We start from the raw sequence: 225,995 nt of genomic DNA, 5'->3' as shown, positions 1-225,995 counted from the left end.
TGGTCCTGGAGGATTCATGTGTATGTAGGTTTTCCAAGTCCCCTTAAATCAGTGGTTCTCTATCCTGGTCCTGAGGAGCCACATACCTGCCTGTTTTTGTTCCACTTAAGCATTTAATATTTAAGCACTTAATAATTCATATGAACTCTTGAATTGATTGTTTCCAGTTTGTAAAGATGTAGGAGGTTGCCTTTAAACTATTGAATGTAACTTTAGATCTCCAACCACTGTGTAGAAACAAAACTTGCAAACTTGCAACTTACTGCAAAGCAACTTGTTGGTTCAATGAAGAATTAATTTAATTAAGGAGCTTGGAGAAGTTATTTGGCCCAATTAAGTCAATATTGAGCTAATAAACTGTAGGTCTTTAAGAACTGAGCTAGATTGAAGGTCTGATGACACTGTTCCTCCTGGAACAGGTTCAGACACTATTGTTCTAAAGATCAGTGCAGTACTGAATGTACTTACAGACATGCGTATTCAGACCTTGAGACAAGGAGCCGACAGATGATTAAATTTCATGGTTTTCCAGTCTTGAGAAGCAATAATGTTTTCTTTCAAGAAAGGCACTGATCATATTGCACTGATTTAAAATGATCAAACAGGACATCCAGAAACATTAGTTAGAAATACATGACTCATGAAATGAATTAGACAAGCAATGAAAGAAGTGGTCTATCAGTCCGGTATTTTGCTACAAATTGACATTCAAGGGAAGTAAATGCTCATCATGATAGAGCCAATACAGCACAAGAACACTTCAGACACAAACAACAACTGGTAATTACCATACGTATAATTTAAGCTATGTTACTTTTTATGTTAATGTGTATTTCAGATGAGGACTGAATATGTATCAGGATATATTGTGTCCAGTCCTGGAGGTCCTGATGGGCCAGTAGGGTTCTTTGTCTTCCTTTCACCTCAACACTTAATTGCTGAATTAAACCTATATACTTACAAATTGAAGTCTTTTCTTGTTCTTAAAAAGCTGAAGGCCTCTAAAACCTACTTGGCAGTGGCTCTTAAGTATTAATGTGGGACTTCCCTGCTTTACAGTTTTTTTCCATCAGCCAAGGAGCAAAGTATTTGTTATTGACGCAATCTCTATCACACAACTTACCCATGGTTTGAATTTGAAAACATTTTTAAGGACTTCATCTCACTGAAGTTTTGCTTTTGTGACTCCTTTAACATTAACATGTAGAGTGTTTATACAAGAAGAAAGACAATGTACCCTGCTGTCTGCATGTGTGAATATACAGAGTTTAGAGTTGGATTTGCAATTGAAATAGTTCCAGGCTCAATATCACCACTACCAGAATAAATACTGATGTAGTAGAGCTCACATGTCTTACTGATGTTCAAAAATGAAAATGTTGTGAAAAAAACATTTCTACAGGGACTCAGTAAATTTAACATTTTAATGCTACATTAGGTAAGAAAGTGTATTATAAATATATAAAATGGAAAGAAGGCGTTTCTTCTTTGCAAAAAGAGTTCTCTGAGTCTGTAACACGCTACCTAGCCATGTTGCAAAAGCAGTTCTATTGAAACACAAACAAGTTAGATGGGCTGTATGACTTTCACTTGTTTTCAAACTCTCTTGTGTTTGCCAATGGAGTACATGGGAGGACAGGTCTTACTGGTGTTAACTGGCTAGGCAGTCTCTTTTTAGGAATACTCCATCAAAAATTATTCTAATTTATAAATGGGTTACGTATGAGTTGTAAATAATTCCATTAATTTAAAAAAATATTCAGATCAAACCTACACACTACTGGATTGAGACCCATGGTGCTAGAGTATATTGTTGCTTGTGTGAGAGACAGTCTCATACCAGCCTAAACCCGATCAGAATCTAGATCAAGAGACTTTCACCCCGGTCCCGGTTAGCACCAGTCGACTGGACATTACAGGCAGCCACTAATTCAGGAATTGTTAAATACAGTACCTGTACAAATGTATCTGTGATTAAGTGAAGGGCAGAAATTTTTAATTGAGTAATATAGTGATCATTTGGTACACAAATCAGAGTATTCATCAGACTTCAGGGAGTTTTCTTCACTTAGAAAATTACTTGTTTAATTAACCAATAACTTCCAAGTGTTCATAATTTTGAAAGACTTTAGTTTAAACACCAATTAGATGGGGGTCCTCAGGGACTAGATTTGTGGACTTCTTACTTTGATCATGCTGCCAGTAGGAGTTATATTTTATGCCTTATGCCTTAGTTTTATGAAGTTCAGGCTCCACCTTGTGGCAGAATTCATATCACTTTCAAAGCTTTCATGGCTTGTCCAGCTCAGGGTCAATTTCAGGAAACATTGGGCGAAAGGCAGGATACACCCTGGACAGGATGCCAGTTCATTGTAGGGCACATACAGACACAAACATGCAAACATTTACCAAGGCCAATTTGTACAGAAGCCAAATAACCTACCAGCATGTGTTTGGACTGCTGTTAAACATAATATAATGCACATATATAATTACATCATGGTGCAAGACCCTAGCAATTCACAATTTGTTTGAAATTTGAGAAAAGAGTCAGTCTTAAAAGTAAATAATCAATTTAAATATGTTCAAATAGATGTGCTGTCTCTCTCAAGATGATTGTTGACAGTTCCACCTCTCATCAAGATCATGCTCCTGACCTGTCTTAAGCCTGGAAAAGTTTTGTTTTTCCTCTTTTCTTTTTAATCTTGTATAACATCTGTTATAGAAAGTTACTCACTATGACACTACATCTATGCCATTCTTCATATTACATCTTTCAGTGTTTTTATAGTAGGTCCACAACACACAGCATATGTTGCATAATCAACATCGTTGTTATATTTTGCGAGGTGATTGCAAGAGCTAAAAAGATTTACATGTCTGTTTTATGGATGTTATCTCAAAATGTGGAGGAACAGAAAGCCTCTCCCTAATTTCCCTAATTTCAAAGATAATAGAGACAATCTTGTTACTAGGGGGCTAAAACAAATATTGCAGACAGACAACTCAGCTGAGTATGGCTTTTGGTAAAGATGGTGTAAAATATTTATTTTTTTAAATAAAGCATCAATGCAGACTACAGTATTTCTTTGACAATAATGCAGTACTTTTCATTTTTACTGTTGTCTTCCAACAAGTAATTAAGAGCAGTTAATTATTGGTCTACAGTTCTGTAAAAGAATTCATCCAAGTTAAAAGCAGTGTGTATCTCCTGATCCACACAATCAAAATGGTAATCCATAAGATTTGGGAAAAAAACAAAAATTGCTCACAGGACTCCCTTTGACTTCATCTGTCTCTGTGTTAGAGGAAGGTGTCTGCAGATTCATTACTTATTATTATTAATATTATTATAGAATATGGCTTGGTTACCTCTTTCTTTTATTACAGCTGATCTGCAGGTTTTGTGTTGCTTTCGCAGATAGTGTCACCTTTGTCTTCTAGCTAAAATGTCAGAATCGATGCGGTTTTGTCATATCATGCATCATCCTCTTGATCACAGGCCTTGGAGATGCAGCCAGATCAAACCCACAATAAAGGTCTAATGGGACAAAAGCTGTCACGAATCAATGGCAAAGCTACAAGAAAACTAAAGATATGATTGATATGATTTAGTAATGAAATAAGAGCAAGCGAACAGTAACAATGAGAGGAGGGTATTTGATCCATTGATCATGAATCTGTCCAAGAACCTCATTCAGTACAGTAGTTTCTTGCTTGGGTAATTTGTTCCATACTACCAAAACCCTTTAATCTAACCCTTTGGGAAAAGAAATGCCCCCTTTTCTTGGTTCTAAATACACTTCCACATAGTTTCCAATTAGTTGGTTCATATTTCATTTGTTTAAAGAAGTCTGCTAAGTTGACTTTGTTAATCTTTTGAGAATTTTGAATACTTTTATTAGGTCTTTCCGTAGTCTTTTTTTTTTTCAAAACTTAAAAGTTTGTTTCTTTCAGTCTGGTTTGTTTCTTTCATACATCTGGTGCCTACTTTTTGGATTGATTCCAGAGTAGCAATATCAATTTGAAACATGCTGACCACAATATTCTAAATGAGGGCTTAATAGTACATTATGCAATTTTACCATAATATCATTTAATTCTGTACAGTCCATTATAACATTTTGTTTTCCTTTTATATAACTTAAGCAGTTTTGTTTGAAAAATCTTAATCTTAAAAAGGATGAAGCTGTTTATTCAGTGTAGGCTTGTCAAAATTACTGCCTGAAGAAGACATAATATCAGCTGTGGTAATATTCATGTCCATTAGGTGGAACTCTTAGCATTTCAAAAAGCTAAGTACTGAGTTTAAGCATCTTTGCGTTGAAAATACTGTACATGTGTTTGGTTATCTCAGCAATAGTGAGACGAGGTCCTTTACTGCTGCATGAAGCATGACATAAAGCAGTAAATGTGCCAAAGACAGAATTCTCATTCACTTAATATCTAAAGGCAGCTGAAATGAATCGTGATGGTTTAGGTCCTGTGGAGGCAGTAGGAACTTGGTGGATATTTTCAGTCTGCATCACTTCCATTTAGTACAAGTGGCTTGAGCATTATTCACACAGTATTTATTATTTGATATTTTGAAATGAAGACAGTGTAATTCAAACATAGTAGGTGTACTTGTGTGAAGGTGAAAACACATAACCACATAAAAACAGTTCTACACTTAACAATTGCCCTGGTGTGCTAGTTACTATAACTATTTGTAAAAAACTATTTGTAACCTGTCGGCATGAACAGCAGGGTGCAGTCTCAGAGGGAGTCAGCTTGAAAAAAAAAAGCCTTTCTAATAAGAAAAAAAAATCCAAAACACAAAAGCCAAACGTCTGTCTTCTAAAAGAAAAGTGCTTATCCAAAAATATCCTTCTCAAATCAAAAGAGTCCAGTCTCTGGAGCACAAATCACTCACTCTTAGTTTTATCAACCATGACAAAACTAAAACAACTTTTAGTATAACCCTTTCTGTGTTATTCCCTTGTTCAACCTTTTCCCCCAGGCCAATCAATGACATTATCACTAATTTTTCTAGGAAATGTAGTGTTCTGAGCTTAACCTACTCCTTCAAGTGTTTTGATAATTTAGGGTACCATCCGTCAATGACCTTGCCTCTTATGGAGCCACACAGGATACTCAACAAATTCTTTCTTTTCTCATTATGTGTTGTGAATGGATACAAATATTAAGTGTAAGAAGCAAAGTGGTTTCTGAGCTGGCCAGCCAAGTATACAGTAGGTGTGTATTTAGGGTGCATGTGGAGCCAACTAGGAATGTCTGTGCATTTCTTCCATTGTCCAGGACTCCCAGGGGGCAAAGTCAGCCAGAGTGGCATCAGCCCTGCCAGCTAAGGCCCCCCTGTGGCTTCTAGGGAGAGTCAGGCAGAGCTGCATCAGTTTGTGGTCGGACCCAGAGTGTAGAGAAGAAGTAGATAAGGACAGCTACAGAAATTCCCAAAATGGGTTACAAACAATGTACATAGAAAATAACACTATGTAATTGCCATTTACTTTCCTTTTGAGATTTGATTACCTGTTATGAACATGTATGTAAATGCAAATTGCTAAAATGTGGTGGGACCTCCATTTATTCTTTGAGAGAAAAAAGAAACGGATGTGATGTGAATAAGACAGAATGTTCTGTGCTCTTGTGTTTACTGAGGGCATCAATGGGGTTAATTGACTGCATTTCATACTGGTACAGACTGTGACCAATCTAGTTCACTTTCATACACAGATAGCCTTTTCCTGAGAGGAGGTGGGCAAAACAATTGCACTACTGCCCGTATTTTATTGCGAATGACATAATTGTTGAATTCAGATGCCAAGGCTGTCTTTGCACTGAGTAGCCACCTCCCAGTTCTGTGATACTAAGGGAACACTTGCAAAATAATTTACTCTCACCTAACCATCGCAGTAAATGATGATTTTCTGTAATATTCTGCTGTAGGATGTTTGAAAGGACCTGCCAGAATGTTTTCAAAATTGTTTGTAATGTTTTGAGAACTGTGAATGTTGATCTGTGAAGATGAGCATTATATTCATAATGTAACAAAAATAGCAGCACTTTTGCATGGGTGATTTTATTATTTTATTCATGTGTTCTCATTTTGGTTTTCCCATCTATCACAGACAGGAGCAAAGCCTAAATTTATCAGCCAAGATAAATGAGCTGAGGGCTCCAGTTTAGAGGCAAACTGAATCACAGGGTAAAGACTCTGTAGTAGTGGGGAGGGGTAACTCATTGATTCATCTACACCATGGACTGCAGCATAAGCCTGATTTTATCATGGAGTCACAAGCTTAAGAAACCTATTTAAAGGCATGCTCTATTTTCTCACTTCTTGTCACTAGATGTATTACTTGTTTCATATGCAAATTCTTCCCAGTCTTGAGGATCCTCTGCAGTTTCAACTTTAAGTGATGTATCAGAACAGTCACTCTTTTTAATGCAAGTCTAGACATGATTTGGAGATGTTATCTAGTGCTGTCCAGGCTTCACTGCACATTGCACTCCAGGGCAGTATGTAATACTACTTTTTGTTTCCTCCTACTATATCTTCTCTAAATGCATTTCAAGACCAGTAGTAGTATAGCTGTCTCTGTGCATTGTTTAAGACCATCCTCCCAGCCTGCTGGCTGCTTTATAGTGCTGACATATCCACAACAGTCCTGCAGATCTTGGTGCTGGAGCTGTGTCCTGCTGTGACACTGGGGCTTGAAGTGATCTGGCCCCAGGCTGAAGACACCATCTCCAAACCACCAGAGCGTTATAACAGTAGAAAAGGGGTGAAGGAATCAGCCTATTTTTTTGCAGTTGTTTTTTTAATCTGAATAAATGAATTTAATATATGTTTATTAGATAGCAAATAGCTGTATTGTTTCTTCTCTCACCATTGATTTCCCTACCTGGTTAAGGCTGTCAAAGAACATTGTCCATATGCAGCTACAAATCTGTAACCTTAATTAAATTCTATTTTTTTACAAAGGTTCAGAAAAGATTTTGCTTCATGCTCTTGCACAATCTGCACACAGTAAAAGTTCTAAATATTTTGCATTTCTGTGTATTCTGAAGGGTCTCACATATACAGCAGTTTATTGCTCTTTTCTCAATTTGTTCTCCACCAAAATGAATGTTTAGCTCCCACAAGCTGTTTCCATTTTCTAAAGAACCCTTTAATAGAGCTATTCCACTGGGGCCGGCAAGAAGCACAATTAGTTTTTAATTGTCTGGCGGAACACAGCTGTTACGATGACAATCTCACATCTAACTATATACTGATGGATAAATATATTGGCAGTGACTCTAAAAGACAGAGAGAATGTACACAGATAAACTAGTCAGAGAGGTACCAAAATGGAAAGCAAGTTATAAAAGTGGTTTGGACATGAAAATTTGTGATTTTTATTATTTTATAATTTTCAATGTATGGAGTGTATGAGACATCTGCTGAAATAACCTTATGAACTGCAGTTTTGCATTAGACTTAAGGTGCTGTATAGGAAATATTTCATCATTTGTGCCCTGAGCACTACTGTATGCTGCTTGATAAACTCTTTACTGGCTCTAGGCAGGGCAATATCTTACCCGGAGAAAGGTGACCATATTGGGAATCTGTCTCTGACACCAACACCTGCAGTTCAGTCAATAAATGAGGACATCACAGCCACTCTTAAGTATTACCTGCTTGCCTGCTCATCACTGCTGATCCATACAAAATGGCTTTTACAAAATATTAGTGTGGCTATTTATATTTTTTCAAGAAGAATCCTAACTGGGCAGGAAGGGAACAAATTGTGTGACACTGAATAAACAGGCTGGAGATTTCTATTTCTCTCCTGGCTGTCTGCAGCCCAGAAAGTAAAATAGTGGAATCAGGAAGAGACGGAGAGCCCTTAACTGTGGCTCATTTAATTACAATCCTTTTTTCTCCTCATGAAAAGGAATTTATTAAAACAACAGAGAGCCACAAACACACAATGCTTGTTGGATTTGCCCCTTGAACAGCAGGTAAGAGAGAATGAGTGGCTGTAGCACGTTTCTGTTTTCAGGATGTGTATCTGGGATGTCACAGGTACCAGGTAACTAGTGCTTGCTGTATACCTGCATGCCAGGAATATTAGGAACAAAATAAAAATAAGCTGCTGCATTAGCGTGAAATTTCAAAGTAACTGGAATCACAGAAATGTGGCTAGGAGGATTGAGGTGATAAAAACAGCATTTGTGGGTACACAGCTCTCTGGAGAGACAGGAAAGAAAGAAAAGTTTAAGATGTAGCACTTTGTATTAGAATAGCTTTCGGTCACAGGAATTAAATCTGTCAATCAAGGGTCGCGGAATCTACTCCCACTACCACTGAGTGAGCCCTTTTTATATTCTAAACCTCCTCTAATTAAAATCCATGTTAGAGCACGAACACTAACCCTTCACCAATTATCTAATAATGAACCTAAGTGCCACCTAGGGAGTCTATTTGCAGTTTGTCTTAGCGGCAAATCAGCTGCAGAGCTTCAAAGGCTGTCCCGTCACAGCAGTCTTACACAATGCAAATGGGCATGTGTGCAGAGGAAGAAGTTATTTTTATAGGAGATAAATGTAAATTACCTCAGGTATATTGGGAGAAACCATCAGAGCAGCTCAAACAGTACTATTACTACTCACTATTAGCAACAATACATTTCGATATCAGTGAGACTGACAAAAAATCAACAGACATGCAATATAAACTGTAGACAATAGCATACATAAAGCACAAACTTGCAGTAATTAACTGAAATCCAGAAAATCAAGACTAGAACAAACAGCTCAAATATGAAGTAAAAACTGACTTACACTACACAAAGAGCACTTTACAGAGTGGATAGCAGTAATGAAATAATCTTTAACATTAACACGGGCTTACAATAAACCTAAACCAGTCCACTTAGATCCCAGTGCGGCTCAGCTGAAATCTGAGAGAAAAGAAAAAGCAAGAATGTTCTCATTTTCAGATCTACATTAATCTGTATTAATGTAGGCAGTGCCTTGCAAAAGTATTCAAACTCTGGAAGGATTCCATTTTCTTGCTGTCTGAGTCTGTAAAAACTGTTCACAATCAATTCCAAACTGATAAAGTAAAAAAAAACTTAGTAATTGCTTTCAAAAAAGGCAAAGAAGGTTGGTTACTTTATATCTTTAAATACTTTGAAGTTTTACCAACATTTATGCCATACTGTAGCTACTATACTATACTAGTGAAGCTTGCAGAATATAAAGAAATAAGAGGATTACCAAACAATGTAGAAGCTGCAGAAGAAATTTAAAAAATAAGACAAAATTCATGGTTGGGAAAACACCTAAAAGATTACTTTTAAAACTGACATGTGCAGAGGCAGCAGAAACATAAACTATAAGGAAGCACTGAGCTTGACAAAGAAGAAGAGCTTTTACCTTTTCCAGGTTTGATCACTGTAGTGCTTGCTTGTATAACAAAAGATAAGCTTCTTGTTTTAGCTTCCTTATACTGAATCCCTGTGGATTTTACAACATAACTCAATATTCATCTATGCACCTGGGCTTGATTAGGCTCACGACACCTTTATGAACTCCTATACACCTTTAAACTCCTTATATCACTTGTTTTTCTTGCACTCTTTCCTAGGAGCCAAAGCTCTGATATAATCTCCCAGCCTGTATTAGATCTTGCAAGTCGGTAAGCACTTTAACTTTTAGACACGATCTAAGGTGGCTAAGGAAGGACCTTATTCAAATATTCAAAATCCTCAAAAGCATTGACCAAGTCAACCTAGTGAATGTCTTGAGGGGAAACAGTGAGACACGAACACAAACCAGCAGACACATGTGAAAACTATGAGGATACACTTGTAAAAGTGTACAGCACTTGACAGCAAGAGGCACTTCTTTACACAAAGGGTACAAACCAGCTTGTCACAGTGTTGAAGTCAATAGCCTAGTGCCATTCAAGAAATGGCTGGATGAGATTTTCAAATTAATTAGCTACTTAAACCCTGAGTTGACAGGCTGAATGACCTCCTGTCTTTTGTAAATTTTCCTATTTTCTTTTCTGACAGCATATCAAAAAGCTGTCCCCCTCGGGAGGGGGATCAGAATACCTCCTGGGTATCCCTGCCTGTCGTAAGAGGCGACTAAAAGGGTTGTGTCAGGAAGGGCATCCGACGTAAAACCATCTTACCAAAACCATGGTTGCAAAGAACACAAAGCACATATCGGATCGGCCGGGGCCTGGGTTAACAACGTCCGCCATTAGTGCTGTGTCCCAACAGGGTGTTGGAAAGAGGGAAGAGAACTTGATGAGAAGAACTGAAATGAGGATGTCGAGATGGATTCTGCAGATTTCAATGAAGGATAAGATCAGAAATGAAGAAATCCGTAGACGATGTAGGGTGGTGGATGTGGTTGAGAAGATGCGAGAGGCGAGGTTACGGTGGTATGGACATATCATGAGGAGGGACGTTGAGGAAGTAACAAAGAGGGTAATGGAATTTGAGGTGGAAGGTAACAGAGGAAGAGGCAGGCCTAGAAAGAGATGGATAGATTGTGTGAGAAAAGATATGGAGGTATGTGAAGTGAGTGAGGAAGATGTGCTCGACAGAGACAAATGGAGAAGAGCAACCAAAGCAGCTGACCCCAGGACAGTCTGGGACTAAGGCTGTGAAAAAGAAGAAGAAGAAGAAGATATCAAAAAGCATGTCAGCCACTGCATCCTTTAACCCTGCTTTCCTAATCCTGGGCTGTTTATAGCTGCCAGCCAGTTGCATGACGGGGAAGCTGTTTACAGTCTCCTTGGAAAATCTTGAGTAAGTGGAAGAATATGAAATTTTACTGTATATATTTGAATAGTTTCACCTATTGTGGTGAAAAATAAAAAGAGTACCAGATTAGGCTGCTCCAGTTTAAGAGGTTGATTTTGGTTGGAATGTCTTCCCCAGCAAAATGGTTCACTTTCTTTAAAGTAGTGTTGCGTTAGTTTTGGAACAAACTGTTTATCAACAGGCCATGATGCACATCATGATGCAGGGAAAGCCTTTTAAATCTTGACTGAGACAGGCTCTGAAGCTGTAATAAGAGATGCTCTGGCTAAATGTCTTTTCTTAAAATGTTTTTCTTTAAAAAATGCTTTACAGTTTTCTTTCAAGTACAGTATATGCAGAACATCCACAGACTCATCTTACTCATCTTAGCTCCGTTTAAAGAAGATAATTGGATAGTTAACACTGCTGTTCCGCTCTCTTTCTAAAGTTAATTGGATGTCTAGCTATGCTGACCAAGCTCTCCTGTATCACTGTGTGCTGAAAGATTATACCGTGCATAGTCCTGTCCCCTAAATTTAATTTTAAATTTAAATTTAAGATTTCAAAGTCCAGTTTTAAGGTTGTAAAATTGACCTTGGGCCTCTGTTTTGTGTTACAGCTATTTCTTCCATCTTAAATTACATTCTTGATCAGCCCCATTTAAGCAATGAAATATTTGACTAAGTAATTAAGTTATTAGGAGGACTGGTGTCCAGTAATTGGCTTGACTTGAAGACTCAAGGTTCCCTCCTGTTGTTCCATACTATTTAAATGCATGATTGGTATATTGGTGTATATTAAATCCCATAAGTAAAAAGAAGTGTGCTTTTATTAATTTACTTGGTAAAATTGTTTTCAAAGCAACTTACATTTATACCCATTTGCACAACTTAGTATTTAATTTATTAACCTGTGTAAAATACTTTGCTTTATGGTATAATAGCAACCTTCCAGGGTTTGAACAATATTCTCATCACTACATACAGTAGTACAGTATGTACAGATCTCTAACACTAACAGAATATCTGCCATTTTCTAATCTTCAGATGCACGAAAGTTAATGGAGGTTTTGTCTGTAAACACACAAAACCCATTTTCTTTAGGATGTTGAGTCATATCTTCTTACATTCAAACTGCTCTGGAAGGTTATCGTTAGAATGACACTGTGAGGATATTATAATTGCTTTTATGAGTAATATTTTCTTCTCAGTTAATGCGTGAGTGATTTAATGACTGCTCGTGACAATTCACTGCATTTCTTTACCAAGATGTTAGAAACTGAGAATAAATGGGAGTGTGAAAACAAAATAGATGATGTTCTTGTAAGAATGAAATACAGAGAAGGAAGAATGAGAAGGAAACAGACAGCTGACAGATTAACATTAGGTTGCAATAAAATAGAAACTATTGAAAGCTTAAGTGTTAACTGACAGCACCCTCAGAAGTGGAGAAAGACAAGTTTAAAATGTAAAAAAACATGTTGAACTCTCACCAGTGTGTACGTATGTACTACTATTAGTGTTAGGACGCAATTTGAGAAAATGACAGACTTCTGACAAACATACATTGTGGGGATGACCTCCAAAGAACAATCTTTATGTAAACTAAATGGCATTTTCTTGTTTAGAACATTTGTTCTTGGTCTTTTCTCACCCCATCAGAGTTCAATTCGAAAGGAGGTTTGAATAGTAAATCAAAATAGAATAAGGGTTGATGTAAAGTCCCTACAAGAACAGGAATACAGTACAAGTAGGAAAATGGGAGCACCTCATAAAGATAAACCCAGTGTTTTAAGGAATCTGCTTTAAACAAGGGCTTGATGGTTTTGTGTAAAGAAAAGTTGTCTTCTGTGTTTAGTCCCAAATCCACATTTCCCTTTGTGTTCTCTGATTCATGTTTCACTGTTTGTCCTGAAATAGATGTTGACATTGACATTCACTATATTTCAAGATATTCCTTTAGGGCCAGGAAATAACTTTGACACTCTCCTTTGAATTGATTTCAGAATTACAATGTCTTTTTATCACTAACAAAGCTGCACATCAAACTGTACAAAACTGCCAATCATTTCATGGAAAGAGTAAACTTCCATGTCAATGGTTCTTTTGGATAAAAATATGATTTGAATTTACTACATGAGATTTCCCTGAGAGATGTAACCTGTTCTCCCACCTCCAGGCAGAAGGTTAATGTTGAATCTGATATATTTTTTGTTCAAATACCCAACTCATTCCATATCTCCACAACACAACATTTCACAATCAGACTTTTTTAACTCAATAAACTCATAAGTTATGTAAAAATCTCATTTTGAAGTAGAAAACGAAAAGGTCAAGCTAGTCAGGTCATGAGATCCCTCACATGTCCAGCTGGTCTGAAGGGCAATGGGCAATGAGCTCACTGGGATCAGGATTGGGAAGCCCTAGAATAGACTTTCTCAGTGACAGACAAGGTGTGATGTGTTTAAGGAGCTTGAAATAAACTACCCTTTTCTTCCCTGGCTGGCACAATGGTCAGATTTCAAATCTTCCTGTGAACACATGAAATATGGAGTCTAATCTCCCACATCATTACCCTTCTCCCAACATGAATGGAGGGTGATTCTGCTACAAGAAGGGCACACACACACCATGTCCAGTTCAAGCTGTTCTTGCTGCTGAAATAAAATGAAGGAAAAATGTATGAAAAACTAAAGATGTCTTCCAATGTTGGGGTGGTGGTAGAGGGGGTAAAAAGCTGTTTTTGCTGCGCAGAAGGGCAACACATTATTCTCCGGCACCAATATTTTGGCTGTCTTAGTTTGATTTGTGGATGCAGTGGTTGACATTAGGGCTTTCACAGATTGCTTGCTCCCACAGGAAATGGAATAGTTTGTTTTCTGTTGGACTGACCTGCTTTTCTGTGCAAGTGTAAGTTTGTCTTAGAAGGGCTGTGAGCTGTGACTGTGTCTGATATGCGCTCAAGCCCTGCATTGCAGCACCCAGGCACTGACTGAGAAACTGCATAATTAATAATGGCCTAATTTAACTTGGGGAAGTTTAAAAAGTCCCTGTTGTGTGTTTGAAGCTAATTAATAAGGGCTACATTGGAGTATTAAAATATTCCACTCTTTAGCAAAGTACCCTGGTCTATGGTGAACAGTTTTCATTCCAGACGTTAATTATATTCATAACCTCAATTATGCCAGTTGCTGCACTGCACTTAGGTAGAGAAGTAGGAGGTGTAAAATACATGAATTGCCCTCATCAGAAGTTCTGCTCTAATTATAAATATACAGAAGATGCAATTTTAATGCATTGTATCTTGATTTGTTATTTTTAACTGGAATATAATTATTTCTGCTGGTAGGATACACCCACCACAGCCGCCTGTCTACATGCATTAAAAATTTCACACAACTCACACAACTATTTAATATATATCTTTCATTCTAAGCAAAGAAATAATTGATTGCTTATGCATCAGTCATATAAAAAGTCAGATGCCTGTTCACACTAATTCATGGTGAATTTCCATTGGGATAATATATGTTATCAAACCCCTGAGTTAAGTGTTTTTTACATTCTAGGTAGGGCAGTGGCAGGGACAGTATTTCTTTGTGGAAGTTATTAACTGAAGTTTGGGGGAGATAACAATAACGAGTCACACAGCTGCACCTAATCTAAACTCAAACACCTCCCTTCGCATTTGTCACTCCTCCACCCCACCTGTGCCTTGGAGCTGCTCCTTGATTTACTCCGTCTGAATGAGCCTTCTCATCCTATTTCCAGGAGGCTGCCCATTAACCAAGCGGGTTAAGCCACACTTTTCTCACCACGTTTTCCGAGCATTCACAAACATTCAGTTCTTGAACGTTCTGGTCGCTTGTGAATTCTTAGTAAGATGTGTCAGAGTTGCTGGTTTATCATCCAGGTGGATGCTGCACATTAGTGGTGGTGGAGGGGAGTCCCCATTACCTGTAAAGCACTTTGAGTGGAGTGTCCAGAAAAGTGCTATATAAGTGTAAGCAATTATTATTATTATTATTATTATTATTATTATTATTATTATTATTATGGTAGGTGTGACAGCTGTGTGTTGTCTTCATTGGCCAGGCATTCCCTGTGCCAGCAGTGCCCACTACCTTTGGTCCTCAATTGCTGCTGGTCCTGGCCTGGACATACCCCCAATACCTCAAGGGAAGGAGGGCAGCGCAGCACAGTCAGGAACTGGTTCATCGCCAGACTTGAACCCCATTGGAAGGGTGGGGCACATTCACACTGCTTGGGTTAAAACTAATTCAGTGTAAGTGGCTCGATGTATCCTATCAGCATAGAAATATCCGTCTACATTTGAGATTGTGCTCTTCTGCTCATTTACTCAGTGTCTGCAAACTTCCTTAAAATGTGCTGCCATACAGAATGAATCGACATCAAGTTTTGTCCATTCACCCATCCATCAAATTATTTTCTAATGGCTTTATCCAACACAGGGTCACAGGGGAGCCAGAGCCTTTCCATGCATGAAGTACATTTATTTAAAATGTAGGGAAACAGATCTTCAGTATGAATGGTCTCTTTATAGTATCAATTCATATGATATTTCCATTCATCCATTTCAGTGAATATCCATGACATGCTGTTAATAAAAGAAAAACATGCAGTGAACCAAAGCTTAAAAGCTTGTTGCCATCAAGTGAGAGCAGTAATAATACTGCATTGCCACAAAATCCACCACGGAATGAATGTCCTTCATTTGATTTGCTGTATGTTGTACATCTATAATACAGCTACTTAGAAATCAATTAAATAAGCTCATTCTACTAAGGTCTGGCACTCTTTTATTGTGCTTTGCACTATGCAGATAAATAGCTGTGCTACTGGTTTTTCATCTTGGCTTCTGGAGAGATGTGTGGCAGAGAAAGAGAAACATCATGGGGCATCACATAGAATCTTCAGGAACCAGAAGACTCCACAGTAAATTACTACACAGTCTTTTACATAAAGTACTCTGGGATCTGTCTGTCGAGTGCAGTGTTTCTACTTACATCCAGTTTTCTCATTGTCTTGTTATCTTGTAAGGAACAGAAATTTCTCAGAAAAGCCCGACAAAGTAAAGACATTGTACTGATACTGTATCATTCTGCTCAGTGTTTAGGAAATCTAAACTAAAATTTCCTTAAATGCATATATAAAAATAAAAAAATACAGATATAATGTATTATATATTATACAATTATTTTTTTATTTCTGTTCATTGCTTTGTCACAATTGATTTCATGAAATGAGCTTTGGAAGAATAAAGATCCATTCATTTTGGAAGCAGTTGTTTTCATTCTCTTTGTGTAGATGTGTTATTTCTGCTGTAGTTACAGAGATTTTGTAGTTTGTATATAAAACACTAGTATATTGATTTGTACACACCCTGGTTTAAAAATATTTGATAGGAGAATGAGATTTTGAAAAAAAAAGCTGTAAATATATTAGTATAAGCACGAATGAAATATGTTGTCATTAACATACTGTATGACGAGAGAACTTTGCAAGGCTAAAGTAGAACCAACTTACATTCTTCCAAGGCAGCCCAGTGCTTCCCCAGAATGGACAAGCACAAACATCATGCCCAGACAATGAAAAGCAAATCAACACTCTCAACAAGACATTCATAGTGTTGTTTGACGGGTGCTGTGTGATTTCTCTATGAAGCTGAATGTCTTTTAAAGATGAAATCTCTGGATATTGATGTCTGTTTCCTATTGTGCCATATCCAGGAAAGAACTGGTTTACATGTAAGTATGCAAGTCTTCAACTTATCTGTCATTACTGCTGCACTTCTATGACAGCATAAGAAAAATACTATAGTGGCCATGACCCAGGTTAAGACCTCAGGACACTGACATGTTTGGTCTGGGGGACCTGTGTGGTTGTGATCTGTACAGGCTGGTGTGAGACTGAATGTCTTAACATCTGCCTCTGACCAGAAGCCACCCCTTATACCTTTTTTTCTACTACCCCCAGGAGGTCTATAAATAGCTAGCATCCCTGTGTAGGACTTAGTCAGATCATTCAGGTTGAAAAATGGTTAGTCACATTTTTATTAATATGGAGATTTTGTAGCAGTTTGCGCTGGTAGTAGTTTCAGTGCTACCTGAAATGAACTATCCAGCTATGTTGTTGAAGATTGTTTTAATATGTGGCTCGATGAGATCTTCAGATCAATTAGCTACCAGAAGCAAATGAACCTGAATGGCCTCCTCTAATTTGAAACCTTTATTATGGACTTATATAGTAATCCTTGAATTAAATCAAACAATCTAAATCTGCACAGGAATTCTGAAACTCTTGCTTCTTTTCCACATGGCTGTGATTTTTTCTGAATTGCTTGAATTTAAGCAACCTGCATTTCCTATTTCATGAACATGAGAAACTTTCTGTTTTTTTTGTGTCATTTAACTATTAAACAAAAGTTAGAGCGAAGGATTTCTTTTACTTTTAATTGGTACCGCCTTTCTTATTTTTCTATCCTTCCTAAAATTCATAGAGGTCCTCTATCATGTCTCTGTGATGAAAGATTTCATGCAATATTCATAAGAGCTCTGTAAGACAGGATGCTTGGTTCTACACCCTGCTGACTACCCAGTCTTAAACCTGGAAACACAATGTCACTGTTGTACCTGTTTGTACTCTGTGGTCCATTGGATTTAATAGGAGGGGCGTTTGCCAAATGGATTTCAATCTAATTTCAAAGTGAGGCCCGTGAAGATGATCGCTGCAGGAAATAATCTGTGGCCATTTTTAATCTGTTTTTTCAACGAATCAATAGTCAAAAGACACTAGTCTTGTGATTTGTAACATAGTGACACAAGCCTTCGGTCTCTCTCATGGACAATTACTAAATAAAATGAATATATCACCTAAACAGAGGAGTAAGAGAAATGAATTTGATTCTCATCCAATTTTCTGATGCAATGGGTCTGAGAGCTAGGGAGTCTTCTTCCAAGGCAGTCCAGTGCTACCCCAGAATGGACAAGCACAAACATCATGCCCAGACAATGAAAAGCAAATCAATACTCACTCAATAAAATAAAAAAAAATTGCCCTGATAAACAGAAAAGGCTTTCTTGGGCTTATTGAAGAGCTGCTACCTTGCTTTCTTGTTTTTAAAAAAGAGTCTTCAGTCTTAGTGTCATTACATGATGGTGTCCGGATGCCAGCTGAGGCAGTGGGGAATTGTCCCTGCTGAATCGATGATTTGAAAAGACGGAGGGGGTCTGGAAGCTCCTGTTCCACAGTGAAAACTGCTGGAGGGAAATCTTGTTACACTACAGGACTATGATGCAAAGCTCTCTTCACCAATATACACTTTTAAAGCTTACTTCTCTGTTGCCATTGTTTTTGTCAAAAATGAATTTAAACAAATGCATCCACAGTCATACTTGTTGAGTTACTATTCATCTGTTTGTATTTAAGGCAGGGTTCTATACCACCCTCTATTGAGTACACCTGCTTGAGGCAGAAATGCGCAGTTTATTTATGGGGATAAAGTAAATTTTGCAGCTGTTTAAATTTTTCAGAATCATTTCAGAATCATTTAACACAGCATTAGCATTCAGGGCCCCCTGCCAACACCTACATACCAACAGCCTTGAGACAGTAAATCTGGAGATCACATGCTTTTACTACAGTACAGTATGTCTATTACAGCATTTCAGTATAGCTAACAATGTTCTGAACATAGTTGACATTATGATGCAATATTAGAAACTGTACATCTTTTTTCTACACTGAAAATAACTTCTGACAAATTAATAAAAGTACATTCTGAAAGTTCAGATAACTTATACAAAGCATTCACTATGTGCTGAAAAATTATTTAGCAAAAAACTCAACAGGAAATTCACAGATACCATAGATTCCAAGAAAAAATGCAGAACAATTCCAATGCAAGGCAAAGGACGTCATTCAATTGTCAGCATAATGGGGACACAATAGCCTAGCTGAAGGATGATTTGGAAAGATTAGCTCATTGAAAGCAAACAAATTGTTAAAATGATTCAACAGGTGTCCCAGAATATCTATTATGTCCTGTTGTCAAAATGATGCATTGGATGAATGCAGTATTCTCTTCCATCTTTTGAACATTATTCTTTCAAACAAATTTAATATGAATCTAAGCTACCTAAACCATATAGTAACACAAAACAATTTGTCAGCTTGGCATCATTAGTAGACTTTGAATGTATTAATTCACTTTATGCATGGGTGAAATATCCTCCAACCCTTTAATATGAAAGCTGTCAATAAAAACATCTTTAAACAATGATAGTGCATAACCCAGATCCTGTGTTTGTATAGACTTGCAATTCAATCCAAACGCGGAAGCTAAAAGTCCGCTTAAAATACAATAAATGAAACTAATCATTTAACAGACTTTATTCAGCAGCACTTACATGTCATCTAAAAAGCTTTGGAACATTACTATTATTATTAAGTTATTTGTCATTAAGTGGACAATTAAAGACCGTTCTTCTATTGGAGACAATTCCTTCTATTGGAGACTTCCTCCATTTTCATTCACTGAATTTGTAAAACCCCAAACCTCACTGAAACACATATAAAATCACCTTTTTTCCAGAAAGAATTAGAGTATATATTTTTATAACTCAACCATAAGATATATCTAATTAAATGTATGCCTGCCTGTGTGTGAACACTATTAGCATTGCTGTTTTCAAATTAATAATAAAACCACATCGCTTTGACTTTCAAGTTGTCTGGGATGCTGTCACACATATATTAAATGATGTTTTTAATAGCCTTGAAGAAAGCATTGCAGGCTTGAATTTCTTTTTTCTTCCCCGGATCTGTGTGGGTGTAGTGATGGTTCCTGATGCTGTCAGTTGTTATTCATAATCCACCAGGATGCTGGAAAAAAAACAACAAGACTTTATTAAAAATTAGGCAGTTCACTCCTTTCTTCACAATTTTGTGTGATGAACAAGGTGGGCTTATTATTCAAAATACAGGATGTTGTTTTTTTAGTTTTGTTTCAATAGTAAATATTACTCATGTTATTTTTCAAGGGCTAAACACCAGCCGTAAAACAGTGTTATCATCTCAACAGACATTTTTCAGACCATGGATGCGAGACGATAAATAAATATCAAGGAAAAAACACAGAAAAATTGTGCGTATGGATTCCATCCATTTTCTAAAAGCTTTATCCAATACATCATCGCAGGAGAGTCGGAACTTACTGTATCCTGGCAAGTAAAAGACACAAGGCTGGATACCCCCTGGAAGGGACACCAGTACATTGCAAGACACATACAGAGACAAACTCATACAAAAATGTACACACTCACACCAGAGAACAATTAACGTCTTTGGGAGATAAAAGGAGCACCCAGAGTAAATCCATGCAAACAGAGGGAAAACTACTACTACTAATAATAATTATCAACCTGCCTTGCGCTTGTTGCTTGCCTGGATAGGCCCCGGCTCCCCCACGACCCAATATTGGATAAAGCAGTTAGAAACTGGATGCAGGGATAATAATAATAGTTGAATCTTGCCGGAGATATATAATTTTAAAAGCTATTTCTTTTGATCTCCTGTGCAGAGCATATCAAGTTGTGTGCGCAATGGTGATTTCAGATAGTAGTAGTTTTTTTTCATTACTCCTCATTGCATTCATTACACCTGAAGAAGGCTCAACAGCCTAAATATTGTTTCTTTTTTCTACTTGTCAGTGTGATAATAACCTTTACTTGTTATTGTAGTATTGCTGTTTGACAAAACCATAAATTTACAGTATTTTAGATTCCAACATTTCTGATTTGTGGTTAAAGAAATGTGCTACACTTACAGGCTAAAAGAATAAGACCAGAGAAGAATCAGTCCTGATTCAAGCAGTTAAAATCCTCTGAGACCTGTCGCTTTTTCAGAATCAACAAAGAAACATGAACCAGAGAAAACTACATGGTGGTGCATTAAGACTGAGCACTTGAGGCACTACAAAAAGAGTGAAAGAGTAGCGAGGGTCTTGTATTGTGCTACATAGCCACATTGTTGAAGTCTATACCCTGATTTCTTCCAAAAAATGACTGGATGAGATCCTCACACCATTTAGCTACTAGTATCCAAACTGAAGTTTTGGGCCAAACGTCCACCATAACTGTTCTTATGTTCATATATTCTTATTTGAAACTAGGAAACAAGGACAACAGTAGAAAATAAAATGGATGCGCAGTTAGATCTGAATTCAGTAAGCATTTCTCGTGGAAGTTTGGAACAAACTGCCCAGGTGTGCTGTTGAAGGATCCTTCTTGAACCACTGGAGTGTGTTGAAAGAGAACAAAGCTTACCACAGGAAATGTCCATGGTTTTTTAACAATTTTACTATGCTCAAATATATACTTTGTCATTATATACTACAGTTACCTTTGCTAAAAGAGTTGGTTTCATCTGCATTTTTCACCTTCCATAAATGAATGAACTATGACAAATCAATCAAGCAAACTGTGTTGAATGGCCTCATGTCACCTGCAACCTTTCAGTTACAACAGCACCTGTTGTGAGTGGTGACAGGCCCTGTTGTTTCCCAGAATCTCAGACCTACGAGTCACACTGGTCACGCACCTGGGAGCAGCATCGTGGTGACCATTTCTGGACTCTCAAGCACGTCAATGACACAGCGCTGGAATGTCTTACTCGCGTTGGACTGCAAGTAACTGGTAAGGAGAAAGGAGATAACTCATGCCTGTTAATGTCTCTGCAGCCCTTTTGCAGCCACATTACTGTAACATCCCACAGCTGATAGGTTCCACAGCAGACCAATGCCTGCATTATAATAGCTGGATGTAACTTAATGCACTTTTGTGTAAATATCATCGGTACATTGATTATACACGCAGTATTACAGAATGTAAGAGTTGCACAGAAGCTTTATCCAAAGTGTATTGAACATAGTGGCAATCTAACAAGCTTTCTTTCAAGCTATAGCAATTACTGAAACTGTATGACAAAATATGTTTCTAAGAGAATGATTCCCCAAAGTATATTATGCAACAGTTTTTTCTCATGAAAACAATTTATATGACAAGTCTCATTTCATTTGCTGGGAGTCAAGAGGAAGGTTAAATAAGCATGTTTAAGTCTACTGATTTTGATTTATTGGAAATGAAGAGGTGGATGAGTGATTTTAATGGGGATGAGGGCCATCTGTTCTGCAAGAAAGCTCCCCTGTTCCATTTTTCAGTAATCTGCAGCACAGAAGCTGTGCATATCAATTGCACAACCCTACCTGGTCCAGGCAATTCTGTCTTCCCAGAATTCATACATTACAAAACACGGCTTTTCCTGTAGCTTCTGGACTGAGATGCTGCAGGAGAACAGAGACCTATAGTTAAGGAGCTTGGCAAGAAAAATAATCAAGAGTCAGAAAGGGGCAGGCAGATTCCAGGGAGATTGTTACACAATCAGACCTTAGAGCAAGTACTTGAAAACGAAATATAGGCAGTTCTAAAATGAATCTCCTTTTCTTTCTGAAATGTTGCTCCTTCTACCTTTCCATTACACTATCAAAAGATCTCCTTCCCTGTACTGAAACCCCACATTGGTTTGAATTCTGTAATCTTCAACATTTCCTCCACTTTTACTTACATCAAACTAACTTTTAAATATATACAGCACATTATCAAGCAAATAAAATGTTCCATTTCAGTTTTCCATGCATTCTTTTCCAGCTGGTGGATTTGATTTGAAATTGAAAAGGAGAACTAGCATCAGATGTTTTGCCCTGGAGCAATAGGGATCTCCACCAGTCACTATATGTGGACAAAGTACCCCTTTGATGCCAGATTGCTCAGTTACTACTGCTGCAATCCAGTGTGAATTGAAATAGGACAGGCAGGCTTTTCTACTGTGCTAGCATGTGGGGACTTAATGTGCCATTTAATTTAATTTCAAATTCAAAGTTAATTTAATTTAATGTGCTGTTTCACATGCAAGCAATTTTCTTCATGCATCACATTCTGTACCTTTGTCAGTTTTAGTATTCTTGCAAAAATAATGATTAAACAGAAATGACATAATTGATTCTGTGTCATGTGATTTCAACGGGCAGCAGCAGACTGACTATAGGTTGTGATTTTTCTGTGTTGTGGTGCTTCTGTGATTCGGTCACTAGCTACTGTAGTTCTGTGCTGGATGCTGTTGAAGAGGGAGGTGACCTACTGCAGGTTGGCACTCTGGCTGGCTGTGGCCTCGGTGTACCGGGTCAGTGACTGGCGGAATTCTTCAACGTCCTTCTCCATCACTGACATCTGCCTCTGCACTAATAGGATACTCTGGAAAGGCGCAGAAAACAAGGTACTTGATTAATTTAACAATTTTAACCACCACACCAATCACAAATAACTGAATTAAAAATAATTCAGCTATCATTTATTATCATATTATCATTTATCTGAAGGGTTGCTGCTTCTGCCCAATGGAAACCCTAGCAGCGTATAGAGATAGAGGTGTTATAGGGATGTAATTCGTATTTCAGGTCCCACACTGTACTTAGATGAGCTTCTTTTAAAGATAAAGACATTTTTAAGGCTGATCTGTTGTCTTGTGGAAATCTATTGAAGCTTTAACAGGATTATCCTTGTTGTGCAGTTTTGCTTCTCATTTCAGTGCTCAATTAAATCTTTTTAACAGCTTAGGAAAGCCTTCATTGCAAACAATGTTTATCTCTTGTTCTCTTTCATCTATCCTCTGTGATTTCGATCTGCACTGATATTAGATATCTGCAGTAGAGAAATTATTTGGGCATTTCTGGTATTTCAGGATTCAAATAAGGGATGGAGTCAGATAGCATTAATGGTTCTTGAGTTCCCACTTAGACTTCATAGTAGAAGGTTACATCCATGTTTTAACTGGGTTTATTGTCATACTTTGAGTGGAATGTTGCATCCAGATTCATCTCCTGTAATTCATCAAATCCACACTCACTGCATGCATGTAATAGTGTGTCGCCTAGAAGCTAGTAAAAAGAGACACTTGTTCATATAGTCTTATGTATGTACTGTATGTAAGAAAAAGAAAAGGAAGGGTGAGCAAAACTCATAGAAGGGAGAGACCTTCAGTACTTTGATTAAATCATGTTAAGAAAGCACATCTTTAAAAGAATAAAACAGTAATTTTTTATCTAAAACTAATAAAAGGTCATAAACACTACACAATAAGAACAACAACATGCATAATTCTTTACAACCATTTATGCACATAACATTACTGACATGTACTTATTGATGACCATTCATAATAATACATAGTTTCAAGTAAAAACTAAGAGGAGAGCTCAAGGTAGAGAAAGGTCATGTGAAAAACGCAGGAAGACACCTTTAAGGATTTGAGAGCTGACAAGGACTTTTTGCAGATCAGCTCCGTACCAGTAATCCCAGTATGTTTATCTTTTATTTTTCTATATAGGTGTTTTACACATGCTGTTTTAGGATGTTGTGTAGTGTTTATGAAAGTGGTATGATGGTGTTCTTAGCTTCATTCAAGTAAACTATTTTGTAATGTGAGGAAATCCCTGGATTTAATTTCTATGAGGAAATAATTATTTCTTAGAGAAAAAAACATTAACAGTACTTGGTTACACATCTAACTGATAGACAATGACAGCAGGATTTCGTTCTCATCCAGATTTCAGATGAAAGTAAACACACACTGTAAGGAGACCTGACAGGAATTCATTGCAGATAGAGATTATCTAATTGTGCAGACTCACAGATTTATAAGGGCTGGAAAATGTATCTTCTTTGACAGGCTCGAGCTTTGGACTCTGGAAGAAAAGAGAAATGCAGTTTTACCCACAAAGCAGAAAATGGAGTTTAAATGCATGAGACTTGTCTGGAGTGATAATTACAACCCTGAAGTCAAAATGTTTGAGTCAAACACGGAGGGTTAATTAAAACCTGTTAAAAAATCTAAAAGCCTCTGTGGTGCTGCTCTGTGATAATGCCATGAATCAGCAACACTACCCAGTGACGCCTTGCCTCTCCTGTGATAAACTGAACGCAGAAAGATTAGTGAATTTATGTACCTGTTCAGTTTTGCAAAGTGGTGTTTTTTTCTGACAGGGAGAGCAGTGTAAAGCGCTGGTGTCTGTGTATCTGTGTGGGAGCCTGTCATGTGCCAGAAACATGCCTATGGGGGTACTTGTTGATCCTAATTGTTGATCTTATTTGCGAGATGTGGCAAAATTAAAATTTAGGGATCCCTTTGATGCAACCTAGAGTACTAAATTTACCCTCTTGAAAAATAAGAATACTAATACTACTAATATTGTGATCAGTTCAATATTCAATATTGTGATCAGGGGTGCAAGTTGCATAGCACAGAACCTCTATATTGTCTTTTGACTTTTGACAATGTCACAGTGACTCCATAAGTGAGCATACACTGCCACTCAGTCCTCACACATTTGTGATCTGAGGTGTGCTGTAACAGGGATGTCCAGTATATCGTGGAGTAATTGTGCTCCCTGTAAATAAAATGTTTCGACCCTATAGCACAATCTGGGGGTCAAACTCATCTTTTGACCTTCCCCCAGATGTAAGGGTCATGCAATATTTGGTCACACTGGCTCATGAGGGGCTGGATGCATAAAGGGACAGACAAATAAACTCTCTTTACATTAGGTAAAGTCAAGGAAATTGTTGGAACACAGTTGGCCGAAACTAAGATACAAACTGAGTTCGCTAGTAAAGTTGGGAAGTGCTTAAGAGAAAGGGAAGCAGTGTTAGGGAACACATTGAAAACTTTAGAGAATAACCCAGTTGACTGGGCAGAAAGCAGGCATGAGGTAGGACTTAAATCATGAAGAGAATAAGAGAGATAATGAGGTACCTAATTAATTGGAAGAAAGTGGCACTGATAATTGTGTAGAGACAGATCTGGTTCAGTAGCAGTTTCAGCCCATGTACAGACGTGGATAGATGCAGTAGTGCCGTGAGGGTGTGAGGTGAAATCTGCACAGGTATTACAGTTTCTAAATCAATTAAATCATTTACTTGACTTTTAAGCAGCATTTCAACTATACGCAAGTTAGACCTGCTGCTTTTCTGTGTGGATGTTCTCCCTATGTTTCCATGAGTGGAAAACACTCATAATTATATATTATAATTATAACATTCTGGTTTTACTACCACAAATGAAACATGCTGGTAGGTTGATTAGCTATACTAAACTGATGCATTCCATGAGAAATGGGTATTCATCCCATTAATCTGTCCTATCAGGTCTGGGATAAGATTCAGCTAAGGACCTGTGACTCTTAAGAATCAGGAAAGAAGGAAAGAAAGGCAGAATGGAATCTGTTTTGAGCTTGAAGGAAGAATTACTTTTTCTAGCTAATAACTCCTGTAATGAGCAATATTAAAAAAGGCTCATTTAATCTGTGACTAATAAAGGAGTCCCACCCTGTTGGGTGGACACAGAAAATACAAAGTACAAGAGCTGAAAATTCCCATAATTTAAAAAAATTAAGCTGTCACACACACACACAATTTAAAGATTCAGTAGAAAATTGAACATGTGATCCTGTTAACTTTGTGAAGGGCTCCAGCAAGACAGTGTGACTCATGGTGGTATCAGATATCTAGCACTTCTCTCTCGCGCTGCACTCCAGTCAGATGGTTTGTCCTCCCACCTTACACTCCAACTTGTCGATGAGCTGTTGGAGCCTGTTTATCTGTGAGGTCCAGTGGCTGTCTGGCTCCACACTTATTCCTGATAGAGGAAGAATGAGTGAGAAACCATCAGCAACAGTGGCCCATTTTTTTTTCCAAAGAAAAACATGGAATTTTATATTTCCCATTATTGAACATGCTTAACTCAGTAGAATTTCAATGCAATAATACTTGTGTTGACAGCAGGTATGATTTCCATATTAGACATATAAAGACAAGAATTTACGAGTACAAATTACAAATTGAAATGCAGCCAATACTGAATTAAGTACAATGAATATTTAATAACTTCACAGTTGCATGTCTGTGATTTTTAGTGGGAAAATGAGAAAACAGCTGAGAGGAATCAGCAGTGTTTACTGGTTGAAAAAACTGTACACATATTTAATGATACAATTAAAATATTATTTGAGCATACATCTTTATATATCACTTATGAGGAAAAAGTTTTCTCAGTTTTGGAAGTCTCCAAAGGCCACAAAAGTCTCTTGGGTTCCCCAGGCTGCCTTAAGCACAGCTTCTGCCTGTGTCTGTAACTAAGAGATGATGCACTATGGGACAGATCATTTGGGAATACTGTTCCCGTTCAGCACACCAAGCTGTCATCCTTCCATCTGGATCTCCAAAAGCAAGATGGCTCAGACCTGACCTGAATCTTTTAATCCCTTGGTAGGAATCCAGCCAAACTTCAAAAATGTTTTCTAGTGCTTGGGAAGAGCAGTTAAAGAGACTATAACTTGTTTCTGATTTTCTTAAATGTGCAATTGTGCAAAGTCAACAAGGAGCATTTGGAAGCTTAAAATCCTTAAAACTGAAAAAAGGCTGATTTAGGTGCAAATTATATCAAAACTGACCCATCCACCAACTCTGAGATCCAAACCACTACCTGGTGTGACACTTCATGTGTGCAGAAGCAATCAAGTGCTAAGCTTTGAATTTGTAATCGGATGGTGAGCTGAAGTTTGATTTAATCTTGACCTTGGTGTGTCATGCTGGTATTTAAACCAAAAAAAGAGGGAATGTGAATATTAATATTGATTAATAACCTACTTGAACTTCTTTAAATAAAATCTAGTGATCTCCTAAAAATATTGCAGTAATATTATTTCTTAAGCCATTTGCAACAAAAGATAAAGACATTATTTCACTTTACATTGTGTTTAAACATGCTTTATTTTCCCAATAGTAACAGACAGAGACAATCACTTCTCAGTTAAACATTCACATCCAGTAGTTTATTACCAGCAATAGCTGGCAACCTTTCTGTGCAGTACTCTGCCCTGGAATTATCTCTCTATCTAAAGAACATAGCACAAAGAAAAGTCCTAGTGCTGGAGGGTCATTCTACAGGTTTTCAGTCCAGCTGTGCCCTTAATAACATGAATCATCTTATTTCTGGCTTAATTAGACCAGTTTAATAACCTCTTCCAGCTCTGCAGGTACTATGCTTTAAAGAGACCTACAGTACAAAACCTACATACACAGGGGACCTTCAACTTTTTTTGCTATCTTAAAGAAAGCTCTCAAAATGATTGCCTATGTTATATATGGTCAAAGCAAGAGACTACTTTAAGCTAAAAAATGAGAAGAGGTTCCAGGGCAAAAGTAGAAAATAGGAAAAGGTCCAGAAACAGGACATAGTTTTGGTTCCCTAGAGGAGACTTCTCACTCATGAAGAAGAGGCTGGATGAATTTCAGGATTTATTATTTATCAGCAAACTGTGATCAGACGAACACCGAATTTGTATCCTTTAGTATGTTCTGATGTTGTATTAATGTAGGCAATGGCAGAAATGGCCTTAATAAGGAATATTTCAGAGCAATTTTGGCTGGTAGGCATAGATTATTGCTTACTATGTTACCTGAGGTGAGCATGCCTGAGTAAGGGTCTGTAGGAGACAAGCATAGGTTCTTCAGTGACCGCCGTCCACATCTCCTGCTTGTCCTCTGGACTGAAAAGTCCTTCAGCTTTTTCACATTCTTCCTGACAGGAGACATGGAATCACTTGGTTATTTTAAGTCTTTCATTAAAATATTCAGCATTATATCATGTAACTGAAAACATACACAATGGCTTAACCAAGAAAGGTGTTCTTATGACCATGTTGTGGGCTGTTGCAGAGAATTTCCAAGCAGTGGCCAAGCTTGACCAGACACTGCACAGGAAGGGTGGATTAAGGTAGACTGTGGCATGCATTAGAGTGCCATCAGTCAGAACTGAGCCTGTGATTCTGTGGGTATTGTGGGGCTGGCAGTGCGAAAAAGGACAGCTAACTGGACGGAGCATTCTTCAGAATAATGTGTGCAATATATCTTCTTCTGTGAGGACAGAAGAGTCATAGCAATGAATTGCAGTGATGGTCAGTAAGTGATTCCCAGTTTGGTGAGGTGATAAAAGAAACAGAGATGATTTAAACAACCAAAGATCACACGAGTAGCCCCATGAGCGAGAGATAGATTGAGAAATGTGTTATCCTTGTTTGGCACAGCTCCTAGTTTGAATTGCATGCCTTGTTGAGGTCAGGGCGCCTTGTAGAGCTGGGAGAGGTGGTTCTCAGTGTGCCTGCTGGCAGAGTTTGACTGTTCGCCCCTCAGACTCTTATTCTTTGTCCTCCTACGTAAAAGCACCACTTCATCAACATCATAACAAATCTCAGGTTACCTTTAAATTAATTTGTGAGCTAAATAAGATCCTATTATTTGGGAAAAACATACTAGGAATATAAGAAAGCCATTCAACCCAGAGAGGCTCAACCCTTGCTAGCAATCAGTCCTTTATGCAGTGCTGCCAATAAATGGTTTTCTCTCATTCTCTGGCTGCAGTTGTACTGTACAGCTTGCAAGTGGCACTCAAATCCACATTCTTACCTATATCTTATCTGTATTGTTTACCTGTTTAATGAAGATAAATAAGTATAATAATTTTATTATTTGCAGATGGCATGTGTCATTTTATTAATACACTGTGCAATAAAATAATTAGAAAATCTCCCAAATGGTAGGTTAGTCCACCTCCAATGTTGATTACATCTGCAACTGATCACTGTTGCACTGCAAGTTCCACTGCGAGGTCACAGATGTGAGGGTTTGGTAGTCTCTTTGAGTTGCTCTTTGTTATGTTGTCATTATTTGTTGCCACCTTGTCAAACCTTGAAGCTCTTACAATTGACAACAGTCAGGTGTTCTGTTACTCTTACCTTCCTTGGCAGCTCTGTTCCTCCACTGCCTCTATAGCACACTCTAGTGAGACTTGCAAGGAATGCAGCTGGCTGGACATCTCACGCAGCAGAAACCGAGTAACAAACTGCCCCAGTTCAGAGGAGCTCTGGTACTCCTGAAAGAGAGTGGTATTTGCACAAAGAAGCTTTAGTGAACAGCCATGGTATGAACACCAGCAATTAGACCTTCAGTGGTTAGAGTTGGTTTTCTCTTGTAGAATTCTGCTTTTTTGTGTAATTCCTATGCAAATCTGCAGGGTGATATGGCAGCCAGCAGCCATATCACCCTGCAACTCACAACTGGCAACCCACTGAAGCTAAGCAGGTGTGAGCCTGGTCAGTACAAGGTTGCTGCTGGAAGAGGTGTTAGTGGGGCCAGCAGGGGGCGCTCACCCTGCGGTCCATGTGGGTCCTAAAGCCCCAGTATAGTGACAGGGACACTATACTGTAAACAGGCGCTGTCCTTCAGATGAAACATAAAACCAAGGTCCTGACTCTCTGTGGTCATTAAAAATCCCAGGGTGTTTCTCGAAAAGAGTACGGCTATAACCCTGGTGTCCTGGCCAAATTTCCCATTGGCCCTTACCAATTATGGCCTCCTAATAATCCCCCTGTATGAATTGGCTTCATTACTCTGCTCTCCTCCCCACTGATAACTGATGTGTGGTGAGTGTTTTGGCGCACTATGGCTGCCGTCGCATCATCCAGGTGGGGCTGCACGTTGGTGGTGGTGGAGGGGAGTCCCCATTACCTGTAAAGCGCTTTAAGTGCAGTGTCCAGAAAAGCGCCATATAAATGTAAGCAATTCATTAATTAAATCTTTGTGTTTGTGCCAGAAATTATATATTTATATATTTAATTATATATTTATATATACTTATGGAAAAAGAATGCTATAGTTATAGCCTATGTACTTTCACAAAAAGTTGTCAATTTGTTTTAAGCCCTCTGACCAGCAATACAGCTTGTTCAGTGAAGCATTGCAACTTGCTAATCACACAAAAGCTTGTTAGGTGCCCTTTTACCTAACGAGGTCCAGGTGGAACAAAGCCTGATCAGGTCACCTTTAAAAAGGCCTTAATTCAAAGCTAAGGTCACTGCAAGAAAAAGGCCACACTTAATCAGTTTTCTGTGCATTCCATAATGCCTCCAATGTCACCAGAAGCAAGGGAGAGGGCCATTGGCTTGCTGCAGGCAGGCATGTCATGTGCCAGCGCTGCCAGACACTATGGAGTAAGCCGCTCCACTACTTAACTACCTACTTAACTAGCTATCTGTAGTGGCTTTTTCTTAAGTGACTTAACTAGCCTTTTCTGTCTTCTTTAGGGCTAACATAATAATATATCTATAAAATAAGTATTTGTGGCATTCAATTTTGCAGAAATGTCTAAAATTATTCAAAGACTCTCTTGACTGGTTTGTGTAGTCAGGGCGCGTTGCTATGGTTGTGGAGGGCTCCAGAGATGGCAGTCTAACTTTTCTGGGAGAATTCTTAGTTCATTGTGTTAAACAGCTTCTGTTTTGTGTTGTTTGTTACCTGACTCATCTCTTAATTCATTACAGATAGAAATGCAAGCCAAACAGTGTCTCTTTGCTTTCTTGAGACCATTTTAAGATTGTTGGCTCAGGTCAAGAGTGGCAGGGTGTTGAATTAAACTACATTCATTTTTCAAAATTCTGTAATAAAACCACACAGTATTTCACTTTTTAACAGAACACAGGGGGAGCTATCTGTGTGCATTCTTTGATGTTCTGAAGGCTTGGGAGCACCATGGAGTCTCTAGTGCTGTTTGCCAATAGATTCAAGAGCTCTAAAACCCAGGTCTTGATGTTATCTTGTCCAATTAGCTTCATATGTCACAGCCTATGTCACACTAAATGTACTGAGCAAGTTACTTCCTTAAATTTAAGGATTTTTGATGGCTGAGGGTTGTTCAGATTTTTGTTCAAAATGTTCTCTAAATCAACTGTTTAACTGATCACAGTTAAATCATTCAATGCCTTTAGGAAGTTGTGATTTAATGGTGACCATAAACACCCATGGAGCTCGGCCCCTCGTGTCTTTCTGTCTGGCGAAACCCTGCATTGACATGCGGTGTGAACAGGAATACATCTCCTCACAGGTATGCCACACAGACCTCAAACTGAGATTGGGTTTTTCCTTTACTAATTTGCGCACAATTTCTGTGCAAAGAATTTTCCCCAAAGAATGGTCTCCTGTACCTCTCCATGGGAGCTCCACGGGAGCACAGTAAATGTAGAAGCAAGAAAAAGCAGAGGGATATGGTAAAGCACAATATAAATACTTGGAAAGCACTGAAAAAAACAACAAGTTAATGGCCAAAATTGCAGGTAAAGCTGCTAGAGTACCCCACATATTTTAAGTGACCAGGTTCAATAAAAGAACATTTATTTTCCCCACTCTTTCTCCTCAGAGCTTCGTCCATGCTAATTTGTAGCTTGAGATACTGCTGACTCTGGGCCTTAGCCTTCCAACTTGTTCTGTTAACACAACTGATTTGGAAATATGGACCCCATAACACTAAGTTTGGGTATCCAGGGATTTCCCAGCTTTGTATCAACATACAAAATGTAGCTCAGTACAGTCAAGGCTTTCTCTGTTTTCACATACTGTAGGGTGCAAATTACTTGTAATTCCCCTTACAAAAACCTCTCAAAAAAGCCTCTTTCTACAGTATATGCACACTCATTTTACTATGCATGTCACTTAATTATTTAGATGGACATGTATTCCATTTCAGACCAACATTTTTCACTTTGTATTAGGTTTCAGTGTTTCTTTTATTCCCAAACCTCTTGGCTAAAAATCACTCCAGTCTGATTAATCAGACCACTATAGTCTTCCCTGTCATTTTCACTCACATTAGGGGTGGTACTGCATTCTTATTTGGAATAGGGCTGTGAAAGAGTACATTTAGAAAGAACTTAGAAATATCTGAATTCTGTCACGATTATAGTCCCTCCCTGTGGATTTTTTACCCCCATTTCCGATAGGGAGTAAAAAAAAAAACGCGCTATGTGTAGTGGAGCTAGTTCGGATATGGTGACATCAGCGCCCTCACTGCGCGTAGCAGGGACCTCAGCTGTCTGGGCTGAGGGAGGTCTCCTTTAGCTCATGCGGTTGGTTCCCTGTTGCGTTACGCCAGAGACCCGGGATTGCTTCGCGCCCCAGGTGTTGCAGGACGAAACGGGGTGGCGGAGGGCACTGCGACGGTCACATACTGTATGGAGTATCTCAGAATTCCAAGTTAGTATCTCAGAATTGTGACTTTATATCTCAGAATTGCGTCTTGAAAACTCAGAATTACAACTTAAAACCTTAGAATTGTGACCACATTTCATTGTCTGTCCATTTGTTATTGTAACGGATTCGGGTTCTAGGGCTTGTGTCCTCGCCGCTCCCACCTTAGTTCGTGCCTCACTGCATTGGCTCAAACCCAGGTCTTGCCAGCTGAGCTAAAGAAGACCTTTTTTAAGTAAAAAAGGACATAAAATGGAAATATGTAAAAAGTATAATTTTCAGCTTTTATAACATTGAATTTCTCTGCATGTGAAGTGTCTATTTCTGTATCTTTTTTCATATTCTGTCTCTGGTTTTGTATTTCTGGTTTTTAAATAAAAACTTGTGAGATAAAATGTCTCAATTGCGAGATATATAAAATATAAAGTCAGAATTTGGAGTTTTTAAGTCAGAATTTGGAGTTTTTAAGTCGCAATTCTGAGATATAAAGTCGGAATTCTGAGATACTAAGTCGCAATTGCGAGATACCATAGCGTGTTTTTTTAACTCCCTGGCGGAAACGGTATGGCTTCCATACCTCCCTCTTAAGGGCTCTCTGGCTAATTCACTTCCGTGTTGATTTTGTGCACCTGCCCCCTGTTCCTGCCTCCCTACTTAAGCCAGACACTCACTCTGCTCCGGGCTCTGCATTGGTTCCTGTACCAAGCAAGTCCGGAATCTGGAGCATCTGGCCCCCCCCTTTTCCCTCCAACCCTCCGACCCTCCACCAGATCCCACTCCGGTTTTTAATCCCGTTTGTCTTCGTCTCGGATGGACCGCCCGGACCTGTCTGAACTTTTATCGCCCTACTCCCCACCTCGCAACCTCCGCTCTTCAAATTCTGCCCTCCTTACTGTCCCCCTGTAACGAACAGTTCTTTCCGGACCCTATGCGGACGACACAGTCCGACGGAGTCGTGGAAACACTAGGGAAACGTCATGCAGAAAAACGGGGCTGAAGACAGGGGGGCGTGTCCAAGGTGCGCTGGTGCACGGGGGAGGTGTGGCCGAGGCGAACAATCCGAGAGAGAAGTCCTTAGGGGATATCCAAAACACAAGGGTAAGTCCAAAACCAGAAGATCCATCAGAACAAAGAATTAAAAACCATGAATGCCGGGTCGGAACCGGCAGACGGGGAACAGGAACGGGAACAGAGGTTAAAACCTTAACGGGACCAGGCATTTCCAGGTCCCGGACTCACACGATATGGAAATCAGATGCAGAGCCCGGATGAGCGTCAGCACCTGGCTTTTAAGGTGGGCTGGGAATAGGGAGCAGGTGCATAGAATAAAGTCTCACGTGAACGGGCTGGAGCACCCTTAAGGAGGGGGAACTATAATCGTGACACCCCCAAGCCCGTCCACATTGTATGGGCGACAGGGCCTTCTCCTGCTATGCCCCCAAGCTCTGGAACTCTTTGCCCAAGGATATTAGAGAGTCACCTTCTCTAAACTCCTTCAAATCTAGACTCAAAACCTTCTTCTTCAGAAAAGCCTTTACTTAACTGGTTCCATTCTTCACCCTTCTGCTCTTCTTAATTCCACCTTCCACGGCCTCCTCTATTGTTATTGTTGTATTGTTGTAATTATAATTGTGTCCTATCTTGTGAAATCTTCTTAATTATTGTTGTAGTCTTCTTATTTATTGTTATTGTCATCCTGTAAAGCGCTTTGAGAAGCCACCTTTAAAGGCAATATATAAAATAAAGTTTATTATTATTATTATTATTATTATTTGGACTTTTGCCTTATCTTGGATTTCCCATTGGACTCTGTTTGGATTGTTTGCCCCGGACTCACCCCCCAGAACACCTGCGCACCATGGACACGCCCCCCGTTTTCATTCCCGACTCCTGCATGCCTTTTTCCCCGTGTTTTCCTCACTCATCTTTTGTGTCGTCTGCATAGGGTCCAGAAAGAACGTTTTTGTTACAGAATTCTTCATTTTATATTTCCCTTCATGTTAAGTCCCATTAGTTCCCTTTCCCATTGAAAACTGAAGACCGTGTTAAACCTGGCACACTGTAAATACTTCAAATTCCTTATTTCATATCCAGCTGCATTTCAGAGGATGTTCAGAGTACTCTGTCTGAATCACCTCACAGAGCTATGCGTGGAGCTTCAGCAACTCTTCCATTCAGACAGAACCATATGGTGCACACAGCAATACTTGAAAACAAATTAGTATTTTTATAGTGGACCATGCTGTAATAAAATTCCTTTACAATGCTAAAAGCTTACAGAGCAAAACGAGAACAAAAACAACGCCCTAGTTTCTGCCCTTTTCTTCCCTCAGGACTTCAGCAAGGTTACAGCAGCTCCAGGTGATGTCAGTCCCAGTTTGTCATGCTGCCTACACAGACTGCACAGCCAGCAGCATTAGCTACTTAGATAGAGCTCAACAGTGTCACACCAAGAGTATTTTGTTACGATTGCTTCTCATGCAACTTTTGTATAATCCTCAACTTGGTGTATAAACAGCATTGGCTCTGAGAATGCTTTCTCATTAACACTGTTAACCAGGCCATACAATAGTGTGCTCCTCTGTTGACTTTGAAGTATTGTAAAGTCTGAGATCAAGAACCATTTTCAAAGATCCATAAATTTGGATTCTCTTTGCATTTTTAAATAGACTGGCAAACTAAGGAAAAAAGCTCATTACATTCAGGTGTGGGGTTGCAACATGTGTAGACAAACAAAAAAATAAGTGAACTCATGGAAACGCGGGGGCACAAGAATCATACAGTATGTGCAAAAATATCTTGCTTTCGTTCATCTCCAGTGTGTCATCAGTGAAAAGCAGATAAGGATCTTCTGTGTCTCAAAAACTAAGGCCATCTGGGGTGGGCACTCATTGTACTTGTAAATGTTTTGAAAGGAAACCTTTTCTTCAGTGACAGACAGGCCAGGGCAGTTTAAGGGAACTTAAATTTGGATATTTTTTCTCAGAGAAGACAAAGTGAGTGACTTAAAAAGCAATTTCACAACAAAGAAAAAGCCAGTTTGGAAATTAGGATTTATCCCAAGTTTATTCATTGCAGTTTTTGTTGTTTTGACTTCCCTGTTGCTCAATTTCAATTTCTGCATAAAGTGCAATCTGTGATTTCGCTCACTCTCACTATTTTTTTCAAATAGGGCAATTTTTACTGATGTGGTCTTGCTGAAGGCCATCACACTAAAGGCAATGTGAAGACTATTACATTATCTTCAATATGCAAACAGTCCTGTCCAATGTCTGCGTGGAGACATTAGCTTTCAGCAGGTTCTCCTTTATCGTGGTATTTATTTGTGAGCTGTGAGTCCATTCAGAAATTGGAACATACATTAAGATAAGGTAAGATAAGATCACTTTATTAGCCATATACAATTTCTTGCATTAGGAATTAATCTTTTCGCATACCCCAGCTTGCTTTCCATGAGACACAGACACACAGACAGGGAGAGAAGCTTGGGGTTAGAGCACAGGGTCAGCCATTGTACAGCGCCCCTGGAGCAGTTGGGGTTAAAGGCCTTGCTCAGGTGCCCAAGGGAGTAGGATTCCTCTGCCAGCCAAGGGATTTGAGCCGGCAACCTTCCAGCCTCAGGTGCAGATCCTTAGCCACAGTGCCACCACTTCGCCCACAAAAAGAGAGCAACTCCCCGACAGAGAATCCAACCCTGGTCTCCCACATGACAAGTGGGGATACTCAGCACTATACTAACAAGGAAGACAGAGTCTACCAGGAGTCGGGTTTGAACCCACGTGGACATTTGTCTATTGGATCTTAAGTCCATTATAATAGAGGTCCCTCTGAGGGACCTTTCAAGTTCAAAGCCAATTTCCTAGGATGACATGAGGATGAAGCAAGAAGCCCAGTGCTGCCAGTTCTGGAAAGAGAAGATGAAATGCTTTTGTATTCCACAGAGTTGTGTCAGCGAGTGGGTGATAAATGAGGACAATGCTGCAGTGCATCAGGAGAGGATTTATGACTGGAACTTTTTTTCTGAGGACTTTCTGCATCAAAGCTTTAATCGCACCATTTTTAATCTTTTTTGGGGGATGTTTTTAAATTATTTTTCTGTGTCTGAAATGACATTTAATTGGATATATGAAAAGACAGACTAGTGTCCTGTGAAGAGTTTAGTCTCTTCACAGCTCTCTGAGAATAAAGCAGTTACTCAAAACAGATGAATGTATTATTTTATTAGTGTGCAGCATTAGTATCCCAACTTCCTGGCCAAAGGTGAGTTTTATTGTTGTTGAGTTCATGCTGTTAGTGGACCAGTAGGTGTCGTGCTTCCTTTGTGTCAGTATGCCCAGTAAGTTTCACAGTAGGATATACTGTCCTTCAGTTGAGAAACATGTTCCTGATCACTTGGTCATTAAAAATCCCATGGCACTATTTATAAGATCAGCGGTGTTAATCTCGGTGTCCTGATTAAATTCCACTCCAGACTTGGACAGGGTGGCTTCCCTTACATTCCCCCTTGATTCACTTGCTGAAGCAATTTTTCACTCACTGTTGTGTAGTGAGGCTGCTGGTACAGAATGGCGGCCTTGAGTAATGGATAAAGCAGGCCTATATATATAATGCTCTGGGATGCTATATAAATGCAATTATCTTTATTGACATTGTTCCACTTACTTAAGACAGCAACAAATCATATTCTCAATAAATATATTATTTGAAGCAGGAGATGAAACACTGCCTGGAGCTCATTATCAGGAAAAAAACACAATTCCTGAAATTCAGAGGTGATAATTAAGAGCCAGAAATGTTGGGAGGATTCAGAATGGACTTGCTTTTTTGTGACGCTGAACATTGTGCCAAGAATACAGCTGGTAACTAGCAATGTTAGAGTCTCGGAGGATTTCAGATCTGGCTGCATTGACTTTGAAAGTGATAGAATAGGTTTCTAATTAAGGCTTTGTGCATAATTATACAGCACTGAAGCAGCTTGTGAGTATGGATCACTGGCTTCCAAACTCTCCAAACCAGCCTCGCCTGATTGCACGCGCTTGGTGATGTATCAGAGAGAAATTCAGACGCCACATGCCAGCAAAGTGTACAGAAGATGCCATTTTCCCCTTTGTGAAAATTAACCAAAATGTTCGTATAGAATAATATAACACTTTTCCATTGCACTTAGCATGTCTTTGTTTTGTCATATATAACTGTAAAAAAAGAAAAGTTGCTTCATCCAATTCAAGGTCGTGGGGGAGCCGGAACCTACAGTATCCCAGCAGGCAACGGGCACAAGGCAGGATCCACCCTAGACTGGACCCCAGTCCACTGCCGAACAGTCAGATACACACACTCAAAACAGGGCCAATTTTCCCGGAAATCAATTATGTATTATGTAATCAAACCAGTATATCTTTGTACTGTGGGAGAAAATCAGAAAATCCAGAGGAAACTCATGTGAACACAGGGAGAACATACAGAGATAATATCCAGGGTCCAGAATTGAGCTGTGAGGCAGCAATGCTAACAACTGCACCACTGTGCCACCCAACACTGTTTTATTTTTTTCATTTTGTTAAATTCAGCAAATAGTAATTGTGCATTAAAGTGTGCAGAAATATGTCATGGTTAGTTTTGTAACCTGCAGAGGTTATGTTCACTTATTTTCACCTAGAGATTCAGTGAAACATGCAATTTGACCAGGGTTGCTAAAAACCTTTGTATACAAAAGTATATGTATATTATAATCTATCATGCTTTACCATGCTTTACCATGCTTTTACCATGATTGCATTGTGCTTTAATATTTCACTCTGCATTTGCAGTTTCAAAACTACAGTAAAACTTCAGAAGGATCTATACAGTACTCTCACTGCACTTCTCAACACATTCTTGAGCTTGTATTAAAGTTCACTCTCCCTCAGATTAAGTGGTGATAAAATATTCATATAAGAACATTTCTGTTGGCCCTAACATCTTAAAAACAACCAGAAGTTATTGTAATAAAGTGATGGAGGGTTATATAGAGCTTGCTTACAGCTCAAAAAAGTAAGAGTCTTTTTGAAGAGCCACAGGTGCAATAGGAGATGAGAGATAAGTCAATAAAACCTGGTATTTGAGAAGGATGGAGGGAGGCTTGAGGGAAGCTTAACAGAAACCCTTCATAACCCCTCTGCCAAACAGGAAGGGAGATGGACAGCCTGCTAAGGCAAAGATCAAATTATAGATAGGTCCTCTCCAACATCCAGCATCCTGGATACCCCTCTGCATCCTGTACTTTTTAATAAGACTTTAGACCAATGTTGTTTGAAACACAGAATGTTTCTAGTTAATAACAGTCTTCTATTAGTTATTTTAGGCTTGTGTTTTAATGTTCAGACAGATTTCCTGTGTGTGTAAGCACACCTTGCAACACTGTTGTCTTACATTCACAAACAACAAAGACCATGATGTGATTGACTGGGTTGAAACATAGCGAGGGCAGATCTGAATCTGCAACAAACAGCACATGTTTAAATAACAAACGTGTCTGGTTTACATAGAGCTCTCCCACACTCCAGAGCTAGAGAACCTCCTATAGCAGATTAGACAGAAGGATACTGAAAAGCAAACCTTTTCTGCAAGGCAGGACGGAGAGCACATCGGACTCCATCAGTTACTTCTCTTCTCACACCTCCCAGGGCCAGCTCTATACCTGCTGTGTGCCAGACTAAGGACACCCTGCCCAAATGTAAGATCACCCAGTCCTTGTTGTACTTAGCCTATTATAAACCACCACCTGTGCTTTCCCTGTTATTGTAGGCTGGCGACATTTTTTTTACTGCATGGCCCAGATAGCTTTTTTACTTGTTCAACCAGATATATTACATTATGTATTGGTTCTGCATACATCAGCATTTTCAGTACTCTCTCTTGTATAAACTTTCGTGCACCTTGCTTCTGACAGATTTTGTTGACCTCATGATTCCTTCTCCTAATCTGTGAAAACAAATCTGTGCCACTGTCTCAGCTGGGAATCATTAAAATTTGACTTTCATCCTTGGACTAATTAAATACGAAATGAACCCTTCCATTTCTTTCAATGGATGTAAACACAGACACAGTATATTTAGTGATAAGACTAAACACCCTTTGCCAAACAGACCATATCAGAAATGTATTCTGTAAAGTTACAGTTGTAGGAATCATAGCGTTTCCTGTGGGTTATAACAGCACTGTTAACTGATTGTGATTCACCTTTCTAATGTTCATTTACAAATAGTATCTTAGGCACAAATAAGGAAATCAGATATCTTTACAGAAGATCACAATTTAAAGAAATGCTTCTCAAACAATGATAGAATAACTATTATACTGACTGATGTTCAAGATGTTCACACGCTGGTGTTTGCCATGACTCTGAAGAGCTTGCGTTTTCAAGCCAATGCAATCACACACCAAATGTTCAGTGAAGCACAGATATGTGGTATTTGGTATGGCAGGATAAAATCATATTTTGCTCAGAACTGCTTAATTACTAGTCAGAAATGTAAACCCAGCCTCCCAAGTGGCTCAACCTGTACAGGTGCTTGCCCAAGTGCAGGATGAGATCTGAGATCAATCATCCAGGCATTGGTCTGAGCCTGGCTTATGTCACTAGCCGTCTGTGACCAGGATTCCCCACAGTGGGGTGCACAGCTGGCTGAGCACTGCTGAGGGAAGGAGGGGAACAGTTGGCCCAGGCAATGACCCCTGTGGCTTCCTGGATGCTTGCAGCACTGCTGATGAGGGACGTGCCTCTCCTCCACTCAGCACCGAGCCTCTGGGTCAGGCCTGCGGTGCCTGTGATGTGGCTGACAGGTGGCTGGGTGGGTCAGAGAAGAAGGCCCATGCTTTCTCTTTTTCCCTTGTGCGGTCAAGAGAACTATGGTTTTGAGAAGAGACGTAAAAACACACAACTGTCTATTTCACATCCAATGGGTGAAACAAGAATAACTGGCAACTCCAAATTTATGGAAAAAAGATATGTGAATGTATTGTCAATGTAAAATAATAATTTTTAAAGCACATACTGTATAAAGACTTTTTTGGGAATATCATTATGTCATGAAGCTATCATGAAGAAAAATCATATGTAATGTAGTGCAGTGTAATGCTGTAAATGCTGTAAAGTAAACTTTGTTACTGACTTTCTAAAGCTCATGTTCAAAATAAACGAGGCAGTGACATACAATGTTTTTCTTTTTCACTATAATCAGTGTTTTGTCCAGGACTTTTTGTAGAGATGAAAAGGTGGAGCAAGCTTTGTATTTAATCTAAAATAACAGAGTTTTTCTTTCTGAGTCATTATTCCAACTTACCTCTTTGGTTTTGTCCATAGCCTTCAGAATTGCAATATTCAGCTTCTCCAGGGCAGAAAGCACATTTACATACTCCCCAAGGTGCTGAGAGAAGTAGTCTGGGAAGCAAGAGAAAAAACATCACTGTTTTCTTTGCAAAATCGTGTCTTATGAGAAAGAAGGACATCTGTTCAAGATCATCAGCCAGTCTGGAAAGACAGTGGATCTTCCATAAATGTTACATTAATTTAAGAAACTTTTATTGCAGCTATTGCTAGTTTTTATAATATCCATAAGAAGAGTAGGAGTATTATTCTGATTATGTTAGTTGACACAACTACCAATGAGGTTTTGAGCCACACTGTATTATATATGCCCGTGTCTAAAACGGAATCAATTTTTCTCATCTTATACTGTATTTGATGCATTTTGTCTGACTGTGACTAACTAGAAAACAGCAGAGTCAGCTCAAGCCAACAACAGATACAGTCCTGCAGGATTCAAACTCTTCTCTCTTGGATAATCTGCCTGCCAAGGCACAAGTGCTGTGGGGCTCACAGACAAGGCCACTATGTAAAGAACTAGTGGGAAATCATGTTTCTGCTGGTTTGTTTTGCCTTTCAAACAAGAGAAACTGCAACATCTCCTGACATCAGCCATGACTCTTGATGGCCTCAGATGTCTGAATTTATTCACATATTTCCTGATAAGCAGAGTGAATAAAACTGTACAGTATATTTGTCTTATTTGGTTCAGCTTTTATACAAGTTTAAAGTAGTTTGCCATGGTTAAGGTAGAGAAAAGCATGATAAAGAACAGTGAAATAATGGTAAAAGCATGGTAAATACATCAATTGTAATGAACTGTGAAAATACTATGCCCATCTGTCATTGTTACCTTGTGTGTCATGAAAAATTTACAAAGATACACTTTTAGCAGGCAGTCTGAAACCTGATTTAATTGATTTAAGAGTTACATGTCAGTCATTCAGTTTGTTAATTTAATCCACAAAGCTTTATTTACATTTTAAACAAGCTTTGTAAATGTTAGTTTAGTGTTTTTAGAAATTAGAACAAAATGATTTCAGGTCCAAATTCAACATTTGTTCTGTGGACGATTCAGGTGTAGTGGAATGTACAGTAGAGATCGATTATGTCTCAGTATGTTGTTGTTCCAGATACACAATTGTTCATTAAATTATATTAACATATATTTTATATGTAAACTTATAGGATTATATTTTCATACTTCCAACTACCAATTATGTTTTTGGCACTGAGGTAGTACAACAGCAAATCATTACTAAATACTCTAGGGGTTAATTCACAGAGGGATTTTCAAAGTTTTCTGGCCCTGAAGCTGAATTTGCTTTAAAGAAAGTTATTATATAAATATGATTATCCTAATCAAACGGGAAACAAAACAGGTGTGAAAAACAGCATAATTAAAACATTGTTTCACATTGTTTGGGGATTTTAAATGAAATTTGAAAGTCAATGTGTATTGTTTAAAAGAAAGTACAAATGAAAGTATAGTAGATGTAGGATCAAAATCTTTTTTTATTATTGTGGTTGCAAGAATAATTCGCTGAGAGAAATCAATAGAACTGGCAAATCTTGATAAGTGCTGACAATTGAATGTCATTATAGATCATAGGCTTTAGTATTGTATATGTTTTTGAATACAGTACATAAAAGTATTCATGTCAGTTGACACGATATGATTTGATACAAATTTTATACGAATAGTTACATGCTCCCAGCATAGTAAGTTTACAAGTGCCAGTGCATCTTCCTGTGTTCAGTCATCTACTTAACACAGCATATCATAAATTCCTAAATGTAGCTCCATCACTCAGTATCTTTCCTGAGAAATATCTTGGAGTGCAGCATTAATAAAAAAAAGAGAATTTAATTACCAAGCAAGCATTATTGTAAAAGCACTAGAACTGTGATGGATTTCAAAAACAGGAACAATACACAGTAATGCATGTTCTCTCATTTCAGAACCTCAATTGTCTCATTCTAATACCAATTTTGCTTTAAAGCACATATTCACACATTTCTTCATTTACAAAAGAAGACAAGCTGGTTTATGTTTTCAAATTTCTATGTTTTTTCTCCGAATTAAACATTTAATTATTTACGCACATGATCCGTTTCCTGCATTCTTTTCATTGTGATCTCATGCTTGAAGAATATTTTTTTAAATGTTGATTTTTTGTTTGTTTTTAATAGGAATCTGTCACATATCTGGTTTTCATTCCACCAGAGCTTCTAATTAGTGTTGAACTAATCACTTTATTAAGTGAACTGGGCTCCCAAAATCTGTGGCTCTTCCAGATTTTGCTCCAGACTCTATGAAACTTAATTGAACAATTTTCTTAAGCTAATCAGTAATTTTACTTTTAAATTTAAATATCAGAATATTTCTAATTAACTAAAAAATCTGCAACTCTTTAGGCCCCTAAATTAAAGAAAAGTACTAATTAAACCAATTATTGCTTCAAGTCCTTCAACTAAGAAGCTGAGGGTTCAACTCAGACACCTAAATCCTGCAGGCAGGTGTTGCCAGCACCTGCATAAAGGTGCTGGTGATTTAAACTTGCTGAATTGTGGTCCTTCAGGACTTTTGTTCCAAAGTAATTGACCGCTAGAAATCCTCAGACTGATGGAAACTAGTTAACTCCTCATGTCTGGTGCCATAATGGGCCCAGACACAGCTGATGTGTTGGTGGAACGGGAACAAGATTAAATTAAAAGAGGTCTATAGCCTGCATGCCTGGGTGACAGGGTGCACTTCAAATTTTAAATTTTGTTTACTTCTTTCCTGAATCAAAAGGCTTATTTTCACAGCCGAACAAGCTGCCGGGACCCAGATAAGCAAACAGCTTTCTTCTGTGCTCGTGCTGGAATGTTTCTAATTGCAAGTGTATAGTGGTATACAGTGTATAAATTAACTTCTATATTTGACTGTGATGTGCAGACCTGGAGTTCAGATTTATCTCTGCTTTTACCTATCTTGGTTTTCACAGTTCAGGAGTTATTTCCTTTGCTGTTCTCCATCATTTTGATGGAACACAGCCACTGCAAGTCTGACTGTTTTCAGTCCCACTCGGGAGTCTCTGTACCTCACTTGGCTCTAAGAGGCAGCATTCAGAAATGGCTACTGATTCTCTAGAATTTTTGTACTAGAGAGCATAGGGTGAAAAGTAATATTCCTAACAGAAAAACATAACTTATAAATGACTTAAAGTCTTAAGGGGCAAAATGAGACTGAAGTACTTTGCAGATGGAGAAAGGTCAGCTATAAACCCACTGTGAAACGTGTGAGCTACATTTGTAACTGGGCTCATGCACTTCAGGGCTCTGCCATGGCAGAGGAACAGTCTTTGGCATACTGCAATTGCCCACTCTCTAGGGTGTGGTGCTGTGGGTGATACGATCCCATGAGCGACTGGGATCAAATCCTGGCAGGGGCAGCAAGAGCTGTGCTTGTCAGACATTATTATACTACTGGAAAAGAGGTACACACAAATAGGAATATATTAGTTTTTAATCTCATTGAGCTAGCGAGATCATAATTTATTTTATGATTTTGTATATGAACTCCCAATGTTGTGTTCTTAATTCATTTTATTCAATATGTCAATGGGTTTACCACCCATTACTGAACAGGTATTAGAACTGTCTGTAAGAAGGCAGCAGATGGAGGGAATAAAACGGTATCATTTTCAGAGTTCATTCTGTTAGGATGTATTCTTTAACATCATTACACTACAGTTCAGAATCTGAACAAAAAACTCAATTTCTGTCACTACATAAAAGTCATCTCTAGCTTTTAATGGGCACTTGTGAGTGTACATAAATGTATATACAGTATCTTTCAATCTAAGTATGTGATAGTTTGGTACTATGTATTTATGTGTAAATATGTAGTGGAATCACACATCTAAAGCAGCAAAGAACTAGAAAAGTACTTAAAATTGATACAGACTTACCACACAGCTTCTCTGTGTCTAGGTTGCTGAAATGCAATGAGAAAGGGAGAAGAGAAAAAAAAGGTTAATTTAATCCGAAGTGCTTCAGAGGTCGGGCATCTGTTCATCAAAGCACTGTGAAGGCTTTTTCTGCCTGAGATGAGGCCAGACTGTAATGTTTTAAAACTGTGGCACTGTAACTAGGCTTTGGTATGAGGGAATCCAGGTGCAATACTGCTCTGCTTAGCTACCTCTGATTACTGCCCTAGCTTTTTGTCTGAGAAAAAGAAAACTAAAAAGACTCAGGAGTCAAACAGAAAACTCTGGGGGATTGTTTTGTGCACTCTGATAACATTCAAATCTAGTTTCCCACACACATGTTGAGTACATGGTCCAGTAAATCATAGAAATTCAAAGATTTAATTTCTTAGTGGTTCACTGTCTTTATGCTACTCTGTTGATTTGTCTGCTTTGATAATGATTCCTTGAGGCCGTTAACTTCAACAGTGCGCAAATGAATTTTTCTGCCCAAGCTGCGTTGCTATGGTGAGGAAGGTATTGCAAAATTTTCCCCTTGAAATGGTGTCAATTTTTTATTGCTAGGGCAACGTTCCAAAGCCAGTTTCAGTGGAAGATATATTGCAATAGTATAAAAAATAAACAGTCTGAGGAAATTTGGTATCATTGAATATTTCTTCTGACATACTTTCTTGGTTTTAGATTTGGTGATTCTGCAGAACAAAAAGTGTTGCTTTACAATAAGAAGAAATGAAATCCAGTGCTGCACGTCTGACCGCAACACTGTGGAATATTACAATAATGGGCACTAAAACAACGAATACAGTCCAGTAGATCAAAAATATTTAATTAGCAAATTATACTGACAGGAGGTGAGTAGGTGACAGGAGATTGTTCATGTGATGAAATGATGAAATCCAGCTAAGTATTTTTAAACAATATATTACGTCCGTATAATAAGTAGTCACTCTATAGATTAAGAGTTATTCTTTCAAAAACATGATTTTTTTAGACTCAAAATACTTCAGATCTCAGTTTTGAAGGATTCATCTACTGCTGTAAGAATTGGTACTTTTTGTTGACTCTGAAGCATGATGAGATGCTTTTATTATACAGCACCTCATAGATCCTGTTCCTCCTGAATTCCATTGGACTGACTGTTGTGTCTTAATGTAGTAATTCAAACAGAGTAACAGTTTGGAACAGACTGCTTTTGTCACTCACTGAGCTGAATCTTTAGACATTATCATGCAAAAGGACTGTCAATCACTGTTACAGAAAAAGCACAACATCTGCAGTGCAGATCAGCTCAGTTCCTTCCTCCTTTTCTTTTTCCAAGTGAGATTTTTGACAAAATCCTATACCAGATTAGACATTTGAGCAGAAAACCGTGCTGCCTACTTAGGGAACCATGATACGGTTTAATTGGATCGGGACACAATACCCTGTGGAGGGAGTGACAGCTGATTTAGAAATCTATCCAGTGAAACACCCAGGCACACTGGTCTGTTGGTTGTCAAAGATGTCCTGTGAAAGACATATCAGCTCGGCTCAGTCTGACAGCTCCCTTCCCTAAATAAACTCCCAGTTCTCTGATGGCAGCTCCTTTCTGTCACTGTGAGCATGTAGGGAGGCTCTTCTCCTCTCGGCTTTCTTCGTTTTCAAACTCCTGATTCCAACTTACATCTGGAGTCTTGCAAAGTCTTTCTAGCCCAATGGGGAATGAGTCTCATTGGACTGTTTCTCAGTTTTGTTCACGCAGGCATGAACATTATCTTGCATTACAAAAGCTGTCAGTTTTTAGCAAGTTTTGCTTTTTTTTTCCAAGCCAGGAACAATTTTCACATTGTTTTAATTGGTCACATAATTGATTCACATTTTAATTTCTCATTGTTTAGCACAAAGTTCTTCTTTAAAGAGACTGCTCTCACCTTTCAAGCAGCTATGAATGTACATAGCTAAGAGACACATCGACTCACTTCACTACTTAATGACCAAGATGGCTTGTTAAAAACTAGATCAGATTTAGAGTGCTGATCGCAGATAACGATGAAATTAATACTCATCTTTAATAAACCAATAGGTGTAGCAAACAAAGCCTTAGATTTTTTAAAAAAGACTTAGATTTTGTTCTTCTATTTATTCAGATTTTTGCTTCCATGAAACTCAAGTCAACTGCATCCAATAAACATTTTCATTTTTGATTATGAACAAAGGACTGGATTCTGGAAGTAATTACATTTTTGACAGAAAAGTGAGCAAAAGATATTTCATACAGATTTCTTCCTATAAAATAAATCTCCCTTTACTACAAAACATTGAAATGTATATAAACATATAATAGTCTGTTTCAAAACTCCTGTATGAAGTCTCAGTGTCAAAGCACCAAGTACGCAACAATGTATTTTGGAGCACCTGAAATCGATCTGACATGGTCTGAGTCTTGCCCAGGCAACCATCAGATGTGCTTATGACAAATTGTACTTCACTGTCTCAATACTTATGCAGTGAAATGCATTTCTGTTTTTAATTCTGATGAGAGGGTTTGCATCTTGCAATATAGCCCTAGTGGATGGATGTTATGCATTCCAGCTTGTAGGGGCAGCAACATCCTATTGCTGTTTCTGTAACATTTAGTTTTTTATGGGACAGGGTTGTTAGCCTTGTGCCCTACCTCCAGCATGGAGGACCTGGTGCCCGACATGGGACACAAGCCTACAACCCTGAGATTATGAGTCTCATGCTCTACCAACAAAGGTAGGTGGGGCCTCTATAGCCCTTGTAACTACCCTGAAGGTCTAGTCTTCCATGTTCAGTGAATTTAGATACTTTCACCGCTACATTCAGGAAATTGCCTGCAAACAGTTTGGCTCTTATTTTGAGGCTTATAATCACAGCTATATTGTGTTTTCTGTCATCAGATGTGGTTGTCGTCCTTGGATAATCTGGTCTTTGCTGATTGCTTATTCCTCAAGAAGTGTCTTTCATTTTCAAGACATTCTATATTGTTGATTTTGAAATACTCATCTCAAAAAAGTAAAACTCCAAAGGCTGGAGCCAAGGCTATGTATTCAAAATTAATATGACATGGAACAACTGAGAAATTAGAAACAACGGCTAGGCATTTGTCCCACAAAACACAAATTTGATATTGTCCTAATATGGTTAGTCATATAAGGAAAATAATACCCAGAAGCAAGAAACAATAGATGAAATCCTATACTTTTTGCCTCATACTGGTCTTTAGATCTGAAATATGGATTTAATAATTACACAGAAAAAAATATTTCACTATCCTTCCTATACTCACGCTTTAAACTGTACATCTTATGGCCAGTATACAGTAATTTCAAATCCCTATGGAAACATTGATTAGTCTTGTGACATCGTCTTCCAAAGCTGTGTGAGAGGTGGCAGGAAGATAAAGTCAAAGTAAAAGTGTTCTCATTTGTATAATTGTTTTTCAAAATGTCAAAGGGAAAACTTTGTGTGAGTTCAGAACTTCACACAAAATAAAAATGTAAGCATGATTAGCAATGAAATAGTCACCTAGAAAGATCTTCATGGAAGGTATGATTATGTACACATACATACTGTTGCAAAGGGAGGGTTACGAAAATAGTGAATAGCAGAAATTGTCAAGTGGTTTAGTCAACAACTAAAATAATCATAACCCCTAACATGTAAGGATTTCTCCAAGAATATACCCGACTGGTTGGTATAATTGAGACACGTGAATTCTTTATTCACTGGCACAGCTTTGGTGAAAAGAGAAATACTCTAATTCAGACACACTTGGTTAAACAAATATTTATCGACAATTACAATACAAACGTTTCCCTGTGTACATTACAAGTTTACGCACAAGGTGTTTCAGAGACCAATGTCTAGACCACCAGGGAAAGACTTTAGACTTCTACCAAGTATATGAGTCTTAAATAATGCCTGCAAGAGGCCAAAAGAAGAGATAAGATGCCTTCTAAACTAATTAAATTTCTCTAACCCAGATGCCACAAATAAATGGCACCCTATCTCCTTATTCTAAAATGTACCCACTAAGCAGGAGAGGCAGTTTTAATTTTTCACTCAGAAAAAAAGTCCAAGTTCCCAAAAAGCTACAGAATAGTAAGCTCTCTTAGTAAGGATCAAATGCTTAGCTTCAATCAGATGGTCTCGAACAAGGACCTCTTGCCGGGCACACATTTCAAGTTCCTGTCTCCTCAATCTCTCATTATCTGTTTTTCCCTCCTTCCTAATTTTCTTTATATTGATCTGACTTTATATGGTGTCTTTATGGATTGTTGATTGACACTTAATAATTTACTCAGAACTTAATTAACTAAGGTAAACCTTATGATTGCTTTGATCACTGAATCTAGACCCCCATGTCATCTCAGCAAATATCCCCTCTACTTTGAAGCTGGAAATGTTTATACCGCCAGGTGTTACACATTTTATCTAGACTCTTAGAGGCACTTCTTAGTCATCTATACTTATAACAAGGCACATACTTAAACACATGTACGTGAAATGCATTGCTGATGTAATGATTAATTAAATGAATACTCTTTAAATCTATGCAGGATACAGACTATAATCCCTGCACTGTAGCTGTTGGTATCCATATCCCCCAGCAATGTACTATACACAAAGGGTTATGGGTGTATGGAACAAGCTGTCTTTCAAGAACAATCTTTCAAGACACAGCTGGATGAGATCCTGGGATCAATTTTCTACTATCTACCAAATGGGCTAGATGGGGCAAATGGTGTTTCTCAATTGTAACATTTCTTATGTTCTTAAGAAAAGTATTACCCAACATGTCATCGGTTCCCTTTGTACTACAGCAGCTTGCATACAGTGAATTAAGAATTTACCTTTGCATTATGAGGAAATGCTTGATGTTTATTTCATTTGGTTAACTCCAGAATACAGATTTGCAATCAAAGAACTGTAATTGTGACAGGGGCAACTAAATGGCAAAACACGCAACCAGATTACAACAGCATACAATACTGTACAAGCTGAAATAAAAAATACTATACCATAATCTGTTATGGTTTGAAGGAGGGACAATGAACAAGATATTATAGAACCCTGTAGTACAGTTTAATAAGATTCATTTACATTTTGAATATACGTGACCCAATGTATTTCAGGAATTTCACAAAAACTGACTCTGATAATTCAGAAAAAAATTATCTAAAATTTGTGTCTAAATTCAATACTCACTCACTCATACTGTAAGTTGGTTTATAATATATGATTGAGAATTAGCAAGACAGGATGGGAAAAAAACTTGGGACATACCAACCTTCAATCTTTTTTTTTGAAAATCAGATTTGCATTTGGATGAAATGACATTACAGCTTCACATTTAAATGACTTCTGTATTCATTTCTTCTTTCTCAAGCAACAAGGGACTACATCCATCTACTCATTTTCATTAGACCCACATTATCTAGTACAGCATTCGCAGGTGAGCCAGAGCCTATCCAGGCAGCAACGAGCACAAGGCAGGATACAAAATGGATGGAATGCAAGTCCATCACAGGACACACACAGACACAGAAATGCACACGCTCACACCAGGGCCAGTCTTCCTAGAAACCAACTATCCTACCAGTACTTAGGACTGTGGAGGAAACTGGAGCATCAGGGAGAATCCCATATAAGCACAGGAAGAATATACTGTACAAACTCAACACATACAGTATAGCAACACTGGAATTGAACCCAGGGCCCCAGCCCTGCAAAGCAGCAATGCAAGCTCCTGCAACCACTGTGCCACCTAAGATGACATCATAGCATTGCAAATCTGCAGACCACCAAAACATTGAAGTATTACAGCCCTCAAAAATAAAGAAGTCTAGTCAGTACTAGGATCCACATAATGGAGTTTGTGGACCAGTACAGTATGTGGGCACTTCTCTCTATATCAGAGTTTCTTTACCAGAATAGTTGCAGTTTGTTGGCTTGAAGACATCATCCTAGACATGCAGTGTCCAGGTTAAACTCTGGGCTTAAAAAAAATCCCTCCTTAAATTAACTGCAGAAGCAGTTTGTTACTTCTCCACTTCATCTGCTTTGTTACACTGTGATCTGTTGCTCAACAATGCCTGCCATGCATGTCCCAGGTACAGCAGATGCTGCACTTCAGGTGCTGATGAAGTGTGTCTCTTCCCATGTATATAAAATGCTTTGGGATGAAAAGCAGTAATTATTTTTTTTCTTTTTATACCCTTCCAGTTCAGAACTGGCAATTGTTAATCAGCTCGTCGCACTGATGCTTCTCTCATGATTCTGGTTTATGAAATCTTAATTGTAATGCAGAAGGCAGTCTGTGTCACACACTACTGCTGATTGCTAAAAGGGCAGTGTGACCCAGGCCAAGGAAGCACTGGAGCTGTGCTGGTTTGTAACAGAAACTGAATTATTAAACCTTGAATTATAAAATTCTTTAAATAATTAAAGACAGAAGGGGCAAATGTTTTACCCACAACGTTATTAAAAATGTGGGGAGGAGGGGGTGCCAATTGAATGGTTTGCCTAGGGCTGCAGTAGCTGGCAGCCAGCCACCCCTGAAGCTAGTATGTCTATAAACAGACATAACATTGGAATATTTCAACTCAGTGTTATTGACAGTTTTCAAATGACAGGCGCACATACTTATGTCTACAACTTGTGATGCCGTGGCAGTACGGCGACTGGAGCACTCGGCAATCACTGGAGCAGGGATCAGCCGTGTGCCTTGCTCCAGCCTTGCTCTCATTCCGGATTGGAATTTCAAGATCACTGCACAAGCCATGCTACTGCAGTGTAAGTCCACAGGCTATAATACAAGCCCTTGAGCTGAAGACAAGCTGTTGTACCACCTCACTTGCTGCTGTACTGCAGCTCCAGTTGCTGACCTGCAGTCAGGCCACAGGGCTGAAGATAGAAGCCCTAGTTTTAAGGCACAGGTCACTAAAATAATGCCACAGACCACCATGCTACTGTATTAGGTGCCTGTGCCAGAATACTCAGTTTTGAGTATTAGTATTTAGTATTAGTATTTATTCAACTAGTTTTAGTTACATTAGTTTATGAAACTAGCACTGTACATAGTTTACTATAAATAATATATAATAAAGGTTCAATTTGACTTCAAACTTGTGCTGGGATGCATCTTTGGTCAGGGACCCGCCAAGAACCTGTGCAACTGCTGTGAGCTGCCCCATGTGGCATCACAAACTATATACACAGATGTTCAGAGAGTGAAATACTTTCATGATCAAAGCTGCCAGTTTAGACAATCTTTTTTCATTCAAAATGAAACATTCAGAATTCACATATATTGTCTGAAGAAAGGAAATGAGCTTATAGTATTCCTCTGCATTTACAGAAGAGAAGCTGATGACACATTACTGGAGAAAAACAGAGGTGCTTCATCATTCAGAGGGAAAAATTAGAATGGTAACCTGAAGGTGCTGGAGTTCTGACTGTGCAGAGAATCTTTTTAAAGTAATAATGCTTCCTGTCTGCAGTGCTTTCCTTCCACTGGTCCTTCATGATTTCTTTTTTGATAAAAGGACGTCAGCAGGCAGTGTGAGGTGTAGACCATATATTTTATTAATTTCACCTTTTCAGGACATATTATACTGTATAAGCACGCATTGGTAGTTTATCATTCATAAATCAGGAAAGATACAGTATGGCAATAATTTCTGCTTTTGATCTCTGACAAACTACTGCTACTGCTCAATTGGAAAATGTGTTCAGTCCTAAGAGACTCCAAGAGGATATTCATCTGATATTACTTCTTTTCATTATAAACATGCAAAATGGTCCATTTGTGCTGTTCATTTACTTAAAACAGAAGAAATATAAATCTTTGGTTGGCTGAGTTAGTCGGTAAAGCAAATGACTGACAACCTACCTTTAGTCTTTTCAAAAAATCATTATTTTGCTTGAAAACAGTTTGTGAAATTGATGAAAAAAGTGTTGAACAGAGCCTGATATATGGGATGCCCATGCACTTTCTAGAGGTTGCTGGTGTGACAAATTCCTGCCCCATTCTACACAGGAGACAAGTGTTTCATGGCATTTCATTAGGAAGTGAGGAGCCACAATTAACACCATTTATATTATATTAAATTATTAGTGCAATAGTTACCTAATATACATTTTATTCAAGAGGTCATTTCTATGTGGATAATAAAGTTGTCAATAACAAGTCTAAAGTGATTTAAAAGATGAAAGTGTCCAGTTCCCACATCTCCACAAGTTTTATGGCTTTATTTACTGTACTGTATATTATCCTTATTACTATGCACTGTATCTGTATCTATTTTACCAATACAATTTAGAATTGAAAAATTAGCAAGCTGGTGATGTTTTTTAATCAAATCAAGATGTCAGTGAAGTTTTGTATTTAGGCTTGTTCATATAAGGCAGAATTACATAACAGTTCAGGTGGGGTACGTAATTACATACTGTAACGTTTCATAAGGTCATTGAATCTGATGTTTTGTTTGTAACATCTTACACATTGAGATACGTAATGTCTACTAATGGGGTTTTAATTATTTGTGGAACATAAAATGTATTTTAAATTTGACATCTTACAATTTTAAGATAGTAATGAGATAATATTGTTTTAATAACATTTTCTCATCAGCGTTTGTATCCGACACGGTGAAAGTTAAATACTGATATGCAAACTGTATGACATGTAAACTATATTTAAATGTTGCTTTGTTAAATTTGCTGGGAACTGATAGAAGGGCTCCAGTGCTGTAATATCTCCAGTGCATATCTAACCACTGCTCCACCATGCCATCCAATATGCACTCATATTTTGTCCAATAAAATTATTCATGTTTGATAAACTGCTTGACTTATGATAGTGGCTATCTGCTGCTGGATTTTGAAAACAAGAGCATCAGAATGCAAAAACAATATCAGTCAGCCTCTCGTTCTGAAACTGTTTTCAGTCAGACCCAAAGACCTCTATAGGAAGAGGCATCCCAGGAGGAACCTACAGCAGTCAGCTCCTGGACACAGCAGGACTGCCAACACCTGTTATAAAGAGGTGACCAGGAGCTGCACGGACATGAAATGTGAGAATCCAGCAGACAAATGGAAAATGCCTCATTAGCAAAATAAACCTACAAGGGACTAAGGATGTTAATTCAGAAAACACTCCTAGCTGATTCTGACTCTTATGAGTATCGTTCACTAAAAGGTGCTGAATTTCATTCACAGTGGGAATGAGATCAACCTCCTTTTCCTGCACAAGGAGTAATTAACGCTTGTGAGAAAGCTCTCAGGGCCTCTTGTCTGGACAAAGCACCATTAGAAATCTTGTCTGTCAGGCCTTGCCTCTGTCTCAGTGCTGTTTTAATTAGTGCAACAGCAAGAACAGTGTTTTCAGCAGCATTCTCTGCCTTGCCACTGACTAATTGGATCTGACAGCACAGATACAATGGTGATTTTTGGGAGCAGAGTTGCAGCTTTACTAAAGGGAACAAACTTGTGTCAAATTAAATAAACTGATTTTCTGTACCTAGGTAGAATCCTTTACGTCACAGATAATTATATTAGGTTTATATTTATTCTCTTTATTTTACAAAATCTCTACCTTTTCTTCACTTATCTATATATTAATGACATAGTCCTATACCAATTGAAAGCATAAGGTTCATGAAACCATTTCAGTGTTATGCTATGATAGTGACATTGCTCGAAACAATGCCATTTCAGTTACATATTCTGAACAGTTTATTAAGGAGTGGAATGATGGTACATCATGAGCAAAACTTACTTGGTGTGGTGTCTGTCTATTGAGTAGAAAAGTTCCTGCAGCTCTTCGGTACTGAGAATACCGTCGGCAAAATAGGCCTTAAACTCCTCAAAAGACAGCTTCCCATCATCTGGAAAGAGAGAAAAAGAATGTGAGGCTGGCTTTATAGTTTAAGGACTATCTCTTCCGTGGTTCTGGGCTGAGCCCTCAGGCAATGTAGTAATTTCTCTCAGTCATTTTCTTGAAGACAACTCTCTGAGCCTTTCGCAAACATTTGGACTGTTTTTCTACTTTCTAGTTTTACTGTTATTCAAACTGTATTAAATCTGGGCCTTGTTAAGAACTGCAAACGTTTAAAAAAGGAGAAGTCTGCACCATTCAGAATTAGATCCCCTTTTTTTAGTCTTTATAAAATGACTTGATTTTTTTAGGCTGCTACCAACTAGACCAAGAAGATGGGCTCCCTGACCTCTTTGAATTAGTTATTTTGATCAGCTGGTACTTCGTCTCTTAATCTGAAATGCAAACTTGAAAAGATGTTGGCTCTGGTTATCCTGACTGGTGCACAATGCCAGGAGTGGTGCTGTGTGAGTTGGCAGGGGGTAGTGGTGCACTCTAGGAGCAGAATACAGCCCTGCCAGGCTGTGGGGATCTGTAACACCCTGTATGCCAGTCTCTGGTATTGAGAAACTCAGTAAAGAATAGAATCATTTAAAGCTGAATTGACAGGCAGGTCTGTAAACAAAGACTCAGGGGTATCCAGGACTGCCACAATATAGATGCTGAAAATGTTGAACTCCTCCAGGAAATGTCTCTAAATTTATTTTTAGCAGGTGAACAAGTAAAATGGATTTAATGGCCTCATTTCCATTAAGTATGCTTTTTTTGTCCCTACAACCTCCTTTATATTGCTTTCTTTAAGGTGAAATATGGTATTTTAAAACAAAAGTGCACTACATACTATTTCTTACACTAGAGTAGACATAATATCTCCCAGGATAAATGAGGAGGGAGTATTTGAATATAAGAAGGATAATAAATGAGAGACTAATTTTCTCATTTTCTAGTTTGGTAGATGAATTAATCTAAAATGTCATCTAGTCATTTACTGAAGAAGCCTAGAGCCTGGGCCTCAATCACCCGGCTAGGAAGCCTGTACTTGATACCCAGCACTCTTTAAGTAAATAAGTTTTTCCTATTCACTATCCTAAATTATTTCTCCTTACATTCCCAAGTATAACCATGTGTCCTTGTTTCACTACTGAGTGAATTCTTCTAATTTAGCTTTTACTGTCATTTACATTTACACCATAAGTATGACTGGGATAATACAGGTGAGTTATTTAGTTTTTAAGTCCCCTAGCCTCTCTAGTACTTCAGGATCACTGCTGCTTGATTGCTAATATGGGGCATGTTATCGATGTCTATTCACCTGTGCAAAATATTCATTTAGTATGTTAACAATATCTGTATCCCAGGGTGGTGAGGTGGCTCTGAGGGTAAGGAGCTGTGCTTGCATCTGGAAGGTTGCTGGTTCGTATCCTGTGGCTGGCAGAGGAATCCTACTGCACTGGGTCCCTGAGCAAGGCCCTTAACCCTAACTGCCCTGGGAGTGCTGTATAAATGACTGACCCTGTGCTCTGACTCTAAACTTCTCTCCCTGTTTGTGTGTCTCATGGAGAGCAAGTTGGGGTATGTGAAAAGATAAATTCCTTATTCAAGAAATTGTACTGTATATAGTATGGCCAATAAAGTGATCCTATTTTATTATCAGCCCCCTATTGTCTCTCTAATCTTTCACTCCCACTTTTACTGTTGTTTTACTGATGTAGCACTGGAGAAGGTTCTTTATATTACTTTTTATCTGTATTGCAATATTCTTGTCTCTCTAACTCATAGCAATTCTAATATATTTTTCAGCTGTGCCTACAGCTCCACTCTTTTTCTGTCTCTGTATTATGTACCCTTTTACATAGTCTGTGGAGAGCTCTCTTCTGATTTTTATCTTAATATCTCTATTTAACAATTTAGGCCATATTTTTCTGGACTTCTTAACCATCCGTCTTCTATTGACTCTGTGTCCATCTGTTCCCCATTCACTGCTTGTAGGCTCTGTCTCATTCCTTAATAATCTGTTTTTCTACAACTATAACCCCAATTTTAGACTCATATTTTTTAAACATAGTAAACATCAATAGATACCATATTACAGTTACTATTGCACAGTTGTTTAATTGATCCATTGCCTTAATTATATCCTGGTTTGAAAAGATAAAGCTAATAAGAACATTGTACTTTTTCAAAGTGTTAAGAAACAATCATTAACCAATTCAATCATCTCAGTCTCAGGTATTGAATATCTCATCAAATACCCAAACTTATGTGTGAGAAGTTAGAATTTCCTACCAATATAATGTCGCCGCTGTTACATACCATCCTGATCTTATCATGTAGTGAGCTACTGGAGCCCATATCTGTGTTTGGTAGTCTATAGTCCTTTGAAGTTTAATTCATATAGATTCTAAGATGCCCATAATCTTTTATTTCGGTTTTCTAGTTTGCAGGATAATTTTATATACAGCCTCACACCACCACCTATTCTGTCATGTCTGTCTTTCCAAACAAGTGTGTACACATTAATTTTATATCCATCCCCATCATCCTCACCTAACCATGTTTCAATTAATCCTATGATGTCACAGTTCACAGCTAGTTCAGAAGCCTGATATTCCTTCATTTAATTCCTTGCGCTTTTCTTTATTTCTTATGCTGTGTGCTGTGGTAGCAGCCATAAACCCCTGCAGCTCACAAGTGACTCACTGAAGCTCAGCAGTGTGAGCCTGGTCAGTACTTGGATGGGTGACCTGTTTAAAATTAAGGTTGGTGCTGAAACAGTTAGTGAGACCAGTGATGGGGACATTATACTGTAAAAAGGTGCTGTACTTTAGATGAGATGTAAAACTGAGGTCCTTACTCTCTGTGGTCATTAAAAATTCCAGGGTGTTTATTAAAAAGAGTAGGGCTGTTACCCCAATGTCCTGGCCAAATTTTCCATTGGCCTTTACCAGTCATGGCCTCCTAATAATCCCCATCTTTGAACTGGCTTCATCAATCTTTTCTCCTCCCCACTGAGAGGTGGTGTGCGGTGAGCGCATTGGTGCACTATGGCTGCCATCCCATCATCCAGGTGGGGCTACAACCTACTGGTGGTGGAGGGGAGTCCCCATTACCTGTAAAGCACTTTGAGTGGAGTGTCCAGAAAGGTGTTATATAAATGTAAGGATTGATTATTATTATACTTATTATTGAGACAGGGCTGGGTTTGTATTTTGTGGTTTCAAAGAAATTTGTGGGCCCCTAAAAACAAAGCACATAGCAGTTAGTGGTTAGCACATAGCATGTTTTTTTACTGTACATCTTTAATATTCTATGATACCAATGAAAGGCAAGATACATAAAAATAAATTAAATTAAGTGACACATGCACACAAAATCAATGTGTAAGTGCTAATATTTTGCAACTTCATACTGCAATACATACAGTACAGTACCAAAACTAACGTATTTGAATACATGAGAGTTACTGCATGGTGGCACAGAGCTTAGCTGCAGCACCAGGGCCCTGGGTTCAATTCCTTGAGTATTATCAGTGTGTAGTTTGTATGTTTGTGTGGGATTCCTCCAGCTGCCCTGGTTTCCTCTCACAGTCCAAAGACGTAATGTACTGGGAGGTTAATTGGTTTTGATTTTAATTGGTATGAGTGTGCTTATGTCTGTGCATGTCCTGCAATGGACTGCAGTCCTGTCCAGGGTGTATTCCTGTGACCCTGAATTGAAAGAAGCTTTTAGAAAATGAATGGAATTTCAAAGCCCCAACAAAGTCCCGTACACTACATATGACCTTTTGAAAAAATAAATAAAACTAAGCCAAATCATGTTTTGTTTTGTCATTTAGTGAATAAACACACTCAAGTAGCTTCCTTCTTCCCCCTTCTTCCTTCAAGCCTTTGCTGCAGCAATTGATTCAATTAAACTGGAGAAGTTTGGCATGTCTGATTCATGCACAGTGGAGTGAAACTGATAACTCTTTCCTGACCACTGTAGTAATTAAAGCATTTTTTTCACAATTCTTTTTAAAAGAGAAAAAGTATTTTCACCACTGCAGTTTGAAACTGGGAGGGTCAGGCATTTAATGTGATGAAGACATTTGGAAACCTGGTGTGAATGTTGTGTTTGTTTATGAACCTCAGCATTTGTAGTGGGGTTGCTCTTCAAAAATGTCTTGATTGAAGTAATTGGAGTAAAACTCTAATGTGTGAGAGACATATCACCATCATTACTAAGTGCCTCAACCACGGAGGACCTCCAGTACTACCAGAAACGCTTCTATTAAAACAGCTGCTTATGACAGGCAGTTTAGTGTCATCATCCTTGCGTTGGTCATTTTCACTTTCAAGCATTGCTTAAATATTTTTTCATCATACATTCCATACCCACAAACCTCTCAAAAACAGAACAAGGAATCTGTGGCAGTTTTAACAGCAACAGCTGATTTACTTCTACCTGGACTTGAAAAAAAATACTAAGCTGTAATTTGTTATGGATGTTATAATGGTTATAAAACTCAACATTATAAAACTCCACACCTGAAGAAACTCAACGTTATAAAACTCCACACCTGAAGAAGGCTCCACGGCCGAAACATTGTGTTCTCTTTCTTCTTTTTTTCAGCATGGAATAAACCTATTACTTGTTCCTTTGCAGCCTACGCATGCTGACACAGCTACCCACCTAAACTCAACATTTGCACTTCTCAGGCTTCTGAGAGACAAAGATCAAAGGGGACCTTCTGAGGAATTACTTTTGTAAATCATTAGGAGTCTTCATCAGTTAGAAACCCAGGATAAAAGACAGGTAGGCAAAAGCAGGAAAAACAGCCCAAAAAGGGAAAAAAGAAGATGAAAGAAGAGAAGAGGGAGAAGAAAAGTTCAGACAAGAAGACCTTATTCAAATCCAGTTTTTAGCTAAGTATTTGAACTTTGTTCAACAGATCTTCCCTTTCCGTTATTTTAGGAAACTCTGATTTCCTTTATAAGGAATTCCCAGACTAAAAATGTTCTCTAAGGGTTAGCAGATGCATTTTTAAGAATAGGAAAATAGGGTCCTATTCATTTTGTAGTATCCAAATGTATAGGAAGAGATTTAGCTCTCGGTTGTATTCTGCTTTATTTAGGATGCAAGTCTAATTTTCTTGTGGGCCTATTTAGGCATTGTTATGCCACAGTCACCTGCAGTGCACTGCGGCAGAAGGTGTGGCAGGCTGAAATCCAAGCGTAGGGCTTCTGCCTTCTCTGCAGAATACCAAAGAGAGTTGAGAGTCTATGTAGGTGAACAGGCTAGTTGATGCAGGGCTGCCTGGGATTCAGATAGATGGAGTGACAGGAAGAGGACTTGCCCGGAACCAGGAAGACAGGTTGAGGAATGGGGCTGTCAGGGAAACAGTGAAACAGGCTGACAGAAACGGAGCTGGGGGGAGCACTTCACTGCTGGATTCACTGTTGAGCACAGAGCTGAACGAGAAACTAAGTGTCAAAGAACTGGTCTAGCTGTGAATCAAGCCTTAAATGTGGTGATCAATAGGAGGAATGATTGAAGGATTGGCTGCCTGATTGAAAGGCAGATGGTCGGACAGACAAGCGGCCTAATCTCGTTCTCACAGGATCGGCTGGAAAGCTTGTGAGAATGCTGTGGTTACCCGTGGCAACCACTGGTAGTGAGCCGCTCCCAGCCTGGGTGTGACAGACATTATATACTTTAGGTGGACTGGGTTAACAGTCAATCTTTTTCTAGTTGGTAAGGGTGTAAACTTGTGATAGGTTGTGTTGTGTGTTGTTTAGTTTATGTTATTGTTAATAAAAGTTGGTTTACCCTAGCTTGCTTCTCATTTATTACTTCTTCCACCAGTGCTGTGCCAGAGTACAAAGAACACCGGGGCCTCTAACTAAACCAGCTGCTCAGGTATATCCTTGGTATAATAACTGATTATCTCATCTGATATTATAATTTTCTTAACTCTTGTATTTGTAACAACATGTACAACAGTAACTGTACAGTTATATATACTTTATAGACATTATCTGTTAAGATAATGGAAGCTTTGCCTGCTGGACTGTACATTTGTGGTTTGTTATAAAAAGCAAACTGTTGTCATGGGTAACCAGTCTTGCAGGAGATGCACTTCAGAAATAAATTGAAAACTGAATGGAAAACTCTGAGTTAAGACAGTCTGTATGTGTTTAATGCAACTAAATGGACATTGATGTTTATTATTCGTAATTGGTACATTGAAATTGCCTTACTGGATATTTTGATATATCAAGGATATTGGTATTAGCAAAGCATATTAAAACAGTAACAAACAAGAGGAGCCCATTCAGCCCATCTAGCACATTTGACAGTAGCTAACTGGGGTTTGGATCTCATGAAAGTCAGGGAATCATCTTCAGCAATGTGGCCTTGTAACTTGTTCCATAATCCCACATTTCTTTGGGTAAAGAAGCACTTCCTGATCTCAGCTTTGAATACACTTTCATGTAGTATGTACTTGTGTCCTCTGGTTCATGCTTCACTGCTGATTCTGAAGAAGCCCATTAGGTTGTCTTTGCCAATGCCTTTGAGGATTTTAAATGCTTTGATCAGGAACACTTGTAGTTTTACCTGTTTGAGGGTAAAAAGGTTCAGTTCTTTCATTCTGTCAGTGTAGGACATTACCTTGTATCCACTTGCCCTTCTCTGGACTGATTCCAGAGCAGCGATATCTATTTTATAATGTGTAATCAAAATTGCATATAATATTCTGAATGATCTAGTTTCACAGTTTTCTAGATGCACAGTTTAACATGACAATTCTATGCTTTTAACAATATATATTAACAATTATACTAAAACATATCTCACAAGAATGGGAAGAACTGCACTTTTGAAATTCCTGGCTTCTGGTTATGTTTCTCTCTTACATATTTTTACAGTTTTAAGACCTACTATGAAAGTGCAATATTGTACTTTTACTATGCACTGACTCTGCTTTGTCTTGTTTTTGGTTATTCTTGTTTATTAATTACTATACTTGTCCACACTTCACCATGGCCTCAGTGAGCTTTATTAGACTTTACTGTTGAAGTATAGTTAGGGTTTCTGAGGGTCTCTTTTGAACATACAGCTTCAAAGCAAATGTTCAATGTTGTCATTAGTGCAGCATTTGTAACCTAGCCCTATCCAGCCATGTGCGGTAATACTACAGAGTTGATTACCACCAAAATCATTAATCAAGGCTTCCCATTGGATTATCCAGACTGAGAAGCCAACCGTGTACCAGCTGTAAATCCAAGCAAGCTTAAACCAGGTAACTGTATAGCAGCAAGGGTTTGGATTTGAGATTAATTGGTTTCCAGTGGTTTTAGTCATCAAAATACCTGTGTAAATTAAAAGGATACATGGTGAGTTACCTGATGCTGTCAACTTCTTTCAGGCTTGTGGGAATAATTGCAAACATTCATGTATTGCTGACAGCTGACATACCAGTTCAATAAATTCAGAAGTATTTTAATTAAACTTGTTTCAAAATAGAAATGTGATGCTGTAAACGCTTTCAGTGATACTGAGTGTTACATTATGAGGGTAAATAATAGCTAGAATTATGGGAGTGGATACATCACCTGCCCTAGGTTTAACAGAAACTGATATTTTAAAGGGAGGCAATATTAGGCAAGCAGGAAGGCTAAGTGTTTTTAAACAGGCTGCCACAAATAGGGCTTTCAAAACATTGATGCCTCTAAAAAGGGGTCTATATTCAGGTACATCCTCTGCAGTTTGATGCACTAAATATCAAAATGTCAGTGTCTTGCAGTGGAATGGACTTGCAGGGCCCGTTCCTATCAGCAGAGTGGGAGGGCAGTCCTTTAGGGCGATTGAAGAAGGTTGAAGTGCTCGAGGTTCTTCGGCAAACCCACCTCTCAATAGCCCTTCTCCTTTTAGAAAACACTGATTAAAAGAGAGAGTGCAGTGGGGCTTTGTCACCAACTTCCATCCATTATACGGGTAGGCCTGGAAGAGTCAGAAATGGCTACCATGATCAAATTAAAACACTAACTCCTAGTTGTAAAGATGCCCTTACAGATATATAAATGAAGGCGCTGATACAGAGGCTAAATATTAGAATGCAAAGGAACAAGTAAAGGTTTATTCCATGCTGAAAGGAGAAGAAAAGAAACACAATGTTTCGGCTGTGAAGCTTTCCTTATTTGAAGAAAGAGAGGGAAGTCGGCAGCTGCTATAGCATAGGAAAACAAAAGCCAGGAGCAGGGGGGAGGCAGACTGGGCACTCAGGTGGTGCAAAGTTGAGAGAGGTGAAGAGAGGTGTGAAGTCAAAACCTGCATTAGGGTTTCAATTTGAAGATTTTCAGGGACACTCCTGCCTTTCATTTCACTGGACTCTTACAGTTTTGCTCCTTTTGGTTCATTACACAATTCTGTACTTATTCAGTTAATAATTTAAAGATGCAATGCATGGTCTAGCTTGTTTTATTGGAACTGCACTTAGAACATCTAAGAGCAGTTATAATGAAACAAGCTAGACCTTAACACCAGTTGCCTTGTGTAAATAAAAACAGTTTAGATCTCAGACACAAGGGAAATCTAAAGACACCTCAGGCCCCTGTTGACCATAGTATGTCTGTACCATAGTATATTATAATAGTATTTATTATTTTTACTATTTTAGTTTACATTTCCTAAGGTTGCAAACTTTAATATATGGTACTTTTCCTGTAATACTGTAGGTAATTGTTTATGATTGACTTCAAGTTTTAATCAAAACCTGCCAACAAAGATCTGCTATATATTCCACTCTGGCATTGATGTATTATCATTTATAGGTACCTATTATTTTCTGATCTTTTAGAACAAGAATCAGAAACAAATCTGAATGTAATCATACACCTGAAGAAGCCTTAAAAGCAGAAACCTTTCATTTTCAGCATGGAATTAAATTATACTAGTTTCTTTGCAGCCCCTCACTCGAATATCTTGAATACAACCATAGCCTTAATAAAGCACATCTGTGAGTATGTCTTACTGGATTTATGTTTTGTACCTCTCTATAGGCACATCAATAGTCCAGTGTAGTAAGGCACAGTAAAAACAAATGAAAACAATTGAAGGAAATCACAAGCAGAGCATGATCAATTTACCATGGCAAACATTCAATGTTGAGTGGACCCATGAGATTCTATAAGGGTCTGAGTGACCCTTACAGAACCTGGGATGAATGGTTAACTTGCATCACCTTGCAGCTGAATGTCCAATCCTGCCTGCAAGAGAAATTACCCTCCATTATTCCGCCCAGTCCGTGTGTGGCTTTATTGCCATCTATTCGGCTGTGTTCCCATTTCACACCTCATGAGTGGTCTGAATTCTTAATTACCTCTACTAATTGAGAATACATCAGGCTATTCCTGTTTCCTGTGCAGCACTGGCAATATAATTAAAATACTGCTAATTTACTGTTACCAGATCAATTAATAAAAACAATAATCTACTAATTGATGTGTTAATTTTACTCAACACAAACAAAGAGATGGGGGATTTGAATCAGGTAAATGGCTAGAAAAGGCAATTTAGCACACTATTCATAACTGGTTGAAATGTTTTATTATCAGGAGTGTGTTGTTATTCTGTTCCCAGGCTCGTAGACATCCTGCTGGTATATGCTTAGAGCTTAAATGACCTGTAATGTCAGTGCTGTGTAAAATTGATGTTTTCTGCTGAATTATAACCACAGTAATATTCCTCTCACCATCCCAAGCCACTGTTTAAAATATGGCAGCACTTTATACTTTGGTGCAAACTGACAGATGTCTTTAGAATGCCTTGATACTACTGCCAGAGAAAATTGGCCTTGCTCCCAGAGCCGTAAAGTGCACTTAACCGTGGCTTAAAAATGTATTCATATACATGTAAGCTCAGAGCAAATGGACATTTAGAAATATCTTTGAGCAATAAGAGCAAATTCCATGTACAAAAAAAACACAACAAACTCCACTAAAATTGTGTCATTGAGCTCAGGACAAAAATTAGGTTCTCGGATATTTGATTATGAATTTATAGTCAGTTTTATTGTTTCAGTTTGATGTTTTGTAGTTCATATGCCTCAACTAAAGGACTGACCTATTTTTCAATCTACCCATTATCTACAGTTGCTTCATCCTGAGAAGGTTCATTGGAAACCAGACATTTACCTGCAAAACACAGCATTACACATTAGATGGGATTCCAGTCCACCAAAAGGGATACACCTAGAATTATATCACATGAGCACAATGATTATGACTTGGAAGGTGTGTGCACCTAAAGAAATCCCATTTGGACAAAGATACGACATGCAAACCCCACACAGAATGTTCCACATGTCAGAATTGAACCCCGGACCCAAACAGCACTTACTGCCAAACCTCTGTGATCTTGCTTTTCCAGACTTTGTTAAATATTTTTATAAATTAATAATTCCACCCTGGAATATTTTTACACATTTTACAATCTTCTCAAACACAGATGATTTATGTTATATAGGCTTTCATGTATTTTTTATGAAATAGTATCTATTTGCATTTCTGAGTACTGTCCATGTCTCTCACTAATCATTTTCAATAGTTTTGACTCAAGTACAATCTTACATGTATACATATACTGTATATATTCATACTGAGTAATGAAAAATGAACACGGCAAAGGTGACAGACTAAAATAACTGTACAAAATTCAAAAAGTGGGTCTCATCATAATCTATATTCAGCTTGCAAAAGCACCAGTTCACAGCAAAATTCCTGAACCCTAGTCCAGATGTGGCTGGTTCACAATTCTGTTGAAAGTGGTCTGTCAGGTGTTTGCAGACTTTAGCCAGCATGTCAAGGATACCCTGGCTGAATACACACCCACCAAGCACTAACTATCGCCAATCCATTTGTGCACTGACACAGGAAATCAAGCTGTCACATGGCTCAGATTCAGAAGTGTGTGGGCTGGGACATGGGACAGCCTACAAGGGGCTTCTGGCGACTTTCTTTTGCTTTTGAAATAGTTTTGGCTACCGTATTGGTCAGCGAATCTATCCTGGGCTTACCAAAGAGCAATAACCCCTATAATCTACAGTTCCTGACCTAGATAGACACCATGATTCTGCATTTGAGAAGGCTGCATCTGTCCTTACTCTGATGCCTTAGTTTTGCCATTGATGCTGTAGGCAATGTGAAAAAGCAGCACAGAGAAGATCTATGGTGTCCTTTTCTGAGGATAAGTGTCGCTTTTTTCATCACTCCCATGCACTACTGTATGGAAGCTGCAGTGGAGAGCCAAACAGGTTCAGAATTTTCATTCTGAAGGAAACACTTCCATGAGTTTGATTAATGAACCTGGAGAGAGCAGCACTGTCCCACAGCAGAAGACCCCATCCTTTGGTGTAGCGGAGTTCACTGTTGTTTAGGAAGTAGTGCTGCATGGGCTCAGAGCTGCAGCTATTACAACAAGCGAATCATAACAAGTTAGATTATTTTTAGTAAACTGCAAATACCAGGAAAAATGACAGCTGACACTTTGGTCAACCAGAGGTCACTAAGCCATATGCATAGGAGAAATTATAGCCTTCATAATTGGAAAAGAAGTGAAGAATTGCCCCTTGTATAAATAAAGCAGTTGCATTGAGAATGCCTTGATAATGTGGAGTATGACAAGGCTGGAGGCACTTATGTCACAGACAGAGGGGTCAGAAACTTGATATTACCATCACATGACTTGCAAGTGTGTCACCCTCATGGCCAGAAGGGGTCAAATCTCCTAGACATGAATCTAAGAGACAGTCTGCTCAGCAATTAACCTGAACTGAGCACTCCAATCAGTTCTGGTTGCCAAAGGTAAGAAGCAAAAGTGAAGAACGAGCGTTTTATGTCACATTTCTGCAAAAGTTAAAATAAATTCAGGGTGCTGTATTAAAATGGATTCAGTGTGATGATGGGCTACTTGTCCTCAAAGTTTATTTTGAAATACATTAAAAGGAATGGCCAGTTTAGCTGATGGGAACGATTAAGCTAAAATCTGCTATAGAAACACTAGGGTTTCTAAAATATCATTTAACACAAAAAAATCAATTTTACTAAATGGATTAAATAGTTTTAACAATTATTTGATTGATTAAGCACTTTATACTCAGTCCTTTAATTTCTGGATAGTATCACAAGTGCACTATGAGTATGGAGGACCCAAGCCCACAGCTTAACTACCCCTTACCCCACAGAACAGTTAAAAGCCGAGCACTGGCTGACACAAAATAATCACAGCAGACTTGAGCTTTGCTTGATGCCTTCATCATTTTAACCTCACCCAGCATGTAATGCCCCATCCTGTTTTTTAATGGTTTTAGCAATTAAACAACTGTTTCCCAAAATAAGCATCATAAGCTGACTTAATGGGAAGCATACACTAAAAGAAGAAAATATTGGAGTACCTTTGTCCCTGTTTTGCTTAATGTAGAGTAGTGGTCAGGGCTCTGGACTAGTGAGTCCAGAGAGTTATGAGTTATGTGTCCAGGTGAGAGCAATGCTGCTGTATTCTTGAGTAAGGTACTTCACCTGTTACTCCAGCACATCTATCTGTATAAATAAGCACCAGAGTTTGTACATATAAAATAGCTAAATATGATTTGTGTAAGGTATTTTGGATAAAAATGTCAGCCCCCCAAAATAAATACATTAGATGAATTGATCTTTTCATTTATTGTATGATAAATTGGAATGTAAATGAAATAAATCTATAATTGTCCCGAATCACCCACTGTGCATACGGAAGGATTGACCCTGTGTGGTACCTTAGGTGGTCAAGAGGCAAGAAGGTAGCTTCCAAAGTAAACGAGGGCTAGACGAGAGACTTGCTCAAAGGATAGTTCCGTGGTTCGTATCGTGAAGAGTAACGAGCAGGCTTCCAATCCAGGAGAGGGCTAGGCGAGAGACGTGGTCAAAGGCAAGTTTCGTAGTTCGTATCGAGAAAAGTTAAGAGAAGGTTCAGAAAACAAAGGTGAGCTAGGAGCTCCGAAGAACGACCAATACCGGGTGAAGAGCAGAGGGTTCTGGAGGGTTTAAGTATTGCACGAGGAAGAACGTGCGCTGATTGATGAAGTGTCGTGGTTGGTTGATTGGCAGGAGCAGTGAAGTTTGGCAGAAGTGCTCGGGGATGGAGTGTAATTAGCACAAGTGCGCTTCCGTGTGAGAATTTGGTGGAATGAGGGCGTGACAGTACCCCCCCTTCATGGACGGCACCGGATGCCCTAGTAGATCTATCCACGGTGGTACGATGGAAATCGAGGATAAGTGTCCGATCCAGAATGTCCTTCTCGTATTGCCGTGAACCCGTGTGACGTAGGGAGGTCTTTTGGAGAGACGCCTTGGCAGATTTCTAAATGCGCCGTAGCTTTAAAAAGTAGTGGCAGACGGAAGGAATGTCCATGGCCAGAGTGGTTTCAGGGATGAGGGAGGCTTGGTATCCCAAGCAGAAAAATCCCAGGGAGCAGAAAAAAGGAGACAATCTGGTGGTTGAAGTGAGCAGTGAGTTGTGGGCATATTCCATCCAGGGGAGCAGTGCCAACTAGTCATCCTGAGCAGATGAGGTGTAGGACCTTAAGTAGGTGAGGAGGCTTTGGTTAGTCCTTTCAGCTTGACTGTTGGCCTCCGGGTGGTAGCCAGAAGTAAGAGAAACAAAGGTGCCTAAAGCCTTGCAAAAGGTCTTCCAGAATCTGGAAACAAATTGCAGACCCCTGTCAGAAACAATGTCACTAAGTATAACATGGAGGCAGAAGATGTGCTGGACAAAGAGGTCCACCATTACATTGGCCGAGGGTAAAGCAGGTAAGGAGATGAAATGTGATGCCTTAGAGAACCAATCTGTCACGACCATGATGGTGGTGTTACCACGAGTCTTGGGAAGGTCAGTAATGAAATCCACCAACAAATGGGACCACGGGCATCTGGAATGGGGAGAGGGTGGAGGAGGCCGGTCCTCTTACATAGTGGGGTCTTGGACCTCATGCACACAGGGCATGCCCGGACATAATCAGGGATGTCCTTCTTCATAGAGGGCCACCAGAACTCTCGGCTGATAAGGTCTAGGGTTCATTTGGTACCAGGGTGGCCTGCTGAGTGGGAATCGTGCCCTTATTGAAGGATTGAGGAACACAATGAACTGGGGACAAAGAGCCTATCCGATGGACATTGTGGGGGAACGGTTGTGTTGGCGAGGGCACGTCTGACCTGGTGATCGATTGAGCTCTGGGCAACAGCGAGGATCTTGCTGGGAGGGAGGATGGGTTCGGGAATCTTTACAAGGTCTGGAGGGTCGTGCAGGCAGGAGAGGGCGTTTGCCTTCAGGTTCTTCGAGCCAGGTGTGTATGTGATGACTAAATGGAATTTCGAAAAGAACAGGGACCACCTTGCCTGTCTAGGATTGAGGCGTTCAGCAGACTGGATATAGGCTAGATTCTTATGGTCGGTAATAATCACAAAGGGGTGTTGAGCTCCCTCAAGCCAGTGTCTCCACTCCTCTAGGGCCAATTTAATGGCTAGGAGCTTTCGATTACCCACATCGTAGTTGACCTCGGCAGGGGATAGTTTCCTGGAAAAGAAAGCACAGGGACGAGCAAAATTATTTTCACCATGGCGTTGAGAGAGAACGGCTCCTACTCCGTATGCAGATGCGTAAACTTCTACTATAAACGGGAAAGAGGGATCCGGGTGATGCAACAAGGGGCCTCTGGTAAAGAGGTGTTTGAGTCTAAGAAAAGCCTGGTTGGCCTCTGGGGTCCATCTGCCAATGTTGGAACCCTTGCTAGTAAGGGCAGTAATGGGGGCTGATAAAGTTCCTGATAAAACTCCTGTAGAAATTGGCAAAGTCGAGAAAGAGTTTAATCTGCTTTAGATTGCAAAGAGTGGGCCAGTCCTAAATAACAGAGACCTTAGATGGATGTATCTCCACTACCCCGGAAGAGATGATGTAGCCGAGGAAATGGATCTTGGACACATGAAAGGAGCATTTTTCCATCTTAGCATAAAGATTATTTTCAATGAGACGAGAGAGAACCTCGCGGACATGTGCTATATGATCCTTAATATTAGAGGAAAAAATTAGGATGTCATCCAAGTAGACCAAAACAAATTTGTGGATGAGATCCCTGAAGATGTCATTCATAAATGCCTGGAAGACAGATGGGGCATTGACGAGCCCAAAGGGCATCACAAGGTACTCGTAGTGCCCGTCTGTGGTCATAAAAGCAGTCTTCCATTCACCCCCCTTTTTAATCCGAATCAGATTGTAGGCCCACCTGAGATCCAATTTGGTAAAGATGGAGGCTCCACGTAGAGATTCTAAGGCTGCTGGTATAAGGGTCAGGGGGTAATAAAATAGTGATTTTATTAAGGTCTCTGTAGTCAATACAGGGGCGTAAGGAGCTGTCCTTCTTCTTAACAAAAAAAACAAAAACCAGCGTACGCAGGTGACGTGGAGAGACGAATAAAACCAGACTGAAGGGATTCCCGGATGTATTCCTCCAAGGCTCCAGACTCCACCCACAAAAGAGGATAGATACGCCCTCTGAGAGGTAGGGTTCCTGGAAGAAGATCAATCGTGCATTCGTAGTGGCAGTGCAGTGGGAGTGACAGAGTCTTTTGTTTACCGAAGGCTGAATGCAGATCAGCGTATTGAGACGGAATGAGAGACGAGTTGTCCTGTGGAGGTTGGGCTGAAGAAATCCTGACAGCAGCATGACGTCAGACAGCGGGGACTCCAGGCAAGGATCTCATTTCGTGACCAAGAAAAGTTGAGGGAATGTTTAACAAGCCAGGGGTAGCCTAGGAGGAGCGGGTATGATGGAGAATCAAGGATGGGGAATTAGATTTGTTCCACATGGGTGGCGCCGATGGTGAAGGTAAGTCGAACTGTTTGCCGTTCAATCAATCCAGGTGACAGGGGGGAACCATTCAGGGAGTGCACAGAGACAGAAGGAGAGAGGGGCACTGTGGGGATTTTCCATTTCCTGGCAAAAGAGGCGTCTAGGAGGTTTTCAGCAGCATCTGAATCAATAAAAGCTGAAAGGGAGATCTTAAAAGTATTCCAGGACAGAAATACAGAGAGCAAAGGAGCCAAATGAACAGGAAAATAAGAGATATTGCTGACAGTGGTAGAGATTGAGCGCACCAGTCGGGTACTGGGAGGCTTAGTGGGACAGGTGGAAAGAGGATGACCTGGAGAACCGCAGTAGAGGCACAGTCCTTCCAGATGGCATCTGTCTTTTACCTCCGCGGTAAGTCGGGTATATGACATTGCAGGTTGCTGTGGTGTCAGGGGAGGGGAGCCTGCATCCTCCTGAAGTCGTTCCGTCTTCCTAGCCGAAAGACGAGCGTCAAATTCTACCACCTGGAAGATAGCAAGATCCAGAGAGTGGGGGCTAAGGGAAATAAGGACTAAGTGGTCCTTCAGTTCTTTGGAGACCCTTACGAAACCATATAAGGCATATAAGTGCCTCGTAGTTCCAGGCAGAGGCTGTGGCCAGAGCTTGAAATTCAATAACATAGTCTTGAAGGGGTCACAGCCTCTGTTGGAGTGAGGACAGGCAGAGATTAGACAGGTCCGAGTTAGAAAGGTCAAAAGTCGTCTGGAGTTTCACGATAAAAAGGTAAAAATCCCAAAGTTCAGGGGCTCCTCTAGAAAATAAAGCCATGACCCAATCCAGAGCCCTGGCCGTGAGGAGCAAAATAACAAAGCCAATAGCTTCACGATATGAAAGAAAGCGTTCCGGGTGCATCTGGATGCATAAACGGCAATGAGCGATGAAACTCCGGCATTTACCAGGATTACCATCAAACTTGTCTGGAGAGATCAGTGGCAGGGCTGCAGCAAGTGGTGAGGTGGCTGCTGCTGCGGGGATGGGGAGCAGGGCAGGTGCTGGGACGGGCGAAGATGCCGGGGTGGGAACCGAGAGCCGAGAGACCTGATCTGTGAGGAGCTAGAGGGAGTGATGGAACTGGGACAATGTTTGAGAGTGCTGGTTAAGTAGGGAGGATATAGGGTGTAGGTCCACGGGGTCCATGATCTGCGCCCGGTATTCTGTCACGAACACCCCGCTGTGCAAACGGAAGTATGGACCCTCTGCGGTACCTTAGGTGGTCAAGAGGCAAGAAGGTAGCTTCCAAAGTAAACAAGGGCTAGATGAGAGACATGGTCAAAGGTCAAAGGCAAGTTTCATGGTTCGTATCAAGAAAAGTCAGGAGAAGGTTCAGAAAACAAAGGCGAAGTAGGAGCTCCAAAGAACAACCAATACCAGGCGAAGAGCAGAGTGTTCTGGAGTATTGTGCGAGGAAGAAGGTGCGCTGATTGATGAAGTGTTGCAGTTGGCTGATTGGGAGGAGCGTTGTCGTTTAGCAGAAGTGCTCGTGGCTGGAGTGTTATTAGCGCAATTGCGATTCCCTGTGAGAATGTGGTGGGATGAGGGCGTGACAATAATAAAAAAAATGTATTGAGATTAATCTACTGTATCTGTCTAAACACAGATCCCTATCCTGATGCTGTGGTTATTATAATATTGGTAAATCAATATCCATAGGACAGATACTTTTTTAAATCTTTACCATCAGAAAGAATTGATCTTTCTATTACCATCTAAATAGGAATGAATCATTGCAGCTCGTTGCTTCAGCAGCTAAGTCAATGCTTAAAAAAGAGGACAGATAAAGTGCTGATCAATAACACTGCAAGCTCACAGGTGCCTGCTAAACCATTGAGAGTCACTGCTGGGCAGCAGCCTGAGAGCCCTCCTAGCCCTTGGGGGTTCTTGGCTGTCTGTGTACTTCTCCCTTGGGAACCCTAGTCTCAAATAGATTTAGAGCAGTAATTTCTGGGAGGTATTGGTATTATATAGGTTTTGGTCTACCAGCAAGACTTCTCTTCTGCACATGTATAAGGCACAGAATAATCCAGATCTGGGTCATCTTAAGGACTTATTTATTGTAATTGTATGAGTACAGCCAGTTCTTTATTATGAGATCCGCTGACTCACACCTTCTTACTCTACGAAAGACCATTTTCTATACAGTAAGCGACACAGCCTTTTAGTGTGCAGCACCATGTCTGTGAAACTCACTGTCCAAATCCATTACAGGTTGTGTAACTGCTGACATTTTCAAAACTATATAAAAACCTGTCTTTTCACAAAGGTTTTTAACATATCAAAATCCAATTTGATGGGTTTATTTCTCTAATTTATTTTTGCTTCTGTTGTTTATTTTACACGCACTATCATACAGCTTTTTTACAACGTGATCATACATAGAATCCAATTATTATTATTTATATGAAAGAGTTAGACTTTTGAAAACATATATAAAACATACTCGGGGTTAGTAATTCAGGGAAAAATGCAAAGCTGTGTTATAACTACTAATAATAACTTACACTTATATAATGCTTTTCTGGACACTCCACTCAAAGTTCTTTACAGGTAATGGGGATCCCCTTTACCACCACCAATGTGCAGCCCCACCTGGATGATGCGATGGCAGCCATAGTGCACCAGTACGCTCTCCACACACCAGCTGTCAGTACAGAGGAGACCAGAATGATGAAGCCACTTCATAGATGGGGATTATTAAGAGGCCATGATTGATAAAGGCCAATGGGAAATATGAACAGGACACCAGAAAGTCAGGACCTCAGTTCAGTTCATCCAAAGGACAGTGCCTTTTTACAGTACAGTATCCCTGTCACTATACTGGGGCATTGGGACCCACACAGGCTCCAGGGCGAGCGCCACCCACTGTCCCCACTAACTCCTCTTCCAGCAGCAACATTAGCTTTCCCAGGAGGTACTGACCAGGCTCACACTGCTGAGGTACTCCCATCCAGGTACTGACCAGGCTCACACTGCTGAGCTTCAGTGGGCTGCCAGTTGTGAGTTACAGAGTGATTATGGCTGCTGCCAAACACTTTATGTTCAGCTTCTGAGGAGCTCTGCTCCAAATAAAAATAATCACGATTCACATCTTAGCCAGAAGCCTAGTTTGGATATTACTTTCTCTGTTGTGTGCCAAATTCAATAATGGCCAGGTCTGATCTTACATGGCCACTCTAGGGAAGAGAAATCCAAACACAGACCAGGACAGGCTGAGAAATTGGTTTGACATCCCTGTGGTGTTAATATCCAAGGATTCAAGTATTTCCATTTTTGGGTGGATATTATTTATTATTTTTCCTTATCTTAAGCTAGCTTGCTGTAAGCATCTGAACAAATGCAAGGACCCAGGGTGAAAATAGGCAGAAGCGCATCTACTCAACCATGAAAAATATGAAACATTAAGACAGGCACAGATCAAACATGCTTCAGCTGTAATACACAGAAAATTATTGTTTGACTCACACTTTTGGAGGGTTGTTTGTGCCACAAGAATGAGATGTGATAAAAAATGTCTTGCACATAAACAGGATCACTCTCAAAGCATGCTGGGCTCATGCAAGTTTTGGTCTAATTTTCCCTGTCTGAAAATGAAGCTCATTTGAGTCCAAGATTTATGGTTAATTAATTTTAAATTATTTTTACATTTGTTTTTCCTATCAGTTTTGTCTCCAGCTTAATTGCCCTCATCATAAGTTTTATCATTGCAAATTTTGGAGGAAGGGTACACCTGTAAAAATCATAACATTAAATAAACACCTTCTTTTCAAAATAATAGGAACCCTTCATTAAATGGAGTCTTTCAGCAACAGTTAGTGTATTTTTTTGTGTGAGGGACAGAAGATATACTGGCCATCTGGCCATCTCACTGCCCCAAACTCAATTCAGTTGAAAACTGGTGGAATCTGCACTTATATCCAACACACTATAACCCTCATTGCAACTTCCACTAAGGGAGATCCTGCTGGAAAAATTGAATGAGATGGGACTGGACCAAACATATTAAAAGACCTAGCAGAACAGTAGCCACATGCTGTGTAAGATGTTTTTTTTTTGCTGAACACAGTAGCTCAGATCTTTGGTCAGTGGGAATTCCTAATATTGTGAATATACTGTATATACTGTGTAATAAGCAACTGCAAGTTAACATAGCATGTTATGATGGGTAAAAAACACAAATGAACTGTAATATGCACAGCTGTACGTAAGAAGTGACATTTATCTCCTGTGCTATTGTTCTTCACGGATGACAAACTGGAAGGCAAAAGCAGTTCATCTATTGATCTCCACAAATGACTGATACGATATAATTAACTGTTTGTATTCTGTTGGGTTGGTATATTTTCATCACACCCTTAAAATCTCATAAAAGACGGTTACTCTATCTTTGGGGAGATGGTTTGTGGTCCATTCATATCATCATTCCCAACAAATGTAGGATCACATACAGTATACTGTATACCCTATAGTTTTACATTTTTATTTATCACCCAATAGGAGTCACCAACTGCTTCTTTTACGTCTCAGCTCACAGCAACAACCCCTGCGCCACAGAGAGAAAATGACTCTTACTGTTCACCAGTTCAGTTCACACAGTGCATGACAGTGATGAGACTCCAATCCTCGTGGGGATTTTCTGAGACAAGACCAGCCCACTAGGAGAATCCTAGTCACAGTCAGCTAGCAACGTGACCCCAGCTCGAGCCCGCGACATCAGGATCAACCTGCAACTGGAGCAGGAGCCTTCTCTTGTTCAGCTGCTCAGGAGCTCAACTACCCAAATACCGATTGATCTTCTAATGAGTAAAGCTCATAAACAAATTGGATAACAAAAGTTCCTTTACGAGCGCAGGGATTGCTCGAATCCATCTCAAAACAAGGTGATGGTATTTTTCTGTTGTGCTTTTACAGTTGTAGAAATGCGGGTGAGGAGGCACAACACATTGATTGAGACAGGCCTATTAGTAGCAGAAAAAATAAACTATCGAGCAGTTGAATAAAGTTATAAAAGATACTAAGCTATGGTACTTGAACCTCCCGTATGTTGCTTGAGGGGTTTGTTAAGTGTCAAATGAAACAGCTCGATGGGCAGGCATATCAGAGGAGCGCTTCCACATTCTCCCCCTGTGGTTCAGGGCTCAGGGTGTGAGCCAGGATGCAAAACACAATCACCCAATCCAAATTCTCAAATGAAAAAAATGTTACCATTAATTGTCAGTCATGAAATTGACTTTCCTTTCAATTGCACACTGTGACCATTTGATCTTGTTTTACTTTTATAATATTTGCAAACTTTTAAAACATTTGCTATTCATAGAAAATCGTTGACATGGGCTGGTTAAAACATTCTCTTAGCCTAATTGTTTTTCCCTAGACTGTTGGAGACAGTTTGTATGAAGGCTCTGAGTTAATTCAATAAAAAGATCAAATAAAAGATCTGATCCTGGTCCTGTCTTGTTGTGTTTAAGATTCAAGAGATTCAATGTGGCTATTGGGTCACGTGTTTTTCTCTCCAGGTCTCTGTCAGCCTTCAATCAGAGACAGGCTGTACTGATGGTCTGGCCAAGGACAGTCTAACAGAAGAGTGCCTCTGCCATTAGACCTGTCGGATTGGATCAGCAGGACCCATGAGTGAGCGCAGTCTCTGAACTGCCTTAATCAAGGCCTGTCAACAGGGAATAAAGCACATTGTATATATATTCAATGATTTATGCAGTTATCCACTTTCTTGCTCTTGTATTTATCTTTAATTGAATCAACTTTTGTGATCCTTGCCAGTCTTGCCAGTGCCACCAGGCACCGGCAAATGCATAACAGCATTAAGTTTTAAACAGACTTCCAGCAGAACACAGAGGCCAGAACCTGTATGTCTGCTTCATACAAGGTTAACAAATAACAAGATCAGTTATTGAGTTTTATTCTTAATGCCCCGTGTAAGAAATGGTCCATTTTTTAATGTAATTCTCTATTAGACAGAATATTTCTAAGATTTATTTTATTCCACATCTTGTATTTCCAATGCGATAAAATTAAAACAAAGCTGACTATAAGCATGATGGAGTGAATAAATAATAAAACAATATACTCGGGAAATCCAGAAAGATAAAAATTGCAGGAAATGGTGGTGTCTTTTATTTATGTAAATAATTATACTCTGATAAAATAACAATATCTAATATTTAGTAATTTACAAATTATAGGTATAGTACCAGTCTTAGTACACAACTCTGTTTTAGTGTATGTTCTTTTTAAACAAGACTGAATCATTTTTACTCTATGATCTGTAAAGCCATACTTTCACTTCAAATTCTAGAATAATTTCTATGAATCAATCAATATTTCCAAAATAAGTCTCACGATTATTGGCTAATTAATGTCAATTGAGAAAAAAATATTATCTTCATTGATGACATGGAGACCAAAGAACAACACCTGGTAGTCTAGAGCCTTGTATCTGCAGAACATACAACATAAGGAGTTTTCTCTTTCATTATGATGAATTTCACATTTTATGCCCTGGACATTTTATGTCAATCTGTACTTCTGTAATAACTTTAATTACTCATAGACCTACTTTTAATGAGTGTAATTGGATTAGTTTTATTTTCAACAGTGGTATACTGATATGCTGTACCAATTACTAAGCTTTTACTGCAGAGCAAAGCTTTCAAATAATTTTTGGGAGGAGCTGAAAGTGGTTTGCAGGACCAGAATCTGTTCATGTTATCTAAACAAGAATTCAGTGGAGGGGCAGCTCAGTTTGTATGATAAGGGCTCAGGAAGATGTGCATGTAAGGCAGAGAAGCACCTCAGAATTATTCTACAGACATTTGCTAAGCATTTTTACGGACAAACACACTCCAAAGCTCTCCTGACCTTTCTGCTGTGCAAGAAAAAGCCTCCCAGAAAGAAATCTGCTCAGCTCAAATAAACACTGCGAAAAAAAGTAGGCCAGAATTTTTATTTTATTTAGTGGCTCAAATGATTCTGATTTTGCTCTCTACACTTAAGACCGGCATACTGCTGGTATCCATAGAACAAACTCACCACTCAGAGAGGAATTGAATCAAACATCAGGATCTCAAATTGGAGATCTTTAATAATCTTTAATAAGTGATGTGTCTGAAACGTAATTAGTGGCATCCTGTTCTTACATAGCTCTCTCCCCTCCAAAACAGAAATATTGAAGCAGTTGGGAATTCAACAGCTTTTCTAACAATACTGGCCAATAAAAGTCGCACCAAAGAAAATCAATTTATTTGCACCTGTCTACTCATGACGACACATTAAATGGAGTTTAACAACAACAGTTCAGGAGGAATGCCGGCAATTCAATTTGCCTTAGCTGTCCTTAATCATAATTGTTCCTGGCATCATTTCCTAAAAAATTGTTATAAAACAACGACTGGGTCACTCCTCTCCCTCCCCAGCCAAGCTGGTTAAGCCAAATTTACTATGACTAAACACTCAATAAACATGTATTCAATACATTTAATTCTGGATGAATCCTCATGAACTCAAGAATGGGGTGTAAGTACAATCTGCATTCTGACCATCTGTGTGTTATGTTCACATATTACACTTTCCGTTTTCATTCTTAAGCATCTCTTTATGCCAAACAGGAACAAACTGTCCAGTTCTAGTAATGAAACCAACAGGTTAGGATTCTTCATTAAATGGTTGGATGAGAGTCTGGGAGAAATAACAGTCAATCAAACAAGCAAGAAGCACTTGCTCTTGTGATTTCACAGAAGATGTCTTACATGTGCGTTTCTCTTTGGAGTGTTTGAGCTTCCACTTTTTTGGTAAACCAAGGCAATTACAAACCCAGTAAGAAGCCCTTTAATTGGTGCTACTCATTTCCTCTGCCTAGTCTAAATAGTGAGCTTCTTTCGTCTCTTGACATTAGGCCTTTACCATCGCCTGCAAAGGCAATTATCCAAACACAAGGTCAGACACATCAGGGTTCCTGGTAAAAAGCAAGGCTCTAAACCATGTGATCTTGAAGATGTCTTTTTCTTTACTCAAACATTATCTTCCTAGGAAGACTGCATGAAACTAAACCAATTAATTTGTAAAAAAAAAGGACATGCATTTTCTTCTGAAATGACTTATTCTACATGCATAAAATGCATAGCCTTTCTTTCTCTCACCTTTTTAAGCACGCCAAGTGTATCATATAGGAAACAATTTTTCATTTTAATCTTTTAATATTTTCCCCCTCCTTATTCAGTTGGGAATGGTTTGGGAAAGATGTGATTTGTCCTCCTGTCTCACTGCTGTGCTCACAAAATGGCTGTAAACGATTGAACAGCACACAAGAGCAAAATGTTCCGATTAACTTAACTGCTTTCTTATACTGTAGTCTCCAAACCACAGGGCACCAGTATTTTTCAGGGGACTGACAAAGAACCAGCAGCTTTTGTGCGTATAAAATAAAAACAAGATCCAGGCTAGTCCCCTTCTGCACCAGAGTGGCTGTACCCATGATGCAACAAAACTGAAAAGTTTGATTTGTTTGGTTATTTATTTTTGCATTTCCTAATAATGGGTTTTGGCATCACAAGTCTGGCATCACAATCATGTATAAATTAAACTCTCTTCCTTTTCACTCAGTCAGCTCCACCTCACCCAGCCCATTATTTGCAATTCCTATGACAGTCTCACAGTCAGATTTTAGAGGTGAAAAAACATCCTGTGACCTCCAAGTCATAGGGCTCAAAATACAAAGTAGGAGTGCTGTTATTCGCTTAATTAAATTCAGATATAAGATGTAGTTACACATCTTAAAAATGTGCCTTTTCTGAAAATTAAGTTTTCTGAAGAAATACAAACCTATTTCTCATTGTCCATTCAGACTGGTCTTACTTTATTTACCTTCTTTGAAAAACAATTAGAGACTCTAAAACCCTTTAAAATCCAATTATCTTAATTCCAAGCATCTTCCCTTTCAGTTCCCAGAAATAGTCTTTCTGTTAATGACACTCATGAATACAGTAAGTTTTAATTTAAACTTGAAAGGAAAAGCAAAGAGCACAGATCTAAAATATGAACAGTAATAAAATTAGAAACAAATGTGAATGGTTTTTGTATACAGACTGAATCCTTTTATTGTAGCTCAAGACAGATCGGTACAGTAACACTTATCCACCACATACAGAAGTCACGTTTGTACTCATGGACACAGTATCATCAGTGCATTTTTCAGGTTTTCTGCCTTAAATAAATTCTATGAAATTCTATGAAATACATCTCCAGTACAATAGCAAAAAGCTGCAGAAATAGAAATTGTACTTTTAAAAAAAGCTCTGTCGATCTGTCACTCTGAATGTCTGCACTTGTCATGTATAATGCCATCAATCTTGTTTGGCATTTGAGTGGTGTGAATGGGCTTTATACCTATTCCATCATCATCATCATACTTCATTAGGTCCATTTCTTGTCCTCTCTTTGGAGGCATCTATTGCTCCTGTAATTCTTTTCCTAGACCTGTCACATGAGTACACCTGGATGGCTCCAGGCTAGATTGAAGCATTCTCTAAAGAGAAAAATGAGCACACACGGGACTTTGAAAAGGACCTGCATTTGGAGTATCACTGGAAATCTTCAACACTCTCTTCCTTGGAAGCAAATTGGCATGATATGTGTTGATCTAATCAAAATAGTCATTTCAAGCCATGGATATTACAGATTTTACCCAATTCTTTTATTTCTATTACAATGTATGTATTGTAGTGAGCAGTGCATTGCATTGACTCTGTCCTGAACCACTAAAAACCTCTAAAGAAATAACCTTCTACAACACATCAGAAATGGAAACGGACCTTAATTGTGCATTTAATATCAGTTAGCTTATTATCTTTGGAAATAACATTTTGGCATTCCCTTAAATATTATATTGTAGGTCAAAAGACCTATACAAAGAGTCTTTGTGAGATGTGGCTTAGAAATGTGTGTTTTAAACCTGTCAAGCACAAGCTTCAGACTAGTTTCAGGGCAATCGGCATTCATATAGCAGCTACAATGAGTGATTTTATTACTTCTCAAATGGATGTGTGGATGGACTGGTAGCATGTTCTCATTAATCATCACAAAGTACTCAGCAAAATACCACTAACAGTATTTTATGTAGTCCTACAATGCAGATTGTTACTTTAAATGTTCACCAGAGTCTATGTGTAACCTGGCTAAAATTTCAGTACAATTGTTAGTGATTCTTATCACAATAAAAGGGACTTACTGATACACTTCCAAGAAACTTAAAATTAGTTGCTAAAAAATAGGAGCTATCTCAGTAGATCAGACATTCTTGTTAGTTTTCATATGGTAATCTGAATGGCAATTTCAGGTTATCTGAACATCAGTTAACAGATTAAAAGATCACTCAAAGTCCATTTTTGATTACATTGCTTTTAAACACCAACAGTTTGTATTTCCGAAAGGTAGGTATATAACATGAACTCACCATTCTTGTCTGCCCTTCGAAACATCTGAAAGAAAAAGAAGAAAATGTTAATATCTGTTAAAGAACAGGTAGATCTTCATTCCATGATGAAAGGTAAAAAAAGAAACACAAAATTTCAGCTGAGGAGGCTTCACTTAAAATAGCTGCCACTTAGCTATTTTCAGTCTGCACATGGATGCTGAAGACAGTTAACAGTGAAATAATGTCTAATCTAGGTTTTATAATGGGTCTGCACATTTCAGTAATGGTAGCTGCTTGCCTTGCTGTAGGTGATTCACCAGAAACCTGTCCTCTCGTTTACAGCCTGTTGAGTGACAAGCACTCAGACTGCATGCTCTATACCACATGTAAGGACTCTGTCATTAACATTCACAGTCTTTGCATGAGTCTGAACGGGCTATGACATCCATTATGGCAGTAGTGTGGAGGAGTGATTAGGGCTGTGGGTTCAAATCCCAGGTGGGGACACAACACACTTGAGCAAGATACTTCACTTTGATTGTTCCAATTAAATTCCCAGTTGAATAAATGAGCACAAATGTAAGTGAGTGTCACCCGTTTGAATGACTCTCTTCTAATGAGTTTGTAGCCCCGTTGCTGCCATCTGCCCAATTATGAAAAAATGATCAGGGGAAAGGTTACAGATGAGAGAAAGCCATCATGTTCATTTGAGTAATCCACAGATATTATCCAGAGGATCCCAGGGAATTGGCTTCAACAAAATGGTTTGGCTCGTCCCAGACACCAACTACACTTAGTGTAAAAAATGTGCTTCATCTTGTAAGTCCTAAATATATGTCCACTTCATTTCCAGTTATGCACTTTTGCACTTGTTACACAGCTGAACTTGAAGCAATTTGGATTCCCTGAGCTGAAGATTGTAGAGATTACGTTTTTTTAACCTACCGAGCATAACATTTAATTTAGAGCAGAATTATTTTAGCTGCTCTTATAGGAACTAATGCCAGGCCAACTAATGTTCTCCAGGTTTTATAGGTGTCTTTCAGTTAACCACTCCTGGTTAATTGTTTAAAAAACAGCAAAGATGGATAAAGGTAAAAAAATGGCAATCTTGCTTGTATTCAAGTGACAAAATCAAGTGAATATAAGTAGTGTAAAAATCCTAAACCCACTGGGGTCTGCTGGTGTCCGTGTGTACCTTGCTAATTGCACAGATGGGACAGCGGGTGATGGAGCTGGCCTGCTGAGAACTGTGGCACCCAGACTTGAGCCAAGAAAGTGTTCCCTCACCCTCCTTTCTCTCTTCACTTCAAAGACCCTTCAGAAAGCGCTACTTTAATCTAAATTTGTATTTCATTCCGGCGTGCATCTCCAGGCCGGTGGCTGTAAAAATTTCACATTATTAGAGAGCTCATTTTCCAGTGAGACTAGGCAGGGGGAAGGCATGAAGGTTGTTAAGGGAAAGTCTGATTCGCTCTTCTAATCATCAGTTTCCCTGTTCACAGAAGTGAGCGCTCTTGAGACGTAAAGGCACAATGCACATCAATCATTGCTGAGCAGGGGGCAGCTTTACTGCTTGTTCTTTTATCAGGCCCTATTTGCTGAAATTAATGAACCTGCTTGAGCTCAGTCACCACCTGTATCAGTTCTTACTCAATAGTTGCATAACACATGATGACCTCAATAGAATTGCATACTAATCAGCAGGTAGCACTTATGTGTCACCTGTGTTTCAGAGTTGGTTGTTTTCTTTTCTTGAGGAGATTCCAGACACACTTTATAAACTAGCTGTCTTTTGTTTCACTTTTGCAATTGTATTTGGATCCAGTTTAGAGGAAAATTGGCAGTGTAGCTTGCTAAAAGTTAAACCTGGATTTTTTCATTTTCCCATATTTTTGGTAGAACTAAGCCAGACTTCTGCTTTTCTGAAAAATTGTATCCCCCAGTCTGTCTTGATTTACTGTATTCCTGCAAGCAATTTCACAATGTTTTATTACACTTTACCACACTATATTGTTACAAATATTGGGATACAAAACTAGGGAAATATCAGGAATAACTGAGTGTGCATAGTATCTAAATTAAATAATCATGAACCCAAATTGATAGATGGTTTTGCCACACAACATAAATATACAACATCCATGTAATGCTATTTACAAATTTATACACTAGGCATCCCAGAAACCTTGTTTTCTAACCACCTAGAAAAACCACAGACTGCTACGGAGTATTCAAACTCTTATATAACACCTACAAAGGCCAAATGAAGAGAAGAATACAACCTACGATTTAATCTCTCTCTGCAAACCTGGATGCTGCAAAGTATCCAATAACCAGAAGAGCCTATTTTTAACCCATGGGATCTTAACACCAGAAATCAAAGTTCACATCAACAACAACAACACAATAGCAAAGTCTCTTAACAAGGTTCAAATACATAACCTCAATCTTGTCTTCCTGGATAATCAGGACAAGGGGCTCTCTCCTTCTGTCTTCCTCTCCTGTGTCACCCTGTCTCTTTTAATCTGTCTGTACCTGCTTGTTTTTATGCTTTTATGTTCTTAGACTCTTGGTTGACACTTATTAATTTACCCAGAACTTAATTTAACTAAAGTAAACGAGGTGAACCTTACCATTGCTTAGATCACTGAATCTGAGATCCCTGCATCTCAACAAATATCCTCCTTGCTTTGAAACTTGAAATGTTGTCAATAGCCTGGTGTTACCCATTGCATTTAGATTCTCGAAAAGGCACTATATAACATTATCTCTGTAACCCTTTATATGAACATATACAGTATTTTCATTCAGACCATGTTAAACTGAAGTAGAAACAAAACTAGACGGTGGTATTCTGAGGAATTTGTGATTATTTCTGTCTATGTTTTGTTATTGTGTAATCCACATTTAAGGCTATCGACTACTTTCTTCTCCTGATGTTAAATGGCATTCTGAAAGTAAATAGATACATTTAACTTGCTAAATGTTTCAAGGAAAAACAGCCTTTGTATGGTCTTCAGGAAGCAGACTGTGAGGCTGGGTACATTAGAAAATAGGAAACATTAGTTCCAATTTCTGTCTCACAATGGAGTAGGACTCTCGGCTGACACTTTTCACACAGAAAACTGAGCATCACATTATATTAATGAAAAGCTCATTAAAGCAAGGTTAATCTATTATGAAAGTGGGGGGGGGGACATGGCTGTGTGTCTGAAGTGATTTGTTCATTTAATTTAAGATAACTAGCAAATTAATTTTTCTATTACAAAAAAAAAACTGCCGAGCTCCAGCTTTTTAACTTCAGTGCCTCATAATGAGTGTTGATGAAAATTGTTCACACAAGGGAGCATTAAGGAAAGAAAATGAAAAAGTGGAAGTTACGTGATTGGAATTCCTTATATACTGCAAGAAATAATCACATAATGAAATCAAACTGTGGTAGAAAAGCCTCAGCAATTAATACTTTTTATGTAATTATTACCTTATTGTCATAAGATAATATGCTTTTAAACAGGAAAAAGACATAGCAAAATATGAGTGTACAATTACAATCTCAAAAATACTGCACTTAATTTAATTTTTAATTTACAAAATATTCAAAACCACACTATCCATGAATAAACTACATTATTGTAGGGAAACCGTGGTAACTTGGCAGAAATACAGAGCTGTAGAATTTTATAAGGGCTATAGTAATGGAAAATTGATTCTTTAGTACTTTACTCTTTCAGTTAGAAAAGCACAATTTCCTGAATGTCCCTCTGCCTCCTTGCAATGCAGAATGGTGAACCTCTCAAGTCAAGATCAAAAGATTTATAGATTTAGAATCTGAGACACCACTTCGAGTGACACAACACGCATTTCAAATAGTACAACAATCTTGTTTTTGTTTTCTGCAAAAATATGGTCAGTCCCAGAGGCTAGAATTATGTATAAAAGGCAATAAATCACACAGTGATATTAATACATTTAAAAGGACAATGTTTTAAACTGAACTAAGAACTGATATATCTGGTATCTACAATGAGATACTATACTGTTTGACCAAACAGTATTTGACCAAATTGTTCCATTTTCATGCAAAGAACTATAATACATCAAGACTTGTATACAAAAATAAGCTGATCCTCATGTTTTGTGCTTGATAAAGTACTTTATTTGCAACACACATAATAACACCAGGGAGAATTCCTTTCAAGGGCAATTAGAAAAACAAAACAGAAATAAAAGTAACAGTACACCAGCATGCTTGTACATTTGCATACCTCAAGGTGCATCTTCAAAATGCTAATGAGTCCATCAAGAAAACAATTACACCTATGAACCTTGTTTCCTCATCAGCACTTAAAAATAAAATATGAGAATGCAATAACGTTTTCTTTGCAAAAGCTGAACATGTTAATCAGATAAAACAAAAGCCAGAGTAACAGAGTCAAGTCTGACAGTATAACTAATGGGTGAGGAGGGGGGGGGGATTTTATTATTTGATGTTTATGGTGAGAAGAGAATTCACATCAAATTACCAGGGATAATGGCTTGACAACAACATTCCAATGTAAATTTGAAAGGGATTTAGTTGTTTTAAAATTTAAATTTAATCTGAGCAAACATGTTTAGGTTCGCCATGTATTTGCAACATTAGCAACACTTTCTAAAGCATTTTACTTATGAAAGGCCTGGACATATAACACTATGTTATATAACACTGCATGTGCTAAGAGAAACCCATTTACACATGTCCCTGAAAGCAGTGATGCCTGTCTTGAGATTAGAAACTCTTTAATAACTCATTAGTCTGTTTTCACACAGTGATTAACATGCTGGAAATGATTGCATATATACACACACCTGTTTTTTTTTTCTTTTGTTGAAATGAAGAAGACCAATCACAGCAAACTGGAGCAAAATGGTTGCACAAAACAGAGTCCAGGTGCAGCTTTTACTGAGGACTGGACACAAGCGCACTTCATTCAAGTGAAGGCAATAGAGAGTATGATTATCAGCACCTGCGTGGAAGTCCTGCAGTGCTCATGTTTCTCAGAAGGGCTGAGAAGGGCTGCTGTCACGCAGGCTATCTGCCAAACTTTCTCCCAGCCGCCCACTCACACTTACCTGCTGAGAGTCTCAGGGCTCTGTTAATGATGGCAGCAAGTCCAAGAGTTGTACTGCTGAGCTAGACAGTGGCACCAGGCCATCACAGTGTCCCTGAAACAAGTCTGCGTCAGTGTCAAGTGAAGACTGCAGATTCTTGACACAAGAACAAGGTGGCTTTTCCTGCTTAATTTAGGACAGTTCATTCTGACAGCTTGATTATCCTGCTGGTAATCTGTGAAGCAAGGCTCAAATTCCAGTCTCAGACTTCACTACTCACTAGAATCAGTGTCATAGCAGAGTCCTGCTCCAACACAGTTCATATACTAATCATCTACCAATTTACAAGGTATAACGACTTCCAAGAATCAGATGCTTTATGAATGAATACTGACAGTTTTAAAAGAAGGATAGCATCAGAGGTAAAAATCATCACGTTATCAATTGAATACATTGCTTCTTCAAAATCAGTGAGTAGAAAACAATTCAGTCCCATAAGTTATCAGTTTCCAGATCTACAGTAACATCACTTGATTCAGTGGTTTTCAACATTATTACCCCTGTTTCTCTGTTTTTTCATCATCACTTAATCACAGGTGCTAATTGATGCCTTTAATCAATCTTGCCATTACTTGTTTTTCTGTTGGTTGTCCTTGGTCCCAGAAATATCCTACTTCAAGTATACTGTTGCATGTACAAAACCCTCCCCAACTTGTTTATTAAGAGTTTGGTACTATTCCATGTTTCTGTTTATTTTGGGATTTTGCGTCTCCCTGTTGTGGACATCATCAGAGAAGAAGATAGCAGACTTGCTAAACAGTCAGTAACACATCAATCAGCTGTCAAAGAGCTGACTGGCTGGAGCAGAAGTATCTCAAACTAGGGTTCGCAGTTTCTTCAACTGTTTCAGAGGAGCTGTTGTCTCCAGTATTGATATGTTTACAAATAAAACACAAATGTCATTAATAGTATGGGGGCTTAATGAGGTTCTTAGTTTAGTTGAAGATTAGAATGTTAAGGGAAAAAGAAGGTATAAGTCCAGATTGTTAAAAATTTAATTCACACTTCAACATCCCTGCAGGCAGACATGCTTATTTAGAGCCAACTCAATCATTTTCTAATTCAGCATATCTGCCCACTGGGACAAAAAAAAGGCACTTAACTGTGAATTTAATTTTAAACAAATTCTCGAATATCCAGGCCTTTTTTCCTTATCATTCAGCAAATTGAGCAACTTAAATTCTTTTGAAGAGCAATGACTGTTCAACTCACTTTCAGATGACGTGCAAAAGTTGTTCATGACTTGAATGAGCGAGCCTGCAAAGGGTGGTATGGCCTGTGGAAAGTGTGAAGATTATCTCGCAGATGTTATGCCAAAAGTGTTCTACCGAATCAACCAGCACCAGTCTTGGTTTTTCACCAGCTGTCACACACAGAATTCCAGCTGCTCTCACAGCGCCAACATTGGCACAGTACCTTGGAAGTGGTCACAGGCTGCTAGGATAGCTTCATAATTCTCCACCTCCTCACACGACAGGTCCAGTTACACTCCCTGGTCCTCCTTGTCTACACTCACCACCAGCTGTATGGCCTTCTCCACTGACCTGCCATTTAGGTGAGCAACAAGCTCAGATTTTTTCTTGAACACCCCCCACAGACCTTACCCAGTAAGGTGCCCAGCTCTGAGCACTGCCATTTGGCTTCTTGTCTGGTAAATCCTGAAACATCTGCTCTCCCGAACTCCTGAACCTCCTTTTCTCCATCTTTCTTGCTAAAGCTTGCCTCCCATTGAAACCTTTCGACCAGCTCCACAATGGAAGTCTGAATCAGTCAAAACAGGTTTCATCTGCCATTTTTCCATCTTTCATACTCACTTAGGGTTGAGAAGAGAAAGAAAGGGAATACATTTCTCCTTAAATAGGGTGGAGAAGATGGAGGAGTAAGATGAGAGGTTAAAGGTCAAGAGTTAGTGTAACATTGGTAGTAATAAACACTACATTATTAATCACTTTTTGATGAAAGCTTTCATTCAAAAAGACTAACATTCATACATTTTATTGGAGTTAAGTTCATGAAAAATCTTACTGAAGTTTATAGAAGCAAATTTCATACAGGAGGTAAGCCCTCAATCTCCAGTTGCTAGTGCAGAATCCTAATTACTGTGCAACAATGCTGGCTGCCCCGAAAGTACAGTGGGTGTATGATTATTTTTTTTTAACAAATCAATCGTTTTCTGATCACAATAGAGTCCTCCGAATAAAGGTTCTAGTATGCAAGTAATAATTATAATTATAATTGCTTACACTTATGTAGCGATTTTCTGGACAGTCCACTCAAAGCACTTTGCTGGTAAAGGGTACTCCCCTCCACCACCACCAATGTGCAGCACCACCTGGATGATGCAACGGTAGCCATAGTGCGCAAGAACGCTCACCGCACATCAGCTCAGTGGGGAGGAGAGCAGAGCAATGAAGCCAATTCATAGATAGGGATTAATAGGAGGCCACGATTGGTAAGGGCCAATGGGAAATTTGGCCAGGCCAGTATTGTTAATGACTACAGAGAGTCAGGACCTCGGTTTTACGTCTCATCTGAAGGACGGCGCCTGGGGCATTAGGCCCACATGGACCGCAGGGTGAGTGCCCCCTACTGGCCCCACTAACACCTCTTCCAGCAGCAACCTTAGTTCTCTTATCCAGGTACTGACCAGGCTCACACCTGCGTAGCTTCAGTGGGCTGCCAGCTGGGAATTGCAGAGTGATATGGCTGCTAAAAAGTGAAGAATCTAGAATAAATGCTTTTAACAATTTATCTCCTAGCAACTGCTGTCCATTCGAGATTTCACATAATGTCTATGCGGAACTTATAAGATCCTATTTTGTGAATGCTGAGTTCCAGTGCCATACTGTATAAGGAGGTCTTTTCTGTTAGACCAGCATAAGAATGGAAAGGACGGAGTCAACAGTTGTTATAAGTTATAAGTTCCACATAGACGTTATGTGAAATCTCGAATGGACAGCAGTTGCTAAGAGATAAATTTTCATATGATGTATGTGCTAGTACTTTGTTACACTGTATAAAAAGACTACCTTTATAACCATTTGGGGAGACTGGTTTTGGTAAGCTACTCTCCCACTTGCAAGCGTAATAAACAGCTCTTCTTTCACCAACATCAGGACTCCTACAAAACTACGAAACTAAACTACAAAAGCAACGTTGGGGATCGGGAAGGGGGCACCCAGATTTGGACCAGGGACCACGAGATCTACAGTCAAATGCTCTACCACTGAGCTATACCCCACACTACAGTTCTTACTACTGGAGTTCAGCATCCAGAACCCAAGGCACATTTCTTTTAAAATACTGTCAATAGAAAGCTAAAGACAAGACAGACATGCTGACACAGTGCTCATTAATAAATGCATTGTGGTAAACGACCAAACACAGCTAATGATTAAAGGCTTGTGACAGCTATTTTAATATTTCTTTGTTTGCTCATTTTATTTTTTAAGATCCACACTGTAAAAAAGAAATACAGAAAAAACGACTTTGAGAAACCATCTTAAGGAACAGGCCTTCCTACTTTATTTATTTGAAGGCAGCAGGGCCTTAGAGATTATCCCATCACTTTAAGTGTAACTGAGAAGCTAATAAGCTGTTGGAGTCAGGAACTAGTGGAAAAATGAAAAATGCAATAAGTAGAGCTTTATCTCTGCAAAAAACACAGTGATTTTTATAACATCATATCATTCCTCATCTTCCTATTGCTCACTGCATCAAGTCTTAATATTCTTGCAAACAAATCAGAAAGTCTTTTGAGTGATGGAGTTACAGTATAGTTAATTGGACTATTGATCTTTAAATAGCTGTGGTAACACTGCCCTTCCTAAGCAGTACAGCCAAACTGTAACTATCTAATTTTGAAAGGCTGAACTAAATAAGACTTTCCAGTCTATACAGAGATGTTGTATACAAGACTATGCATTATCCAGAAGCTAGATGCTTTTTAATGCAATTGTATATAACTAATGAGCCTTATTTTTTCAAAATGCTAGTGGAATACACAAACACACTAGAGACCATGTCTGCAGAGTCTGACCCCTCTAAGCCTCTAATTACTTAATGATCAAACTGGACACGCTATGATTTTGCATTTGTATTTACATTTAAATAGACATGTTAAATTTTAAGACACAATTAATTGTGCTGTACCTTGGTATGGTAAATTAATTGTAGTGCCACAGGAAAAATAAATACAAATTGGATAGTATTCCATGAAACTTCTAAAGCAAACATGCATAAACCCTTTCATTTTATTTAATTTTTTAAACTTTTTTAATTTTATGTTCAAATGAGGTTTTAGTCTTGTTTATATAAAGTGGAAAAGGCTGCTTCAGTACCTAATGTGTCCTGCATTTTTTGTAATAGTTTAAGCTGTGAAATGTAATTTACATATCTTAAACTGAGGTTCTTGGCAGTCCAAAAATGTTTTTATTCAAAAAGACTTGCATTCATGCATAAGAGGATACAGGAAATAATAATAATAATAATAATAATAATAATAATAATAATAATAATAATAATAATAATTTCTTACACTTATATAGCGCTTTTCTGGACACTCCACTCAAAGCGCTTTTACAGGTAATGGGGACTCCCCTCCACCACCACCAATGTGCAGCATCCACCTGGATGATGCGACAGCAGCCATAGTGCGCCAGAACGCTCCCCACACACCAGCTCTCAGTGGGGAGGAGAGCAGAGTAATGAAGCCAATTCATAGATGAATAGAAATATAGCAACAGCTATAACCACTTAACTAAGTATGTATTCCATACCTACAATATGTCAGGTTTACTGGACATTTTAGATATTCCAAAAGAAAATAAGTCAACCATGCACTCAGAAATGCTTTCTTCAAGTCATTATGTAATTATTGTCAAAAGAAAATGAAACCATTTAACGTAAGTGTCTTTATCACAACCAACACAGACAACCCAATGTTGTATCTTTTCATTTTAGAAAAGTTCACCATTGCAGATTTCTATTGTGGTTTCTGATATGGTTTACCACTATTGTCACGATCGCCAACCCCCCCTCTTAAGGGAGCTCCAGCCCTTCCTCGTTCCCTCCCATTGTTTGCACCTGATCCCTATTTCCGTTCCCCCTTAACAGCCAGACGCGGACCTCACTCCTGGTTCCTCATTGATTTCCACATCATGAGAGCTCGGGGTCTTGCTGCGTCTGGCTCCGTTATGCTTTTAACTTTCTGTTCCTAGTTCCTGGTTCCCCTTGCCGGTTCCGACCCGGTTCGTGTTTTAACTCCCTGGATGGATCCCCTGGCCTTGGACTCTACCCTTTGTCTCGGATTACTCTTTTGGATTTCCTACATGGATTGTTCGCCTGGACTCGCTACCCCTGGACACCTGCACTGTATGGACATGCCCCCCGTCTCCCGACCCCTTTCCTGCATGACTATTTTTCCCCTTGTGTCTTCACTATTTTGGATCGTGTCGTCCGCATAGGGCCCGGAAAGAACTGTTCGTTACAACTATTTTGCACATTTTACTTTGTTTTGTCATGGTCTTCCATGCTTTTCATCATTCTCTTTTACGCACCATGCTTTACCATGATTTCTCTTTGCTTTGCTGCACTTTCTGGTAGTGTCACTATGGTAAGTCCTTGCTTATTTTTAGAATGATCATCTTCTATAAATGTGTATCAATATTTAGTCACCTTTTCAATTTAAGAATAGTTGAAACTAAAAAAATATTTAATTTAAACACTTACTCTTCATTTCCTATTTGCTATGTACAGTCAATATTTTAAACAAACACTTCCCTTGTATATTCATATCCACTCTCTATGCATAATGCATTGTTCTGAATCAAATCCTACAGAACACCATAAATAAGTGAATGAGTCAAGAGCATCTGTACCTCTTACCAACAGATTTGAGCAATTCGCTCACTGAAACTGCTACTGCTACATCGTAGACCTCCTGCCAGATGTTAATGGACACTGAAGACGGAAATTAATGTGCACGAATCCAACTGAAACTGTTAAAATATTCAGAAACCAGTGTGAACAAAGAGCAGTGAGAAGACAAAAAGAGGAAAGTAATAATTGTGTATCGTGAAAAACAAACACATGGATCCCATAAGAGCATTTCTCTCAGGCACCTTTGATAACACCACCATCTGTGCACATATGAAGTGCAAGTAAAACAGGATATTATTAGATATTATACGTAACTGGGAGGAACAGAAATACAGTTTTTAGCATTGTTGTTCTGCCGTACTGAGACTCTGCGTTCTGGACCTAGTGTCAGGGTCGTCTTCCCTCCTCTAGGGCTCCTACCTTTTTTGTTGTGTTTCCAGTTTTATTTCTCCCAGCTGTGCCTTATTCCCTTTTCCCCATTCAAGCCCGGCGTCTCCATAGTTCTGGGCTCAGCTTTGGAAGATGGACGTCTGAAGGCCCGCCTATCCACTGGGCTCAGGAGCAGTCCGAGGGCAAGGCTTTATCCCCAGATGTCCTGATCTACTGAGTCTGGGGCTCGGAATGTCCCGTCAAGGTTTTAACTATCCATATTTCTGTGTTCATCTCGGATGGATCTTCTGGCACCTAGACTGTGTCCTGATTTCCCCCTTTGGACTTCCTTTTGGACTCGTTTGCCTGCGCTCCCTCGCTGCACCAGATCATCGACATCATCACCCCCCAGTGTTTCTACCTGCCCTGATCCTGCTGTGTCTTCCCTGATGTCCTACTCCAGTCACTTTTGGATTATACCATCATAGGGTCTTTAACTACGCATTTCATGGGAGCCTATTCTGACACCTACTGCAGGTGCAAACTGCATGAAGCTTGTATGTTTTCTCTGTGTTTAGGCAGGTTTCCCGTGGTGCACTGGTGTCCTTGCACAATAGGTTAATTGGTTTTGGGGAGAACCAGCCCTGGTGCGAGTATGTATGTGTGAGTATTTGTGTCTGTGTGTGCCCTGCAATGGACTGGCCTCCTGTTCAAGGTGTATCCTACCTTGCACCAATTGCTTGCCAGGACAGGCTCTGGCTCTCCTGCAATCCTGAACTGGATAAAGCAGTTAGAAATGGAAGGATGTATGATATGCAACTTGCACATTTTCTTGTACAATTGTAGAGCAGTTACAATCCAGTTACAATAAGTTTATTTGGTAAAGCTGTTTAGTTCAGTTTCCACTAAACAAATATGGAATTGGACAATCGGGCATTGTGTATATAATTTGTTCTTTTCATTGATGATTTTAAATCCTATTGTTTCTTATTAATCCTTGCAAAAAATATAGTAATGATGGAATGTTGAAGGACAACTTCAGCTGTACTATTACTATCATCTGTATTGTTGTTTTACAATTTACATTTGAAAGCATCCATGTCAACACTAACATAACAACTCTTTCCATACTGTGAAAACAAACTCAAAGCCATTGGAAACAATTGGAATTGGAAGACTAAATTCTTGATTTCGAATGAAATCCTGTCTGCACTATGTACACATAGGAAATAAGCAGACGGACATAAGAGAAGAAGAAATTAGGCATGAGCGGATGCCATTCAGCCCATTCTGCTCATTTGGAAGCTCATAGCTACAGTAAGTGATTGGAGGATCATCCAGAGGCTTCCTGAAAGACACCAGGCTCCCAGCTTTAGTGGATATCTTATTCCAGACTCCCACATTCTTTTGTGTTAAAAAGGTACCTACTGTACTGATCTTAGTTGTATATACTTCCTGATAGTTTCTACAATATATGTGTCCTCACAGTCTCCTCTGTGAATCTGCAGATTCAGTCGGTGCAGAACATTCCTTTGAGCTGAGGAATGTGTCGGGTTTGAGGAAAATGCAAATAATATGTCAAAATGAATCCTAAGTCATTTTCAGAGGCAGCCTCTTCAGGCTTGGTGCTTTCTATCTCATGTTTACAGTCTGTTTTTGCTGCCTACACGCAAAACTTTTCAGATTCAGCTTTCTCAATCTTGAAAAAACATTTTTGTGTTTCGGTGTAGACCGCATAATTCAAAACCAGTCATGTTCTGGCCTGAACCTGAATCTACAGAAAATTATAAAAAGCATTTAAGCAATAATGGAAGTGGATTTCACAGGGGTGAAATTACACTGGAATTAGAGTCAAAGAGAGGACTGAGGGGAAAAAAAACAAAACAGCACAAGACCAGGTATTTAAATGCTTATATCTACTGTAAATGCCAGGAGCATTAGGAACAAAATACAAAAAGAGAAGCTATTGTACTACCTTATCAGGTGGAAACTATGTAATTGGAATCATTGAAACATGCCTAAGAAAGAGTGCGAGGTGATGAATACAACATCAGCAGCATCATTACTACATTCTAGCCTGATCTCAATAGCTATGAGCAGCTATGTAAGGCTGGGGCTGGCCAAGGCTGGAATGAAAGACATCAGGGAATACCAGGTTGCTGCTGTAGATGGTGTTGGAGGACGGTAGGTGACACTCTTCCCTCCACAGCACAATTTTTAAAACTAATACTCCAGTATGGTGACAAGTGACACTGTGATGTAGGATGTGCCATAGTTTTGATGAGATGTTATACCAAGGTCCTGAGTGCTTGGTCATTACAGAATTTAAATGTCTATAAGAATAGGTACATTAGACCCTAGTGTCCTGGTCCTAGAATTGCACAATTTGGTCTCCCTATATCACCCCTTAATTCAACTTGAAGTGAAGTGAAGCAGTTTTTCAATTCCATAACAGATCAGCTACTGGTACATAATGGCTGCTTGGTGTCCCCCTTCTGGGTACTGAACTTCATAGTGGATGAAATGGGTCCCTCCTACAATCACAATACTGAAGAAAAGTTAGAATCTGAAAACAGAACTCAGCCGAAACAGGAAAGATGGACGAGGTGGAGGTGTAGCAATACATAACAAAAAGAGCAGTCAGGCTTTGGAGCCTAACCTAGGAATCAAGGGTGTCAGAATCTATATATGAGTCAGACATAATAAAACAGCAATCAAAAGGCATGAAGTTAAGAGAATGTTAAAACCAAACTTAAAATATCAGTCATTATATTAATAACAGTAACAAAAGTTATCACATGAAGGGAGATGTGTTCATTTAAATAAAAAAAAACTTTAGGGATATCAGCAGCTGAACCTGCAATATTAGACACGACTAACTATTGCTTCTTTAGGCAGTTTTCAGAAAGCCTATAAGAGAGTATGTCTGTATTGATCGGGTCTTTTAACCTAAAGTTAGAAGACGGTTTAACTACAATCTTAGGAAAACAGAGGTGAAAGAATCATTTGGGAACTGTGATGAAAATACAATATGCTTTGAAGTATACTTTGAAACTGTATAGGAGGAGTCCAAGACAAAGTTTACTTCTTCAAGGAAAGCAGTAGAATGGGGTGAATGTACTGTAGAATGGTGGGGTGAATATGGGATCAGCAGAGTAAGCATGGCAACAGTTTAAACAGATTGTGCTCGAAGCAAGGATGGATTCACCCCCCAGTTAAGTAAAACAAAGGCTAGGAAGCAATGTCCCAAATGGTCTAACAGAAAAACTAAATTAAAAAAAGAAAACAGCCTTTTAAAGGAAATTCTTATAATGAACTAAATGGCAAGGTACAAAATGATATTAGAAAGGCAGAGAAAAATAGAAAAGAATATTGAAATAGAAACTAAAATTAATAATTAAAAGGTTTTTTTGGTATTACAAAAGTAAAACAACAACAAAGCAGTCTTTCAGATAAAAACAAGAAACTTTCAGATGACATGACATGGCTGATGTATTAAATGAATATTACACTCAAGTGTTTACTAATTAAAAAATGATAACAGATAAGGAAAGACAGAGTTCTGTACTGAATAGTATTGTCATGGAAGAAGCATTTTTTCCAGGAGCCATTAACCAAAAAGCATGCATTGGTCCGTAGGACGAAAACAGAGCATGCAGAGGAAACCCACCCAAACACAGGGAGAGCATATAAACTCCACACAGATACTGTAGCTCCCCAGCTCCACAATTGAACTCAGGTCACAGTCCCGCAAGGTAGCAATGCTAACCACTGCGCCACCATGCTGCCCAACGCTGGTCACATTATTACAAAAATAATTGTATTGTTGTATTCTATCAGTTCTATCAAGAGCACCCAGTTGCATATTCAGTCTTAAAGGCGTATCCTGCACTGAAAGGCTAAAAGAACTGAACCTTTTTAGCCTTGGACAGAGGAGGCGTTGACAAAGTCAAAATAGTGGACTTTTTTACAACACAAATCAGAGGACAAGTGTAAACTACAAGGAAGTGAATTTAAAACAAAGACTGGGAGGTGCAAGAGTGGTTGATGTCTAGAACAAGCAACCAAGTGAGGTGGGCTTGTTTCTGTCTACAAATTGTTGCTATTTCTCTTTTTACAATATATCACATTCTGGAAGGTCACACAGAGTAACTGTCTTCTAATAGAAAGTGATAAAAACTCCTAAGCACAGGGTTAAAAGACTATACTGGAAGTGCCCAGACAAATAAGAGCGGACGGTTTAATTACATAGGTTTGGGTCTGCATTTCTAATAGATTAAAGGCAAGTAAAAGCATTTTTTCTTTAGGGGAAAACCAGTTGTGCCAATCTTGGAATTAGTGCTCGCTTCCGATAAAGGGAAAGAAACAACTTTATTTAGTTGCTCTTAAAAGTAGGATGCCCCAGTTCAGACTAATAGCGGGAGAAAGGCCAATGCTCACCCCAGGTTTCTCGTTCTCTGCTCAGCCCTTCATCAGAATGCAGGAAAGCCAGCCACCTGGGGAGTATATGCGGTTTATGCAGCTCCTGCTTATCAGTTTTACATACATCTCAGCTATATATGTTTTTTTTTCATGCATCATAATTTGCATCCAAAGGAACTTAGGGCAAACATTTTCATGAAGCAGAAAAACTCTAAAACATGAACTTTAGATCTCTTAGGAGATGTCTGAGGTAGCACTATAGGAGGATTTTGTCTAGCAGACATCCATTAAATCTAAAGCCCAGGCAATTTAATGAGTCTTGTCTGCCGGCTACAGGGCAGAAACATGCAGTGCTTGATGATGATGGAAGTCAATGATCATTTTAATGTTTATCACATACTTTTTTAATACAGAAAATAAAACATCAGGTTATGAATGAGAACAGGCCAGTAAAATTAAAGCAACCTGAGGACTATAACAAATGTGGGCTAGTTTATAGAACCCTTATTTTTGCATTTATTTTGTTGTGCTGTTGCATGTGTTGTATTTCTTGCTGGATTTTTGGATTTTCTGTCCACTTTGTCATTTTCTTAGGAGCACTATGCTAGATCAAATTCCTTCCCTAATACATTCCCATCAAATCAGGTACATAAATTCTCAGACTTCTATTGTGCTGGTAGCTAAACTAAGTAGAACTAAAAGAGAATCAGACACTGATAAGGTGAAATGTATCACTTTCCTTCCTGTGTATGGTGTTTCTAAAGATTCAAGACCTGCCTTTTCCCAGGGTGCAATGGAAAACTGTAAGCAACAGTGTGTGATATAGATACCACGCCAAGCAACCCCCCCACCCTCCCTCACCATATAGCTGAGTCCTTACCTCTATCAGCACTTAAAACTTAACATTTAACATATGCCATACTGTATGATATATAAGTTGACCCTCATGTAAAATGATCTTGTATTCCTAATGGAAAAAGCCTAGGTTTTGTTTAAATTCAGTTTAAATTCAGCCTCAGTTTATGTTTAAAATAATATCATAAAACTCTTTATTATCTTGCACATTTGCTCTTAAAGTATATTGTAATCCTTTAAATTGTAGCAATTTCTGTATTCTATTCTGTTTTGAAAAGATTTTCTGCCTTATTAAGAATTAATTTTGTTACATTCTTTTTAAGCTTTGCCACACTGCTTTACGTTTTTAGAAATTTTAGAATTTCGTTTAGAAATTGTCATAAACAGCTGAATCTTGTCTTAGTAAAGACATCAGGTAAACAGACCTATGGAATTGTAAGGTGTGGTATCGTTTTTAAAATGTCAGGAAAAAGTAGATACAGTATTTGCTACAGTAAGTGGCTCCTCAGTGTGTGCAGAATTCAATTTCAGAAAACTTTACCTGACAGTGACAAATTGCCAGGGCAAAAACGCTTTAAAGGACTGTCAGATTCACAATGAGAAACTTCACATCCTGTTGAAAAAATAACTTTACGTTGTATATTATAGGCCCTGCGGACTGGACTCCGCTCGAGGTATATTAAAACAACAATGCATTACATTTGGGGCAGAGACCATGTTCGTTCTGGCCAGATACAGTATAACAGTGTAGCAGCTCTGCAGTGCATTTAACAATGGAATTATGGTCAGCATTATAAACCTTTTCTATAAACTGCACCCATCATTCACAGTGACCTCAGGGAAGAGCTCTGCAAATTCACAAGGCTTTGTTTCTAAAACTACAGCTCAACAGTGTTGCTCAGCTGAAACAGAATAGGGTGACAAGCACTCCCCTGTAGGCTGTAGTTACAAAGCTTTACTTTGAAGTTCGAAAGCAAGCCTGAGGAGCCGTACAAACACTGAAGCAAGTCATTATTCATTGTAAGCAGCATGCAATCAATCCTACTTTGCTGGCTTAATAGTGTACGACAGCAATAAGATCAGTTTTATTGTATTATTTTTTTTAATACGAAAATCTTTCTTAACAAAAAGATCATGGAAGTGGAGAGATGTGCAATGGTGTCCTTTTTGGACAGTTGTCTGCCACAGGGTTACCCCCAGCTGTACTTCTATATGTTTACACAGCTGGACTGGAGAACTCAAACTGAAGTACTTGGCTCAAGAATACAATGTCATGTCAACAAATGATTTACAGTTTTTCTCAATTGCTTAAATACAGTTCCTGAAAAGTTACTGACAATGCCAAAACAGTGAACATATATCCCCAAACTCTATTTCAATTTGCACAATAACACATTGTCAGTGCAAAATGCCCTAAGGCACTCAAAATACAGTATTTACCACAAGACTTAAAAACAAGTCCACCAAACAATAAAGTGTTGGCAAATAGGAAGCTCTCGTTCTCAGTGTTTAAACAATGCCGTACAAAATACTAAGTATCCACATCAATATGATGCAAAGAGCATGTTCCCCTACCTTACAGTTACTGAAAGTGTAATTACTGAATCAGGAGTAAGGTTGTACATACTGTAAGGATGTTCCCACACACAATACAATTGATCAAATAAACACCATATTCTGGAACAGGGCCCCAGCAGTATTCATTCCACAAAACAAATAAAAAAATATTGTAAACAGTGTTACACGTGTAACAGTAAATAAATCCAGTAAATCAACAAAGATGAAAGGTCTTTGGCCAGGCCAATTCCACAGGCAAGATGGGCAGCAAGCTATTTCTTGAATGAAGCAGAGAGGTGAAAGCTGACATTGTCCAACACCACTTCATACAGTAATTTTGGCAATTCTTCACCAGCTGTGTCTTATCAACAGGCACGAGACTGGCATACAGTGCATCCAAGAAAACTAACTGATGACCTTTGTTAAATGGCCAGTGGTGGGGATATGATATCTGATATGGCAGCAAACATCGTTATATTATCCCCACACTATCCTGGCACATTCAGTGTGGCTCTGTGTCTACTAAGGTTCTTGCCACGTCACCATTGTCAAGCCATGATTTATGGGATATTTCATATGTCTTTGTCTTCGCCTTTGCTTTCCTCGTTCTCTTTCTCATCCTCATTCCCATCACTCTCCCTATCCATAGCACTACCACTGTGCATTTAGATCCGTGTCTTCTTTCCTCTACTTGTTCCTGCTCAATCTTTCAGCAATGCTAGCTCACTAGTAACCTAATAATGTTTGGCAGTTAGGATTTGTACCTGTGAGGTAAGTTTGAACACACTGGCTGCTTTCAGCTGTGAACTAATTAATTCATCTTGTTTCACACGTTTTATTGGTTTGTGTGTCAATTGTACAGATTTTTATTCACTGATTTGTGTAAATATGCTTGACATTTGCATTTTTTGTGAACACAATCATAAATTATGTTGTGTTTCGTGGACAACCCTACTGTTATGGGGTTGGCATCCAATGTTTTGAAAATGTAACATTTCAAGAATTGCATTTAAGCAACTGAAAGAAAACCGTAATAAGCACTGCAGTGAGACATTAGTGTCATGTTGCATTTAAGTGTACTCACGACTTACTTTTTATTTGCTACATGTTTGCTGAATTTTAAAAATCCTATACTCAAATGTTCTGCTAAACACTTTAATTTTTGTTGTGAAGCAGGAGACTGGAAAACATTTTAAGGAAATACCACCTACTTATATATTTTTAAGTGTAAGCCACTTGTTAGTGACAAACACATGAGACACATCTGGTCTAACTGGTTAATTGGCATCCAGAGGGAGTGTGTGGAAAAGAGCAAATAGGACAGGAATTGATGTGGAATTGGCCACTCCCCTGGATTCATGAGAAGGTATATAAGAGGAGCCAAAAGAAAAGTCTTTTTCATTTGTATCTAGGCTTTGGCACGAGATGGCAAATTAAAGCACTAGAGGAATTTGTAGTGGAAGCAGGCTGACCTGGCTTACAGGCCTGTGGGACTCAATGAGAGGAGATGAGAAAATCTAGACTCTATTGAGGGGTACTACAGGTGCTGGGCAGGCAAGCTGCATGGTAATCTGTTTGCCTTGCTCAATGGTGTTGAAGAGCACTGCTGAAGAACAGGACAGGCCATCTGAACTAGGGCTGATGATGTCACGACGGTCCTTTCCGGGCCCTATGCAGATGACACAATCCGGAATTGTGAGGAAACACTGGGGAAAAAGTCATGCAGGAGAGGGTATGGAGACTGGGGGCGTGTCCAAGGGGTGCAGGTGTCCAGGGGGAGTGAGTCCGGGGTGAACAATCCATGTAAAAGTCCAAACGGGTATCCAAAACAGAAGCAAGAGTCCATAGCCAGGCGATCCATCTGGGGGTTAAAACACGGGAACCGGGTCGGAACTGGCGGGGGGGATCAGGAGCAGAAGGTTAAAATCATAACGGAGCCAGAAGCAGCAGGACCCAGCCTCTCACGAAACGGGATTCAATGAAGAGCCTTGAGTGACGTCTGCGTCTGGCTTTTAAGGAGGTACTGAAACAAGGAACAGGTGTGGATAATGGGAGAGAACGAGGAAGGGCTGGAGCGCCCTTAAGAGGAGGAATAGCGATCGTGACATATGGGGGCTGTTATGACAGAAGCATCTCACAGATAAAAGTGAGAAGACCAGTAGACAGGAGTGCACCCTATGAAAGGGAAGAGAAAACAAACCAGCTGCTGCTGTCAGAAACACAGCGAAGATGGAGAGCTCTGTTCCTGGCCAAACAGAATCAGCTGGTATAGCTCGTGCTGAAGTGAGTGAGTGAATGGTTATTGGTAAAGTCCATGGATGAGGGGCAGGGGAAGACAGTGAGTGAACAGTGGAAAGAACACAATACAGGAATAAGTGACTTTGAGTAACATGAGTAAATCTGGCTATCTACTCCGGGGCCTGATTTGATTAGTGAACAGTGACTAATGAGAACTACAAGAGTGAATGAAACTTAAAAGGAAAGATCATGCAGACTTTACTCAGATAAGAAAACCGTAAGATCTAGGTGCCTTGAGGTCTGTTTGACATACTACTAAAAACATGGGAAAATTAAGGTGATGTGTCATCTGGGCTGCAGATTCTGGGGTTGGTGCTGATGTTCCCACTTATATTGATTCTAGTAAGCTTTGGATGAGGTGTGACACTTGTCAACTTCATACTAACTTTTTATTAGTATAATGAACATGTCCTTTGCATCAGGCATTGTACCTGACCAATTTAAGGTAGTGGTTGTCAGACCACTCCTTAAGAAGTAAAATTTGGATCCACAGGTTCTTAACAACTACAGGCCTGTTTCAAACCTCCCATTTCTATCTAAACTTCTTGAGAGAATAGTTGTGTCCTGGCTGCAATCGCATCTGGATTCCAATAATATACTTGAGAAATTTCAGTCTGGTTTCCATCCTGGCCACAGCACTGAAACTGCATTAACAAGAGTCGTAAATGATATTCTGTTAGCTACTTGTCACGGACGTCCAAAGGGACAAGCCGTGGGGAGCAGGAGAGCGGAAAAAGACCCATATGCGTAGCTGCGAGACGGGAAAAAGGCCCGGGCTCATAGTGCAAAGAGTTCAGGAATGCCGTATAGAAACCTATGCCCTCAGGGAGTGGACGTGGGGCGCCCTGGTGCTAGGCGGGTCTCAGGACATCCAAACATCAATGCTGAGCGAGGACAGAGTGCAAGACCCGGAAATATATAGCCCAAGGGAAAGAGAGGGACAGGAAGGACAGCAGACTGGAAACTAGGGACAGGACAGAGAAGGAGCGCCCTATGGCTGCAGAGGGCGTGACAGTACCCCCCCCTTCATGGGCGGCTCCCGACGCCCAAACAAATAAATAAGCTGCACAGCACTGGGGGGAGGAAAAACCTCATTTAACTGAAAGGAAACCTCTGGGAATCCACGGCTGAGAGCTACCCCTTCCTCTGGGGTAAAAACCTTTATTGGGTGGAGGAAGGGGGGGTAGAGAAGAGCTCTGGAGACTAAAACAAAAAAGTACACAAGCACAAACACAACAGACAAAAACCTGGGAAAGACCAGGGAGACAAACCACACAAAACAGATAGGAACCAAAGTTCCGAAACACAGAGAGCAGGGGGGACCAAAAAGGAGGGGAAACCAGGAAGAAAAAAAATCAAAACAAAAGGCAAAAAACAAGAAAAAAAACACAAAAACCCCGGGGAAAAATACCACAGACTGGGCAAATGGCACGTTCACATTCTAACGCTGATATCGGAGTGGACAACCTGAGGAAAGCCAGACCGAAGTCCGCTCACAGACACAGATGCCCGGAGTGATATCCAGCGAAAAGAATGGAGGAACGGCAGAAAGCTTACCATTCTATCACTGATATCGGAGTGAGCAAGACCAGGAAGAGCCAGGCACGAGAACCCGCTCCAGACACAGAAGCTCGGAGTGATATCCAGTAATAAGAATAGGCAAGCCAGCTCAACATTCAATCACTGATATCGGAGTGATCTACCCGAGGAAAGCCAGGTACAGGACCCGCTCACAGGCACGGAAGATCAGAGTGATATCCAGTGATTAGAATAGAGGAACTGAAAAAAAAAACAGCCCAGAGAACAAGAAAAAACAAACTGTGGCAAGACAAAAAAAACGCTGCTCGCGGGGTCAGTAGGTGGCTCAGCATTCTGTCACGGACGTCCAAAGGGACAAACCGTGGGGAGCAGGAGAGCGGAGAAAGACCCATATGCGTAGCGGCGAGACAGGAAAAAGGCCCGGGCTCATAGTGCAAAGAGTTCAGGAATGCCGTATAGAAACCTATGCCCTCAGGGAGCGGACGTGGGGCGCCCTGGTGCTAGGCGGGTCTCAGGACATCCAAACATCAATGCTGAGCGAGGACAGAGTGCAAGACCCAGAAATATATAGCCGAAGGGCAAGAGAGGGACAGGAAGGACAGCAGACCGGAAACTAGGGACAGGACAGAGAAGGAGCGCCCTCTGGCTGCAGAGGGCGTGACACTACTGATGTGGGAAATGCAACAGTGCTTATACTTCTAGATCTTAGTGCTGTCTTTGACATGGTTGACCACTCTGTTTTCTTACGCAGGCTTGAGTTTGAGGTTGGCTTATCAGGAACCGTCCTTAAGTGGTTTACTTCATATTTAACTAATTGTTTTCATTATGTTCAAATATTTAATAATTGTACCGCTTCAGCAATGTCACCAGTTCAATTTGGGGTACCACAGGGATCAGTGCTGGGACCAATACTGTTCTCTGTCTACATGCTGCCGCTAGGTAGGATAATATGAAAACATAATATTAACTTCCATTCATTTGCTGATGACATGCAAATATACATTTCGTTTACACCAAACGACAACTCTTCTATTATCACTTTAGTTAATTGCATTAATGAAGTAAAGACTTGGATGTGTGAAAACTTTTTGTTACTCACCTCTGATAAAACTGAGGTTCTGTTTTTTGGAGGAAAAAATACTGATAGGACTACTATAACTTCAGCACTTAACTCAAGAGGATTTTAAAAATTTGCCTCAGAGACTTAGCACATAGCCTTGACGTCATATTAGACACAAGGCTCTCATTTAACTCTGATGTTAAAGTAGAAGTAAGTAGAAGGAAATTCTTCTACTTACTGTACAAGACTCTCAGAAGTCAGGCACCTATCTATCTAATGGAACTTATTAATGTATACCATCCAAATCACCTGCTTAGATCACAGAATGCAGGTCTTCTTCATATTCCACACATTAATAAAAAAACAGTTGGTGGTGAAGTCTTTAGTTACAGGGCCCCTAGCTTATGGAACAGTCTCCCACCCCATATTTGGAATGCCGAGTCAATCTCAGTACACAAATCCAGACTGAAGACCTATTACTTCAGCCTAGCCTGCTCACACCTTACATTATAGCCTGCTGCAACCTGGCTGCTGGTGCTGCTGTACATGTCATTATGTGTCTCTATGTTGGCCCACCAGGTAGATACATCTGATCTGACCAAACTATCCTATTCTCCTCCCCACATGTCCGGATGGTGCCCGGGTTGGGTACAATCTGAGTTGGATCCTGCATCACTGCCATGGATCCAAGAGGGACATCATGGATATAGCTATCGTTTAGGAGGAATTTACTGGTCTTCAGAGATTTGTATGGAGTACTAACACACAGAAGACATGATGGATGGATGGATTAATACCCTCATCTATTCCTTTTTTAAATTATATAATGCTAGTGTGCCCAAAGGGGTTGAGCAACCAGTTTACCTTGGACCCCTAGAGGTTTTTTTCCTTCTTACTAAGACGGTTTTGGTTCCTCTCCTCCATTGTCTTCTGGTCTTCTGTTCTGTATTGACAAAATTTATCGTCAATTGCACTATTAAGCACCTTGGGGCAACCGTGTTGTGGAAGGTGCTATATAAAAATAAATTGAATTTAACTTTAAGTTTTGATTCCAGTCTTTACTAAGGAACAGTATTAGTGATTAAATGCAGGTGATTAAAATTCCAACCTACTGTTAATATGTAGGAGGATCATTGATTTTTTTGCTACTTTATTGAGGTGGTTCCTGTCAACTTACTAGGCACTACACATGAAGCAACATTTTGAAAAGGTTGCTCAAACAGAATTAAGGCATTAAGCATGGAATGTAATGGTTTCTGGTAAGGAAACGCTGTCACTGCACAGTCCCACTCCCACTGACCTCTCTCCTCACCAGTCCCACCTGGAAGCCATCTTCACAACAGGGGTTTGCTTTAGCATGCAGCGTAGGCAGCTGTAACCCTCTCTGCCTCCCCTGTGCTCCAGGAAGTACAGTATATGGCAGCGAGGAAGAGCTCATGGGTAATGCACTGAGATTCTACAGCTGTGCAGTCAAAACAGTTTGAAATTGATAAATGTATTAGAGATCATGTAAAACAATACTCTGAAATATTCCTTGTGTTTAAGCTTTTGTCCAGAAGTGCTAGGTGGTGTATTCTGGCATAGTGTTGATTGATACCAATCTGAAATCAGACACAATGTAAGGAGTTTAAAAATGAGTGTATTAGCCCCACAAGTGACATCAGTAAAAAATATTCACTGCATTTGACTTTCTGACAGGAATACCTATTGAACTGAGGTAGTCCAGTGGTGCCTTTCTTAGCACCTGTGTAATTATGATTTGTTTTTAGTTTTATTTAGGTTAAAAAATAAGGTATTCTAGAAATTCACTGTATTATCCAAATTTGGGTAAAGTTAGTTAAAAAATACCTTATATTTAAAAGTTACTAAGGGGTTGTAAGGGGATTTTAATAAAGCAAATAAACTTGTAGGAAACACAGGCTACATACAGTAGATCTCTGTAAGTCAGTACTCAAAATCCCCTCCCACTTCTGTGAACTTGCTATTTGTCAACTAATCCTGGGGAGTTGTAATGCATTACTTTGAAAGCTTCCCCCATCACTGAGTTCTCATTTCAAAGTGAGCCTGTGCAGTACCTGTGAGTGAGTGGGATACCTGTGCATGTCACTTCTTTTGCTCACAGGAAAAAAACATCCTCAAAAAAACATCTACTAACAAGCAGAGAATATGCTTTCTAATCTGTCAAGATTCCAGTGTTACCTGTTCCATTACTAACTGTCCTCCTAACACTGACACATTCTCCAGTTATTGCTATGGAATTATTTTTCACTTTATAACAAAGTATAGAACCTTAGAAAAGCAGTGCATGCAACTACAAATAAAACAAAGGCAAATACAAATGTATTACCTCAATTATGAAAAAGTAAAACTAAAGCTATCTGTTATTTCTAATTTAGATTAGGGGAGAATTAGACAAATGAGAATTAAAGCAGCCAAAAAGTCCAGCAGCTGAGTGCCTGAAACCATTAAATTCATGTTCTAATATTTCAGCAAAAGGTTTAGCACATATGGAATAAGCTCCTAAAGCGAGAAAGGCACTGATCCATGAATCCATGATTCTGTGTCATTGTTGTTATCTTAAAAATCAATTTAAAAACCCACTGGTAGCCAGTGCTGTGATCTAGGCACTGGAGTGATGTTACCAGGGCGGCGTGTGAGTCAATACCATGAAAACGGTCCGTCTCTGAACAGCTATTTAGTTTCATTTTTTATACTTCAGGAAGAAAAGTACACCCAAACAAAAATGCTGAGCTAAAATCTACATGTGTGTTTAGCCATTTCAGGAACACAGAGAAAAACAAACCCTTAGAGAGGCATCGTGCACAACATACATTATACATTATATACATTACACAACCTCTACATCAGTCCTAGAGGTCTCAATCGTCTTCAGATAAAAATAAAACTTCTCAATCAGCGCATTCTAGCTAGATCTAGAGCTAGAGTTTTTTGTTTTAACATTCAGGCTTCCCTGTAAATACTGTATCTAGCCCCTTCCTTAATTACACCCACACAGGTGTCTAATAGCAAATAATGACCAACAATAAAAGTGTGAATAAATATAGATTACACATTTAATTGACAATCATCACTTTAATAAAATAAGTGATATAAGTGAAATGGTATTTTACCATCATTCCTGGCAGCAGCATTCAGAGAGAGTTGTGGCCTATTGAGGTAATAAGACACACTAGCAAATAAGGAAATATAGCAGTCAAGACCTTATAAAAGATTAAACATCCTTCTCTTATTTTAGAGTGAGTTCCACTTGTGTAGGAATGTTCAATACCATGTGTAGAAAATGTGACAAGCTGGGCTGTTTCATATTTGCTGGTGTATGTGATAATACTATACTAAAGGACCACATACAGCGGCATGATGTTCCATGAAAACTCATAATTAGTGACTTCTTTCAAAAACAATTAAGAAGAATTGCTTTTACACAGCAGAAAGATACCTGATTGAGTGTTTTGTGTATTCCGATGTGGTCCGTTACCCTGAATATCTGTGAAGATGAAACTGTGGTGTTTCCCTGTGAAGATGATATGAAACATTAATAAGGTATTAGCCACACAGCTGTAGAGCACTCCTGAGAATTCTGGCCAAAGCAGCTTGGTTCCGCTACTCGGTGCATTGAAGCTTAGCAAATCAGGTCACTGTGAAACATCCTGAGCATTCATATATTGTTAGACAGTAAGTATTGAAAGTGACAGAGAAGTGTAGTTTCATACATAAATAAAAAGCAATGTGGTGTATGGCTGTAGACAGGTGTCTCTGTCTATCTTGGAATGCAACATGCCTTTATTTGTGTTAGTCTGTATGCAATGATGAATTGCAGATACATACAGTATGTACATACACATTGTGTACAAACATTCTTAAGGTTGGGTCCAGTCAGCACTGCAATTGATGCTCTGAACACGGGCAATGCTGAGAAGACCCCAAGTGTGCAGGGCAAGTTTGTTCTGAAACTCTCAGAGCAGGACGTGCAGAAGACTCTGAGCAGGGTGAAAATCCGTAAGGCTGCAGGGCCTGATGGGATACCACCTCGCGTCCTGAGGACATGTGCAGCCCAGCTGACTACAGTGTTTACGGACATCTTTAACTCCTCCCTGTCACAGTCCATGGTCCCCACCTGCTTTAAAAAAACCACTATTGTTCCAACCCCCAAAAAGACAAAAGTGACATGCCTGAATGATTCCGCCCAGTAGCATTAACATCTGTGGTGATGAAATGGCTGGAGAAGCTGGTGTTGTCACACATCAACTCCTCCATCACAGAGTCCCTGGACCCCTTGCAGTTCGCCTACCAGAACAACAGATCAGTGGATGATGCTGTCTCACTGGCTCAGCATACACCCTTGGAACACCTGGACACTAAGAACTCGTATGTGAGAATGCTGTTTGTGGACTACAGTTCAGCATTCAATTCCATCATACCCAGTCAACTGGTGACAAAGCTCAGGGGATTAGGTCTGTGCCACTCTGTCTGCAACTGGCTGCTGGACTTTCTTATCGAGAGACCACAGGTGGTGCGGATAGGCAATAAAACATCAACACCACTCACCCTGAGCACTGGAACCCCACAAGGCTGCTGTCTGAGTCCAAGGTTGTACTCCCTATTTACTCACGACTGCACAGCAAGACACAGCAACAACCGCATCATTAAGTTTGCAGATGACACCACAATAATAGGACTGATCAGTGATGATGACGAGTCCACTTACAGGGATGAAGTTGTACAGCTGCTTAGGTGGTGTCATAGCAATAACCTGCTCTTGAACATAAAGAAAACGAAAGAGCTAATAGTGGACTTTCGGAGACACAGGCCATACACTCACAGCCCACTCAGTATTGATGGAATGGAAGTGGAAACAGTCACCAGCTTTAGGTTTTTGGGAATTCACATCTCTAAAGATCTAACCTGGACTGTGAACACTGACTCTATCATGAAGAAGGCTCAGCAGCGCCTTTATTTCTTGAGGTGCCTCAAGCAATGGGGGATGCCAATACATGTGTTGGTGAACTTCTACCACTGCACCATCGAGAGCCGTGTGGTATGGCAACACCTCTTCGCGAGAAAGAAAGGCACTGCAGAGAATGGTCAATATGGCCCAGAAGATCATCGACTGTGGTCTCACCGAGATTAAACAGCTCTATGAGGACCGCTGCCATGGTAGAATTCTGGCCATCACAGAGGACAGTCACCACCCCGGGCATGAGCTCTTCACCCCACTGCCCTCAGGCAAGAGATACAGTATAAGAGCATACGGACACTTACCACTAGATTCTTCAATAGCTTCTATCCACAAGCAGTGAGACTGGCGAACACATTTAGCCATCCCCCTTGGACCACACCTACACCATCACCATCTACCTCTATATGATTTCTTATCTATTGCACATCTCCAGTCATTGTTTACGCGTCTGTATTGTTTACATTCAAACTGTCTACATGTTTACTTGTACACTGTCTATTGTTTGTTTGTACATTGTCTTGATGCACTGGTTGCACTTTGTTTTGTTTTTTACACTTGTTTTACAATCGAGAGACTTTCTGTAAGTAAGAATTCCATTGTACCAGTACCGGTTACATATGGCAATAAAGTTCAAGTTCAAGTTCAAATTCAAGTTCAATGGGAGACTCTAAAGAAACCAGATGCTGTACATAGTGTTAGTGGATGACTTTCCAAAGCAAGGACCCAGTACAGTGAGCTGGGCTGTAAATAACTAGTGTCCTAGCTAAATTCTAATCTGGATTTGCAAAATGTGGCCTCCCTAAATTTCCCTCTTGATTCAGTTGGTAAATTTATTTTAGTCTGATTAAAATTAAATGCATATGTATATGAATTACAAAACAGAATCATTGTCTGTAGCTAGTTACCTCACCCCATTTATTCTAAAGGCATTTTTGTTTTAAAAAACAGGGAATTAAGTGGGTGATAAATACAAATATTTTTTTTTCATTTGTACATGTGACCTATTGATTATTTTATGCAATACAGTGCCTTAATTTGAATAAAACTCTAGAGGTGTGAAAAAGCATTTGGAATTCACAAGACGGAACGACTAATTCTGTCTTCAAGACTGAAACTGGTATAAAAACACTACCATTGTATTTTAAATCATGACATGGGCCCCGCCGCTTCTAAGAGTTAAAAAATTACTATTCTTTGTCCGTTTCCACTGTTTCAGACTCCTATAGATTTTCATGATTTAATCCCAAATCGTCAGTGTGCGATCGAGGCTATGAAACAATTAGAACTGCTTCAGTTCGTAAATGACAACATGTATCCAATAGATAATATCAGAAAAGAATGTTAATTTGCACAATTATTCGTGATACCTAACTCATCTGTTAAGCATATATACTGTACATTTGTTATATGCTGGTGGTTACTCATAAAACGCGTTCATGTCGATGCAATAGAAACAATGCGACTTTATTATGTCAGTAATAAAATTATTATAAGCAAAATTACCGGTTTCATTCCGACTCCGCGATGTCAACATATTGAGATGTGATTGTTATGCTACTGATCTATTCGACTCAATGCACGTAATACGGAGAAAAGGAATTTGTCTAGAACACAGTCCTGAACGAACGTGCACCAAGAAACCTAATAAAGAACATTTCGCTTCATCTCAACATTTTACGTCTTGTGTTTTAAATGAAAGTCCGATGCTACGATTAAGTGCGCTAAGGTCTAGGCCCTTGGGATTCAAATTAACATGACAGGAAGGCTCAGAACCGAACGTCTTCATTCACTCAGTAACTACAGTATTGAAAGACTTGTGGGAAAGACAGAACAAGGCGTCTGTAACTAATTGAAAACTGGTATTAATATTAAGAGTCGATAATCATCCTTGAAATTGTGAAATAAATTTAGAAAATCAAAGCTATCTTCACATTTTATTTGTACACAAGTTACAAAAGTACGTGAAAACAGTCGTCCTAAGCGCCCTATTACAGTAACACAGCGATCCACGCCGACCGTCACCAGCATCAGCACAACACACAGAAGCAGATGTGCTTCTCACTCCTCCTGATGTGTTGTTGCGCCGATAAAATGGTACTGGTGCAGTTTTTAACCCACTTTACAATATTTTGGTCTATTTGAATACAATATTTTAACTAGATCAGGAGTAAGATTACGAACGAGGAAAGGCCAGTCGGATCATGAACAGTAGCTCGTTTACTTTTTAAGCAGCTAATTGATCCAATAGTCTCTTTTCACGAAAGAAGGCTGGGTATCGGCTTCCACATCATATCAGGATACCATGTTCCGCACTCCCATAACATTTAATGCAAATAAGTTAATCATCGAAATCGAATGGAATACTAAAAATTAAACACCATAGTTTTTCAAAGCCATGAAAAATAAAAATCAACTGATAAGCGACACACACTGTGATTGGTAAATAAAAGCGTTCTCGAGCTAATACAGGCAATATTGGACAAGGGCAAATCTTCAAATGCATGAACTCCAGAGACAGACGCTATCGCGCATAGCAATTGAAACGTCATATCTCTCATTAACATTGCTAAAAAGATTATTCAAAAATATAGCCTCATACACCCCCGAAGTGAACCACATCAAGGAAGTGCAGGGCACTCTTGCAAGCACAGAAGCTGCATAATTCCACAAGACTTGGCACTGTACTACAGGAACTTCCCCATCCTGCTGCTGATGGAGATACTGCAAAAAGTTGTTCTGTTCAATTGAAGCCCTGGTGCCTTTGTCTTGTGTCAGGAAAGAGCGAAACCTGTTTAAAGGAACTGGCGTGTAGTTCGAGGTATAGAACAACAGAATCGATCTGACAGCTTTGATAAACCCCCTTCTAACAAACACCTCGATCTGAGACAAGTTGATTCGCTTCCACGTTGCTACCATCAGAACTGAAGATTGTCCCGAACTTACACTACTGTACATAGCGAACACAACGAAACCTAGAGAACATACAAATTAGGACTGATGAAGAAAATTATCAACTCAGTCCCCGACACATTAATCAAAAATAACTTTTCCAGTCATCAGCAGGCCTAACGAGTTACCGCCAACAGCTGAGTAATGCGTGAAGTATACACGTCGGTAAAAAAAAAAAAACCTTTAACCTACAGTGATTTTTTATGAAGCTGTTTAGTGGAAATGGACATTTTGACGATTTCAGACAATTTATTTTGCTTATGAAGCAGTAAAAAGACACAACGAGACAGAAACACCGAGTCTTGGTGGTGGGGTTCATACATTAACGCCCATACCTGATACGGGGTGTCACAGGGCGCAGTTTGAGGGTGAAGCAGCGCATACGGTAGGACACGGCTGTTTTACGATTAAAAGTGACGTGCTCTATACAATTCTCAAGAGGAAATATGCTTTTTAGCTTATTTCTTGGTTGATACAACAGAAAACCTTTTTGATAGTTTACAGTTCAGAAATAAATTTCGTGGCTTTTTATTAGTAATCTTCACAGCGACTGTAGCTATTTTACTTTTGTGCGGTAATTTAATATTCCTTTTTTAATCTGTAATGTAAATTAAACCCATATAAATCTCACCTAACGTTGTAGCTTACTGAAGATGCTGCGCTTTATATGCGATTTTCAAGTCTAAATCACCACTTATGATGTTTCCAGCGAACAACACCGAAAAATGTGCTCGGTGTTCCTTTAATAAATGAAGACGATATATTACTAAATAAAATTATAATATACTGTATTTTACTTACATCTTGGAAAATAGAAAGTCCTTGGACGGGATTCTTCTGCAGTAGCTGCTGCTGGTGTTTGGAGTACAAGTGTTGTTGCTTTGCAGACTGGAGGCACATCGTGATTATCTCTGTGCATGCCATCATTTTTAAACCCTTGCAAGAAAGATGTGTGTACAGTATCTAGAAATCGTTTTTAAACCCTGTTCGCAAATAGGTCCGAGGACACAGGCGATTAATTTCTAATTTGTGCGGTTTGGTTTCGCTATTCAGTGCTCGAAGGGATCTCCTCCTGTCATCTGGGAAGAATCTTGCCTAAGGAAAGGAATACTGAGATGCCGAGTTTGTGCTTTAAGATGCTGCTCCGCATCCAAGCAACTTTCCTTCGTTACAAAAAGTAACCCCGCCCTCCACTGACGTGATTGGCTGGCTCCTTCCAGGGGCTTCTTTAAAGCAAGCGATGCACAGAAGGCTTCTCTTTCATTGCGCATTTAGGATGGCTACAGCCTCTGGCATTTTTGAAAGGCACAATCGGATTACTGTTTCGGGTTATTATTAACTTGTTCTTCCACTTCAAATTCCTATGACGCAGCCTGTGTCAAAGGAATTTAATTCTGAGTCGTTTTAAAGACATACCAAGAAGTGACTAATAAATAAAACTATTCGAAATGCTATGCTTAAATGATTGATGGAAAGCATTGTTTTTAGGGGTTGCATTAAGTATAGTATTGGGAAGCGCTTTGTTTTTTATTATACGAGCTTTTTCCAGACCGACAGCTCCACCTACTGGTAACTACGCGATTTTAAACCGTTGCCTTTTGCGAAACCATTATCCTGATTTTAAAGTGCCCTTCCTGTCGGATCCTTGATTGTTGCGTTGAAAACATCAGGCGAAAACAATGAAGCAGTTGGTTTCTCTTCAACTAGACGTGGAAGGGAAAGTCTGTGTCCTGAGCATGAGTGTGCCAAAAGGCACAGACACGACAAACTAAGTGAGCTTCAGCATCAATGTAAAGCACAAAGAGTGCAGTTGGAGCTCCAGCACCTGAATAAATTCAATTCTATAATCAGATCACTAGAGTCCTCACGATGAATGAGCCAGGAACTCAGCAAGACCAGGGAAGCAGTGTTAGCCGTACTGACAAGGAGGAGTCTTGCCTTCCAGCTAGTTTTCCTTAGTTTAGCTGATCATTTTGCTCTCACTGGCTCGAACAATAGGAACTGCCCTTGCATGCTGTGTTGTGCCTCTAGGAACAGAAAAAACAGGTGGAGCAAGACCTGGTAGGCATTCCACAGACACTGTCCTCGCAGCTCAGCTCCATCACGTATAGCAGCTTTGGTGGAGATGGTTTTGGGGCAGCTGTTGTGTGGGACTGAAGTTGTGATGAGCGACTGAAATCTGGGATTGAAATCTGGGGATTTGTTCTGGCCAAGGAAGACGATGCAGGCCTTCTCCACACTTTTCAAGCTCAATTTGCATGCTGCCTGTAATTGCTAACAGTAACTGATGGTACTAACTCAGAGTGCTCTCTCAGATCTGCCTTTTGAATTTTCAGTGGTAATGAAAGGTTTAAGGATAAAGGTGGTTGAAAGCAGGATGACAGCCAGCTGGCTTCTTCAGTTCACTTGTCCACAACAAGTGGTCCTCGATTGGAACCTGTATTTCATTATCCTTGACTTGTGGGTTCCTCTGTCTGTAGTGGAGTCTTGGTTTTCACAGGTCTCCTCTGAGATTCAGACCACTCACAGGCTTCAAATTCTTCTCTCCAAGGGGCACAGAACCAGAGGACTGCTGGTCTCAGACACCTTTTTTCTTCTTAAACTTAATGTACAGTTTAGAAAATGAAAGCTTATGTGGACTTGGAAGAAGACCCCCCCACTAGTCTCATGCACTAGAGTATGAGATGGAGAAAGAAACTGACTAAAAATTTATTTCTAATATAATCATGCAGTTAGGGGAAAAATATAAGGAGGTTGTTTCCTCTCTAGATATTGTAAACCTAGAAGATTTTTGTGAGCAGCAGGTTGACCAGAATAGCTTCCTCTTTTTTTGTAGCTCTTCTTACGCTCTTGTCCAATCTGTTGTCCAATCTGTTATCTAATCTAGCCAGCAGCCATATCACCCTGCAACTCACAACTGGCAACCCACTGAAGCTAAGCAGGTGTAAGCCTGGTCAGTACCTGGATAGGAGACCTCCTGGGAAAAACTAAGGTTGCTGCTGGAAGAGGTGTTAGTGGGGCCAGCAGGGGGCGCTCACCCTGTGGTCCATGTGGGTCCTAATGCCCCAGTATAGTGATGGGGACACTATACTGTAAATAGGCACCGTCCTTCAGATGAGATGTAAAACTGAGGTCCTGACTCTCTGTGGTCATTAAAAACCCCAGTGTGTTTCTCGAAAAGAGTAGGGGTATAGCCCTGGCGTCCTGGCCAAATTTCCCATTGGCCCTTACCAATCATGGCCTCCTAATAATCCCCATCTACTTCATTACTCTGCTCTCCAATCCCACTGATAGCTGATGTGTGGTGAGCATTCTGGCACACTATGGCTGCCGTCACATGCTGCACGTTGGTGGTGGTGGAGGGGTGGAGTGGGTGGTGGTGGAGTCCCCATTACCTGTAAAGTGCTTTGAGTGGAGTGTCCAGAAAAGTGCTATATACGTGTAAGCTATTATTATTATTATTAATCAGTGCACTGTTTCATGTTAGGCAGGCAGTTAGCTTCATGTGTGATGTTCTGCCAACATTTTTGAGGACCACTTTCCTCTGCTACCACCCTAACAAGTAGCTAAATATTATGAACATAGTCAATCAGTTTGATAAGTTCAGTTTATTTTATTTATCTGATATGTAAATAATAATGTCTAGCTTTGAAGATATGGATATGGCGTAAGACCGAAGAGGAATTTGGACTTGCTTAATATGTACTGTACTTACACTAAAAATGTGCTGGTACAGGAAGCGACCTGAACGCAATCTTTTTCCGAGCCGCCGTGACGACCAACAGATGGACCAATCAGAGGTCCGGGGTCTGTTTACATTATCCAATCGAAGACCGAAGGAGCAATCGTTAGGTGGGGTTCCGGTATGCGTCACGTAAACGTGCGCGTCATCGTCGTGCGTCATGGGCGGCCCACCTTCGTTTGTCACGTGAGAAGGTTACGAAGATGGTGGAAGTTTCTTCCTTTGAGTGAAACTGGAGTGGATCCCAAAATAAAGAGGAATACAGCTCTTCAGGGATACACAGAGATATAGTACAGCAACGCTAGTTTCCCCCTAGATACGGGTAAGATTTAAATTTGTATAAAATGCCTTAGTAGTCCATCTAAAGCGCTACTGTTTAAAATATAGTGTATGTCTGCTCAGTCGCTGTCGATGCGTTTTGGCTACTTCGTAACTCCCAGGTGCCGAACTGGGTCTGAGACTCGGCTTAAACCGATCGTTCGAATATGTTTGTATAATACGTATGGTTTAATTCAATAAAAAGATCACAAATTCATTGCCAGTTGAATAAGTGATACTCACCAGGTAGTTGTCACTCTTCCCGACCTAACTTTTGACGTTAGACTGTTATCCCAAGCAGGTAAACACCCGACCGTCGAGTTTCTGCTGTGTTCAGTGGGGTTGTTTACAGCGTCAAGAGAGGCACTGTTGTCCGACAAGAAATGACAGTTCTTGCGAAGGTCAGGCCTTGATGTGTAAAAAGGGGATTCTTAAATTATTAAAGAAACCGTGAAGGTGATTTATTTGCATAAATAAGACCGCTCCGCTGAACCAAGTACGAAGTCCTTCTGGTTGAACGGGCAGGGTGTTTCACATTAACTATTGTATATGGGTGAGATCTTATTTTAGTAAGAGTTACTGGTCTGTAAGTCTGTCTCTTACATCTTTTGATGTGTTTTTATACAGTATTCTTCGAATTGTCGACATTGCTGAGTTATTTCTCAACAAAATGACCATTATATTCGGTACCAATGTACAGCTCAACACGATAAGAAGTGTTATCATATCTATGAATGAGGTTTCGGTTCAGTGCATTGATATGTAAGGAAATGGAGTGCACGACACATATCAATGCATACTAATAAGGTTCTCTTACACCCTTATGGTTATATATATATAATATGTTGATATTTTAGATATAATTTTTACGCAGACTGTACTTTAAAGATGATTTGTAAACGTACACGATTTTTGAATAAAATGAAACGCGATGGTTAGAAGTTGCAGTTCTCCCCAGACAGGTCAAGCCCTCGTTTGCATAATGCCATGAGTTCATGGTCGTGTACTTTTTAGGGTTGTTTGTGTTGTCAGTGCTCTGATCAGGAAGCGCAGAGTGAGTCAGACCAGTAAAGGAAATACTGTTTGAAGTTAGTTTGCAAACACAATTGCGTTTTGTGAATTTCTGAAGGGTGCCGAGAACATGCAGTTCTATGCTTCGTGTACCCGATGGGTTCATAAAGACCTTTGTAAGTATTTGGATGTGTATTTGTATGATTGGCATACTGTACAGATGTACAGGTAGATCTTTTTTGCTCTGTAATTGTCAGAATTTTGTTTTTATTTTCTTTTTGCCCTGTGTCCCGTTGCCTTCGATCTGTGTGGTTCTCTTGCTGGATGAGCTGCGTGCTAGTCTTGAAACGCGTCAAGACCTACTGCAGGGAAGAATGCAGTACACACACACACCAGCCATACAGAATGCATCAAGGGGCTTCTGCAAAGCACAGTCTCTGAAACCCATGTTCACACATAATGTCTTCTAAAGCAGCTAAATGGAGTCGTCTTCAGAAACGTTTTTTTTTTCCGCTGGAGTATTGTATCAAATGAGAAACAGTGGAAAGCTTGTGGATGACAGGCTACTGCAATAGACAATGGAGCACGCGAGAGGGGAAAAGTAAAGTGACTACCCACTAGCTGGAAGTTCAGTCAGTGAGGAAGGTTGTGGACACTTTATAGTATTTGTAACATATAATGTTATTTATTTAGAAACGTGTTTGCCTCACTGAATGTGACCTAAGGGCCACAAACCATGATTAAGTTCTTTTTCCAAGACCAACCTTATTTAAAAGTCATCTGAAACAAGCTTTACAATGTGAACATCAGAATTGACTCTAAAAAGATAGATGCTATGATCAATGATTCTGGAAAACGTTAAGGAACAGTTCTTTTTTATGTTCTGTTACTTTTTTAGTGTTTTTTTTTGTAAAAACTGTTAACGCAGATTCTGTATAGAAAGGAGGGCGGGCAGAGTACATGCAGTTTACCTTTTGGGCAAAAAGACAAAATGTCTGTCACAATCACAGACCTTCCACATAATTTCTTTAAAAATAATCCCTTTCTTGCACACACACCAAAATAAAATATTCCCGTGGTTCCTATTGCCCAGCTTTGTCAAGTAGTTTTATATTGAAGATGCTCAAGTTAGGAGCTGTCAGTTTGCGAGCTGCAAAGGAGCAGGTAAAGGCTCATTCCAGCTGAAATGTAGAAAAGAACAAATGTTGATTTTCTTTTTACTTTGCTGTTTTGCACTGAAATAATGTGTGTGTGTGTGTGTACAGAACAGGCTTATTTGTCCAACTTGATGTGTGCCTTGTATAGAAGTAGTTTCAAGTATACTGTATTTTTGGGATGTTAGAAACTTTCAGCACAGTACAGCACAAATCTCTGGACAGGAGCAGTTCAGCTTTCTCTTCATCTTTCTACAGTAGAAACATTTATCTATGAAAACAATATTGTTTCTTATTTTCTGGTCCTGAGCAAAATACATCATTCCTGCTTTTCCCTGGTATTTGGGCCCTCCTCACCTGTGATAAAAAGATACGCAAATCCCTTCTAGCAGAACAAAAACCAGTAGAGTCACTCGTGAGGAGCTGCATGTGATTCCATCTCCTCTGTGGAAAGATAGGACTGCACCTTTGTCCCTGTGAAGAAATGATCTCAATCTCTGAGCTTTTCTTTTTATCATTGCACCATAAATACAGTACAGTAAACAAAAGTGTTCTCTTTATTATTATTATTTTTTTTTTTGCTGTGGGTCAGTGATAAGCACAGTGGCCACATAGTTTTATATTGTGATATAAGATGTCAATCTATATTTTAATTTGGGTTGTCACTGAGTTCTCTTATGTACCTTCCACTAAGTTATTTTATATACTTCCCAAAGATATTTTAACCCCACTTCATCGGCTATAAGGGGTGACACATGGGGGGTGACCACTGTTGCATCATAGCACTAGAGAGCTGGATTTAATACCAGACCTGGGGTGCTACCTGCCAGAAATCTGTATGTTCTCTCTGTGTTTGTATGGGATTTCACTGGGTGCTCTGGTTTCCCCAGTGAAATCCAATTAATGGTAAATTAATTGGTTTCTAGGAAAATTGACACTAGTGTAAGTGTGTGTCTGTGTCTGCCCTGTGATGGACTGATGTTCTTTCAGGGGGTATCCTGTCTTGTGTCTGTTGCTTACTGGAATAAGCTCTAGCTCCCCCATGACCCTGAATTAGATAAATGGTTGGAAGTTGGATAGGCTTTTTTATTCACTTTGGCCCTGTGATGGACTGATGTCCCAACCAGGGAATGAGCAGTTGTATTACAACCAAAAGTCTCTATAATATTGTTACTGTATAAGTATAGGTACTTGGTATGGACTTATATACATTTACATCTAGTTGACTTTTTATTCCATTTTATAATCTATACATTATGTAAAAGAGGACATTGACAAATCCGCATAATCGCATAGTTTTAGTAAAGGAATTGAAGTAGTTATTCAGAATTTAGTGACATGTCTCAGTGTCTCCCATAGTGTTTTGTGTTAAGTTTGTACAATTTGAGTCAGCCACATTGGGAACTGTTAGACTCTTGCATTTTTTAACAATTGCTGCATCTTTTAAAAATTGAGATGTTGGAAAACAAACAGGTCAATATCATCTTCCATTCATTGGCAGAGGGAATAAGCAAGGTTAAGACGACTTGGAGTCCACTGCTTCTTGCTGATGTGGGATCACGATCCTAAATATAAAAATATTCTGTATTCTTGACAGAGCCACTGAATAGATGTCTGTTGTTTTGGAGGCTGTCTTTGACAGTGAAATTGCAGCCTCCACTCAATGAGGATAGCAAGCTTGCCCGTTGCTGTGTAATTAAGAAAGATGCACGACCAAAGTAGATAAACAGAATCTGTTCTGAAGCCTGCTGATCTTTTTCTTCATCTAATAATGTCTCATTTTTGGGGGGAGCAAAGTGTAAGGGGGTTTTTGTTTCTAGATATTGAGAAATGGTGAAAAAAACTTGTTGACATGAATGGTACCCTCTTGTTTTCTGTAGTCCTTTTTGTGCTCTTGTCAGATGTGATATCTACTCAGTGCACTGTCTCATGTTAGGCTATCAGTGATGTGTGTGACGTTCTGCAAATTGTTTTGCGTTTAAAAGAACAAGAGAAAATTATTTTCTTGTTTATTAATAAAGCATTATCAAATAATACTTCTGTAAAGTGCTCTGTTGTTTTGTTGGTAGAAGAGGAAATACATTTTTCTTAACTTGTAAAATACAAAAATGTGCAACTTATACTATGGACATTCCTAATTTGTTTGCCTTTAATGCTTCATAGTGTGAAAACCTATTGGAAGCTGATGCGTCATTGTCTGTTTTTTATTAAAAATGTCCTTGTTAAAGGCCAACATTTATTGAGCTAATTTAAATTACTTTGTCTCTGAACATGCATTGCTGAATGGCCACATGGTTAGACAATTATAAATTAAAGCTTTTATAAAATTAGCTATTTAAAAAGATTTGTTTTAATACCAAAATCGTTGTGTTATGTACATTGGAAAATGTGACTATAAGAGGCACAGATATAATACCCATTCACCCTAATGTAAATGTCAAGACCATACTTTCACTATCCACTTGTGATGTGATTTCTTGATACTGCAAAATATCACTGTTATGGGTATTTTTAAAATATTTGATATTTATTGATAACGATAGACTTGCAATCTAGTTAAAAATTTCTGAAGGAGAACTGGTGCTTTTCTCCCCAAATAAGAGGGTGAAGTCATCATTGTGACACTACATAAAGACATAGAGATGTCATAGATAATGGATGTGTGGTTTACAGAATATATAGAATACATGTCAGAAACACCTTCAAATATGATGTTGCATTTGTATTTTAACCACCCAGTGGAAATCAGAAATGGTGAAGATTATCAGGCTCTGGCAATCAAGAAGCAAGCTAGCTTTAATAACTTATAAATATAAATCTATACATTTCTTTTATACAGTAGGTACTATAATGTCATAACGTCATTTAGGTTCTTAAATCCATTCTTCTCCACTATCAGTTAAAATTAATATACATGCCAAAAGTCACAGACCTGCACACAATGGTATGGAAACTGAAGTCTGCCCATCTTATATTTGAATATGACAGACCTCTATAAAAACAAACCTACTTTCTTTAAGAGCCTTTGGTGTCGGGAGCAAATGGACATCTTCTGTATGATACATGGAGTGAAAAAGCTCATGTAACTCAAATTTGGTACCAGTCACTTTAATTTTTGTTTTACATTTAAAACTTTAAAATATGCTGTAGTACTGTGTTAATTGGTACTACTTGGAAGAGATACCTCTATTAGAACTGGGAAAATTTCCTGCTCTCATCCATATGGTCGACTAGTTCCACTGTCCTTTTACTTCCAAAGGAGTATGGCTCAGCAAGTAACCCAGCATGTGGTCTATGAGTACTAATGGAATGAATATACCTCACAATGTTTTAAAAAAACTGTATTTAATAAGAGTGAGCCCTCTTTTTACAATGGCTGCCTGGATTATACCCATTTAAAACAAAACAGAGGCATTTTCAGATTATGATCTGAAGTCTAGAGACCTAACTTCTCTGTGCCCTGCCGTCTTCAATTGGTTCTGAAAGTCAGTTTGTACTGTATGTCAACAAAGACTCTCCTTTAGTTCTTGAAACTTTATATTGGAGCTGTCCTTGTTGTCTAATAGCAGCTGTCCATTGTTTCTTTGACTGCCGCAGTACCACAGTGCTATGTTCAAGGTATGACGCAGGAAACCCACAGAGGTGTCATTAATTTCTTTCATGGCCCTTTAGTTGGAAAATGGGGATTCAGCTCTGTGAATTTGAATGTAAACAAATACCTTTTATTCTTCATAGTGTCGATTATGAACTGTAACTGAAATGCTGGTTCGTTCTCTATTCTGTGACTCTTTACATCTCCAAGAGGCCTTGTTTCTTTAAAAAGGAAAGAGAGCTTGCAGCCTGTTGTTCTGTTTGCACACTGACCGGTGGGACCAATTAAATTCAGTTCAATTCAGTTCAATTCAGTTTTATTTGTACCGGTGGAGCAAAACTGTTTTAGGAGTCAGTTTAAAAGCTGAGGTCAATGAAAGTTGAAAATTGACCATTTTTGCAGAGCAATGAAAATAATTCTGAAATATCAGAATAAAATGTAAAACAAGGAGCTGTAGGGATCTGAAATGGACTGAGGCTTGTCTCAGTAAAGCTGTTAACCCCATATTTGAATCCTGAGATTTAAATGCTGGGTATTCAGGCGTTGGCAAGCTATCACTGTACTACTGCACTAAGCTCTTCTGCTCATAGTTATTAAAGTCTTACACTTGATCAGAAATTGTCTGTGATAGTAACATATAAAAAGGTACTGACCATTTTACATTTTATATTGCATGGACATCTGAAAGCACGCTTGGTGATAGGAGAATATGAAATGCATTCTCTGTACAAAAGTGTTAAAATGCCATTTTTCATGTAACTAGAATGAGTGTGCTGTTCATTTCTTCGTCTTTAAACCAACACTATTGGAAATAGGCAGGTTTATTAGTTTCACATTTAGGCTCATGTTAGTACTTTATTACTTAAAAGAACTTAATTATGGAAGTCTGTTACAAATACTAAGTGTATGTGATAGAAGCGATACAAGTCATCTAGTATCTTAGGTATTTGTCTGCCACAATTACTAACAATTCCATTATAATTGTTGTCTGTGATGTAGTATGTATAGGAACATGGCTAATAAGCACAAAAGGTACTGCCCATGATTAAGACAGGCATTTAAAACATTTTTGTGTCTACTTGTGCAGTAATTCAAATATTGTTCCTTAGTCCCAGTGAGATTTTATATACAAGTAGAAGATATACCATGGCATCAAAAGAAGGCGACTAGTCACTTATCAGTTATCAGCCCAATTCATTTTGGTTTAAAATCTTTTTTTTTCTGAAGAAGAATGTTTTTTCTCTGCCTGCAATCTATTATCCTTGGTTTCAGTGTGAAGTAGTTCTGCTCTCTGCTGATAAGCTGTACTCTAAGGAGTCATTTACCATGCTGTTTGTTTCCAACCAGCAGTATCTAGGAAGCCTCATGGCAGGTAAAGACAAGCTATAAATTATTAACTGTGGAGATAATCTAAGTGAAAGTTTATACAGCAGTCACATTTTGTGCAGGAAGGGAAATAATAAATTATGTATAGCTGCTTAAAGCAAACATTGCGTTACTAAACATTAAAATTAGAGAAAGAAATTTAACTTCTAATGGAAAAACCTCTCACAGTGTGAAACCTTATGACAGTGACAAACCTACTTCAGGATAAAATAAACATATTTGTTTTGTTTTTTTACAGAAAGTGATATTTGTAAACGAATATTGGAGTGCTCATTTATGGTAGGGTGGCTTGAATAATAATGTGCCACTGTAGGAGAGATTTGGAATGGCTGTGGAATGGAATGTGCTTTGGATTTCACCCTGCTCCAACCTTGTCAGGCTTAATGAGACTCGCAGAGAGATTGCTGTTCTGCTCTGTAGGGAAGCCTGTCTTTTGAAAACCTGTTGATGGGCTCCAAGCATCCTCATAAGGGATCTCAACTACTTATGTAATAATTCCCTTAGTTCAGTTTTGTATTATTAATCATACATTGTTGTGTAAGTTGTAAATATCTTCAGTATAATCAGAATTTACAATAAATGTTAAGACTATTCAACAGTTTAAGCAAAACAAAAATAAACCTGCAATTAATACAGCTTAGTTTGGTTTAGAAGAAACCATCTTTTCATTCAGCGATCTACAATTTAAAAGAAAGATCAATGCTTGATTCACAATAGGTTGAGATAAACTGTATTTGCGCAGCTAATATGAAATATTCTGGTAGCTAATCAGTCATCAAATCTAATTGATTGTCAGGTGTTCCTCTGTACACATTCATAAAGCTAATTGGCTACTTTTTATCCTACAAAATACAGATGTCAGGGTTAGCTGTTATCTCAAAATGACTACAAATTCAGTAAATTATCTACATAGAATTGTTTCTGCATAAAAATAGAGAAACATGGAACCAAATGTCAGTGACTTTGCACAGCAGAATCTTTTTCAGTAGTCTTGAGTCGACAGTGTTCCTGGAAGGACTTCAAGAAGTCTAGAAGCATCAGTGTCAGTTTGTTTTAATGAAAACAATGGATTTAGAAGTCCATACCAAAGAACCTTAATGTGTAGTCCATTGCTAAAGAAGATGCTTGGTTATAATGCTGTCTGGATAAAATGTTACAACCCTGCAGTTCTCTAATATGCATAAAAATCTTGGAATTCCTAAAAGATCTCAGCTGTACAAAATCAAAAGGTCTTGGCATTCTGTCCCAATTCAGTAGGAAGTGTTAAATGGTTTTACAAGCTAATGCCTAAAAAGTTCAGGTTAGGAAAATAGTACTGTGGTTTTAAAATGTGTTGCTTCCTAGCTAATTGCATTATATTGGGTTTAATGAGCTGGTCGCTTGAGGTCGACTGTGATGGCATATCCAACATCCAAAAGCAGGGCAGTTTTGTTTCAGCCTGCAGTTTCATAGCAACAAATTTGTTGCTGACCTGATTTTCCAGGAAAACGTTTTGCATTATAGCAGTTTCAGGTCGATGGAGCTATAACAGACAGTATGCAGAATTCTGTTTGCCTCGAGTATTACAGAGAGTTTTCAGGAGTCAGTGGTGTTGTATCTCTCATATGCCACAGAAAGCATATGCCCCTTTTCTGTGATTTTTGTATAACCTTAACCCCATTTCTGTATGTTGAAGTTGATTTACAGTACTAGGTTCTTGTTTCTTTCCACAAGTGCCACTTGCATACGAACAACCTTATGTGCTGTCCTTGCACTTTTGGGAGAGTAACATAAATGATCTGTAGTGAAGAGAAGCATGATATCTCATACTTTCACTTCCTCCATTTTCATGAAATATTCTGGTGAAGACGCTTGTGTCTTGCAGCATGCCAGTGTCTTTTTGAGTTCAAGTCATATATATGTGAGGCAGTAGGTAGTCTGACAATGCTTAAAGCCTGGGGCCAAGCCACATTTTAATCCAGTTACCTCACTCTGCATGTCTTAAATGGAAACCTGTCAGAGCAGTATTCTGGTAAGCCTTGCTCACAGAAACCTCCCCAAAACTGAAACTTGTTTGCAAAGAGGGTGTACATTTACAGTGCCTTGCGAAAGTATTCGGCCCCCTTGAACTTTTCAACCTTTTGCCACATTTCAGGCTTCAAACATAAAGATATAAATTTTAAAGCCGGATTTGGATACAAAAAGATTTCCCAAGCTTCAAACATCCCAAGGAGCACTGTGCAAGCAATCATCTTGAAATGGAAGGAGTATCAGACCACTGCAAATCTACCAAGACCTGGCCGTCCCTCTAAACTTTCAGCTCAGACAAGGAGAAGACTGATCAGAGATGCAGCCAAGAGGCCCATGATCACTCTGGATGAACTGCAGAGAACTACAGCTGAGGTGGGAGAGTCTGTCCATAGGACAACAATCAGTCTTACACTGCACAAATCTGGCCTTTATGGAAGAGTGGCAAGAAGAAAGCCATTTCTCAAAGATATCCATAAAAAGTCTCGTCTAAAGTTTGCCACAAGCCACCTGGGAGACACCCCAAACATGTGGAAGAAGGTGCTCTGGTCAGATGAAACCAAAATCGAACTTTTTGGCCACAATGCAAAACGATATGTTTGGCGTAAAAGCAACACAGCTCATCACCCTCAACACACCATCCCCACTGTCAAACATGGTGGTGGCAGCATCATGGTTTGGGCCTGCTTTTCTTCAGCAGGGACAGGGAAGATGGTTAAAATTGAGGGGAAGATGGATGCAGCCAAATACAGGACCATTCTGGATGAAAACCTGTTGGAGTCTGCAAAAGACCTGAAACTGGGACGGAGATTTATCTTCCAAAAAGACAATGATCCCAAACATACAGCAAAATCTACAAAGGAATGGTTCACAAATAAACGTATCCAGGTGTTTGAATGGCCAAGTCAAAGTCCAGACCTGAATCCAATCGAGAATCTGTGGAAAGAGCTGAAAACTGCTGTTCACAAACGCTCTCCATCCAACCTCACTGAGCTCGAGCTGTTTTGCAAGGAAGAATGGGCAAGAATTTCAGTCTCTCGATGTGCAAAACTGATAGAGACATACCCCAAGCGACTTGCAGCTGTAATCGCAGCAAAAGGTGGCTCTACAAAGTATTAACGCAAGGGGGCCGAATAATTTTGCATGCCCCACTTTTCATTTTTTTATTAGTTAAAAAAGTTTCAAAAATCCAATAGATTTCGTTCCACTTCACAATTGTGTCCCACTTGATGGTGATTCTTCACATAAAATAAAAAATGTATATCTTTATGTTTGAAGCCTGAAATGTGGCAAAAGGTTGAAAAGTTCAAGGGGGCCGAATACTTTCGCAAGGCACTGTATCTCATCTGCCAGTAGTTTTTGGCAAGTGCTATGAAAATGCTTCAGGTTTTGATGGCTGGGAACATTACATATACTGTAGAAGCTCTTGATGCCCCCCCCAGGCTTCTGAATATAAGCCTCTGAACCCTTCTGCTACATTCAGTAGTGTTTTGTAAGTTTTCAAGTAAGAGTTTTGCTGAAACACAAGCCCTGTGCAAAAACACTCTGTCTCTCATCCTGCTGTAAAGTGTGATTGTATTTCCAATTTTCAGCCTCTTAATAAGCAGACAATGCAACAGGCATTCTGCATTTCTCTTTAAGAAAATCTTGTTGCAGTAGAATTAAGAAATGCCATTCATTTTAACAAGTGGGAGTGTTGTTGTGGTTGAAAATATGTAGTCAAAATGCACTGATTGAGCCCTGTCTGTTTAAATCAAGTGAATTCCAGCCACTCAGGGTGAGAAGTGTGAGAGGCATGTCATTATGGACAGAAGAAAAGGAGCTTTTGTAAATACTGGGAGCTTCTTTGAACCTCCCGACCATCAAAGGATACTCAAAGGTTTTCTCTTGCTGAAGCCACAATTGGTATGAGGCAGTTCAACCCAGCTTGTTACAGCAGTTAAGTGAGTCTCAAATTTTGTCCAGCCACCTTGTTCCCCCTGTGCAGTGTGTTCCAGATAGCTTGGTGCACGTCTTAGTGTAAAAAAAGTGTCTTATTTGCTGTCGCATATTATTCCTTTTTGGTATACTATTGTGATGCCACGTCTTTGACCACAAATTGTGAAATAGTCCTGGTGATCTGAAGCATAACCTGTTCTGCAGCCTTTTGCACAATAACACAAGGTCCTCAACTTCTTCAACACTTCTTTATTTGTTGTTAAACACTATAGCAGAAATACCAAGAAAACTGTATAACCAAACAACGTATTCAATAACTATGCAACAGGCGAAATCTCTTAATAAATGTAATTATATATTTTTTTTTTCACGTAGTTTGGAAACTACAATGCTCACACTGGGCACTGATATCTGGTGAAATTGCATTCCAAGCCTTATCATTTATGTGATGTCATTGTATGAAGGACTTCTGAGGTCATAGTGCTCTATCTACCAATCCTTTGAACTTAATACACTTCAATAAATCCCATGTTGTCCAGCTTTGAAATGATTTTTGAACTTGTTTTGACTAAAATCAAACAGGATCTGCCATTTCATACTTGGCTCATGACCTCATCAACTGCTCATCCACTTTACCCACAGGGTTTTTCAATGACAGTTTGGGGAAACACATGGCATTTGAGCTCATCAGCACACCTGCAAGGATCCTCTCATTTATTTGGGGTACTGGACTATAGGAACAATATTTTGGAATGAAAAAAATATATAGTGCACTATAGGGCTAATTTGTGTTTTTATGCTTTAAAATACAACATTTCGGCTGTGGAGCCGCTTTCGGGTGTGTGACATCTGAAGAGGGCTCCACAGCCAAAATGTTATGTTTCTTTTCTTCTCTTTTCACCATGGAATAAACCTTTCCTGGTTCCCTTATATGTGCAGGTATTCTGTTTGGATTATTGCATTGTCTTGATAAGGACATAGAAGATTGTGCATAACCATCTAAATCTTATTTATGTTTATCTTTCTGCAGGCTGAATCACCCATACAAACGTGTATTGTATGTGTTCCTACTACCTGTGCAAATCACTTTGGATTCATTAATGTTAAATTTTGTTTGCCAAATGTGTGCAATCTCCATTACTTTTTTTAGCTAAATTTGCTAGTTTGCTAACTATAACAAAATCTAAATTGTTGATTTAGGTCAGGAAGAGGGCTGAGCCTTGGTCCAGTTTCATACACCACTACTAAGTCTACCCAGTCAGGGGTTATGCACCTTAAGATATGTTGTTTGGTGTTTGTTAGCCAGTTTTTGATTCATTTACAAACATTTCCTTAGATTACTTTGGCTTTTAATTTGACAGTCTACTTTTTCTGAAGGACCTTATCAATAGCTTTCTGGAAATGTAAATATATTGTATTTTTTGTGTTATCTGCTGTCTTTGTTCACTGTTATATAATTGTATGTATAAATTTATGTATAAGTATGTGACTTTTCCTTTCTGTGTTAGCTCTTTTAAAATGTGATTGTTTTTTTTAGCTCCATCATTTTCATAGCTTTACCAGTAAAGGAAATAAGGCTAATAGGTCTGTAGTTCAGTTTTGCCTCACTTTTTATTATTGACATTTGTAATTTTACATTCGCAGTTCTCCAATATGTGAATACAGGTCCTTAGTGAGTTTAAATATTGTTCCTATAGGTCTGTGAATAACATCCTCCAATCCCTATAGTACAGCTGAGAAAATACCATTAGGCTTTGGTGTTTTTATTAATTTAAAGCAGTCTTAACCTATGTAGAACCTCAGTCTCTGTTACAGTAAGATTACCCTTATTGAGTAAGATAACCCATTCTATACTCTTATTTTAGAATGTTGTTTTTTTTCCTCTAATGTCTAGAAGGGATTACACCCGAAGAAGGCTCCACAGCCAAAATGTAGTGTTTTCTTTCTTCTCTTGTAAAATATGTCAACATTGTGCTTTCTGCAGTAATTATATGTGAGCATTCAAATTCTGTTCCAGTCCTTGAATTTTAAGTAAACATCCTTCGTGCAGCAAATAGATTTCATTGTGGGTCCTGGATTAAAAATAGCTTTCAGATTCATTTTCCTGTGTTTTATCAATGGCACTGATCCATCCAGCTCTAGGATTTAGTCCTGGTGTTCTGCTGCCTTTGCAGACAAGAACAAACCTCCAACGTCTTACAGTTCTTCTGTGTAGTGGGCTTTGTTTTATATTGTGTATTTATTCTAAAGAATAATAATACCATCATTTTGCAGCAGTTACTGTAGTTACAGGCAATAAAATGGTGTCTGTGTTTTTAGTGAACAACACTAATGCTGTCTGCTGATATCTCATTAGATAAGAGAAGACCAGTAGTTGCTGACGTGTTGTAGATACTGATCTACCTACAAACTAGAATTCATTTGGAGAAATCAAATAGATCTCATACTGGAGAAAGATGATGCTTTGTTTTTGGAAAATGTCACTTCAAAGCTTGTGTAAAGACTTCATTTTTGCTGTTTGACCTTTAAAAGTAGTAATGACTGTTTCTGACCCCCTACCCTTTGGGGATAAATGAACAGTTGCACATTTTGTGTTTAAAAATGGGTTTCTACTAAAGTTATTTTTGGCAATGCAAAACATTTTTTCTCTGATTGATTATGAAGCAAGCTTCTCAAGCTTTCTCAAGTAAGGCTGAGAAACTGGCAACAAGTGTCTGTGCAGAACATAGGTCATTGCTACCATAAAAAACATTCTACAGTGTGGCCTGCTGTTTTAAGAAGAATGATGGTATTCTCAGCAATCAAGCTTACGTTTGCCAGGATTGCATCTGTACACGATCTGTACAAAAGACCTTTCTATATCTAAAACTTAATGTCTACCTATGTTCTAAGGGTATTGTAAGAAGAAGTGTATTTCTGAAACATGAAAAGTCTTCCGTGAACATGTGAAATTTCTCACTGTGATAAAATGAACTTAAATATGTATTTAATTACAGAACCGAAAGTAGAGCCATGTGCTGACATAATTACACATTCTGAAACAAAGAAGAGGACATATCCTGGTATTCTTATTGTCGTATACGCACTGCTGACTGCAGTCTGGCATGCATCCTCTTATTCTCTGAAAAGATGAGAATGAATACAGGCAGATTATTAGCTACTGTAAAGGCAGAAAAAAGTGAAGAAAATTCCCAGAGGGCCTTACAGTGTGCACACTAACAAGCAATGTGACATTGCTGTTCTCTGATATTAAGAGTGAAATTTATTCTTGCACTTGAAGTCAAGGAGGGGAGTACAAATAAGAAATCAGTTTCAACTTTGTCATAGCATAGTGGTAAATTAAATTTAGCTTTTATTTTTTATAGCAGCTTTCTTTGTTGTTAAGCCAATTTGTGGTGATGGTGATGCTTATTAAACCGATAATGCTGTCGTGCACCACAGCGGCTGCACATCTTTGTGCTCAGGTTCTTCTCCCAGTGGATATGCCACTGCCCATAAATGCACCTTTCAGTTACTGCACATACCAGATTTGTACTGTCAAGGTTTTGAAATACAGATGTAAATGTCTTCTCTCTCTGTGCTGCAGGTGGATCTCCCAGCCCTATGCCATGGCCTGCAGCACTGCCCGACCAAGCTCTGTTAATGGCCTCACCATGAAAGCACAGCTTCAGATTACAGGTGAGTTTTACAGACCAGCTGATCTTTAATACATCAGTTCCCTTCACTTCTGCAGTATGAAAATGTCATGTTTGATAATGCTACAAGTGGTGTTGATGGACCAGCAGGTGGCTCTGGACCAGAACTTCTAATCCAATGCCCCATTATGGTGACCAAAGACAGTATATTGTTTATGGTGCTGCCTTCACGTTTTCTGTAAAACCAAGAATCCTGACTATTTGATTATTAAATATTTCATAGTTCATAAGAGTAGGAATGTTAACCAGGTGTTCTAACTTAATTTAACTCTGGGCGTATATAATCGGGCGCTGTCATAAAGGTCCCCCTTAATTTTATTTGAAGTAAAGCAGTTTCTCAGCAGTTTCTGATCTGCTATGCAGTGAGGCTGCTGTCACAGAATAGCTGCAGTGTGTCACCCAGGTGTGGTAACATTTCAGTGGTGAATGAAGTGGGTTCTCTCCTGCAAATAATGTTTTGGAATCTTTGCAATGAAAAATACTATAAAAATGCAAGGAATTATTTTATCATGATCATCATCAAAATTACTTATTCAAATTGTAATCCTTTCATATATACAAAGTAAGGAAGATCAGATTGCTCTGTAATTCTTCCTGCAGAGCGTGTTCCATTGCATTCTGTTTCTCGTGATAGTGCTCTCTTCAGTGTACATCTAAGACTTTCCCAAAGTATATTTGATTCCACTAGTGTGAAATTACATTTATGCTCAGAAAGATATGGCCTGGATTGTAAGCACTTTACCTACAATAAAAGAATCTTGGCCACATTCTCTTAGAAGATTCTCCTGATGTGCTGCTGGACATTGATGTTCATTAGTTTGAATTTCATCTTCTGTGAATTAAACAAGATTTTTTTAGCTTGATTGGAGTCTTGGTTAATCCTAGATCATTTTTAAAGTTTAAAATATTTGTGCCTTGAGCTTTGAGTCTTCACACTGCTGGATTGATGACACTGACTTTTTGAAGTATTGCATGTGATCAGTAGAACCAGGTTTAGATCTGACATATAAATACATTCTGTGAATATTTAGAATATAGTTTTTTTTAAGATGGTGTATAACATCAAGGGATTAGTACTTAATTTTGAAATATGACTCCTAGAATTTTTCTTTTCCTTCCAGTGCTATCAGCCAAGTTGAAAGAAAACAAAAAAAACTGGTTTGGGCCCAGTCCTTATGTGGAAGTTGCAGTGGACGGACAGTCCAAAAAAACGGAAAAATGCAACAATACTCACAGCCCCAAGTGGAATCAGCCTCTCACGGTGTAAGTGCAGTGTGTCCTTGTGCGAGAGAACCCTGACTACAGGCTCTTGCCTGCTGATGTTACATTCTATCCTTTACTTACATACTGTAAAGCTCCCATCTTGCAGCACCATCTTTATTTAGACCCTTGTCTAACAGGGTTTCAGTTCCAAATGTCAGCACCACCACATCTTTCCTACAGTTCAGCAAAAAGCACTGTGGCAGTATCTGATTTTCAAAACACACAAACCATACTTACTAAACATAAGTGCTATTAAATATATTCCTTCCAGTTTTTATACCATGGAAGGCATACAGAAAAATCCCATGAGTTCCACAGCAGTCAAATAAATAAAACTCATGTATGCACAAAACAGCACAGTATATAGAGTTGCAAACCCTAGAACATAAGAGATAAGATAAGATCACTTAATTAGCCATATACAGTTTCATGCGTTAGAAATTCGTCTTTTGGCATACTCCAGCTTGCTCTCCATGAGACACACAGACAGGGAGAGAAGCTTGGGGTCAGAGCGAAGGGTCAGCCATTGTACAGCGCCCATGGAGCAGCTGGGGTTAAGGGTCTTACTCAGGAGCCCAATGGAGTAGGATTCCTCTGTCGGCTGCGGGATTTGAACTGGCAACCTTCCAGCCACAGGCACAGATCCTTAGTCACAGAGCCCCTGCTTCGCCCCAATTTCTCATATTTAGTAGACATATGAGAAATGTAATTTGAGAAATTACCTTGATTGTTTTCAAATGCGATCTTGCCAAATGAGCTTTAGAAACGTTTTCTTTCCATATTATATTTTTTCAGTTTTTATGATCTGATCTTTTTCCTACCAGCTATACTTGAGTTAAAAATCTCTTCTTCATATACATCCGTATATGAAGAAATCCGTATTTGTCTGATTTGAATTGATTTTTTCCCTCCCATAGGATTGTTACCCCTTTCAGTAAGTTAATTTTCCGGGTTTGGAGTCATCAAACCTTAAAGGCAGATGTTATGTTAGGAATAGCCACACTGGATGTCACTGAAACTCTGAAGTCCAATAATATGAAAAGTAAGTACACTATATAAATCTTCACAGGCAAAATTAGTTTTGTGCAAAGCTTCTTTGGTTAAGTGAGCTGTAGAAGTTAAATACTGTACAACTGTTATGTGTTGTATTGCCTTACCTTTACATCCATAGGCATAAAATTAGAACATGAAAATAAATGCATTAGATTTTTATATTCTGTTTAGTAAAGAGTGAATTTCTAAACTGTAGTATTGTTTTATTTTTTAAAGGCTATTAGTGCTTGTTTCATATTTCTAGATAATACTTCCTGCTTTCTGAAATTCCTTTCTTGTGGTGCCGTTGAGTCATCAGTAACATGCTAACCAACATTGTTGTATTATGATTTTACATTTTTCAAATGTAGTTTGATTGGAAATTGTTTCTTTACTGTGCAAGAAGTGGATGCACTTATAAGGGTGTATGATTAAGAGTGCGCCACATTATTCACTCATAAAAGGGTCAATCATGATAAAATATTATGATTGGTTTCTTGAAACATTTGTTTTTGCAGGCCTCCAATTTTATTTTAGTTTGGCAAGTGTTAAATGCTCCAGTTCCTTAATTAACTTTAAAGCTGTGAAAAGTTGTACAGAGCTCTGATTTGCAGGCCTTTCACTTTCGTTTCAGTTTCAGAGGTTGTGCAGACATTGCACCTCTCCAGTGACAGGGAGCAGACAGATGTGGTGGGAGACCTGTCAGTGTGTCTGGATGGAATGCAGGTTGATCCAGAAACGTTTGCATCTGTAGACACGAACAGCCTGAGTGAGTCAACCTAAGTCTCTTGTGCTTTTATGGCTGAATCTGTGTTTCAACTGGCATAAAAATTAATGAATACATTTTAATTTAGGAACTCAGGTGTAAACAGTCTAGGCTCTACCTTTAAACTGGAAAATCCAATGTGTAGAAAACATAACTGCAGTTTATTTTAATTCTAGAAAAATAACTTTTTTTGCATTAGAACATGTTTTCTTATTATACCAATAAATAAGTTATTTTTAACTCTTCTAGATTTTAATTTTAAGACGCTATTCTAGTGCAATAGGAGAGTAAAAAGGCTTTGTTGTGGTTTATAAAGTGTCCTGTAATTTGGGAATCTGTATTTTTCCATCACAAAGACACCAACAGCTTGCTTTTTTCCTCTAAATTACTGTTATGACATTACCAATATGAAATTCATTCAGTAAAGGCCTTAGCCTTTATTATTCTATGGTTATAGTAAGAGAATCAGTACAGGAAATTTAAGTGTTATTGATCAGCCTCAGTGTGTCGTAAACATGGTTTATTGAGTTTTTTTAGTGCAGCTTTGATGTTGGTCTGCTAGGGTGAGGTAAAGTGTCAGTAAGTCTGTGTTAACTGTGATGCATAATGCATTTCTGTTGTGAACCCACTACAAAATTGATGTCACTCCATGCCGTTTATCAAGCTTTTAAAATACAACTTATTTTTCTTCAGAAATGTGCTGCCATCTGTAGGCATCAACTTTAATTAACATTCTGGATCAGAATTTATTGGGCTTTAATCTGTCAACACATAAACGATTTCATCGTGGAATGTAATCTCACCAGTTTCTGACCACGGTGCCTTCACATCTAATTTTGCACATGAAAGAAACTGGGTATAATTTAGATTAAGATGTCTTTGCCACTACAGTGCACTGTTCTTTCACAATACATGTTGTTTATCTGCCATCACTTGCTGGACTGCAGTTACTGTGGTTCTGTCTATTGCTGGTTGAGAAAATGAAGAATAGTTTGCTGCCAAAATCAAATCATAACCATTTTAGCTAGTGAATGTCACAGGCCTGATGTAGTGCTTTAGATGGTGTTTTGTGCAGAAATGTGGCCCTGAAGCAACTTTCCCTTTGACTTTTAATCTTTACACATTTACAGCATCACTTAAAATCTGTTTCACACTTCACAGGCATGGTGCCCAATGGAGATTCACGACAGAACAGTGACTACATTGGAGGGTAGGAATATGTTTTCTTACTTAAAGGTGAAGGTATTACAGAAATGAAAATTGCTAAAATAGTTATCCTTTTTGCAACAGTGATGCAGTCAGTTTATTGTTTAAATACCATCAGAAATTGCTAAAGTACATTGTGTCAAGTTTGGTTATTCATTCTGTAGCAGTGCTCATACTGATGCAGCCCCATGGAATGTTTTTTTTCAGTGTTTTGCAACTAAACCCATATGTTTTATATCAGTTATGATGTGGATGTTCTTTATAAATCAGGCTCATAGTGGCTATTAAAATGAATCTCTAAATGTACTTTAGAGTATATTGGGCCAGGTTGCCATATGATTTTAATTAGGTAGCAGTTTGTCTTCCATTGAAGCATTTGGAACCTGCCATGTGCTTAGTAACTCTTATTGAAGAACATGTAGAATTGGGCTATTCAGAAGCCGGATACCAGAGGTTAATTAAATCACATTTATTTTGATTTTGTGATTTTTTTGTGACTTTGTGATTGACATCTTTTAAATGCCTTCAGACCCTTGACTTGTCATTAAGTCTGGCTCATGTTTGTGAACATGTTTAGAGCCAAAAGTGAAGCAAAGTTGGCGCTATCCTGATTGACCAGCAATCATATCCGCTCAGGGAGTTTCCTGCCAGGATTCAGCAGGTATAATACCCTGCACACCAGGGTACTAGGACAGATTGGACGTGAGCAGATGTAGAAAATTAATTTCTTGATGTCACATTTAAATTTTCAGCCCCATGTGCAGTGGCCTATTAATGCATGCTTCTGTCTGGTTGTATTTTAGATTAATTAGATGTGCAAATGATTGTGTTGTAGGATAAACAGGGAAGCATCTCCCTCGGGAAGTATTGAGGACATGGCAGCTCCAAACGGCATGGCGGTGAATGGCAGAGGCTCTCCATGTCTCTCTGCAGGCGGTTCTAAGCCATTCCGGCCCCCGAGACCCTCCCGACCTCCGCCCCCCACCCCCCGTAGACCTACTGCGTCACCAGGTACAATCTCGTCCACTTCTCTGCCTGCTGTGCTCTGCTTTGTCTTTCACCTGCTTGTTTTCCTACTGTAGTGGTGTTTACAGGATGAATGGCACCTTTGCTGTGCCTGGCACTGTGTGGTTACTTTTGTTCTCCATTTTGGGAGTAAGAACGAACATGGTTTGTAAGTCTTGCTATTGGGGAACATGTTTCACAGCCAGTGAATAAAAATGTCCATAAGCATAAAGCAAACTGTTAAGTTTAATGACTATGCTTAGGAGATGGTCTGTTTTAGCTTTGCCAAGATTCAAATGTTTATCACATTCAGATAAGTTTTGTAAAATGTTGCATTAAGTGTGAGATTTAAAACCTCACACAACATATTAGTGCAGATAGTTTTCTTTGTTACAAACGCATACTAAATATTTTCTAAAAGGCAGCTTCTTAAGAGCTAGTCTACACCTCACCATAGCTTGACCTGCAACATCACTGAGCTGTTGCATAGGTGTTAAGCAGTCATACACAAAACTTCTGTTAGACAAAGGTTTTTAGTTACCTTAATCATGCATATTTTTACTGGTAGTAAATTTTTGCTGTTTCATGTCACCTTTGTAGAGAACCTTATGACCTAGAATTTAGATGAATGATAAAGGCTTCAGTCGTTTAAAGCATCTGACCCATTTTTGTTCCTCTTGTGCTTGCAGTATCTACCAATGGGTCTGTGTCCAGTGAAGGCAGTGCCTTTTCTAATTCAGAAGCCTCAGTAAGGGCACCTGCATCAGCTGAGTCTGAGTTAAACACACCCAATTCTATATCCCAGGAGTATGGGTCAGCTGGCATGAGACAGAGTGTGGGTGTGAACCCACCTGCCCCCAGAATCAACCCGGTCAGCACGGGTCCCCTGCCTCCTGGGTGAGTGCCTCCCATTTTTAGACAAACCTCAACCACAACCTAGTTTTCAGCATATCAGCTGAACTAGAACTTCTGCAGTATCGCTTTTAAAAGCACTTTACTACCTTAAAAAATTTGCTTCATGCAGCTCATTTTCTAAATCTATTTGGGGAAAAATCCTTAGTAAACATTTTAGATCAATTACTTACTAGCAAACTAGTAAGATGGATGAATGACCTCCTTTTTCTGCTTCCTTACCTATTTTGTCATGTTTGGTCATTTAAGCTTTTTGCTTTTACACACAGAACATACACACAGAACTAGTGTAGTTTTCATGAAATAAGAACAGCTTCCCAAAATCACACTCCACAAACTGAAATAATAACTTGTACAAAATAGATTATGCAGACTGAATGTTCTGCAAATGACTCTAGCAAGCCTTTTGAAAACTGCTCACTTAAACAATCCTGTTTACAAGGGCTTTTTTTCTTTTGCTTTCAATATGTCATCCGTGAAAATGGCTACGAATCTACAATGTAATCACAGAAACAGTATCTCTGCTTATGTATTTTACTGATAAAATAATTTTGTTAAAAAGAACACATTTTTTCACAACAACACATTTTGTGCCTAAAGATATCATAGCATATTACAAGGGTTATCAATTACAGAATTTTGACTTCTTTTTTTAAACCTCTCAAGAGTTCTTGCCTCTCTTTCATTTCATGTCAACTGAGCACACCTCCACCTGTAGTGTGTTGCTGTTATCATTATGGCACATTGGCAATTTCTTAGAAGCACATGTGCACACAGTAATGACACAACCTGGAATGCTAGATTACTGTTATGTCTTGGCTCTAAAATAAACTGTGTTGTTCCAATGATGGGCACTTCTCCTTCACAGCAGCCTTACAACTTCTGTCAGGAAGGCCAGTGTAGTTCTCTGGGGTTTTGAAATATTAGAATGTAGGGAGGTGTGGTTATGGGGTTAGCAAAGATACATACATTTCATTCATTGAAGAAACTACAAAGTTTGTAAAGTTGACTGTTAATCAAATAAAAAATATTGATTGAATTGATCATTTGGTTGATTGTTGATTCTTTTTTTAATGCACATGTGAAGGTGGGAGCAGAGAATAGACCAGAATGGGCGTGTGTACTTCGTAGATCACATTGAGAAGAGGACAACCTGGGAGAGACCAGAGCCCCTTCCCCCTGGGTAACACAAGAGCGTGGCTCTGGGAGTCTGAGCAGCAGACCCTTACTAGAGTCTATCTAGAACATTACCCTTTAATTTTTGCCATATACTGTCCTCCATCCTGAACCTAGGCAGTGCAGTGCAGTGCAGTGCAGTGCAGTGCAGTCTGTCTGTAGGTGTGGATTTACTTAAGGATGATGGATTTACTAGCTGACTATTTTCATATGTTTTAGCTGCTCTTATGGATATTAAGGTTATTGTTACAATAAGGAAAATAGGCAGCATACATTAAACTGTTCTTTCGATATGTTTAATGCAGTGGATTTAAAGAGCCAATTTAAATTTGTGACTGTTTTGCTCTTCAAATATAATTTTGCTCTGTTTTCCTGGTTATTGCTTGAATATCCCTTGCAGCTGTTGGAGTTCTTTTTGCTATACAGTTGAATCTTATGTAGAGTCAAAAATTCCTAATTTAGCGCAACTTCCAAATATAACTAAGCACGATCAAACCATGTTGATTTGTTCTGATAAAAGAAAGATTTTTCTCATCTCTTTACTTAAAGCTTATCTGAGTTTTTGAAAAGTCAGAAGTGTAATCGTACACCCTATTGGGTGGGAGCAGTATGTACTGCTTTTTATATTTTGTAAACTCCTAGGTGTTGTTTTGTGACACTGTTTGTCTGACAGACACTGAGGTGCTGTATATTCAATACCAAGACTCTAGGGATGCATAGTGATCTGTTCTTAATGGCCAGTACAGTTCAGGGTTCAGCTTAGTTAAGACTGTCCTTCTCCTCTGCCCGCAGATGGGAGCGACGCCTTGACCCAATGGGCCGTATGTACTATGTTGATCACATCACTAGGACAACTACTTGGCAGCGCCCCACTGTTGAGTCTGTGCGGAACTACGAGCAGTGGCAGCTGCAGCGAAACCAGCTGCAGGGTGCCATGCAGCAGTTTAACCAGAGGTTTATATATGGGGTAAGTGACACCCGTTCCATTGTCCAGTAATTGATGTCATATTCTTTCCAACCCCTTTTCTCCAAAACACCATTGCTGCTGTAATATTAAAGACTGAATAAATAACTTTTATTTTTAATTTCCAATACAGAAATTAGTAAACTGTGCTAATAAAAGCTGTGATGTTAAATAAGCTGACAAAAAAAGGTAGAAGGTAGAATTCATTCTTTGTAGAATTTACCTGTTTTAACCCCAGATATCTCCACTGTTTTGATGTTTTATTAGTAGGGCTTTTAAGTGTTTTATTCTTCTGGCAACATTACAGAGACATGCATGCTAAGGGCAGGAGGATTCTGCCAGTCAATGTGGAAACTAGTCAAGACTGAGTTTGAATTGGCCACATAATGGCATAATTTACGGTCATAATGCTCAAATTCCCAAAATGGTTTTATTCTGCTTGTCCACTTTTCAAAAAGTGCAGGTTTATTTCTGACTTTTCATTGTTGACATACTTTTCTTACGTTGACTTTTATTAACCATTCCAGCTCCAAGATCAAATTCCAGTGACACAGAATAAAGAATTCGATCCACTTGGACCTCTACCGCATGGATGGGGTAATACATTATATGATTGCATGATATATTAATAGAGATAAGAATATCAATCAGGGTCTAATGAATAAAACTGCTTTTTTTAACTCACCTGGGAGCAGCTCTTTGGCTGCCATTTATCTTTGAATATTAGAAGTAATCACTCAGGTCTCTAGGAATGCATGCTCTAGTGTTAAATGTTTCAGGTTTTATTTTTCATTGGAAAAATATTGATAAGCTATTGTGGTGGATGCAATTAAATAAATCAGGCAAACATACTGAGGAATGACAGCAGCAGCCTGAGTGCTGAATGGAATGTGTTCAGCTGAACTCCTGTCACAAGGCAAAGTGAAAACTTCCAAGAAAATGGTTTTAGGATCTCTTGGGCCTTCCTCCTTGTTTCAAAAATTTTAGATGGGTAAAGGTCAGTTTTGATGAGTGTCTCTCTCCTCTGAGCAGCACTCCAGGTCAGATGCAGTGTCATTTGCTTGTCTAGATCAGCCCACACAACAGCTTTGAAAAGGTCAGAATTCCTTCTAGATGGGAAGCATAAGATAATTTGTTTACTGGGGATGTTGAAATGGTATAATAGTGGAAATAGGAGAAATATTTATTGGCACCATTGACTTCTTAATTGAAGTTATAGACGTTATTGCCAATAAAAAGCAAAACACCTAATAATTCCATCTGCAATAACAATACAAGTTGGCTTGTTAGTGTAATTGTCAGAATGACATCATTTAAAATACATTTTATCTAGTTACTTGATTATTTGAGTATAAAATTCTGGATTATAATTATTTTATTGAATTGTATATAGACAAATGAGATATACTTCATGTTAATTATTCCTCCTGTCTGAGGGCATCATCCAGCATGCAGTGCGATCAGAGAAGGAAAAGGCAACTTCTTTAATGCTCTAAAGGTTGAATTTGAATTTAAGCAATATTAAGTATAATTTAAGGCAGACCTTACTTTGTATGCTTTATATTGCAGAGAAAAGAACAGACACCAATGGGAGAGTCTACTTTGTACACCACCCAACACGCTCGACTCAGTGGGAAGACCCACGAACCCAGGGGTAAGCACTTGGCTTCATTGCCTTTTTATTCTTCCACTTTATGGAATAAGTCATAGGATGCAGAAACAGATATGATGCATGAAATATAAAAAGCATGTGGTTTATTCTGAAATAATTTATGTTATGGTATGTTATTTGTTTACCTGACACTGTTATAAATAGCTCAGCCTTTTTGCTGAATAATATGCTGCTTTTAATGGTAATCACAATTCTTTCTGTATGATTAAGACTCCTGAATGAGAAACCACTGCCTGAGGGCTGGGAGATGAGATTTACAGTGGATGGTATTCCATATTTTGTGGATCACAATAAAAAGACAACAACCTACATTGACCCCCGGACTGGAAAATCATCCTTGTAAGTGCTGCAGCTCTCTTGTTTTTTCATAGCCAGATGCACCTGACAAAATTTTCATCTAAAGTTACGGTATATCTGTGGCACCTCACATCTGCTAATGCACCTTTAGTCAATCATGATTCTTTCATGCCCTTATGTTCAAAGTAAGAAAGAAAAATGCCATATTCATATCTTTACAGTTACCAACAGCTTTTTTTATCTATTTTAAAGTCATTAAAGAAATTTAATGCTTCTGCTCCTGATTGGTAATGTTATACAAATGAAATGCACTATATTTGAGTATATCATGTCATTAGTTAATAACCTGCCTTATATTTGAGGACAAACCTGGAAAGTTTTTGTATGTTAATGTTACAGTGCATTGCCCCAGTTTTTACCAGCCAGGTTGATTTGTGGTTGGGACACAGTTTACTGACTGCAGCCTTTTTCTCCAAATGCCACCTGTATATCTCAAGTCCTCCTTAGCTAAATGGCATTGTTTTGTCTAGCTCACAGAGGTGCAGAACTCCGGGCCTCACGGGCAGAATGCAGCAGCTTTTCATAGTCCATTTAAGTCGTCAGCAGCTTTGCGAAATCTTATGTTGGTCTGGTTAAGGTGATGATTAGCTCAAGTGCGTCATTAAGAGCAGAGGTGGAATGAATCCTGCAAACACAGCAGCTGCAGGGCTGGAGTTGCAAATATCTCTACTAATTTAAGTTCTTCAGAATGAAAAAATATTGAACTGCACAATACTGTTTTTCTAAAAACAAATGCTTCCTGGTATTTTGTGGCACAGTCTATTTTGAAACTTCTTTGATGATCTAAGAATCTTAGTGAAGAAAAACAGATATACTCTTGTACAAAACCTTGCATCATAACTATGGTTTGTGGTTTGTATGTTTCTTATAGTTGTCTTCTCTTGAGTTATTCTGTAAAGGGGAATTTCCCAGGCTGTGTAACTAATTTGCTGGTAAAATGACTTGTATTTTCACTAGTTGGTTAATAACTGACAGGCTGTTTAACAAAACACCACTTTCTTCAGTTTCCCTTTGTCACCTGAGGGAGAATGCTGCAGAGTCTGCCCAGGCTGTGTGGTTTTGGTGGCACAAACAAGCTGCTGAAAATTTTTTTTGGTACAAAATCAATCAGATTTTCTTTTCCTCTCCTTCAGAGAAAATGGGCCCCAGATCACCTATGTACGAGACTTTAAAGCCAAAGTACAATACTTCAGATTCTGGTGTCAGGTAAATTTCCAGTTATTTATTTAAACATTGAAAGTATTCCAGTTTACTGAATATAATTCTGTCATCTGTTGTATTACAAAATAAAATTGATATTTTACACATAAGTAATGTTTTTTATTATCTTTGTTAAATCTTAATTTTGTTTTTCAGCAATTGTCAATGCCTCAGCACATAAAGATCACTGTATCCAGGAAAACATTATTTGAAGATTCATTTCAGCAAGTGAGTAAATAATTCCTACTGGCAGTGGGTTAAAGAAAAAGCCTGGCTGTAAATTGTACTTAGCTTGGTCAGTCCTCCTTATGTGTACTGATGAATTTCTTCATTGCCATTCTGCTGGACTTGTTGCTGTCTCAATGGTTTTATGAGGTTGATTTGCTCTCAAATGTTTTGAGTGAACTACATCAAGAGGACAACCATATCCTTCCATTTACTGGTCCAGAGCCTACTCCTCATCACGCTTTAGTATGATGAATGAGGTTAAATCTTGCTTGCACCTGTCAAGTTTCTTGTAGTCTTAATAATGAAGATGGAATTTAATTTTTCAGGAAGAAATAAGCCAAATTATACACATGTGAAATAAAATAAGATTATCTACTCTTGTTCTGTAATGGGTGGTCTTTCACAGGAGAGCCTGCTAATTACTGTTTTGTTAAATTAATCTTTTCAGATAATGAGCTTCAATGCTCAAGATCTGAGACGCCGATTATGGATCATTTTTCCCGAGGAAGAAGGTCTGGACTATGGAGGTGTCGCAAGGCAAGTTTCCTGCTTCACTTTGGAACATGTTCAGTTTTTCTGCTGCTTATACATGATTTCCACAAGATCTCTATATAAATATCTGCTTGAATCATAATACCTAATACCATATAATTTAATTCTCTTAGTTTATACTCTTAAAAAAAGGAACAGTCAGAGAGAAGGATTTGATATTTTTTTTCATATGTCATCTTAGATGGTATTTTCAGAGCTCCACAATAGATATTTGTTAAAGTGTTAGTGTGGACTTCAATAAGTAAAGTGGGGGGAAAAAGAAGTCCGGAAGTTTACAAAGTCAAGCTGTGGTCTGCAAAACATCTGTATTTAATGTGTATTTTAACCACACTCGCCAATTAAAATGGTTGTTGCCTGTGGTGTTTAAAAGCCCCAAGTGTGTCAGCCAGTAAAGGTGCTCTCTCAAGATTGAGTGCTGTGATCCAGGGTGGGAAGTGGGTCTGGGCACTTTCAGCTCTCTTGAGTCAGCGTTCTTGCTGTCTTGCAGATTTGCAGCCTTGCGGTACTATCAGTGATGGCTCATGTATTTAACATGTGACTGTGTCTTAAGAGAAATATCTTATCTCAGCTCATTGTAGGAGTCTGCCTACACTTCCTCGTGCTCACCCTTTATGTGGTAGTGGGGTTCGTAGCTGCAAGCTGAGATTGGGTGGGCACAACACAAAATAACAGATAATTTTAATTTGAAAAATAAAAACGTTTTTAGCAATAGATAGCTGTTGCTGTATATGAAGGTGTCTGTTTGTAGTGACTATAAAGTGCCTGTCTACCCAGGGAATGGTTTTTCCTGCTGTCCCATGAGGTGCTGAACCCCATGTACTGCCTGTTTGAATATGCTGGCAAAGACAATTACTGCCTTCAAATCAACCCAGCCTCCTACATCAACCCCGATCATCTCAAATACTTCAAGTTCATCGGCAGGTTCATAGCCATGGTGAGAGATTGTTGCTTTATTTTTTATTAATATACAGGTTTATCATCTAATGGTGCTGCTGAGTCTATGTATGCTCAGTGATTGCACCACTTGTTCAGTTAGTAATCATTTTCATTGACAACTGATTTTTTCAGAAAATTAAACCATTCTAACATACTTTTTTAGTCAAATGAGCCATGATTTTCTTTCTCAGTCTAATACAAAATGTGCTACAGTATGTTTAGAAGTTAATTATATAAAATGCACGAAATATAGCTGCATATTTGTGAAGAATGTGGCAAGTTTTGTCCTGTAGAAAACGGTAAATGCAGGATTTCATTGCTGCGGCTAAATGTTTGGGTTTTATTTCTTACTTGACTCCATTGATAGGACAGTGAATTAATATTTTACATTGATCTCAATAATCTCAACTCAATAAATGAGTTGGAATCACATAATCACATGCTCTGTACAGAATGTGCAGTTGAACTTTTGAACATTGTTTCCTTGATTGTTTCAGGCCCTATTCCATGGGAAATTCATTGATACTGGATTTTCTCTGCCTTTCTACAAACGCATTCTGAACAAGCCTTTGGCTCTGAAGGATCTAGAATCCATTGATCCTGAATTCTACAATTCCCTCATCTGGATAAAGTAAGTTGTCTCCAAAAACTTTCAGCACTTTTCTTTAAAAAGTTATTTTAACAATATTCACAGGCACATTAAATAAAACGGGGTTTGTTTTGTTTTTGGAATAATGTTTATAATTTTTTATAAATGTGGTGGTATGGATGTAATGGTGGTAAGGATGTAATGAAAGGTGTGTATTGAGAAATGAAGCATTAACAATTGATATTTTAGTACATAAATATCAGGTGTTTAGACGCCACAAACTAGGAGCCAGTACGAAGAATATTTTAGGCTTTTTTGGTTTACAGGTGACAGGAAAATTAATCAATCTTAGCACCTTTAAGTCCTTTTTAATAAACTGACAAAAATGTTTATTTGGTTATATTTAAAAAAACATTACTTAATATCCTTTATATAATTAATGTTAGAATGTATTTACAAGTTCTGTCATTACAATAACTTCAAACCAATTCAAATCAATTTTCAAATAATTAAATGGAGTAATATAGGAAGAATTGGTATTATTTATTTAAAAATCCAAATTTTTCTTTTTTGGTAATTTATACTACTATAGCCTCCTGTTTTACCAGTGATAAGTTTAATTCCTGTACATTTCAAGGATGATAGTCAGGAGAACTGATAAACATATCCTGTCCATAAACAAATTAACAACAGTGTATTGCCAAAGAGTAATGAAAGACCCTTTCCTGTTAAAGGTTGTACAAAATCTGTTTCTTTCAAAGTGTTGTGTTGGACAAAGTCTTGACATGCACAGCTTTTTTTCTCTGACTGTTATCACCACAAGCTAGATTTTAGTGTGAGAGTGTCCATAACTCTGTATCACTGATAGAGGTATTTCTAATTATTATAATGGTTCACTGTTTAAATATAATGTTCTTAACTTAATGATCTAAAATATAATTGGGTAATTTGTTAACTCTTTACTAGTTGATTTTAAATTAGTAATGGGTGCTTAAGAAATCATAACAGTGTGGGAGTGGGCAGAGCCACGGTGAGCACCGATTAAAAAGTCAGCACCCCTAACTGAGGGACAGAAGCACCTGTGTGAGGTTAGCAGGAACCAAAAATAACACAAAAAAGGGTGGAAAAAACTAAACAAAAAGAAATGTGCCGCTGTGCATCGCGACATCCAGGCTGGGCTTACCCTATTTTACGGGGTCCAGCCTTGGGAAAAGAACTGCTTAGCACAGCGATGACCAGACTGGGACTTACCCCATTTAGCGGGGTCCAGTCTGGAAGAGCAGGAAGCATAAGGCCAACACAAAATAAATACTTAATTTGTAGAAAAGGTCACCCTGCCCTGGTACAGATACATGATGGGACAGGCAAATAGAGAATTAAAAAGAAGAAAAATTACAGCCTTAAGTGGGTACGATTCCCTCCAGAACTGCCGGTGAAAATTCCTCCTCTTCCAGGGGGTTTCTCTGCTCGTCCCTTCCGTGCTTTTATAGAGCCCACACAGCTGTGGCTCGTCCTCAGGCAGCCAGAACAGTAGTGACTACTAAGGCAACGCGTTGCCCTTCATCCAGGGCTCTGCCTCCACACTGAACATGCCCCCACGTAATGCCACAGAATGCTTAGATCTTTAAAATTGTGCCTTGTTCTGGTTTTCTGCAAAATATCGTCTATTGTTGAAGCATGTTCACAATTAATATTGTGAACAATATGTTCCAGTCGCTGGTTTTAATTAATAAAAATGTTAAGTTCATTTTGAGTGCATACAGTTCTTTGAGTGCACACTATTCTGTTAATTATATGTTGTGCAGACCAAAAGGACTTTTTTTATCTTGTAAGTTTGATTTTAGCAGTATAAATCTTAAATATATCTAAATTTAAAATCTTAGCTGAGGTTATTGATTTTTGAATGTTCATACTTTCCCTAACTAAACTGCCCTCAGTCTTGTACTTTGGAAGTTGGATTTAAGGATTTTGTGTTTGCTGTTCTGTTTAATACATAGGAAGTAACTTTGCTCCTGGGATTGTCTTTTCTAGGGAGAACAACATTGAGGAGTGTGGTCTGGAAATGTATTTCTCGGTGGATAAGGAAATCCTGGGTGAAGTCACAACTCATGAACTGAAACCAGATGGAAGCAATGTTTTAGTTACAGAAGAAAATAAGGAGGAGTATATCAAGTATGTCCACTTCAGACGTCTAAGAGTTTGTTGTTTTCAAGTGCTTTTATCAGTACTTTAGGTATTTGTCAGAATGAAGAATTATAAGCAGGTTAGAACTTTAAACAGTGAAGAACATCACAGTTTCCTCAATGCACGTCAGCCTATATGAACATGCTGTAAAGAAATAAATGATGAGCCTTTCAACTCTTGTTTCTGTAGGCTTGTGGCAGAATGGAGACTGTCCAGGGGCGTGGAGGAGCAGACTCAGGCTTTCTTCGAGGGTTTCAATGAAGTTCTTCCACAGCAATACCTGCAATATTTCGATGCAAAAGAATTGGAGGTTAGGAGCTTGCTAAACTTAAACCATCCCTTGTTTTGTAGGCTTTACCACGCTGAAGTACATCAACTGAAATTTGACTACTGCTGTCACTCATCCTCCCCACATCACTCCTTAAAATTTAGAAAAGGTTTTCAGTATTTTCTGACTGCTCCATGAAAAATTATTTTTTAGTTCACAATAATTTAGGTGTGAGGACATTTTGAAATTGATACAGAGCTGCAAAGATTACTTGAGAAAGCAAACATTAAATGAAAATCTCAGTTTTTACAATTTAGGAGGAATGGTGTTCAACACTGGCTCCCTTATTAGTTTATGGTATGTTCGCACAGTGTTTCTATGGTTTTCTCTTGTAGTTACTACTAGTAGACCTTTTCTGTTCTTCTTTACAAAATTTATATCATCACATTTCTCTGTGGTTTAGTGTGCTTCTTCCTCAGTTTCACTGTGCTTTAATTCTGTTTTACTCTGCTTTTACTGTACTATACCGTGATATGCATGCATAAGGACTCTTTCTATCTCTTAAGATAAAAGGTCCCAGTTTTGGACCTTGTTTTCCAGTCTTGACAGTGGAGGCTAATGCAATGAGTTACTCCCACAGGTGATGCTCTGCGGGATGCAGGAGATTGACCTGGCAGACTGGCAAAGGAACACCATCTACCGCCACTATGCACGCAGCAGCAAGCAGATTGTATGGTTCTGGCAGGTCAGTACAGGGCCACCAAAACACAGCCATCTGTCTTGTTTTTGACTATGGAAAATATTCTACTCTACCCTGTCTGCAGTCTGTTCCTCTCAGTCGGGTTGTTAAGTACCATTGAAGTAATCAAGTGGAGCTGTTTCTTTGTTTGCAGACGGTTTTTGTTAAATAGCATTTTTATACCACAAATAGGACGTATCCCAAACTGGTGTGCACTCTTCTGGAGTCACAGAATGTTATAGATCAGCTTTGGGGTGTTGATGATTTTAAGAGTATTTTCCTGTGTTGTTAGCACTTCATCTTTGCATTTGTGTTGTTTTAACTTTCAAGTCCATTTACCTGAATCCTAGAAGTGAAGGTGGGTATTAGTTTTACAGATAGCACCTCTTTTATGTAATAAAAGCACAAGATAAAAATGGCAAAAATGTAAAACAGTTTTCCCAGACCACATGCTAGGAAATATTTCAAATATGTAATAAGTCTTTCAAATGTTATACTCCTTCTGCCCCTGCAGTTAATCAAGGAAATGGACAATGAAAAGCGTATGCGCCTGCTACAGTTCGTCACTGGGACCTGCCGTCTGCCTGTGGGAGGATTCGCTGACCTCATGGGTGAGTGGTTTTAGAAAGTGACCCTGGAAGCTGAACTGTACAAGAGGCAATGGCTTGATTTGGAACACAACTTCGGTCACACTGGCCCCGTAGGTTTCCCCACTTCCTTTCTGCAACCGGTCATCCCAACAGAATGCAGAATTTTCTTTTTTGCTGGAGTGCTATGAAATACTTCCATACAAATATGTTTTTCTGTACTTTCAGGGAGCAATGGCCCACAGAAATTTTGCATCGAGAAAGTAGGGAAAGAAAACTGGTTGCCTAGAAGTCACACCTGGTGAGTTCAATATATTGTTTCCTGTGATGCTGTGCTTAATTTAGCCCATCCTAATGTGACACCACAGCCATCATGTAGTAGCAGAACCACAATTTATGTTGATTACTGGAAAGTTATGCATTTTGTGATGGTCAGACTCAGATTTGTAATCTTAAAGATGTTGCCTTGTGGTTGCAGGTTTGAAATTGAATTGTGAACTAGATTTGTTTTTGCTTGCCTGTTCAATTTTGGTATTGGATTCCATTTATACCAGTAGTGCCAAAGTGTTAAACCTTGCTCTTTTCAATATTATGCTTTTAAAGGTGCTGCAGAAGGGTTTCATTTCTTTGGTATACGGCTTGATCATCTTTTCATAATTTGCTCTCTCCCATTCAAAGAATTTAAACATCAGCTCACTTTGTCAGCTTATAAACTAACTGTGGGGACTGGATCAGTGCTGTCCTGCTGTTTATTCACATCAAGTAGACGGAATGTTTTCATCTGATTTAGACATAGGTGCTGTCTTAACGTGTGGTAATTGTACCTGTGCTTTCATATTAATCCAATTTAGATTGTTTATTTTAAAAACAGACATACTCTGCACTTATGCTAGTTTAGGTTCCTGGCACCTAGCATTAAATTTAGGGTTTTTTGGTTCATGTATATATTAGAGTGGCTGATAACATATATACCTATATAAGCACACGGCATACTTAAATACTGTATTTTCAAACATTAAAGAGCTTTACAGTACAGTTGCCTTTTGACTTAACTTTTTTTCCTGTTTTGCAATTCAAGCTTTAATCGTTTGGATCTGCCTCCCTACAAGAGCTATGAGCAGCTGAAAGAGAAGCTGCTGTTTGCAATTGAAGAAACTGAAGGGTTTGGACAAGAGTGACCACTGTGGGTACCTGAGGCGCCTGCACCATGCAACTTTGTTTTTTTTCATTCAGCAGAGCTTTCGGGGTTGACCCTTCTGTTTCATTCTTGTGCTGGCTACGCTCAGCAGGCTTGTCGATGGCTGGCTCTCGTTTAAAAGATACTCTCGCTCGATCTCGCAAAAAAAGACTATGTAGAAACAGGTGAGCCTGGAGAGTTGGAAGGGGCTAAACTGTACAGCATCCTTTGTGTTCTTCTCCACTGTTTTGAGTTCTTCTCCACTTAAAAAAAAAATGTTTTTTTTTGTATGCATATTTAATTCAGAAGTGCACACTGTCACAAATCACATTTTGAATGAGTAATCTAAAGATTGTTTTCATGTAGGTAAGGACTGAATGTGGAAGCCTGAAAAATGTGCACTATAATGTATTTTGTCATGTCTTTTTGCAATTAAGAATTATTGATTTGACTCTTGAAGCAAAAGAAAATGTAAATGACTTAATGAAACAAACTGATCAGGAAATTAAGGAATAGCTGTGATGCTCTGTTCCTTTGGTATGCTGAGATGGTGCCTAAAACCTTTCATTTCAGATTTCATTTTTCGTGCGGCACTTTAAATACAAATTATTTTGGAAAATATTAGGTTTTTACATTGGAATGCTTAAAAATACCTCGGTGAGGACATAATCTAAATCTAGCCACAATTTGGGTTTTTTTTTTGCCTGTTATGCATAAGGTGCAGACTTGACATGCCAGTCTTCTGCTTCTTTCCTAGTTGTGACGGCTGTCCCTAGTATTGCTTGACATCTGCCTTGTGTGGTGAATTTGTGCAATTTTGTCTGAAAAGCTTTTTTTCAAGGTTTTTGCAGTTCATCAAAACCATATTGGGAAAACAAAGGAATTTTTGAGAGAAAAATGGTTTGGTTTCATCACTGACAGGCTGTGAATTTGTAAAGAATTCTGCACTCTTTAAATGTTTTTTGTGTTCTAGTGCCCTGTACTCACAGGTTTTGCTTTGAAAGGTAACTGCAGAAACATGAGAAATCATGTTTGACTCTTAATGAAGCAAGCATGTAATTTATACCAATGTGTGCTGCAAGGCAGAAACTTTTCATTGTTACTATTCTGTAATTGTGTATTCCTAACCAACAGAGCTAATAATAGTTTTGAACACTGTCTTCAGTTGAACCTATAGTTTTGAAGCCATACCTTCATTACACATGAAGTCCAGGACAAATGTGTGCTTTTTAATGCTCTTTACTCATCTCTCACTAGTAAATCTATTGAAAATGTAAAATAAAGTGAGAAAGGCATACTGCCCTATATTTTTAAATATGATAAATTATAATAAACAGATAAAGCAGCTGCAGCCCTAGTTTTATAGGGTTTTGCTGTTTATAGTTTATTTTTATTGGTGTTGATTTCCTGTAAAAGCAATGATTGTACATATAAAAATTAACCATAATAAACCTATTACTTGTTCCTAAAAATTAACCATAACATAATTACGTCATTAGCACCCTTCCCAGGTGATATCAGCTGATGTCAAAATGCAAAATGTAGAGGCTGTGTTAGATTTACATCTTGCTCTGTGGCTTGCCAGGCTCTGCAATGCCCTCTACTAGCAATAAAAAGGTGATTCTGAGAAGTTAGCGGCATCGGGCATTTAACCTTTTAAAATGAAATGGTATGATTCATTTTTTCCCCTAGGGTTACTTACTTTGACAGATGTGGAAAACATTTAAAAAACAGTACCCTTTGTGACTGCAGCATACCGTTATAAATCTTAAAAGTCAAAATTAATTTGCCTGTTTGTCTTCCCTAAAAAATGATTTCATTGTGAAAACTTAAATATGTAATTTTTACAATAACATATGATGCCAATATTTGTTCTTTTTCAACTTTTTCCAGTTACCTTTACTTGTTATATTATTGCTACAGACTTTCTAGGTCCTGGTATTTGGCTTGTATGTCAAAACTTATAGAACTAGATGGAGGTGTGTGCACTTTTTGTACTGTTTCTGTTTCCGTTATCCACTCAGGTAGACATCGAAGGAGTCATTCAGCAATGTTTCAGACTGAAAGGATAACAAAATAGAGGCTTTAGATGTCAAGCCTTTCCTACATCTGTGACCTGATTTTATGTGCAACACTTAAAGTTACTGTCGCACAGCTCTGTTGAAGGTCAGAAACGGAACCATTAGTACGCCTGGCTGTCCTGAGCACTGCAGCAGCCAGCACCTAATTGGTGTTTTAGGTTAGCAGATTTTCTCAATGGAGAGAAAAGCAAAGAAGGAAATGCAGAATTATTTACCATTTTCCTTCTAGATTTCCTTCCTTTTTCTGCCAGCGAAGCTTTTACCAGTTTCTTCCTCTTCTTGCATGTTCTGGTGTTTCAGACATACAATGACTCCCTTTTGTCTTTTAATTCCTGTTTTTTCTGTTATAATGTGGAACTTAGGAGAGCAGCTTCTGTTTTTCCTTTTCAACAAATGTCACTTTTAGTTTTTTTTCTGTAGCAACCTTAATAGCAGTTGTTTAATTCAATTTATCTGTGTATCAAAATGCACCTTTCTCATATTTGTTATTCAGTAGCTTCCATTATCTATAACTCCTGAATGTGGAGTAGTAGTGAAATCCTTTACAACAGATAAAATGTTTTGCTTGAAAGCAAATTAGCCATTTTACAGAATTCATTCTTTAACATTTGTAGATGGTAGAGCTAATGACTGTATATGCTCAAGTCTTTAATGCCTAAAACTGTGGTTTTCCAAATTATATTTAACATTTCAGTTTATCGGTTGTCACTGCAGAAGGCTGTCTTGAATTGAACATCTGTAACCAGAATATGAGCGTTATTATGCTTCTGCTGTTGTGGTTTTTTCTCTCAAAGCTGACTTTGAAATCATGGGTTTCTTGCACCCACAGATTCACTACTTCTCAAAAACTTCCAGCAAATCTAAACAGGTACCCTTGAGTTCTATAGTGTTCATGTTCAAGTATGTAGATTGTCGCACAACATTTGATCAATTATTGCAAAACTGAGACTGCATTACCTCAGAGTCTTGATTCTTTTAAAAGGACTGTAACATCTTTCCACCACATAATAAAGTTTAGGTAAACTGGCTTCAGTATTTAACTGTAGAGATGCAGTTGCACCACTCTTGATTGTTTGGATGGTGGAATATTTAATACCCCAGGGAAGAAATTGTAGATAAGTTTATATTGTACTGCAAATACATTGTGATCTTTTTTTTTTATTTATCTGTGCCCGATACTTTGTTTTTCATTTGAGATCCCAATAATACATGCTTAACTATTCTAATCTACTCTGTGTACATTAAATGAAGGCTGTAAATCATGTTAATAATGAATTCAGTTATCTTTTTGGTTTTTGTAAATTCTAATCTTTTAGTAACTGGGGTTAATGGTTTCGATGCTATTTAAGGATTCTTCACATTTTTTTCTGTTTTATCTGTACAGTAAGAACATTGGTGTAAAAATGTTTAAATCTGTTTAGAAATTTAAGAAATAAAACTATAAGGGTAGTTTGGAGTGTTTCAGTGTCTTAATTTTCTTTTGATGGTGGTTTGTCCTAGTTCCAATGTAAAATGTCCAAATATGTGCCTTCACTTTATACAACTTTCTCCTAGAAGTCTAACTTCAGCCTGGAATAGACATAATTTGTGGTCCCCTCTATAACAAGACTAACTTAATACTATACGATACTTTTTTGTTCTTCACTTTACAGTTGGAGATGAGCACCAAATGCAACCTTCTGTTGCAAACATACACCATGTAATCATTCATGGATGGATGGACTGAGTCAATTCATGTGGACTTGACAGCAGTGAAGTCAGGTCTTCTTAACTGTGTAATGTTCCTGAAAGTCCTGAGACTTCATTGCTCTTCCTGCAGGCTGATCTTGAAGACATTTCACCAGTGTCCTCACATGGCTCATGTAACAATGGCTTTCTTGCGAGATGAGAATGTGACAAGTACACTGTTAGATGCCTGAGCCTCTTCAGGATGGCAGCTGCAATCTGCTGCAAAGCAAATGGCAAATGTGTAACCTCTGTTGATTTCAATGGCAGCCTCATTCACTACTAACCTGTGACTTTTACAGCAAATCTGCTGTTGGCCTCAACAGTTTTTGTGATTTTCCTGATGCCTGAAATGTTTCTGCAGGTATGGAATTCATTTTTTGAGGCTCAGTATATGTTTCTTTCCATTTTATTTAAATGTTGCAAAAAGAGAATGACCTTTAGGATGTTTCAGGTTGTGACCCCAACCCTCCATCAGCAGGGCGACTTTCTTAATTTTGTAAAAGTACCCTGTAGGTTTTATGGTGATAATTCCGGTTAGAATGCACTAAGACCTTCTGAGGTGTAATTTGAAAGAAACCCTCACAGTCTAAGAAGCCCATCTCTATATATCTGTCAGAGAATAAGAGGGACTGAAACATGACTTGAGCAAGTTAGTTTTCCATATGTAATTGGCAACAGGTTATGGTTTTCTGTAAGGCAGGATTTTATGTGTGGGAGGTATTTTAGATGAGGAGCTTAAATCGTTGGCTGAGTGTTATACCGACATTCAGTCAGGTTTTTATTTTCTTTACTCCAGCTGGAGAAGACATCTATGCATTGATTGTTTCCACATTTTGTTGAGGATTTCATGCAATCTTATCTCTAATTTCAGATAAAGAAAGGAGGAAGGATTCTGCAGTGAACTTGTTTCCTCAGTTTTTCAGAGCAGGGGTTTTGCTGATGTTCTGATTTTGATGCACTCGGCTGTCTGTCTCTGTCTGCCATGGCAGCTTGTGGGGGCGTCTGTACCAGGCAGTTCATCACAGCTCTTTGTGCGGAGTTTCTGGCTGTGTTCTTGTTCATGGTTGTTGGTTTGGGTTCCACTTTAGTAGTATCTTCTAAAGTTGAGACAGAGCCCTTCACACACATTGCTTTGTGTTTTGGGTTCACCATCACCATCCTTGTCCACTCCTTCGGACACATCTGTGAGGCTTACCTCAACCCGGCTGTGACTCTGGCCATGGCGCTGACCCGAAAGATCACTATTGCCAAAGGCTTCCTCTACAGGGTGGTCCAATGCTTGGCTGCCTTCACTGGAACAGCAGCTCTGCTACTCTTTAGACCCAAGAACGTTTTTGGAGTAACCCAGGTCAGAACAAACCATTTATGAAATTCCATGCTTTAGTTTCCTGCATTTAAATCCTGTTCTTTTGCCAGATTTTGAGACTTCCACACCCTGTGTCCCTGTCCACAATTTTCTCTTTTTAACTTCTCTCTGTTTCTTCTTTTTGAATCTATATAATTATCTTTTGTTTGCTTAACAGCTAAAACATTGGCTATATCTCGAAACATTGTTTTTTCTTTTTACTTTTCAGTGTTCAATTACTCTTAATTTGTTCACTTGCAGATTGGCTTTGCTCTTGAGGTGCTTAACTTAAAGAAAGCATCTGGAAGGCACGATTTCAGGATGGTATTATTGCATTATTCCTCAGACAATGTTACAAGTTGAAAAATGGAGTGGATTGATGCGAGTTATTCAGCTGATTTTCAGAGAAACATGTTTGTGTTCACTGTATTCACTGCAGGTAAGCACACTGCAGGCTCTCTTTATCGAAGCCATCATTTCCTTCCAGGTGGTCCTCAGGGCTCCACCTTCTCTGATCATCGGGCTATCGGTCACCACTGGACACCTCTTTGCTGTGAGAATATAGATATAGATATAAATATAGATATAAATGTATTGCACAGGTCCCTGGCATATATTGCACAAAAAACGGTTGTAAACGGGAAAAGAAAAAGAAAGAGAACAGATGTAGCAGTAGATGTTGTAGATGCGTTCAGTCAAGAAACAGGTCACTGTCAATGTTGCCTCTGCCCAGACGCAAGGTGGATGCGTTGTACAGTCTTATGGCAGAAGGCAAGAATGACCTCTTGCAGCGCTCCCTGTCGCACCGTGGATGAATCAGTCTATTGCTGAACGTGCTCTTCATTTCTGCAAGCCTGTCATAGAGGGGATGGGAGATGTTGTCCATGATGGCCTCTAGTTTGGACACCATTCTCCTCTCAGCCACTACCTCCAAGGGGTCCAGGTCAGACCCAATGACAGAGCTTGTTCTCCTGATGAGCTTGTTCAACCTTTTAGAATCCACTGCTCTAATCCCAGGGCCCCAGCATACCACTGCGTAGAAAATGGCGCTCGCTACCACCGACTGATAGAACATATGAAGTATCTTACTACATACATTGAAGGACCTGAGCCTCCTCAAGAAGTAAAGTCGGCTCTGTCCCTTCTTATAGATGGCGTCGATGTTCTTCGACCATTCCAGTCTATCGTCGATGTGCACTCCCAGGTACTTGTACGAGTCCACCATCTCCACGCCACTCCCATGGATGTAGACAGGAGTAGGTTTGACCCTAACCCTAACCCTAACCCTCCTGAAATCTACCACCAGTTCAACTTTTGCAGGTGGCATGACTTTGAGTTGTACTTAAAGTCCGAAGTATAGAGGGTGAAGAGGAATGGAGAAAGAACTGTCCCTTGAGGTGCCCCTGTGTTACTCACTACCTGTTCAGACACACAGTTCTGAAGTCTCACAGACTGTGGTCTGCCTGTCAGGTAGTCAGTGATCCACGAGGTCATGGAGGCATCGACTTGCATCTCCTCTAGCGTCCTCCTTAGAAGTAAGGGCTGGATGGTATTGAAGGCACTGGAGAAGTTGAAAAACATGATCCTTACAGTGTTGCCAGCCCTGTCCAGGTGTGAGTAGGCCCTTTGCAGCATGTAGATGATCGCATCCTCCACACCAACACTGGGCTCTGTCGTTGAGGACAGAGGGGCGCCCTTTCTTCGGTACCGGGACCAGGCATGATGTCTTCCAGAGCACTGGGACTCTCTCCAAGCGCAGGCTCAGGTTGAACAGTTGCTGGAGCACTCCGCTCAGCTGATCAGCACAGGCCCTCAGAACTCTGGGACAGATGTCATCTGGTCCTGTGGCCTTACCCTGGTGCAGTCTCTTCAGCTCCTTCTTCACCTGGTCAGCCGTGATGGTCAGCCTGGCCTGGAGGATGGTGCTCATAGTGCTTTCAGTGCTGCAGGTGTTAATGGCGGAGGTGTTGGAGAGTGGCAGCTGTGGGGGATGGGGGGGTGAGTAGCTGTCGGGGGTTGTAGCTGTGGGCGGCCATGATTGTGGGGGATGGAGGAGGTGTTGGGCAGTCGCAGCTGTGAAGGGTTAGGGAGCGTGTGGCTGTGGGGGGATGGGTGCTGAGCCACAGAGGACCCAGAATCAAACCTGTTAAAGAACTGGTTCAACTCGTTGGCCATCTCCAGGTTCCCCTCTGTTGCACCCCCAGCCTGTTTGAAGCCAGAGATCTCTCTCATGTAGCTCCATACATCCCTCACCCTATTCCTTTGCAGCTTGTCCTCTACCTTCCTCCTGTAGGTGTCCTTGCTCTCTCTTAACTTCTGCTTTAGCTCCCTCTGTACACACTTGACCTCTTCCTTATCTCCCCTCCTAAAGGCTCTCTTCTTGTCATTCAGAAGAGCCTTCAGGTCGCTGGTGATCCAGGGTTTGTTATTGGAAAAGCAGTGTACGTCTTTGGTGGGGATGGTGTTGTCTACGCAGAAGTTAATGTAGTCAGTGACATAGTGCTGTCTATGTCGTCCCCATGTGGTTCGCACAGCACATCCCAGTCGGTGGCCTCCATAGTACCACGTAGATCCTCCATAGCCTCCTGAGACCATCTCCTCACAGTCCTCATGGTCACAGGTTGGCGCTGGACAATCGGCTTGTATAGTGGTGTAAGCAAGACAAGGTTGTGATCTGATCTGCTAAGGGGGGGAAGGGCTGTGAAACTATATGCATCCTTAGCATTGGCATATAATAAATCCAGTGTTTTGTTTTCTCTGGTCGGGCACTTAACAAACTGGTGGAAAGTAGGCAGAGTGGTGGAAATAGATACGTGGTTAAAGTCCCCTGAAATAGCTATAAAAGCGCTAGGGTGCTTTGTTTGTAGCCTGGCTGTGACTGTGTTTATGACATCACACGCTACCTCTGCATTTGCCGTAGGTGGAATGTAAACAAAAAAAAAGGTGGAATGTAAACAACAACAAAGATGGCGCATGTAAACTCCGCGGCAGATAGTATGGACGCAGTCCTATGGCTACCAGTTCGATGTCCGGGTTACAGACGCGCTCCTTAACATGAGTATGTCCAGGATTACACCATCTGTTGTTGACAAGCACCGCGAGCCCTCCTCCTTTCCTCTTACCGCTCTCGGTGTTTCTGTCCGCCCGCACCGTCTGAAAGGCGCCGATGGTAACGTTTGAGTCCGGAATAAGTTCCTGCAGCCACGTCTCAGTTCGTCCATCTTGTTCGCTAAGGACCTCACATTTCCCATGATGATCGAAGGAAGGTAGGGTTTAAATCTCCTTCTCTTCGCCTTTGGCGTCGCACCAGCCCTACAGCCTCGGCTTCTCCTCCTCAGCTCCTCTGGCACTGATGGCTTCTCTCCAGTGAGTAGAGTCGGACGCGCTAGCGTGATCAGCTGGTCCCGCGTGTAGACAATGCCTCTGTGGCTATCGGCATTGCAACCCAATAGAAACAGAGGTCCGAGTATCAGAAAAAACAAGAAAAAGTTTCTCAGCTTCCTAGTATCCATCATGTTGTGATCGCAAATCTAGTTGCCGGCAAAGGTATGAAGAAAAAACCTTAGATAGGGCCTGTCTTGCTTAGATTTTAGGAGCTCTTTGGCAGAACCTAGCCATTTCCTTAAGCATTTCAATGAGTTATCTTTAATAACAAGGCTGGGTAGTATTTTTCAGTATTTTTGTAAATAATTTATTTCCATGTTGAATCTTTCATGCATTGCTTCAAAATTTTCAGTTCATTTCAGTTAATCATTTTCTTGTTGTTGAATGTGAAGCTGTAGTTTGTGTTAATATAAGAAGTACTTTAAAACTGAAATGGAAATCTAATAAGTAAAATTGATTCTTAAAATGTAGAGAGCTTTGCAAAAAATATATTGGTGCTTTTAGAAAATATATTTCAAGGATGTAACTGCTGTGCTACGGCCAGATTTTTAGAAAACAGTGTGTCAACAAAGTACGTACTGTTTAGGTTACTTTAGAAGACAGTGTACCAAAACAATATATGCTGTCTGGGTCATTAGATTAGCCTAAGACTGATAAGCTTTGAAAAAAAAAATCTAGGGGTGCTTCTTCTTTCATTTTTATGATGTAATCTGTTTTGTCTTGGGGAAAGGGGAAGTGTTAGAAGGGACAAAGTGCTGAGGTTTCTCTTACAGTGCAACATCTTATAAAAACCCTGTACTGCTTGTTACAAATTGAGTCTCTGGTTGCACTTTGCAAAGTGGCAGCAGGGCTCCCAATATTGCAATATTGAAATAAAAACCTTACTCAGGTGAGAACTCTCTTGTGGCTTCCTTGATAGGTACATTTCCACGACAAGATTGGCACCCCAGATGGGACACTAACCTGAGCGCGGACGGCTGCTGAAACTCCATCCGGGCCCGGACAATTTTAGCAAATTGGATGAACCTCGGAGGATAAACTGTCCTTCCAGAGACGCGTCTGGAGAATTCACAGCTGTCTGACGTCAGTAAGTGATCCTCTTAACAAACTTTTTGTTTTACGATTAAGAAATCTTGCTCTAAGCCTTGCTCAAGTAAAAAGACAATTTAGAATATTTTCTGTGGTTTTATTGCAGAGAAAGAGGAAGCCGGTGAAGGTGTTCTCACGCGGGTTTGATTAGTCCAGGACTCATATAAAGAACTTATCTTAACACAGACATGTGGTTTTTGCTCTGCGGAGTAGTTAATGTGATAAGGTTCTAAAATAAGGCACTGATCAATAAAAATGGGAAACGAAAATTTAAAGACGAAAACAGGACCGAGCGGTCCAGTGAAGTACATGTACAAAGAATTTGGAGAAAGGGGAATAAAGTGTCTTCCATCGTGGAGTAAGTTAGGTTTTCCAGGAAGTGGGAGTTTTAGTACCAGGCAGATACAACAACTTGAAGAACAGTTAAAAGAAAAAGAGAAAAAGGGAAATAAGAAAGTCGACTGGAAGTGTTTTGAGTTGTGGAAAATTGAGGCGCAAGTTAGAGAAAGACAAAGTAAGTTACGCAATACTGGGAAGAAAACTGAAACACCCGTGAATATAGTGGGAAGAGAATATGGGTTAAAATACTGTCAACCTTTTACTGATAATATGTCAGGATGGACAAATGAGAGATGGCCCCGTGCAGGTAGTTTTCAGCCATGGGCCATACGATTATTACACAAAATGACAGATTCACTTAACCCAGAGGGAGATCCCGGGTGGGATTTTGAGTATATGTGCAGATGTGTAAGTGTGTGGGAGGAATGTGCTAAGAGGCATGAATCAGGATGGGGTAAGAAACCTGAACAGATGATGTTGAGCACTACTAAAGTGTATCCCGAATTGGATTGTCTTGCAGTAGCTATTGCTCCTGTGACTACCCTTCCGTCACCTCCACCATATGGGGAGGGCCGACCGGCTTCACCGTATAATAGGCGACGGGATGAAAGAAAGGGTGACACGGAGGGGATGCTCTCACCTTCCCGCACAAGGAGAGGAGTGCGGTATGGTGGGGGTCGCTCCGCCGATCCTTCCGCCATTCCGTGTTCCCAGTCCATGGAGGAGGGAGAGGGGGTGCTCCACATGCCAATGATTGAATGTCCTAATCCCCGCACCGGTGATGATGAGGAACCTACTGTCCTCGTTTATCGCCCATGGAAATTAACTGAGTTTGAGGCAGTTATTGGGGAGCTTTCAAACCCCAAAACCAATGGCCGTAAGTACACGACAGCCCTGAGACGGCTGGTAGCACAAAGCAGACCCATGAGTGGAGAGCTAGAGACTATTTTTATAAAGACTTTGAAGCTTGATTATGGCGATAAAAGGGGAGATGGTCAAAATGAGCCCTGACCACCCATACAGCAGCGATGCTGGCAGTGACTATCAGACCCAGCTTAATGCCATATGTCGCAGAATAGAGGCTAAATACTCGGGGAAAGTGGATTGGGTAGTGCTGAGGCGAAGTAACCAGAAACCCGAGGAAACCTGTAATGACTTTTTGGAGAGACTGACTCCTTTCTTCAGTAATCTTAGTGGCCTGCCTGAACCCCCAGCAGGAGGGGCAGGGTTGGTTTATGAAACCCAACTTTTTGTAGAGGGACTGCTTCCAGAAATAGGTGGCATAGTAAAAGCTACGTGTATCGGCTGAGACACTGCCCGATTAGCAGAAGTATGTTGCCGTGTTTATCATGCTGAAAGACAGCTCACAGACAAGAGTGAGCAAAAAGCCCGAAAGGATAATCATCAGCTTCACCAGCTACAAATGGCTCAGTTACAGTTTTACCAGGGTGACCAGAACAGAGGGAGAGAACAGCGTGCCCGACGAGGCCGAAGAGGAAGAACCAGAAGTCCGAGAGGGGACTCCCAGACTTGCTTCAGGTGTGGACAGACGGGACACTGGGCTCATGACTGCCCAGAACATAACACAGCAAAACGAAGAAGCGACGGCAACAACTGGGATCTACCACCACAACCACCTATTGAGGTTACTGTGAGATCACCCTGGCAGAAGAAAAAAAGGGACTGACGTTCATCGCAAGCTGAGGTTGGGCCTGAGGGCACCGAGACTTTTATCTTACCTGCCCTCTCTCCCCCGTCTCAGCTACCCAAGGTCACTTTATACATAAATGGAGACCCTTATGAATTTTTAGTGGATACCGGAGCCACACACTCCTTACTCAGGGACAATATCTATAGGTTCAACCCCTCCTCAAAATCCATTTTAACAATTGGAGTAACGGGTAATCCCACAAAGTCTTATTTTACTGCACCCCTGACAGTGGAATGCCAGCAGCATGGGTTTGGGCCTGGTAACCACTCCTTCCTCCTTTCTAAAGAGTGCCCTGTTAATTTGTGTGGCAGAGATTTACTCTGCAAAATGGGCCTCACCATCGTCTGTTCAGAACAAGGGCTTGAGCTAACACTCAATGAAGACTGCTTGCCACGCACCATGTTAATACAACACTCACCCACAGTCCCTGACTACTACTACAGCTGGGACTTAGTGCAGGATGAGGAACAAACGCCACAACTTCTTTTACAAGAAATAAAAAGACTTTAGTCAGGCCAGGGTGATTTTCAGGACGTGAGCAATTTACATTGTACAGCAGAGGTTAGTTTTGGAGGTCCAGCTGAGGAATTTGAGATGGTGTGGTTCGGTGACGGGCTGTGTAGTGATAAGATAAAAAGCAATGGGTATTTAATTTCGGCAGACTTTGCAGCATTAGCTATTACCTTAACAGAAGAGCAGAAGACACTGTGTCGAGCGGGAACGCACCCTCATGTTTCCCTTGCTAAAGCATCAGGTTTTCGCTGGCAGGACGTGGGCAGTTTTGTCCAACGGTGTGTTGAAAGCTGCTCGTGGTCAGCTCCAGACTCAAGGGGAGTTAAATATAATGCCACCCTCCAGGCCAGTTGGTGCCCATACTCAGTGATCCTTCAAATCTGGAGGACAGTGCATCTCACAGCTCCAGATGATCAGATGGGTGCGTTATTTGTTTCTACCCCTGTTGACACTTCCCATCCCGCACTAGAGGGGGTGCCTAGCTCCCTCTGGGCGGCTCACAAATATGATGTGGGATTAATAGAGAGGGCTTCCCCGCTCGAAGTAAAACCCAAGTCCACCTATAGGCCGAGTAAGTCCCAGTATCCGCTCAGGCCAGACGCTGAAGTTGGGCTCAAACCTGTGATTGAACAGCTGGTCGCCACAGGAATTTTGATTCCCTGCCCAACATCTCCCTGTAACACTCCACTGTTCCCCGTAAAAAAAGGCTGATGGGGAATCATGGTGCCCAGTACAAGATTTAAGAGCAGTAAATGTAGCCATATATGCTCGAGCTCCTGTAGTTCCAAATCCAACCACTATTTTGTCATCTATCCCCGGGGACTCTAAAGTTTTTTCTGTAATAGATTTGGCAAATGCATTTTTAGTATCCCAGTACACTCTGAGTCCCAGTTCTGGTTTGCTTTCACGTTTCAAGGAAAAAAGTATACTTGGACTCATATGCTTCAGGGGTATGCCGAGGCTCCTACTGAATTTTCCTCTGCATTGCAGGACTGTCTCTCAGGGTTTGGTTTTAAAAACGGTAGTACACTAGTGCAGTATGTTGACGATTTGTTGATTTGCTCTCCAAGTGAAAGCGAAAACTAGCAAGACTAGCACAGCCATTGTCTGACATGGCACACACCTCAGGCCTGAATATGAATGACAGACTCAAGACTGAATGAACTCAAGACTGCACTGATGTCTCCCCCTCAATTGGGCATTCCTGAAATGACTAAGGGGTTCATTTTATGTGTTGATGAGAAGTCTGGTTTCTACAGTGCTGTCCTTTTACAAGAACACGGAGACCGTCTTAAACCAGTTGCTTATTATTCTCAGCAACTTACCTCTGTAACCAGAGACCTCCCAGCTTGCCTACGTGCTGTAGCGGCGGCAGCTGCAGCTGTCATGGCTTCTGCCTCTTTGGTTTATCATCCGCTGAAGCTTTTGGTTCCACATGCTGTGGCTTCTATCCTTCTTCAGAGTAAAACTTCACATTTCTCTTCTGCGTCTACTCTTCACTACCATCATGTCTTTTTATCTCTGCCACATGTTACTATCAAGCGATGCACAGTGTTAAACCCTGCAACCTTGTTGCCCACTCAGGACGAGGGGGAGCCCCCTTCCTAACTCTGAGTTGCTCTTCTATGTTGATGGGTCAGCTCGTAAGGACCCAACCACCGGATTGAGTCATGTGGGGCATGCAGTGGTCTCTGACCACTCCACTGTCGAGGCCGCTCGCCTCCCTTCGCATTTATCTGCCCAGGCAGCCGAACTTTTGGCTTTAACAAGGGCTTGTGTCCTGGCAACCGGAAAGTCAGTTACTATTTACACTTCAGGTGGGTAGCTGCGTCAGCATGCGTAGGCTGCAAAGGAACAAGTAATAGGTTTATTCCATGCTGAAAAAAAGAAGAAAGAGAACACAACGTTTCGGCCGTGGAGCCTTCTTCATGTGTGAGGTGTGCTCACACCTGAAGAAGGCTCCACGGCCGAAACGTTGTGTTCTCTTTCTTCTTTTTTTCAGCATGGAATAAACCTATTACTTGTTCTTCTTTTTTTCAGCATGGAATAAACCTATTACTATTTACACTGATAGTAGATACGCTTTTGGGGTTGTGCATGACTTTGGTACTCTCTGGAAGAATAGGGGGTTTCTCACATCACAAGGCATGCCGATCCAACACTCCCTCCTGGTAAGCAATTTGCCCGAGGCTATTTTGTTGCCCAGCTCTATTGCTGTGTGCAAGTGTGTAGCATTGAGTTAAAACAGCATTGTTTGTACCACCCTCAAAGTAGTGGAGCGGTGGAACGTGTAAATGGGACCATAAAAAATAAACTAACAAAAATGATGGCTGAAACAGGAATGAATTGGTTGACGTGCCTCCCATTGGTCTTGATGTATTTAAGGTCCAGGCCACATGAGGTTCTTACTGGGCGCCACATGAGAATAGGGCTTCCAGAAGTACCACAGACCTCACCCACTTACAGTGCCTTGCGAAAGTATTCGGCCCCCTTGAACTTTTCAACCTTTTGCCACATTTCAGGCTTCAAACATAAAGATATAAAGTTTTTATTTTATGTGAAGAATCACCAACAAGTGGGACACAATTGTGAAGTGGAACGAAATCTATTGGATTTTTGAAACTTTTTTAACTAATAAAAAAATGAAAAGTGGGGCGTGCAAAATTATTTGGCCCCTTTACTTTCAGTGCAGCAAACTCAGGATCTTTGAATGATCCAATGTTGTCCTAAATGACTGATGGTGATAAATAGAATCCACCTGTGTGTAATCAAGTCTCTGTATAAATGCACCTGCTCTGTGATAGTCTCAAGGTTCTGTTGAAAGCGCAGAGAGCATCATGAAGACCAAGGAACACACCAGGCAGGGCCGTAATACTGTTGTGGAGAAGTTTAAAGCCGGATTTGGATACAAAAAGATTTCCCAAGCTTCAAACATCCCAAGGAGCACTGTGCAAGCGATCATCTTGAAATGGAAGGAGTATCAGACCACTGCAAATCTACCAAGACCTGGCCGTCCCTCTAAACTTTCAGCTCAGACAAGGAGAAGACTGATCAGAGATGCAGCCAAGAGGCCCATGATCACTCTGGATGAACTGCAGAGAACTACAGCTGAGGTGGGAGAGTCTGTCCATAGGACAACAATCAGTCTTACACTGCACAAATCTGGCCTTTATGGAAGAGTGGCAAGAAGAAAGCCATTTCTCAAAGATATCCATAAAAAGTCTCGTCTAAAGTTTGCCACAAGCCACCTGGGAGACACCCCAAGCATGTGGAAGAAGGTGCTCTGGCCAGATGAAACCAAAATCGAACTTTTTGGCCACAATGCAAAACGATATGTTTGGCGTAAAAGCAATACAGCTCATCACCCTCAACACACCATCCCCACTGTCAAACATGGTGGTGGCAGCATCATGGTTTGGGCCTGCTTTTCTTCAGCAGGGACAGGGAAGATGGTTAAAATTGAGGGGAAGATGGATGCAGCCAAATACAGGACCATTCTGGATGAAAACCTGTTGGAGTCTGCAATAGACCTGAAACTGGGACGGAGATTTATCTTCCAACAAGACAATGATCCCAAACATACAGCAAAATCTACAAAGGAATGGTTCACAAATAAACGTATCCAGGTGTTTGAATGGCCAAGTCAAAGTCCAGACCTGAATCCAATCGAGAATCTGTGGAAAGAGCTGAAAACTGCTGTTCACAAATGCTCTCCATCCAACCTCACTGAGCTCGAGCTGTTTTGCAAGGAAGAATGGGCAAGAATTTCAGTCTCTCGATGTGCAAAACTGATAGAGACATACCCCAAGCGACTTGCAGCTGTAATCGCAGCAAAAGGTGGCTCTACAAAGTATTAACGCAAGGGGGCCGAATAATTTTGCACGCCCCACTTTTCATTTTTTTATTAGTTAAAAAAGTTTCAAAAATCCAATAGATTTCGTTCCACTTCACAATTGTGTCCCACTTGTTGGTGATTCTTCACATAAAATAAAAAATGTATATCTTTATGTTTGAAGCCTGAAATGTGGCAAAAGGTTGAAAAGTTCAAGGGGGCCGAATACTTTCGCAAGGCACTGTAGATGAGTGTTTGGTAGCATATTGCCGGAAAATGTCTAAAGTTGTTAGTGATATTCATAAACAGGTTAAAGCTGCACTGCCTGCACCAGACCAGGACCTCTGCCATACACTCCAGCCAGGAGACTGGATTCTGGTGAAAGACTTCAGGAGAAAGGAGTGGTTTTCACCCAAGTGGAGGGGGCCGTACCAGGTGCTGCTGACCACTGCCACTGCTGTGAAAGTCGCGGAAAGGGTGCCCTGGATTCACGCTTCCCACTGTAAAAAGGTCACAAACGAACTGAGCAAAGTGCAGGAGTGATGTCTCCACAAGGACAATTGGGGATCACCTGCTCGGGACTGATGTGCACAGCCTTTTTCCTTTTTATGTGGAAGCCAGTCACCACCCAGAAAGAGGAGGAATCTAAACGCTAAGCCTCTTTGTATACAAACTGGCTGAATGAAACTAATAATGAGGGGGATATGAGTAATTTGTGGTACAAATTTATAAATCATACTGTAAAGTTAAAGAAATTTAATGCATCTTGTTATGTATGTGTTTTAATGCCTCATTCTACAGCCTCACCCATGCAACTTTTTCCCCGACCAGTTGGTAGTCACATTTCTGAATCTATAAGTCTAGTGGCAGGATTTCCAAAGCCAGACCGTAGATCTTTTACATATATTCCAGCAAATGACGATGATTACGGAAATCTTACGCTCGCTATTCGGCATTTGAAAGAACTAAAAGACATGGTGAACAAAGAAAGAGGCATTAAAGATACACTGGCTTTTCTCTCCTGGTTAGAATCACTGTTTGGGCAAGGGGTAATGTTTTTCTTTAAGTTGCTTAAAAACGCAACCCAGCTGTATCGCACAACAGTCTGCCTCTCTTCCTGATGAGCTAAATTCATTCTATGCTCGGTTTGAGGTCAGCAACGCAGATCCAGTCAGGAAGATTCCAGAAATTCAAGACAGAAACCCACTGATCATATTCAGAGCGGATGTGTGTAAAGTTCTTAAAAAGACCAATCCACGCAAGGCTCTTGGCCCTGATGCCATCCCTGGCCGCGTTCTGAAGGCATGTGCAGACCAGCTGTCAGATGTCTTCTCGGACATATTCAATCACTCCCTAGCTCAGTCTATAGTTCCTTCCTGCTTTAAGAAAACCACCATTGTCCCTGTTCCTAAAAAATCCAGAGTCAGCTGCCTAAATGACTAAAGTGCCCTGTTGCACTCACATCAGTTATCATGAAGTGCTTCGAGCAGTTGGTCAAAGCATACATCACCTCCTCACTGCCTGACACCCCAGACCCACTGCAATTTGCATACCGCCAGAACAGGTCAACAGAAGATGCTATTGCCACTGCCCTCCATACTGCCCTCTCACACCTGGATAAGAAAGGAACATTGTTAAAAATGCTGTTTGTTGATTACAGCTCAGCATTCAATACCATAGTCATCAAGCTCCAGGACCTGGGACTGAACACCTCCCTCTGTAATTGGATCCTGGACTTCTTGACGGAACATCCACAGGTGGTGAAGGTGGGCACCAACATATCCTCTACCCTGACTCTAAACACTGGAGCCCCCCAAGGCTGCGTGCTTAGTCCTGTCCTCTACTCCTTATTTACCCATGACTGTGTCACCAGGCATAACTCAAACTCCATCATCAAGTTTGCGGACGATACAACAGTCATTGGCCTGATCACAGGTGGTGAGGAGTCTGCGTACAGGGTGGAGGTTGAAACCCTGGCAGTATGGTGCCAGGAGAACAACCTCTCTCTGGACATCAGTAAGACTAAGGAGATGATTGTCGACTATAGGAAACATAAGGATGGAGACCACACACCTATTCACAATAATGGGACTGCAGTGGAGAGGGTCAGCAGCTTTAAGTTCCTGGGAGTTAACATCTCAGAGGATTTAACCTGGACCCACCACACCAACACTGTGGTCAAGACAGCACGGCAGCGCCTGTTCTTTCTCCGCAGGCTAAAGAAGTTCGGCATCCCATCACATAGCCAGGCCAACTTCTACAGGTGCAGTATTGAGAGCATCCTGACTGGTTGCATCACTGCCTGGTATGGGAGCTGCTCCGCACGGGATCGCAAAGTATTGCAGAGGGTGGTGAAGTCAGTGCAGCTCATCACCAGCTGTGAGGTACCAAGCATCCAGGAGATCTACTCAGGTAGATGTCTGAAGAAGGCCAGGTCCATTCTCAAGGACCCCAGTCATCCCAGTCACAAACTGTTTTCCCTCCTACCGTCTGGTAAACGGTACCAAAGCATTCGGTCCAAGTCCAACAGACTACGGAACAGCTTCTACCTCCAGGCAATAAGACTGCTAAATAGCCAACCTGTAGCTCCTTAGCAAATCACCTGTAATGGCTACATGGACACACAATTCTCACTATATTTAGCATAACTGCACTACATGTATACAGTATATTGCATACACAACCTCAATTTTGTGATTTTTGTGTTTTTGTGATTCTTGTAATTTTTGTGAGCTTGCAGAAAAAGACATTTCATTGCCAGCAACTACAATCTATGAATTGGCTTTATTACTCTGCTCTCCTCCCCCCTGATCCTGATGTGTGGTGAACGTTCTGGTGCACTATGGCTGCCGTCGCATCATCCAGGTGGGGCTGCACATTGGTGGTGGTGGAGGGGAGTCCCCATTACCTGTAAAGCGCTTTGAGTGGAGTGTCCAGAAAAGCGCTATATAAGTGTAAGCAATTATTATTATTATAATTATTACTGCTGCACACCGTATTGTTGTGCATTTGATAAATAAACTTTGATTTGATTTGAAGTTACTAACACCGATTATAGGGGCTGTGATACTTGTCTTCCTGTTTTTATGTTGCTGTATGACATGTATTATTCCAATGCTTCGAAATATGGTAATGAATATGTTTACGCGTCAGTATATTCTGATAAGAACGCAAGAATCCGAAGTATGGGAGCCTCCTGGGAATCCATATAAAGAATCTAACTTTTAACCATTTTCAAGAATAAAAAGGAGGGAATTGAAATGGAAATCTAATAATTAAATTGATTCTTAAAATGTAGATAGCTTTGGAAAAAATAAATTGGTGCTTTTAGAAAATACATTTCAAGGATGTAACTGCTGTGCTATGGGCAGATTTTTAGGAAACAGTCCGTCAACAAAGTACGCACTGTTTAGGTTACTTTAGAAGACAATGTACCAAAACAATATATGCTGTCTGGGTCATTAGATTAGCCGAAGGTAATTGATAAGCTTTGGAAAAAAAAAACCTAGTGGTGCTTCCTTCTTTCGTTTTTATGATGTAATCTGTTTTGTCTTAGGAAAGGGGAAGTGTTAGAAGGGACAAAGTGCTGAGCTTTCTCTTACAGCGCAACATCTTATAAAAACCCTGTACTGCTTATAACAAATTGAGTCTCTGGTTGCACTTTGCAAAGTGGCAGCAGGGCTCCCAATATTGCAATATTGAAATAAAGACCTTATTCAGGTGAGAACGCTCTCTTTGATAGGTAAATTTCCACGGCAAGATATTTTAAACACATTGCCTGAACCAGATACCAGCTGTCCCTTTTGTTCAAATATTGGAGAGTCTCCAGAAGAGGACTTGTTGGTGTTTGTGTATTAGAAAGTTTAGATTAGACAGGATGGTTGAAATTGAGACAGAGGCCAAGGAAATTGTGGTGCTTATCTAATACAGAATCAAATAAAAATACTGAAGGATTTAACATTTCTGAGAACCTTGCTTGTGCATCAGTAAGAGAATAAAGATACTGTAGATGTAATACTTGGGTTTTGTTGTATTTTCAGAACACAGTGCTTGGCCTTGCTACCTTCCTGATTACAATAACAAATAATTCTGTTAAGGACCTAAGGCTGATCATCTAAACTGACAACTAATCCTATGCCCTTTCAATTTCTTTTTGAATCTGACCCATATAGATTCTGATGCTTTTGAATGTCTTTGTATAAGTTCAGGTGACTTATATGAAGTTACACCACCTCCTCTTTGGACTTGCATTTATTCTTTAAACCAATTCTGTATTCATCCCTATCCCTTTTCTGTAGCGAAGGTTCACATAATACACCAACTCCTGTGTCTGGATCAGCAGGCTTGTCTCCGATGCACTTGTCTCCTCTCTGCAGGTGTGCTGGGTTGGACCGATGATGGGAGCAGTGGCTGCTGGCTTCTTGTATGAATTCCTCTTCTGTCCTGAGCCCGAGGTAACCTTTCCTCTGCGAAAGCCCGAGGAAAAGGAAATGACAGAAATGGTGCCCAGTGAGATACTGGAGCAACCAACAAGTCCTCCCAATACAACTATTTCAGAAGAACTTGATTAAGTTTCTTAATTCCCCCCTTTTCTGATTAAAAAAAAAAACAAAACAAAATGGATTACATTTTCATTACATTAGAAATAGCAGATGTAATTTTATAACATCATAAAATATAAAATGCAGTTTTTAAATTTTCTAGTAAAACCATGGAGGATTCAGAAACTTGCATTTATGCAGTAAAATATCACACTTGCAATAAACACTCTCTTGGTTTAATTGAGAGAAGGAAAAAATATTTGCAGAACTGTTAAAAAAAACTGGTGACAAAAAACTCAGAACAGAGCTGTCTTTTTCAGAAATACAGTTTATGTAAAATGTTTAGATACTTAGCATGTCTTGCAATCACAGTGGTTGCCTGATTGAGTAAAAGCTAACAAGATATTATTAATAAAAGTACAAATAAATGTATGAAGGCAATCTTCAATGTGATTTTAATTTTTGACCAAAGAAGAAACTGAAGTGCATTCTTCCTCAATCAAGTCTTTCAACTCCAAAAGAACATGCCAACATGTTTCTTGTTCAATCCATTTTGCTTAACAAGCACTAGGAATTTCTACCTTTTATGCTTTGTTGAGAAAATTATTCTTATTGTCACAATGTGAAAACTTTGAAAATTGCAGTTAATCTTTTTTTTCCAACGGCAGCTCTGCATCTCTTAGCAGCAACAAGCCTTTATTTTGAGAAATGAAATTATCAGATGCCAAAATTAAAAGTGTAAAAACATTAAAAAAAACTGGTATCTTATAAATAATGTGTATGGCATTTTAACTGCAGTATTATACTGCTTTTGATGAATGCTCTATTTCTTATGTACAAAAAGTATACCTGTAAATTTGGCCAAGTCATAACGTTTTAATATAAAACATCCTGGAAAATCTTTAAGTACCAAATGCCCTTTTGGACTAACTGATACTCTGATCTGTATTTGTAACCTGAGCCCTGATGCAACCATTTCTTATGAAGCATACACATACTTTTGGTATACTTTGGTCCTTTGGAACGTAACAGGTTGTTTAGTCCAGCAAGGATCCCAATCTCCTTTCCAGCTCTCCGCTGGAGCACTAAGCCGGAGTTATGATCTCTTGTTCTCCAGTGGAACCCACAGACTAGTGCTGCCCCATCGGTGATCGGCAGTGTCCACAAATTCAGTCCACCGTCTCTATGAACACGGGCACTGTCAGCAGTGTGGCGTCAGCACCAGCCTGGAGCTGGGTCAGGTCTGTAGTGCTCTGCATGGCTTCCGAATTCTCGCCTGCGACAATTCCAGACTCCTCCTCCTCATCCTCCCCCTGCCCCGCTCCTCCGCCTCCCTTCTCCCCCCCAACAATGGACAGCACAGACCGCGGTGCCTGTAGCCTCCCTTCCCCCTCCTCCGTGTGGCCAACCGTCCCCTTCCTGTCGTGCCCACCCTTCGATCCGGGAAGTCCGGCCTCCCCGCTGCCCTTGGCATTGCCCCCAGCCTTCCTGGAGCGTGGCGGCTTCTTCTTGGGGCCCCCCTTGCTGTCCACGCCGTCCCCTGCAGCCCCGCCGGCCTGCGGGCACTTGTGGTCCCTGTAGTACTTGTGCCTGGTGAAGCCCTTGCTGCAGGTGGGACAGCGGAAGCGATAGTTGTCCGTGTGCGACCGCTGGTGCTCCAACATGTGAGCCCGCCGGCTGAAAGCCTTCTGACAGTACTGGCACTTGTAGGGCTTGATTCCTGAAACACCAGAAAACAAACCCATCACAGTGCCATCTTCCTGGAGTCGGCCGGGATTCTTATAAGTATTACAAAAAGTCCGGGATCAAAAGCTTTAATACAAGTGAAGCATTAAGAGGTACTAGATCAAGATCCAATTTCAAATGAACTCAAAAATGCTTTATGTCCATCCCTGATCGGGATGTAAGAAGAAGGTAACATTTTGCACTCTAGTCTTTACAATGTTTAAGCAGTAATATTCAAACTTTATGAATACCCAAATGACAACAGGCTTCACTTGCTAAATACTGTTTCTCCCCCACAGGAGAAGAATGATCTTCCTGTTGTTACCAAATGTGTCATTCTGGATAGATGGACCTATTATATACTGCCAACTTGTTCTTACCTTCCTTGTGAATTTGAATTATTTTTAATTCAGAAGAAGAAAACAACTCAGAACAGAAGGGAATACCTACAAGTTTCTTATGACTTTCTCTTACATTCTACGAAGAAAATTTAAGTCAATAATAACTTTTATTTATAATGCACCTTTTCAAACCCTTAGACGGTGAAGGATTAGGAGTTTCCAAAACCAGGTTCGTATCATCTTAAATACAATGGCTATCAAAAGTATTCACCCTCCTTTGACTCTTTCATATTTCATTGTGCTACAATATGGAATCATAATGTATCTGTGATTTTTTTGACAATGATTGACACAAAACCTTCTATAATGTTAAAGTGAAAACAACATTCTACAGATCCTTCTAAATTAGCTAGAAATATAAAGCAGAAAATAATTGACTGCCTAAGTATTTACACACTTTGCTATGACACACCTTAATAGCTCTGGTGAAAGTACGTGTCTTTAATTTTTGTGATTTATGTGACTTTAAGAAGTCACATTATTTGTTAGAGTCCAACCGTGTACAATGGAGGAGCTTCATGTGAGTTCTGTTAAATATATACATCCTTGGGAGGTCCCACAGCCAATTAGTACAACAACTCAACACAAACTCAGAAACTACATCCTGAAGACAAAAGAACATTCAAAGCAAAACTGAAATTGAATTTTATCGAAAAGCACCATCAGAGGAAGGGAATAAGAAAATTAAAAAACACTCAATATCCCCCAAAGCACAGTAATGTCCATTATAAAGAAATGGAGAACATATGTTGGATAGCATATTTGAATCTGTGCAGAACAGGGTGTCCACAAACAGAGTATCTGGGTCAAAAGGGCCATAGTCAGGGAGACCACCAAGAAATCTATGACAACCCTAAAGGATTTACAGTCTTCCAAAAGTGTCCAGGGTCTTCACAAATCTGGGCTTTGTTGAAGAGTGGTACAATAAAAGCCATTGTTGGAAAAAAACTAAACTATAGTTTTGCCCAAAGGCAATGGGAGACTGAAGCCAAGTGGAATAAGATTCTATGGTCTGATGACCTTTTTTGAACATTATGTTCAGAACATTCACACTATGTTTGGTGCAAGCACCATCTTGAGAACACCATCCTTACTGTGAAGAGTGGTGGTGCTATGGGGATACTTTGCTGTGCACAGGCCAGAAAGACATGAAGATATGCAGCAAAGTGCAGAATTAGAGTACTGGAGGACAACCTGGTGCAGTCTGCAAGAGACCTGGACTTGGGAAAAGATTCATCTTCCAGCAGGACAATGACCCAAAACATTCAGCCAAAACCTCAACTCAATGTGCTGGAATGGCCCAGCCAAAGCATCAATCCAAGTGAGAATCTGTGGCAGAAGTTTAAAATAGCTGTAAACCAACAGTACCCATTCTTCTTGAGGACCCTTGATAAACTTTGCAAAGAAAAACAGATATCCAGAGTTGGTACAGACTTATCCAAGAATATTCATAGCTGTAATTTATGCCTTTAACAAATACTGACTTGAGTGATGTGAATATTTCTGATTTCTATTTATATTTTAAGAGGAAATGTAGAAGTTTGTTTTTCACTTTTAGAGTGTTTTTGTTGATCAATGACAAAAAACCCAGATTAAATTTTAATATTGTAACAATAAAATGTGAAAATGTCCCAGTGTGGTGAATATTTTCGACAGCCACTCTATTATACTCAAAGGTCTTAACCTGTAACATTCAAACCTCAAACCAAGCACATATACACAATAATACACACAAAACACAATAAGTCTAACACACAGAGGAAGCCAGTCTCTTTGTTTTGCCTGATCGTCCTGCAGATTGTGTGTTGTGTATATAGATGGCTTCACCCTCCAGTAGATGCCATAGGCACATACTGCAGAATAGAGATGTAAGAAAGAATAAAGAGAAGAACCAGACAGCCTGTTCTGAGATTGCAAGTCATGGAATGCGTGATTCAGGCAGCCTCAAGGCCCCTTTGTCATCGACTTTCTGTGTGAAGTGCTGAACATAGATCAGGTTGTCCTACTGAGCTTTCTTCGGAAACTTGTTCTCTCTTCTATGCCCTGCAGGCAGAATCCCTGTCTCTGTCCAAACCCTTTTCAAGCCTGTGAAGCACATTCCTCACTAAATCTTCACTTACCAGAGTGGGACAATATGTGTGCCTTCAGCTTGTCCGGCCTGTTAAACTCTTTTGCGCAACCAGCATGGGTCCTGCAAGGCGAAGCATTTCACAAAGGTGAGAAAATGTATTCTTTCTTTAAAAAGCTAGTGTTTGGTCAATAAAATATAGGCCTTTGACTTCTCACTATACATTATGATATGGAGGAAAAACAATTCAGATGCTCAACAGCATTTCTAAAGAATGTCTAATGCAGAGGCTCCCAACCTATTACAGCTTACGGCCCCCATGACTGACCATAAAAACTTCCACGGCCCATAAAAGGACCAGGACATCCTCACCGTTTTGAAACAGACTAGCTCCGTATCTCACCATTAGCCTAACTAACACCGATAATCAGAGAAAATACACACATACAAGCTGCAAACATGGCTTTACAAAGACCTTTTATTGATTACAGAAGGAGTCCAGTCAGCACCTCACAAAAAAATAAATCAAATAAATAAAAAAATATATATATTGTAAAAACTAAGGCACTAGTACAGCTCTTTCTTTATTATGACATATTATGCAATTAATGTTAGCCTTGTCCAAAACAAAACTGAATGGGTGGAATCAAAACAAACTGAATATTTTTACACAAGTGCGGGGCAGCCTTCTGTGCCAATGAACTTATGAAGACGTTGAGAAACAAAAATATGCACAATAACTATCAGAACAATTATAGGTAGATGTTAACTCCCCATCCATTACTTTATATACAACATGTAGATTTTACAATGGCCGCATAAACGCACAGTCACTCAATAGCCTACAACTAGCCTGGCAGTAAACTTGCGCTCCTTCTTTCTGGCTCACTTAGTGAGAGGGCTGGTGATGTCTGACAGATACCAAATGTTGGATGTCGGGCTGCAGAGAAGAAAGCTGCAAGCGGAGGTCTGGCTCAACATTAAGCTTACTCCTGTATTTGGTCTTTAGTGCCACCAGCGCAGAAATTCCAGTATCACAAAGATATGTTGTCAGAAACGTCATCAAAATATCACTGCTCTGTCCCAAAAGATCAGGATACTCTGAAGTAACACAAAGCCAAAAATTTCTTAAGGATTTGTGTGAAAAAATCAATTTGAGAGCACTGGCACAGGATAACTCCACAAGGCTGTCTTGCTCCTTTGCACTCAAACTATCGAGAGCCTCTTCGCATAGGTTAACAAAAGGAAAGGAACATCTACAGCTGAACAGAACATCTGGAGCCGGGAAGTAGTCCCGCAGTTGGGTCCTCAAACTTTGCAGGACCTCTGTAATTAACTTTATGACAGAGGCTGGTAGCTGCATTTGGTCTTTTGTTAGAAAATTGGACAAATTCTCAAACACGTCATAGTTTGACTGGTCGACACGTTTGGCCCGCATTTCCAGTTTCTTTATTGTGGCTTCTATTTTACTTTGGACGTGAAAAATCGTCACTGATTTACCTTGAAGACCAAGGCTGAGTCCATTTAAGTGACTGAAAATGTCCGCAAGATAAGCCAATTTAAAGAGCCATTCAAAATCATTGAAACGATTTGAGAGCTCAAATTTTGAGTCGGATAAAAAAATTCTTACTTTATCACACAACTCAAAAAGCCAAGTAAGCACCTTGCCCTGAGAAAGCCATAGTACCTCAGTGTGCAAAAGAAGCTTAATATGATCACTACCCATTTCTTCACATAGCACTCAGAATAAGTGTGACTGTACAGGTCTGCTCTTTATGAAGTTGACTATTTTAAGTGCCTCATCTAAAACACTCTGACATTTTTTTAGGGGCAGCCAATGTCCCTATGTAAACTGCAGTGTACAGATGTCACAAGCGGTGCAATAGCTTTCACACGTGTAACGACCCCACAGTGTTGCCCTGTCATTGCTCGGGCTCCATCAGTGCTCACTCCCACACACTTCGATCATTCTGTCCCATTTGACACAATAAACGCATTCAAAACATCAGAAATGGCTATGGAGGCTGAGTGTGTAGGTAAAGGCTTACAGAAGAGAAAGTCTTCATGTACTTCTCCATTATGTTCATATCTAACATACGCAAGGAGATTGGAAATATCCATAGATTTGTCCAGTTGCAATCTTTCTCTCGCACTTTTTGCAACAGCTGCTAAGTTACATTATGTGCCATCTCATTAATTCAACAACAGTGTTGTCTGAAAGTGATATTATATTTAGCAGCTTGCAGGCCTTCTCTCCTAACATGACACCAACCATCTCTTTTCCAGCAGGCAAAAATAAATTCTCCCCAATTGTATGAGGCTTTCTAGCCTTTGGTATAAGCTGGACTTTTATTATGTTTATATATTATTATATTATTATGTTATATATTTACGACTCTTTTACAATTACAAAAATCATTTGTTGTCGTGGCCCACAGGCTGAAAACCACTGGTCTAATGGTTTCAAATGTTGCTCCACCATGACAGGGCTAGGGGTGCCAAGCTTGAGGGATCCACCATGTGTAGCTGATATACAAAGGCAGTGATGCAAAGCAATTAACTAGACAGGAGTATCCGTTAAGCTTCACATCAGCTGTCATCAAGAGAACACTCTTACAGCATTCCACGCCAGCCTTAAACTTAAAAAATTTGCATAAATAAAATAGCAGAAAGGTTAGATTCTCCTATGATTTTTCCATCCAGAAATCTGCAAAGTACTTACATTACGCCACTCAATCTGGCAGCACACATAATAGTATTATGCCATACTAATTTTATCACTTGCGACACCATCACAAGCCACCCTGGAGCCTCAAGCAGTTCCAGTCTATGGTACCATGGACGTGCTTATGAGCCAGAAAAGCACAAAGCAGTGTTGGAGCCGGCCCCCTGATATACGCTATTTTATTTGATTAATCTTATCTCACCTTTAAAAAAACATGTTGTTATTGTGTACAATAACATGTGTTATACCATACATGTGCAAGAGAGTGATGTGCAATGTTTTTAGTATTTTTTGTAATAGAATAATGTGCAATGTTTTTCTTTTCTTCTTTTTTTTGTTAACATTCTATTTAAATGTACAGGAGGGCTGGGTGTCCATAAAAAAAATCCCTCGGGGGACAATCAAATCTTATCTTAAACAAGACACAACAAGAAAACAAAAACCAAATATTTCTCTCACCCCATACAAAATACCCCCACCTACCTCCCAGTGGTAACTTCCTTGGGGTAAAAAGTACCCTGGCCCATTTCTAGGTTTCAACCTTAGGCACCCCAAAAAACAAACCATTAGAATGCAGCCCCTGTGCAACAAGCTGTGAAACTTCCAGCTTTCACTGACACCTTGGATCCCACCAGTGGGAAGGCCGTGTAAATAATACCTGGAGAAGCCTAGATCTGATGCCTCTTGGTGCAAAGTAGTTATGGGTTTATCACGTGGTTTCTCGCCGGCTCACCTGAAGGGACACTTGTACTTCTTGAAGGGCTCATGGATGAGCATGTGCCTCTTCACTTTGTCCTTGCGGTTGAATGTGGCATCACACACAGTACACTTGTAGGGCTTCTCACCTGCCAGCCGAAAACAGAGAAGGTTCCTTTTGTGGTCTCAATACTGGCCGATACCAGACAAGCCTGCGGCTCGGGCTCGCACTTAGCAGGCTTAAAATCAGACAGACACAAAACTCCAGCACAAATGATACAACTCTTTTGGATTGAGTCAAGTCTTAGAAAGCATGTGACGTTTTTAAATCACAGCTGTTTTCTGCTTTTAATTAGGTAATTTTGGAGATGCTAGAGTTTGGAAAATTCAGACATTTAACTGTTGTTGTCTGGTATCTTTTTTGTTAAGTGCCTTGGGGAAATTACAAGACAGATGTTATAGAAATAAAACGCATTACTTATTATGCAAACAGTGTGTAACAGCACAAAGCTCTGCACGATAAAACCTGTACTCCAGTTAGTCTCTGCAGTTCTGCAGGTGCAGTTCTCACCTGAGTGGATGCGGGCATGCAGTTTAAGATAGTGCTCCGTCTTGAAGAACTTCTTGCAGATCTGACACTTAAACTTTCCCCCCACGCCGTGAGTGGGAAGGTGTCGACGGAAGTACCTCTCACAGGGGAACACCTGGGACACACAACAGAAAAACATGGATTATCCCCTGCGAGAGCCTGTAGGTCAGAGTACAGCCTAGGTCACATGTGTAACAAAGCATCGTGAAGTCACTGCAAATTTGTGCTGAAGAACAGAGATGTACAGAGCTGAGAAGAACTGTGTCAACCCCTGGTACAATTATGGTAATGACACTTTGCTAGAAAGTTGGCTCACTGAAGCTGAAAGTCAGTCACGGAGAAGACAATGATTATAAACATACAATCAGATCTACAGCAGAATGGCTGCGCCAGAAGAAACTCTGTGTTACAAAGGCCTAGTCAAAGTCCAGATCGAAACCCCACTGAAGTGCTGTGGCAGGATCTGAAGAGAGCAGTCCATGCAAAAGAGCCCTCAGATGCCCCAGAGCTCATGGTGTTCTGGAAGGGGTAATAGGTGAACATTTCTCTAAACTGATGTCAAGACTGATCAGTGGTTAAAGAGAACATTTATAGTTGCAGTCACTGCTGCTCAAAGGGGTTCCAGTTATAGAATCTAAAGGTTCACATAGTTTGTTACACATGGATACTGAATGTTGCCCTCATTTGAGAGTAAATAAATCTTATGTGTTATTTTATTTGTTTCATTAGGCTAATATGATCTATTAGTAGGTCTTACATTAAGATCTTATAACATTTTAGGTTTCCAATGTGAAATCCTAAGGGGTTTATATACTTTTTATCAGCATTGTATTTCCTGCTTCACTAGAAAGACAATGTCTTTTGTATGCAAATATAACATCAGTCATTCAAATACACCTGCTGACAATGTTGCCTTACATGCAGCCTTACATGTCTGGCATCTTTCTCTGGAATTGGTTTTACCTTTTGGCAGTGGGGACATGGGAAATTGTGGGATGCAGTTTGGAGGTGCTGTTCCAGAGCTTCTTGTGTTGAGTACCTGCTCTGGCACTTTGGGCACCTAAAGGTGAAACAGTTAGCAAACAACATCGTTATTCTACAAAGAAAAAAAGGAAATGTCTGTAATAAATTACAAATGAATGATTTCAGCATATCACTCCTACACAGATCAGAAAACACGTGCTTGGAGATACCTTGGAAACCTTCCTATGTATTAAATATCTGATATAATCTAGGTATTTTCATAATTTGGAGGGAGCCAAATTATTAAAACAACTAAAGCAGCCTCAACAATGCATATGTAAGACCAGACGATCACTTGTGATCTCTGGATTTTGCTGTTTCTTACATTTCCAATGGGGGAGCTGCATCACTGTGCACTGGCTGGACAGGCAGGGTGTAAAGGTTAATTCCATGCTGGAAAGTATAAAGAAGAAAAACTACATTTCGCCTGTTGAGCCTTCTTCAGGTGTTTTGCCAGTTTTCGGCATGGAATTAATTTACTTTACTTATTCCGTTCTTGCATTTTGTCATGTAATTAAAAAGCTGTCCATAGAAAGCAGTGCCACCAGGTCCCCTAGCAAAGGCTAGAAATTATTTACCAGTAATCAATGAGAGGTAGACCACTGCTGCTGTGGTGTTATATAGTGCTGTGATCAGCAGACCCCAGGCGCGGGCGAGCTGACCTGTAGAAGCTGGGCTCCTTGCGAGGGCTCTGCTGCTGGCAGAGGTTGTGTGAGTACTGGTGCACACCCAGCTCGAACAGCGAGGGGAAGACCTTGCTGCACAGGTGGCAGCGGTAGGTGAGCTGCTCCTGGTGTGTGCGAATGTGCTCCAGGAAGAGGTCCAGCTTTTGGAAGGTCAGAGAGCAGGACTTCACCACACACTTGTACACCTGCAGAAGAGGCAGGCAGTGACCTCAGGAAGTGACACACTCGCCCAGCAGGGGAGCTGACCCTGTGAACATGTATCAGACTGTCCCAATTTCACAAACACGCCACAGATATCAAGAAATACGCCTTCCACAGTGATGATCCCGTTGTGACATTTTTGTTTATGGGGGGGAAAGGAGAATTTCGAAAAACTCACAGAACTTTGACGAAGACTTAGAAATAACTCCTAGGCCTCGGATGAAATCAAATTATTATTTCTTTAGGAAAAGGGCAATAGTTGAATGGTACGTGGGGTTTAAGCGATCATGATATTATAAACCTGTTCTGAGAAATCTCAGAAATTTAATTTCTCTATTTCTTTAATAAATAATCATCCTACCATTTCTATTTCATTGATCTTTGCAATGTATAGAACAAGTGGCACAGACTAGGTGCAAACAATGATTCAACTATATACTGTTCTGAAAGCCAGACTATGATATTCCACTATGTTATTCTATAGGTAGCTGCTTTAGTACATCAGTCCCAGGCATGTAGGTGCTGACTTACCTGTTCATTCTTGTGCTGAGTCATGTGAGATTTCAGCTGGAAATAGGTGCTGAACTTGCTGGCACAGAACTGGCACTGATAGGAGCTGTCGATGAGCACGATTTGCTTGCTCTGCAACTTTCCGGTTTTACCGGACTGGCCGTCCATCTCCATATGAGGGTCGCTGTCCCTCTCCTCTGTCTCCCCTACAACATCCAACAGACACCAGTTGATATGACATTTTGATTTGATATGTTGCCCTGTCGTGCTAAATAAGTGTGCTTTTTAAGAGAATTGTAGACCTGGATGCACTGTTTGAGAAAAAAGCTTTAAGAAATGTGACATGATGAATGGCCTTCTGATGATATCACCTGTTTATACCTGTATACCTGTTCTATTAGAAATAAAAATGGAACAATACAATATGTGTTCTTGGTAGGTTAGGTAATGCTACTATGTATCTTTGAATTACTGGTAATCGAACTGGAATTGCCTTTTGTTTTCTTGATGGCTTGGCTCACAGTGCTGCACGGGCAACATGAAAAGGGCACAAAGCTCCTTGGACCCGCCCACCTGTCACACAAGACTCAGAACTGACAGGGGGACTGGAGCTTCTCACACCTGCAGGCACCATGGAAGTCACAGGAGATGCTGTTATTCCAAGAGCTGAGAGAACCCTGCCTGATTGATCCCACCCCAACTCCTGGTGTGCCACCACTGACCTCACCCAGGCTGAAACCCATAACGCTGGATCATAAAGCTTAGCCTGATCTCGGAACAACAGCCTTTAACGGCCAAACCACTCGGAAGCCTGCAAGTGTGATTTTGACCAGCAAAGTGACTCTGGCAAAGAAGAATGTGAGGAACATATCAGAGGCTGGAAGAACGGTTGGCTGTGCCTTGCGCAGAGCTGTGGCTGGTCAGTACCTGGGTGGCGCTCCTCCTCCTCGCCAGCCTGCCCTGTGCCCTCGTCAGCGCTCACTGGCACCACCTTGATGGTGATGGGCAGACGGGACACTGTGGTGCCCATGCCCGCGGGCCACACTTTGTGCGTCTGCATGTGCTTCTTGACGTTGGACTTTTGTGCGAAGGCACGACCACACACGATGCACTGGAAGGGTTTCTCTCCTGTGTGGCTGATCAAAGACAGACCACATCAGTCCCCCCACTCTATCTGGACAGAATTATTTCTCTAGTTTTATTTTCACAGCAGACAATCTGCCCACTCCAGGGTGGATGAATTATAAGGGTAATGTGCCGTCAGTGAAAACCAGGCCCATGCACTTGAGTACAAAGATAACAGACAACAAAGACAACGTTCATGCAGGAATTTTATCCAGATCACACGGACGGAAAAGATCAGCAATGATGAAGGTGGCGAGAAACAAGATCATATCAAGCATTAGGCTCCATTTTAGTCATAAACTATCTTTTGTAAGTAGCTGAATATATTGGCTAATGTCTTGGAATACTTTTGTGGCTTTTTATAGCTTACTCATATTATTCCTATTAGTTCTCTATTTCCCTATTAACCCAATTCTGCCCTTATATACAGCATCAACCACATAAATAAAATGTCACTATCAGGAACCCACCTCTGTTAAAACCACGTTATTTCTGAACCAGAATACCTGATCACTGCCTGTTTTTCTGGGCATTACCTGCGGATATGTTGCTGCAGATCAAAGTTCTTGGTGAAAGTCTTCTCACAGAAATTACATTTCAGCTTTTGGGCTTTGCCTTTCATGGGACCGCCTAAAAAAAACAATTACAGATTTCCTTTAGCCTAAAAGGAAAGAGAATGCCAGAGGATTCAATTCAAGGTTTCTAAATTCTCAAAAATTCTCAAAAGTATTAATAAAGTACACCTAAGGCACGTTCAGCAATACACTAGCAATCACTTTCTTTATTCTAAAAGTCAGCCATCTGGTTTTGGGACAGAACTACCCAGCTAAGGTGGAACTCAAACTCTGGGACATATTAAGGCAAGGCTGGACAAGGGTATCTGAATGCTTTTCTAGTAGAAACCCAATACGACAGGTGGGCCAAATGCTCATCTCTCCTTTATAACACTTCTTTCTATCCCAGTCAGATTTCTCCCCTGCTGATAAAATGCTGCAGTTTGTTGGATTTTTAAACAGGAGCTATGAATTTAAATTTGAGAAGTTTTGTCACTCTACCTTCTGGTCCTTCGATGCTGTTTCTGGGCCGCCGTGCCTTGGCGGTTTGGTCAAAGCTGCCTAGCTCCGCTGGGCTGCTGTTGTTCAGGGAGTTGGTGATGCTACTGGTCTTCGTCTTCAATCCTTGTTTTCCAGGACTGTAGACCGGGGGTGTGGTAAACACCTGGCTCTCCACACACTGGCTGGACACCTGTAAGCATTTACTAGGAATTAAAGCCAGGTACTTCATGTTAAAAGTTCCCCAAACTATTTACTTATAAGCAAACTAACTGTCAAATTCTCTTTTTTTTTCTTTTTGAAGTTAGAACCTGCTGTATGAATAGACACACTGTAACAGTCTTGTACTGATATTGGCACAATGGTGACAAAATTCTACTACTGCTTTCAGAGGAACTGCTTTACATTTACAGAAGAGGAGAATAAGTAAGTCCTCACTTACAACAGCACCCATGAGGGAATTGCTGCCTGTGAATTAACCGGGGGATCCCAGTATCTCAAGAGAACTGGCAAGCATCCAGTATACTTCAGACCAAGGCCACACAAGGCTTACAGGTTCGATTACAAACTGGTGAATAACATTCAGATACAGGGGTCCCCACTTTGTCATTGACTTTTTGTGACTGTGGGATGTAAAACTTCCTCCACTTTAAGTCCAAAGGACATAAACATCACCCTAAAAAGGGAGTCTAATGCGTAAAAAAGGCAAACATCTAGTAAAATCATTGCAAAACTTTATTACTGTATTATTTTGTAACTGTTTTTGTTTGAGATGTAATTTTCTTTAGTCCTCTGAACGCAAAACACCCTAATAGAGCAGTTCAAAGACACATCGAGAAGCACAAGTAGACTACATTGATAAAGAAGTTTAAATAAGTCATTTTACTCTCTACAGTATTAGAATTCCCTAATTAACACATGCACTCTATTTCATGTAACTTAAATGTAGAATTGTACTTTACATATAAGTCAAATTTAAATCCATTTGCTGTGTTGCTCTCACCTTTGTGTGTACATGAAGCTACAACTAAAAATTATTTTAAAATTAACATTGATTTGCTTAATGTACCTGTTTTAATATCCTTAATGGGGCCTGTAAACAGGAACCCCATGTATTGTCACATTTCTACTTCTCTCTAAAAGTTGGTGGCAAAAACATGGGGAAAAAGGCGATATACTATAGTATGGTGTAAACAGAGTCTTGTAAGCAAGGAGAGAGGATCAGTACCTGCTGGAACTGCTGCAAGGCCAGTGTCTGAACTTCTGCACTTCCATTCCCTGCCAGAGGGGGCAATGTGCTGTACACTTGCACCACAGAGCTGCTGTTATTGGCCTGCACCTGTGAGGAGAGGGGCTGCGGGTGGCTGGGTGGTGGCGGATGTGGATGTGGATGCGGGTGCGGATGAGGAGGGGGCGGGGGATGCTGGAGATACGACGCACCTGTATGCATGCTCAAATTGCTCTGCAAAAACAAGACCCAGACATACTCCGATCAACCTGTGGATAAAGATTTTACATCTGTGTTATGAGGTGCCTAGATCAGTATACTACTAATAATTACCAGGAGTATGTTAGAAAAATATAGTATTAATCCATCCATTATCAGGATGCTTCTTATTCCTGGTCAGGCAACCCTGAGCCACACTGGAAGCACAGGGCACAAGGTACATGTACAGCCTGCATGGATCGATCATAAGGTATTAATCCCAAATGTGTATGGGAGGTGGGAGGAAACCAGAGCACAACTACTCATCCAAAGAGAACATGCAAACGCTACACAGTTTCGCACAAATCCAGAACAGTTCCAATAAGATTCCTAAACTGATCCGGTCTTTTTATTTTTGTATGTTTCACAGTTCATAATAAGACAGAGAAATATTTGATTGCGAGTGTCTCATTTAAAATTTTAAATGTTTTTTTTTCTGAATTCCTTTAAAGTAGAAGAGATGGTATCCTTAAACAAGCATCCTGCAATAAAGCGAACCTGAATTCTTCTGCAAGGCAAATCATTACAGATCACGCATGACTTGCCCATACATATGGTTTTCATTATCAGACAGATGTTTTGTGTCTTGTTTCTATCCTGTGCCTTGCGGCTGCACGGTTCTGCATGCTCACCTGGATGGGCGGCTGCATGGCGCTCATGGGCTGGTCCATGGAGGTGAAGGAAGAGATGGCTGACATCAGGACGTCGTCGCTGACCAGCACGTTCCCCTGGACAAGGGTGTGAGTGAGTGGGGACTGGGGAACGGTGATGTAGGTGGACACCTGCAGCAGGCAAAAACACAAAGTGAAAATGCTTTCCAGTGCAGAAAGATAATAGAATAGATAATAGTGCAGAAACAGAAATATAGTTTGTATAAATGTTTCTTAAAGCTAATAGAAAACTGGTTAGAAAACTGGGGTGTATGCCATTTACACATAGATTATTAATCCACATACAGTAGTTGATTAGTACCAGAACATATCTTAAGTGAGTGCTGACCTGTAACAAGGCAGTATTTGCAGCATAACGGAGAGTTAATGGTGTATCACTGACTGGATCTCAGTGGTTCATTACTGACTGTTCAAAGCTCTTACTAGCTTTTTAGAATTTGTGCTCACCACCTCTGGAAAATGATTATAATTCCTTACACTTACACAGTGCTTTTCTGGACACTCCACTCGGAGTGCTTTACAGGTAATAGGGTCCCCACTTCATCACCACCAGTGTGCAGCCCCACCTGGATGATGCGACAGCAGCCAGAGTGCACCAGTATGCTCACCACACCAGCTCTCAGTGGGGAGGACAACAGAATGATGAAGCCAGTTCAGAAATGGGGATTATTAGGAGGCCATGACTGGTAAAGGCCAGGGGGAAATTTGACCAGAACACCGAAGACCATTACTCTTTTCAAGAAACACCTTGGGATTTTTTAATGACCATAGAGAGGACCTCGGTTTTACGTCTCATTCGAAAGACAGCACCTTTCTACAGTATTTAAGAAAACTAACTGCCCTGGTTTAAGACTCCTGAGGAGGATTAGACCTAAGTTACAACAGCTCAGAATGTGCTCTTTACTGCAACACCAAAGGTAAGAACTGTACCCTTTCATCCTCAACTGCTGGCCTCCTGAAACACACACAAGCGCCCCATATTTATCTTTTATCCAAGCTGGATCTGATCCCACGAACTCCTGTCTAACCAGAGTCCAGAATGCTTCTTTGATAAAGAAATCCCCAGGATTTCACCACTCCCTCCCCATGCCACCATCACAGCTAAATGAACAGGCAACATGTTTAAATCTACATTATATTAAACAACTCCTACCTGAAATGGGAACACAAAGCAACATATTTAACTATATGAACAAGTAATAGGTTTATTCCATGCTGAAAAAAAGAAGAGAGAAAACACAACGTTTCGGCCATGGAGCCTTCTTCAGGTGTGTTCTTCACACACCTGAAGAAGGCTCCACGGCCAAAACGTTGTGTTTTCTCTCTTCTTTTTTTCAGCATGGAATAAACCTATTACTTGTTCCTTTGCAGCCTACGCATGCTGATGCACCTACCCACCTGAGATATTTTACTATAGAGAAGAACAGTATGCTGTGACATATAGGGAACATGAAAATCAAACTCAAAATACTGACACAGAAATAAGAGAATAAGAGCAACATAAGTATTTACTAAAAGTACTAGAATACACTGCAGTCTATAAACGGCATATCCCAGCAGACAACAATACAATATGATGCAACTCAGGCAATAGACTGAATGTCACCTAGAGTAACATTTACCCCTACCACAGCAACGACTGTAGCTGAAAACCTAAAAAACGTGTTAAAATAATACTGCTCAATTCCTAAGTGCAGCAAATCACTATTGAAACATGACATACCTGACAAAGATGTTTTATATCTGGTGGAATGTATAATCTATAAATTAGACAAAAACTATACATCTAGAACTACATAGAATATATAGTATTGCCTTTTAACAACAATGTTCTGGTCAAATTATTCATAGGTATGGCATCAGCTTTCATTTCTATATTTATCACACACATGTTTGTGTTGTCATGCATCATGCATTAAACGAGCATGATCTGCCTTGTTACTCTGCTTACACAATGTTACATCAACAAAATGTAACAAAATGTTTTACATCTGAACTCTGGCAATACCAAAGTCACATTGACTGCCTCTCCTTATCAACTACACAAATGTGTCAACCTGAGTTTGTCTGCTGATGGTAATGGAATCAATCCAAGTACACAGCTGAAGATTCTAAGCGTCATTTCAGATGTGAGCTTTGCAGTTCACATGCTCAGAGTTGAGAAGGCATCTTTTTTTCATCTTCAAAGCATTTCACATACAGTGTCCTCCATAAGTATTGGGCTCCTGAAGTTAAAATAGCTATTTTTGTTGCATAACTCCAGTTATATGAAGCAAAAGTACATAATGTCACCTTTTAATTCTGGGTATTTCTGTGCTTATATGTTGCACTGTTTTAGAATAATAGCACTTTCTGTGTTCAAATTAGTTGAACTTGCAAATCGGTAAGCACTTCCAAACCCTGTTTTATACTCTAGCATTTAATTCTGTTTAATTTACTATTTTAATTTGTGCATGCCTCTCTACTGTACAGTGCCTTGAGATGAAGCATCATGAAATGCACCATATTAAATAAAGGAACAGGTAAAGGTCCATTCCATGCTGAAAGGTAAGGAAAGAAACTGTTTCTGCTGTGGAGCCTTCCTCGGGTGAAGATTCCTTATCTTTCAGCATGGAATTAACCCTTACCTGTTCTTTTGCAGCCTAAGCATGCTAATGTAGCTACCAACTTGAACTTCTTATATTAAATAAAGGTTGTTATTGTCTTTGAGATAACTTTTACTTATTTTGGGTTTATTATTTCTTTTTACTGCTGCGGTAGAAAGAAAAAGACATTCATATGTAAACCAGTTGAGGAGCACTCCTATAAGATAAGCCTGTGAAAGTGCTATGGTATAATGTGCTCAAATGAGATCTGTCCCTCATTATCAAGATGACTGTTGACTTTTCTAGCCTAAAATCTCTCATGTATCAGTGTTTAAAAACATGTGGTCCATAGCCTAAAGCAATGTAAGTTACAAGTCCTGTTTCTAGAGATTAAGGGTGTTGTTGTGCTTAGTGCACTGACGTCAATAGTGTCATAAAAGGAAACTTTTCTGGGTTTCCTGCAGCCAAAGCCTTGAGTATCTCAAACACCTGCTGCTGAAAATTCATGGTGTTCTTCCTCTGATGACAGAGAGAACGTTTGAACGGGACTGGGTTTGTGAACGAGAAGGGAACTCTGCCTCCCCTACCTGTCTGCTGGCGGGGGTCTGTGGCACAGAGCTGATGGAGGGGACGGGTGTGTAGGAGTTGCTGGACGCCAGCGACACAGTGGCCAAGGAGGGGGTGCTGGCCTGGCACTGCTCACGCTTGTGCGTCATGAAAGCGGTCAGCGAGTTGAACTGCTTCTTGCACTTCCCGCACAGAAACACGTCCTCGTCATCTGCTGGCACACAGACAAACGCGTCAGGCCTAGGCTGGCACCAGGGCAAAGAACGGCCTAGTGCTGGAAGCCTGACTCCCAGGAGCTGGGTCCTCAAGCCTCTGTTTCTCATTTCATTTAGTGTGAACACAGCACTCGGACTTTGGGCGATTAAAGCAGAAACGCAAGCAGATGTTACAAAATCTCTTCTGTCAAAGGATTGACAATTTTATCAGGCAACTGTAACGATCAGAAAACCCAGAGCCAAACAACAAGTATGTCACATCCTTGATAAATGCAAACTCAATTGTCAGTTACTTTTCCTTTAACTTAAGAAATGATGTTTCCCATAAAAAATAGTTACCTGAAGAAGGCTCCACAGCCAAAATGTTGTCACTTCTTTTCCTTTCAACATGGAATAAACCTTTACCTGTTCCTTTGCAAAACTTTAGCCAGCCTTGAAAGGCACACTTCCAGCTGGTAAGGAGCTCTTATGAACACTGCCCAGTGCTCTGGGCCAGGGCACCCCAACGCTGCACTCACCCATTGACTGTATGGTGGCAGTGCCAGAGACACTCTGACTGGTGTGATCTGGGACCCCCCCCTGCCCATCCAATAGTGACTGAACAGCCAGGACTGTCTGGTTGTCCATGCCTGTGGAAGAAGTTTGGAATATAACTGAGAAAAGAGCAGTAGCCTTCAAGCAGCAGGACACAGATTTACATTTTACAAGCTTGCTGTCCCTTAAATGTTTTTGTCTTGTATATTATTTAAGTATCTGTTCCGTCATTTTATATGGTATCGTAAAGTGAAGCATGTGCTCCAGGTGGGCTCTAATATCACACTGTGCCATGGTTTAACCACCTCTCTGATGTTATCCTTAGGGATGAATATCAAGATGTCTTGAAAAACATTTCAATAAATATTAAAGCCTTCAGAAAATATTATGGCAAAAGTTAGTGTTTGAATGAAAGAAACAGGCAAAAAAAATTTCTTAATAACTCGAAATGCAATTCTAACCGATTTAAATTAGTCTCCGCAAAAATGTCCTTGGGTGGCATATGTTGAGCTTGTGAAGTTCCAGTAACACCTGGGAAACGAGGAAAAACGCCAATCAAATTTCTTCCCTGTCGCATAATAAGACAGAAGGGAAAGTGGCCACACGTCACTGGACCCATGGTCTGGCTTTAAAACGGCTATCTCCACACGGACTCCCTAGCGTGTTTTTTTTTCTAAGGGGATGCTGCATCGATCTGCAGCAGCTTTTCCAACAACATGCCTGTCTCCTTCCTGCCATTTTCACAATCCCTCTCCAGCGGCTGTTGTTCCAGCATCACATACCCCCCCTTCTCCTACACGGATACCAAGAATTATCACACCCACATGAACGAAACCAGCGCACCGGAATCCCACATTCGTTAAAACCCACACGAAGCTGCATGCTAATATAGTTTTTCCAGCGAAAGCGTCTTTCTTTTCGTTGCCATATCAGAGATACTGCAAAACTGTACTTTGCGCACTTTTCCGCCAGGTCTGCCGCGCAGGGACGCTGTCTGGTAGCCTGGAAACACAGGGGTTGCACAAAAGGAGCAAAGACGTTTCAAAAACGGCGTTTCCGCTATTGAAACAAAGGGGAACATCTGGTGTAAATAGTTTATAAATTACCTTCTAACGCTTCAAATATAGCCTGCGCCATCTTGTAGTACTGTATCAATTTGGCATGCCGGGAAATCAACGAAGGTACGAGTAATCTCATAACCACCAGGGGGCGGATGAAGTCCAAGTTAAACTACAGATTCCAAAGTGCGGGGCAGCTTTGCACAGAATAAGAAGGTCCAGTCCTTGGGTTTAGCAGTTGCTCGGTATCTTAAAATGAGATTTGGTAACAATGAAAGTTAAGTTAAACAGCCACGAAAGAGTTGTAGTTCATGCATGCACTGTATTTGTGTACAAATAATTTATTTACATTAATAGGAATTCTAATAACGGTATTTTTGTTTCTCGCCCCGGAAATAAATTAAACGTTTGTCTTACTTGTTTGTTAAGCCATATTATTATTATTATTATTATTATTATTATTTTCTCAAAGGGATGTTAAAACTCACAAAACATAATATTTAATCAGATTCGTTATTTCTTTTCTGTTCACGCAGGTGCATCTCTGTGAATGAAAGCTCCGTTTGAACTTATTACTGTGTATAGACAATGAAGGACGCGATTTGGCTGTTATTTCCCAGATTATATATTACAGCAAAACTAACTACTTTAAATGAAATGGCAATTCTCCCTGAAGTTGTGACTCGAGATCCTAGGAACCAATCTCTGAGCACCTAGTTGCAGAGCGTGATTGAATACGAGTTGTGCCTTTTTAATGCCGGTTGTGTTGCAATTAATTACTGTCCCCAAGTCTGCTTGCGAGCCATGGCAGGTTCTGACCTTTTCAAAACTCTTATTTACACAGTTAACAACTTGCTACAGCAACAGAAGTATAAGACGGCTCTTGCGGTGGTTAAAGGATTTAGGAATGGAGCTGTGTAAGTGCATTGGAAATTGTTTTTTGAATGGTTTGAAAACGTGAATATGTGTGAATGTTGATCATTTGATGTGTATGTGAAATCAATTGTCTTTAGCTTTCAGTTGTCTTGGCTGTTGACTGCACGTCTGGCTTCATGCCTCTTTGTTTTGCAGATTTATTGAAGTGCTGTACATCTCTAATATGCACAGAAGAGAAGCTCCGTAATGCGTCTCGAAAATTCACGGCACTCAGACGTTATTTAAACATTGGCATCATCTTTGTGTATAATTTCGTTTTTTTATATTTGTGTTTAACTGGAAACAGTTTGCATACCAGCTAAACCTTCAGTTATACTTACCTGTGATCGTAGATGAATAACCTTTAACCTTCGCCTTTGACCCCGCCTTTATTGAAAATATTGAAAGAAAAAAGTGAACAAAGTGAATATAGAATGAAGCAAATGTCGGGAACACTGTTTTGCTGCGTGTTTTGTGAAAACATGATAGCCGTCTCAGAGGTTTTATACCGCTTAGCTTTTGTGTAATAACTGTTCTGTGTTTTTAATCAGATATGGAGCGAAGATCCGAGCGCCTCACGCCCTAGTGATGACGTTTCTATTTAGAAGTGGAAGGTACCCGGAAAACTCACTTGCTCATTCAAACCTGCCGTACATTTTCTACCCATATGGGCATCAATTGGGGTGTCTGTGAAGGTTGCTAGTAAACTGGCTCTTAGGGTTCGTGCACATATTTTATATAACAATTAAAATTTTAATCATTTTTTGGAGGAGGGAGGGGCAAACAATGCAATATTCAAAAATAACCAACATAATTCCCTTTTTCCTCTGACCTATCCCTCTCATCAATTAAATTAAATTAAAATTCAGATTAAAAGGTTCACTTTGAAGTAAACTTCAGATCGGACTGTGATTTTATACTGAATCTGTTAATATCTCTTTACTGTCATATAGACATTACATATAGCCAAGGTCTAGCTTTACCACAAGTTTACCACAGTTTATGTCTGATTAAATGGGTATGCAGCTTGGATATCAGTGTTATAAGACTGTGAAACATAAATATCACAGAGCTTGATTACAGTCTCACAGTCTGACTTTCTCAAATAAGTGTATTCTTAATGAAAGCTTTAGCAGGTAATACAGTTAAGAATAAAAATAAGAAAACAGAAAACCATATGTTCTTTTAAAAAATGTTTGTGACAGCCTGAGGGACAAACTGAAAGCCATCACCCAGGCGACGTACACCCACTCGCGGAACCTGGCCTGCTTCGTCTTCACCTACAAGGGGCTGCAGGCCATACAGCAGCGCCTGCAGGGGAAGAGTCAGCACTACCACTCCTTCCTGGCCGCCTGCCTGGGGGGCTGGCTGGTCTTTGGAGACAATAACCACATCAACAGCCAGGTGACCAGCGCCTTTCCTTTCTCACTCTACATCTGTGAACCAGAAGGTTGCCTTTTTCCAACTTACAGTTCAGACATCAGTTTGCAGACCAGCTGAACCTACAGGAACATCTTATCTGATATTATCTAACATGTTGGTTACAAGAATACCTTAATTACCATGATCTAAGATGAATGTGTGAACCTTAAAAGGAATATAATTAAGTGTAGTTTAACAAACAATGTTGATGATGCACAAAAAATAAGTGAATCTCAGCAGTTTATGTCTGGAACTGTATTCAGAGATGGCTGAATTGGCATTGCACAAAACAAAAGATGTTTATCTTGATCTGCTTATAATGGAGGAGAATTTTGCTTGCTCTACAAGAGAAGAAGTCGTTCAGGCTCCTGGGACAATGACAACCTGTATGGAAAATATACTCTTTGCGCTATACTAAATTTGGAAAAGCAAATTTAGCAGTAAATTTATTTTACCTTCTCTCGGTAATCCGGGTGATCATCTGTTCCACATATGGATTGACTGTGCTAGCTGGGAAATTGGAATAGTTGGTAGTGTATTGCAAGGATCGCGGGGATGGCTTAGAATGATGAGGCACTAAAGAAGATTGTCATTGTTGTGAATTGCATAAAATCAACCTGGGCATGCTGGTTTGTTTTTGTGGTCTTTAAGATGTTCTGGGGGATGTAAAATGAAAAGAAATATCCCCATATTAAAAGGAAAAGGAGCTTGTGAATGCCTTACCTAGACTTACTGGTCACTCGGTAGACTTTTGGCCCACAGACACCTGCAGCCTTGCAGCGTGTCATAAGATGGGACTGTTCTGAAAGACAGGCATGACATCTGTGGAAAGCACATCTGTGGATCCCCCTTCTCTCAATGTGAGCTCATGAGTCGTAGCCTGAAACCCAGGTTTTAACCACGGTTAGATATAGAACACAACAAGATACTTGAAGTTTAAAATTTAGAAAAAAGATTGACCCCACACTTGAAATATAAGAGGTTGAGGGAAAAAAAATGTTTAGTTGTTATTGTACAGTCTAATGATCTGCAAGTTTTCCTGCTTTCTGTATACAACCAAGTTTGGAGCAGGCATTAAAATGGCCAGTGAGAAGGAATGCTTTTATAAACGTGCACAACTGTACATGATTGTAAATCCAGTTAAGAGGAAAATGGGCAATGTGGAAATGAGTTTTTAAACTCATTTTAAGAACTTCCCAGCAGCTATATCACCATGCAATTTACAACTGGTGACCCACTGAAGCTGAGCAGGTGTGATCCTATCCAGTACCTGAATGGGAGACCTCCTTGGAAAGCTAAGGTTGCTCTGTGGTCTTTAAAAATCCCAGGGTGTTTCTCGAAAAGAGTAGGGGTGTAAACCCGGTGTTCTGGCCAAATTTCCCATTGGCATTTATAAATCAAGGCCTCGTAATAATCCCCATCTATGAACTGGCTTTATTACTTTGTTCTCCTTCCCATTGATAGCTGGTGTGTGGTGAGCGTTGTGGTGCACTGTGGCTGCCGACACATAATCCAGGTGGGACTGCACATTGGTGGTGGTGGAGGGGAGTCGCAAATTATCTGTAAAGCGCTTTGAGTGGAGTATGCAGAAAAGCTCTATATGAATTGTAAGGAATTATTATTAAAAGGGGGACGGTGCAAGAACTATATTTGAAAATTGAACACTACAAGGAAGAATGCATTACTATTTGAAGGCTGTCAGATTGTGAGCTGTGCAATATGGTACATTGCTTTCATTCTCCACAGATAAACATGTACCTTTTGTCCCGGATCCTGTTTGCTCTGTCTCGCTTGGCTGTAGAGAAGGGCTACATCCCCCAGCCGAAGAGAGATCCTTTCCCTCTGTTCGCAACCCTGGTGTGGGGCATCGTGCTGTGGCTCTTCGAGTACTACCCCCATACTCTCCAGCCTTCACTCCAGTCCTCAATGAACTACCTCTACCACGACAGCAACACCTGGCATGACATCTCTGACTTCCTCCTGTACAACAAGCCCCGGGCTGGGGCTCAGAACTAACCTTCCAGCAGCTTGGACCCTTATCTGGGACGGGCTTGTCGGGTTCTCTTGCAGGCAGTTCAGATCAGTTAAGATGAAAGTTCAGGAAAATCCAGCCTTTTTAGAAGAATGTTCGTACTACTGTTTCCCCTTTGGTCTTGGGCTTGTTTTGCATAGCTGAAAGTCTATTTACTAAATGTGTATTGTGAGTGGGTTAGCAAGACCTTTATGACCCAGCTGTACATTTCAGAGGAGTCTGGAAAAATGGATGTCAATTTGGTCTTCCATCATTAAACCCCATCTCTTTAGAATTATTTAATATCATTAGAATTGGAATTTTCTTGGGGTGGGGGGAGGTGGTTTGGACCTCACCTCTTTTCAATACATTCTCAAAGAAGACATTTCCATTCCCTTAGAGGTGGGAAAGCAAAACTGGCCTCCAGCACTTCTTAGATTTTATATTTGACTAACTTCAGAGTGAAATCGCAGCTGTTTCCTGATGATCTCTGAAGAGGGCTGCCTTTCCAGAGCAGCTGTGTAATGTGCATGAATATTTTCTAACATTATGATTGAATAATGGAATGTCAGCTTATTTTCAAGATATGCCAAAACATCCTTCAGTTTTTTCTTGTCCTAGGTGTTTATCAATTTCTACGTATACTGTATATTAACCCTGAGACCAGCAGATAGTACTGTAATGTACGTGCTGTTTTCCATAAGGTTTCCAGTCACTCATCGAGAAAAGGTCCTTGTAGTTTAATTTGGCTGTGTATTTTTAAAAATACTGTTTACAGTTTACTTTCTTAATAGTTATTTGTTTGCAAGTTCTGTGTAATACAGTAAAAGTGTACAGTGTACACTTTGTTCCTTAGTTTTGCACTTACAGAATTACTAAAACCTTGTAAACAGTTAAGTTTTTTTCTTAAATCACTGTGACACGTTAAGCCTATGGTATAGAATGGTTAATATTTTTTCTGTTTTCACATTTTATGCTATTAGTTTTGATGCATGACAGAATCATGATTTTGATTCTTCAATTGTAATTCTTTGAAGTTTTAATCAACAGTAGTAACTTTATTCTGTCATGATAGTTCTTAAATGAAATAATTGTCTTTAATCATATTGGGCATAAAAATAATAGGACTATATCTTAACATAAGAACAAAACTCCCATGGCATGATAAGGCAGGATGGTAAATATAGGTTATCAGTTTTTTTAAATTGGATCAAGTTCTCAAATGCACTACATATGAAGCTTCACTGAACAGTTTTTTTATTAATAGAATACTATTATTTATATCAATAGTTATACTTTATTATAATAGAATAATAAACCATTCCATCTTCTCTTTCATGTGGGTAACAACAATAGAAGTGATTTTTTATATCTACATTGCAAACTCAGATTCACAACAGTCGTTTTGGAATTTGGGGTTTCTGAGCTTTGAAATGATTTGCTTCTCAATTGTACTGTAGAATTTTTTTTTTTCTGTTGTAGTGTGGGCATGAAAGGGCTGGCTTGGTTAAAACCCAGAAAACACGCTGCCTTGTGCTAATTTGTTGTTTAATCACTTAAGTTATTCAACATTTCAGAAGGAAGGACAGCCCCCCAAAATAACTGGTGAATCTACAGGACAGTGTTAGGAGACCCCTGACTTTAAAGCTTGTCTGAGTGAGCTAAAACATTGCTTTTGCAGAGTATTACCACTGAACATTGAAACGCACAATATCCAATATTTTTAAATAAGTTTCTCTTTTTCAGCCCAGGTCTGCCTATTCCTTATTCTGTCCTGAGTACTGTAAGGAATTGTAGCTTCAGGTGAACTGGACTGGTTCTGTGTCTCTTGATCTATGACTCTTGAGTATGTTTTGCAATCTGTGACAGCAGTCTTTTTTTAAACCTGTTTATTTTTAAATTAAGGATCCAATCCTTAATGAGAAGCAAACTGAGATCATGTTAAGAGTAACCGTGCTGATCATCGCTGTTTAAAGTCAAAGCTTTTATCCAAGTTACAGAATCTGAGTGAACATCAAATATAATACTGAAACAAAGTGACAGTGATTTCCTTTTAATGTTGTATATAAAAGGCACTTTCTAAGTGTTGACTCATCACTGAATGCATGCCATGTATATTGAATTTTGCTTAGTATATGTAAATAACATAAACTGCTCAGAATAAATTTTTTAAAGCCCTACAGTGCATTTGTTCTCTTTGTTGGCTGTTGAAAATAATAGGATCCCTAGTGTACAGATATAAAGTAATGTTGTCATTTGTGTGTTCTCCTATTTACTTTCAAATTCTATGTAAGCTTATTGTTGGCAAAAAAGAAAGTGAATTGCTTGGTTCTCTCTAGCAATAGTGTCTAATCTGAAGCAGACACGTTCATGCTCTAGTCTGTAAAGACATGCAGGGCTGGGCCCCTTATCTGTGCTGCCAGTAGTATGCAGGACTGATGAACAGTGCAGGGGCTCCGCAGGGGTGGTGTGGTGGCTCTGTGTGCTTGCGGCTGGAAGGTTGTGGGTTCGAATCCTGTGGTTCTGACCCCTAGCTTCTCTCCCTGTCTCTGTGTCTCATGGAGAGCAAGTTGTGGTATTTGAAAAAAGACAAATTTGTAATATAAGAAATTGTTTATGGCCAATAAAGTAGCCTTATCTTATAAATGAGCAAACTTTCAACCCTTAGGTACTTGTTTAGGTTGCAGTGGCTGATCAGTCTCAGAAGACCCAGCCAGCATCTTCCTGAGGTTCATGGGAGTTCTGGCTTCAATATCTTGGCTTGGCAGTTGTTCCTTGGCATGTTGTGGGTCTGTCCAGTAAATGTTTAAGGAATCGGAACGTTTTGTGATTTAGTCACAAGCTTGTTCAAAATATCACATTTTTACGTTTCGGCAAATTCCGTACTGGAAAGAAAACCTGCATCGTTCACAGTTTAGGAGTCTACACGCAGCACGTTAAATAATTCTGTTTCGGATTGCTGCGATTTTCGGAAGGCCACGTTTTTCAGAGGGGGTGATTATAATCTCACACGAGTGACATTAAACTCCTGTGATTTCTGCAAGAATTTCCTTTGTGCTCGACCTCAGTGAGTGAAGACCCGCACACAGACCCATCACCTTCCTGCTCTCCAGCACAGCTGCCCTTCGCGGGGGGTGTGTGGGTGGAGCCAAAAAAAGGGTAGGTGCCGCCCCGTCAGTGCAGAGCTCCTAGAGCTCCACCAATCCGGAGGCGGGGTTAGCACACGTGCAAGTTTCGCGGCAAAAAAGATTTGGCGCGCAAATCCCCAGCTCTTGTCTGATCAGCTGGGACAACAATAACAATAACAAGAACAAGTTGTAGATGGGGCGACGGGGGTTCTGTTGCGGAAAGTACCATACATTCACTTCTTAAGGACTATTTTTTTCTGAATTTATGCTGGGGAATTTTTCGTTGTTTGGCATTTTGGGTTGTTGGAAAACATCTGCTTTTACGCGTATGAAGGATTACGCTGTTTTCTGCTTCCTGAATACTAGCTCAAAAACAGGGGTGTGCTTTTATTTTCGCCTAGATCAATGGAAAGAAACGGCCGCAGAACGAGAGCATATAACTGAATGGACAAGGCCCTCGGGATGTTCTTGATACACCTTTTGATTTCAGATTTATGTCTGCTGAAAGACAAAATGCGCTGCGCTAAACTTGAAAATGGAATTTAAATGAAGAAGCACCAAATATTTTTAGAATATATGGAATCAAAGCATTCATGCTCTAGAGATCATTAAGATGGACAGTATTATTTTTGTGCATTTCGCAGACACGAATGGACTGTATTGATATCGAATCGATTTGTGATCGTAAGGCGCAGACGGAGCTGGGACAAAGGGCAGGGTGCTCCGGAGAACTTGAAAACCGAAAGAAAGATCGTGCGGTTGCACGGGGTTTTTACAGAGGCTTAGTGAAGAACTTAGTTGAGAATGTGTGTTTTTTAAGGGACCTTAACAGTTCGCATTAAGATGCATAGATGCATGCGATAAGAAAATGTATAGTTGATTATACAATGATTGCGTTACTGGACTGATGTAAAATGTAGGGAATCTAAAATGTAAAAATCCTGTTCGCACTCAGAGGCGAGTGTATGATTCAAAACGAAATTGATGATATGGGAAAAGTCTGGCTTTTTAAAGTTAAACTTGTGGCCTTTCGCATTTTATACTGACTTATTGTTTCGACCGCTTTCTGTCAGGCTGGTTTGAGGCAGACTAGGGGCCTGTAGTTAGCAGTCGAGCTCTCTTGAGTCTTTGTTGTGCGTTGCAATTACAGGTCCTGAGCTATACCAAACATGTTTCACTTGCGCACCCACAGACTGTAATTACACGTAGCCGAATGCCAGGGTTCAGCAATTGGCTTTTATGTGTTATTAGGATATACACCCTGTAGGTACAGTGAGGCAGGTTTACTTCGCGAAAATTAACATTACTCTTAAGATAATGGCTCCGGTTGTACTCCTGTTTTTACCATTGTTCCACGCGGAGACATGAAGCTTTGCCACTAAAGTATCTCAATTACTGCCACAATCCGAGCCGGGCAAAGAAGGGGGGGAAACGGGCAGCCGACCCGCGGAAGGCCATGTCCGAGACAGTGGTCACAGGTCAGACTTCGGAGGACCTTCTGGCTGACTTTGAGTCCATTTTGGGATCGGGAAGTATTGAGCTGAATGAGGATCAGATTGTCATTATCTCCACGCCGGCGCATGTGGAGATCCAGCCCGCAGGCTCCAGCGGCGCGGCGGAGATCCTGCTGTTCGCCACCCCGCAGGGACCTGCCCCGGAGGACGAGCAGCGCCGGCCGGTCCTGGGACGCCCTCCGGTAAGGGCCTCTCTGTCCCCCGGACAGAAATACAACTTGTAAATGCAAGAGGCTGCTCATCTGTTGCGCAGATGGATAAAGTCCGATATATATGGGCATATGGTCTAGTCGTGGGAAGTGGCTGTTGAATCTTTTATTGAAGACTCACAGTTCATTCAAAAATATAACGCTCATGAAAATCAACAGGTCATCATTGTGCCAATGGCGTTTTTACTAGACTGGGGGTAAAAAAAAAAACATATTGCCAGGCATGTTTGTTACTGAGGATTGTCAGGAAGCGTAAAACTGGTCATTGATTTTTGTGGTTGTCGCTCGTGGAGTGGTGCAATAATGCCCTGTTTTGTGTTTTGATGGTTTTTCTGAGGATATAATAACAGCAGTTATAAGGGTACTGATGAGGCACAGTGAGGATTGGTGGTGGCCTGTCATTCTTCCACGACAGTAGTTTAAACTGGTAGTTTGTTGGTGTGGTGGGCGAGCTGCAGGTTGGTCAGGACTTTTCTGTCCATGTGGCCAAGGGAATCTGCATGAGGAAAAGGCTACAGTTCGCACAGCAAATGTAGAACCGTGATGCTGGCGCTGTGTGAGAAATCAGTTAATGCGAAGTTTGTTTTATAGTTAAGAAAATTGACACCAGAAAGATGAATTGCCTTTAGGGACGTGCGATTCTTTAAACATTAATGTTATGCACATGATCAGATCATCCTGTGTCAGTTTTGTGCTCTCCAGTATTTAACGTGCTGTGCTTTTTCAGCAAGTGCCATGAAAGTATGAAGTTGACGGTGCCCTGCTCTGTGTTTCCAGACCCATGCAGAAAACTTGAGTGACTGAACAGCTGAGATGAGGGGTTGTGTTGAAGGTAGAGCTAGGCAGCTGGTGGGTTGGGCGGAGGGGGGGGTACAACTCTGTTACAATTTTGTCAGGCCGCTCCAGGTCGCTTTTTCCTCTGGGTCTAGATACCCTCAGTGTGCTTCCCCGGTTTCAAGTCATGTACCCGCCACTGACTTGTCTCTCCCAATTCCGGCGCAGGTGAAGAGAAAGCTGGACTTGGACAATGACCACCAGTACGTGTCCGAGATCCGCCATCCACCCCGAACCAGGCCTCGTGTGCCGGAGAGAGGTATGAGCCAACCACTTCCCTGAAAAAGTACTTTCGAAATCCCCCAGCATGTGAGGAGATCGAATTCAGTTACAACACCCTTCAGAAGGAGGGTATAGGAAAGCCAGCTGATTCACCAGATTAAATAAAATAGAGAATACAAAGTATCTGTATGTCTGAGCTTGAGATTAATATAAATGCATAGAATGGGTGGTACAGTGGTTAACATTGCAGCACTGAGGGCCGGTGTTCAGTCCTTGGGGTGCTGTCTGTGTGGAGTTCGTATGTTCTCCTCATGTTCCCGTGGGTTTCTTCCAGGTGCTCCAGTTTGCTCCCACAGGCCAAAGACATACTGTGGCTTGTGTGTGTGTTTGCGGACTAGCGTCCCGTCCAGGCTGTAACCTCCCTTGTGCCCTGTGCTTGCCAAAAATTCTGTGTCGTGGCAGCCTGGCTCTTGGGTTACTATACAAGAGTTATACTTTCATGTGCCTCTGTGCTCTTCATTTCCACAGCAGGAAGACCTTCCTCGGTTCAGTAAATCTAGAGGAAGCCAAGTTTTCTGCCTTCTTGACTGTGGTTGATTGAAGGACAGTTTCAGAGAGGAGGGGGAAAACAGCTGGAAGCTTGCTCCCTTGGCTCCTGAAGCCGATACCTTTCAAACACCAGCACGTTCATATTTTGATCTCGGGTACAACAGAGAATATGTAAGAAAAGAGAGGTTTTGGAACACATCTTTAAAGCAAGCCTCTGACATCTTGAGGGTCTAGCAGGCGGTAGAGGCACATTGCAGCAGGCCTACCTCTATCCAGGTGGCTTGTGAGACTTAGGCACTTTGAAAGCAAAAAACTGCCAAGGAGACTTTATTTGAACAAACTCTTCAATATACACAAACTAAAGTACTCTAAGTGGCCCAGCACTTTTCTTGTGAGTCCCTTAATATAGCAAATTATGCTCAGTTAACTCCATGTGAGAGGATGTGACTCTCATCCCATCACCATTCATCTAAGTAATCAATTAATACCCCTCATGTGAACACAATAGAGATCTTAAGTGACAGGTTAGCTGAAATGACTACCCTCATTACTGCAGGCCTGCCACACACACCTTTTGCTCCAATGCCAGGACAGAACTGTTGTGGATTAGCCCTTCCCTGATTGCCCAGACTCTCCTTCCTCAGGCCTGAAGTCCCCCAGTGAGAAATCTCGCTACGACACTTCCCTGAACCTCACCACCAAGCGCTTCCTGGAGCTCCTGGCCCAGTCCCCCGATGGTGTGGTCGACCTGAACTGGGCCTCGCAGGTGCTTGAGGTCCAGAAGCGCCGCATCTATGACATCACCAATGTCCTGGAGGGCATCAAGCTAATTTCCAAGAAGTCCAAGAACAACATTCAGTGGCTGTGAGTCTCACCGCTGCTTAGCTAAGAAGACACCCGGTGACAGGAACTGCTGAATGCAGCTTCTACAGATCTGAATGTCTAATATAAATGCCTCCTGTTTTCAATCCTCATTGCATCTGCTTTGTGGTTCTGCTTTTCACCCTGTGCCGTCATTGTGTTTTGGATTGGCTTAGCTGAGACCTTGGACAGAGTTGTCATATGCACAAATGCAATGAAATGAATACACCCAACTCTCCAAGTTATGTATGCAAGGGTTCTCTTCCACAAGGCTTTATGAATCCTAAATCTTATTTAAGTCAGGAGCAACCCTTTCCTAGCCATTGCATGAACACACATAAAGAATGACTATTTATGATACTGCAGCAGGGCAGGTCAGTAGCGAAGTGGTTAACATTGCTGCCTCGCAGTGCTGGGGCCCTGGGTTCCCAAGATGGGATTTTGAATGTTTTCACTGTGCTCAGTCTCCTTGTGAGTGTGTGTGCGCATTTGTGTCTGTGTGTGCCCTATAATGGACTGGTATCCTGTCTGGGGTGTACCTTGCCTTGTGCCCATTTCTTACTGGGATAGGTTCTGGCTCCTCCACAACCCTGAATCGGATAAAGTGGTTCGAAAGTGGATGGATGGATAATGCCGCAATCCTGTCTCGTTTTCCCTAGCTTTGATGGTTAACAGGTGTGTGTTCCGATGACAGAAGGGGGTAGAGAGCTGGAGAAAATGTTCCTGCACTGTAGCTTGGAGAAAGAGAAAGGAAACTTCCTCTCTTTACAGGGAGAGACAAATGAAATAACAATGAATAAAAAAGTTTTTAAACACTATAATTAGAATGATTAAACACCCACTATAGCATACCCTTAAAAATATACAGTACAGTAAAAAAATAAACATGAGTGAATTTCCTTTGAACACTTGTATAAATACTGTACATTTCCTTACCGTACACTGTATGATTCAGTAATTAAACACACAGTAATAAAAATAACAAAATCACTTGGGTGCTTCCTTGGCATGACCTGCACTGCAGTTTCTCACAAATTTTCATTGAAAAATCGTGACGTAGTATGCAGACTTTACCATGCGTGCACAAAGGCAGAGCAAGACTGAAGAGCAACATAGGGTGTTTGTTGTTGGCGTCAGAGTACACACACGCTGGCTATTCATCTGCAGAAGGACCATGCCGAGCTACGTGATGTTTACAAATGTAAATTTTCAATTTGTTGTAAAATGTGATTATGGGACCCATATGTTTATGTTATCAAGATAGTACAAGAGACCCAGGGCCTTTTCTGGCAGGTAATGGGCACAAGGCAAGGTACAGCCTGGAGAGGATGCTAGTCCATCGTAGGGCCCACACAGACACAAATGCGCATTTCACAGGGAGAACATACAAACTCCACTCAGACAGCACCTCAGGTCCGTAACTGAACCCAGGACCCAAACACTGTGAGGCAGCAATACTGATCACAAGCGCCACTGTACTGCCCTCCTGCAGTTCATAAATGGTAATTCTCTATGTGTGTCACATAGTTCTCTTTGTGTTCATGCAGTAATAATTATAAATTCCTTGTACTTATATAGTGCTTTTCTGGACACTCCACTCCAGAGCGCTTTACAGGTAATGGGGACTCCCCTCCACCACCACCTGAGTGCAGCCTCACCTGGAAGATGTGATGGCAGCCAGAGTGCACCGTTACACGCGCCACACATCAGCTATCAGTGGGGAGGAGAACAGGGTGATGAAGCTAGTTCATAGATGGGGATTATTAGGAGGCTATGATTTGTAAACTCCAATGGGAAATTTGGCCAGGACACTGGGGTAACACCCCTACTCTTTTTGAGAAACACCCGGGGATTTTTAATGACCACAGAGAGTCAGGACCTCGATTTTACATCTTATCCAAAGGACAGCGTCTTTTACAGTATAGTGTCCCCATTACTATACTGGGGCTTTAGGACCCACATGGACCGCAGGGTGAGCGCCCCCTGCTGGCCCCACTAACACCTCTTCCAGCAGCAACCTTAGTTTTTCCCAGGAGGTCTCCCATACAGGTACTGACCAGGATCACACCTGCTGAGCTTCAGCGGGTTGTCAGGTGTGAGTTGCAGGATGATATGATTGCTGGCTGCTGCAAGTGGTTAAGAAAGGCTCATTCCTTACTTTGTGATCCCTGGTCTTGTGGAACAGATCCCTTACATACTTAACCTGGGGAGTTGGGTCTATTCACAGCTGTCCAAGGTCTCACCTAAGTTAAGTTTTTACATACAGTGGTTGAATTTACATAAGTCAGGTCTTCCATGAACCAGGAAAGGGTGTCCAACAATTCTTAAAGACCAAACAGATTTGATTTGTAGCTCTGCCAAAGTAATTGCTTTTGAAAATATTATCTTCATAGTAGCATCATGTGATAAGGAGTTGTGAAGACTGTGGTTTTGTTGTGGGGTGTATCTGTATCAGTCTCGTTACATCAGTAGGAAAGTTCTTGCAGTAAAGGGATGCCTCAGTGAGTGGTGCTGTAAGTGAAATTGTCTGAAAGAGTTCTGTCCTCCCGCTCAGGGGCAGCTGTATGGACGGGGTGTCGTCTGCCCGTTACCAGACTCTGATGAAGGAGGTGTCGGACCTTGGGCAGTCTGAGGAGAGGCTGGACGAGCTCATCGCCAAGTGTAGCCTACAGCTCAAGCTCCTCACAGAAGATCCGCAGAACAAGAAATATCCTTTTGTGTTTTGGTCTGCCCTTCTGGGGCCAAGAGAAAGCAGAGGCACCGTGGGCATGCAGAGATCAAGATGTGGGTGGTTCATCCTCAAAGCTGCACTGCTTTCATTTCTTGAGAGTTCTCTAACTGCAGTACACAAAGTTATGCAGGGCCAGCTGATAATGCCGAATAAACGTTAGATGAGGTTAGTAGTTTGTGCAGCTTTTTTAGCTTGGCTGTCAGTCAAAACATAATCAAGGCTTCTCAGTAGCTCCAGTAAATGTGAAAGGAAGGTCCAGCTTTGTTGAGATCTTTGCAGCTCATTGTCAAACTGTGTTCAAACTGCTTGTGTTCTTGTTTGTACTGAATATGCCTGGGTTGTTGTGCAGATCTCTTAACAGCTTATTCCAGTCCATGGGAAATCACCAGCTGGTGTGAGATGAATAGTGTGGTGATTGGGTTCCCACTTCCCAGTTCTGTTCCTTAATGCTGTTCAAGCTGGCCTATGTGATGTGCCAGGACCTGCGGTGCGCTGTGGACTCTGTGGACCAGCTCCTGATGGTTATTAGGGCTCCCCCAGAGACCCAGATGCAGGTCTCCGACCCCTCAGAGGTAGAGTCAGCGCAGGGGATCAACCATAATAGGACTGGAAGCTGCTTTAAATCCAATTATTTATCCTAATTAGTCCCATAAAGAATATATTGTAGTGAAGAAAACTGAAAGGTATAACTGCTCTCATTTAAATATATTTCTCAATCAAAGGACCATTCATTTGGGTTTTAAGATTCAGATGGAAAAATAATAATAATAATTGCTTACACTTATATAGTGCTTTTCTGGATACTCCACTCAAAGGGCTTTACAGGTAATGGGGATCCCCTCCACCACCACCAATGTGCAGCATCCACCTGGATGATGCGACGGCAGCCATAGTGCGCCAGAATGCTCACCACACATCAGCTATTAGTGGGGAGCAGAGCAGAGTAGTGAAGCCAATTTATAGATGGGGATTATTAGGAGGCCATGAGTGGTAAGGGCCAATGGGAACTTTGGCCAGGACGCCGGGGTTACACCCCTACTCTTTTCAAGAAATGCCCTGGGATTTTTAATGACCACACAGAGTCAGGACCTCAGTTTTACATCTCATCCAAAGGACGGTGCCTGTTTACAGTATAGTGTCCCTGTCACTATAATGGGGTATTAGGACCCACATAGGCTGCAGGGTAGGCGCCCCCTGCTGGCCCCACTAACACCTCTTCCAGCAGCGTCCTTAGTTTTTCCCAGGAGGTCTCCCATCCAGGTATGGACCAGGCTCACACCTGCTTAGCTTCAGTAGGTTGCCTGTTATGAGTTGCAGGGTGATATGGCTGCTGGCTATATCAATTTTAAATTAATAATAATTTTCTATTTATTTAAAATAATTTTCTATTTGTTTGAATTTGTACACATTTATATCCAAGACCTTAGGACCAGTCTTGAATGTTTTAAATCTGTGTGTCAGCTCTTTTTCTATACTCAAGAGAATTGAAATATTCTTAAACGGCTGCAGTTTTGCTGTCCTGTAGCCTGATTTTATGAGGTCTCAGAAGTTCAGCAAGGCTGACACGCAAGACTGGTTAGTAATGGGATTTATTATCTAAGGAGAGTCAGGTAGTTGCTTCAGGTGGTGTTGGTGAGCCAGAATTTCCAAACCAGTGCCTCAGTACACTGACCAGGCACACTGTGCTGTAGTAAGTGCCACCCTTTCTATGACACATTGAATAAAGGTGCCAACTACTTGGTCATTAAAGATCCCACGGCATTGTTTTGTAAGAGTAGTGGTCTTAGTGCCAATGATGTAGTTTGGATTTGTACAAAACTCCCTCAGTTTACTTCTTGAATTCATTGGTGGAGCAATTTCAAACTTTCTATTTGATCTGCTGTGCAGTGGAAAATTTATTGCAGAATGCCTGCTGTGTGTCACCAAAGTGGGGCTGCACTTCAGTGGTGGATGAAGTGGGTCCCCTTCTATATGTTAAATTCTTAGGCATCCACTAGAATGAAAAGCTCTCTTTGCATATATTTTATATTGAAGATGCACTTCTGACACTTTTGAGATTTTTCATGTCTAATGGCTTAGTGCCATCTGCTGGTGAGAGTGTAACATGACAGCTCACTCTAGCAGTTGACCTAGTAGATCCTGTTTGAGCACACTTTGAGTTGCACAATGTGCTGCTTTGACAACAGGTGCCAAACTGTTGTTCCCCTACAGTGATCCGCTGTAACATGTTACACCAGAAGTGAGACAAAGTGATGCAACACTTGACTGGGCATGTGACAAAGGGCTGTTTTGTGTTCTGTTTGATTAGTTCTGCAGTTGTTATTCAGTCTGTTGCAGGTGGGTTCACTTTCAAAACAATAATAAAGTGAAATGGTACGTTTAAATGTTTCTTTTAGTTTTGAAGTCGGTTTACACTCAGCAGTTGATTGGCCTTTTTGGATTTTTTTCATCTTTCATGTAAATTACAGGATAGCTGCATAACACTGTGGAAACTGGACTAAGCTCTAAATTACTAGTGTCATGTCGGAGCTGTGCCACCATTGTTGGCGTGTCCAGTCCTTTATTCCTGCTCTTCCAATGTGCCTGCAGGGGTTCCAGATCTCTCTGAAAAGCACCCAAGGCCCTATTGATGTCTTCCTCTGTCCAGAAGACCGCGTTGGAGTTTGCAGCCCAGTGACTGGCAACAGTCCCTCCAAAGCAGCCAGTCAGATGCCGTCACCTGCCCCTGTGAGCTCTGCAGGCCTCACAGAGCCGCCTCAGAGCAGCAGCTCACAGGAAGTGACATCAGGCGCTCAGGAAGTGGCTCCCCTGACACTGACAGGTGAAACCGGTGAGTTCCTAAACTGGAGAGACCGCAGATTTAACAGTAAGATTTGAGAGATGGTAACTCGTTTGCAAAATGAACAGCGCCTACATGTATGCATCTTTTACATAATTAATGTGATTAATGTGAGCCAGAACTGTCGCACAAACCTTGCATTGCTTAAGGGGCCTGCCTTAGGGAAAGCACAATCCTGGGATTGTGACAGGCGTGGGCCAGAGCTGTGGACACTACTGGCCCTCTTTCCATAATCTGACCTATGGCAGCCCCACATTGTGGGGGATTAGGGCTGGAAAAAGATCAGATCTTCAGAGATCTTCAGAAATCAGAGGCTTTCCACTCCATTTTTTCATATTTGCATTCATTTTAAACGAGCCCTTCCCCTTTGATTTCTAAAATTACATCAACAACAAACTTGTTGTTACAGATGAACGTGTTATCTTAATATTTACCTAAGAGATTGTATTTAATGCCCTCTAGAATATAGCAGCTCAGGTGACTCCCTACTGTAAGGCCAGTCCTGTTCCTGCATTGTGGCACTGAGTTCCCTCTTCCCTTTCCCTCATTACGTTGAGCAGTCAACGTAAGATTTCAACTTCAATAAGTATTTCAGCAGTACCTGAAATTATTTGTGTTTAATACACGATTATTCACCCTCATGTATTTTGGTCATTGCGATTTGGAATATCTCTTTACAAAATATACAGCAAGAAGTAATGAAGTTATTCAGGTAAAAATATGTGTTCATTGTGGTTGCTGCTGGAAGAGGTGTTAGTGGGGCCAGCAGGGGGCGCTCACCCTGCGGTCAATGTGGGTCCTAATGCCCCAGTATAGTGACGGGGACACTATACTGTAAAGGCACTGTCCTTCGGATGAGATGTAAAACCGAGGTCCTGACTCTCTGTGGTCATTAAAACTCCCAGGGCGTTTCTCGAAAAAAATAGGGGTGTAACCCCAGCGTCCTGGCCAAATTTCCCCATTGGCCTTTACCAATCATGGCCTCCTAATAATCCCCATCTATGAATTGGCTACATTATTCTGCTCTCCTCCCAACTGATAGCTGATGTGTGGGTAGCGTTCTGGCGCACTATGGGTGCCGTTGCATCATCCAGGTGGATGCTGCACATTGGTGATGGTGGACGGGAGTCCCCATTACCTGTAAAGCCCTTTGAGTGGAGTATCCAGAAAAGCACTATATAAGTGTAAGCTATTATTATTATTATTATTACAAAAAGTATGGAAATTAAGGCAATAAGTCTCTGCAGGTCCAAGCTTTCTGGTTCCTGTGTTAGGTGTACAGTTGAGGTGTGACTATACATGTATCTGTTGGACAGGTTTTGAAAGTTTGTGAGTTATCACAGCCATGTCTGTTTAATCAGTTCTCTCAATATTGCATTTTTTTAATACGTTTTAACTTTAAAACGTTTCCTGCTGACAAGTATCAATTAAAACAGAAACATTGTAAATTTGAACATGGGATTTGCTGCTGTTTCAATTATTATACTTTTTCCAGTGATGTCATTATTGTTCTGAATGTCATTGCAAGTTTATAGTAAATTTGATTTGCATTTGAGCATATTTTGGAATTCATTTCTGTTAGGGCAGCTGTATGAGATAACTCTTTGCTCTTTTAGAAGTTGGGATACAATAATGCTTAAATTATTTAATGCTTGTACTTTTGTTAGTTAACAGACCTGTGTAATATCTTAACATGTAGGATTAATTGCACATCATACGTGCTTTTATTTAATTTTGACCATCTTAACAATTGTTGTTGTCAGTTCTGAACCCATAATTGGAAAAAAATGCCTTATTGAAAAAGCCTCCGGTCTCATCTTGAACGTTATCCGTTTTAATAGTTTTGTTTCCCGTTTAGGTAATGTCTGTTGGCATCAGAAATTCTAAAGGAAAAAAATCCTGCGATAGTAAAACTGAGAAAACCAGCAAACTGTTAACCCATGAAAATTCTGTGGTGTCAGTTAAAGAACATAAGCGATGAGTCCATTTGACCCATCTAGCCTGTTTGATAGTTGATGATAATTGATGTAAGTATCTTGTTGAGCCATTTTTTGGAAAAACCATACAGAATATCAGTTTCAACGTCACAGCTGGGCGGCTTGTTCATCCTTCTTTACCCAAATGGTTGTGGAAGTGTCTGATGTTTAATATACTGTATATAAATGGTTATCCACATAACTGTGCCCTCTGGATTATGTTCCATTGTTCATTTGAAGAAGTCTGTTGTGTTGCATGTGTCATTGCTCTAGAGGAACGGTGGAAGTTCCCTTATAGCTTCTCTGTTCACGACTACAATTTGATTGAGGTTCTAAACGTTTTGCATGTGAATTTTATTAATGAACATTTGGGCGACAGGTTTGACCTCGTCTAATTTCCTTCTATGTCGATTGTTTTTATATGCTTTCTGGTAAACCCTCTGGTTTGCTGATTATCTATCTATGAATGTAGTGCTTCTAGAAAAGTCAGGTGCAGCTGTTTTTGAAGCTGTGTGAATTAAGCACTTTTTGAGCAAGGTGTTTCTGGCCAAGGCTTAACGTGAATTGTCACTTTCCTCTGAAACACCGTCGTCTGCTAGTTTGGTTTTTGCCTGCTGTGTCGCTGCTCCTGACAGACCGGCTGACTCCTGGATCCTGTCCCTTCCCTCCACAGAGACGCTGCTGACTGGAGACGCATTTCCTCACCTGGGAGCACTGCCTGACTTCGACCTTTCACCCCTGACGTCTTCTGATTACCTGCTGGAACGGCATTTTGAGGAGTTCTCCTCACTCCCCTTGGACAGTTTCATCAACCTGTCGCCCCCACAGCCTCACAGCTACCACTTCGGGCTTGGGGAGGGAGAGGGCATCAGTGAACTCTTCGACTGCGACTTTGGGGACCTGACACCTCTGGACTTCTGAAGTCAGCGGGTGACAGAACTGGATGACATTAGAGGCAACTGACATGATGAGCTGGCAGACCAGCTACTGAATATGGTCCAGGGCTCCACTGATGGCACTTAATTTAGAAGATATATAGCTTCATATGTTTTTTTTAATTTATTTATACAATATATATTATAAATATTTGTAATCTTTTCCCTCTTTTAATTGTGTGTTTCAAAATAATTTTATTTTTATGCTATGGCTTTGTTTAAAACAGAGATGTGGAATTTAGAAAAGTTATTTTTTAAATGAGTTTTGGGTATTAGCTATGTTTTAATGTGTTGTAGAGAAGGAAATGTTAGATTATTTTAGGGTTTTTGACTTCAGAGGTTGGGAAACCCCAACAGTGAGTGGCTAATTCACTGATTGTGCTTTCTGTTGTAAGCCTGAAACAGAGGCACTTGGACAATACTCAGTATTTTGATGATAGAAGGAGGATAATTGGAACAGAAAGATAACAGGTGTGAGAGCTGTGGATATAGGATACAGAAAAGTGGTACAGCCACAGATCTGTGGTACAGGCTGCCTGCACCAGTTCTTTAATAATTGAATGAAAGTGGTGCGTCGCAATGGCTTCAGATATATTCTGCACTTTGTTACCAATTTGTTTATGGGATTTCTTTGAAGTTGTGGCTGGAGGTCAGAAACCAGGCTATTTAAAAAAAGAAAAGCACTGCACCTTTTTATTGCTCTTTAAAAAATTGTATTTATTTTTTTTCAGGGATCTGACTTCTTGCTAAGGTATAAAGAAACTGCAAAGAAAATATGCTCATTTGTACATGCAAGCTTTTCACTACTGAAATTGTGATTCATTTGTCTTTTCTCTGGAATCCTGCATTGTCTGAATTAAGTAGTTTAAAAAGCAGGCAGTTTGAAACTTGCAGAGATTGATTCTAATCATTCCTGAATATAAACCTTCTTGTTATCTGTTGGTGTTCCTCTTTTCTTCTCCCGGGCGTGTTGTTCAAGCTGTGTAAACACTTTGTTTTCCATCCGGGACAGTGTAATTACTGGGTTTGCTTCATTCGCCTGCGTTTTCTCTGCAAATGGGGGAAAGGCAATCCAAAACGTGTTATGCTTGTTTCAGATAAAGTTGTTTACAAAAGGTTTACATAGGTAAAGCCATGCTCATCAGTTCCTTGACTTTGTATAACACTTTTTATTCCTAAGTTTCCCAAAGTATCTCTCACATTTGGCAATAAATAAATATACTGACCAGACTGTAGAAGCATCAGATAGACTTGAGCCAGGATACAGCACAGCTCCCTGGTCACCATATGTAGGCATTGATTTAGAAATTGTGGTCTGGGGGGTGGCATGGTGGTGCATTGGTTAGCATTGTTGCTTCAAAGCACTGGGGTCCTCTGTGCGTGGAGTTTGCATGTTCTCCCTGTGTTTGCATGGGTTTCCTCTGGGTGCCCCGTTTTCCTCCCACAGAACAAAGATATACTGGCAGGTAATTCAGCTTCTTGGAAATCTGGCCCTGGTGTGTGTGCTTGTCTGTGTCTGTGTGTTCTCTGTGATGAACTGGCGTCTGACCCAAGGTGGACCCTGCCTTGTGCCCGTGGCTCTGTCACCCCCCTGGCCTTGAATTGGAAGAAGTGTTTAGAAAATGAATGGATGCTCCAAGGAAAGAGCGCCACCTACTGATTCACCAACACTACTGACAGCAGCAACCTGGTTTCCCTTCTGAATCTCCTCTCCCAGGTACTAATCAGGCCCACCTGCTGAGATCAGACTAGGAGGTACTGCAGCTGTCGGAGCTGTTGCTGACATTCATCTCTCACTTTGCCATGCTGTTATATGGCATCTTGACCTGTGATTTATGAAGACCTGCTGGCAATTTACCATGTCTTTTTTCGTCAACCTTCATCTTATTGTGCACCCTGCTGATATATGTGCATTGTATGTGTAGAACTGAGCGGCTGGTCTTTCATACCCAGAAGGAGGTTTATTTTTACAGTGGTACACTCCCGGTAGTTTGAAGAAAAAAGCTGCTGTGTTAACCCTTTTTATTTTTCAAAAAGATTTCTAATGTAAGTGCACCATGAAGTTCCTGATGCAGATTAGAGGACAAGATAATTTGGATATTTCAGAAATATTCTTTTCTAGGCCGTCTGGGGCAAAGGCACATCTACAGTAGCTGGAAAAGTGTAAGTTGATTGATAAGGACAGTCTCCGTATTTATTGGCACCTTCAAAGAGTGTGTCTCCAGGAACTGCAAAAAATAACTTGAATGCATAATTAGATACAATCAATCAATTTTAGTTTTTGGTATTAACTTGTCATTGCTGGTATTAATTATTTCGCCTATTAAAATTTTAACTTGATTGAAGTTTGGATTATAAATATGCACTTTAAAATGAGTGTACATCCCTTTGGAAAAAAAAAATCAGTGGAAATCTCACCGAGCAGCAGGGTTGTCTAACTCAAGAATTCAGGGTGAAAAGTCTGAATTTGGTGTTTGGGGTTTCGATTTATTCTAGCTGTGAGTAGAAGTTGAAAATGTACGCATGTTTTATGTCGTGTAGGTCATCTTCCCATTTCCTTCATCACCACATTGCTCACAGAAAATGAGACATGCCACGTGATTGTGCTCCATACATTACTTGCTGATCATATGGGAGGTTTCATTATTAGACTTGTTTACATTGTACTCCAGCTGCTATCAGAACTGACTGATATTTGAGCTGCTATTTAACTTATTTATGTTCCTAACACGTGAAGTCTTGCAAGGATGATATCTTCCAAAGACTGGAAATAAACACTTGTAACGTCTGGTGACTTGCACCAAAACTGGGGTGCAGTCTTCTTTTGTGCATGTTCCCATTACTATGCTGTAGTGGAGCCAGACTTTCAGAAGTTGCCAGCTTCATTTATATATATATATTTTCATTTAACAGTTAGAAAATACCTATTACTGAAAATCATTTAGATAGATACAGTAGATACTTTATTGATCCCGTGAGGGAAATTGCAGCTAGTACACCAGCTAGTGCAGGAAATTTAATCGGAAATATTGAGTCATTATGGTTCCACGCATCTTAGGAAAAAAAAAAATTGAAAGTTAAAAACAAATAGAATAATTTACTTTTATTGTTTTGCATGTAGGTGTTACTGGATTGGCACTGAGATCAAGAAAGCATGAAGTAATATGAGAAGAAGTGGCATCGGTGGCGAAAGAAGGAAAAGTTTTAAGTTGTGTGATCGTGCCTGAGTACCGGCAGAGCACTTGTTATTTCTGTGAGGTATGCCGGTGTGTAAGTTGTCTGCGGAGGTTTCTGTTCTCTGGTATTGGAGAGAATCCTTTTTGAACGAGGAGAATAGAGCGTCTTTTAGATCAGCGCAATTTTTGTGTAGCCGGCTTGGAAACACATTCGGTTCAAAGCTGAACACGGTCTATGGGCGCAGCCCTGATTAACCTCCGGTTTGGTAGCTGCACATTCCCACACGCCGCGGAGTGGGGAGTGCAGTGGGAGGTGTGTTCCACTGCCACAGTAGGAAAAGCATACTAATGCAAATTAATTAAGCTCCACGACAATAATGTTTGTTCTTTTTGAAAGGAGGCTTATTATGATAATGACAACAGTACCGTCCTGCTACATCCGTCCTGCCTCAGAAGCACCAGGCAGCTGTGCAAGTTCATGCAGTCCATTATTCTCCTCTCCGGCACCCTGAGCCTGGGTTTGTAACAGTGGCCAAGTCTGTGATGGTACAGGAGTGAAGGCTTCCTAGGAGAGCTGGCAGTTACAGTATGTGATAAGGAAGCACGTCCTCTTCTGAAAGACACGGTAGACGGTGCTCAGGAGACAGATGGTGTGGAAAGCGTGGGCCCGAAATAACGGGTTTGGACTCTGTGTTCAGCACTCAGTAATCAGCTGGTTTTTAGAGAGGAAAATGGATAAGTCTAGTTAGAGCTAGACTTTGGTTTGTGTACTAGCTCCTGCACTGTAAATTAAACCTTGTTTTGTATCGTCTAACTTTTGTTTGTTTCCCAAGACCTGGCCCACCTGAAAGAGCACAGACTCCACCCCACAGCTCATAAAATAATCTTTTTAAAGTTGGAAATTAAGTGTTTTTACAGACAGGAATGATTTGTATGACTTTTAAGCCTCAAAGTCAACATTTATTGTAGTTTTTAGCCATTATGATCAGGGACACTACAAGTGAGATGTTTATCAAGGGACTTGAATAACCTACAGAGCCAAAGTGGATGGCATCATCCAAAGAACAGACAGGCTTCTAGGAGATGGAAGACCTAGTTCTTTTTTCTCATATTGCAACAAATGACATTGCCATTAACAGCACACTTTCCATGTGAAATAAATTTAAACACAGTGGAAAGCAGGACAGGTTTTCTCAGGACTCCTGTGTTCATACAACTAATTGTTCATTCTTATGCATAACATGAGGCTGAGGACAAGCTCTGTAAAGCTAACTAACCAAAAAACAGTACCAGCTATGAGGACATGGGAGGACAAGCCAGCAGTCCCCGCCACTGGAAACATTTCTACAGCAAGTGCCCTTGGTACAGTCACAATGGAGTCATTGAAAAATGATCTGATCTGATTGGATCAGGTAAAGAATCTTCTGAGAAACTGGAGAACAGTTAAGCTACAACAGAAACAATTCAAAGAAACTCTACAAGGAAAATGTAAACAAAGCAGTATCAAAAGAAAAATTCAAAATTTTGAATCCTTAGCAACCATCCACTGAAACACCATCAGGTCAGATCGTTGACATTCAGCTTTGTCATCATCTTCAATCATCCCAGAGAACTTGGAAAAAAAATCCATCAAATTAAATACAAATAGGTTAACACTGTGCCACAGTGGCTAGCACTGCTGCCTGCAGCATGGGGACCCTAGGTTTTTACTTGGGTGCTCTCTGCACGGATATTGTTTGTTCTCCACACTTTCATGTGGGTTTCCTCTGGGTGCTCCAGTTTCCTCCTGCAGTTCAAAGACATGGTGGTACGTTAACTGGCCTTGGTGTGACTGCATGTTTGTGTCTGTGTGTGCTCTATGATGGACGGGTGTCCTGTTCAATGTGTACCCCGCCTTGAGCCCGTTGCTTGTCAGAATATGTTCTGGCTCCCCCACTACCCAGTATTGGATAACAGTTGGAAAAAGGATGAATGGAAGAGAAGTAGAATGGGATAGGCTAAACATGGCTATTGAATGGATGGCTAAGAATAAGAAAGTTCTGCCCTGTAGCACTGAACAGATTCTTCACATGAGCAAGTGAATCAGATGCTAGAAAGCAATTGGGGCCTAAGGGAGTTTAATAAATCAAATATGAAAAATATATAAGGAAAAAGAAAGCACTTTAAAGACACATGAAAGAACAGTACACACGTAAAGAGACTATAATGAACTACAAGTCTAACCCCAAAAAATGTAGTGATGAACATTAGTATCGAGACAGTGACGTTAGATTTTTCATTTTTGCTATGTACTATAGTCATTTGTATTTCAGATGAAAAGATGAATATGAGGTTAAAGTAGAGAATATCAGATTTAATTTCTATTTTTTATGTTTTATCTTGCTCTGCTGCTAATGGCAATGAGCTGTTCCTTTCCCTAGATATTTTGCAAAGTTTTCCCCAATTACAATTGTATCCGTGAAATTGAAATCAACTAGGGCATCACTGTGGCGCAGTGGTTAACATTGCTGCCTTACAGTGCTGGAACCCTGGGTTTGATTCCTTGGGTGCTATCTGTGTGGAGTTCAGATGTTCTTCCTGTGTTCATGTAGGTTCCTTCCAGGTGTTCTAGTTTCCTCTCAGTCCAACTAGTAGTGTTTGGCTCCAGCTGACCTGCAGCCCTGAATTGGATTAAACAGTTAGAAAGTAGATGGACAGAACTGAATACACATATTAATGGCTACACTACTGTTCTGTCTTATGATATGATGTGGTTTTCAGTTTTCCCAAACGTACAAGCTTTTTTCATGTGACGTGAATTAGCCAATTGGTTCGGCACCCCAGGGTAGAGCATGAAAAGGTGAGGACAGGAAGTTTTCACAGTTTTGTGATGAGGGAATATTTGCAATTCCATTACATTGATTCTGCTGTAGATTATAATAATAATAATAATGAATAATAATAATCATCTGGACACTCCACTCAAAGCGCTTTACAGGTAATGGGGACTCCCCTCCACCACCACCACCAATGTGCAACATCCACCTGGATGATGCGACGGCAGCCATAGTGCACCAGAACGCTCACCACACATCAGCTATCAGTGGGGAGGAGAGCAGAGTAATGAAGCCAATTCATAGATGGGGATTATTAGGAGGCCATGATTGGTAAAGGCCAATGGGGAAATTTGGCCAGGACGCTGTGGTTACACCCCTATTTTTTCAAGAAACACCCTGGAATTGTTAATGACCACAGAGAGTCAGGACATCAGTTTTACATCTCATCCGAAGGACGGCACCTGTTTACAGTATAGTGTCCCCATCACTATACTGGGTTATTAGGACCCACGTGGACCACAGGGTGAGCACCCCCTGATGGCCCCATTAACACCTCTACCAGCAGCAACCTTAGTTTTTCCCAGGAGGTCTCCCATCCAGGTGCTGACCAGGCTCACACCTGCTTAATTTCAGTGGATTGCCAGTTGTGAGTTGCAGGGTGATACGGCTGCTGGCTATGATATTGACCCAAAACAAAGGGATTAAAAAAAAGTCCAAACCTGAGTTAATACTGGGCAGATGATATTTAATGTAGGCATCCACTGTTGCAAGTACTATAAATAGGATGAAAATAGTAAAAGAAACACCTTATTGAAGGGAAATTGTGAAAACTCCTTATTTTTTTCTTTCTAGAAACTTATAAGGAATCAATAAAAAGTAAACAAAGTACTAAGATAATAAAAAATATAGAAATTAAGTCAATGCACTGGTAATTTTTAACTTCTCCACTTGAAAATGGGTGATACCAAGCTGTTTTGTCAAAGATGATACCCTGGCTTCTTTCAATACATTGCTTGAAGAGCTCAATTAGTTATTAAGATTTTAGAAAGCTAGAATGGCCTCTCATTTGTAGTTTTGTCTTATATTTTATAATCACTAGTCCTCTGAAAGCAAGCCAGAACCGTTTTTGATGCATTAATATTGATTCAAGTAGTTATTGCAATTGAAATATTTCAGACTGTTTCGCAGAGTTATGATCAGCTCATTAAACATTTGCATATACACTAGATTATCCATTGTCTGTAGGTAAGGCCTTTATTTCAGATGCATTCTTCACACAACTCTAAAGCCACAAAGGTAACTGCCAGATCCAGTTGCCAGATCTGTGGCGCTGTGGCACATAGACCCACACAAGATGCAGTAACAAGGGATCTACCACTGGAGGGCGCTGATGCACTATTCAAAGACTACTGTACTGTATGTTGAGGTTTTGTACCGCTAGTAGCTCATAGCACATACCTGTAGTCACTGATTGTACAACCAGTGATTGGATGCCTTGAGCACATGGAATCTTCATGTGATGTATGTGTTACAGTGGCTTAAGATGAAAAGAATTGGCAGAAGGAGTTATATCCAGTCTGAGTCTCTTACTCCTGGTTTTCTATTCACCTTAGTTCGAGTTACAGTCGAAGTTCAGTCTGTTGGTTGGTTTATTCAGAATAAATGAAAATGTAAGGGTAGCTATACTAGTTGAGAGTAGTTGATCGTGGTTAATTAAACCACAGCCTGAAATGTTTAAATGTGCCTTTTACACTGGATGTGGAGCTTTTTAAGCTCTCGCTTGTTGTGTAGATACTAATTGATATTCAGTTTAATTACAGTCCTGCAATCACACATACTACAATAAAGGGCAAATAAATAGCCCTGTCAAGGTGGGTATAGTAGGATGGGAAAAGTGCCTTTTTGTGAACAAGAGGTACTGAGTTATCAGTGTATGAAAAAGAAGGTGTCGAGGCACAGAAAAGGTGATAATCTTCTATCACAGCAAAACAAACTATGAGAAAAACAAAACACACAACTGTAGTCAGTAACATCAGGTTTCTCAGCCCAACTGCAGGAATTCCAGTATCATTTTGGTTTTGTTCTTCCCTGAACAGCCAATTAAACAATTACCCTAATTCTTTTCTTAGACATACATAGGATTTTTCATAAAGTCTTTCACAGCTCAGTACTCACAATGTTCTGTTCATTAAATTTACAGTTACTTGTAAAAGGCTTCTGAGCTAGGACAGAAATGCTACAGCTCTGTGGGTAATTTAATTAGAGGGTCTATGTAACGGAGAGCTCGGGTGGAACATACAGCAGAAGGCACTGGGCCCTCCAGGAACTGACTTTGAGACCCCTGCACAGCTAACATTCCCACTGCTTAGGATACAGGGAGTCTTTATAAGCCGTTGGCTTTGGTGAGCTCTGGCTAACCCAAGCATAACGTTATGAACATCAGTTTACAAGTCTTGTCATTAAGACTTTAACTGGGCCTCTCAAAGACATTTTAATTCTTAATCCACACCAATTTTTGTACATTGGACATTCTTCTGCACAAAGGATGAATTTATGTCCTGTTGTAGATCTGAAGCAAGTTTTCCCCTCCAAGAGTTGCCAGTACTTTACTTCTTCTATGTTCACCTCAGTCTTAACAAGCTTCCCAGTTCCAAGTGATGAGAAGCAATACTATAACATAATACTATAACAGTGCTGCCACCACTATGCTTGACAGTAGGAATGGTGTTGATTGAGTGATGCACTATTTTAGGTCATACATTTGTACTGACTACAAAGCCTTTTGCTATGTCATTTAGGATTTGTTTTTGTTTTTGTATTTACAGAAGCTTGTGATTGCCATACTGTGGACCCATAGAAATTTATCCCATCTCTTCCACAGATATCTGTAACTAATTCAAAGTTGCTGTTGGCCTCACTGTGGCTTCCCTAACTTATTTCCTCCTTGCCCTTGCTCTGTTTGGAGGCACAGTCTGTTCTGCGTATCGAAAAGATCTCATTCCATGCTGAAAGGTAAAGGAAAGAAACACAACATTTCAGCTGTGGAGCCTTCTTCAGGTGTGAGGTAGAGAGGGAAAGTAACAGATAAACAAGGCATAGGAGAATAAAAGACAGAGTAGTCAAGATAGGGAAGGGAGCATGGAGCAAATGGAGATAAAGCAGGTGAGAATAAGTGTCCAAACTCAGGGACAACAGGAGAGTGTCACGTCCGACATCCCTCCCTAGAGGGCGCTCCACTGCTCCCGTTATTGTCCTTGTGATTGTTAAGCTCCCCAGGTGTATCCTCTTAGCTGTATTATTTAAAGACTAGCTCCTCCAGTCCTCTGGGCTTATCATTAGAGTAAAGACGTCATGAGGCCCATCTAACACCAGGATACCCTACATCCGTCTCCTGAGGGCATAGGCCTCATCCCCGACACCTGCTTCCTGAGCCCGTGGTCTGGAGGATCTTACCACGTCACCCTTGGACCTCCATGTTTTGTCTGTTCGTGTTTTCCCCCTTCCCGGGGATTTTAACCTTGTCGAGTCCCAGGATGGATTACTTGCCCTGGACTCCCGGACTGTGCCCTGACCTGCCTTTGGACCTGTTTGGATCTGGATGCCATTCTTTGTCTCCCCTGTTCACTATCTCACGGACTGTCACTATTATTTTGTGCACTATTAAGCCCCTGTATGTTTTCTTTTACCACACCTCCTGTTTTCTCCAGCTCTTACCGCATTGCATAGGGTCTACTACAAGACCTGACCCAGTCCGTGTCCATAACAGAGAGGTGTGAAAAGCTGAAATCTGCAAATGAAAAGAGAAGAGATATAAGAGATATTCAGGTCCTTTGAATTGTTTTCATATTGTCCTCCTTCCTTTGATAATTAATATTTTTGTTATTTAGCACAGTTAATTTAATTTCATATTAAAATGAATAATTTAGTATTTGTACCCCACCATGGAATGTATTGTACACTGCACTTGAAAATCAAAGTGAGTCACTTACGTCATCTGCCTAAACAGTTAATGTATTCTTCCCAGGAATTAATACAAATGATGCAACTAGAACAGAGCACACCTTTAGCTGAAGGCAACAGATGCTACAGTTTTTCTAGTTCTTGAGATGACGTGATTGTGGTGCAGTGACAGGGAGCTCTTCCGGCAGTGACTACAGGCTGTGCATCAATACTCCTCATTCTCTGTAAGTCACACCCACCTTAGAGTATATACTGTATAGCATTTAATAAAACGACACTCATACTGTAGCTCTTTCAGAAATTCAAAGGGACTTTCAGTTTCTCTTTATACTGAGATTTTGCAAAAGTCTGTTTTTTGCTTGCTTCATTCACTTGTTCCATGTTTTATTTTCTGACTGACTTTCAACTCGCCCTTCAAGAAAACTGTATTAGCAATACGTGTTCCACCAGTGCAGGTGGATATACTTCATATTTACAATGTAATAATGTGACACATGCAGCATGAACCTACTTTCCAAACAGTAGTCAAAAGATATGAAAGCCAAAGGCAGTGTTTCTGCCTTGTAACTGTAGCTAACTCACAAATTAGTAAGTATGGTTACAAACAAGTGGAGGAAATTCACTCTATCTAGCCTGAAAGTTTTGTTTGAACACCAAGAATTGAATCTCTGCCTATTGGGTGAAACCTTGGAATCTTAACTGGTGAACCATCTGGGAATACATTTAGTATACACTGACAATCTTATGTTCTAGTGAAAATTTAATTGGTTTTCCACAAGTGACCACTGGGTAATGGACACATTGGATATGCCTGGGAGGTAGAAATATGAACTAAAAAAACTAATTTAAAGTATTTTTCTGCAGAATTGTCTGTGTCAATCCAATTCAAGTCTAATTTTTTACTGTGGGTGACCTGACTGAATTTGCGAGGTTCTTATTCATTGTGTGCTGCTTTAAGCGAACCACCCAACCACCAAGTAGTCCTATATTTATTTGGTGTTCTAGCGGTATGCCACACCCTCTAGTGTTTCTGTCAAAGAGCCTCTATTAAAGAGCAATATTAGAGCCCCAGTTTTCTAAACACCTCAAGAGTAGAGGAATACATCAAATCCTTCAGATCTGCACTTCAACAAATCTTTTAACTGAAAATTGATGTAATACTACATGACCATTACTGCTCAGAAAGCTTTACAGCTTTGTTATCCAGAATGTAAGTGCTGAATATGATCCTTTCATTTAACTGAAGGTTAAGCATAAACCCAGTTTCCCTTGTCTTACGAATAATTTTATTAAGCTTTCCATTAATTTTTAAAGACATTTATTTACAATAAACCTTGCATGTCAATTTTTGTGACACCTGTGATACATGCATTATCGACTAACAAATGTGGAGCAGATGCCTGGACAATGTGTAAATATGGTGTTTGTTACCAGGCTCAATGAACCTATTGCATTCACATTTCTAAGGCATTACTGCAGTTACAGTATTTTCATTATTAATTCTTAATGTCATTAAGAGAACAACAGACAACAAAATGTGGACTGGTAAACATGGCCATTCTTAGTATAAAACAGGAACACATGTTTATTCCATAGTTTACACTCTTAGGTTCCAACCTATCCTAACCACGAGCTCCCCAATACTTCCATATTTTGTCCAATTGTTGTGATATCTCAAATGGAGTCAGATTCAGCTTGAATCAAACTCAGACACTTTTGCTGACTGTAAACTAAAAATTCAGTACTAAGTGGCTCCTTTTAGTTCTTCTGTGAATTTATAATTTACTTAAATTTATATCCAATGGAACAGCACCATCAAGTACTGGGTCTGTAAATTACAATAGGCTGGCAAGGTCCAGGTTTTGACTTAAACTCATTCTTTTGTTTTATCTCTTTTCCCATTCTTAGCATCAAGATTTGCAAGGCTTTTCAAGCTACAGTATTAATGCAGCCCACCTCAGGGAAACTAGCAATATTTTACTATTAATGTCTGTAACCATTCCCACTGCTTAGGATGACAATCCCGTTTTGATCCCGTTTTGATGACAATCAAATTTTACCTGCACATGATCATGCCTATCTATGGCAAGATATTCATCTTGGCTCAGTTCTTTTTTTATTGCTTTATTGCTGATACTGCTAAAACAGTATATTAAGATGCCAAATCAAGTTTATGCAAGAGACAAAATGTACAAACTTACATTCCATTCTTAACAACTTAAGAATTTAAGATTGAAAAGCCTATAATGTTCTTTGTGATTCAAAGATTTTTGAATGAAAAGTATCCTTTGGGGTGTGTTGGGTATAACATACTGTTTCAATATGATGCAATTCCCAGGAATGTGGTGTGGTCATCTTTGCATGCGCAAGCTTGCAGTTATGTTCAACATAATGGGGTGTGTGACCTTCTGTGCCATCACATCTGTACAGTCTGTAGAGCTGTGCACAGCTGCCCATTGGAATAAATACCAATCTGGGTTCCATTCTGGAAACAGCCTGATTAAGAAAGATCTCGAAAACATCAAACCCATGTGATTGCATAATGTGCGTTGGGTTACTTATTTCCTTCAGATCCATTAAAAATTTGCTGATCCAAATTGAGTACCCACCTCGAAGCCCTTTTATTGCCAATGTAAGGGCTCATAATATTGAATTATAAATCCTGACAATTTAAGCCACAGTTCCTAGGCCAAAATGTATTAAATGCAACAGAATAGTATATCTTCTTATCTTCTTCTGCCTGTATACAGAAAGTATGAATAATAGGGTGAATAAGTTTCACCTAGGGTGGGTGTTGGCAGCCCCTCCTGTCACCTGCTCTAAATGTATTTGAAATTTGAAAAAATCTTACGACACCTATCCACACACCCTTCATGCCATGGGGAGTTTGTCTTTGTATCCAAGGCAGTGCACACTGTCTAAACTTGTCTTTCTCTGTTCTAATCACAGGTTTGCAAACTCACCTGAGCAGTATAACACCTGTGTGAATTCTCAGGACAGTAAGAACATATGATGCAAAATTTATTTTTGCATCATATGTTTATTTTTTCCAAATGCAAAAATAAAAATCAAAGAGCTTTTTTTATCAATTACCCAAGTTCTTGAAGATATTTTGATGATAGTAAAATATGTACATAATTAACATAATTAATTTTTAATTGGTAATGGAAACTTGGTGAGTTACTGACTTGGCAGATCCTTATGTAAAGAGTAGTTTTTTTTTTTTCATTTGAGGTATGTTCTTCCATGCTGCCAGTACATATCCAAAATGACTTTTCCGGAAATGTTTTTATTGTAATTTGGATTTAAAGTTTTTACCCACATATGCAAGTGCTAAATTAAATTCTGTTTAAACCCACAAAATTGACAATAAAACCTGAAATGATGTGACAAATATATTATAAATTACATAGGTCTTGAAATAAATTATAGTTACTATTTGATATATAATTACATATAATTGCATGATTACTTTAATAAGCTTGTGTCTATTTTTTCATGATTAAACAATAATCAGAATATCAGAATTTTAGAATAACAAATACCCAGGAGGGTTTCAGCATTCAGACTTCTTTTGTCCTGCTGTTCTCCAGTGTATAAAATAATACAACACAATACTGCACAGTGGTTAGCACTGTTGCCTTAAAGCACTGGGGCTCTTGGTTCAATTCTGGATGTGGGGTGATGTGGGATGGAGTTTATATGTTCTCTCCCTGATCACATGGGTTTCTTCTGGGTGCTCTGGTTTCCATCTCTAGTCTAAAGACATACTGGTAGGTTAATTGGCTGCTGGGAAAGTGTCACGTTGTCTACATCTAGAGGGCGCACCTTCTCTGTCCTCTTCCTAGTTTTCCTGTGTTTTTTTTGTCCTTCTGGTGTGTCTTTGTGTGGGGCTATATATTTCCGGGTCTCCCTTTGCTCTTTGCTCAGCATTGAGGGTTCGGATGTCTTGAGAACCGCCTAGCACCTGGTTGTCTCTTCTGCGGCCTGAGTACGTAGGTTTCTATCCAACATCGTCTGACCCTGTGAGCCGGGGCTAACCACTGTGTTGCCCCTGTTGCCGCTACGCATAGGGTCTCTATTGGTCTCTTTGTCATTCGATGGCATGTCCTTTCCGACACCCATGACAGAAAGCTGGACCTGGGTTGAGTGTGTGCATGTTTGAGTCTCTTTGTTCCCGGTGTTGGACTGGTGTCCCATCCAGGGTGTATCCTGCCTCACTCCTATTGATTGCCAGGATAGGTTCCAGCTACCCTGTGACCCTGTGTTGGATAAAGAAGTTAGAAAATGGATGGAGGAATAATAGATCACTATCATTACTTCTTTTCCACTGCTGGATGAAGACTTCCCTATGGCCCCTCTATTACCAAAGAAGGTGAATAGATTTTGCACGGTGGGGAGAACCTCCTTATTTTCTTCTTGGTGTCTATCCTGGGCCCTGAGGCATACAAGGCTATGGTGTCACCTCTACAGGAATCTGCTGCTTTGAGAATAAGGTATGTTCTAGGTGGGGCAGAGGGCTGTGTCCCCAACACCTTCAATGACTTCAGAGCACTCACAATACCCTGCAGCAGAGCCTGTTTGTCTGCCACAGGTCTGCTGAAACATTTTTTCCATGACTTTCTATGCTGGGAGGAGGAGTCAGTACAGTACTTAAAAACTGACAGGCAGACACCATGAGTTCAGTTATTCACAGAACTTTTCAGAGACACAAGAAAGAGAGAATACAGAAGAAATGGAAGGTGAGTGTGCATGCACATTAATCTGTGTGCTTTTTAAACATTGTTTCTTTGTCATTTTTTTATCCAGGATGTTTTGACTTTTGGACATAGAATTGTACCTGAGTGAGGTTATTATATTTAAAACCAGCATGACATTACAGGTTTTCTTGACAATTGCACTGCATATCAACGTATATTTTATTTTTTCCTTTTACAGTTGCCAACAGATTAGTTTGAGAACCTAGTCCTCCTAGCCCTATTTATATGCTTACCAGCAACACACATCCGAGCAATATTATTACTGCTCTATAATACCCTGCTTGCAGATGTTGCTGTAGAAACATGTATGGAAGAAAAAAGACATCTGATCATTTTATTTTAGTCTATCGTTGATAACTCTGCTTTGATGCGGCTGGAG

General features: G+C 39.9%; 6 protein-coding genes across 11 annotated transcripts in view; 4 read left to right on the top strand and 2 right to left on the bottom strand.

Annotated features, from left to right (window-relative positions):
* Positions 1-18,446: 18,446 nt before the first annotated feature.
* Positions 18,447-117,037, bottom strand: necab3 (N-terminal EF-hand calcium binding protein 3). 3 transcript variants are annotated; one of them, XM_015364630.2, is made up of 14 exons: positions 113,424-113,445; positions 97,405-97,460; positions 81,601-81,625; positions 55,121-55,229; positions 45,319-45,344; positions 41,340-41,437; positions 29,736-29,872; positions 28,401-28,522; positions 26,499-26,578; positions 24,576-24,629; positions 23,027-23,139; positions 22,095-22,172; positions 21,431-21,522; positions 18,447-19,714 (listed from the first exon to the last, which is right to left on the bottom strand). In XM_015364630.2, exons 3-14 carry the CDS (start codon positions 81,623-81,625, stop codon positions 19,686-19,688), a joined length of 963 nt encoding a protein of 320 aa, XP_015220116.2. In that variant the 5' UTR covers positions 97,405-97,460; positions 113,424-113,445; the 3' UTR covers positions 18,447-19,685. The 3 variants fall into 3 exon arrangements, with proteins under 3 accessions (XP_015220116.2, XP_015220117.2, XP_006639453.2); XM_015364631.2 differs by lacking the exons at positions 97,405-97,460; positions 113,424-113,445 and adding an exon at positions 116,926-117,037; XM_006639390.3 differs by lacking the exon at positions 97,405-97,460 and having other exon boundaries at positions 113,424-113,799.
* itcha (itchy E3 ubiquitin protein ligase a) lies at positions 116,532-153,818 on the top strand. The gene is made up of 24 exons (XM_015364629.2): positions 116,532-116,686; positions 131,357-131,448; positions 132,587-132,728; positions 133,646-133,770; positions 134,395-134,529; positions 135,688-135,736; positions 136,568-136,743; positions 137,427-137,634; positions 138,737-138,832; positions 139,618-139,792; positions 140,317-140,386; positions 141,359-141,443; positions 141,672-141,800; positions 142,952-143,024; positions 143,175-143,246; positions 143,695-143,783; positions 144,573-144,732; positions 145,232-145,365; positions 147,355-147,495; positions 147,697-147,817; positions 148,416-148,520; positions 149,029-149,125; positions 149,330-149,402; positions 150,180-153,818. Exons 2-24 carry the CDS (start codon positions 131,379-131,381, stop codon positions 150,277-150,279), a joined length of 2,625 nt encoding a protein of 874 aa, XP_015220115.1. The 5' UTR covers positions 116,532-116,686; positions 131,357-131,378; the 3' UTR covers positions 150,280-153,818.
* A 16,418-nt stretch (positions 153,819-170,236) lies between these two features.
* znf341 (zinc finger protein 341) lies at positions 170,237-190,894 on the bottom strand. Of its 4 annotated transcripts, XM_015364554.2 has the most exons (16): positions 190,807-190,894; positions 189,685-189,795; positions 188,972-189,165; positions 185,761-185,910; positions 184,871-185,104; positions 183,646-183,835; positions 183,127-183,220; positions 182,393-182,601; positions 181,487-181,671; positions 180,731-180,939; positions 180,009-180,105; positions 179,028-179,160; positions 178,494-178,605; positions 175,088-175,158; positions 172,274-172,561; positions 170,237-170,766 (listed from the first exon to the last, which is right to left on the bottom strand). In XM_015364554.2, exons 1-16 carry the CDS (start codon positions 190,835-190,837, stop codon positions 170,636-170,638), a joined length of 2,439 nt encoding a protein of 812 aa, XP_015220040.2. In that variant the 5' UTR covers positions 190,838-190,894; the 3' UTR covers positions 170,237-170,635. The 4 variants fall into 4 exon arrangements, with proteins under 4 accessions (XP_015220040.2, XP_015220037.2, XP_069035597.1 ...); XM_015364551.2 differs by lacking the exon at positions 170,237-170,766 and having other exon boundaries at positions 171,067-172,561; XM_015364552.2 differs by lacking the exon at positions 170,237-170,766 and having other exon boundaries at positions 171,069-172,561; positions 188,972-189,162.
* A 578-nt stretch (positions 190,895-191,472) lies between these two features.
* On the top strand, positions 191,473-197,286 carry pxmp4 (peroxisomal membrane protein 4). The gene is made up of 4 exons (XM_006639391.3): positions 191,473-191,675; positions 192,225-192,287; positions 192,879-193,077; positions 194,842-197,286. Exons 1-4 carry the CDS (start codon positions 191,563-191,565, stop codon positions 195,109-195,111), a joined length of 645 nt encoding a protein of 214 aa, XP_006639454.1. The 5' UTR covers positions 191,473-191,562; the 3' UTR covers positions 195,112-197,286.
* Positions 197,287-198,353: 1,067 nt separating this feature from the next.
* e2f1 (E2F transcription factor 1) lies at positions 198,354-211,839 on the top strand. The gene is made up of 7 exons (XM_069179569.1): positions 198,354-199,930; positions 200,960-201,050; positions 202,207-202,426; positions 204,978-205,140; positions 205,613-205,726; positions 207,744-207,984; positions 210,643-211,839. The coding sequence occupies exons 1-7, from the start codon at positions 199,691-199,693 to the stop codon at positions 210,888-210,890; spliced, it is 1,317 nt and encodes a 438-aa protein (XP_069035670.1). The 5' UTR covers positions 198,354-199,690; the 3' UTR covers positions 210,891-211,839.
* Positions 211,840-225,537: 13,698 nt separating this feature from the next.
* tgm5l (transglutaminase 5, like) overlaps positions 225,538-225,995 on the top strand; it is a 14,961-nt gene continuing 14,503 nt past the window's right edge. Inside the window, exon 1 of the mRNA XM_006639431.3 lies at positions 225,538-225,598. Within this exon, the coding sequence (XP_006639494.2) occupies positions 225,592-225,598 (7 nt within the window). The 5' untranslated portion in view covers positions 225,538-225,591. The remainder of the gene's footprint in view (positions 225,599-225,995) is intronic.

The sequence above is a fragment of the Lepisosteus oculatus genome, chromosome 16 (genome assembly GCF_040954835.1).
Source record: "Lepisosteus oculatus isolate fLepOcu1 chromosome 16, fLepOcu1.hap2, whole genome shotgun sequence".
Taxonomy (NCBI): Eukaryota; Metazoa; Chordata; class Actinopteri; order Semionotiformes; family Lepisosteidae; genus Lepisosteus; species Lepisosteus oculatus.
The sequence above is the reverse complement of the archived record's forward strand: the minus strand, read 5'-3'. Positions and strand labels throughout refer to the sequence as shown.

Bases quoted from the DNA above. Each gene is read 5' to 3' on its own strand.
- e2f1 (XM_069179569.1), top strand. From the start codon at position 199,691: ATGTCCGAGACAGTGGTCACAGGTCAGACTTCGGAGGACCTTCTGGCT. The intron at 205,141-205,612 runs GTGTTTTGGTCT...ATGCTGTTCAAG, and splicing joins AGAACAAGAAATATCCTTTT to CTGGCCTATGTGATGTGCCA. The intron at 207,985-210,642 runs GTGAGTTCCTAA...TTCCCTCCACAG, and splicing joins GACACTGACAGGTGAAACCG to AGACGCTGCTGACTGGAGAC.
- itcha (XM_015364629.2), top strand. From the start codon at position 131,379: ATGGCCTGCAGCACTGCCCGACCAAGCTCTGTTAATGGCCTCACCATG. The intron at 131,449-132,586 runs GTGAGTTTTACA...TTTTCCTTCCAG, and splicing joins AGCACAGCTTCAGATTACAG to TGCTATCAGCCAAGTTGAAA. The intron at 144,733-145,231 runs GTGAGAGATTGT...TGATTGTTTCAG, and splicing joins TCGGCAGGTTCATAGCCATG to GCCCTATTCCATGGGAAATT.
- necab3 (XM_006639390.3), bottom strand. From the start codon at position 113,549: ATGATGGCATGCACAGAGATAATCACGATGTGCCTCCAGTCTGCAAAG. The intron at 29,873-41,339 runs GTAAGTTGGAAT...ACTCTCTTTCAG, and splicing joins CTATGGACAAAACCAAAGAG to GAGTACCAGAGCTCCTCTGA. The intron at 21,523-22,094 runs GTAGGGTTGTGC...TCTCCTTACCAG, and splicing joins GACAGAATTGCCTGGACCAG to TTACTTGCAGTCCAACGCGA.
- pxmp4 (XM_006639391.3), top strand. From the start codon at position 191,563: ATGGCAGGTTCTGACCTTTTCAAAACTCTTATTTACACAGTTAACAAC. The intron at 192,288-192,878 runs GTACCCGGAAAA...TGTTTGTGACAG, and splicing joins TTTCTATTTAGAAGTGGAAG to CCTGAGGGACAAACTGAAAG. The intron at 193,078-194,841 runs GTGACCAGCGCC...CATTCTCCACAG, and splicing joins ATAACCACATCAACAGCCAG to ATAAACATGTACCTTTTGTC.
- znf341 (XM_015364551.2), bottom strand. From the start codon at position 190,837: ATGGCGCAGGCTATATTTGAAGCGTTAGAAG. The intron at 183,836-184,870 runs GTACTGATCCTC...AAATGCTTACAG, and splicing joins CCTTGCAGCAGTTCCAGCAG to GTGTCCAGCCAGTGTGTGGA. The intron at 182,602-183,126 runs GTAATGCCCAGA...GTCTTTGATCAG, and splicing joins CTGCAGCAACATATCCGCAG to CCACACAGGAGAGAAACCCT.